The sequence below is a fragment of the Scyliorhinus canicula genome, chromosome 16 (assembly GCF_902713615.1).
Source record: "Scyliorhinus canicula chromosome 16, sScyCan1.1, whole genome shotgun sequence".
In the NCBI taxonomy this organism is placed as follows: domain Eukaryota; kingdom Metazoa; phylum Chordata; class Chondrichthyes; order Carcharhiniformes; family Scyliorhinidae; genus Scyliorhinus; species Scyliorhinus canicula.
The window spans coordinates 4182213-4470570 of record NC_052161.1 but is presented as its reverse complement, the minus strand read 5'-3'; the positions used below and the strand labels follow the sequence as shown (position 1 = coordinate 4470570).

At 47.8% G+C, this 288358-nt stretch overlaps 4 protein-coding genes across 26 annotated transcripts in view; 2 read left to right on the top strand and 2 right to left on the bottom strand.

Moving 5' to 3' along the window:
• Nucleotides 1–59987: 59987 nt before the first annotated feature.
• Nucleotides 59988–184912, bottom strand: ldb1a (LIM domain binding 1a). Of its 10 annotated transcripts, none has more exons than XM_038821470.1 (13): nt 184778–184912; nt 175102–175226; nt 155477–155646; nt 114605–114707; nt 88523–88567; nt 80657–80732; nt 77986–78088; nt 75438–75610; nt 74247–74369; nt 72119–72202; nt 70521–70644; nt 65296–65438; nt 59988–63775 (listed from the first exon to the last, which is right to left on the bottom strand). In XM_038821470.1, exons 3-13 carry the CDS (start codon nt 155499–155501, stop codon nt 63545–63547), a joined length of 1230 nt encoding a protein of 409 aa, XP_038677398.1. In that variant the 5' UTR covers nt 155502–155646; nt 175102–175226; nt 184778–184912; the 3' UTR covers nt 59988–63544. The 10 variants fall into 10 exon arrangements, with proteins under 10 accessions (XP_038677398.1, XP_038677401.1, XP_038677402.1 ...); XM_038821473.1 differs by having other exon boundaries at nt 65302–65438; XM_038821474.1 differs by lacking the exon at nt 88523–88567.
• Nucleotides 184913–185125: 213 nt separating this feature from the next.
• Nucleotides 185126–257614, top strand: oga (O-GlcNAcase). 4 transcript variants are annotated; one of them, XM_038821467.1, is made up of 17 exons: nt 185135–185578; nt 204406–204457; nt 205252–205349; nt 208235–208365; nt 209667–209838; nt 215591–215689; nt 217084–217368; nt 218904–219062; nt 220732–221348; nt 223485–223659; nt 225461–225514; nt 232615–232700; nt 233732–233836; nt 246940–247028; nt 249865–250054; nt 251485–251644; nt 253698–257614. In XM_038821467.1, the coding sequence occupies exons 1-17, from the start codon at nt 185299–185301 to the stop codon at nt 253832–253834; spliced, it is 2889 nt and encodes a 962-aa protein (XP_038677395.1). In that variant the 5' UTR covers nt 185135–185298; the 3' UTR covers nt 253835–257614. The 4 variants fall into 4 exon arrangements, 3 of the variants coding, with proteins under 3 accessions (XP_038677395.1, XP_038677396.1, XP_038677397.1); XM_038821469.1 differs by lacking the exon at nt 185135–185578 and adding an exon at nt 186060–186147; XM_038821468.1 differs by lacking the exon at nt 225461–225514 and having other exon boundaries at nt 185136–185578.
• A 6817-nt stretch (nt 257615–264431) lies between these two features.
• On the bottom strand, nt 264432–285499 carry poll (polymerase (DNA directed), lambda). Of its 10 annotated transcripts, XR_005463759.1 has the most exons (10): nt 285348–285499; nt 280716–280874; nt 279028–279527; nt 277478–277792; nt 273375–273548; nt 271478–271606; nt 267142–267310; nt 265190–265634; nt 265111–265129; nt 264432–265048 (listed from the first exon to the last, which is right to left on the bottom strand). XR_005463759.1 is itself a non-coding variant. In XM_038822079.1 (9 exons), the coding sequence occupies exons 3-9, from the start codon at nt 280828–280830 to the stop codon at nt 265273–265275; spliced, it is 1764 nt and encodes a 587-aa protein (XP_038678007.1). In that variant the 5' UTR covers nt 280831–280874; nt 282743–282848; nt 285348–285499; the 3' UTR covers nt 264432–265272. The 10 variants fall into 10 exon arrangements, 8 of the variants coding, with proteins under 8 accessions (XP_038678007.1, XP_038678008.1, XP_038678011.1 ...); XR_005463758.1 differs by having other exon boundaries at nt 264432–265129; XM_038822079.1 differs by adding an exon at nt 282743–282848 and having other exon boundaries at nt 264432–265634.
• Nucleotides 285500–285713: 214 nt separating this feature from the next.
• Nucleotides 285714–288358, top strand: part of dpcd (deleted in primary ciliary dyskinesia homolog (mouse)) — an 8887-nt gene continuing 6242 nt past the window's right edge. For both annotated transcript variants that reach the window (XM_038822094.1, XM_038822093.1), the window contains exons 1-2: nt 285714–285864; nt 286724–286804. In XM_038822094.1, coding sequence (XP_038678022.1) covers nt 285801–285864; nt 286724–286804 — 145 coding nt within the window. In that variant the 5' untranslated portion in view covers nt 285714–285800. The remainder of the gene's footprint in view (nt 285865–286723; nt 286805–288358) is intronic.

Here is a 288358-nt window from a genome sequence, read left to right as displayed (position 1 = left end):
CTTTAGTTTTTTTCCATGTCGGTGCAACATCGAGGGCCGAAGGGCCTGTACTGCGCTGTATCGTTCTATGTTCTATGTTCTATGCATCTAAAACGTTTGAAGGCAGATATTGATTTCCTTCAGGAAACATGCCTGCGAGTGAAGGACCAGACGCGGTTAAGGAAGGGTGGGGCAAGCGTTCCATTCGGGGTTTGGCTCTTAAATCGAAGGGGGTTGTGATCCTGTTTAACAAAGGGTGGCATTAGGGGCAGCACGGTAGCATTGTGGAAAGCACAATGGCTTCACAGCTCCAGGGTCCCAGGTTCGATTCCGGCTTGGGTCATTGTCTGTGCGGAGTCTGCACATCCTCCCGTGTGTGCGTGGGTTTCCTCCGGTTGCTCCGGTTTCATCCCACAGTCCAAAGATGTGCAGGTTAGGTGGATTGGCCATGATAAATTGCCTTTAGTGTCCAAAATTGCCCTTAGTGTTGGGTGGGGTTACTGGATTATGGGGATAGGGTGGAGGTGTTGACCTTGGGTAGGGTGCTCTTTCCAAGAGCTGGTGCAGACTCGATGGGCCAAATGGCCTCCTTCTGCACTGTAAATTCTATGATCTATGATTTGTGGTAGCCAGGGAGGTGTGATGGTGAGTGGGGTCCTGGAAGGGGTGTTGGTTGTTTTAGTTAATGTATATGCGCCCAATTAGGACAACGCGGACTTTGTTAAGAAGATGTTAGCATCCATCCTGGACGTGAATTCACATCAGTTGATAATGGGGGGGGGCGATTTTAATTGAGTGTTGGACCCAAGGATGGATAAGACCAGCCCCAAGTCAATGGCCATGTCTGGGATTGCAAAGGAGCTGGAGGTTTTATGGATCAGATGGGGTGGAGGGGTTGGGGGGGGGGTGGACCCATGGTGGTTTAGGCATCATTGAAAGAGGGAGTAATCATTCTTCTCCCATGTACATTTGGTATACTACCGTATTGATTTTTTTGTTGGGCAGAAGTGAGTGCTGTTGGGGATCATGCAGGGATAGTTATTTTGGACCATGCGCCAAATTATTGTGGCTGCCTCACAGCTCCAGGGACACGGGTTCAATTCCGGCCTTGGGTGACTGTGTGCGGAGTCTACACTTTCTCCCCATGTCTGCCTGGGTTTCCTCCGGGAGCTCCGGTTTCCTCCCACAGCCTAAAGATGTGCAGGTTAGGTGGATTGGCTACGCTAAAATGCCCCTCAGTGTCCAAAAAGTTAGGTAGAGTTACTGGGTTACAGGGATAGGGTGGAGACATGGGCTTAGGTGGGGTGCTCTTTCCAAGGGCCGTGCAGACCCAATGGCTTGTTTGGCCTCCTTCTGCACTGTAGCATTCTATGATTCTATGACCTGACAGAGTGTGAGTCTTACAGGGCCATCTCCCTGCTGAATACAGTTGTTAAGGTATTGGCTTAGATGTTGGCGAGGCGGTTGGATGGGTGTGTGCCAGATGTGGCCTCGGAGGACCAGAGGGGATTTGTTAAGGGCCGGCAGTTGCTAAGCAACATTAGGAGGATGTTGAATCTGGTAATAATCCCATCAAGAGGCAGAGCGCCGGAGGTTATCATCTCAATGGAAGGGCAGCATGGTGGCCTAGTGGTTAGCACAACCGCCTCACGGCGCTGAGGTCCCAGGTTCGATCCCGGCTCTGGGTCACTGTCCGTGTGGAGTTTGCACATTCTCCCCGTGTCTGCGTGGGTTTCGCCCCCACAACCCAAAAATGTGCAGAGTTGGTGGATTGGCCACGCTAAATTGCCCCTTAATTGGAAAAAATAATTGGCTAATCTCAATTTTTTTTTTTTTTTAAATCATCTCAATGGAAGCAGAGAAGGCCTTTGACTGTGTAGAATGGAGGTAACTGTTTGAGATCCTGAGGAGATTTGGGTTGGGCCTGATGTTTGTTTCATGGGTGCGGATGCTGTATGCAGCCCCCTTGGTGAGTGTATGAATGAACATGATGAATTTGGGGCACATTAGGCTGCATAGGGGAACAAGGCAGGGATACCCGCTGTCCCGTTGTTGTTTGCGTTGGCAATTGAGCCCTTGCCCATTACACTGTGGGCTTCAAGAGAGTGGAGGTGCATTGAAAGGGGAGGTAGGGAGAATAGGCTGTCACTGTATGGTGATGATTTATTGCGAATGTTTCAAACCCACTGGAGTGCATGGGGAAAATAATGGAAATACCAGGGAAGTTTGATGCATTTTCTGGGTATAAACTGAACATGGTGAAAAGTGAGGTATTTGCGGTGAATGCCCAGGGGAGGAGTGTGAATCTGCCATTCAGGGTGGTATAGACATGGTTTCAGTATCTGGGTATTCAGGTTGCCCATGACTGGGCCGCAATACATAAATGGAACCTGACCAGTCTGGTAGTGGAGGTCAAAGGGGATTTGAAGAGTTGGAATGCTCCATCACTGTCCCTGATGGGGAGGGTACAGATCGTGAAGTTGTACGTTTTACGAGGTTTTATTTGTTTTTTAGTCACTGATAATATTTCTTTCTAAGGTGTTTTTCTGGAGGGTGATGACTATGCAGAACCTCCTTTTTTGTCCTGCCTATGTTATTTTGTTTTATAAATGTAGAGTACCCAATTCATTTTTTCCAATTAAGGGGCAATTTAGCGTGGCCAATCCATCTACCCTGCACATCTTTGGGTTGTCGTGGCGAAACCCACGCAAACACGGGGAGAATGTGCAAACTCCACACGGACAGTGACCCAGAGTCGGGATCGAACCTGGGACCTCGGCGCCATGAGGCAGCAGGCCTAACCCACTGCTCCACCGTGCTGCCCTCTGCCTATGTTATTGGTATCTATGTGGACCATGACAACTGGGTCCACCCCCTCCCATTGTAAGTTCTTCTCCAGCCTTGGAATTTTGAGTGGCCTGAAATGTAGCACCGGGCAGGCAACACAGCTGTCCAGACTCATGCTATTTGCCCTAGGTGTCAATCCCTCTAACTATACTATCCTCTATTCCCACTGCATTCCTTGTTGCTGCTCCTGCTTGAATGGCTTCCTGTATCATGGTGCCATTGGAGTGGAATGGAATTTAAGAATGCAGTATGGCTAGATTTGCTGCAGTCAGTTACGACTCAATTAGGAGCCGCGTGGTTGGGTGAATGTTAAGGATATTGCTGGATGGTGATCAAAAAGGGTCGATGGGCTTTCCTTATCTATAATAATTTATGATCTTGTGTCTAGAGCATCTCTATATAATCTTTTGTGAATTAAAAAGGAAAACCGAGTCCATGTATTATGGGCTTGAAACAAATCGCCTGCTGGAATTTTGTCACTTGCCCAATCAGCCAGTGCTGATTTTCCCACAAGGCTGCAGCAAAGAATAACAAACCTTCACCAGCACATTCTCCCTGGTAACAACTGATTATATCCCATAGCTTTATTATCATTGGTCAATCGTATTACTGCTTACTGTATTATTAGATTAAGTGTTTTAGGGACAAATTCAACTGTGTCTTTACTATTGTCCTGTGCTTGGGAAATAGCTCTATTTCCATCCCATTATTTTCAAATAACATTCCAATTTCCTGTTGAATCCCTGGATTGAACCTATTTCCACCACATTCTCAGGCAGGCCACTCGAAATGAAATGAATGAAATGAAAAAAAATGAAAATCGCTTCTTGTCACAAGTAGGCTTCAAATGAAGTTACTGTGAAAAGTCCCTAGTCGCCACATTCCGGCGCCTGTTCGGGGAGGCTGGTACGGGAATCGAACCGTGCTGCTGGCCTGCCTTGGTCTGCTTTCAAAGCCAGTGATTTAGACCTGTGCTAAAATAAAATGTTTCTCCATGCCATTTTGGATAAATCAAATAACCAATTAAACTAAATCAAATAAACTGAGGGATCGTTGCCACCAGTGCTTATTTTGCCAATACCAGGTGCTAATTATTGCCAGAAACAGGACATTCAATCCACTAGGTACTAAATGGTTTCAAAACACTGACCCTCTTTGGATTTTAACTGCCAATTGTCATCAATCCCCCATACTCTCATAAAATTCACTGGGAGTGGTGGATGCAAGATGCAGTTAAGTGTTATGTGAGTCAGAGTCATTTTCATATAAATTTGATACATGCAGTTTCCAGGAATTATCCAGCGTTTCCTGTTCATTATCAAAAAACTAACCAACCTTCACAAACACAATCCTCCCAGTAACCACTGATTGTCTGCCATAGCTTTGTTCTCATTGGTCATTGGCTCTGCATTTATCCCTGAATACCATATTACCAGATTAATTGTTTTATTTTCGGAGCCAAGTTGAAAGGCAAAGTGAGCTGAGTCTTTACTGGTTTCCTATTCTTGAAAAAGATACATTTTCACTGTGTTAAACTGTATTGTTCATTAATGTATTTAGTTGGCACAGTGGTTAGCATTGCTGCCTATGGCGCTGAGGACCCGGGTTCGAATCCTGGCCCTGGGCCACTGTCCGTGTGGAGTTTGCACGTTCTCCGTGTGTCAGCGTGGGTTTCACCCCAAAGATGTGCAAATTAGGCGGATTGGCCATGCTAAATTGCCCCTTAATTGGAAAAAATTAATTTATTAAAAAAATTGTATTTAGTGTTGATAAGAACTTATCAGTTTAAGGCTTGCGTGACAAATGAACTGAGTGCTTATCCAGTCGAATAATAATTGTCACAAGTAGGCTTCAATGGTGTTACTCTGAAAAGCCCCAAGTTGCCACATTCCAACGCCTGTTTGGGGAGGCCAGTATGGGAATTGAACCCATGCTGCTGCCTTGTTCTGCATTACAAGTCAGCTGTTTAGCCCAGTGTGCTAAACCAGCCCCTATGGTAGAAGCCGATCTTTTCTAACAATTTGTGGCATTTGCTATTCGCCGGTTTACAGAGTAACAGCTCTAAGTTAGAATCCCTGGGTCATGCAATCCCTCAGAATCAAGAAGAGAATGGGACACTCCAAATCATTCGGGCCATCAAGTCAACTCACATGAGTGACCGGTCGCAATGAACCCAAGAGACTACCTCGTCTGAAATCCCGAAAACTGACAGTGTAACTGACTTTCATTACACACAGGGTATTCACAGCAGAGAAGTATTACAGCACAGAAAGGAGCTATTCGGCCGATTGTTTGTTTTTTACAGCACAGAAGGAAACCATTCGGCCCATCATGTCTGAACCTGCTCCCAAAAGAGCAAACCAGCTAGTCCTATCTCCGTAGCCTCTAAATTCATCACTTTTAAATATATAACCTGTTCTCTTTTGAAACCTCCTATGGAATCCATCTCCACCACTCTCCCAGGCAGTGCATTTTCCTGTTGCACCATGCGTCTTTATGGACATTTGGATGTCTTTGATGCTGCGCTGGAAAGTTGGAACCAGTATGCACAACAGATGCGTTACTATTTTCAGGTAAATAACATCACCAAAAATGAGTGGCGGGTGGTCATTTTGCTCACCGCCTGTGGCCTGCATACGTTTCGTGTAACTAGGAGCCTTATGTACCCAGCTGCACCGGACAGCAAGACGTTTGATGAACTTGTGACCTTGGTGGGGTAACCCTTTGGAGGATCTTCTGCCTGCGCTATCTTTCAATGCGTCATGGAGGGCATCTTGAGAGGTTTACCACGTGTCGCTGTTTATTTAGACAACGTTTTGATTACGGGGATATCAGATCAGGAACATTTGGAAAATTTGGAGGCTGTCCTTAGACGCTTCTCAGAGGCTGGAGTCCGTTTACATAATAATAATAATAATAATTTGAGAGTTAATGGGTTGATCTCGTGATTTGTGTGGGTGGGGAAGGCCCCGCTGGTACGATGGGCTTTTCTGGAGCGGGAGCAAAGGGGGGGGGGGGGGGGGCGGTTGCTGGCATTGTCCAAATTGATAAATTATTATTGGGCTGCAAACATTCTACTGATGAGGAAATGAGCCATTGACGTGAGGTCGGTTTGGGGACGGGTGGAGGCGGCATCGTGTAGGGGAACAAGCTTGAGGTCTTTTGTTTTTTTTTCCCCTATAAATTTAGAGTACCCAATTCATTTTTTCCAATTGAGGGACAATTTAGCGTGGTCAATCCACCTACCTGGAGCAGCACGTTAGCAAAATGCTTAGCACTATGGCTTCACAGCACGAGAGACCCAGGTTCGATTCCCGGCTTGGGTCACTGTCTGTGTGGAGTCTGCATGTTCTCCCCATGTCTGCGTGGGTTTCCTCCAGGTGCTCTGGTTTCCTCCCACAAGTCCTGAAAGATGTGCTTGTTAGGTAAATTGGACATTCTGAATTCTCCCTCAGTGTATTTGAACAGGCGCCGGAATGTGGAGACCTGGGGCTTTTCACAGTAACTTCTTTGTAGTGTCATGTGAGAGTAGCTTTAAGAAATGGATGTTTATAAATGGGTGTGTATATAAGCATCTGTAGTGAGAGTACCTTTAAGAAATGGGTGTTTATTACTGCAGTGATGTCAGAGAGTGGGTGGAGCTGGGCTGTCTGTCAGCTTTTTACTTTTGTTTTAGGCTGTTTGCTGCAGGGTGTGTTTTAGTTTCATTTTCAGAGCTGATTAGCTGCAGTCACAGCCAGAAAGTCTATTAGAGTCTCTCTCTGTAATCTAAAGTCTGTAAATCGATCCTGGTGATTTAAAACTAACAACAGTAGTGACTTTAACCTGATGTGCTTCTGGTAAAAGGTGTTTTAAGTCTTATGGATGTTAAAAGGAAAGCTTAAAGGATTACTTAGTGGTGTATTCTTTGGGGTTTGTATTTGAATTGATGGTTGCTAAGATGTTCACTGTATGTTTTAAAAAGGTTAACTTGAGTTCATAGAATAAACATTGTTTTGCTTTAAAAAATATTTTTCCATTTCTGCTGTACCACACCTGTAGAGTGGGCCGTGTGCTCCCCATACCACAATGTATCAAAAGTTGTGGGTCAGGTGAACTCCATGATACACTTTGGGGTTTACCCTGGCCCATAACAGTAGTGTTAATGTAAGAATACTTGTGACAATAAACATTATTATTATCCTGCACATCTTTGGGTTGTGGGGGAGAAACCCACGCAAACACGGGGAGAATGTGCAAACTCCACACGGACAGTAACCCAGAGCCGGGATCGAACCTGGAACCTCGGCGCCATGAGGCAGCAATGCTAATCACTGCGCCGCCGTGCTGCCTCGAGGGGGGAGAGGCTTTGTTTTTGGCACCTCTGCCGTTCTCGCCTGCCAGGTATTTCATTAGTCCAGTGGTGGTGTCAGCTCTGCGGGTGTGGGGGCAGTGTAGGCAGCATTTGGGGTTGGAGGGCCTGTCTTTGTGGGTGCCTATTTGCGATAACTATAGGTTTGTGCCGCGAGACTGGATGCAAGGTTCCAGGTGGCAGCAGGCGGGTATTGAGTTCTTCAGGGACTTGTTTTAGGGGACATATTTGTGGGGGTTGTGAGGGGTTGGGTGGAGAATCCTGGCACACAATTGCATCACTTGACATAATTTAAGAAACTTCTCGTTTTATTTTCTTCAATTTTGCACAATTCTATCACTTTTGACTTTTCTTTAAACCAATTTCAATTTCCAGTGTTTGCTACTTAATCAAATTTGAAAGAAATACTTTGTGAAATGGGATGTCAACCGAACCCTAACAATTATTGAATAACTCAAATGTTTTGGAAAATTCAAATTGGATTTCTGCCAAACTGCAGCATTATCTTTATGTTTTTGTAACAAATTGACCGTAACAATTTGAAATGTGTACTGCTTAATTTCAAACTCAAACACAACCCTTTTGAATTCTAGTATGGTTAAAATTTATTCTAAACAGAAACTCACAGCAGTTAGAATTAAGTTGATTTTAGTTCCCTTTCCAAACTAATTCTTTCAATGTATGATGCTTGCAAACAACAGTCTGCTTAACAATGTCTCAACTTGAATGTATGGTATTCCTTCAACTGGGTAAACAAACTCGGAGTACAAACTCGGAGTAAGAGTCACAGACGGTGACGGTGCAGAATTCATGGCTAACCTCACATGCCAACATTCCCTTACCACACATGAGTGGTGGAGGAGAAGGAGGAGTGCTTTCAATCGTTCTAGTTTAGGAGACAGCAGCTGGAATTGCTTGCTGATGACTGATTTGTGTCTCGGGGTGTTTAATTTGAACTAAACACGGGGAATAGTCTGCTTCACGGGAGGTGACACTTTGTGGCTGAATTAACTGCCTCAAAATCTCTACTATATTATGTTCTGTGTTGTGGCCGTGGTAAAAATGCACACAGAACATCTAGTTCTCCGACTAGTCATATAGTTTATTAACTAAGTGAGCATGTGGAAGGATAACTAATGAACATTAACTCAAATGGTAACGAATAATTAAATTCTCCTGGAACTACTTCTAATGCGACTGTCCTCTAATGCGATTCCCGGCTTGGGTCACTGTCTGTGCGGAGTCTGCACGTTCTCCCCGTGTCTGCGTGGGTTTCCTCTGGGTGCTCCGGTTTCCTCCCACAGTCCAAAGATGCTAATTTGCCATGCTAAATTGCCCTTCATGTCCAAAATTGCCAATAGTGTTGGGTGGAGTTACTGGGTTCATGGGGATAGGGTGGAGGTGTGGGGTTGGGTAGGGTGCTCTCTCCAAGAGCCGATGCAGACTCGATGGGCCAAATGGCCTCCTTCTGCACTGTAAATTCTATGATAAATACAACTTACTACCAACTGACAGATTTCTCTGGAGCCATATGGTGGATCTTTATCACCGCCTGCTGGTTGGAGGTCTTATACATAACTATGTACATTAATAGATAACTGTATACATTTTTTTTGTAAAATATTTTTATTCTCCATTTTCACGTTTTCTTCAAAATTTACACCCCACCCACTAGCAGCAAACGGTAACAAATACAAAGTCAATCCCCTTATCGACAACAATGATCCCATCCTCCCACCATCCCAAACAACGACCCCCCTGGCAATATAAACATCAAACAAAACAAACCCTCCCACAGCGGGACAATCAAAGGAGAAAAAAACCAAGAAACGAAAAAGGATTCAGGAATCGCCTATGGTCATCGTTGACCTATAGATTCTCCCCCCCCCCCCCCCAACATTCAATGCCATCCAATCCCTGAAAGAGTACTGTACATGACACCCAAGCATTACGAGCCCTCCCCCCCCCCCCCCCCCCCGACTCCTCCCTTCCACTCCTTTTACATAACTCCTCCCCCCAACCTCTGTTCCTTCCCCCCAACTTTCCACCCCGTCTAGACTCATCGGGCCTTGTTCTGCCGGGCTCCGATGGCCGCAGCCCCTCCCCCCACCTCACTCCCATTCACTGGCCGCCTTAAACCGGCCAGCGTGGTGGCCAGCCAGGAAAGCCAAGAAACTCCCTTTAGCACACAAACCCCACACACACATCCAAGCCCCAATGAACCATCATTGCAAGTGAAAGTCCCATCTCTTCCCTTGTCCAAGTATATCGTTAGCTCATTTAGCACATACACCAACCGCAGTGAAAAAATACAGTTACATGAGGCTATGTCGATACATCTCCACTTCTCAATTCAGCCACTGTCCTTCTGCCTTCGCAAATTCCTCCGCTGCTCCCGCTGTCCCAAAATAAAAGTCCTTGGATTCGTAGGTCACCCTCAACTTAGCTGGGTATACTATGCCACATTGCACCTTACTGATGTACAGTTCCTTCTTCATCCAGCTGAAGGTAGCCCGCCTCCTCGCCAGCTCCAACGTGTAGTCCTGATATATGTGAGGATGTGAAGCAAGGGTTAATAGCTAGAAAGAGCCAGAATGACCGGGATACATTAGTGGAAAATCACAAAGTAGAGGAATGTGTTATTGAAGCCATTGAAGGAGAACGAATTTGCTCAGAGAAGGGAGTGATATTTGAAGTCGTGAGCCGACTCATGACTATAAGCCAAACAGACTTGAGAAACAAGGCGCATGGCCGGATGACAGGATATGAAATGTGGGAGCCACTTGCAACTATAGCTAACACTTGTTAATTAAGCTAAAACTGCTACATTATCATGTGCCAATAGATAACCTCAAAGTCTGTAAAACCATGTACTGGAACTATTGTAATAACCAAACTATGCTTTGAAATGTGGGCAAGCTCAAGTGAATGTAAGAGACAACCCCTTAAAGAAACATATAAAAAAGGGGTGCTTTGAGTAAGACTTTGGCACTCTCAGAGGTGTTTCTTTGGAATACCTAGAGAGCGGCCCCGATTGCAATAAAGAATATTCTGAAGTACGGACGTGTTCGAGACCGTTTCTTCCGGACTGAGAGACAAGTGAATTAGAGACGCATTCACATATGCGTATACCAGTTCCAGCCCACTGCACCACCCACTTCTGCTTTGCCCAGCACAGGACACTCTCCTTCACGCTATACCTACGAAAACACAAAGTTACTACTCTTGGTGCTCACCCTCCTTTGGTACAGGCCTCCACAGCCGGTGAGCCCGATCCAGTTCATATTGGGAGGGATCATCCCCCTTCCCCAATAGCTTTGCCAACATCGTGGCAAAATACTCAGTCGGTCTCGGGCCTTCCACTCCTTCGGGAAGACCCACAATCCTCAGATTCTGTCGCCTGTATCTGTTTTCCAAATCGTCCATTTTGGCTCGCAGATCCTTGTTGATCTCTATCACCTTCCGCATCTCCATCCCCATCGAGGTAATTTGATCACTGTGCTGCAATAATGTCTCTTCCACTTCCTTCACCGCCTCACCCTGCTCCCGCACCTCCGCCACTGAGCTCAATACCGCCGCCCTCACCGGGGCAATCACCTCATCCACCAGCACTTTCAATACCGTCCCCATCTCCTTCCTCATCGCCGCCATGTGCTTTGTGAACTGCCTTTCGAGTTCTGCGGCCATCACCTTAGTCATTTCTTCAGCCTTGAGCAATGCGGCCTCCACTTTCCTTGCCGTGCGGTGACCTTTCCACTCCCCGACGGACTTTCAGCTGCTTTCTTCACGGCCATTTTTTACTTGATTTTGACATTTCACCTCACTGTCCCTTCTCCCTGCTTTTGCCCCTGTGGCCCCTGGGACCGAGCGTTAATCCCTGAAAATGCCGTTCCCGAACGGGAGCCCTCCAATGTGCAGCTGCCTCCCGCCCGCCGTCACCAGAAGTCCCTAGATAACTATATACATTAATGTGTATATGCATATGGCCACATCCCCTTCCTTTGGAAATGTGAGTGTTCAACAAATATAACTGTCCCCTACAAAAGATGATAGTGTTATGGGCCAGGGTTTAGAAAACTCCAAAGTATATTATGGAGTTAACCTGACCTATAACTTTATTGATTTTTGTTACGATGTGCACAAACGTCTGCCTTTCAGGTGTTATTCAACAGGGTTCTTAGGTGCTTTTAATAAAAAAAAACAGCTTTATTCTATGAATTTAGTTAACATTTGTATAAACACACTCAGTCAGAATTTTTCTCAACTACAAACATAAAGACCCCACACTGCTGCAATAATCTATGTATAACCCTTAATGATTTCCCCCTTAACTGTTCCAATTGAATAACAAAATCCAAGTAAAACCAGAAACCCCTTTTCAAAGGCGTGGCCCACCATACGGCATTCTTACTGGTATAAAACTTGGTAGTGATGCTCTGTTCCCCTTTCCAAACAGCAGATTTGAATTCCTTCCAGAAAGCAATGATCTCTTTTCAGTTATCAAGTAGTCTGGAAACAACCTTTAAAATGAAGATAGAGAGAGACACTTCTTCAACCTGTGCAGTTCAAACCAGCCAAACTCAAAGCGAAAGTAAAAACTCACAGAGCCACAGCCCAGCTCCACCCACACAATGACATCACTGATGCCATGTGATAAGCCAAAAACATTTCTTAAAGGGAAACTCCCATGACAATATGCATAACAATTTCAGACATGTCATATATACAAATCTAACTGTGCTTTACAAAGCACAATATGCATCACAATTTCAAACGTGTCCCTTGTACACAGTTGATTACATGCTCAGTCTTTCAGGTTAACGACATCTTCTTGTTGGATTCCTGAACCTTGACCAAATACATGATCTTGTTTCAACTTTTGAAAGACGGGTTTTCTGCCTGGTCTTTGAATCACCAACTCTTTCAGCCTTTTGAAGCGATGCTTCCTACTCCCGTGTGTGTACTTGTATATTGGCCTTATTGTCGATGCTTGTGTCTTCACTGTCATGGCTGCTACCCGGTCGACCAGCTGTGTCCTCGACTCTTCTCTTACCCTTCCTTCTCTTTTCTATAGTCAGCTCTGTCCTTCTCCTTTTCTTCTTAGCTTTAGTGTCATCATCCATGAAGTTGGTGAGGTTCTCACTCACATCTGCCTGTGCACCTAGAGCATCATTGATCTTGATCTAGTCACAGCTAAGGGATTAGCAGTTTCTGGATCCATTGCTGCATTGGCTGCTTTTGGATCATTTGCTATGAAAGCTGTTTCTGGCTCGTCTGCCACAATAGATGATTCTGGAGCCTTTGCTAAATTGAGGAGTTTTTTTAAATCCATGGTGCTTGCGATTGAACACTGTACTGCATGGCCATCAACTGGTGAGGCATCCAATGTCAGCATACCTTTGGACGCTTTTGCAGTGGCTGGCAAGTTTGCGACTTCAGGAATGGTCTCCAAACCTGCGCATTCCAGTATCTTAGCTGGGTCAATGTCCTCAACATTAGGCATTGCTTCTTCACGTTGTGTTTTAGTTTCAACTAGTGGCTCATCCTCATCTGATATAACGATACATGCTTCCTCTGTTGTTGTGGAAATACACAAACATTTAACCATTTGCAAGGGTTTTGATGGACTGGCCTAGAGTGCTTGGGAATTTGCTGCAGGAACTATTCCACGGGCATAGGATAAATCAGCGTACTTTCCTGGAGCCAATTTCTCCAAACTGGGGATTATTTCTTCAGTTACTAAGTGGCTGTTCGCAGTTGATTTGCTATCAGACAATTTGTCTGCTGTTGCAATTCACTTTCAGCCTCGGCACGGGTGCCAAATAAACTCCATAAACCTTCATGCTCTTCCTCTTCTGGCTCATTATCTGCTTCTTCACTTTCCTCATCGTAATCACCATCATCGTAATCATCATTTCATTTCATTTTCATTTCATTTTCATTTCATTTTCATCATCGCCTACAATAACTTCTCTTCTGAAGTACAACACTGCTCATAGAATTATGTGTTCCTGCAAGAAGTGACCAATTTCAAAGTCAGCAGTGAATCTTGCCACAGAACCTTCATCCAGTTCCCCATCCTCTGGAACTGCAGGTGGACTAAAAAAAATTGAAGTGTTAAGGGCCAGGGGTTTAGGAAACACCAAAGTATATCATGGAGTTCACCTGACCCATAACTGTTTCTAGATTTTGGTTATGAGGAACATAAGGGCCTACCTTTCATGTGTTATTTAACAGGGGCTTAAGGACTTTAAATCAAAAACAAAGTTTAGTCTCCGAATTTAGTTAACATTTCTATAAACACACACAGTAAGCATTTTTATGAACTACAAACATGAATACCCCACACAGCTACAGTTCCATATATATATATATATATATATATACCCTCAATAACTTCCCTTTCAACTGTTTCAATTTGATAACAACATCCAATAAACCAAAAAAAACCTTTTACCAAAACAGTAGATTTGAATTCTTTCCAGAAAACAGTTTTCACTTTTGAATTAGCAAGTGATCTGGACACCTTTTTAACATGTAGAGAGCGAGAGAGAAGAGAAGCCTTCTTTGTCTGAATCCAGCTTCCAACAGTGCAAACCGAAAGTAAGACCCATAGCCACAGCCCAACTCCATCCACACAATGACATCACTGAAGCCACGTGATAATACAGAACATTCCGTAAAGGCACACTACCATGACAGAAGAAATAATTATTTGGTACAGTTTTCGGAACTGTTCTACCAGTTCGCCGATTCTTATGCTTCTGCTTCGTGTTAATGGTCTTGATAGTGACGCTTTCTTCTTCCTTCCAGTCGATCTGGCATCCTGTGCATCCTAGAATTTTTAGTTCATCAAAGAAGAAAAAATCTGACTCATCAGCCGGCGACTCCATCTTGAATGTTTTTGTGAGTGCTTCATTTGTGAAATACTCGTTTGGCTCAAACGTAAACTCCAGAGTAAAACTCATTGCTGCCCTGTTGGAGTAGGGATGTCTTGCTGCACAGGGCCTTGGTAAGGCCTTGGTGAGGCCACACCTTGAGTATTGTGCAGTTTTGGTCTCTTAGTTTGAGCAAGGACATTCTTGCTATTGAGGGTGTCCAGTGAAGGTTCACCAGACTAATTCCCGGGATGGCAGGACTGACATATGAAGAAAGACTGGATCGATTGGCCTTATACTCACTGGAGTTTAGAAGAACGAGAGAGGACCTCGTAGAAATGATGGGACTGGACAGGCTAGATGCGGGAAGAATGTTCCCGATGTTGGGGACGTCCAGAACTCGGGGTCACAGCCTCAGAATAAGGGATAAGCCATTCAGGACTGAGATGAGGAAGAACTTCTTCTCTCAGAGAGTTGTGAACTTGTGGAATTCTCTACCACAGAGAGCTGTTGGACAGAAAGCTGTTGGGGCCAGTTTGTTGGGTATATTCAAGAATATACGGCAGGCCATGGCTGGAAACACTGGCGGCATTCTCTAGGCGCTGGCCAACGTAGTGCAGACACAGAGGGAGGTGGCCCAGTCCCAAAGGGAGATGGAACAATCATTGGCTGATGTGACACAAACCCAGAAGTGAGGGTGTGATGTGGTGCAGTCCCAGATGGAGATGATCCATTCCTTATGCTCCACATCCATGAGCGTGCTGTAGCCACCTAAGATGGCCACTAACGAACACAAAATGGAAGACTGCAAAGAGTGCAGGGAAAACAGACATGTTAAAGAGCAAACAGCTTTCAGAGCCATTAAGCATCGAGACAATTGCAAAAACCGGTTTCCTGACAGCTGCAGAGATCAGGCAGCGCTGTAAATGGGAAAGCCGTTAACATAGTAATGAGGTGATACCGGGCAGTCCCAGGTACAATGGATACAATTAAGTGTCAAGCGATACTTTTAATAGCAGCCCAGACACGATGGAGCCAGAGAAGCCAGGACAATAAGTCCTAAGAACCGCCCCAGCGATCAAGGAACGGCCCTAGGATTGGGGGGTTCAAACCATATCGATTGGGAAGAGGCCCAATCGATCCCCAGCAGGTGAGGGAGCCCGCCCCAAGGGGCGCGGACCCCCTGGGATCTATAAAAGAGCGGTCCCGCACATGGTTCAGTCTCCTGTCTCCGGCCTCCGGCTCCAGCCTCCAGACCCCTGTCTTCTACATAAGCCGTCGAGCAGCAGCCACCAATACGTAAGTGTCTAAACAACGACCGCTACCTGAAACCGGCATTACTGACACCCTTGCCGACTGATAGAGATCCGAAGCCTGCAGACCAGACCAGAACAAAGGCCTTGTTCCCTGACCTCGCAGTTCCTTCTTAGTTAAGTATTAGTTGTTTAGTGGTAGAAGTAAGTTTAATCTTTAGCGTGTGCATGAGTGTTATTATAATTGTGTTATAATAAACTCTAATTGTTTTGGACTTACTAATTGGTGTACAGCCTTATTGCTTTGAACTTGACCTTGATACTTGTGACGGTGTCTTTACGGCACCTGGCGACTCCAAAGCTTAGAACGTGAAACAGAGCCAAAGCGAGTGTTAAGCACACTCACCCAGAACGAGCAACAGTGCAGATCCTGGTCGAGACCAGAGCGGGTCTCCAGGACTGGCAGCGTCAGGTGGCGGGTGAGCCTCAGGGGATAGCTCCCCTCGCACCCCCTCCTTGTGGAATAGCCCGCGGGTCATCGGGCACCCCAAGGGAGGAGGAGGTGATGGGCCTCCCATCCCCCCCCCCCCCCCCCCCCCACCCTCGTCGCTGGTGCACCTGGTAGGCAGCAGGCAGAACGAGGTGGCACCACACCACCTGGGACATCCAAGCAAAAGCCGGGCCCATCCAGGTCTGTTCTCCCCAAAAGATGCCCGCCAAAGGGGACCCAGGTCGCAGAACAGGAATCACAGCAGGCCGCCTCCAATCCTTCTTGGGGACCCACATAGACACAGCGTTAGGGCCCGTAAGACCAGGAAGCTAGACACCAATTAAGTTGGCACGTGTGCAGGGCATAGCTATAGGGGCTAGAGCACAAATCTATAAATATTTGTTCACATTAAACACCAATTATCATTGTTAACCTGTCTCAATGCTCTGCGAGATGGGTGTGAGGAATGGGCTGGTCTGAGCTGGCTGGGGGAGGGGGTTGATGGGTGGACATTTTGGTGCCTAGGCTCCCCATCCTCCTCCCCAGAGCCGGGATCGAACCTGGGACCTCAGCGCCGTGAGGCAGCTGTGCTAACCACTGCTCCACCAGGCTGCCTGAAGTGGATGTATTGAGCCCCCTTGGCATATAGGGCCTCTGTGATGTGCAGATGTACCTGTGCACTGAGGTCCGTGAGATCCCCGACAGGACCCCACTTGGCGCCTGGATGGGCCCCGAAGCAAATTACTGCAGACGCTGTACAATTAAGGGGCTTTGACGAAGCTTTGACAAAGAGTCATCGGACTCGAAAGTTAGCTCATTTCTCTCCCTACACATGCTGCTAAACCTGCTGAGATTTTCCAGCATCCACAGTAATTTGCCTTATCCAGTGTTTAACTCATTGCCACTCTCTTCCAGGAATGCCTACCCTGAAGAAGTACTGCTCTTCTCTCCGACAGGATGTCCGTAACTCCCTCCCCACTATCCAACTTTACTGCTTTCCATTTCTCTCTTAGAGTTGGACAAGGTATTTACCAAGACTCTCTTCCACAGCCATACTTCCTTCCTCAGTGACTGTCTTTGTCTCCGACTTACCCCATGGGGATTTCAACTTAAATTCCACCCTGCATGTAACCTCAGCTTTGACAAAGAGTCATCGGACTCGAAACGTTAGATCTTTTCTCTCCCTACAGATGCTGCCAGACCTGCTGAGATTTTCCAGCATTTTCTCTTCCATGCAACCATTACCTTGACAGTCAACGGGAGTGGGTTTCCTCCCCCAGACGCCCGCAGTGCCAGGTACACCATGATCTGACAGATGGGTTGCACTGTCTCCCTGCTCAGCCGGAGTCTAAGACAGCATGTCCAGCTCGGCAGGTCCTCACATGACAGGTGGTGCCGATACACATGAGGCTTCCTGTGGCGCCTCCTTGGCACCTCATTCTCCTCTGCCTTTTGGGAGGCTTGGTCTCTATCCTGGACTGCTACCTGTTCCTCTGCTGCCCACTCCAATGCTGCATGCTCCACTGCTACCTGTTCCTCTGCTTCCCACCCCACTGCTGCATGCTCCACTGCTGCACGCTCCACTGCTGCATGTTCTGCTGCTGCATGTTCTGCTGCTGCATGCTACACTGCTGCACGCTCCACTGCTGCATGCTCTGCTGTTGCCCGCTCGGCTGCTGCATGCGACGCTGGTGCACGCTCCGCTGCTGCCCGCTCCGCTGCTGCATGCTCTGCTGCTGCCCGCTCCGCTGCTGCATGCTCCGCTGCTGCATGCTCTGCTGCTGCTCGCTCCGCTGCTGCACGCCCCGCTGCTGCCCGCTCCGCTGCTGCACGCTCTGTTGCTGCATGCTCCACTGCTACCTGTTCTTCTGCTGCCCACGTCACTGCTGCATGCTCCGCTGCTGCACGCTCCACTGCTGCATGCTCCGCTGCTGCACGCTCTGTTGCTGCAGCTTCCTCCTTCTCGAGCAGCTCCAGCTCGTACAGCTGCTGGGCATCATCCAGGGCTGCGGCGATCAGCAGGAAGGCCATGATTGCTGGTTGAATTCCCATATTTATTGTCTGCTGGGGGTGAAAGGCTGACATGTTAACATAGTGCTTACCCCCTGTGCCCAATCAGGTCCAATGGATACATGGTGGCCCAGGTTGGCTCGGATGATACCTTGGATCGAAGGGCATGTCTTGGGTGGAACTGACATCTAATGACTCTGACCATAGGGCAGTAGGTTTGACTTTGACCTCCGAGCAGGGAATCCCAGTCTTTGCTAACACTGACATGATTTCACCAACTTTAACCAAACGTTGCAATAAAGAATGAAACAAAGTTAAATCAAAAATTCCTAACTTGCTCTCACATTTCATTTGTTTTTTCTCATACTTCATTTGTTTCATGTAAGTTATGTTCTGAAACACGACACATTATTACTTGGTGAGGGAAAGTGAAAGGTGACATATAGAGACAGGGAAGAGGCTCGAGTAAAAATGTGACAGAGTGACAGAATTCAGGAAGAACCAGTACTGCAAGTTAGAGATCTTGGGCATGATCTACTGGCCGCATCCTGCCCAAATCGGGGCGTGATCTACTGGCCACATCCTGCCCAAATCGGGGCATGATCTACTGGCCACATCCTGCCCAAACCGGGGCATGATCTACTGGCCACATCCTGCCCAAACCGGGGCATGATCTACTGGCCACATCCTGCCCAAATCGGGGCATGACCCGGCCGGTAGATTTCTGGAGAGGCCTCTTTATGGATTTACCCTGGGCTCCACGCCTCGCGACATCTAACAGGGTCTTGCAAGACGTCATAATCTGTATTTGACAAATCTGCATTTTGGAATGAACAGCTAGTCTCATTCTAGTATGACCTTCCTTGATCTACCCGAGGCTTTGGGATCTAACCCTTAGCCTTGGAGACCTTAAGCGATTGTTGTTCAGTACTGGTCCCTGCAAATCTGGACCAGGCGGGACAGCACTCGGATGAGGCCTCCCAGGGAATCAGGAGCCCCCGGGTGGTTAGCTCCTGGGCAGGGTGGCACCCTGGCACTACCAGGGTGTCAGGTAGTATTGCCAGGCTGGCAGTGCGAAGGTGCAAGGCTGGTATTTTTCCCATGCCGGGGATCGAGCCCGGAGGTGCCCGGCCTGTGGGAGGCGTGGTTCCGAGGACCCCGTTATAGGGGAGTTGATTGGGGAGGGGGGTGAAAAATGGCGTCCTGATCTCCTCCTGCAGTGAGAAATTCCGGAGTGTGGAGCTCCTCAGTGCTGGAAATGTGACTGAGTGCAGCCTCAGATGAGTTTGGGGGGGCATTCCCCACTGGGCCACCAAAGAAAAAGAGTCCCATTAGATAACGAGGTTGTTCCCACCGCTTATAGTGCCAGGAATGATCCCTCGATTCCTGCCAAACGACTATGTTTTTTTGCTGGGTAAATTGTGCCCTTAGACTCCAAGAAACTTTCATCAATGATGCTCAAAAGAATGAGTCAGACCCAGAATAAGTAAGCTAAAGTCGCCATAGTCCCAGATGATACAGGCGGGTTGGTCTAGATAGGACATGTGATCAGCGCAGGCTTGGAGGGCCAAAGGGCCTGTTCCTGTGCTGTATTGTTCTCTTTGTTATGACCATAGGCTGCTTTCCCCTTTGAGGGGGAGAGTTGACTGGTGGTGATTTAATTTAACCTGAGGTTCACCACACCTCAGGTGAGGGGCAAGGTTCAGGAGGCGGGGCCTTCATGAATAACCTCAGCCGGTGCGGGAATTGAACTCATGCTTCTGACATGGAAAACTGGAAGAACCACATTCAATGGTGCATCACGAAGCAGCTGTGTGGCCAACTGAGCTAAACCACCAACCATTATCCGAAATATGATATTGACAACAGATGCAAATAAACTGGAAGAACCACATTCAATGTGTTACACAGTTCACCCTTAAATGAGCCACCTGATCCACTGAATCTTTCTCTCACAAGAACAACAATATCAAAACACACCTTGAAAAATTATCTGTAATATGTGTCATATATATCACCAAAAATATCTCTTATTTTTGGTTCACGAAGAACTTCTAATGCCGTCCAGCGCGGAATATTTCATGTTTCAGTAAACACTGAAAATGTACTGACAGTGCAGATTATACCTTTGATGATTTCGCCCTCCCCCTTCATTGGGGAAGCTCATACTCACTAAAGATTGTGAGATTGCAATTGGTCCCCAGCCAGTAGTAATTAGGCAGGTTATAACGTCCCCCCCCCCCCCCCCCCCGAAGTCCAAGGAATCCACCGAAGGCCTTGGCACTGGAGAGCGTCGGACTTGTTTTGCCGCAGGCTGGACACCATTTGCACGAGGCGTTGGATGGGTGGCGTGTATCGAAATGGAGACAGTGCTTCCACGATGAACGGCGTAACGGTTATACATCCTTGGGCCGTGGGACCGAGGACTCCTGCTCGGAGGCATCCTGTGTCTCCATCTCGGAGTCGGAGTCCATTGTTTCAATAATCTCGCCGTCCATAACTCCACGCGGTTCTACAACAACCTGCGCAGGCTTTGAGTGTGGCACCAGAGGAAGATCGTGAGGCGGATCCTCCACTGGGTCTGGTCTCTGCGACTGTAGAAGTGAGCTCCGGGGGCAGGGAATCTTTCCGGGGGCAGGGAGCCTTCTGGACCGAACGTGGTCTACATGCTTGCGCTGGAGACGACCCTGGGCTTGCACCTGGTAAGAGATAGGGCTCCAGGGGCAGCACGGTGGCGCAGTGGGTTAACACTACGGCCTCACGGCGCTGAGGTCCCAGGTCCGATCACAGTTCAGAGTCACTGGCCGTGTGGAGTTTGCACATTCTCCCCGTGTTTGCGTGGGTTTCGCCCCCACAACCCAAAAACGTGCAAGCTAGGTGGATTGGCCACGCTAAATTGCCCCTGAAGAGGAAAAATGATTGAGTACACTAAATTTTTAAAAAAGGAGATAGGGCCCATTTGTCGAAAGATAATGCCAGGGACCAACTGGGCACAACCAGCAAAATTTTGATTGAACACTGGGCCACCAGGCTTAAACTGCCAAATTGGCCGAGGTTGAGAAAGGCCATGCCCCATGCCGTTCTTAAGTGCCACGTACTTTTGCGCCAATGTCCGGGAAAACCATGCTAAGGCAGGTGCGAAGCCTCCGGCCAATTAGGAGTTCCGCAGGAGCTACCCCAGCCACCAATGTGTAATGGTCCCATACAAACACAAAAAAAGAGCCAGTCTAATGTCTATAGACCCGGAAGACTGTTTCTTCCGTCTGTACTGTGCGCTCCGCCAACCCATTGGAAGCCGGGTGGTATGGAGCGGTGCAGATATGGTGTATGCCGTTCATCTTCATGAACTTCGCAAGCTCCTCACTTGTGAAAGGAGTGACACTGTCCATGATGAGCACCTCAGGGAGGCCATGCAGACTGAAAGACAAACGCATCTTTTCGACCGTTGCGCAGGACATTGTGCCTACCGTCTAGCCTTTCAGATTGGGCATCGATTAATAAAAGGAACATGGATCCTTGAAAAGGGCCGGCAAAACCCGCATGCAAGCGCACTCATGGCCGTCCTGGCCATTCCCAGTGATGTAGCGGCACAGCCGGCGGAAGCTACTGATGCTGCTGGCAAATGGAGCAGTTTTGGGGCTGGCCACCAGACATAACTCCGGGCCAACATTTTCAATTTGGTCACATCCGGATGCCCATTGTGCAAGTCCTTTAGTATCAGCTCCTGTCCTTTTTCCAGGACGACCACCCACAAGATGATACCGTATTCCATGCTAAATTCTGACAGCTTGGAGGAAAATGCCCGCAACTCACAAGGAGCTGTCTACGTTGCCCACCACACACTATGTGCCGAACCTTTGACAGGACTGGCTCCGTCTGGGTCCACTCACAGATCTGCGATGCCGTGACAGGCACGGAGTCCATAAAATTTAGGGTTGCAACCACCTCACCGGTCGTGGGGGTTGACATTGGGCCGGTTGGCAAAGGCAATCGGCTTAGTGCATTGGCATTCGCTATCAGGGTCCCTGGTTTATGCTCCAGAGAATACTCGTAGGCAGCAAGAAACAAAGTCCAGCACTGGATCTGTTGCGGAAGTAATGGGTGGAATTGGCTTATCCTCTTGGAAAAGGCCAATCAGATGCTTATGATCAGTCATGATAGTGAAGTGGCAGCCATAAACATACTGGGGGAAGCGTTTCACCGCAAAGACCACAGCCAGGCCCTCCTTCTCGATCTGCGCGTACTTCTTTTCCGCTGCAGTCAATGTGCGGGAGGTGAAAACTATCAGCCGCTCGGCTTCGTTCTCCATTTTGTGAGACAGGACGGCCCCAATACCATACGGGGATGCATCACACGTGATGAGCAAAGGCTTTCCAGGATCATAGTGGGTTAGTAACCCAGGCGACGACAAATACGGTTTTACCTGCCGGAAAGGGGTTTCTTGCGGCTGACCCCAAACCCAGATGTGATTGTTCATTAACAGAAGTGATGAGACCATCAATTCACGCGACACGTGGTTAGAAGTGAACAGTGGTTTTAATCATCTTACAACAGAGCCTGCCTGTGACGAGATGAACTCTAGATGAACTGGCAGGCAGGCTCTGACTGCCAAGCTTTATACAACCAGTGAGGGGGGAGGAGTCATGGGCGGAGCCAAGGGTGGAGCCCAGTACAAACTTCCGTCCATTCCCAGTACACCTCCCCCTAGGGGCAGAGCCGCGCAACTGCTCGTGTGCCGAGCTTACAGAGGCATGGTACAACATGTGTGATAACAGTGTGAATTATGCTATTATTATTCACCACATTCACCCCCTGTAAAAAAAATCAAGTCCGGCGGGGGTGATGGTTTACAGATTGAGCCTGCCCGGTGGTAGAGTTGTTTGTTGTGATCGGCGGAGCACTGGGGTTGCAGTCTCTTCTGGTGGCTGGATGATCAAGGTCGGTTGGGGTACGATGGCGGACTCCGGGGGTGATTCTGTCCAAGCTTCGTACCCGTCTGGTTCGACTGGGGAGTGGGGGCGCTGGGAGCTTGCGGGTGCGGGCGCGCGGAACATGTGTAGCGAACTGGTAAGTGCGGGGGCGTGGGGTGCTGTGAGTTGGGTGGGATGTAGTGTGAGGGGTACCTCGGCGGTGGTAGTGGTGGGGTTTGATCCTGCAGGCGCTAGGTCCCGGAGGGACACGGTGTCCTGACAGCCGTCAGGGAACTCAATGAAGGCATATTGGGAGTTCGAGTGTTGTAGGAGCACTTTTTCCACAAGCGGGTCAGTTTTGTGCGCCCTGACGTGCTTCCTGAGGAGCACTGGGCCCGGTGTCTTCAATCATGCCGGGAGCGAAACTCCCGTGGTAGTGCCCCTGGAAAAGATAAAGAGCCGCTCGTGAGGGGTCTGATTGGTGGCGGTACACAAGAGGGACCTAATAGCGTGGAGCGCGTCTGGGAGGACTTCTGGCCAACGGGAGATCGGGAGATTCCTGGACCGGAGGGTCAGTAGGACGGTCTTCCAGACCGTCGCATTCTCCCTCTCCTCCTGCCCGTTCCCCCTGGGGTTATAGCTGGTAGTCCTGCTCGAGGCGATGCCCTTGCCGAGCAGGTACTGACGCAGCTCATCACTCATGAAGGACGAACCCCCTGGAGGAGGTGGTCAAAGGGATAGGGAGCATGCAGTCGGGGAAGGCACCGGGACTGGACGGGTTTCCGTCAGAATTTTATAAAAGGTATTTGGACCTGTTGGGCCCCCTGTTGGTCCGGACCTTTAACGAGGCAAGGGAGGGGGGGGGGGGGGGCTCTGCCCCCAACTATGTCACGGGCGCTGATTTCCTTGATTCTGAAGCGGGACAAGGACCCTCTGCAGTGTGGGTCATATGGGCCGATTTCGCAGCTAAACGCCGACGCTAAGCTGCTGGCAAAGATCCTGGCCACTAGAATAGAGGATTGCATGCCCAGGGTCATTCATGAGGACCAGAAGGGGTTTGTGAAGGGAAGGCAGCTGAATACGAACGTGCGAAGGCTCCTCAATGTCATTATGATGCCGGCCATGGAAGGGGAGGCGGAGATAGTGGTGGCATTGGATGCGGAGAAGGCCTTTAATAGGGTTGAGTGGGAGTATTTGTGGGAGGTGTTGGAGAGGTTTGGGTTTGGGGAGGGGTTTATCCGGTGGGTGAGGCTGCTCTACGAGGCCCCGATGGCGAGTGTAGCCACAAATAGGAGGAGGTCAGAGTACTTTCGGCTGTACCGGGGGACGAGACAGGTGTGCCCCCTGTCCCCCTTGCTCTTCGCGTTGGCGATTGAGCCCCTGGCCATGGCGTTGAGGGAGTCAGGGAACTGGAGGGGCCTGGTGCGGGGTGGGGAGGAGCATCGAGTGTCGCTGTATGCGGACAACCTGTTGCTGTATGTGGCGGACCAGGTGGGGGGGATGCCGGAGGTGATGAGGATTCTTAGTGAATTCGGGGGTTTCTCTGGGAATAAGTTGAACCTGGGCAAGAGTGAGTTGTTTGTGGTGCATCTGGGGGATCAAGAGGAGGGGATTGGTAGGCTCCCATTGAAGCAGGCAGGGAAGAGCTTCAGGTACCTAGGGGTCCAGGTGGCTGGGAGCTGGGGGGCCCTGCACAAGCTCAACCTCACAAGGTTGGTAGAGCAGATGGAGGAGGAGTTTAAGAGGTGGGATATGTTACCGCTGTCACTGGCGGGGAGGGTGCAGTCCGTAAAGATGACGGTGCTCCCGAGGTTTTTGTTCCTGTTCCAGTGCCTCCCCATCCTTTTTTAGGAGGGTCAACAGGAGTATCACGGGATTTGTGTGGGCGCATGGGACTCCGAGGGTGAGAAGAGTGTTCCTGGAGCGGGGCAGGGATAGGGGGGGCTGGCGTTGCCCAACTTCTGTGGGTACTATTGGGCTGCCAATGCAGCAATGGTGCGTAAATGGGTAATGGACGAGGAAGGGGCAGCATGGAAGAGGATGGAGGCGGCGTCATGTGTGGGCACGAGCCTGGAGGCGCTGGTAACGGCGCCGTTGCCGCTCCCTCCAACGAAGTATACCACGAGCCCGGTGGTGGCGGCTACCCTCAAAATTTGGGGGCAATGGAGACGGCATAGGGGAGAAGTGGGGGGGCTCGATGGAGGCCCCGATACGGGGGAACCATTGGATGTCCCAGGGAGCATTGATGGCGGATTTCTGGGCTGGCACAGGGTAGGGGTTAGGAGGTTGAGGGACCTGTTTGTGGAGGGGAGGTTCGCGAGCTTGGGGGAGTTAGAGGGGAAGTTTGGGCTCCCAAAACATATGGGCGTTTGGGAACATGTTTAGGTACATGCAGGCGAGGGCGTTTGCCAGGCAGCAGGTGGAGGGGTTCCCCTTGCTGCCCCCATGAGGGGTGCGGGACAGGGTGCTCTCGGGGGTGTGGGTTGGAGGAGGGAGGATTTTGGACATATACCGGGTAATGCAGGAGGTAGACGAGGCCTCGGTGGAGGAACTGAAGGGTAAATGGGAAGAGGAGCTGGTTGAGGAGATTCAGGAGGGGACGTGGGCGCATGCCCTGGAGAGAGTGAATTCCTCCTCTTCCTGTGCGAGGCTTAGCCTCATACGGTTCAAGGTGCTGCATAGGGCCCACATGACCGGGACGAGGATGAGTAGGTTTTTCGGGGGCGAGGACAGGTGTGCTAGGTGCTCGGGGAGCCCAGCGAACCACGCCCATATGTTTTGGGCGTGCCCAGCGCTGGGCGAGTTTTTTAGAATTAGAACAGTACAGCACAGAACAGGCCCTTCAGCCCTCAATGTTGTGCCGAGCAATGATCACCCTACTCAAGCCCACGTATCCACCCTATACCAGTAACCCAACAACCCCCATTAACATTATTTTTTTTAGGACACGAAGGGCAATTTAGCCTGGCCAATCCACCTAACCTGCACATCTTTGGACTGTGGGAGGAAACCGGAGCACCCGGAGGAAACCCACGCACACACGGGGAGGACGTGCAGACTCCACACAGACAGTGACCCAGCCGGGAATCGAACCGGGGACCCTGGAGCTGTGAAGCATTGATGCTAACCACCATGCTACCATGCTGCCCCCGAAGGGGTTTTGGAAGGGGGTAGCAAGGACGGTGTCGAGGATGGTGGGATCCAGGGTCAAGCCAGGCTGGGGACTCGCACTTTTTGGGGTTGCAGTGGAGCCGGGAGTGCAGGAGGCGAAAGAGGCCGGTGTTCTGACCTTTGCGTCCCTAGTAGCCCGGCGGAGGATCTTGCTCCAATGGAAGGATGCGAGGCCCCCAAGCGTGGAGGCCTGGATCTCGGATATGGCGGGGTTCATTAAATTGGAGAAGGTGAAATTTGCCCAGAGGGGATCAGTACAAGAGTTCTTTAGGCGGTGGCAGCCTTTCCTGGACTTCCTGGCGGAACGGTAGGGAAATAGGCCGGTAGCAGCAGCAACCCGGGGGGGTGGGGAAAGGGGGGGGTAGGGATGGAGGGAGGGGGGTGGTTTGGATCGGTGGGAGGGTGAACTGTGTACATGGGTCTGTGGGATGTGGCGGGTGCTATCTTTTTCCCTTTTGTTGTTTGGGTGTTCTTTTGTTTTTTTCTTTTGTTTGTAGTTGCTTTTGAAGATGGGTGGGTATTGTTCTTGGAGTGTTACCGCGGTTGTTTTGTTAATAGAGTTGAGATGTTTAGATTTTGTAAAAATTTCAATTAAAATTATTATTTTTTTAAATGAAGGACGAACCCCGGTCGCTGTGTACGTAGCTGGGGAAACCAAACAGGGTGAAGATACTATGCAGGGCCCTGATGTCTGTGTGGGAGGTCATGTCGGGGCTCGGGATAGCAAAATGGAATCGGGAGAACTCGTCGATGACATTTAGGAAGTACACATTCCGGTTAGTCGAGGGGAGTGGCCCTTTGAAATCGATAGCGAGGCATTCAAAGGGCCTAGAAGCCTTGACCAGGTGGGCCCTGTCTGGTCTATAGAAGTGCGGTTTGCACTCCGCACAGATCGGGCAATCCCTGGTGACGGCTTTTACCTCCTTGGTGGAGAAAGGCAGGTTTCGGGCTTTAATGTAGTGGGCGAGGCGGGTGACCCCCGGGTGGCAAAGGTCATTGTGGATGGCTTTTAAGCGGGCGTTCTGCGTGCTGGCGCCCGTGCCGCGGGACAGGGTATCTGGAGGCTCGTTGAGCTTCCCCGGTCGATACATAATATCGTATTTGTAGGTGGAGAGCTCGATCCTCTACCTCAGAATTTTATCGTTTTTAATTTTGCCCCTTTGCGAGTTGTCAAACATGAAGGCAACCGATCTTTGGTCGGTGATGAGGATGAACCTTCTACCTGCGAGGTAGTGCCTCCAGTGACGAATATCCTCCACAATGGCTTGTGCTTCCTTTTCGACTGAGGAGTGTCGGAGTTCTGAAGCGGAGAGGGTTCGGGAGAAAAATGCGACTGGTTTCCCTGCCTGATTTAACGTGGCTGCAAGAGCGACCTCTCAGGCGTCGCTCTCAACCTGGAATGGGGTGGATTCATCCACCGCCCGCATGGCCGCTTTGGCAATGTCCTCCTTGATGCAGCTGAAGGCCTGGCGCGCCTCAGCTGACAGGGGAAAAAGTGTGGCCTTAAAGAGTGGGCGGGCTTTGTCCGCATATTGAGGGACCCACTGGGCATAATATGAAAAGAACCCCAGGCACCGTTTGAGGGTCCTGGGACAATGAGGGGGAGGGAGTTCTAAGAGGGGGCATCTGGTCCGGGTCGGGGCCCAGGACTCCGTTTTCCACGACATAGCCAAGGATGGCTAGTCTGGTTGTGTGGAAAACGCATTTCTCCTTGTTGTACGTGAGATTAAGCTTCTGGGCCGTCTGGAGAAATCGATTGAGGTTGGCATCGTGGTCCTGCTGGTCATAGCCGCAGATGGTGACATTGTCCAAGTACAGAAACGTGGCCCGCAGCCCGTACTGGTCCACCATTTAGTACATTGCTCGTTGGAACACCGAGACCCCATTTGTGACGCCACAGGAAACCCGGAGGAAGTGGAAGAGGCGGCCATCGGCCTCGACGCCGTGAAGTGGCGGTCCTCCGGGCGGATTGGGAGCTGGTGGTATGCAGACTTCAGATCCACCATGAAGAAAATCTGATACTGGGCTATCTGATTCACCATGTCTGCAATCCTGGGGAGGGGGTACGTGTCGAGGAGCGCAAACCGATTAATAGTCTGACTATAGTCTATGACCATACGGAATTTTTCCCCGGTCTTGACGACCACCACCTGAGCTCCCCAGGGACTGTTACTGGCCTCTATGTTCCCCTCACGTAGGAGCCTCCGGACGTCGGTTCGAATGAACACCCTGTCCTGTAGGCTGTACCGCCTGCTGCGAGTGGCTACGGGTTTACAGTCCGGAGTGAGATTGGCAAAGGCGGGGGGTGGGGTGGGGGGGGGGGAGATTTACAGCGTGGCTAGGCTGCAGATAGTGAGTGGGGGAGAGGTCCGCCAAAGCTGAGGGTGGGACTCTTGAGATTGCACTGAAAATCGAGTCCCAGTAAGAGTGGGGCTCAGAGTTCTGGCAGGACGTATAGTTGAAAGTTAGAGTAACTAGCACCTTGGATCGTTAGAGTCGCGACGGTGCGTCCTTGGATGTGGACAGAGTGGTAACCCGAAGCGAGGGAGATAGTTTGCCGTGCAGGAAAAACAGGGAGCGAACAGCGTCTTACCAGATCTGGGTGTACAAAGCTCTCGGTGCTCCTGGAGTCGAAAAGGCACGGTGTACTGTACCCGTTGATTTGGACCGTCGTCATAGAGTTGTGGAGATGTTTTGGCCGCGATTGGTCCAGTGTGACTGCGTTGAGTTGCGGGTCGGCGGCGGCTGGGTCGGCTGCGCTGGGTTGGCCCCGCGATGAGTGCCCGCTGAGGTCGCAGTCTTCAATCAAATTTTCTGAGTTGGAGAGGATGGAGCCCAAGATGGCCGGCCCTGTGGATCGCACATACATTCTGTCGAGTAGGGCCAGGGCTTCTGTATATGAGCCGGTACAATTTAACTGAGTAGATATACGATGGCTCACCCTTGCGTGCAGTAGGCTGCGTTTCTGCTCCTCCGTCGTTTCTTGGGTGCTTGCTTCAGCCAGGTAGGCCTTAAAACATCGGAGCCAATGTGAAAAGATTTCTTTCGCCTCTGCATCCTGTGGGTCGAGTTCCAGTCGATCAGGCTTGAGGGCTGATTCCATAGTCGTTCCTTACTGTTTCTTAAGACAATTAAATTGATGAGACCATCAATTCACGCGACACGTGGTTAGAAGTGAACAGTGGTTTTAATCGTCTTACAACAGAGCCTGCCTGTGACGAGATGAACTCTAGATGAACTGGCAGGAAGGCTCTGACTGCCAAGCTTCATACAACTAGTGGGGGGGGGGGGAAAGGAGTCATGGGCGGAGCCAAGGGTGGAGCCCAGTACAAACTTCCGTACATTCCCAGTACACCTCCCCCTAGGGGCAGAGCCGCGCAACTGCTCGTGTGCCGAGCTTACAGCATGGTAATGAGAGGCATGGTACCACATGTGTGATAACAGTGTGAATTATGCTATTCTGATTCACCACAAGACGGTGCAATTGGGCCAACGTAGTTTCAGATTGGGGAGGAACTTCCTGTAATAGTTTAGGAGGCCGAGAAAAGAACGAAGATGAGAAGTGTCAGTCGGGGGGGTGGGGGGGGGGGGGGGGGTGGGGGGCGGTGCTGTTGAATTGCACGCACCTTCTCTGCGACAGGGTGCAAACCTTTACGGTCCACCCGATAACCCAGGTAGACCACTTCCTACGCCTGAAAGACGCACTTTGTATAACGTAAACTGACTCCAGCCTCTGAGAAGCGTCTAAGGACAGCCTCTAGATTTTCCAAATGTTCCTGCTCTGATGTCCCCATAATCAAAACGTCGTCTAAGTAAGCTGTGACACGTGGTAAACCTCTCAAGATGCCCTCCATGATGCGTTGAAAGGGCAACCGTGTATATTCATCTAGGCCCCTGGGAGGCAGGGTCCAGCTCCAACTGTAGGTAGGCATGACTCATATATAACTTGGTGAACGAGAGTCTGTCTGCAAGCTTCGCATAGAGATCTATGCGGGGCATTGGATATCGATTGAGCCAGGAAGCGGTATTCACTGTAAGTTTATAGTCACAGGACAAGCAACCGTGGCATCTGGCTTCATTACAGGCACAGCAGGCGCTGTCCAGTCAGCGAAACAGACAGGCCTGATAATACCCAAGGGCTTCAAATGAGTGAGCTTCGCTTCTATCTTCTCGAGCAAGGCGTAAGGCACCGGGCGCGCCCGGATACAGCACGGCGTGGCTCCTGGATCAACCTGGATACCTTTTATCTTCCCCAAAGCATCTGGAATACATTTGGGTACCATCCTAGTACCTCTGTCAACCCTCCAGAACCTGTTTGAAGAATGTGCTTCCACTGCAGCCGCAAATGGCGCAACCGGTCCCAACCCAACAGGCTGGGCTCATGGCCACGCACCACGATAAGTGGGAAATTCTCCATGAAGAACAGGGGTCATCGTAGTTCCAGCAATGTCCAATGGTTCCCCATATAGGTGGCCAACCTGGCCTGTGTATCGTAATGTAAGGGTCTGCATACCCTGCTTGATGTTGTCGAATGTCCTCTGGGCAATCACGAAGACCGCTGCACCAGTGTCCAACTCCATCTCAAGCGGGTGACCATTGACCTGTGCCGTCACCTTAATGGGGGCCACATGGGGAGCTGCCACACAATGGAGCTGCAGGCAGTCATCCTCCGTCGCCACATTCTTGGGAGCAGTTGCCGCAGGTTCATCCAAATGGAAAGTACCGCCGCTGGGCTGGCCCCAGTTTTTGTCGGAACGATGGCGCCTCTTGTGCCCCCAGGACCGACGTCCGCAACAGGATCATCAAACGTCTTGGTGTTCGGCGCAGCTGGTTACGTAAGGCTCCGAATCACCCCAAATGTATGCAAGCCACAGGCGGTGAGCAAAATGACCACCTGGCACACATTATTGGTGATGTTGTTTGCCCGGAAATAGTAACCCATCCGTTGTACGTACTGGTTCCAACTTTCTAATGCAACATCAAAGACATCCAAACGTTCATAAAGAGGCATGGTGCAACAGAAAAAAAAACTTCCCACCTGTATCCAACAAAAATCCAAGGAGGTGGCTTCAGCAGCAGAGACAGCTGTCCACTTTAACCCTCATCGTCAATTGTGTGAGGGCCCCGATGAATCCAGCACGAGTTTTTAGAATCGAAAGAAATAACTTTATTTACAATTACATATATATAACAGCAGCAGTACTCCCTTACTGCTCACTCTTCTCTAGATGGTTCCAAACTGGCCAGCTCTATTTATGCAGGTGACTCTGCTAATGGTTTCTCCGCCCCCCTCATTGGGGAAGCTCATACTGACGAAGGATTGTGGGATTGCCATTAGTCTCCGGCCAGTTGTGATTAGGCAGGTTATAATATCCCTTTGTTCCCCAGGCGTAGGATAGGTAGGTGTTGTAACCCGCACAAGACCTACGGGGTTAGAGCAATTAGTCTCCGCATGAGCCTCTTTCAGTACAAGCTTCTCCGCTGAGGAATGGGGAGCCCATGGACAAGATAACAGACTTGGATGGAAAAGTCGGCCAGACTTGCAACTGACACCTCAGACCTGGCTGGGATCGGAAGAGGATTATACATATTATTACTTTGCATTAAAACTAGTTTCTCTTTATCCATTCATCTCAGACTTCTTTGTGGTCACTAAACTGGTGATGAGAATAAATTGGAGCTACAGTCAACACTGCTGACCTTTGGATGAACAACTGCCTCCTCTACACTACTCGCACGGAATAGGGACCGGCGCCGGTCCCCCGATTCTGCAGGCTCGTAAAGCAGCATAGTCAGGGAGTAACGCCTAACTCTTCACCCCCGACCAGCTGAAGTCCCGACGGCCTGGATCTAATATGGTCCAGCCGGTTGGGATACTCGCGTGGTGGCTGCGGACCCAGTCCGCGGCCGTCCTGGTCGGGGGCGGGCCGTTTGGAGGGCAGGGGGGGACTTATATGCGGCCGGGCAATGTTGTACGGGCGGACAGGGTCGGACGCGTGGCCAATCGGGGGGTTTATTTTCAGGGTCCAGCTCCGCGGTCCGAGTCTGCCATGAAGCACGGTACGGCTGCTGGAGGCCGCCGCCATGTGCATGCACGGTCTTCGACCCGGAGGTACAGGGCCCCGTATCTGCAGCAAAAGCTGCTAGATTTACGGCGGGTCCCTGCTAGCCCCTGCAGGACTGGGAATATGCGGCCCTTTCATGCCAGTTTTTCTGGTGTGATAGTCCACAGTTCTGATGCTGGCATGGGGAACATAGTTTAATAATGGAGAATCCAGCCCCATACCTTTCATATAGGCCAACAGGATGAGGAATATATGCAATTAAATTGCATCACAGCAACCTGAGTGGGTATATGAGTCAATGGTGATCCTTGAGCGGTGAAACTGGACATGGGAGGCACAGTGCAGAAGGTGGCCATTCAGCCCATCGAGTCTGCACTGGCTCTTCGAAAGAGCATCCTACTTAAGCTCACTCCTCCACCCTATCCCCGTAACTCAACCTAATCTTTTTGACACTAAGGGCAATCGCCAATCCACATAACCTGTACATCTTTGGACTGTGGGAGGAAACCGGAGCACCCGGAGGAAACCCACGCAGACACGGGGAGAAAGTGCAAACTCCACATAGACAGTCACCCGAGACCGGAATTGAATCCGAGACCCTGGAGGTGTGAAGCACTATCCTACCGTGCTGCCCTTATTACCATACTACTACCAGTGTCAGATGTGAAATTATGTGAGATCCAAGAAGAGACCAGGAAGGATCAAATTCTTCAAGAGGTGATGAGGAACATCAACTCACACTGGCCCAATATTATACAGTGAATGGTAGAACCCTCAAGAGTATAAATATATAGTAAATGGTAGAACCATCATGAGTATTGACAGTCAGAGAGATCTAGGTGTACAGGTCCACAGGTCACTGAAAGGGGCAACACAGGTGGAGAAGGTAGTCAAGAATGCATACGGCATGCTTGCCTTCATTGGCCGGGGCATTGAATATAAGAATTGGCAAGTCATGTTGCAGCTGTATAGAACCTTAGTTAGGCCACACTTGGAGTATAGTGTTCAATTCTGGTCGCCACACTACCAGAAGGATGTGGAGGCTTTAGGGAGGGTGCAGAAGAGATTTACCAGGATGTTGCCTGGTATGGAAGGCATTAGCTATGAGGAGCGGTTGAATAAACTCGGATTGTTCTCACTGGAACGACGGAGGTTGAGGGGCGACCTGATAGAGGTCGACAAAATTATGAAGGGCATAGACAGAGTGGATAGTCAGAGGCTTTTCCCCAGCGTAGAGGGGTCAATTACTAGGGGGCATAGGTTTAAGGTACGAGGGGAAAGGTTTAGAGGAGATGTATGAGGCAAGTTTGTTTACGCAGAGGGTAGTGGGTGCCTGGAACTCGCTGCCGGAGGAGGTGGTGGAAGCAGGGACGATAGTGACATTTAAGGGGAATCTTGACAAATACATGAATAGGATGGGGATAGAGGGATACGGATCCAGGAAGTGTAGAAGATTGTAGTGTAGTTGGGCAGCATGGTCGGCACGGGCTTGGAGGGCCGAAGGGCCTGTTCCTGTGCTGTACTTTTCTTTGTTCTTTGAGAACTGATGAACATCATTAATGGAGTGGTATTTTGTTTGAACCCTACAGTTATACCTCAATCTCTTCCCGAGGATGTACTTAACAGGATATATGAAGCTCATCTCGGGATTGAGAAGTACAAATGGAGATCTCGTGACTCTGTTCACTGACCAGGTATAAACCAGGATATTGACAGGATGGTCAGTTGTTGTGACATGTGCCAGATGTATCATTGCAAGCAAACAAGAGAACCTATGCAAATATCTGATTTACCTACAGCACCATGGCAGAAAGTAACTATGGATCTCTTTCACTTACGAAGGAAAATGAATTATCATAGACTATTTTTCAAACTGTCCTGAAATATCTCTATTGTCAAGCATAACGGCAAGCAGTATAATACTGCATACAAAGTCAATTTGTGCTTGACATGAAATTCCTCAAGTCGTCGTGAGTGACAACGGTCATTGTTTTAGCTGTAAAATGTGGCAACACTTCGCAGTCACGTATGATTTCAATCACGTCACGTCAAGTCTGTTGTACTCAGAAGCCAATGGCAAAGCCGAAAAAGGTGTGCATATTGTCAAGCAATTGTTGAAGAAGGCAATGGATAGCCAATCTGATCCTTATCTTGCACTATTGATGTGGAGATGCTGGCGTTGGACTGGGGTGAGCACAGTAAGAAGTCTTACAACACCAGGTTAAAGTCCAACAGGTTTGTTTCAAATCACTAGCTTTCGGAGCGCAGCTCCTTCCTCAGGTGAATGAAGAGGTATGTTCCAGAAACATATATATATAGACAAAAGTCAAAGATGCAAGACAATGCTTTGAACGCGAGCATTTGCAGGTAATTAAGTCTTTACAAATCCAGAGATAGGGGTAACCCCAGGTTAAAGAGGTGTGAATTGTCTCAAGCCAGGTCAGTTGGTAGGATTTTGCACTATTGAGTTACAGAGTGTCACCATTGTCACATGGTAGATCACCAACAGAGTTACTCATGAATAGAAGGTTGAGTACCACACTTCTATACTTGGAAAAGAAGGAGAATGCAGTGGTACTGCAGAAATGCAAAACATTAAAGCAAAACAAAAGCAGTTCTATGATAGTGTCTCGAACATCATCACCTCTGAGTAGCAATTACATTGTGAGAATAGAAGATTCAGGCAATTGGTCGAGAAAACCCATTGTACTTGAAGAAGTAGCACCTCGCCCCTACAGCATACAGACAGAGGAAGGGTTGGTTTTAAGAAGAAATAGTCACACGCTCTTGAAAACCAGAGAAGACTTTCACAACAACCTGATGGATCACAAATCTAGGTTAGAATCAACTTCAGCTGCAGTGTCAGATAGTTCAGAAGTTCCTGAGCATGAGAATGTCATGGAGAACATTGAATCTACAAGTTCTGAGCAGCAAGGTCAAACTTTGAGAAGATCAGCCACAGTCAGAAGAAAATCTGATCGACTCAATTTGTAGATTTGTAATTGTACAGACTATGCTCGCTGTTCTTGTGTATATATACATATATATAAATATATTGGTTCAACCAGTTTTTAAAATTTTAAAGAAAAAAATAATACTGTTAGACTCACAGACTAATGATGGCACATGTAAATATACTGATGATAATATATTAATTTCTTCCTTCAAAGGAAAGGGGATGTCGTGATGTCATGGTTGTGTTGTAATTCACCGACTGACCACTAGGAGTCCAATTAGTATATAAGTGAATGTTAGAGTCAGGTGGCCTCAGACTGACTAGGGAGCTGGGAGAGAGGTTGCTTGTGCATGGCCATATTATTATTCATCTGTTGTTTGTATATATTTGACACACAGTTAGTGTTAATAAATCGTTTAGCTACATGTTGTCGTAATATAGATCAGGCCATCCAACAAGAACATTACAACCTCCTCCATGATAGCCCTCAATATTGGAGCCCTACAAGGCCGCGTAATTTACCCCCTACTATATTCCACCTACTATATTCCCGATACACACACGAATGTGTGTGCAAAAGTTGGCCAACTCCACCTTTTCTCTACTGAGTAGTACTACATTCCATATACTTCAGCCAATGCCTGTATCTATGTATTTACATTGTGTATTTATGTGTTTTAATGTATGGAATGATCTGAGGCAGCACAATGGCGTAGCGGTTAGCACTGCTGCCTCATGGCGCCAAGGTCCCGGGTTCAATCCCGGCTCTGGGTCACTGTCATAGAACAGTACAGCACAGAACAGGCCCTTCGGCCCTCAATGTTGTGCCGAGCCATGATCACCCTACTCAAACCCACATATCCACCCTATACCCGTAACCCAACAACCCCCCGTTAACGTTACTTTTATTAGGACACTACGGGCAATTTAGCATGGCCAATCCACCTAACCAGCACACCTTTGGACTGTGGGAGGATACCGGAGCACCCGGAGGAAACCCACGCACACAGGGGGAGGACGTGCAGACTCCACACAGACAGTGACCCAGCCGGGAATCGAACCTGGGACCCTGGAGCTGTGAAGCATTTATGCTAACCACCATGCTACCCTGCTGCCCATGTGGAGCATGTGGAACTGTCCGTGTGGAGTTTTCACATTCTCTCTGTGTCTGCGTGGGTTTCAACCCCACAACGCAAAGATGTGCAGGGTAGGTGAATTGGCCACGCTAAATTGCCCCTTAATTGGAAAAAATGAATTTGTTACTCTGAATTTATTTTTTTTAGATGTATGGAATGATCTGTCTGAACTGCACGCAGAACAATCCCTTTCACTGTGCCTCAGTACACCGGACAAAGCGTGGTGCAAACATTTAAGAGAAGGCTGAAAAAGCAAAGTTCGGGATCAATGGACACTCGGCTGACCAGATTCCTGTTCTGCTACTAAACCACGACACATGCCGCGACTGGGGTAGCACCGACAGAATTGATGGGCTGGCGACTCTGGACTCGTCTCAGTCTCGCGTTCCCAGATACTGGCGGGAAAGTACGCCGCAGCCAAGAGCAGCAAGGGTATTGCCCAGCTGGACATAAGCAGACTGGATTGTTTGTACCAGTTGACGCAGTTTAAATTAGGAACTTCACAGATAGCGCTCAGTGGATCCGTGGGTGCCTCCAGCCCTGGTGTCCGAAACTGATGCCAGGGCTACCTTCGGCTGGCACTGCCCTCGCCAGGGGTATGTACCACGACCCCCATAAGGGTTACAGTAGGTGTTGCTTTGGGTGGGCCGCCAGCAGGTGGCTGGGGGGGTATGGCGGATGTTCGGGTGGGGGGGTGGGGGCACCCATACGACAGTGTCACTCTGCAGAACCAGGGGCCAAGGTGGGCGGTCAGTGGGATGTGCAGCAAGATGTCGGTCCATGCCTGGGCACCGTCCCAGTCCTGTGGGGGGTCACCCAGGCCACTCAACCTGTTCCCTCCATCATCCACTCCTTACCCCAGCCAGCTCGGCCAGGGTCCGGTACGGCAGCCCACAGTCGCTCCTCTCTGTGTTCTACCTCCTCTCTCTCCTTCATCAGCTACGATGCCGGTTTCACGACTTTTAAAAGTACAAGTGAACCGTGCCGTTGGGAACTTGGCCCATCAGAGGAGGAGAATCGCGGAGGCCCCGGAGATTACGTAAATGATATGCAAACGGTGTTTACTGTACGTGCGTATGGATAGATGCCGCTGTCGAGGTGATAGAAAATTGCAATATGGCGTCAAATTGGTGCCCCCTGCGATATTGACGACGGAACGATTAGTGGGTCACTGCCCCCCCCACCACAACACGTACGCATGAGGTTGACCCAATCCCCCTCCCCACGACCCCTCAGCAGACCCCTCCATCAGAAATCCCCCCACCAGACTCCAGCAAAAAAAAACATTTCTGCAAACACCTTTGTTTAACGTGAATTTAACTAAAGTTTCAACACTTTTTACACAGAAACACTCATGGAATCATAGAAATGTTATAGCATAGAAGGAGACCATTCGGCCCACATTGTCCTTGCCAGCCCGAGGCACCCTGGTGCCCTTTCTAATCCCACCTTCCTGCACCTTAACGTAATTAAAACTGTACTTTATTTCTAATATCCAACAACACAGATATAGATTACTTAAAACCACCTCTGCTTCCTGACAATCTGTTTGTCAGCAAACGTCTCCAAGATCCTTGGGTGAATCTCACTAGACTGAGTGGGATGATACCTTGGAGCAAAGGGCATGTCTTCGGTGGAACTGACATCTAACCACTCTGACCAGTGGGCAGTAGGTTTGACTTTGACCTCCGAGCAGGGAATCCCAGTCTTTGCTAACACTGACATGCTTTCACCAACTTTAACCATACGTTGCAATAAAGAATGCAACAAAGTTTTTTTTTTAAATAATTTTTATTGGAATTTTTTACAGAAAATATAAAAATATAACAACAAACAATAATATGCAACAAACTACCCCATAACAACCATAACACCCCCCAAACCGTATCAACGCATGTATCCCATCCCCCCCAACCCCAACAAGAGAGCTTAACCATAAATTTAAATTAAATAAATCAAATTTAAATAAAATGAACATAGTCATCCTTCCCCCCCCCCCCCCCCCCCCCCCGGGTTGCTGCTGCTGCTGTCCCAGTACCCTATTGTTGAGCCAGAAAGTCGAGGAAAGGTTGCTACCGCCTGAAGAAACCTTGTACCGATCCTCTTAGGGCGAATTTGACCTTCTCTAGTCTAATAAAGCCCGCCATGTCATTGATCCAGGTCTCCACGCTTGGGGGCCTCGCATCCTTCCATTGTAGCAAAATCCTTCGCCGGGCTACTAGGGACGCAAAGGCCAGCACACCGGCCTCTTTCGCCTCCTGCACTCCCGGCTCCACCCCAACCCCAAAAATCGCGAGTCCCCATCCTGGCTTCACCCTGTCTTCACCCCCAAAGAACCTACTCATCCTCGTCCCAGTCATGTGGGCCCTGTGCAGCACCTTGAATTGAATGAGGCTAAGCCGCGCACACGAGGAGGAAGAGTTAACCCTCTCCAGGGCATCAGCCCATGTCCCGTCTTCGATCTGTTCCCCCAGTTCCCCCTCCCACTTAGTTTTCAGCTCCTCTACTGCCGCCTCTTCCACCTCCTGCATAACCTTGTAGATATCGGATATCTTCCCCTCTCTGACCCAGACCCCTGAAAGCACCCTGTCCCTCACCCCCCTCGCGGGAAGCGCAGGGAATCCCTCCACCTGCCGTCTAGAAAATGCCTTTACCTGCAGATACCTAAACATGTTTCCTGGGGGAGCCCAAATTTCTCCTCCAACTCCCCCAGGCTCGCAAACCTCCCATCAATAAACAGGTCCCTCAGCTGTCTGATGCCCGCTCTGTGCCAACCCTGAAATCCCCCATCAATGTTCCCTGGGACAAACCTATGGTTCCCCCTTAACGGAGCCTCCATCGAGCCCCCCACTTCTCCCCTGTGTCGCCTCCACTGCCCCCAAATCTTGAGGGTAGCCGCCACCACCGGACTCGTGGTAAACCTCGTGGGAGGGAGCGGCCATGGCACCGTTACCAGGGCCCCCAGGCTTGTATCCCCACAGGACGCTCTCTCCATCCGTTTCCATGCTGCCCCCTCCTCCTCCATCACCCACTTGCGCACCATCGACACGTTGGCCGCCCAGTAGTACCCCGAGAGATTGGGCAATGCCAGCACCCCCCCCCCCCCCCCCCATCTCTACCCCACTCCAAGAAGACCCTCTCCACCCTCGGGGTGCCATGCGCACAAACAAAGCCCATGATGCTGCTGGTCACCCTTTTAAAAAAGGCCCTAGGGATAAAGGTGGGCAAACACTGGAAGAGGAACAAGAACCTCGGGAGAACCGTCATTTTGACGGACTGCACTCTACCCGCCAACGACAGCGGCACCATGTCCCACCTTTTAAATTCCTCCTCCATCTGCTCCACTAGTCTGGTGAAGTTAAGCTTATGGAGAGTCCCCCAACTCCTGGCCACCTGCACCCCCAGGTACCTGAAACTCTTCACTGCCCTCCTAAAAGGGAGCCTCCCAATTCCCTCCTCTTGATCTCCCGGGTGCACTACAAATACCTCGCTCTTTCCTAAATTTAGCTTATAGCCCGAGAAGCCCCCAAATTCCGCTAACAGCTCCATCACCCCCGGCATTCCCCCTTCTGGGTCCGCCACATACAACAGCAGGTCGTCCGCACACAGCGACACCCGATGTTCATCCCCACCCCGCACCAGACCCCTCCATCTCCCTGACTCCCTCAGCGCCATAGCCAAAGGTTCAATCGCCAGTGCAAAGAGCAAGGGGGACAGGGAGCACCCCTGCCTGTGTCCAGCGCTACCACTATCTCCGCCTCCCCTCCACTGCCGGCATCATGATAACATTTAGCAGTCTCCGCACATTCGTGTTAAGCTGTCTTCCCTTGACAAATCCTGTCTGATCCTCGTGTATCACCCCTGGCACACAATCCTCTATCCTGGTGGCCAGGATCTTCGCCAGCAACTTAGCGTCAACATTGAGGAGCGAGATAGGCCTGTATGATCCACACTGCAAGGGGTCCTTATCCCGCTTTAGGATCAAAGAGATCAGTGCCCGCGACATCGTCGGGGGAAAAGCCCTCCCCTCCCATGCCTCATTGAAGGCTCGCACCAGCAGGGAGCCCACCAGGGCCGCATACTTTTTGTAAAATTCCACCGGGAACCCGTCTGGCCCCGGGGCCTTACCTGACTGCATTTGTCCAATCCCCCTGACTAGCTCCTCCAGCTCTATCGGCGCCCCCAGCCCCTCTACCAGCCCCTCTTGAACCCTTGGGAAACATAGCCTGTTCATGAAGCTCTCCATCCCCTCTCTCCCCATCGGAGATTCTGACCGGTACAGTTCCTCGTTAAAGTCCCTAAAGACCCCGTTTACTTCTGTCCCCTTCTGCACTACACTTCCACCCCCATCCGTCACTCCACCAATTTCCCTAGCCGCATCTCGCTTACGGAGCTGATGCGCCAACATCCTGCTCGCCTTCTCCCCATACTTATATACCGCGCCCTGCGCCCTCCTCCACTGTGTCTCCGCCTTTCTCGTGGTCAACAAGTCAAATTTGGCCTGCAAACTGCTCCATTCTCCCAGCAACCCTTCCTCCGGTGCCTCCGCATATCTCCTGTCCACATCCAGGAGCTCTCCCACCAATCTCTCCCTCTCCTTCCTCTCCCTCCTTTCCATGTGGGCCCGGATGGAGATCAGCTCCCCCCGGATCACTGCTTTCAGAGCCTCGAATGCAACAAAGTTAAATCAAAAATTCCTAACTTGCTCTCACATTTCATTTGTTTTTTCTCATACTTCATTTGTTTCATGTAAGTTATGTTCTGAAACACGACACGTTATTACTTGGTGAGGGAAAGTGAAAGGTGACATATAGAGACAGGGAAGAGGCTCGAGTAAAAATGTGACAGAATTCAGGAAGAACCAGTACTGCAAGTTAGAGATCTTGGGCATGATCTACTGGCCACATCCTGCCCAAATCGGGGCGTGATCTACTGGCCACATCCTGCCCAAATTGGGGCATGATCTACTGGCCAAATCCTGCCCAAACCGGGGCATGATCTACTGGCCACATCCTGCCCAAACCGGGGCGTGATCTACTGGCCACATCCTGCCCAAATCGGGGCATGATCTACTGGCCACATCCTGCCCAAATCGGGGCATGACCCGCCGGTAGATTTCTGGAGAGGCCTCTTTACGGATTTACCCTGGGCTCCACGCCTCGCGACATCTAACAGGGTCTTGCAAGACGTCATGATCTGTATTTGACAAATCTGCATTTTGGAATGAACAGCTAGTCTCATTCTAGTATGACCTTCCTTGATCTACCCGAGGCTTTGGGATCTAACGCTTTGCCTCGGAGACCTTAGGCGATTGCTGTTCAGTACTGGTCCCTGCCAATGTGGACCAGGCGGGACAGCACTCGGATGAGGCCTCCCAGGAAATCAGAAGCCCCCGGGTGGTTAGCTCCTGGGCAGGGTGGCACCCTGGCACTATCAGGGTGTCAGGTAGTATTGCCAGGCTGGCAGTGCGAAGGTGCAAGGCTGGTATTTTTCCCATGCCGGGGATCGAGCCCGGAGGTGCCCTGCCTGTGGGAGGCGTGGTTCCGAGGACCCCGTTATAGGGGAGTTGATTGGGGAGGGGGGTGAAAAACGGCGTCCTGATCTCCTCCTGCACTGAGGAATTCCGGGGAGTGGAGCTCCTCAGTGCTGGAAATGTAACTGAGTCCAGCCTCAGATGAGTTTGGGGGGGGGGGAACATTCCCTACTGGGCCACCAAAGAAAAAGAGTCCCATTCGATAACGGGGTTGTTACGACAGAAACTGGGGCCAGCCCAGCTTATAGTGCCAGGAATGATCCCTCGATTTCTGCCAACCGACTATGTTTTTTTTCTGGGTAAATTGTGCCCTTAGACTCCAAGAAACTTTCATCAATGATGCTCATCAGAATGAGTCAGACCCAGAATAAGTAAGCTAAAGTCGCCATAGTCCCAGATGATACAGGCGGGTTGGTCTATATAGGACACGTGATCAGCGCAGGCTTGGAGGGCCAAAGGGCCTGTTCCTGTGCTGTATTGTTCTCTTTGTTATGACCATAGGCTGCTTTCCCCTTTGAGGGGGAGAGCTGACTGGTGGTGATTTAATTTAACCTGAGGTTCACCACACCTTAGGTGAGGGGCAAGGTTCAGGATGCGGGGCCTTCATGAATAACCTCAGCCGGTGCGGGAATTGAACTCATGCTTCTGACATGGAAAACTGGAAGAACCACATTCAATGGTGCATCACGAAGCAGCTGTGTGGCCAACTGAGCTAAACCAGCAACCATGATTCAAAATATGATATTGACAACAGATGCAAATAAACTGGAAGAACCACATTCAAAGTGTTACACAGTTCCACCCTTAAATGAGTCACCTGATCCACTGAATCTTTCTCTCACAAGAACAACAATATCAAAACACACCTTGAAAAATATCTGTAATATGAGTCATATATATCACCAAAAATATCTCTTATTTTGGTTCACGAAGAACTTCTAATGCCGTCCAGCGTGGAATATTTCATGTTTCAGCAAACACTGAAAATGTACTGACAGTGCAGATTATACCTTTGACACCAATGATGAAATGTTTAGATTATAACAAACAGTCAGTGTTGATGCAGGTTTGGATCCTGGGGATTCGGAGAGTGACACTGAACATCTGGACAATGATTAGTAGAAGTCACCAGCCTCCCCGGACATACGCCGGAATGTGGCGACTAGGGGCTTTTCACAGTAACTTCATTGAAGCCTACTCGTGACAATAAGCGATTTTCATTTTTCATATACTAAAAATTGTAAATCTCAAACTAGAGTCAAGTCAAGTAAATGAAAGTAAATTCATCGTGAAATTAAGTATTTTTTTGTCAAATAATGGTGTGAGTATAATAATTTTGGATGAATTTCAGAATGTGTTTCATATGTATTGGAATAAAATTGTCAATTAAAATAATTGTGGGAAAAATAATTCAGTTGAATAAAATCTGTTGGTGTAAGAAATGCTTAAATTGCTTCATAGAAACTACATGGTCTGATTATCAGTTTTTATATCTATCTCCGAGAATCAGTATGTCCCTGTGGTAAATATTTCAGTCTATTACTTCAGATACAAATCTAATTTTTTACTTTCATCCCTTTTTGTGAGGGCCACAAAGAATCCAGCATGAGTTGAGTTTGTAGAATCAAAAGAAATAACTTTATTTACAATTACATAACAGCAGTACTCCACCACTGCTCTCTCCTCTCTAGCTGGTTCCACACTGGCCAGCTCTATTTATGCAAGTGACTGCTAATGATTTCACTAAAACTTGTGAGATTTCCATTACAGAATTGCAATTAGATTTACAGAATTACAGATTGCCATTTGACAGAAGCAAAAGGAAGTAAGGGGGAAAGTGCAAGACAGAGAAGACATAGTCAAAAATCAAAAAGGGCGACAGTACAAGGTACAGTGATTGAGGGGAGCTCAGTGAATAGGCCCAGTAATACTAAAAGGAGTAAAACTGGAGATGTTAAGATTCAAAACAGAGGTTAAAAAAAACCAACATAAATGTACTTTACCTAAATGCTCGTAGTATTTGGAATAAAGTAAATGAGTTGATGTCGCAAATCATCGTGAATGACTATGATTTTGTGGCCATTACTGAAACATGGTTAAAAGATGGTCACGACTGGGAGTTAAATATCCGAGGGTATCAAACTATTCGGAAGGACAGAGTGGATGGTAAGGGAGGTGGTGTAGCTCTGCTATTTAAGGATGACATCCGGGCAATCGTTAGGGATGATATCGGTGCTATGGAGGATAAGGTTGAATCCATTTGGGTGGAAATCAGGAATAGTAAGGCGAAAAAGTCACTGATAGGAGTAGTCTATCGGCCAGCAAATAGTAACGTTATGGTGGGGCAGGCAATAAACAAAGAGATAACTGATGCATGTAGAAATGATACAGCAGTTATCATGGGGGATTTTAATCTACATGTTGATTGGTTTAACCAGGTCGGTCAAGGCAACCTTGAGGAGGAGTTTATAGAATGTATCCGCGATAGGTTCCTAGAACAGTATGTAATGGAACCTACGAGGGAACAAGCGGTCCTAGATCTTGTCCTGTGTAATGAGACAGGATTGATTCATGATCTCATAGTTAGGGATCCTCTCGGAAGGAGCGATCACAATATGGTGGAATTTAAAATACAGATGGAGGGTGAGAAGGTAAAATCAAATACTAGTGTTTTGTGTTTAAACAAAGGAGATTACAATGGGATGAGAGAAGAACTAGCTAAGGTAGACTGGGAGCAAAGACTTTATGGTGGAACAGTTGAGGAACAGTGGAGAACCTTCCAAGCGATTTTTCACAGTGCTCAGCAAAGGTTTATACCCACAAAAAGGAAGGACAGTAGAAAGAGGGAAAATCGACCGTGGATATCTAAGGAAATAAGGGAGAGTATCAAATTGAAGGAAAGAGCATACAAAGTGGCAAAGATTGGTGGGAGACGAGAGGACTGGGAAATATTTAAGGGGCAACAGAAAGCTACTAAAAAAGCTATCAAGAAGAGTAAGATAGAGTATGAGAGTAATCTTGCTCAGAATATAAAAACAGACAGCAAAGTTTTTACAAATATATAAAGCAAAAAAGAGTGGCTAAGGTAAATATTGGTCCTTTAGAGGATGAGAAGGGAATTTTAATAATGGGAGATGAGGAAATGGCTGAGGAACTGAACAGGTTTTTTGGGTCGGTCTTCACAATGGAAGACACAAATAACATGCCAGTGACTGATAGAAATGAGGTTATGACAGGAGATGACCTTGAGAGGATTGTTATCACTAAGGAGGTAGTGATGGGCAAGCTAATGGGGCTAAAGGTAGACAAGTCTCCTGGCCCTGATGGAATGCATCCCAGAATGCTAAAAGAGATGGCTAGGGAAATTGCAGATGCACTAGTGATGATTTACCAAAATTCACGAGACTCTGGGGTGGTCCCGGTGGATTGGAAATTAACAAACGTGACACCACTGTTTAAAAAAGGAGGTAGGCAGAGAGAAGGAAATTATAGGCCAGTGAGCTTAACGTCGGTAGTAGGGAAGATGCTGGAATCTGTCATCAAGGAAGAAATAGCGAGGCATCTGGATAGAAATTGTCCCATTGGGCAGACACAGCATGGTTCATAAAGGGCAGGTCGTGCCTAACTAATTTAGTGGAATTTTTTGAGGACATTACCAGTGCAGTAGATAACGGGGATGTGGTATATCTGGATTTCCAGAAAGCTTTTGACAAGGTGCCATACAAAAGGCTGCTGCATAAGATAAAGATGCATGGCATTAAGGGTGAAGTAGTAGCATGGATAGAGTATCGGTTAATTAAAAGAAAGCAAAGAGTGGGGATTAATGGGTGTTTCTCTGGTTGGCAATCAGTAGCTAGTGGTGACCCTCAGGGATCCGTGTTGGGCCCACAATTGTTCACAATCTACATAGATGATTTGGAGTTGGCGACCAAGGGCAATGTGTCCAAGTTTGCAGATGACACTAAGATGAGTGGTAAAGCAAAAAGTGCAGAGGATACTGGAAGTCTGCAGAGGGATTTGGATAGGTTAAGTGAATGGGCTAGGGTCTGGCAAATGGAATACAATGTTGAGAAATGTGAGGTTATCCATTTTGGTAGGAATAACAGCAAACGGGATTATTATTTAAACAATAAAATATTAAAGCATGCCGCTGTGCAGAGAGACCTGGGTGTGCTAGTGCATGAGTCACAGAAAGTTGGTTTACAGGTGCAACAGGTGATTAAGAAGGCAAATGGAATGTTGTCCTTCATTGCTAGAGGGATGGAGTTTAAGACTAGCGAGGTTATGCTGCAATTGTATAAGGTGTTAGTGAGGCCACACCTGGAGTATTGTGTTCAGTTTTGGTCTCCTTACTTGAGAAAGGACATACTGGCACTGGAGGATGTGCAGAGGAGATTCACGAGGTTAATCCCAGAGCTGAAGGGGTTGGCTTACGAGGAGAGGTTGAGTAGACTGGGACTGTACTCGTTGGTATTTAGAAGGATGAGGGGGGATCTTATAGAAACATTTAAAATTATGAAGGGAATAGATAGGGTAGATGCGGGCAGGTTGTTTCCACTGGTGGGTGACAGCAGAACTAGGGGACATAGCCTCAAAATAAGGGGAAGTAGATTTAGGACTGAGTTTAGGAGGAACTTCTTCACCCAAAGTGTTGTGAATCTATGGAATTCCTTGCCCAGTGAAGCAGTTGAGGCTCCTTCATTAAATGTTTTTAAGGTAAAGATAGATAGTTTTTTGAAGAATAAAGGGATTAAGGGTTATGTTGTTCGAGCCGGAAAGTGGAGTTGAGTCCACAAAAGATCAGCCATGATCTAATTGAATGGCGGAGCAGGCTCGAGGGGCCAGATGGCCGACTCCTGCTCCTAGTTCTTACGTTCTTATGTTCTTACTCCCCAGCCAGTAGTAATTAGGCAGGTTATAGTGTCCCTCCCCCCCGAACATGGATCCTTGAAAAGGGCCGGCAAAATCCGCATGCAAGTGCACTCATGGCCATTCCCAGTGATGTAGCGGCACAGCCAGCGGAAGCTACTGATGCTCCTGGCAAATGGAGCAGTTTTGGGCCTGGCCACCAGAGATAACTCCGGGCCAACATTTTCAATTTGGTCACATCCGGATGCCCATTGTGCAAGTCCTTTAGTATCAGCTCCTGTCCTTTTTTCCGGGACGACCACGTGCGTCCCGACAGCTTGGAGGAAAATGCCCGCAACTCACAAGGAGCTGTCTACGATGCCCACCACACACTATGTGCCGAACCTTTGACAGGACTGGCTCCGTCTGGGTCCACTCACAGATCTGCGATGCCGTGACAGGCAAGGAGTCCATAATATTTAGGGTTGCAACCACCTCACCGGTCGTGGGGATTGACATTGGGCCGGTTGACAAAGGCAATCGGCTTAGTGCATTGGCATTCGCTATCAGGGTCCCTGGTTTATGCTCCAGAGAATACTCGTAGGCAGCGAGCAACAAAGCCCAGCACCGGATCCATGCGGAAGTAATGGGTGGAATTGGCTTATCCTCTTGGAAAAGGCCAATCAGATGCTTATGATCAGTCATGATAGTGAAGTGGCAGCCATAAACATACTGGGGGAAGCGTTTCACCACAAAGACCACAGCCAGGCCCTCCTTCTCGATCTGCACGTACTTCTTTTCCGCTGCAGTCAATGTGCGGGAGGTGAAAACTATCGGCCGCTCAGCTCTGTTCTCCATTTTGTGAGACAGGACGGCCCCAATACCATATGGGGATGCATCACATGTGATGAGCAAAGGCTTTCCAGGACCATAGTGGGTTAGTAACCCAGACAACGACAATTGCGGTTTTACCTGCCGGAAAGGTGTTTCTTACGGCTGACCCCAAACCCAGATGTGATTCTTCTTTAACAGAAGGTGCAATGGAGCCAACGTAGTTTCAGATTGGGGAGGAACTTCCTCTAATAGTTTAGGAGGCCGAGAAAAGAACGAAGATGAGAAGTGTCAGTCGGTGTGGGGGGCGGGGGGGGGGGGGGGGGGCTGTGCTGTTCAATTGCACGCACCTTCTCTGCGACAGGGCGCAAACCTTCCGGTCCACCCGATAACCCAGGGAGACAACTTCCTACGCCTGAAAGACGCACTTTGTACGACGTAAGCGGACTCCAGCCTCTGAGAAGCGTCTAAGGACAGCCTCTAGATTTTCCAAATGTTCCTGCTCCGATGTCCCCATAATCAAAACGTTGTCTAAGTAAGCTGTGACACGTGGTAAACATCTCAAGACGCCCTCCATGATGCGTTGAAAGATAGCGCAGGCAGAGGATACTCCAAAGGGCAACCGTGTATATTCATCCAGGCCCCCTGGGAGACAGGGTCCAGCTCCAACTGTAGGTAGGCATGACTCATATCTAATTTTGTGAACGAGAGTCCGCCTTCAGGTTTCGCGTAGAGATCTATAAGAACATAAGAACTAGGAGCAGGAGTACGCCATCTGGCCCCTCGAGCCTGCTCCGCCATTCAATGAGATCATGGCTGATCTTTTGTGGACTCAGCTCTACTTTCCGGCCCGAACACCATCACCCTTAATCCCTTTATTCATCAAAAAACTATCTATCTTTACCTTAAAAACATTTAATGAAGGAGCCTCAACTGCTTCACTGGGCAAGGAATTCCATAGATTCACAACCCTTTGGGTGAAGAAGTTCCTCCTAAACTCAGTCCTAAATCTACTTCCCCTTATTTTGAGGCTATGTCCCCTAGTTCTGCTTTCACCCGCCATTGGAAACAACCTGCCCGCATCTATCCTATCTATTCCCTTCATAATTTTAAATGCTTCTATAAAATCCCCCCTCATCCTTCTAAATTCCAACGAGTACAGTCCCAGTCTACTCAACCTCTCCTCGTAATCCAACCCCTTCAGCCCTGGGATTAACCTAGTGAATCTCCTCTGCACACCCTCCAGTGCCAGTACGTCCTTTCTCAAGTAAGGAGACCAAAGCTGAACACAATACTCCAGGTGTGGCCTCACTAACACCTTATACAATTGCAACATAACCTCCCTAGTCTTAAACTCCATCCCTCTAGCAATGAAGGACATAATTCCATTTGCCTTCTTAATCACCTGTTGTACCTGTAAACCAACTTTCTGTGACTCATGCACTAGCACACCCAGGTCTCTCTGCACAGCAGCATGCTTTAATATTTTATTGTTTAAATAATAATCCTGTTTGCTGTTATTCCTACCAAAATGGATAACCTCACATTTGCCAACATTGTATTCCATCTGCCAGACCCTAGCCCATTCATTTAACCTATCCAAATCCCTCTGCAGACTTCCAGTATCCTCTGCACTTTTTGCTTTACCACTCATCTTAGTGTCATCTGCAAACTTGGACACATTGCCCTTGGTCCCCAACTCCAAATCATCTATGTAAATCGTGAACAATTTATGCGGGGCATCGATTGAGCCGGGGAAGCGGCATTCACTGTAAGTTTATAGTCACAGCACAAGCGAACCGTGGCATCTGGCTTCATTACAGGTACAATAGGTGCTGTCCAGTCAGCGAAACAGACAGGCCTGATAATACCCAAGGACTTCAAATGAGTGAGCTTCGCTTCTATCTTCTTGAGCAAGGCGTAAGGCACCGGGCGCGCCCGGAAACAGCGCGACGTTGCTCCTGGTTCAACCTGGTTACCTTTTATCTTCCCCAAAGCAACTGGAATACATTTAGGTACCATCCTAGTACCTCCGTCAAACCTCCAGAACCTGTTTGAAGGATGTGCTGCCACTGCAGCCGCAAACGGGAATATGTGGCCCTTTCATGCCAGTTTTTCTGGTGTGATAGTCCACAGTTCTGATGCTGGCATGGGGAACATCGTTTAATAATGGAGAATCCAGCCCCATACCTTTCATATAGGCCAACAGGATGAGGAATATATGCAATTAAATTGCATCACAGCACCCAGAGTGGGTATAAAAGTCAATGGTGATCCTTGAGCGGTGAAACTGGATATGGGAGACACAGTGCAGAAGGTGGCCATTCACCCCATCGAGTCTGCACCGGCTCTTGAAAAGAGCACCCTACTTAAGCTCACTCCTCCACCCTATCCCCGTAACTCAAACAACCTTTTTGACACTAAGGGGCAATTGCCAATCCACATTACCTGTACATCTTTGGACTGTGGGAGGAAACCAGAGCACCCGGATGAAACCCAAGCAGACACGGGGAGAAAGTGCAAACTCCACATAGACAGTCACCCGAGGCCGGAATTGAATCCGAGACCATGGAGGTGTGAAGCAACAGTGCTAACCACTATGGTACCGTGCTGCCCTCATTTGCACACTACTACCAGTGCCAGATGTGAAATTATGTGAGATCCAAGAAAAGACCAGGAAGGATCAAATTCTTCAAGAGGTGATGAGGAACATCAACTCACACTGGCCCAATATTATACAGTGAATGGTAGAACCCACAAGAGTATAAATATACAGTGAATGGTAGAACCCACAAGAGTATAAATATACAGTGAATGGTAGAACCCTCAAGAGTATTGAAAGTCAGAGAGATCTCGGTGTACAGGTCCACAGGTCACTGAAAGGGGCAACACAGGTGGAGAAGGTAGTCAAGACGGTACGGCATGATTGCCTTCATTGGCCGGGGCATTGAATATAAGAATTGGCAAGTCATGTTGCAGCTGTATACTTGGAGTATAGTGTTCAATTCTGGTCGCCACACTACCAAAATGATGTGGAGGCTTTAGAGAGGGTACAGAAGAGATTTACCAGGATATTGCCTGGTATGAGGGCATTAGCTATGAGGAGTGGTTGAATACACTCGGTTTGTTCTCACTGGAATGACGGAGGTTGAGGGGCGACCTGATAGAGGTCTACAAAATTATGAGGGGCATAGACACAGTGGATAGTCAGAGGATTTTCCCCAGGGTAGAGGAGTCAATTACTAGGGGGCATAGGTTTAAGGTCCAAGGGGCAAGGTTTAGAGGAGATGTACGAGGCAAGTTTTTTACACAGAGGGTAGTTGGTGCCTGGAACTCGCTGCCAGAGGAGGTGGTGGAAGCAGGGACGATAGTGACATTTAAGGGGCATCTTGACAAATACATGAATAGGATGGGAATAGAGGGATACGGACCCAGGAAGTGCAGAAGATTGTAGTGTAGTCGGGCAGCATGGTCGGCACGGGCTTGGAGGGCCGAAGGGCCTGTTCCTGTGCTGTACTTTTCTTTGTTCCTTGAGATCTGTACTCAGTATCATTAATGGAGTGGTATTTCATTTGAACCCTACAGTTATACCTCAATCTCTTCCCGAGGATGTACTTAAGAGGATATATCAAGGGCATCTCGGGATTGAGAAGTACAAATGGAGATCTCGTGACTCTGTTCACTGACCAGGTATAAACCAGGATATTGACAGGATGGTCAGTTGTTGTGACATGTGCCAGATGTATCATTGCAAGCAAACAAGAGAACCTATGCAAATATCTGATTTACCTACAGCACCATGGCAGAAAGTAACAATGGATCTCTTTCACTTACGAAGGAAAATGAATTATCATAGACTATTTTTCAAACTGTCCTGAAATATCTCTATTGTCAAGCATAACGGCAAGCAGTATAATACTGCATACAAAGTCAATTTGTGCTCGACATGAAATTCCTCAAGTCGTCGTGAGTGACAACGGTCATTGTTTTAGCTGTAAAATGTGGCAACACTTCGCAGTCACGTATGATTTCAATCACGTCACGTCAAGTCTGTTGTACTCAGAAGCCAATGGCAAAGCCGAAAATGGTGTGCATATTGTCAAGCAATTGTTGAAGAAGGCAATGGATAGCCAATCTGATCCTTATCTTGCACTATTGATGTGGAGATGCCGACGTTGGACTGGGGTGAGCACAGTGAGAAGTCTTACAACACCAGGTTAAAGTCCAACAGGTTTGTTTCAAATCACTAGCTTTCGGAGCACTGCTCCTTCCTCAGGTGAATGAAGAGTTATGTTCCAGAAACATATATATAGACAAAAGTCAAAGATGCAAGACAATGCTTTGAATGCGAGCATTTGCAGATAATTAAGTCTTTACAGATCCAGAGATAGGGGTAACCCCAGGTTAAAGAGGTGTGAATTGTCTCAAGCCAGGACAGTTGGTAGGATTTTGCACTATTGAGTTACAGAGCGTCACCATTGTCACATGGTAGATCACCAGCAGAGTTACTCATGAATAGAAGGTTGAGTACCACACTTCCATTCTTGGAAAAGAAGGAGAATGCAATGGTACTGCAGAAATGCAAAACATTAAAGCAAAACAAAAGCAGTTCTATGATAGTGTCTCGAACTTCATCACCTCTGAGTAGCGATGACATTGTGAGAATAGAAGATTCAGGCAATTGGTCGAGAAAACCCATTGTACTTGAAGAAGTAGCACCTCGCCCCTACAGCATACAGACAGAGGAAGGGTTGGTTTTAAGAAGAAATAGTCACACGCTCTTGAAAACCAGAGAAGACTTTCATAACAAGTGATGGATCACAAATCTACGTTAGAATCAACTTCAGCTGCAGTATCTGATAGTTCAGAAGTTCCTGAGCATGAGAATGTCACGGAGAACATTGAATCTCCAAGTTCTGAGCAGCAAGGTCAAACTTTGAGAAGATCAGCTACAATCAGAAGAAAATCTGATCGACTCAATTTGTAGATTTGTAATTGTACAGACTATGCTCGCTGTTCTTGTGTATATATACATGTATCTAAATATATTGGTTCAACCAGTTTAAAAAAATTTAAAGAAAAAAATTAATACTGTTAGACTCACAGGCTAATGATATAACATGTAAATATAGAACATAGAACTGTACAGCACAGAACAGGCCCTTCGGCCCTCAATGTTGTGTCGAGCAATGATCACCCTACTCAAGCCCACATATCCACCCTATACCCGTAACCCAACAACCCCCCCCCCCCTTAACCTTACTTTTTTAGGACACTACGGGCAATTTAGCATGGCCAATCCACCTAACCCGCACATCTTTGGACTGTGGGGGGAAACCGGAGCACCCGGAGGAAACCCACGCACACACGGGGAGGACGTGCAGACTCCGCACAGACAGTGACCCAGCCGAGAATCGAACCTGGGACCCTGGAGCTGTGAAGCATTTATGCTAACCACCATGCTACCGTGCTGCCCCATATACTGATGATAATATATTAATTTATTCCTTCAAAGGAAAGGGGATGTCGTGATGTCATGGTTGTGTTGTAATTCACCGACTGACCACTAGGAGTCCAATTAGTATATAAGTGAATGTTAGAGTCAGGTGGCCTCAGACTGACTAGGGAGCTGGGAGAGAGGTTGCTTGTGCACGGCCATATTATTATTCATCTGTTGTTTGTGTATATTTGACACACAGTTAGTGTTAATAAATCGTTTAGCTACATGTTGTCGTAATATAGATCAGGCCATCCGACAAGAACATTACAACCTCCTCCGTAATAGCCCTCAATACTTAGGCCCCACAAAGCTGCGTACTTCACCCCCTACTATATTCCACCTACTATATTCCCGATACACAACGAATGTGTGTGCAAAATTTGGCCAACTCCACCTCTTCTCTACTGAGTAGTACTACATTCCATATACTTCACCCAATGCCTGTATCTATGTATTTATATTGAGTATTTAAGTGTTTTAATGTATGGAATGATCTGAGGCAGCACGATGGCGTAGTGATTAGCACTGCTGCCTCACGGCGCCGAGGTCCCGCGTTCAATCCCGGCTCTAGGTCACTGTCCGTGTGGAGTTTGCACATTCTCCCCGTGTCTTTGTGGGTTTCGCTCCCACAACCCAAAGATGTGCAGGGTAGGTGAATTGGCCACGCTAAATTGCCCCTTAATTGGAAAAAATGAATTTGTTACTCTGAATTTATTTTTTTTAGATGTATGGAATGATATGTCTGAACTGCACGCAGAACAATCCCTTTCACTGTGCCTCAGTACACCGGACAAAGCGTGGTGCAAACATTTAAGAGAAGGCTGAAAAAGCAAAGTTCGGGATCAATGGACACTCGGCTGACCAGATTCCTGTTCTGCTACTAAACCACGACACATGCCGCGACTGGGGTAGCACCGACAGAATTGATGGGCTGGCGACTCTGGACTCGTCTCAGTCTCGCGTTCCCAGATACTGGCGGGAAAGTACGCCGCAGCCAAGAGCAGCAAGGGTATTGCCCAGCTGGACATAAGCAGACTGGATTGTTTGTACCAGTTGACGCAGTTTACATTAGGAACTTCACAGAGCCCAGTTGATCCCATGGAACGGTACATCTGATACCGTACCAGGTTGGGGCACAGGGTTGCATCATGAAAAAACACATGACTGATATCAGGAACAGGGCACTAGCAGTGCACTGAGCTCCTTGAGAGAAGCCAATTACAGCCCAGCCTACTCTGACTCCTCTAGATTCAAGAGCATTGCCCCCAGGCAGACATGATACAGAGTTGAGAGAGGCCATTGATTCAGATTCTGACATGGAGACCCAGGCACTGGAGGTTTCCCATGAGGAACAAGCCATTCAGCAACCTCTAGTATCTCCACCATGGCATTCAGTCAGATTCGTCGTCCAGATATACGCCACCTGGTCCGGCCCAGCGGGTGCAAGAAGCGCATCCACAAGTGAAAAGCCTCCGACATCCTCCTACTCCACCGTCATTGGAAGGGTCTTCAGTCTTCGGGTGGGGGGGGGGTGGTGTTATAACCCATACGAGACCTACAGGGTTAGAGCAATTAAGCTCCCCATCAGCCTCGTTAAGTATGAGCTCCCCGGCCGACGTAGTGATGCTGCAGGAGACCCATCTGAGGGTGAAAGATCAGGTGAGGCTTAGGAAGGGTTGGGTGAGCCAGGTTTTCCATTCGGGGTTCGATAGCAGGCCTTGGGAGGTAGCAGTGTTGGTGGGCAAGAGGGTGAGGTTTCAGGTGGAGGTGGTGATGCTGAAGCAGAGCTCCAGGTACGTGATTGTGAGGGGACTTTAGAGGGGAGGTTGTTGCCACTGGCGAGCGTATAGGCCCCACTGGGATGACCCAAAGTTTGCGAAGAGGGTGTTAGGGTGCCATCCCGGATTTGGACACCCACAAGTTAATAGTGGGAGGGTGGGACTGGAATATGGTGCAAGAGCCGAAAGTGGATAGATCTCAGCCATGCTCGCTTGCCCAGTTGGGGAAGAGGCGAAGGCGCTGGCTGGGCTCATGAGAGAGATGGGAAGAGTAGACCTGTGGAGGTTCCTGCACCCAAGGAAGCAGAAGTATTCATTTTGCTTCCTAGTACATAAAATGTACACGAGAATAGACTTTTTTAAGGGTGAGCGTTATTGGCCGGGGTCAAAGGATCGGAGTATTCAGCCATATTGATTTTAGACAAGCACCACATTGGGTGAATGTGCTTCTGGAGAAGGGCTTGGCTCAGAGGTCTGGGTGGAGAATGGACATGGGGCTGTTAGGGGACCGGAGTTTTTGCGATACGATTGGGAAGGTGATCGAGGAATATGTGAGGTTTAATTGCACAGGGGAAGTTTCACAATGGTTTGGGAGGCTTTGGTAGCAGTGTAAGGGGGAGGTGATTCTTGTTCAAGGCTAAGGTGGTCAAGGAGGAGAGAGGGGTGTGCCAACAATTGATAGAGGAGATGCTGGAGGTGGATAGGAGGAATGGAGGACACACGGGCACAGCCCTTTAGGCTAGGAGGAAGGAGCTTCAGGCAAAGTTCAACCAGTTGTCCACAGGGAAAACGGTGTGCTAGCTAAAAATGGTAAGGGGGCAGGGAGAAGGCAGGCAATTGGGAGGATGCAGTCAGGGAAGGCGGCGGGACCGGATGGGTTCCCAATGGAATACTATAAGAAGTTTAAGGATACGTTGGCGCCGCTGATGGTGGGAATGTTTGAGGATGCGATAGGCAGAGGGGTCTTGCCACAGATGTTGGGCAGGCTTTGATCTCTGCTGTTGAAGGAAAAGGACCCGGTGGAGTGTGGGTCCTTTAGGTCTATATCCCGATTGAATTTAGATGCCAAGATATTGGCAATGGTTCTGGCGGCAAGGTTGGAGGGGTGTCTCCTGAAGGTGATAGGAGAGGATCGGACGGGGTTCGTGAAGGGAAAGCAGCAGTTTTCGAATGTGAGTAGATGGCTAAACATGATCATGGTGGAGGGAAAGGAGTCGGTGATGGTGGTGGCACTGGACACAAGGGACATGGTTTCATCAAGTAGAGTGGGGTTGTTTGATGGCGGTATTGGAAAGATTTGGGAACAGGTCGAGGTTCACGGTGTGGGTAAGACTGCTGCATAGGGAGCCGATGGCAAGTGTTCGCACTAATTGGGGTACTTTTCTCTGTATCGCGATACAAGGCAGGGGTGTCCTATGCCCCCATTGCTGTTGGCACTGGCTATAGAGCCTTTGGCCATCACGCTAAGGAGCTTGGGGTTGTGGAAGAGGATAGTGAGGGCGGCGGGGGTGGAACATAAGGTATCCTTCTCTGCTGATGATCTGTTTCTGTACATTTTGGAGCTGAGTACATCGGTGGGGATAATAATGAGGCTGCTTTAGAGATTTGGCTCGTTCTCGGGGTATAAACTGAACCGAGGCAAGAGCGAGTATTTTATGGTCTCCCAGCTGGCTGAAATGGCAGAGGTGCTGCCATTTCATCTGGCCGCAACCCACTTTAGGTACTTAGGGGTGCAGGTGGCCCGGGATTGGGCTGGGCTCCAAAGGTATAATTTTACTAGTTTGGTGGGGAGGGTGAAGGCCGATTTGGCAAGGTGGGACAACCTCCGTCGTTGGCGTGGTGGGTGCTGGCAGTTAAAATGAATGTGCGACCATGATTTTTGTTCCTATTTCAGCGTCTGCCGCTTTTTCTACCAAAATCCTTCTTCAAGGAAGTGGGAAAATTGATCACCTTATTTATTTGGCGGAGGGAAGGGGTGGGGGCAGGATTAAGAGGGTGGTCTTGCAGAAAGAACAACAAGCAGGGTGGCTATGCCTCCCAAACTTATTGTTCTATTACTGGATGGTGAATGTGGAGAAGGTACAGGGCTAGGAGGGGGGGGGGGGGGGGGGGGGGGGGGAAGAGTCTCGATGGGTTAAGATGGAGGAGGGCTCGTTAGGGGGTCGGGGTTGGAGCACTGACAATGGCGCTGCTCCCGATGGCACCGGGTAAGTACTCAGTGAGTCAAGTGGTGGTGGTCACTTTGAAGAACTGGACACTTTAGGCAACATGTTAAGCTATGGGGACAGATCAGGAGGGGTGTCGATTAGGGGGAATCATGGGTTCGAGCTGGAGGATGGATGTGAGGTTTCGGAGATGGGACGAGAGGGGGATTAAGGAAATGAAGGACCTGTTTCTTGGGGGACCATTTACGAGCTTAGAGGAGTTGGGAGAGAAGGACGGGTTGGCGCAGGGAGAAGGGTTCAGATACCTGCAGGGTCGAGATTTTGAAAGGAAGGTTTTCCCGACAGCGTCCGCCTCTGCGCTGTTGGAGGTACTGTCAGGGGGAGAGGGAGGAGGTTTGGAGAAGGGGTTGTATTGGCGATGTACAGGAGGATCCCGGAAGATAGGATGTCCCATGGTAGGGGTTAAGGTGAAGTGGGAGGAAGAGCTGAGGGGGGGGGGGGGGGGGGGGGAGAGACGGACGATGGAAGAGGGCCTGTGGTGTGAGATGCTGCGAAGGGTGAATGCCTCAATCTCATGAGCGAGGTTGGGGCTGATACAATTGAAGGTTGTGTATAGGGTGCACCTCACAAAATCAAAGATGAGCCGGCTGTTTGAGGGGGTGGAGAATTTCTGTGAGCGATGTGCGAGGGACCCCTCAAATCATGTTCGTATGTTCGTGATATTGACAGAAAACTTTGGATCCTCACTCTCTTCAGGTGATGTCCCCCAGGACTGGAGAATAGCCAATGTTGTTCCATTGTTTAAGAAGGGTAGCAAGGATAATCCAGGGAACTACAGGCCGGTGAGCCTTACGTCAGTGGTAGGGAAATTACTGGAGAGAATTCTTCGAGACAGGATCTACTCCCATTTGGAAGAAAATGGACATATTAGTGAGAGGCAGCATGGTTTTATGAAGGGGAGGTCGTGTCTCGTTAACTTGATAAAGAGTTTTTCGAAGAGGTCATAAAGATGATTGATGCAGGTAGGACAGTGGATGTTGTCTATCTGGACTTCAGTAAGGCCTTTGACAAGGTCCCTCATGGTAGGCTGGTACAAAAGGTGAAGTCACATGGGATCAGGGGTGAGCTTGCAAGGTGGATACAGAACTGGCAAGATCATAGAAGGCAGAGAGTAGCAATGGAAGGGTGCGTTTCTAATTGGAGGGCTGTAACTAGTGGTGTTCCACAGGGATCAGTGCCGGGACCTTTGCTGTTCGTAGTATATATAAATGATTTGGAGGAAAATGTAACTGGTCTGATTAGTAAGTTTGCAGACGACACAAAGGTCGGTGGAATTGCGGATAGCGATGAGGACTGTCAGAGGATACAGCAGGATTTAGATCGTTTGGAGACTTGGGCGGAGAGATGGCAGATGGAGTTCAATCCGGACAAATGTGAGGTAATGCATTTTGGAAGGTCTAATGCAGGTAGGGAATATACAGTGAATGGTAGAACCCTCAAGAGTATTGAAAGTCAGAGAGATCTAGGTGTACAGGGCCACAGGTCACTGAAAGGGGTAACATAGGTGGAAAAGGTAGTCAAGAAGGCAAACGGCATGCTTGCCTTCATTGGTCGGGGCATTGAGTATAAGAATTGGCAAATCATGTTGCAGCTGTATAGAACCTTAGTTAGGCCACACTTGGAGTATAGTGTTCAATTCTGGTCGCCACACTACCAGAAGGATGTGGAGACTTTAGAGAGGGTGCAGAAGAGATTTACCAGGATGTTGCCTGGTATGGAGGGCAGTAGCTATGAGGAGCGGTTGAATAAACTCGGTTTGTTCTCACTGGAACGACAGAGGTTGAGGGGTGACCTGAAAGAGAGAGTGGATAGTCAGAGGCTTTTCCCCAGGGTAGAGGGGTCAATTATTAGGGGGCATAGGTTTAAGGTGCGAGGGGCAAGGTTTAGAGGAGATGTGCAAGGCAAGTTTTGCTGTCGGAGGAGGTGGTGGAAGCAGGGAAGATAGTGACATTTAAGTGGCATCTTGACAAAAATATGAATAGGATGGGAATAGAATTTACAGTGCAGAAGGAGGCCATTCGGCCCATCGAGTCTGCACCGACTCCCGGAAAGAGCGCCCTACCCAAGGTTAACACCTCCACCCTATCCCCATAACCCAGCAACTCCACCCAACACTAAGGGCAATTTTGGACACTAAGGGGAATTTATCATGGCCAATCCACCTAACCTGCACATCTTTGGACTGTGGGAGGAAACCGGAGCACCCGGAGGAAACCCATGCACACACGGGGAGGATGTGCAGACTCCGCACAGACAGTGACCCAAGCCGGAATCGAACCTAGGACCCTGGAGCTGTGAAGCGATTGTGCTATCCACAATGTTACCGTGCTGAAGAATAAATAGAGGGATACGGACCCAGGAAGTGTTGAAGATTTTAGTCTAGACGGGCAGCATGGTATGCACAGGTTTGGAGGGCCGAAGGGCCTGATCCTGTGCTGTACTTTTCTTTGTTCTGTTTTGGTCCTTCCCAAAGCTGGAAAGGCATTGGCAGGACGTATTTGACACTATCTCGGGGGTTGTGCATCTGGATGTGGAGCCTGGTCCCCTGGAAGCCATTTACATGGTCTTTTGGGTTGCAGGCGGGAATAGATGTTTTAGCCCTTGCCTTGTTGATCACTCGTAGGCAGGTCCTGTTGGGGTGGATAAGGTGGAGTTTGAGTTGGGAAGGTGAAGGAAGGGTTCTAGAATTCTTGGGGTTTGTTTATTATGCATTTTCGGGAGTTGATTGCCGTTGAATGCTATGGAGCGGGGCGGGGGGGGGGGGGGGGGCGTTGATTTTGTTCTATAACTCGGTTTTAGGTTTTATACTATTGGGGTTGTTCTGTATTTGTTTTCTTTCTTTGTATGGCGAAAATGAGAAAAATTACTGCTGTTGTCCTTCCCAATTCAGCATACCTTTGATATAAACTTGGATATAAAACTCTCTGATCCTTCCGCTAAGTCATTAACAGAACAGTGAAAAGTTGAAGCTCCGTAAACAGATTGCTCCTCGCCATATCTTGTCAATGAGTTAACATTCCCCTTTATCCTTGCTCTGTCTCCTACTTTGCAACCAATTTCCAACCCAAGACACGAGGCTCCACCCTCATTTGTGCACCTTCATTTTTCCTAATCACTTTAATCCTATTTTTTTCCTAATCACTTTTCACAGTAACTTCATTGCAGTGTTCATGTAAGCCTACAAAGATTATTATTATTAATGAGGAAAAAAATCCAAAAGCATTTGTTTTAAGGTTTAGAATACGTTTAATGACAGCAATACAGATTGTTAAGTACTAGCGTTTAATATACAAGCAAAGGTACACAGAACAAGGAAAGGCTTCAAAACAAAGAAAATAAAACACATTTCCCCTATACAAGTTAACATTAAAAAAACATTACAAACAATTCTGAGGGGAAACTGTTCAGCATTCCGTCTTTTAAATTTTTTTTTTCCAGATTTCTTTTGCTGTATAAAACAAGACAATGTGCATCTTATAATCTTACTGTCTCTCTACAGATTTACAGCCAAGTAGAAAATCATGTCAAGCAGCCAAGAAATCTCTGTCTCCATCTTGCTCTCTCTGTTCAAAGAGGTACCAGGGGTTAGACGTGGCAGGTAAAGTTCACTCAGTCAAAACTTCCAACTTCAAAAAAATCTTTTAAAACGTTACTAGGAAAGATATTTCAGAAGTTGTATCCTTTTGCAAGGGTAGGTAGTGGGGAGGGGGGTGCAGTTAACCCCCCCTCCCCCTCAAAATCAATGCTATCTAACTACAGGATTTACTTATTTATTGACTTTGAACATATCCACAGCAGGCAGTAGTTCAATGCATATTTTTCAAGCCTTTGCAGCAATCTCTTACGTTTTAAATCTATGAGCCAATTATTTCACCGATTGTCAATACCAGTTACTCTGACCCACCCTGACCAGAGACAGATCGATAGGCCACAGGTCCTATGTGCCTTGAAGATAACCCAAGCTGATATTGGGCTCCCAATGTAATCAGTGCCCCAAGCTGAGTTCAGCTAACTAAGCACATAGTAGACACACCAGAGTTCAGGATCACTGTCAAATATAATGACTGAGCTTTGTGATTCCTTCTCCTAATATTTTACAGGTGGGAATAATAATGCTGGATTTCTGACTGTGTGCCCAGCACAAAATTACACCACTGAAGAGCCCCCCCACAGTCCCCGATATCCCAGTCCCATTCATAAGATCAGCCCCACTTTGCAATTGCAAACTCTATTAATAGGTTTCATCTTCATGGTGTGGTCTATTGAATCTCACAAGGTTACAGCACTGCCCTGACAACTGAATCTACAGTGCGAGAGTTCTAAACTGTTCCACTTGGAATACATTTTGACTGGTACATGGAAACAAATGGCACTGGAAACACACTGTGGGTCTGTCAGTGCCCGAAAAGAGAAATAGTAAGTTAATATTTTAAGTGTGGACCCTCCCTCAGAAGCTAATATCACTTCACCCCAGAAACTGGATTCTATATATCCAACACCTCCACTTGTACTTTCTTCTAAATCTGCTATGTACTTCCTACATCTCCTGTTTTTACTTCTGATTTTTATATATTATCTATTTGAATGTTAATGAAAAGAGAGACATGTTGTCAAAGTTTTTTGTCTTGCACTAATCAGGCAAACACAGGAATGCCAAATTTCAAACAATCACAACAATTTCTATTACTTCTGTAACAGAAATGGTTGTGACTGTTTGAAGTTTGATATTCTTGTGTTTGTCCTGATAAATACAATACAAACAGCTGTCACAACATGTCATACCTTTCAGCAATATTCAAGTGATTGGATGAACTATTTCCTTTTGTATTAATACTTGCGAATCCAAATAGGTAAAGATTTAATTTGTCCATTATAGACCTGCATACTCTACAATGATAGGGACTTACTTTCTCCATTACACTTCAGAAGTACTTACAGTAATTGGCTGTGCAACTCTTTGGGAAGCCCTGAGGTCATGAAAGGCGCTATATAAATGCAAGTTCTCTTCTTTTTTTTAAAAGTCCCGAGTATTCAGTGCAGTCTGAAATCAACGGCGAGCGATCTCCCCAAGAGTGTGTAGAAACAAGTATTGCATTCCACGGAGCAGCACATTGGGATCCCAGTTCCTAAGATCCACAACACTGGATTCAATGTGATGTCTCAATCAAGTCAGGTCAATAACTTGTATGATCCTTGACTAGTTTTACAATGCATGTTCAAAAGAGAACTAGTTTATTGTGTTAGCTAAAAAGCAGATTTGAAATAGTTGTGGCACCGTGGATTAAAAGAAAACTCAACCAAGATACCTACCTCACAGACTTTTAACATTCAAGTACTGCCAAAGAACCAACAATCAAAGGAAAATCTGTTATGCATTGAAATCTGAAATGTCAGAAAGCAGCAGAAGACCTGTCAGCTTGGAACTTGGAGGCTTCACCAGATGACCAGTCTTCACATATGTGCCAAGACAGTGAGTGGTAGCAAAGTACTTAACCGAGGGAGTTATCACAGCCAAGACTGATCTTGTCTTCACATTATACCTGCACACATATACTTGCCAGTATTAAATACTGAATACCAGACATGACTTGGGTTCCCCCCCCCCCCCCTCTCCAGCCCAAGGGTGCTGAGGTCAAGTGTAGCATCTGTGACATTGTCCTGAGCAAGATGCTAAACTCAGCTTGGCCCAGGAATGACACCTGGGACCTGCCTAGTCTACATAACTCAGCTATTTAACTGGATAAACTTTCTGAAGCTCTGGAGAGTATCATCACTATTTCTATGAATACTAGCAAAGAAAAGTTCAAATGTTTTTTTAATACCATGCAATAAAATCAACAACATCCTTTGAAAGAATTTGCAAGCCGTGGAGTCCATCGCTGCGGTAAAAACACAGGGGTTGGTGAATTCAGATGCATGTCACTGTGGGCTTCTGTCTTGATAACTCCATCTGAGGAGGTTCTGTGGAAATGTGGTTTCTAGCAGTCTTTTTGAGGGAGAAGTAGAAAATCTGGATACCAAGGATCAACACCACCCCCTCTCCCATCCCCAGTATTTGTCCCCTTCTCACTTGTGACTTACGGTCCCATAAGCACCAGCCGCCTATCCATATGTTCCATTTTTCACGCGAGCTCAGACAGCGAGTGATTTTGTGCAATTCAACCAGGTGGACCATCGCAGTCCCATCTTCACCCAACATCCATGCAAGGGTACTCTTTCTGTAATGTGTCACTAAATAGTGGTCACAAATGGGATCCCTAGCTCAGTCCGAGTGTAGGAACTATCCCCTCCACCCCATATTCTCACCCCCACTGAAAATCAGATAATGCAGCACAGTCCAGGAGATCGAGCTTTGGAATGTCCTGGTCCATACGGCTCAGTACTGCACAGGTGGTGAACTTGCTGACACACCAGCTTCAGAACTTTCCACAATTAATTTTCCCGCCCAGAGCCAAAGTGAGAGAATGTTCAGCAAGAGTAGAGAGAAGCTAGAATTGGGCCAGGGTTCAAATCTCCTCAGCGGCAAGCTGTTTGTTTAACACTTTTTTTAAAAGAGAGAGTTAAAAGGAAAATACTTTGTAGTTGCTAAAAAAAACAATAGAAGCGGGCATTACATCCAATAATTAGTGATAGATTGGGAAGGAGAGACCAATGATGCTTGCGTTATTGGCTGCACAAGTTGGTTGCACAGTGACAAACCAGTCCCCAGTACCTCCACTTGTGTTTACTTTGACAGGTAGATTTATTTTGGGTTTTGGACAGTGCTGGCCATTTTGTACATTTTTACTGCGAGGCCTGCGATGTTGGGTTCTCCGACTTGCTCTCTTGGCTCGACGGGGGCTTGCTGTTCCAGGGGCTGTTGGCCCCCAGTGCTGGGGAGTTGTTGAAGCTGTCTTCATCATCAATGCCATTGGTTGCATCGTACTGCGTGTTCTCCAAACGTGTGATGAGCCGCTCGTCCTCGTCGCCAAACTCGCCCCCCATCAGGGTGGGCTCACCCACCACCATCACGTCCTGTAACAGGGAGGTGACCTCAGCTCATTTAAAGAACAATTCGCGACAGGATAGACAAACAGACCCATACACTCACATGCACAGAAACACCTGGACACAACAATTACTTGCATTTATATAGCGCCTTTAACATAGTACAAACATTCCAAGGTGCTTAACAGAAGGGTAAATCAGAAAAAAATTGATACTGAGCCCCAGAAGGTAGCATTAGGACAGGTGGCCAAACACCTGGTCAAAGGGGTAGATTGTAATGGGGAGAATCTCAAAGAGTGGGCTAGAGAGAGGCAAGAGGTTTAAGGAGAGAGTTCCAGACACTCTCTGAAATCTACTCTATCAATAAAATTTGGTCACCTGCCCAATTCTTTCCTGTGTGGCTCATGTCAATTTTTGTCTTTTGTGCTCTTGTGATATGCTTGTGATATGCTTTTGGATGTGGATAAGCAGCAAGATTTAGAGAAGAAATTCCCCAAACAGCTAAAGGCACATCACCACTACTGAAGCAACAAAAATCAGGGATGCACAAAATTTGGAGGACCGTGGAGATCTCAGAAGATTGTATGGCTAAGGGGCAAGTCCCTGGAAGGATTTGAACACAAGAATGAGAATTTTAAATTCAAGGCATACCAGTATAAACATTCAAAATACAGACATTCAAACTCAATCCAGACACACATAACTCCAGACTCACACCTAAATACATTGACAACAGAGAAATATCTTGCCCGTGGCTTTTACATGAGTAAGCAGTTGATTGTAGGGTTGGAATCCATGTGTCAGTTTGTTAGTGTGTTCTCCCCACATTAAGATTGATTTCTGTGATCAACGCACCTCTCACAACTCCATGCATTTTGGCTGGGATTTTCCAGGCCCACCGTGGTGGGACCCACCGCAGGTGATGGGGCAGGCCAGCCAGTAATCCACTGATTTTTGATGGGACCGGAAGACTCCAGCGATGGGCGGGGCTAGAAAAACCCACCCTTTGTCAAGAAGGAAGGTGGACAATCTATTCCCAAGTCACTGCCAGTACCAGCCTATTAGTCTGAGATGGATCCAGGTCTGCTGCACATTCTTTCTCACTCCCAAGTAGACTTTCCAATTCCCTCCAGAAAACCCAATGGTCTGAAACTTAGATCCAACCATTGGGTGATTTTTGGATCTGAGATCAATCAACATTGCATTTCATATGCCGACTATTCTATTTATTATTTTCCCCCTCCCTCCTGCCTTAAATTTCTATTCTTCTCCAGATCCTGAAGATGTGATTCTTGCTGGGTGTGGTTCTGGGGCTGCAACTAGGGCCCCACCATCAGGCCCTTGGGTGAGGTGCCAGAGTGGTCACCCCAGACCGAGGGTGCCAGTGGCTCATTAAGTTCAAAGCTGACACTGGATGGAAAGATTAAAACAAAGTGACAAAAACAACGTAAAATCCAAAGAAGGTTTCCCGGAAAAAGAGGAAAATCTGGCATTTCCTGTCCTTGTACGGTTCAGTGAGTGAAGGGCAAAGAAACGTGGATGCTTACAGGTACCTGACTGGACAGCGCAAAGCTACTGGCTGGACTCTTCTTTTTGCTGTTGGTGTTGGAGTTGGGGCCACTGCTGATGGTGCTTCCCCCGGACATTTTCCTCTTCCTGCGTTTGCTTGGTGCCTGCCTCGCTGGTTCAGCTGCATAAACACACAATATCAATTCGCAATTACTAATCTGATAAAGCTCCTTAAACCTGCCCAAGAGGTATGTCCACCTCTACTCACCACTCTCCCCATGAGGTTATTTATCACCCTGACAAATGCTTGTTTTGGGGAAAGAAGCCAAACCATTCACTGCCTGGCAGGTCCATCACCTGTCTGCTCCCGACTCACTGCCAATGACAGGTTTCTACTTCATCATCAACCATCTAATAATCTTTATTGTCACAAATAGGCTTACATTAACACTGCAGTGAAGTTACTGTGCAAATCCCTTAGTCGCCACATTCCGGCGCCTGTTCGTGTACACGGAGGGAGAATTCAGAATGTCCAATTCACCCAACAGCACGTCTTTCAGTACTTGTCGGAGGAAACCGGAGCACCCGGAGGAAACCCACGCAGACACGGGGAGAACGTGCAGATTCCGCACAGACAGTGACCCAAGCCGGGAAGCGAACCTGGGACCCTGGCGCTGTGAAGCAACAGTGCTATCCACTGTGCTACCATGCCGCCCATCTCGGTGCTTCCCCGAGATCCTAGGACTTCTAGTTTGCCTGGCCGCGAAATTGCACTGAATTAGAGTATATACCCACTGAGGCTAATGGAAACAAATATTTTATTCCTCACCAGTTTTCTCTGACAATCTATTTCAGAAGGAATTGGCTTATTCTTGAAGTATGGCATTTATTGCAAGGGAAATTGAATATCAGAGTAGAGATGTTTTACTGTACAGGGCCCTGGTAACACAGTGGGAATACTGGGCCGAATAAACAGTTGTGTTGTGCCTGGCGAGGATCCATGCAGGGTGGACGCCAAGCGTTTGTAATCTAATCGCCCGCTCCCATTGGTGGGATCTGGATCCTACCCAAACACGGTGAGAGACCAAGAAACACCAATTTTTAAAATAAATTTTAGAGTACCCGATTCATTTTTTCAAATTAAGGGGAAATTTAGCATGTCCAATCCACCTACCCTGCACATCTTTGGGTTGTAGGGGTGAAACCCATGCAAACACAGGGAAAATGTGCAAACTCCATATGGACGGTGACCCAGAGCCGGGATCGAATCTGGGACCTCGGCGCTGTGAGGCAATTGTGCTAACCACTGCGTCACCGTGCTGCCCTCAATAATCACTAATTAAGGCCAATCTCCATCTCATTCATGAAATGGTTGCCCATTCTAACAGCCTCCTGCGATCTAACCGACTCCCCAGCGATAGGTCACGCACGTGCCGATTAGTACTGGTCCCCACAAACATGGACCAGGCGTCATGGCACATGGGGTCGTCTCCCAGCGCATTGGAGGCCGGGGGTGGTTGAGGACAGAGCAGGGTAATCACCAGGCTGTCTCCCTGGCCCCCTGGCACTGTCAGGCTGGCAAGGGTACTGCCAGGGTGCCAAGGTGTCACTACTAAGGGTCAGGGCCTGAGGGGAGCCATGCCCAAGAAAGGGGGGCTGAGAGGGGTAAGAAGGGTGTGGATGGGGGGGGGGGGGGGGGGGGGGTGCAGGACGGGTATGAAGGGCATCCGGAAGGTTGGGGGGGCCCGAAAGGGGATATGAGAAGACTTGACAGGGGAGGGGCCCCCTTAGTGACCACATAGTGCAAGGTATCCTCACTTGAATTAGGAGTGGTGAGGGGGGGGAGGAGGGGGGGGGGGGCAGAATGTTCATATGTGTGTGGGGTGATATTGCCCAGGGGTGGGGTGTGTGGGGGACCCTTGAGCTCACTTAAGAGATCGGGGCACCCTTTCAAAATGGCGGCCCGAACTCCTACGCCATGTTGCGTTGGGGCCGGCGCATTGAGGGTGGCCACCGCGCACGCACGTGTTGGCACCGGTGCCACTGCGCATGTCCTCGTTGAGGCCGGCGCCACTGCGCACGCACAGATCCCGCGGAACACAGTTCGCGCAGTGGAGAACTCGCCGACAGATCGAGGGAGAAACTCCCAGCGAAACCCGCCTCAAATGACACTTAGAAACCTTTTCTTATGTTTGTGCTCACTTTGTGAAGTAATGATTTCCTTGGAAAAGGACATACTGCTTTAAAACAGTGCAGAGAAGATTAACTTGACTGATTCCTGGGATAAAAGGGTTGGGATTAAACCCATTAGAGTATGGAAGAATGCAAGTTGATCTTATTGAAAGATAAGGGGCGGGATTCTCCCATTCGGCGGCAGCGTGTCTACGCCGTCGGAAGCACGATGAAGTGAACGCGCCATTGGGAATACCGATTATGGCCCCTATAGGGGGCCAGCACAGCGCTGGAGCAGTTCACGGCGCTCCAGCCTCCCATGCCGGCGCGAACTGTGTTCCGCGGGATCTGTGCGTGCGCAGTGGCGCCGGCCTCAACGAGGACATGCGCAGTGGCACCGGTGCCAACACGTGCGTGGTGGCCACCCTCAATGCGCCGGCCCCAACGCAACATGGCGTGGGAGTTCAGGGGCCGGCGCGAAAGAAAGGGGCCGGAGCGAGAGGCTGACCCGCCGATCGGTGGACCCAATCGCAGGCCAGGCCTCATCGGAGGCCCCCGGGGTCGGAACCACCCCCCCCCCCCCCCCCCACAGGCTGCCCCCCCCCCCCCCCCCCCGACCCTGCGCGCAGAGTTCCCGCCGTCTGCGACCAGGTGTGGACGGCGCCGGCGGGACTCTGCCTTTTTAGAGCGGCCGCTCGGCCCATTTGGGCCGGAGAATCGGTGGCCCGGCCGTGCAGAGCAGCCCGCAATCAGCGCCGTGCCAAATGCACTGGCTCCAATGGCGCCGATTCTCCGCGGAGCGGAGAGTCGTGTGCCGGCGCCGGGGCGGTGTGGCCCGGTTGCGGGGATTCTCCGGCCCCAGGCTGGGAGAATCCTGCCCAAGATCCTGAGAAGACACCAGGAGGATGTTTTCACTTGTGGGAGAGACTCTAACGCGGGGGCACAGTTTAAGAATAAGAGTTTACGACGGAGATGAAGAAACCTTTACTGTCTCAGAGGGTCCTTAGTCTGTGCAATTCTCTTCCCGGAAAGCAATGGAGGCCAGTTCACTGAAAATATTCACGGTTGAGTTAGATTGATTTTTGATGGATGAGGGAGTCAGGGTTAAAGGGGAGAGGGAGTCAGGGTTAAAGGGGAGAGGGAGTCAGGGTTAAAGGGGATAGGCAGACACTGGGTCAGCCATGATCTGATTGAATGGTGGAGCAGCCATAAAGGGCTGAATGGCCTCCTCCTACTGCTGCTCCTAAGTCCTATGTTTTGCTGCAGAGGTGCCAGCCATCCTGTGGCAGCATGTTTTAGTGCCATTAATCAGTGAGTACTGACGGTTAATGTCACCAGCTGGCATGCATATTACACCTAATATTATAAAAGCAAATTATAGCAGATACTGAAAATCTGAAATAAAAACAGAAAATGCTAGGAATACTCAACAGGTCTGGCAGCATCTGTACAGAAAAACAGAGTTAATGCTTTGTCTCACGTACACCTGGAGTCACGTGTGCAGTTTTGGTGTCCTCTCACGGCGCCGAGGTCCCAGGTTCGATCCCGGCTCTGGGTCACTGTCCGTGTGGAGTTTGCACATTCACCCCATGTTTGCGTGGGTTTCGCCCCCACAACCCAAAAGATGTGCAGGGCAGGTGGATTGGCCACGCTAAATTGCCCCTTAATTGGAAAAAAATAATTGGGTACTCTAAATGTATATTTAAAAAAAAGTTTTGGTGTCCTCATCTGAGGAAGGATGTTGCTGTGGAGGGAGTACAGCAAAGGTTTACTAGGCTGGTTTTTGGGATGGCGGGACTGACGCATGTGGAGAGACTAAGTGGAATTAGATATCGCTCATGGGGCTAACAGGATCAAGGGATATGGGGGAAGGTGGGATCAGGGTATTGAACTTGATGATCAGCCATGATCATAATGAATGGCGCAGCAGTCTCGAAGGGCCGAATGGTCTCCTCCTGCTTCCATTTTCTATGTATGTTTCTATGTTTGAGTTCAATGTGACTCTTCTGAACATTGTTGTATTAGACTTGAAACATTGATTCTGTTTCTACACCACAAATGCTGCCAGACCTGCTGAGCTTTTTCAGCATTTTCTGTTTTTATTACAGGCACACGTGCGTAATGGCTCAGAGGAGCAGAAACTGTCCTTTTTTTTCATCTCCCCCCCCACCCCCCCCCCCCCCCTCCTTGAAGATACAGACATCAGTTACAATATAAACTCATTTAAGAATTAATAATATGCAGATTTGCCAAAATGTGATCCCACCCACAATGGGCAGGACTTATATTGCAACGTCTCGCAAGGCTGCATTTACCTCAAGGCGTTGTGAGCCAGGTATATCCGGGAGCGGGATCTCCCGGCTTTTATCAGCCCCCGCTGCTCCTCGGCGAGCTGCTTTTCTGGCACAGCATGGACGTAAAATGTCCCCCAAGATCTTTGTGGTTTATGACTCAGCTACTTAGTGAAGCATGAGGGGAATTCAAGAAGTGTTCTTTATGCTACAAAGTGGCCATTCCCGTGTGCCTGTTTTCAGGCCTGAAGCGAGCCAAAATTAGGCTTTGAGTTTCATTACCATTGTTTGGGAAACTTGCCGGTGTCTGTCGAGCAGCCATGTGTACCGTATCCATTTTGGAAAAGTGAATGTCAGGACCCTTGCCTTGCTGGTGACAATGAGTTGAGAGATGACAGCTGGAGGTAGATTTGATTTGGTCCTGATCACAAAGGGAGCACCCCTTTCTGGATTCTAACGTGACAAGCTTTACTTTTTGTCGACAGTCACTACGTAGAGTGATTCCAACAACGGTCATTAAGCCCCTTATTTATAATATGTAAATGCAGGGAGCTTAACACCTTTTACAGCTGGCCGCCAGGAATGAAAAAATGACCAGTCCCAATCTTTTAACAGTCCTTTGGGTACAGGGCATTGGTGACTATAACAATCCCTCATCGTGCATGCTAAAATAATGCAAAAGTTCTAATTTTCCAGCCGCCGTTTTAAGCTTTTTATGTACAAGTGATATTTTTCTCATTTACTTTTGCTGTTGCCGACATGCAGGAACTACAGAGTCACAAAATCTCTCATGCACGTACCAGGGGGAGCAACCATCCGCTGCCACTTCTGAAACAAGCATGTCTTGAGGCAGTCCCTGGGGCTTAAGCTGTAGGTTTTATGCCTGGACATCAGCTCCTGCATTGGCTCCAAAATAACACAGAGCTGCGAAAGAGAGAGCAAGTATGAAAAGGTAAGAATATATTTGTGGAAGGAGGAAGAAGACGGGTTGATAGTGAAAAGCAGAATTGGATGAAAGAGGGACATAAACAGATAACAAGAAAAAACAATTATGCATGTTGATTCACAGAAGATTGATCATGACACTGATATTCTAGATGACGATGTGGAGACTCTTTCTGGACATTGAGAGCTGTCATCTTTGGACTTCCTAAGCCTTAAAGGGGCAAATGTTTGCTTTGTTCTGCATTACCAATGGAGCATGTATCTAACCTGGGTCACCCAAATTTGGCCTTAGGCCCTATGTTAGTCAGAATGAACTGTCAATATCATTCTATCTCCAGAGGCAGCTGATGCCAGTGGCCTGCGAGTTTGGCTCACCTGACTCACCACCAATGGCGTCCAGAAAGTCCTCAAAGGTGAGAGAAGGAGAACATGGAGAGATGACCACAGCCAACAGCAGTATTCAGGAGTGTTGCAGAGATTGGATCATTGCTCCTGCTCCTCCCGGCTCCACAGGAGGAACATTTTGTGCAGGCTGCAGAATTCCAACCAAAACCAGAGAGGAGCAGATCTGGATCCTGCTCTGCTGAGCACTCGTGAATCCTCCTGATGAGGCCTCTCATTGGTATGTGCAAGAGGCCTACCACCTCTTGAAGAGGCCTGTAAATCATCTGAGGCTAGTATGACATTGAACATATTTCAGACACCACAAGGAATGGGTAGTAATATCGACACCCTCATCTCAGGAATGAATATTAAAATACATACACTGTGGGGCCAGAGTTACCCTTCTCAGGAGGACGTGTAATTTCATATCTTTTTAAATGATAATTAAACAACTTTGTAGACATTTCTTCCTGGGCCATACACAAAATTAGCAGATTTATGAAATTCAGCATCATAATTTGTCCATGGGAGGATTTGAAGTCATACAGGTCCAGTCCCACAACACATCACTCCACCCAGAAATGAGATTGCTGAGTTTAGGACAACCTATCCAGACCCCCAAATTCAAACAAGTGAGAAGTGGAAGTAAATGGGCACTGAGCATCTTGGGTACTGAGGACTAAAGCTCAGGGGCCGGAGTCTGGTAACCCTTATCATAGGATATTGAAATTAGCAGAGTGCTCAACTAAATACACTATTAAACCGTGTCACTCTCTGTTAAACAGAAGGGGGACTGGAGCCCTTTAGCAAGATGTGAAAGGCAGTCCTCTAGCTGCATTCCCTGATGTTCTCTCACGCACAATAGCGAATTGCATTGGATTCGAGCAGTGACAAAGGACCTCACGAGCAACAATCAATGCTGAGAAACCCGCTGCCAGAAAGATTCAATATATTCAGCTGGAATTTGAAATGTCCTTTCAATTATCAGTTTCTAAAGGACATGTAGGGTTTAGTGAAGAGTCTGTGATGCCTTGTTTTTTCCTGGCGGATTTTTAAACACTGTCCTTACTCGGAGGTAGTTGAGAGTAGAGTTGGACAGGCCACATCTTGTGATGTTCTTTGACAGCTGATCCAGCATCTGTGGGTCCTGGGACTGTTTGAAAAAAGGAATACAGATGAATGAGCAGGTTGGTACGGCTCAATTGTATTAATGCAAAACCTCACATTCTCCCACATTACCAGAAACTCGGAGCAGGGTCACGGGTTTATTTTAAGAATTTGAGTTTGTGCTTTTTGTGAGGGGTGGAGGTACAGCGGGGAGTGTTATTCATTCTTATGGGCCAGTATCATCAAGGGAGACACACTTCAGGCGTCAATGGTCTATCATTTTAAAAAGGCAACATGTAGCAATACAAGGAAGAATTTTACTCCTTCACCGATGATATGGGAGTGAGCCTTTTCTTCATTAGAAATATTTCCATTCGAGTTACGGTTTGAGGCCCACTCCAGATTGTGCTGATAAGTGGAAACCAGAACAAGGGCCAGACTCTCCAGGATGATAGTGAATGCATCCACACTGACTCCCAACACCCCCGATGTCATTTCAAGCTCGTATGAGAATGGATTGGCAGAAAGTGGCAATTCTGCCATGGAGAACTGCTGCAATCAGATTAGCCATCAGCTCTCCAGTCATTCCAGGAACAGTGCTGCAGTGGCCAGAAGAGGCATCTCTTTTTGCCAGCGAGTCTAGACGTAACGTTTAGGTCATGGGAGGGGAAGGTATTGGAGCGGTTTGGGGACTTGTTCGTGGAGGGAAGGTCTGCCAGCTTCAAGAAGCTGTTGGAAAAACTTCAACTCCCTGGTTCCAATCTGTTCAGACACTTTCAGATTTGTGATTCTTCACGCAAGGCTTTTCCCTCTTTCACCTTGGCATCACCCTCCTCCCTATTGAAGAGGATTTTGTCTTCAGGCGGGTCTGGTGGGGGCGATTATTTTGTGCGTAAACAGCAAGATCCTATCAGTAGAGTTGGCTCCATTCAATGAGGTAAAGGTGAAACAGGAGGGTGAATTGGGTCCTATTCTGGATGAGGCACGGAACGAGGCTCTTCACAGGGTCAACTCCACGTCCTCTTGTGCCTGACTTGGTCTGATCCAGTTCAAGGTTGAGATTTTTCTCTGGAGTCAAGGATTTTGTTTTCGGGGACCGGCTAACCACACTCATATGTTCTGGTCCTGTCCCAATTTAGTACGCTTTTGGGTCTCTTTCTTCCACACCATGTCTCTTCCACACCATGTCAGAGCAACACAATGTTGATCTGGAGCCATTTCCGTTGAAGGCCATGTTTGGGGTATCAGACCCGCTGGTGCTGCAGCTGGGAGTGAAGGCGGATGTCCTCACCTTCGCCTCATTAAAGCCCGGAGATGAGTTCTGTTTGGGTGGGAACCTCTTACTTCATCCAGTGCCTCGGCCTGGTTGGGTGACCTCATGTCATTCTTGCATCTGGAGAGGGTCAAGTTCACCATCAGGGGGTCAGTCGAAGGGTGCTACCCAAGATAGCAGCCATTCCCTTTTTTTTAATTTTAGAGTACACAATTGTTTTTTTCCAATTAAGGGGCAATTTAGCGTGGCCTATCCACCTAACCAGAACATCTTTGAGGTGGGAGAGAATATGCAAATTCCACATGGACAACGACCCAGGGCCGGGATTCGAACCCGGGTCCTCAGCTCCGCAGTCCTAGTGCTAACCACTGCGCCACATTCTGCCCTATCGTTCCCTTTTTTAAAGAGCGAGTCACCCTCAGTTGTTAACGGGTAGTTTAATGTTGGGGGGGGGGGGGGGGGGGGGGCGGCGGTGAAGTTAATTTGTGCTTTTGATTATTTGTCGTATTCTTTGTCATTGTAACTTGAATTAATTGTTTTACATTATTTTGTTTACAATGAAAATTTTCAATAAACATATTTTTTTTTTTAAAGGACTGATCCTTCCAAACCCAGTCAAAGTGTTTGAACTGGAACTAGAAATCTCTGAAGGAAGCTCTCTTCTGGGTTTTAGTGTTTGTCAAGTTGAATATTTGTTCATTTCAACAGAGCAGTGTCCACAGCGAGTGCTCCAGTGTTGGAGCCACTGAGAACAAGTAGCAGAGTTTACAGATCTGAGTGGGTGAAGGGCTCCAGCCATTGGAAAGAAGATACTCACATTCATTGCGAGGATACTGCGTGGGATCAGCTCCCGGTGCTGTCGGATGTTAAAATGCCAGGTCTTAATCCTCATCATATCATCAAACATGAACTCCAGATATAACCGTCCCTCCACACATACCTGATAAATAACAATGGTACATCATTACATGTGTCAATTCTAACACTACTACACCCTCACACAGTTACAGCTCACACTTTTCAGCTTCATTAGAAATCACCCTACTCTCGGTGTCTTTCATTGGTGAAACGTTACAGGAAAGCCAGAATTTATCACCTATCCCAAGTTGCTCTGCAAAGGTAGTTCTTGAAATAAATCTTTGTGCCTTAGTTAGTCAGAATAAAGTAAAGTTGCTGTAGTCCCAGATGACCATAGGCTGCTTTTCCCTTTGAGGGGGAGAGCTGACTGGTGGTGATTTAACCTAAGGATCACCACACCTCAGTCGAGGGGCAAGGTTGAGAAGGTCAGAATACTGGTCTGATGAAATGGCAGGGGTTGTCGCGCTGGGTTAGCGCACAAAACCCAGCTAAGTGTAGGAAAGCATAGAGCTGGTTGAACTATTAGCCCCGGACATTCTCATGCATTTTCTAATTCTTGATGTCAGAGCAGCAACTGCCTGGAAAGAATTTCACAAGGATGTATGCCACTGACAGAGCAAAGAAAGGGGCAAATATTTACACAGACCCTCCACCTCTGCAAATTTAACTAGGGGACCAGGGTTCAAAGCTCTATGGTATCTCTCTCCGAAGTTGCTTGCAGCAGTGCCCAGGGGATTAACTCCTTAACTGCTTGGGAAACCAGTCAACCTGGAGGGATGGCGTTAACCATAAGGGTCCTATGTAATGAGCTTGGGCCAGTCTCAGTGCATTTAACAAACGGGTTAACAACATCGAACTGATCTTAATTTGGCAATCACTTTCAGAGAGACCACAAATACGGAAATAATGGGAAGAGGGAACATCCCAACACTCGAGGGGATTCTCTGAGCTGTTGTGACATCACACAAGTCAACATGCCTCATTTCATGGTGCAGAATCCATACCTCGAGCTGCAGTGCAGACTCAAACCATGTTTGTGGCAAACATCAAACAGGAACTCAACCCCTCTCCATCTTCCCATTGTGGGCCCCACAAGCGACTGCCTTGGGCAGCAATGTGTACTTGGTGTGTTTTCTGAGTTAAATCATACCTTAGTGAACATGGGCTTCCCATGCTGTGTCACCATTGTACATTGGTCACAATCCAATGACACAAAATTATTGTGGAATGATTCCTTTGGGTGCTTGAGGACGTAGTACAGGTCAGTTGCCCCTCCCTCAAAGATACTGCGAAAATAGCGTGGGATCAAAGTCCGACCAATTGCTGTGGGAGAGTTGGAAATAATGGAAAGCTATTAGTTGATTTGAAGGTACCTATCTTGCTCCAATACTAGTTCCTCCGGTGCTGTCTTCCTCCAATAGTCCATTCACTGAGACAATGAGCGTCTGGGCAATGAGCGTTAACAGATTGTCAAAAAACAAGGTGCATTTCTCTACAGCTATTAATGCCTTCAGCAAACCCCAAAGTACTTTACAGCCAATTAAGTTCATTTTTGAAGTGCCATCACTGATTTTATATAATAAATCAGTAGCCAATTTTTGCATAGACAGGTCTCGCAACGACAATAAGATCTCTGAGACTACATAACATATCTTTAGTGATGTCGGTTGAAGATACGTATTTCCCAGGACACTGATCTTCTCTTAAATTATGCCATGGGATCTTTAACATCCGCCTGAGAGAAAAGACAGAGGGCAAAATTCTCCGTTTGGGAGACTAAAGGACTGGATTCTTCTGCCCCACCCACCGCGGGCGAGATGCGGACAATAGAGAACTCCACCTTGACAGACACAGCCGGAGAATCCCGCTCTAAGTATTGACAAGGAATGAATTGCGTGCAGTTCATGGTCCCATTGGGGGTGCTATTTCTGGAGCAATCCAGGACATGCTAATGGACCAGAGCTCAGCTGGTGCGAATTATGAGCAATTCCTGGCCAGTGGGCATTCTAACCCCAGGGGGTCAGAGTTCCCGTACCAGCCTCCCCGAACAGGCACCGGAATGTGGCGACTAGGGGCATTTCACAGTAACTTCATTGAAGCCTACTCGTGACAATAAGCCATTTCATTTCATTTCAGTTAGCGCCAGAGAGACAGGCAGCTGGAGCTATTTTAAGGCACGCCATTACCACAAACTCACTGCAGTCACCAAGATGGTTCAGAGAAGATATACCCCCCAAGGTGAGGAGTCCGAAGTGGGCCCACAGCTCCATACCAGAGAGGAGTGGAGGGACACACCCTCTTCCCCAGTGTAGGCTGCGGACACAAGCCTGCGCACTTGAACACTGCCTGGGAGGTGGTGCCAGAGGCAGCCAGTACTGGAACTCTCACCAGGAGGAGACAGCTGGAGATCCGGAGGGGTGGGGGTCACTGGTGAGTTTGCTGCCCTGAGAGGGGCAGAGAACCATGAAGGGTTCCATAGCCTGCAGTACAGGTGTCCTCTGGTTGGGGTGAGCTCTGCTGATCCCCTGCTTCCTCTGCAATGGGGCAGTGCTTCTGAGGGGTGCCAACACCTGGTGGACTGCTGATTGGGTCCTTGATGATGCAGCTGGGATATGAGGGTGTCCAGAGGGGCGGCCTAAGTGGGCTCCCAGGTGACCAGAGGCCTTTAGAGGATTTAAAGGATACAGGCAGCGCTCAGCAGTGTGAGCAGCCAGGAGTCTGTGAGTCGCACCAAAGGGGTGCATTTAAAAGACAGGCTGCAGCAATGGCGTCAGAGCCGGCCCACCCCGATCCTGAGGGGAACACCCCCAAGTCCATGGACATGGCACCAAATCACTACCCACTACTGCCCCTGGCTTGGGCAGCCACCCCCCAGCAAGCACGACAGTTTTCAACAGTTTTTCTAGCCTCCCGCTCCTCTTCCGCAGCCATAGCATCAAATCCATGTTGTGAAGACTTGTAGTAATTAACAACCTCGAGACTTCCGCCTGAGAGGAACAGAGTATCGCGGACAGGCGGAACACACTGTGTCCAACCCATTAATCACATTTAAATGCGTACAAATGCCAGTTTTACATGCCACCACCAGCTCTGGGCGTAAGCTTCGTTATCACCACCAGCGAGGGACCAGAGCATGGCACCCGAAGCGTGGACCTTAATTTTAGCCCGGCGCCCGATTCTCTGCTCAATCGTGGTTCACGTTTGCAGCGTCGCGAGGTCGAGAATTTCACCCAGAGCCTCTGTTTAACAACTCACCTGACAGACAGCACCTCTGACACTGCAGCACTCCCTCGGTACTGCAGTGAGATGTCAGATTAAATTTTGTGATCAAATGACTGAAGCGGGTCTTGAACCCATAAACATCTGACTTGGAGACGATCAGCAGCAGAAAGCTAGGGGATGTTCTTTTGCTCTCCACATTGAGACAAAATACAGATCATTGAATACAGTGCAGACCCAAAACTGAACCTGGGAGTTTCCTCCACAGAGAAGATGCCTCTACCTCTGGGAGTTTGCAGATCATTTAGCTCTTTATCAGATAGTACAATAAATAGTTCTCAGATGAGGGTTCAGCAACGCCTGCACGAAGTTTCATATCGGACAATGTGTTGAAGCTCACTTTTGGTGTCGTCAAGGAGCATGGCATCAGATTATCTAAGTGCTATTGGGAAACAGAACAGTGGGACTACTGCACTCACTGTATCTCTTGGGCCCATCTTCCAAACAGAAGGTGATGGTTAACATGGCATCGTCTTCAAAAAACTCAGTGGTAAAGGCGTCCCACCAGAGATTGTCGCATTCCTAAAGAAACAAGATTGAGTTAGAAGGTTGAAATGTGAGAAGAAAGAGAGAATGAAAGTGTGAAAACAAATGTGGTGGAAACCAATATAAAGAATAAGAGTGGGCAACAGAATGAGAAAGACTGAGTGAAGGAAAGATGGAGAGACAGAGAGATGGAGCAAGATAATACAAGAGAGATTGTGAGAGAGAGAAAGAGAGAGAGTGGGACGGGAGGATAAGGAAGATTGTGTGTGAGGGAGGGAATGACACAATGAGATAGAATGGGAGAAAGAATGAATACGAAAAGCTGATAAGTTATTTATTCCCAAGAGGAGGAGGGCAAAGTAGAATAGAACAATATGAATTGGGAATTCGATAGTCAGGAGCACAGATAAGCACTTCTCTGGTCACGAAAGAGACTCCAGGATGGCGGGGTGGGGGGGGGGGGGGGGAACCAGAGCAGCAGGCCAGCAAGTGGAGAGACAGGGGAAAAGCTTAAGACTAAGACAAATATAGCAAAGAGGGTGAGCAGACAGAGGGAGGTCGCTGATCTCAGAGGGTCTGGACGTCTGGAGTGTGTTTGCTTCAACGCAAGGAGTATAACAGGTAAGACGGATGAACTTAAGAGCTTGGGGGGGAATTATGATATTGGGCGGGATTCTCCTGTACCCGGTGGGGCGGAGTGGCGCAAACCACTCCGGCGTCGGCCCGCCCCAAAGGTGCGGAATCCTCCGCACCTTCAGGGGTTAGGCCAGCGCCGGAGTGGTTTGCGCCCCGCCGGCCGATGTGGAAGGCCTTTGGCGCCGCGCTAGCCGGGGCCGAAGGGACTCCGCCAGCCAGCTTGGGTCCGCACATGCGCGGGAGCAAGAGCGGCTGCTGACGTCATCCCCGCACATGCACAGTGGGGGGTTAACCCTCACACCGGCTATCGCGGAGGACCATACGGCCGGCGTGTAGGAAAAGAATTCCCCCACGGCACATGCCCACCCGCAGATCGATGGGTCCCGATCGCGGGGCCAATGACAACTGCCTGTTCGCCCTCCCGTTTCAGGATGTTCTGTCCCTGCTCAGAGATATCCATGACCCTGGCACCAGGGAGGCAACACACCATCCTGGAGTCTCTTTCGTGGCCAGAGAAGTGCTTATCTGTGCTCCTGACTAACGAATCCCCAATTCATATTGTTCTATTCTGCTTTGCCCTCCTCCTCTTGGGAATAAGTAACTTATCGCCAGATCGCCCTGTGCCCCCCCCAGGACCCCGGAGCCTGCCCTCGCCGCCAGGTCGCGCCGGTAAGGGACCTAGTCTAATTTACGCCGGCGGGAACTGCATAGAACGGGCGGGACTTCGGCCCATCGTGGGCCGGAGAATCGGCGAGGGGGCCGCTGTAAGCGGCTGCCGACCGGTGCGATTCCCGCCGCGCCGAATCTCCGGCGCCAGAAAATTAGGCGGCCGGGATTCACGCCGCCCCCCGGGAGTGTTTGATGGGGACAGTGTAGAGGGAGCTTTACTCTGTATCTAACCCCGTGCTGTACCTGTCCTGGGAATGTTTGATGGGGACACAAAGTACCACAAAGTAAGTGTAACATAAGAACTAGGAGCTGGAGTAGGCCAGCTGGCCCTTCGAGCCTGCTCCGCCATTCAATGAGGTCATGGCTGATCTTTTGTGGACTCAGCTCCACTTTCCCGCCCAAAACCACAACCTTTTATTCCTTTATTCTTCAAAAAACTATCTATCTTTATTTTGAAAACATTTAATGAAGGAGCCTTAGGCTGCTTCACTGGGCAAGGAATTCCATAGATTCACAACCCTTTGGATGAAGAAGTTCCTCCTAAAATCAGTCCTAAATCTACTTCCCCTTATTTTGAGGCTATTTCCCCTAGTTCTGCTTTCACCCACCCGTGGAAACAACCTGACCACATCTATCCTATCTATTCCCTTCATAATTTTATATGTTTCTATAAAATCCCCCCCCCGCATTCTTCTAAATTCCAACGAGTACAGTCCCAGTCTACTCAACCTCTCCTCGTAATCCAACCCCCTCAGCTCTGGGATTAACCTAGTGAATCTCTTCTGCACACCTTCCAGCGCCAGTACGTCCTTTCTCAGGTCAGGAGACCAAAACTGAACACAATACTCCAGGTGTGGCCTCACTAACACCGCATACAATTGCAGCATAACCTCCCTCGTCTTAAACTCCATCCCTCTAGCAATGAAGGACAAAATTCCATTTGCCTTCTTAATCACCTGTTGCACTTGTAAATCAACTTTCTGCGACTCATGCACTAGCACACCCAGGTCCCTCTGCACAGCAGCATGTTTTAATATTTTATCATTTAAATAATAATCCCTTTTGGTGTTATTCCTACCAAAATGGATAACCTCACATTTGTCGACATTGTATTCCATCTGCCAGATTCCCTATCCAAATCCCTCTGCAGACTTCCAGAATCCTCTGCACTTTTTGCTTTGCCACTCATTATTCTCTGCACTTTCTGCTTTACCACTTTAACATTCTCCTGCGCTAAACTCCCCCACTAATGAGCAATGTTTGCAAACAACAATTTTTTAAAAAGATATTATGTTTTACCTCTGCCCAGTTCTGTAATCGTTTGTTGAGTTCGAATATCCTGTAGTCGGTCTGGTTCATGTACGGTGTGTGTCTCCTGTCACAAAAAAGAGCAATTTCTGAACAAAGCTACTCATTCACAATTAGTCTGCCTTTTAGTATTTGTGTTCCTGCCCCAGACTCTGAGAGACTCATCATCACTCAGGTTGAAGACCAAACAACAGACTTTTATTTTAAACGTTCGGAGTATTCTTTTCCTTTTAATTTCTCTTTCCTTTTTTAAAATTCAGTTGTTGGCAAGGTTAGGATTTATTGTGAATCCCAAGTTGCTCTTGAGAAGGTGGTGTTGAGCTGCCTGCGCTGCTGCAGGCAGCATGTATGTACACCCACAGTGCTTTTGCCTGTAGATGTTTCCAATAACGGTGTGGCTCACTCGGCCATTACAGAGCGCAGTTAAGAATCAGCCAGGTTGCTGTGTATCTGGAGCAACATGTAAATCAGACCCAGTAAAGGAGCTTTTATGTTGTAAAAGCTCATAGTGAAGCACATGAGCTTTTACAACACTCTGGTCATTCATGATCATTAATTTTTTTTGTTTTTATAAATTCAGAGTACCCAATTTATTTTTTCCAATTAACGGGCAATTTAGCATGGCCAATCCACCTACCCTGCATATCTTTGGGTTGTGGGGGCGAAACCCATGCAGACACAGGGAGAATGTGCAAACTCCACACGGACAGTGACCCAGAGCCGGGATCGAACCTGGGACCTCGGTGCTGTGAGGCAACAGGGCTAACCCACTGGCCCACCGTGCTGCCCCTATTCATGATCGTTAATAACGAGACTAGAACTTTACTCCACTTTTATTAATTGAATTTGAATTCCCCCAGCTCGTGGGATTTAAACTCATGCACCTTGAACAATATCCAGGCCTGTCTCTTGAAGGCCTCTATCTCACTGGAAGGTGCAGACCAGTTTCCATTTCCATCTCCTTTCATGATCTTCATCAGCTTGATTCTGCACCAAGGCCTGAATGGACGCTCTCTGCCCACTGCCTGAATTGGTGGCAGCCATTTTGATGCCCGAGACCCGAATGGGACCTCTTTTGTAACTGACGGTAGCAGGCTAGGCCCACAGGCTTTCTGGTCAGGAAATGAGTTGGTGCCACCAACAAATTTATTTCAGAATTCCATTTGCAAATCCTTCCATGGCCTCACCTCCGCCCTTATTTTCCCCCAAATGTCCTGGGCCGGCTGTGCCTCTGAGTCACAGGGTTCTGGGCTCCTGAGGATTTGAACATCAGTGCCACACGGAGGGTAGATAAAGCAATGCACTGTCGGAGAGAGATATTAACCCAAAGCCCTGACTGCTCTCTCAGGCGAACACAAGATATTCCCTGACACTACTGGACGAAGAGCAGGGGAATTATCCACCGTGTCCTGGCAAACATTTATCCCTCCATTAAAAACAGATTTTCTGATCATTATGACACTGCTGTCTGTGGGAGTTTGTGGTGTAAACATTGGCTGCCATACTTCCTACATTACAACAGGGACCACACTTCATTGACTATAAAGCCCATTCAGATGTTGATGGTCACAAAAGGCGCTATATAAATGCAAATCTCCCCCCCCCCCCCCCCCCCCATTCTTTGCTCCTTGTCACTCACCAAGCCCTCTGCTCCACTACTGGTGTCCATTCCTTCAGCCCCTGTGGAACTCTTTGCCTTCACCTTCTCAACTCTACTCCCACTTACAAACCTCCTTAAATCCCCTCTTTCACCATTCCTTCGGTGCCTGCCCCATCTCGCCTTATTTTTCCCTCCCTCTCCTGCTGGGTAACAACAGTTTTGAGATGCTTTCTGGTGCATTAATTGTCAAACAGAAACACAATTTGTTAGAGGAACAATTAGGTAGGGCACGACTGCCCGTTGCTGACTTGGTTCCTTGATGAGAAAGCCGCTCGACCACTTTCAGTTATAAAGACGTGAAACTTCAAAATGGTTTCCACAGATCCTGACAGTGAACAGATGACAAAGATTCAGGTCTTGGTGCACCAGGTTTCCTCTCAAAGGACAAGTTGGCAACGCAAACAGCTTCTGCCTCAGAGAATAACAGGACCATGTATATTGTCACAAGGCTATGTGTCACTTGCCTTTATAATAGTATTAATCTTTATCATTGTCACAAGTAGGCTTACATTAACACTGCAATGAAATTACTGTGAAAATCCCCTAGTCGCCACATCCCAGCGCCTGTTCAGGTACACAGAGGGAGAATTCAGAATGTCCAAATCACTCAACAAGCACGTCTTTCAGAACTCGTGGGAGGAAACCGGAGCACCTGGAGGAAACCCACGCAGACACGGGGAGAACGTGCAGACTCCACACAGACAGTGACCCAAGCCAGGAATCAAACCCAGGTCCCTGGAGCTGTGAAGCAACAATGCTAACCACTGTGCTCCCGTGCCACCCATAATATTAACATTATTTACATGTTTATTTACATTAACCTGTTCCATAATAACAGAGCCTTTCACATCAGGACATTTCCTGGTTACCAGCGAAGAACTCAAAAAATACTTTGAAAGTTCAGACTGCATCTGAGATATGGGACAGTGCACCTCAGAAAAGAGATACCACTTCCGGTTGGGGTGATGCGGAGCTAAGCCGCACGTTCGGTAGCTCACGCTTTTTTCGGTCTTTTGGGCTCTTTTAAGGGCCCGTAGCGGTACTGGTTGGACTTTTCCCCGGGTGGGAACACTCTCTTTAAGATTCTCTGCCTGAAGGTGGCGGATCAGGTTAGATTGAGGAAGGGATGGGTGAGCCAAGTGTTTCATTCGGGGCTGGATGCAAAAAATCGGGGGGTGGCGATCCTGGTGGGAAGAGGGTGTCGTTTGAGGCATCGAATGTGGTGGCAGACAGTGGCGGGCGGTATGTGATGGTGAGTGGCAAGCTGCAAGGGGAACGGGTGGTCCTGGTTAATGTATATGCCCCGAATTGGGACGATACGGGATTAATGTGGCGCATGATAATGGGGGGGTATTTCAACACGGTGCTGGATCCGCCACTGGATCGATCCAGTTCCAGGACGGGTAGGAGGCCTGCGCGGCTAAGGTGTTGAGGGGGTTTATGGACCAGATGGGAGGGGTGGATCCATGGAGGTTTGCGAGGGCGAGGGCCAGGGAATTTTCATACTTCTCCCACGTGCATAAGGCCTATTCCCGGATCGACTTCTTTGTTATGAGTAGGGCGCTGAGGGTGGAGGATGCTGAGTATTCGGCGATAGCCGTTTCCGACCATGCCCCGCACTGGGTGGACCTCGAGCTGGGGGAGGAGAGGGACCAGCGCCCGCTTTGACGCTTGGAGGTGGGGGGACGGGTTTGGGGGTGTATCGAGAGGTACCTGGAGGCCAATGACAATGGGGAGGTCTGAGTGGGGACGGTCTGGGAGGCGCTGAAGGCGGTGGTTAGGGGGGAGTTGATCTCCATTCGAGCCCACAGGGGGAGAAGGGAGCAGAGAGAGAGGGAGAGACTGGTGGGGGAGATGGTGAGGGTGGACAGGAGATACGTGAGGCCCCGGAGGAGGGATTGCTGAGGGAGCGGCGCAGCCTCCAGGCTGAGTTCGACTTGCTGACCACCAGAAAGGCGGAAGCTCAGTGGAGGAAAGCACAGGGAGCGGTGTATGAATATGGGGAGAAGGCAAGCAGGATGCTGGCACACCAGCTCCGTAAGCGGGATGCGGCTAGGGAGATCGGTGGAGTTAAGGATCGGGGAGGAAATGTGGTGCGAAGAGGGGTAGACAGTAATGGGGTCTTCAGGGACTTTTATGAGAAACTGTATCGGTCCGAACCCCCGGTGGAGGGGGGGGGGGGGGGGCGCTTTTTGGACCGGCTGAGATTCCCGAGGGTGGAGGAGGGACAGGTGGAGGGATTGGGGGTGCCGGTTGAGCTGGAGGAGCTGGTCAGAGGGATAGTGAGCATGGGTTCCCGGCTGAATTTTACAAGAAGTATGCAGACCTGTTGGGCCCCCTGTTGGTTAGGACCTTTAACGAGGCAAGGGAAGGGGGGGCTTTGCCCCTGACGATGTCTCGAGCGCTGATCTCCTTGATTCTTAAGCGGGACAAGGATCCCCTGCAGTGTGGGTCATATAGGCCGATCTCACTTTTGAATGTGGACGCCAAGCTGTTGGCAAAGATCTTAGCCTTGAGGATAGAGGACTGTGTGCCGCAGGTTATCCACGAGGATCAAACGGGGTTCGTGAAGGGGAGGCAGCTGAACACCAACATACGGAGGCTCTTAAACGTTATAATGATGCTGATGGTGGAAGAGGAGGCGGAGATTGCGGTGGCGTTGGACGCGGAGAAGGCCTTTGATAGGGTTGAGTGGGGGTACTTGTGGGAGGTGTTGGAAATGTTCGGGTTTGGGGAGGGGTTTGTTGGTTGGGTGAGGCTGTTGTACGAGGCCCCAATGGCGAGCGTGGCCATGAATAGGAGGAGGTCGGAGTATTTTCGGCTATTCCGAGGGACGAGGCAGGGGTGTCCCTTGTCCCCCCTGCTCTTTGCGCTGGCAATTGAACCCCTGGCTATGGCGCTGAGTCGGGGAATTGGAGGGGGCTGGTCCGGGGTGGGGAGGAGCACCGAGTGTCGCTGTATGCGGATGACCTATTGTTGTATGTGGCGGACCCGGTGGGGGGAATGCCGGAGGTGATGGGGATTCACCGGGAATTTGGGGATTTCACAGGATACAAGCTCAACTTGGGGAAGAGCGAGCTGTTTGTGTTACACCCGGGGGACCAGGAGGGGGGGATTGGCAGGCTCCCACTGAAAAGGGCGGAGAGGAGCTTCAGGTACTTGGGGGTTCAGGTGGCCAGGAGTTGGGGGGCCTTGCATAAGCTAAACCTCACAAGGTTGGTGGAGCAAATGGAGGAGGTGTTTAAGAGGTGGGACATGCTGCCGCTGTCTCTGGCAGGCAGGGTGCAGTCAGTCAAGATGACGGTGCTCCCGAGGTTTCTGTTCCTGTTCCAGTGCCTCCCCATCCTTATCCCGAAGGCCTTTTTCAGGCGGGTTAACAAGAGCATTACGGGGTTTGTGTGGGCACACGGGACCCCGAGGGTGAGAAGGGTGTTCTTGGAGCTGGGCAGTGATGGGGAAGGTTGGCGTTGCCCAACCTCTGTGGATACTATTGGGCTGCCAATGCAGCGATGGTGCGTAAGTGGGTGATGGAGGGGGAGGGGGCAGCATGGAAGAGGATGGAGGCGGCGTCTTGTGTGGGCACGAGCCTGGAGGCGCTGATAACGGCGCCGCTGCCGCTCCCTCCAACGAGGTATACCACGAGCCCGGTGGTGGCGGCTACCCTCAAAATTTGGGGGTAATGGAGACGGCACAGGGGGGAGGTGGGAGCCTTGATGGGGTCCCCGATACGGGGGAACCACCGGTTTGTTCCCGGGAGAATTGATGGCGGGTTCCTGAGTTGGCACAGGGCAGGTATCAGGAGGTTGAGGGACCTGTTTGTAGACGGGGTTTGCGAGCCTGGGTGCCCCGGGGAACACCTTTAGGGACATGCAGGTAAGGGCGTTTGTCAGGCAGCAGGTGGCGGGGTTCCCTCTGCTGCCGCTGCGTGGGATCCAGGACAGGGTGCTCTCGGGGGTGTGGGTTGGGGAGGGGAGGATCTCGGCAACGTACCAGGTGATGCAGGAGATGGATGAGGCCTCGGTCGAGGAGCTGAAGGGTAAATGGGAAGAGGAGCTGGGTGAGGAGATTGAGGAGGGGACGTGGGCGGACGCCCTGGGGAGGGTGAACTCCTCCTCTTCTTGTGCGAAGCTTAGCCTCATACAGTTTAAGGTGCTGCATAGGGCTCACATGACTGGGACAAGGATGAGTCGGTTCTTCGGGAGTGAGGACAGGTGTATCAGGTGCTCAGGGAGCCCAGCGAACCATGCCCATATGTTCTGGGCATGCCCAGCGCTGGGGGAATTTTGGAAGGGCGTAGCAAGGATGGTGTCGAGGGTGGTAGGATCCGGGGTCAATCCGGGCTGGGGCTCGCAATATTTGGGGTTGCGGTGGAGCCGGGAGTGCAGGAGGCGAGAGAGGCCGGTGTTCTGGCCTTTGCGTCCCTAGTCGCCCGGCGGAGGATTCTTCTTCAGTGGAAGGATGCGAGGCCCCCAAGTGTGGAGGCCTGGGGCAACGATATGGCAGGGTTTCTTAAATTAGAGAAGGTGAAATTTGCCCTGAGGGGATCGGTGCAGGGGTTTTTTCAGGAGGTGGCAGCGATTCCTGGATTTCCTGGCAGAACGATAGGAAAAGGCCAGTAACAGCAGCAACCAGCTTCAAGAAGGTGCAGCACTGATTCAGCAGAATGATATCAGAGCTGAAAGAGTTAAATTACAAGGACATATTTCATGGATTTGTCTTGAATTTTGTATTGCCTTGGCTTTAGAACGTTAAGGGGTGATCTAATCAGGGTACTTAAAATTATAAAAGAATTAATTCAGGTAGATAGAGAGGGAAACTGCTTCCTCTGGTGGGAAGTTCCAGAATAAGGGGTACATTTGCACAAAGTCGTTTCGAAGTGAAATCAGAAAAAATACTTTTTCACACAAATGATGGTGGAAATCTGCTAATATTGCCCCCAAAAGCTGCAGATGAAATTTTTAGGTTGAGATCGAGAAGATTTTTTGTGTAAGGGAATCAGCCAAGATATCTCCTGATCATTCTCCAGTGACCTTTGTTGGAAACTTCACATTGTGAGAATGAGAATTTACATATGTATCTCGATGTAGCTTCGTCTTTGTGGAATCAGAACATGAAGAGATAGCTTTCAGTTCTGCTGACCAGGGATACTTTGGAAAGGATGAGAAGCTGAACAAAGAAAATTACAGCACAGGAACAGGCCCTTCGGCCCTCCCAGCCTGCGCCGATCCAGATCCTTTATCCAAACCTGTCCCCTATTTTCCAAGGATCTACTTCCCTCTGCTCCCCGCCCATTCATATACCTGTCTAGATGCATCTTCAATGATGCTATCGTACCCGCCTCTACCACCTCCGCTGGCAAAGCGTTCCAGGCACCCACCACCCTCTGCGTAAAAAACTTCCCCCGCACATCTCCCTTAAACGTTCCCCCTCTCACCTTGAAATCGTGACCCCTTGTAATTGACACCCCCACTCTTGGAAAAAGCTTGTTGCTATCCACCCTGTCCATACCTCTCATAATTTTGTAGAAATGGGAACATCACCCAACCACGTCTTGAGGGTCCGGATATGGTGCTTGGTCACAATTTACTGTAACAACGTGATTGAAGAGCTTAAGTGGACGATATAATTATGGTAACAGAGACTGGGGTGGACATGAGTGTATCCTCGTGGATTCATGTGATCTGAAATCTGAACTGACAGTCTTTTGATATATTGTAGTTTTGGTACGAAATAAAGAGATTAACGGTGGAATTGATATAAGTGTTTTGAGCAAACGACTGTCCCTATGGTCATGCTGTAAACAGTACGTAAGTTCTCACAGTGAATCGTGAGCTCACAAATAACGAGTCATATAATTATATTGAATCGTACTGTATTACTTGACTTAGTACTTACATTGGGATTGTGTACCGTGAGCTTATTAAAGATGAAGATGATTCTACAGTTGTTACTTTAGTCAGTCATAATGAACAAAAATAGAACAGGAAAGATGTCCAACGCATGTGAGCAAACATTGGATGAGGAAAGGATCAGCATTCTGCCTGTTGATCAAGAACTTGACACACTGTCCTTGGCTAACATCTGTAAAATGGGCACAAATTTCAACTGAAACCTGGAAGCTTCCAGCGCTGTATGCCCCAGTTCCACACGATCTATCCAGCAGATGGGCAAATTATTATTATAATTCTGCCACTTACCCAATACCAGGTTCCAGGTATGTCGGAGGATACATAGGTGTCGGACTGTCAAGAGGAAAAAGTACAGAGGATAGTTTAAAATACAGCAATATTCAGCTGGATTCACTTTTCATCCTTGGAACAATATAACTAACCCCCCTGCCCCCATCATAGCAACTCACCGAGACCTCTTCACCCAAACCCGCGACCTCCACCACCAAGATATACACAGGCGGCACCGTACACCTCAGCAAATGTATAAAGTGTTCCATCTCTATACACAGCACAAGCATTCACTCCAATATTAACACCATCATGTACCTGACACTGAAATCAGAAACTCTGGGGCCGGGTGTGGGAGGGGTAGAGAGAGAATCTTCCATTTCCAGGACTTCATCCCTGCCATTTATCACCCATCAAAACTACACTGAGACGGTGATGGTGGGGCCCCCATGTGCCCATCTCCTATCATGACAGTGCTCAGACTGGAGTGAATATTTGTGTTGTGTGCACAGATGGAACACTTTATACTTTATGGATCCCAGAAGAGTGATGTTCTCATAAACCTTCCCCTTCAAACACCCTCACCAAAACACTAACTGATTCCTCATTCCGGACAGAACAACGTACTGGCAACAGACAAATTGATGTTTTGTTGTTGTGGTCAATGCTGCCACCTGTAGGTGCTCCGTGCTCCTGCAGTGCCCAGATTTACAATGGAGCCATCAACTGGCAGCATTGGGGTATTACAGTTCAAACATCATATCAAGAGAAATGTAGGGAGGTATCCACCCCCCCGGGTGGGAGAATCGCCGGGGTGCCGCGCGAGTCACGCCACCCCGACCCCGACAGGCGATTCTCCTACCCGCCCAAAATCAGTGCCGCGCGAATGGCACCGGGCCGCTTGGAGAATTGCTGCAAACGGCGAGCGGCGATTCTCCGGCCCGGATGGGCCGAGTGGCCGCTCCGACACGACAGGGTCCCGCTGGCGCCGTCCACCCCTGGTCGCTGCCGCAGGATCTCTGTGCGAACGCTCGGGGGGCGGCCTGTGTGTAGGGGGGAGGGGGGGCTTCCGAAGGGGCCTGGCCCGCGATTGGGGCCCACCGATCGGCGGGCCGGCCTCTCTGCCCCCCCCCCGGCCTACTTTCCGCCGCGGCCGGCCCCTGAACACCCACGCCACATTGCGTCTGGGTCGGCACACGTAAGAAGTTCCCCGTGCATGTGTAGGATTGAGCTGCCCCAACTGCGCATGCGCGGGTTAGCGTGGCGGTAAGGACGCTGGAGTGGCGTGAACCGCTCCAGTGCCGTGCTGCTGTGGGGGCCAGAATAGGTTGTGCCCGGGCCCTGTTCACGCCATCATGAAACGCGACGGTGTTAACGACGGCGTGGGCACTTGGTCTGCGGAGCGGAGAATCGCCCCCATGAAGCACGGAGCATGCCATTTGCCCCATCATGTCTGCCTCTTTGAAAGAGGTATCGTGCTTAGTCCCACACCCCCTTTTCTTCTGTAACTCTGCAAGTTCCCCATTCTCAGGTATCTGTCCAACTCACTTTTAAAATTATTGATGGAATCAGCTGCCATCACCTTTTCAGGTAGCAAGGTCCAGATCCTGACAACTCTCTAACTGAAAAATAAATTCACCTGATCGTCCCTCTAGAGTCTAACCTTTGACCAATGATTTTAAATCCATGACCTCTGATTATTGACCCACTCCACCAGAGCAAATCGTTTTTTTCCTCTATTCTGTCAAAACCTCTCGTCATTTTGAAAACCTCTATTGGGCCACTTCTTAACCCTCTCTGCTCCAAGGAGAGAAGGTCTACCGTTTCCAAACTCTCCTCCTGGACATCCCACCTCCCTGGAAATATCCTGGGAAACCTCTGTATCCTATTGACTTCCTGTAATGTGGGGACCAGAGTTGTCCTCAATACTCCAGCTGAGTGACTTAGTGATTGAGAAAAGTCCAGCAATCATCTCTTTGCTTTTATATAAACCCAAATAGCCCATATGCTTTTTAACCACCGTGGCAACTTGTTGTCACCTTGAAGGAGGGGCGACACAGTGGCACAGTGATTAGCACTGCTGCCTCACAGCATCAGGGACCCAGATTCAATTCTGACCTCAGGTGACTGTCTATCTGCACATTCTCTCTGTGTCTGTGTGGGTTTCGCCCCCACAACCCAAAGATGTGCAGGTGAGGTGGGTTGGCACCGTTAAATTGCCCCTTAATGGAAAAAATTATTTGGGTACTCTTAAGTTTTTAAAAAATCTATAGCACTTTACACTACTCTAGATTGAATTCCACTCTGTGCTTCTGCCCATATCACCAAACTGTCTTGCGTCGTAACAACCTTTATTATTGTCACAAGTAGGCTTACATTAACACTGCAATAAAGTTACTGTGAAAATCCTAGTCGCCACATTCCGGCGCCTGTTCGGGTACACAGAGGGAGAATTAGGAATGTCCATTTCACCTAACAAGTACGTCTTTCAGGACTTGTGGGAGGAAACCGGAGCACCAGGAAGACACCCACGCAGACACAGGGAGAACGTGCAGACTCCACACAGACAGTGACCCAAGCCAGAAGCAACAGTGCTAGCCACTGTGCTACCATGGAGCAATTGGAAGAGTTCTTCAAACAACTGGAGTTGGCCAGGCTAGTAATTTGACCGAAAGAGAGTTTGCCACAGCAAAAGTCAACTATTTAGGCCATATAATAGGACAGGGTAGGTGGTGACCAGAATTTCATCCTGCGCCCATAACGATCCTCATCATTATCAATGACAACATTAAGTTTCACATCATCTGCAAACAGAGCTCAGAGAGTTTTATAAAAATTGCAAAGATTAATGAACACAAAACTGACCACTTAAAACTACTTCCCATTCCACAAGTCATCAATGCACTGTGCCATCAGTTGCTGAAAGTAAGCGCGCAGGTACAACAGGCAGTAAAGAAGGCGAATAGTAGGTTGGCCTTCATAGTGTGAGGATGGAATAGAGATGTTTTACTGCAATTGTTTAGGCCGTTGGTGAGGCCACACCTGGAGTATTGTGTGCAGTATTGGTGCCCTTATCTGAGGAAGGATGTTCTTGCTAAGGAGAGAGTGCAGCGAAGGTTTACCAGGCTAATGCCTGGCATGGCGGGACTGTCAGTTAGGATTATATTCAGTGGAGTTTAGAAGGTTGAGATGGGATCTCACAGAAACTTATAAAATTCTAACAGGATTAGACAGGGTAGATTCAGAAAGAATGTTCCTGATGGTGGGGGAGTCCAGAACCAGGGGGGTCATAGTTTGAGGAAAAGGGGTAAACCTTTTAGGACTGAGGTGAGGAGACATTTCTTCACCCAGAAAGTGGTGAAGCTGTGAAATTCACTAGCACAGAAAGTAGTTGAGGCCAAAACATTGCGTAAGAAAGAATTAGATATAGCCCTTGGGGCAAAAGGGAATATGGGGGGAGGGCGGGATCAGGGTACTGAACTTGATGATCAGCCATGATCATAATGAATAGTGGAGTAGGCTCGAAGGGCTGAATGGCCTCCTCCTGCTTCGATTTTCTATGTTTCTATGTAGTGCGGACCCTTTAAGGGGCAGGCTGCACAGACCACTTGACTGGCTCAGGGCCAATCGCTTGGGAATGTGCGAACCCTGGCCAATAGGCAGTTTGCGGGGGGTGGGGGGATATTAGTGTGGGCCAGGGAGCTGAAGTGTAAATACCTGTTTGTACTGTGTTCTGTGCCGGTTATCTAACTGCCTTTGCCTTTCATCAATAAACCCCTTTGTTTATTACTGGAAGCCTCCAGTGTCTGTCTCAAGCCACCACATTGGCGACGAGGTGAAAGTTTTCGATCGCAGCCGACAGTCGCCATGAATCGAGGAGGGAGGGAAGGCGCAGTTGAAAGTAGAGAAGCTTCAGCAAGAGTTGGAATCAATTAAACCGTGAGTGGAAATGCCGATCATTGGGAAACTAAACCCATTTGATCAACGGGTTGAGTCATGGAGTTAGTACCTCGAACGGCTCAGGTTTTTCACCACAATCAAGATCACAGGCAAGGGCAAGCAGACAGCAATCCTTCTGACAGTTTGGAGGCCACAAATGTATAATTTTATTTGGAACCTCACATCCCCAGAGGCACCAGACTCGAAAACCTTTGTCCAGATAGTGAAATTGGTGAAAGAGAGGTGACAGGTCGTTCCGGGTGGGAGATCAGGTTTTGGTCCAGGATTTTGCTGCCGGTTCACCTTGTTTAGAAGGATGGGTCAGGGCCGGTGTCTTATGATCGAGTTAATGGGAAGACCATACGGCGACCACCTGAGGAGTGGCGACTCCTGACTTGGAGTCTGTAACTCGGTCTAGCCAAAGGGAGCCAGAGCCTCCGTATCTGGTCAACGAACTGCGTCTGTCAAGGGCAGTGAGGTTAGCTCGCCTGGCACCGAAGTGGTCCTTCCTAAGGTGGCATCGACTGTGGACTACTCAATTGCCCAAAAGAGTGCCAAGCCTGTGGCTGGGCTATGGAGGTCCAGGAACATCCAGGTTTCTGGACTGATTGACTTTTTGATGGACTATTTTTCCTTGGTTGTCGCTGTTAACCATTGTAACTTTTGTACATATAATATCCCTACAGTGCAGAAGAAGGCCACTTGGCCTGTCGAGTCTGTATCGACCCTCTGAAAGGGCACCCTAACCAAGCTCTTCAACCCCATAACCCCCCCCCCCCCAACCTACACAGCCCTGCACAATAAGGGCCAATTTAGCACGGCCAATCCACTTAACCGGCACTGTAGGAGAAAACCGGAGCACCCGGAGGAAACGCACCCAGACACGCAAAGAACGTATAAACTTCACAGTCACCCAAAGCCAGAATTGAACCTGGGTCCCTGCCGCTGTGCAGCAGCAATGCTAATCACTGTGCCACCCCATAGTTTTGGGGAAGTGTGTTAAGGGACTTGGGGGGGAGCTTCACAAACCATGTGACTGGCTCAGGGCCAATCGTGCAGGAACATGTGAACCCTGGCCAATGGGAAGTTTGAATGGGCTACTGGGAGCAGGACCTCGGGCAGTGTGGACCAGGGAGCTGTAGTGTGAAGACCTGTTGTGTTCTGTGCCTTTTATCTATCTGCCTTCTATCAATAACCCCTTTGCTCACTACTGGAAGTCTCCAGCCTGACTTGTGCCATCACCCGTTGCTTCCTGACACTGAACCAATTTTGTATCCATGCCACCACTTTTTGATTACATCTGAATAAATTTCCTGCCTGGTACATTGTCGAATGCCTTTCGAAAGTCCATTTCTACGTCTATTGTGACACGTTGATCAACCTTAGGAACCTAAGAATTTAAATTATAGGCACAGCAGCCGACCACTGAGCCCCTCAAGAGTGGTCCATCGGTCTTAATTATTCTGTATCCTGTCACCCAGCGAGTTTCAGATCCATGCTGCCAGTCACCTCTTTATACCACGGGCTTTCACTTTTCTAACAATCCGATTGAAGGTAGAATTTTATCAAACAATTAAATACTGCACCATCGCACGGTGATTGAAAATAAGGACAAAGTAACAGAGAGCCGGCCGTACATATCAGCTTGCTGACGAGGCCAAGTTAGGTGGCAGAACTCAAGACAAATCTGAAAACTAAAATACAGTTTTACCCAACGTTTGAATTTCATGGGCAGCACGGTGGCACAGTGGGTTAGCACTGCTGCCTCACGGCGCCGAGGACCCGGGTTCAATCCCGGCCCTGGGGCACTGTCCGTGTGGAGTTTGCACATTCTCCCCGTGTCTGCATGGGTTTCACCCCCACAACCCAAAAATGTGCGAGTTAGAGTGGATTGGTCACACTAAATTGCCTCTTCATTGGAAAAAAATAAGTGGGTACTCTAAATTTATTTTTTAAAAGCTGCAAAAGTGATCACAAACTATAGCTTTCTGTCAGAGTTGAACTGTCAGTAAGCTGTAAGCGATTGTCTGAATAGATGCCAATGATTGCATCGAGGAATCTGAGAGAGTACCTGTAACTGCAGTAAGGTTTAATAGATGTCAAGGTTTATATAAGTAAACGGTATCTCTCTGCTGATGCAGAGTGGGCACAAAAGGAGCGCTTTATAGAGTGTAAAAATTGGGGATTTAATTCAGAGGGATATAGTGCAGCTTCCTTTTTGCCTCCAATACCCAGAATGGTTTGTATAAGTTTCAGTATTTAAACCTTTCACCAAATGTTTCAGTGCCTCTTGAAGTTAATGTGTAGAAAAAAGAAATTACAACCAATTACAAGTTAGATATATAGAAGATATGGCAGGGAAGATTGTATGTCTGCACTGCAGAATGTGGGAGTTTGTAGACAGAGAACTGTTCTCGGTAACACATCTGCAGCTGATGTCTCTGTCTAGAATCTTCCCGGCTCAGAGCGACAGAGGACGTGAGGGAGGAGAAGCAGTAATTGGACCGTTTTCTCCAATCTTTAGTCACATCACTCAGAGGGGTACAGATTCAGAACGGAGGTTAGAGGTGACTGAGAATTTACAGAGTACAGGAGCTCAGCTGAGTTAGAATGAGGATCCAGAGCTAATCATGTCTGACAGACAGAAAGTACGGGTGGGTATCATGATAAAGACTGGAGGGAGAGCCCAAATAGTGAAAAATGAAAATCGCTTATTGTCACGAGTAGGCTTCAATGAAGTTACTGTGAAAAGCCCCCAGTCGCCACATTCCGGTGCCTGTCCGGGGAGGCTGGTACCTTGAAGCAGGAGGCTATTCAAATTAGGGGACGGGGAGAGAGGGGTGGAAGGGAAGCCTGATGTGCCAATTGGAGGTGATTCAATAATATGCGGACGCGATGTATTCAGATCAAGACTCGCTCATGGTTTGTTACTGGTGCCAGGGTGAGTGACATTTCAAACCGTTTGAAAGGATATTGGAGAGGGAGAGAATCCAGTCGCTGTGATCCATGTTGGGACTAACAACATATAGCAGAATGGGCAAGAGGTCCTGTTTGTAGAATACCAGGAACTAGGAGCTCTACTAAAAAACAAGATCTCAATCTGATAATCTCTGGAATATTACCTGACCTGTATGCAAATTGGATGGGGATCAGTAAATAAGGGAAGTGAATGCATGGCTGAAGCAGTGGTGTAAGGAAGAGGTGTTGTGTTTTCTGGGACCCCAGACCAATACTGGAACAGGAAGGAACTGTACTGTTAGGACGGACTCCACCTGAACCCGCCTGGGACCAGACTCCAAGCAGCAAGGATAAACAGAACGACCACCAGAACTTTAAACTAGTAAATAAGAAATTGTTTTATTAAATGTAAAGATAAATAATCTTTATTGTCACAAGTAGGCTTACATTAACACTGCAATGAAGTTACTGTGAAAAGCCCCTAGTTGCCACATTCCGGTGATTAATCTTTACATTAAAGGAAAAAACTAGAAAATACAAAGTAATTAACCCAAGAGAGAGAAATAAACAATTGTGTGGGTAAAACATTCAAACTGAAGGCGAGGTTAGTGTGTGTACTCAAATAAACTTTCTTTATACAAACCCACAGAACAAATTGAATTAATTACAGCCGCAAATTCCTGGTAACCGTCACTGAGATGTGGCTGAGAGGTGGTCAGGATGGGAAATAAATATTCCAGGTTATAAGATCTCGGGGAAGAAATGAGAAGTGGCAGAAAGGAGCAGCAGCCTTCATAATTAAAAACGCAATTACTTTAGTAGCAATATGAGAGAATAAAGCGAGAGATCAACAGGCAATGTCGACATTGAGTCAAATTAAGAAATGGAAAATAATTTAAGATGGCAGTGGTGTAGGCCCTCCACTGCCTTCCCGACCCACCCCTGGGAAAGGCGGCATAGTGGTTAGCACTGCTGCCTCGCAGTGCCAGGGACACGGGTTCGATCCCCATCTTGGGTGACTGTCTGTGTGGAGTTTGCACGCTCTCGCAGTGTCTGCGTGGGTTTTCTCCGGGTGCTCCGGTTTCCTCCTACAGTCCAAGGATGTGCAGGCTAGCTGGATTGGACATGCCAAATTGCCCCTTAGGGTGAGGTTACAGTGTGGGGGAAAGGGCTTGGGTAGGGTGGTCTTTCAAAGGGTGGGTGCAGACTCGATGGGCTGAATGGCCTCTTTCTGTACTGTAGGGATTCTATGATTCTAATTTGCTGAGAGGCAGGATCAATTCGGAATGTGACCAAACTGGCGTTTCTGTCATTTTCCTGTCCCCGAACCCAAATCACCAGCATGGGAAACTTCCGTCGTGTCACAGTTAATAATGTGCAATCAGACAGGGAACAATGATCAAATAGTGATCATAATATAATCCAAGTTAAACTTAGTCTTTGAAAGGTAGAAAACGAAAGTTGCAAAGATTCTAGATTAGGCTGACTTCAATGTGATGAAACAGAGGCTGCGCACAGTAAACTGGGTAAATCTGTTAAACACATTAGATCAGCGAGAGGTATTCCAAAACAAATCTATCAAACTGAGTCAGTGTATGTCTCCAAGGGACAAGAGCTCTACTGCCAAATCAACAGCCACGGATAACTACAGCGATAAAAGACAACATAAAACAAACAAGAAAAAAAAAGCACACAGCTTGGTGAATAGGAAAGACACAAAAGCAGCAAATAGTGACAAAACAGATAGTAAAAGTTACTGAAAGAGAGCATGAACAGAATCCTGCAATGGATGCCAACATTAGCATTGTTGCAAATCCCAAACAGCAGATGGTTTTATCTCTGGTTTTAATGGATCCGGACGAGAACATTGCAGCTGCCCTAACTTCCAATAATCTTCCAAGTTCTCCCAATTCAGGAAATGTTCCCAAGTCCTATATTCCTCTAGACTGGAATATTGTGCATGTCATTCAGCCTTTTAATAAAGGTGATTGTACTGCTGAAAAGAGAGATTTTTTTTGTCTAAGATTTCCATCTCGCACTCATTAGGACAGTCATGGGCGGCATGGTAGTGGTTAGCACTGTTGCTTCACAGCGCCAGGGACCCAGGTTTGATTGCAGAGAATCTGCACGTTCTCCCCGTGTCTGCGTGGGTTTCCTCCGGGTGCTCCGGTTTCCTCCCAAGGCCCGAAAGACGTGCATTTCGGTGAATTGGACATTCTGAATTCTCCCTCTGTGTACCTAAACAGGCACCGGAGTGTGGCGACGAGGGGCTTTTCACAGTAACTTCACTGCAGTGCTAACGTGAGCCTACTTGTGACACTAATAAAGATTATTATTATTAAATGTGCCACACTGCAAACTGACTAAGAATCTTAAATTGAAAAGTGTCGACAAAAAATGCCTGTTTTTCAGCACTATTCTAGTCTGTACTCCACCACTATGTGTAAAGTTCATTGTGGGGGTCCAAGGAATTGTAGACCAGTTAGCCCCAAATCTGTTGTTGGGAAATTACTGGAGTTTATAGTAAAGGAGTGAACACCTTGACATTTATCGCTGATCAGAGAAGCCAGCATGGATCGTAAAGAGCGGGTCACGCCTGCCAAATCTGATTCAATTGTTTAGAACAGATGACCGGTGTTCACTCCAATTCTTTCTCATTATCTATAGCCTGTTCATTTGAAGGCACAATACTTTGTTTTTACGCAGCCCCACATGAACTACATCTGAAAGGGGACACCTGGGGAGAAGCCTGCGTGCTACCTTCTGCAATGCTATGTGGTCCCACACACACATTTTACAGATCACTTTGGAGGTGACTAAAACAATGGATAGGGGAATGTCTATGGATGCAATTTAAATGGACATCCAGAAGGCATTTGATAAAGTTCCGTATGAGAGACTTTTGGCTAAAGTTGAACCTAATTCAATACCACAGAAGGTTGTTTAGGACAAATCAATGAATATATTTAAGAAGGAAATAGATAGATTTCTAGATACTAAAGGTGTCAAAGGGTATGGGGAGAGAGCAGGTATTTGGTGTTAAGATAGAGGATTAGAGGGGCAGCACAGCGGTTAGCACTGCGGAGGTCCCAGATTCGATCCTGGCTCTGGTCACTGTCCGTGTGGAGTTTGCACATTCTCCCCGTGGTTACGTGGGTTTCGCTCCCACAGCCCAAAGATGTGCAGGTTAGGTGGATTGGCCACGCTAAATTGCCCCTTAATTAGAAAAAATTAATCGGGTACTCTAAATTTTGTTTTTACATTTTTTTAAAGTTAGAGGGTTACTTATGATCATACTGAATGGTGGAGCAGACTCGAAGGGCCAAATGGCCTAATTCTACTTCTATGTCTTATGGTCTTAAAGTAGCCACCAGACGTAGCTTTCAAAATGCCATTAAGTGCAGTGGAAAATCCTTACAGAAACTACTCCTCCCATCACAGCCTATCCCTCTCCCACGTTTGCAGCTGACAGGCTGTGATGGGAGGAACTGCAATAATGGTGGCAGTGAGTGGGCTCCTGAGGTACTGGGGAAGAGAGCGAGAGAGTGGGACTGCAGTGTGTCAGTTGGGGAAGTAAAGACTGGCTACGGGCAGGGTGCAGGAACGAGAAACATGCTCCAGGCCAGATGGGAGAAAGAAAGCCATACTCCCTGTTGAGCGGGGCTGTGTAGGGGAAGGAGGGACATGCTCTGTGCTGGTCTGGGCCTGGTCGGGTGGGGTAAGAAGAGACTCGCTGCTGGGCATCAAGAGGCCGGATGCGACGGTGTGAGCAGTGAGTACATGGTGAGGATGAAAAGAATCACTGCCCAGCATTGTGGCAGAGAGGAAATGTGCGGGAGTGAGTATATGTGTGTGTGGGGGAGAGAATAGGGGGGTGCGTGTGTGTGTGTGTGTGTGTGGGGGGGGGGGGGGTGGAGAAAGAGGCTCAGCGTGTGTGTGGGGGGGGGGGGGAAGAGGCTCAGCGTGTGTGAGGGAGAGGCTCAGCGTGTGTGTGGGGGGGGGGAAGAGGCTCAGCGTGTGTGAGGGAGAGGCTTGGCGTGTGTGAGGGAGAGGCTTGGCGTGTGTGAGGGAGAGAATAGGTGTGTGTGTGTGGGGGGGGTAAGAGGCTCAGCGTGTGTGGGGGGGGAAGAGGCTCAGCGTGTGTGGGGGAGAGAATAGGTGTGTGTGTGGGGGGGGGGGGTAAGAGGCTCAGCGTGTGTGAGGGAGAGGCTCGTCGTGTGTGAGGGAGAGAATAGGTGTGTGTGTGTGTGGGGGGGGGGGGAAGAGGCTCAGCGTGTGTGAGGGAGAGGCTCGGCGTGTGTGAGGGCGAGAATAGGTGTGTGTGTGTGTGTGTGTGTGTGTGTGTGAGTGGGGGGGGGTAAGAGGCTCAGCGTGTGTGAGGGAGAGAATAGGTGTGTGTGGGGTGGGCGGAGAGGGCGTCTGTGCGGAAGAGAGTAAGTGAGTGAGGAACGTGTGGCCATTTCTGGCTCACTTGGAGCCTCAGGATTCCCACTCACCCTCACATTCCAACACACAAAGGACAAAGAAACCCGCTTGATTGATGCCCCTTCCACAAACATTCAAACCCGCCAATACTGCCAAACAGCAGCAGCATAGAGTACCATCTACAATACGCACTGTAGGAACTCACCAAGGTTCGTTAGGTAGCACCTTCCAAACCCAAGACCACTACCATCTAGAAGGACAAGGATAGCAGCTGCCTGGGAACCCCACCACCTGGAGGTTCTAAGCCACGCGCCATCCTGACTTGGAAACATCACCGTTCCTACAATACCCTTGGATCAAAATCTTGGAATTCCCTCCCTAACAGCACAGTGGGTGTACCTAAACCACGTGGACTGCAGCGATTCAAGAAGGTAGCTCACCACCACCTTCTCAAAGACAATTTGGGTCGGGCAATAAATGCTGGTCTAGCCAGTGATGCTCACATCCCGTAAAAGAATAAAATAAAATATGGGCCAGAACGTCCTTCGAGATATTGATGTCTGCTTTGCAGGATTTGCTTCCTTTTCTATTTCTGCAGTACCACACCATGCCACTGGAAAGCTAGTGATTCGAAACAATCCTGTTGGACTTTATCTGGTGTTGCAAGACTTCTTACTGTGCTCACCCCAGTCCAACGCCGGCATCTCCACATCCGAATACAGGAGGGAGATAGAGAACCTAGTGGAGTGGTGTAACGACAACAATCTCTCCCTCAATGCCAGCAAAACTAAAGAGCTGGTCATCGACTTCAGGAAGCAAAGTACTGTACACACCCCTGTCAGCATCAACGGAGCAGAGGTGGAGATGGTTAGTAGTTTCAAATTCCTAGGGGTGCACATCACCAAAAATCTATCCTGGTCCACTCACGTCGACGCTATCACCAAGAAAGCACAACAACGCCTATACTTCCTCAGGAAACTAAGGAAATTCGGCATGTCCACATTAACCCTTACCAACTTTTACAGATGCACCATAGAAAGCATCCTATCTGGCTGCATCACAGCCTGGTATGGCAACTGCTCGGTCCAGGACCGCAAGGAACTTCAGAGAGTCGTGAATACCGCCCAGTCCATCACACAAACCTGCCTCCCATCCATGGACTCCATCTACACCTCCCGCTGCCTGGGGAAAGCGGGCAGCATAATCAAGGATCCCTCCCACACGGCTTACTCACTCTTCCAACTTCTTCTATCTGGCAGGAGATTCAGAAGTCTGAGAACACGCACGAACAGACTCGAAAACAGCTTCTTCCCCACTGTTACCAGACTCCTAAATGACCCTCTTATTGACTGACCTCATTAACACTACACCCTGTATGCTTCATCCGATGCCAATGCTTATGTAGTTACATTGTATATCTTGTGTTGCCCTATTATGTATTCTCATGTATTTTCTTGAATTTTGTTTAATTCTCTTTTCTTCCATGTACTGAATGATCTGTTGAGCTGCTTGCAGAAAAATACTTTTCACTGTACCTCGGTACACGTGACAATAAACAAATCCAAATCCAAATCAGATTGTGGCACTGCTGTCTTACTGTAAACCACCAGCAGGTGGCGCAGCTTTACATTCCTGTTGCAGAGTCAGCAGGCCCACCATCAGGTACAATGGGATGAAATGAAAATGAAAATCGCTTATTGTCACAAGTAGGCTTCAATGAAGTTACTGTGAAAAGTCCCTAGTCGCCACATTCCGGCGCCTGTTCGGGGAGGCTGGTACGGGAATCGAACCGTGCTGCTGGCCTGCCTTGGTCTGCTTTAAAAGCCAGCGATTTAGCCTTGTGCTAAACCAGCCCCTTGCAGGTCATAGAATACATAGGATACTGCAGGTCATAGAAAACAATACCCTTTCGTATCCTATTGCCCCCACAGTGTGCGTATATTGTCTGCACAGAAAATTATTTATGAAATTTGGATTTGGAATGCAGATATTTATAGAAATCCTGGGAAATATTATCAGGTTAATTGCTGCATTTGTTTTGTGCTGAATTTCACCCTGCTTCAGTTCAGGCTGAGTGAAGTTCTGTATAAAAAGCATTCCCAGACCTTTCCTTGAATCCGTCAAACAGAAGAGAGCAAGAAGCCTGACAAAGTGATAAATATACGCACAGACCAGAGCCCGAGATAGATAAATGGTGTGGCACGATAGCACAGTGGTTAGCACTGCTGCTTCACAGTGCCAGGGTCCCAGGTTCGATTCCCGGCTTGGGTCACTGTCTGTGCGGAGTCTGCACGTTCTCCCCGTGTCTGCGTGGGTTTCCTCCGGGTGCTCCGGTTTCCTCCCACAAGTTCCGAAAGACGTGCTGTTAGGTGAATTGGACATTCTGAATTCTCCCTCTGTGTACCCGAACAGGCGCCGGAATGTGGCGACTAGGGGCTTTTCACATTCTCTTCATTGCAGTGTTAATGTAAGCCTACTTGTGACATTAAAGATTATTATAATGTACAGACAGGACCAGATCCGAGGATTGGTAAATACACACACAGGATGTCTTCCAGGGAAGGTGGGGCCTGTACAAGAAGGACGGGTTACACCTGAACTGGAGGGGCATCAATATCCTGGCTGGGGAAAGAGCAGCACGGTGGCACAAGTCGTTAGTATGGTTGCCTCACGGCGCCGAGGTCCCAGGTTCGATGCCGCTTCTGGGTCACTGTCCATGTGGAGTTTGCACATTCTCCCCCTGTTTGCGTGGGTTTCGCCCCCACAACCCAAAAGATGTACAGGATAGGTGGGTTGGCCATATTAAATTTCCCCTTAATTGAAAAAAATGAATTGGATATTCTAAATTTATTTTTAAAAGATATCCTGGCTGGGAGGTTTGCTAGTATGGTTCGGGTGGGTTTAAACTAATTTGGCGGTGGGGTGGAAATCAGAACAGTAAGCCAGCAAGTGTAGAGACTGGGGATGAGCATGGTACCAGGGCCAGGTTGGCTAAGAGGAATGGTAGGCTGGGGGAGGTCGAACTCAGTGGGCCTGGAGGTCCGGAGTGTATCTGCTTCAATGCACGGAATATAACAGTAAGACAGATGAATTTAAAGCTTTGATTCACGCGCAGAACTTGGATGTGGTTGCTGTAACGGAGACTTGGTTAGAAAAGGGACAGGACAGGCAGCTAAATATTCCAGGATATAGGTGTTTTAGGCGAGACAGGGAGGAAGGTTAAAGAGGCGGGGGAGTTGCAATACTGGTTGGAGAACATATTACAGCTGTACAGAGGGAGGACACCATGGAAGAATCAAGTAACGAGGCACTGTGGGTAGAACTCAGAAACAGGAAGGGGGCAGTCACTATGATGTGGGTGCATCAAAGGGCTCCCAACAGCCTACGGGAAGTTGAAGTACAAATATGGAAGCAGTTTCTGGATAGATGTGGAAATAATAGGGCTGTTGTAGTGGGAGATTTTAATTTTCCTCATATTGACTGGAAATTCCTTAGGGCTAGGGGTCTGGATGGTGAGGAATTTGTTAAGTGTGTCCCAGAAGGTTTTTTGGAACAATATGTAGATAGTCCAACTGGAGAGGAGGCTATACTGGACCGAGTACTAGGGAACAAGCCCGGCCAGGGGAACATGTGGCGAACAGTGACCACAATTCCGTAAACTTTCAGATACTCATGGAAAAGGATGAGTGTTGGCCTGGGGTTAAGGTGTTAATTTGGGGGAAGGCTAACTACAACCAGATTAGGCAGGATTTGGAGGATGTTGTTTGGGAGAGGCTGTTTGAGGATAAATCCACATTTGGCATGTAGGAGTCCTTTAAGGAGCAGCTGCTGGGCGTGCATGACAGGCACGTGCCGGTAAAAAGGAAGAACAGGAAAAGCAGGATTCAGGAACCATGGATGACCCGGGAAATTGTGAATTTTGTCAAAAAGATGCATACGTGAGGTACAGACAACTAAAAACGGATGAAGCACTTGAGGAAACAAGGAAAGTAGAAAAGAGCTCAAGCAGGGAGTTAGGAGGGCAAAAAAGGTGTCATGAAATATCCTTGACAGACAGAGTAAGAAGTCTCACAACACCAGGTTAAAGTCCCAACATGTTTGTTTCAAACACTAGCTTTCGGAGCACTGCTCCGAAAGCTAGTGTTTGAAACAAACATCTTGGACTTTAATCTGTTGTTGTAAGACTTCTTACTGTGCTCACCCCAGTCCAACGCCGGCATCTCCACATCATGACCACCATCGACACCGCAAACTGCCGCTCAAAGTGGAGAGGATCTCCAGGAAGCATATGGACACGGACATTAAGTTTCTACAAAGATGCAAGAAAGCAGGCAAGATCCCGAAAGGGCTACAGATCACAAACCCTCTCAAGTCGAACCTGGGGTTACCCCTCTCTCTGGATCTGTAAAGACTCAATTACCTGCAAATGCTCCCATTCTAAGCATTGTCTGGCATCTTTGAATTTGTCTATACATATGTTTCTGGAACACACCTCTTCACTCACCCGAGGAAGGAGCAGTGCTCCGAAAGCTAGTGTTTGAAATAAACATGTTGGACTTTAACCTGGTGTTGAAAGACTTCTTACTTGGCAGACAGGATTAAGGAGATTCCGAAAGCACTTTAGATGTATATTAGGAACAAGAGGGTAGCTAGAGAAAGAGTTGGTCCACTTAAGGAGAGAGGAGGGAAATTATGCACAGAACCAAAGGAAGTGGGTGAGATCCTTACTGAGTATTTTGCATTGGTATTCACAAAGGAGAGGGACATGTTGATTGGTGGTATCTCAGAGGGATGTGTAAACACTTTAGTACAGGTCGTTATTACGAGGGAGGAAGTGTTAGGTGTGCTAAAAAGCATTAAGGTAGACAAATCCCCAGGGCCAGATGGCATCTATCCCAGATTACTGAGGGAGACAAGAGATGAAATCACTGGGCCTCCAACAGAAATCTATGTGTCCTCATTGGCCACAGGAGGATAGCGAATGTTGTACCGCTACTTAAGAAGGGTTGCAAGGATAACCTGGGTACTTATAGGCCAGTGAGTTTGACGTTAGTGACAGTGAAATTGTTGGAAAAGATTCTCAGAGATAGGATCTATGCACATTTGGAAGTGAATGGTCTCATTAGCGACATGCAGCATGGTTTTGTACGAGAAAAGTCATGTCTCACTAATTTAATTGAGTTTTTTGAGGAGGTGACAAAAATGATTGATGAGGGAAGGGCTATGGATGTTGTCTATATGGACTTTAGTAAAGCATTTGATAAGGTCTCTAATGGCAGACTGGTGCAAAAGATTAAATCACATTTGGGCAGCACGGTAGCACAAGTGGATAGCACTGTGACTTCACAGCACCAGGGTCCCAGGTTTGATTCCCCGCTGGGTCATTGTCTGTGAGGAGTCTACACATTCTCCCGTATCTGCGTGGGTTTCCTCCGGGTGCTCCGGTTTCCTCCCACAGTCCAAAGACGTGCAGGACAGGTGGATTGGACATGATAAATTGCCCTCAGTGACCAAAAAGGTGGAGGGGTTATTGGGTTACGGGGATAGGGTGGAAATGAGGGCTTAAGTGGGTCGGTGCAGATCGATGGGCCGAATGGCCTCCTTCTGCACTGTATGTTCTACGTTGTTCGTGGGGTCAGGGGAACTAGCTGGATGGATTCAGAACTGGCCTGGCCACAGAAGATAGAGGGAGCAGAGGAAGGATGTTTTTCCGAATGGAGATCTATAACTAGTGGTGTTCCGCAGGGATCAGTACTGGGACCTCAACACTTTGTAATATATATATAAATGACTTGGAAGAAAACGTAGTTGGTCTGATTAGCAAGTTTGCGGATGATACTAAGATTGCAGGAGTTGCGGATAGTGATGAAGATTGTCAGAGAATACAGCAGGGTATAGATAGGCTGCAAAATTGGGCAGAGAAATGGCAGATGGAATTTAACCCGACAAATGCCAGTTGATGCATTTTGGTAGATCCAATTCAGGTGAGAGCTATATAATAAATGGCAGAACCATCAGGAGCATAGACACACAGAGAGATCTGGGTGTGCAGATCCACAGATCCTTAAAAGTGGCAGCACAGGTGGAAATGGTGGTAAAGAAAGCATATGGCATGCTTGCCTTCAGAGGACGGGGTGTTGAGTATAAAAGCTCGAAAATTATGTTACAATTATATAGAACGCTGGTTGAACCACATTTGGAATACTGTGTCCAATTCTGGTCACCGCACTACCAGAAGGACATGGAGGCTTTGGAGAGAGTACATGAAAGGTTTACCAGCCCTGGGTCACTGTCCATGTGGAGTTTGCGCATTCTCCCCATGTCTGCGCGGGTTTCACCCCCACAAGCCAACGATGTGCAGATTAAGTGGATTGCCCCTTAATTGGAACAAAAAATATTTGGGTACTCTAAATTTATAAATTAAAAAAAAGAAAAGGTTTACCAGGATGTTGCCTGGTATGGAGGGCATTAGCTATGAGGAGAGATTGAATAAACTGGGATTGTTCTCCCTAGAGAGACGGAGGCTGAGGGGCGACATGATAGAAGTTTATAAAATCATTAGGGGAATAGATAGGGTGAACAGTTGGAGGATTTTTCCCAGGGCGGAATTGAAAATTACAAGGGGGCACAAGTTCAAGGTGAGGGGGGGCACAGGCTCAGTGGAGATGTGCGGGGAAAGTTGTTTACACAGAGGGTGGTGGAATGTACAGCCAAGTGAGGTGGTTGAGGTAGATACGTTAGCATTCTTTAAGACTTGATGTGGAGATGCCGGCGTTGGACTGGGGTGAGCACAGTAAGAAGTCTTACAAGTCACACCATGTTAAATTCCAACATGTTTGTTTCAAACACTAGCTTTCGGAGCACTGCTCCTTCCTCAGGTGAATGTCCTCAGCAGTGTTCCGAAAGCTAGTGTTTGAAACAAACATGTTGGACTTTAAACTGGTGCTGTAAAACTTCTTACTGTCCTTTAAGACTAATCTGGATAGGCACATGAACAGATGGGGTATAGAAGGATACAGATTGTTTGGTCTAGATAGAACATGTGATCCGCGCAGTCCTGGAGGGCCAAAGGGCCTGTTCCTGTGCTGTATTATTCTTTATTCTTGTTCGAGGACCAGATCCTGGGATTGATAAATATACACACAGGACCAGATCTGGGGATTGATAAATATACGGATAGGCCCAGATCCCGGGATTGATACATTTACAGACAGGCCCAGATCCCAGGATTGATAAACAGACACACAGGACCAGATCTCGGGATTGATACATATACACACAGGACCAGATCTCGGGATTGATACATATACACACAGGACCAGATCTCGGGATTGATAAATATACACACAGGCCCAGATCCTGGGATTGATAAATATACCCACAGGCCCAGATCCTGGGATTGATAAATATACCCACAGGCCCAGATCCTGGGATTGATAAATATACCCACAGGCCCAGATCCCGGGATTGATAAATATACACACAGGCCCAGATCCCGGGATTGATAAATATACACACAGGCCCAGATCCCGGGATTGATAAATATACACACAGGCCTAGATCCCGGGATTAATAAATATGCACACAGGACCAGATCCAGGGATTAATAAATATACACACAGGACCAGATCCAGGGATTAATAAATACACAGCAGGACCAGATCTTTGGATTGATGAATATACGGGCAGATCCCGGGATTGATAAATATACACACAGGACCAGATTCCGGGATTAATAAATATACCCACAGGACCAGATCTCGGGATTGATAAATATACACACAGGCCCAGATCTAGGGATTAATAAATATACACACAGGACCAGATCCCAGGATTGATAAATATACACACAGGACCAGGCCCCGGGTTTGATAAATATACACACAGGACCAGATCTAGGGATTAATAAATATACACACAGGACCAGATCTCAGGATTGATAAATATACACACAGGACCAGATCTAGGGATTAATAAATATACACACAGGCCCAGATCTAGGGATTAATAAATATACACACAGGCCCAGATCTAGGGATTAATAAATATACACACAGGACCAGATCTCGGGATTGATAAATATACACACAGGACCAGATCTCAGGATTGATAAATATACACACAGGACCAGATCTCGGGATTGATAAATATACACACAGGACCAGATCTCAGGATTGATAAATATACACACAGGACCAGATCTCAGGATTGATAAATATACACACAGGACCAGATCTCAGGATTGATAAATATACACACAGGACCAGATCTCAGGATTGATAAATATACACACAGGACCAGATCTCAGGATTGATAAATATACACACAGGACCAGGCCCCGGGTTTGATAAATATACACACAGGACCAGATCTAGGGATTAATAAATATACACACAGGACCAGATTCTGAGATTGATAAATATACACACAGGACCAGATCCCGGGATTGATAAATATACACACAGGACCAGATACCGGGATTGATAAATATACACACAGGACCAGATCCCGGGATTGATAAATATACACACAGGACCAGATTCCGGGATTGATAAATATACACACAGGCCCAGATCCCGGGATTGATAAATATACACACAGGACCAGATCTCAGGATTGATAAATATACACACAGGACCAGATCTAGGGATTAATAAATGTACAGGCAGATCCCGGGATTAATAAATGTACAGGCAGATCCCGGGATTAATAAATATAGAGACAGGACCAGATCCCGGGATTGATATATTTACGGACAGGCCAGATCCCGGGATTGATAAATAAAGGTACAGGACCAGATCCCAGGATCGATAAATATACGGGTAGGACCAGATCCCGGGCTTGATAAATATACAAGTAGGACCAGATCCCGGGCTTGATAAATATACGGATCGGCCCTATCCCAGGATTCATAAATATACGGATTGGCCCAATCTATAGTCATATGGTTAGCACTGTTGCTTCACAGCTCCAGGGTCCCAGGTTCAATTCCCGCTTGGGTCACTGTCTGTGTGGAGTCTGCACGTTCTCCCTGTGTCTGTGTGGGTTTCCTCCGGGTGCTCCGGTTTCCTCCCACAAGTACGAAAGACGTGTTAGGTGAATTGGACATTCTGAATTCTCCCTCTGTTTAGCCGAACAGGCGCCGGAATGTGGCGACTAGGGGCTTTTCACAGCAACTTCATTGCAGTGTTAATGTAAGCCTACTTGTGACAATAATAAGGATTTATTTATTATTTTATCCTGGGATTGGCCACAGCCTGCAGCAGGAAGTAGAGACGTGAACTTTAAAGATATTGTCCGCAATGTTATGGGATCACAGTTTTCACACTTCAGATGATTCTTGGTAAGATGCAAGGCTTTCTACTCAGTGGAGACGATTAGCAGAAATTCACATCCCAGGGGAACAGGGCATTTCTTAGGGATTTGCTAACCTGAACTCTATTAAAGCCACCAGCTGTCCTATAACTTTCCCATGAGTGATGGGAGTGCAGCAGCGGCTGCGTTTCCACAAGTTCCGGCTCTTCTCATCATTTAATCCGACTTTTCACGCAATTGCACATTTTGTACTGGTTTTATCTTGGGTTACATGGCTTGTGCTGTGTCCCGGGACGTGTTTGGTTGGTGCCGGAGCTATAAGGGCTCACATGAGGTGGGGTGCGTGGGGTGGGGGTGGGGGGATGGCTCGATAACCCCTTTATAGGTGAGCTGGGGCGTTGAGGGGGGGGTCTGAGGGTTGCATCAGAGGGTCGAGAGATAGGGACACCATTTTAAAATGGCGTGCTGAAGTCTTCCTTCACCGAAGAGCTCCGCTCGCCGGCCTCAGGGGGAATTCACCGCCGGGCACTGGCGCTTTGTTTACATTGTGCCCATAATGCTTAAATCCTCGTTTGTTGTGGCAGCTGGAGTGGGCTGGGGTGGGGCCTTGCTTCCTCTTCAGTGGGCTTTCGCCTTGGCGATGCTGTGTGCAGCAGATGATGTCAGCTAACCGAAACATTACCGTTGTTGAGAATCTTAGCTCTGCGGTCAGGCCGTCAAGGCTCACTGCCAAGTGTTGCCGGCTACTTTAATGGAGGCACACGAGGAGGTTCTTGTACCTGAGAGAGCACATTCCCTGGCGGGGACCCACCTCTGTGTTGCCGATGTCCTGCTACCGGGCGTGTCAACCATCCTGAAGGGTTCGCATGTAGGAGGCTGAGCAGGGTATACCCCAGGACCGACCTTTGGTGAGAGGTGGTGGGGTTCCTGGGGGAGTTTGAAATTGGCTCCCACGTGTTGGTAATCTTGATCTGGAGGCAAGGTGTATCAGATTCTATGGAGCATAATGCATCTGTCTTTAAGGCTGAGTGTCATTCCAGTCCACTGATCACTGGTGCTGTTCCTGATGCTCGTCATGAGGGGTTGGAGGTCGACAAACTGGTCAAGTCAACCCCTGGCAGAGGCTTAGGCTGTAGACCGTCTAGGGGTTTGGTGAGAAGGCATGGTGAAAGTATGGTGACTCGTGCTTCGATCATTGGAATACTTGAGAGACCCTGAAGAGGGCAGCACAGTAACACAGGGGTCAGCACAGTTGCTTCACAGTGCCAACGACCCGGACTCGATTCCCGACTTGGGGGACTGTCTGTGCGGAGTCTGCACGTTCCCCCTGTGTCTGCGTGGGTTTCCACCGGGTGCTCCAGTTTCCTCCCAAAAGATGTGCTTATTAGGTGAATTGGGCATTCTGAATTGTCCCTCAGTGTACCTGAACAGGTGCCAGAGTATGACGACTTCATTGCAGTGTTGATGTAAGCCTACTTCTGACAATAAAGATTATTATAGTGATCCTGCTTTATCATTGGCCTTTGCTTTCTTCATACAACCGTTTTTTTATCCTGTGTACTGCCCTGCAGTTTGTCTTTTATCCTGAACATTACTCCTTGTTGATCATGTTGCTGTTTTCTTGATGCTGCCTTTTCTCCTACAGGGGAGTGTGAAGTATGGGTGTGATGGCCAGTACTGTTGGTTATCCTGATTTAGAAAATTAGAAATGGGATTTTTGTACAGTTTCATTCTGAATGGCATTAATACCTGTAGTAGGCACGATCGAACAACCACACTGTGTCCGAAACTCAGCACGCCGGGGCGCAACATGACTGAGAATGTCCACTCCCGGGATCTATTGCGACCTCGCGAGACATTGTTTTTTTTTATAAATTTAGATTACCCAATTATTTTTTCCAATTAAGGGGCAATTTAGTGTGGCCAATCCACCTACTCTGCACATTTTTGGGTTGTGGGGGCGGAACCCACGCAGACACGGGGAGAATGTGCAAACTCCACACAGACAGTGACCCAGGGCCGGGATTCGAACCTGGGACCTCAGCGCCGTGAGGCGGTTGTGCTAACCACTAGGCCACCGTGCTGCCCCTCGCGAGACATTGTGATGGCAGATCTGTATATTAGAGTTAGAGAGGTAGCCTCACTCTAACATGCAGTTTCCCGGGGCTCCCGATCGCCGTTTGATACAAATGGGGAGCAGACGGATTGGCACTCTCCCAGGTGCATGCCGTTGGGCAGAGTGGCACCCAGATGGCATTGTCAGCCTGGCAGTGCCAAGGTTGCCAGACGGCATTGCCAAGGTGTCAAACTGGCATTTTTTGTGCAGCAGCGATCGGGCTGGGTGATGCCCTGCACGGGTGTTGGAGGGGGGCTGGGGGCCCGGAGACCCACTCAGAGATCAGGATGCCATTTAAAAATGGTGTCCCAATCTCTCTCTACACTGAGGAGGACCAGCGAACAGAGCTCCTCAGTACAGAAAACAGGGCAATGTCTGGCCTCGGCCGTGCATTCCCTGCTGAGGCCCTTTGTCTAACCCGAGTGCCGTTCAGTAGCGTTGCGTTTCGCCGCATTGCGAGCGCTGGGAAACACGCAGCTAAACGCGCTCGCTCTGGAACTTTATTCCCTTTAGTTAAATAGTGCCTATTGTCTTATCATCCTTGGGATTGGGGAAGGGGGTGGAAGGGGGAAATTGCCATCCCCTAACTCATTTCAAACGAAGGTGAGTGGAGCCAGAGCGAGGAGAGGGGTGAAAGATTAGCGTTGGCATGGTTAGCTTGTCCTTGCTGTGATTGAGGTCAGTCCCCCCAATTGGAGCTTATCTGTTTCGGGCTTTTTCCTTTAGATTTGAATTTAAGCTGGTCTGTTCTCAGAGTAGGCTGAAGTGGGATTGGTGTTCATAGTTCATTGGGAATGAGAGTGGCCCTGGATTTCAGTGTAGAAAATATGACAGCAGTTACCATAAGGAGGGTGTCCCCTCCTTGAGGTTTCGTTTTTCCTTTTTTCATCTGGACGACCATTATGCTGGTTCGAGTCTGGCCCAGTGGAGGGGCTGGTAGCTCTCGGGAGGCAGGGAGGAGGGCCATCCCTCCCTTCCAGGACACCCTGTTCCGGACTGTTCGTCTCCTGTGGTGCGATCCCCCCCCCAGCAAGGGTCAGAGCCATTATCCTTTTGGAGTAGCCAAGATGTAGAGGTGCCAGCGTTGGACTGGGGTGAGCACGGTAAGAAGTCTTACATCACCAGGTTAATGTCCAACAGGTTTGTTTGGAGTCACTAGCTTTCGGAGCACTGCTCCTTCCTCAGGTGAGTCCAAACAAACCTGTTGGACTTTGACCTGGTGCTGTAAGACTTCTTACTCAGCCCTTTTGGGTTAGGTTATACAGAGCGAGTTACTGGCTCAAATCTAATAGAGGGGTTTGGGTGGTTTATATATAGAATAACAGATACCAGGGAGTGAGTTACAGACTGGAATCTAATCGAGGGGTTCAGGGTGGTTTATATATAGAATAACAGATACCCGGGAGTGAGTTACAGACTGGAATCTAACCGAGGGGTTTGGGTGGTTTATATATAGAATAACAGATTCCCGGGAGTGAGTTACAGACTGGAATCTAATCGAGGGGTTCGGGATGGTTTATATATAGAATAACAGATACCCGGGAGTGAGTTACAGACTGGAATCTAATCGAGGGGTTCGGGGCGGTTTATATATAGAATAACATATACCCGGGAGTGAGTTACAGACTGGAATCTACTTGACGGGTTCAGGGTGGTTTATATGCAGAATAACCAATACCAGGTGTGAGGGAGCTGGAGCCAGTGTGCAAGAAGGGTAATCATCGTTGAGGGTGGTTTCAGAGATCGGCTCAACCCAGTGATTAGGAGCAGGAACTCTGTTCAATATTCCTCTTCCTCCAAGATAACTGTGGATCCACAAGGAAAACGCAAAGCCAAGATCCACTGACTCAACACATTTAGAAACCGTCCTGTTCACTTCAGCTCAGTGTCATTGTGTAAAATTCACCCGTTCCTCCATTGCAGAAATAATCCCAGAATTCATTAAAACTGTAAGAAAATGAACTTACATTCTAAAGAAGCTTTTGTGACCGTATGACAATCTAAAGCATTGTACGAACAATTAAATATATTCTCCAGCAAGTCAGTGTGTGCGTAACCCATACCCCAGTGAGAGTCAGTGTGTGTGGGATCCGTACCCCAGTGAGAGTCAGTGTGTGTGGGATCCGTACCCCAGTGAGAGTCAGTGTGTGTGGGACTCGTACCCCAGTGAGAGTCAGTGTGTGTGGGACCCGTACCCCAGTGAGAGTCAGTGTGTGTGGGATCCGTACCCCAGTGTGAGTCAGTGTGTGTGGGACTCATACCCCAGTGAGAGTCAGTGTGTGTGGGATCCGTACCCCAGTGAGAGTCAGTGTGTGTGGGATCCGTACCCCAGTGAGAGTCAGTGTGTGCGACCCGTACCCCAGTGAGAGTCAGTGTGTGTGGGACTCGTACCCCAGTGAGAGTCAGTGTGTGTGGGACCCGTACCCCAGTGAGAGTCAGTGTGTGTGGAACCCCAGTGAGAGTCAGTGTGTGTGGGACTCGTACCACAGTGAGAGTCAGTATGTGTGGGACCCATACCCCAGTGAGAGTCAGTGTGTGTGGGACCCGTACCCCAGTGAGAGTCAGTGTGTGTGGGACCCAGACCCCAGTGAGAGTCAGTGTGTGTGGGACTCGTACCACAGTGAGAGTCAGTGTGTGTGGGACTCGTACCCCAGTGAGAGTCAGTGTGTGTGGGACTCGTACCCCAGTGAGAGTCAGTGTGTGTGGGACCCCAGTGAGAGTCAGTGTGTGTGGGACCCGTACCCCAGTGAGAGTCAGTGTGTGTGGAACCCGTACCCCAGTGCAAGTCAGTGTGTGTGGAACCCATACCCCAGTGAGAGTCAGTGTGCGTGGGACCCGTACCCCAGTGAGAGTCAGTGTGTGTGGAACCCGTACCCCAGTGCAAGTCAGTGTGTGTGGAACCCATACCCCAGTGAGAGTCAGTGTGCGTGGGACCCGTACCCCAGTGAGAGTCAGTGTGTGTGGGACCCGTACCCCAGTGAGAGTCAGTGTGTGTGGGACCCGTACCCCAGTGAGAGTCAGTGTGTGTGGGACCCGTACCCCAGTGAGAGTCAGTGTGTGTGGGACCCGTACCCCAGTGAGTGTCAGTGTGTGTGGAACCTGTACCCCAGTGAGAGTCAGTGTGTGTGGGGCCCGTACCCCAGTATCGTCAGTGAGAGTATCTTGTTTTCCGATAATTCTCCTCGGGTTGAAGTGAAGGCTCCTTGGTGATATTACCGGCATGTTTGGCACCCATTGAGACTGAGAGTGAGATCATGGCACTGTTCAGCCTTGACCAGATTGATTAGTTTTTGCAGAAAAGAAAACAGTAATGAGACTGAGTCTGTTGCCAGGAGGCTCCCGCTTACCCCACATCGCGATCCAGCATGCTTCCCGGGTGGTAGGGGGGAAACGCGTTGCCGTTAGGGGGCTCCTTCGGCGAATATAGTTTGAATGACTTCGACGAACACCCTAGAACAAAAGGACAGATAAACATAAATACTGATGCGGGTGTGTAAATACATCAAATTCTGTAGGCGAATCAGACTGTATCCCCACCAGTATCACCCTTTTCAGTTAAATTGGGCTCCCAGTTCCCTCCCACTTTCCACTGTGGAAATATAGTCTTTGTTAAGAGCATTGATTGACCAGGTGATGACCAGGCTCCAATGAGAGAGATTATATAAACTAAGCTTTTGTTCCATAAAATATAGAGAGTTAAGGGTTGATTTGACTCAGGTTTTTAGTATTTAGGGTGGATAGAGAGAAACCTATTCAACTTATGGTGGGGATCTCAGACTGGGGGATATAATCTTCATTTCAGAGTCAGCCATCCAGGGGAAGAGCTGGTAAACATCTTCACACAAAAAGAGTTAGAATTAGGAACTATCTCACAATGAAAGTAGATGATAGCTCAGATGATCATGTTAAATTTAAGATCAATTGCCCCTGCCCTTCCCATCTTCACATTGAGGATATCCTGCATCGTGCAGTGTGGCACTATCACTGTGTTAAATGGAATAAATTCAGAACAGATCTAGACACTCTGGACTGGGCATCCATAAGGTGCGCCAAACAACATAAGCAGCAAGTAACAGCCACAACTAAGCGATTCCACAGCCTATGGATCAGCTCCAAGCTCTGTAGTCCTGCCACATCCAGGTGTGAATGATGGTAGACAATTAAACTCACTGGAGGAAGAGGCTTCACAAATATCCCCATCCTCAATGATGGAGGAGCCCAGCACATCTGTGCAAAAGACAAGGCTGAAACGTTTGCAATAATCTTCAACCAGACAGGCCGAGTGGATGTTCCACTTTGGTCTCCTCTGGAGATCCCCAATATCACAGATGTCAGTCTTCAGCCAATTCGATTCACTTTACATGATATCAAAAAACGGCTGAAGGCATTAGATACTGCAAAAGCAATGGATCCTGACATTATTCCAGCAACAGCACTGAAGGCTTGTGCTTCAGAACTCACCACACCCCTAGCCAAGCTGTTCCAGTACAGCTACAACACTGGTATCTACCTGGCAATGTGGAAATTGACAAGGCATGTGTTGTACACGTCAGCAGGACTAATCCAACCCAGTTAATCACTGCCCTATCAGTCTACTCTCAATCGTCAGTAAAGTGATGAAAGATGTCATTGAGAGGGCTATCCAGCGGAACTTTCTAAACAATAGCCTGCTCACTGTCGTATAGTTCAGCTCCTGGCCTCATGACAGACTTGGTTTAAAAAAGGACCAAAAGAGCGGAGAGTGAGAGAGACTCCACTTGACATCAAAGCAGCATTGACATCAAGTAGCCCTAGAAAAACCGGAGTTAATGGGAATCCGCTGGAAAACTCTCTACTGGTTGGACAAATACTTAAAAATATATATATATTGTATTCCAAACGTAAACAATAACAACAAAACCACATTCCAACAAAACAGTTAACAGTTTGTACAGTTTCCCCTTTTAATACCTCCCCCCCCCCCCCCCCCCCCCCACCCTGCAACGGCCAGCTCCACAAATATCGGGATTAGTGGCCTCTACCGTACCTCGGGGCCCTCTTCTGACCCCCTTAAGGCAAATTCAGTCTTTTCCAACCAGAGAAACCCGTACAGGTTTCCCAGCCAGGCCGCAACCCCCGGTGACGTGTCTAACTTCCCAAATCAAAAGAATCTGTCGCCGAGCAATCAGAGAAGTGAAGGCTGCGACATCGCCCCCCCCCCCCCCCCCCCCCCCAACCACACGCACTAACACTCGCTGGGGGAATAGGTTCCACACCCATCACCAGGGACCTGAAATGTGAACGCCCACAGGACTCCACCTCCAACCTGATCCACTCTGCTATCTCCCCCACCTTCCCCCCTCCACCATCGCCTCACCTTCTCCACATTTGCTGCCCAATAGCAGTGCATCAGGTTCAGGACCACCAACTCCCCTCTCTGCCTTTGTAGCAGAACCCACTTCCCCCTCGATACCTTCCCTGCCCTCACAAATTCCGAGACCAGTGCCTCCACCTTCCAGAAAAAGGCCTCAGGGAGAAAAATCGGGAGGGACTGAAAAACAAACAGGAGCCTTGGTAGCACATTCATCTTTACCACCTGTACCCTCCCTGCCAATGTCAAGTGCAACATATCCCACCTTTTAAAATCCCCCTTAGACTCTTCTGCTAACCATGTCAAGTTCCACCTATGCATTGTGGCCCACTAATGCGTTACCTGGATTCCCAGATACCTATCATAGAATAATATTATAGACTTTACAGTGCAGGAGGCCATTCAGTCCATCGAGTTTGCACCAGCCCTTGGAAAGAGCACCCTACCTAAGCCCACATCTCCACCTTATCCCCGTAACCCAGTCACCCCACCTAACCTTTTTGGACACTAAGGAGCAATTTAGCATGACCAATCCACCTAACCTGCACATCCGTTGACTGTGGGAGGAAACCGGAGCATCCGGAGGAAACCCACGCAGACACGGGGAGAACGTGCAGACTCCGCACAGACAATGACCCAAGCCGGGAATCGAACCTGGGACCCTGGAGCTGTGAAGCACAGAGATAACCACTGTGCTACAGTGCTGCTCTAAACCGCTCCCTTGCCACCTTAAACGGTAGCACCCCCAGGTCTGCCCCCCATCCCGCTGCGTTCACCGGGAACACCTCACTCTTCCTTACGTTCAACTTATAGCCAGAAAAAGTCCCAAATCTCTCCAACAAGCTCATAATTCTTCCCATACATTCCACGGGTCCAACACAGACAACAGGTTGTTTGCATACAGTGATACCCGGTGCTCCCTGCCCCCTCACAATTCCTCAGCGGATGCCCAAAGGTACATCGGCAAGGGCTCAATCACCAATGCAAACAATAACGTGACATCGGGCACCCCTGTCTCGTCCCCTATGCAACCCAAAACACCCCAAACCCGTCTCATTTGTTCGGACAGTCACCATATAACACGTACAACCATCAAATCCCACATTAGAGTGGGTCCTTCCCCTTTTTTGGGATCAACGAAATTGACGCCTGCACAAAGGTAGCCGGAAACTCTCCTTTTTTCATTGCCTCACTAAGCACACCCACCATGTAAGGGGCCAACTCCGTCGCAAGCTGCTTGTAAAACTCCGCCGAAAAACCGACCAGCCTCAGGGCCTTCCCCGGCTGCATCCTACTAATGCACTCCATCACCTTCTTTAAACCCAACAGCTCCTCCAATGCCTGCCTCTTCCCCTCCTCCAACAATTGGAACTCCAACCCATCCAGAAACTGCCCCAAATCCTCCACTTCCCCCACCGGCTCAGCCCTGTACAACCTCTCGTAGAAAGCTTCAAGCATTTCATTTATCCTCTCCGGCTCCGACACCACCTCCTTTCTCCGCCCTCACCTGAAAAATTTCTCTGGACGCTGCCTGATGCTGCAACTGGTGGCCAACATATGACTCACCTTCTCCCCCATACTTACACTCGCCCCCGCAGGTGCCGCACCGCCTTACCCGTTGTCAACTGGTTAACCTGCCACTGAAACTTTTTCCTCTCTGCCAATCGCTCCTTCATGGGGGCCACAGAGTATCTCCAGTCCATCTCAACTATCTAGTCCAATAATCACCGGTGCTTATTGGAGGATGGCTGTGGTGGTTGGAGGCCAATCATCACAGCCCTGGGACATCGCTTCTGGAGTTTCTCAGGATAGTGTCCCAGGCCCAACCATTAACAATTGCTTCGTCAATGACTTTCCCTCCATCATAAGGGCAGAAGTGGGATTGTTCATTGATAACTTAAATTTAATTAATTAAATCTGGAATTGAAAGTTAGTCTCAGTAATGGTGAACATGGGTGGCATTATGGAGCAGTGGTTAGCACTGCTGCCTCACACCGCCAAGGACCCGGGTTTGAATCCCGGCCCCGGGTCACTGCCCAAGTGGAGTTTGCGCATTCTCCCAGTGTCTGCGTAGGTCTCACCCCCACAACCCAAAGATGTGGATAGGTGACGCTAAACTGCCCCTTCATTGGGAAGAAAAATAATTGGGTACTCTTAAATTAATTTTAAAAGTAATAGTGACCATGAAACTATCACGGTTGATGTAAAAATCCATTAGGTTCACCAATGTCCTTTTGGGAACGGAATCTTCCAAACTTACCCAGTCTGGCTGACACGTAACTTCAGACCCACAGAAATGTGATAGACTCTTAACTGCCCTCTGAAATGGTCAAGCAAGCCACTTAGTTCAGGGTAATTAGGGATGGGCAACAAATGCTGGCCTTGCTAGTGACGCCCACATACTATGAAAATATTGTTAAAATGAACAATGTTCGGCACCATTCGCAACTCCTCAGCAGTCCATGTCCATATGCTGCACGACCCGGACAATAGTCAGGCTTGGGGGGTCGATAAGTGGCAAGTAAGATTTGTGCCACCCAAGTGTCAAGCAATGACCATATCAAACAAGAAAATAATTCAACCATCATTCCTTGACATTTCATGGTATCTCCACTATCAACATCCAGGAGTTATCATTGACCAGAAACTGGACTAGCCATGTAAATACTATGGCTACAAGAGCAGGTCAGACGCTAGGAATCCTGCGGCAAATAACTCACATCCTGACTCACCAAAGCCTGTCCACCATCTACATGGCGTGTGATGGAATACTCTCCACTTGCCTGGGTGATTGCAGCCCAACAGCATTTAAGAAGCTCAATATCATCCAGGACAAAGCAGCCCCGCTTCATCCACCCCTTCCACCATCTTCAAAATTCACTCTCTCCGCCACTGACACACATTGGCCACTGTGTTTACCATCTTCGGGGTGCACTGCACAAACTCACTAAGGCTCCTTCAACAGCACCATCCAGATCAGCAAACTTCTACCACATATAAAGACAAGGGCAGCAAATGCATGGGTACACCATCACGTGCAAGTTCCCCTCTGAGCCACAGATCATCCGGACTGGGAAATATATCACTGTGCCTTCAGTCGCTGGGTCAAAATCCTGAAACCCCCACCCTAACAGCACTGAGGGTGTACCTACACCACATGGACTGCACTGGTTCAGAATGGCAGCTCGACACCGCCTTCGCAAGGACAATTTGTGATGGGCAATAATGCTAGCCTAGCCAGAGATGCTCACATCTCTTGAAAGAATATTTTTTAAAACATGGCCTGAAGCTATAGAAAATTCCAGTCTTGCAAGACCAGATGTGTCAGAAAAATGTTTCTTAAGTTCTACATGCACCATCAAGCATTCGCAGACTAAATATCTCTCTACATCGTCTCGTTAAACACTCCCAGGACAGATGCAGCACGGGGTTAGATACAAAGTAATATAATCTTTATTGTCACAAGCGGGCTTACATTAACACTGCAATGAAGTTACTGTGAAAAGCCCCGAGTCGCCACATTCCAGCGCCTGTTCTGGTATACCAAGGGAGAATTCAGAACGTCCAAATTATCGAACAGCACGTTTTTCAGGACTTGTGGAAGGAAACCGGAGCACCCGGTGGAAACCCACGCAGATACGGGGAGAACGTGCAGACTCCACACAGACAATGAATAAGCCTGGAATTGAACCTGGGACCCTGGAGCTGTGAAGCAACAGTGCTACTCATTGTTCTAAAATAAAGTTACGTCTGCATTGTCCCCATCAAACATTCCCAGGACAGATACAGCATGGGGTTAGATACAGAGTAAAGCTCCCTCTACACTGTCCCCATCAAACACTCCCAGGACAAGTACAGCACGGGGTTAGATACAGAGTAAAGCTCCCTCTACACTGTCCCCATCAAACACTCCCAGGGCAGGTACAGAACGGGGTTAGATACAGAGTAAAGCTCCCTCTACACTGTCCCCATCAAACACTCACAAGACAGGTACAGCACGGGGTTAGATACAGAGTAAAGCTCCCTCTACACTGTCCCCATTAAACACTCCCAGGACAGGTACAGCACGGGGTTAGGTACAGAGTAAAGCTCCCTTTAAACCGTCCCCATCAAACACTCCCAGGGCAGGTGCAGCACGGGGTTAGATACAGAGTAAAGCTCCCTCTACACTCTCCCCATCAAACACTCCCAGGGCAGGTGCAGCAAGGGGTTAGATACAGAGTAAAGCTCCCTCTGCACTCTCCCCATCAAACACTCCCAGGGCAGGTGCAGCAAGGGGTTAGATACAGAGTAAAGCTCCCTCTGCACTCTCCCCATCAAACACTCCCAGGGCAGGTGCAGCACGGGGTTAGATACGGAGTAAAGCTCCCTCTACACTGTCCCCATCAAACACTGTGTGTGTGTGTGTGTGTGTGTTGTGATATCGGAAATGGGAATTTACACACAGCACGCTCCCACAGACAGCAACAAGATAACGAGTAGATAATTTGTTTTGTTAAGGGATAAATATTGGCCAGTGCACTGGGGGGGGAAATTCCCTGCTCAACTTCAACATGATGCTGTGGAATCTTTATCATCTACTTTAGAGAGCAGCGAGGCCAGTTTAACATTCAATCTGAAAGACAACATCCCTGACAGTGCAGCAGTCTCTCAGCACTGCTCCAGGATATAAATGTTGGTTCAATCAGTGATGCCCATACAATCAAAGCAGAAGTAATTGTGTCAGCCTGGATAATGGGTCTCAGTCTCTGGAGTGGAACTTGAATCTACAGCTACAGTCTAAGGTGAGAGTGCTACCCTCGTAGTCACAGAGTTTACAAATATATTTCACACAAATAAAAATCAACGATATGGAATATACTGTATAGAAACAGCCCATTCTATATAACCAAATCCGTACCAACTTTTCTGTTCCTCTTGAGCCTCCACCCATCCTTTCTCATTTAACTCTATCAGCAATAACGTCTACTTTTTCTGGAGATCCCTCAGATGGGATGTTAAACCAAGGGTCTGTCTACCTCCTCAGATCTATCTGTTGGAAACACATATACCCATTTATTTCTCCCACAGTGCTGTTACTGATATTTTAAAATTTTGTCATGGGATATGGGCATGGTCAACAAGGCCAGCATTTCTGACCCATCCCCAATTGCCCCCTGATCATTTGCTTGGTCATTTCAGAGGGAAGTTAAGAGTCAACCGAATATTTGGTCACATGTAGGCCATACCAGGTAAGGACGGCAGATTCCCCTCCCTAAAGGACATTAGCAAACAAGATGGGTTTTTACAACAATCGACAATAGTTTTATCATTACTTAATTCCAGATTTTATTAAATTGAATCTAAATTCCACCAGTTGCCATGATGGATTTGAACCCCTGCACCCAGAGCAATAGCTGGAGCTCTGGATTCCTAGTCTAGTGACATGACCACTATGTCACCATCACCCTGTTAAATCAGCAGTGGGAAATCCTGGATGATATTGCTGGCCCTATTACAGGTCCTTATTATTGCCTTTTATAGAACAGTACAGCACAGAACAGGCCCTTCGGCCCTCGATGTTGTGCCGAGCAATGATCACCCTACTCAAACCCACGTATCCACCCTATACCCGTAACCCAAACAACCCCCCCTTAACCTTACTTTTTAGGACACTACGGGCAATTTAGCATGGCCAATCCACCTAACCCGCACATCTTTGGACTGTGGGAGGAAACCGGAGCACCCGGAGGAAACCCACGCACACACGGGGAGGACGTGCAGACTCCGCACAGACAGTGACCCAGCCGGGAACCGAACCTGGGACCCTGGAGCTGTGAAGCATTTATGCTAACCACCATGCTACCGTGAGGCCCCTGTCGAGGCCTTGTCGAGGTCTGCTAGAGTGGGGATCGAACCTGCTCTCAGTCTTAACCATCTGATTCAGGGTTGGACTTTCACCAATGTAGCTGCAACAACTAATATTGATTCAGAGCCTTTAACATTGTAAAACATCCTGAGCAAAATCAGACAAGATTTGAAGCTGAACCAAAAAGGGAGATATTAGGAAGAATAATCAAAGGTTTGGTCAAAAAGATAGGTTATAACAAGCATGTTAAAGAAGGATAGAGAGAGGCAGAGAGGTTTACGTAGGGAATTTCAAGCTTCGGGCCCAGACAGCTGAAGGAAAAGTTACCTATGGTGACTCAATAAAACTCAGGGATGCACAAGAGGCTGGTATTGATGCAACACAGAGATCTCGGAGGGCTGGAGGGGATTACAGAGATAGGGAGGGATGAAGTCATGCAGAGGTTTGAACTTGAGGAGCTGACGTGACAGTATTTTTACTTGTTTTATAACCATGACAACAGAGGTTATCACTGGCATCTTCAGGCAGCATATACCAAAACAAATTCATCAGGAAAAACTCACCCCCCCCCCCCCAGCTGTTCCAGCAGATATATCTTCAATGACCAAGAGCATCTGCCTACCTGCTTCAGGTGCTCGGTCCATTTGGTACAGAGCCCCTGAGTACTGAGAACCCTGATCGCCATTCTGGAAGATAGGTCCGCCAAGAATTCACCAAAAAATTTAGTTTTAAATTATTTTTGTGGGAGACAGGAGGGGAGGGCAGTGCCTTAACCCGAGACGGATAATTATTTATTATTAGCTAGTTTTAAACCTATTTCACAAACAGCAAACACTGAAACAGTTGGTGCTAAGTGGCTCAAAAGTACTGAAGGAAGGGGTGGCACGTAGTGCAGTAGTTAGCACTGCTGCCTCATGGCGCCGAGGACCCAGGTTCTAATCCCAGCTCTGGGTCACTGTCCGTGTGGAGTTTGCACATTCTCCCCGTGTCTGCGTGGGTTTCACCCCCCACAACCCAAAGATGTGCAGGTTAGGTGGATTGGCCACGCTAAATTGCCCCTTAATTGGAAAAAAAAATAATAATAATAATTAGGTACTCTAAATTTATTTTTCAAAAGTACTGAAGGAATTTTAAAAATCTCTCACTCAACAGCTCGCCAAACATCCAGAGTCTCTGTCTGCCAAAGAGAATAAACAAGCCGTCACCCCCTGCATAATCTGAGATGCCAGGGTAAAACAATGATCCTTTTACGCAAGCAAAGTTCAACACAATTCAAGTCTCTGCCAGGGCACTGAAAGGGTTAAGATGCCTGTTGGAAAGAAGCACAAAAGCAAGGCTGGGCTGAGAATGTCGGGGGTAGAAGGGGAAATAATGGCGTAAACTTCACACAGCAACAGACTCTTGGCAGTTTCTAGATAAGATAATCTGCTTAATAACTCTTGCAACATTGCCCGTTTAACATGTCACATGGGAACCAACATCAACCCCCCCCTTCCCATTTTTGACTTGTTGTCTATAACTGCCAGGCTGTGCCTTTCGAACCAGGCCTTGACGCTCTTTTTTTTTCAAATTAACCTTCCTGCCAAGCCACCAAATCAGCTTCTGCATATTTATCTTTTGAAATAAAATTGGCTGCAAATAGCTCACGAGAGGTGCAGCAGAATTTCCCCCCCACAGCACTGAGACTCTGTCAGGCACGAGAGCAACCAGCAACCTCCCCCACTTCCCTTCTCTTCCCCCCACAGCCGTACCAAACAAGGGCTCTCCTCAGCTTTATCCCAGCCTCAGGCCTATAGGCTCCCTCTTTACGTCTCTCAGCAGCCCAAGTTAAAACAAATTGAAGTACCAAGAATGTGAGGAGCAATCGCACACACACACACACACACAAACAAGAAACAGTAAAAAGAAGCTTTCTTTTTACCTTTGTAGAAGCTGTTCCAAGGGGGGGTGGGGGTGGGCTGGGAAATCGAGAAATCCCTCACCCAAAGAATGAAACCACTTCAGCAATATAATCTTGTTTATTTATTATATCTTCAAGCCAAAGCCCTGAGTGAGGTGGAAATGTCTGCTCTCTCTACGAGCCTCCCCAAGTCTTTTGTTCTGTAGAGTTGGGGGGGGTGGAGGGGGGGCAGCTGTCAGCAAACAACAATAGGCGTATGGAAAGGCCCACTCTCTCTCCCTCTCTCAATCTGTGTGTGTGTGTGTATGTGGCCCCGGTTTGCACTGAATCACAGAAGGCTTGTGGCAGACAGTTGGCCATTCTCAGCACCTCCCTCTGTTCCCAGGCAGACCATATCAGCCAGGGACCCTGGATACACTGCCCCCCTCCCCACCGTCAACCCTTTGCCCCCCCCCCCCCCCCCCCCCCCCCCACCACCCCCACGTGCCAAAACCTCCAGCAGCAAATCACTCAGCCTCCCCAAGGGAGACATGCTGCCTCTCTGTCTGCTTGGAGTCTCCAAGACAAAGAAAGAGCCAACATATATACGTTTGCAAATGCAAAATAAAGCACGCATTTAATGGACTAAAATCATATCTACAAATGCAAAACATAAATAAAAACAGCATTCATGCCTTCACAGGGATGAAGGTTATGAACTTTCCTCTTTGGTGGGGCTAGTCCACCTGGCAATTTACATCCCCTATGCTGAGCAAAAATACATTCAAAATAATCCCATTCAAGGATGCCTCCATATTAGGCTGAACTTCTGTTTCTGCCTCAGAGAATTAAAAGGAATTGAAATGAACCTGAATGTTTCTGTCGGGTGTGAAAATTTGTCAGTCAAAGAAATGAAAACCAAACCTTTTGTCTTTAAAAATGTTCTTGCAAAGAAAATTACAGGAATTAGATATTTATTCAGGAATTAAAATAAAATGGCAGTCGCCCCTTATTCAAGGTTAGAAATCATTGTGTTTTCCTTCATTCACATTCTTGCCTTGAACATTACATTTGTTGACTAGTCTTATTTTCCAAATTTAATCCGGTAATTTTTCTTTCTTTTCCAAGTTACATTATCATTGTGCAGCCTCAGGCCAGTGTCAGTTGCAGAAATAGACCTTGGCCGGGATTCTCCCCTACCCGGTGGGGGGTCCCGGCGTAGCGGAGTGGCGCCAACCACTCCAGCGTCAGGCCTCCCCAAAGGTGCGGAATTCTCCGCACCTTTAGGGACTAGGCCTGCGCCGGAGTGGTTTCTGCTCCACCGGGCAGTGCCAAAACTGGCGCCTACGGCGCTACGCCGCCGGGGCTGGCCGAAAGCCCTTTGCTGGTCCGCGCATGCACCGGTGCGTCAGCGGCCGCTGACGTCACCACCGGCGCATGCACGGTAGGGGGGTCTCTTCCGCCGCCGCACGGCCTCCACCGTGGGCCCCGATTGCGGGCCAGGCCACCGTGGGGGCACCCCCCCAGGGGCCCGCTCGCGCCGCCAATCCCGCCAGCACCAGAGTTGCTCCAATTCCCGCCGGCGGGAGAGGCCTGTCAGCGGCGGGACTTCGGCCCATCGCAGGCCGGAGAATCACCGTGGGGGGGCACGCCGATCGGCGGGGCGTGATTCCCGCTCCCGCCAATTCCCGGGTGGCGGAGAATTCCGGCCACGGTGGGGGCGGGATTTACGCCGGCCCCAGGCGATTCCCCGGGTTCCGGCCCTTATTTTAATTGTTATTCCTTTTATTCACTATACATAGAACATGGAATGCAGAGTGAGGCCATTCGGCCCATCGAGTCTGCACCGACCCACATTAAGCCCTCACTTCCACCCTATCCCGTAACCCAATAACCCCTCCTAACCTTTTTGGACACTAAGGGCAATTTATCATGGCCAATCCACCTAACCTGCACGTCGTTGGACTGTGGGAGGAAACTAGAGCACCCAAAGGAAACCCACGCAGATACGGGGAGAACGTGCAGACTCCACACAGTGACCCATCCCGGGAATCGAACCTGGGACCCTGGCGCTGTGAAGTCACAGTGCTATCCACTTGTGCTACCGTGCTGCCCAACCTATCTACTTCACAGGGATGAAGGTTATGAACTTTCCTCTTTGGTGGGGCTAGTGAACCTGGCAAATCACGCCCCCTATGCTGAGCAAAAGTACATTCAAAATAATCCCATTCAAGGTCTCCATATTAGGTTGAACTTACTTCTGATTGATCAGTATTCACTGAGCCCACCCTCCGGATGACGAAGCACCAATCAATATTCACCCCCAATGAACATCCATTCCTCATCCTGATCAATATGCACTGACACACCCAACTATTCTCTCTCGCTCCCCTGATTACGCTCCCCAATTATTTTGCTCCCTCCCTCTAAACCAATGTCACCTCTCCGCGATCCCTGGCTAGAGTGTGTTGCAGAATGATGCCAGCGGCGTAGGGTCTATCCCTGCATCGGCCCTGGTAGCTCATGGATTCCTGCCTCCTCGACTTGCCCCACACTTGCGGGGTGCTACCCTTCTGGTTATTTATAACCAATTGTCTCTCCCCAATGGAGAGGGATGGCTACGGTTCTTTGTGGAATTTTACCTAACAAGGATGCCACTATTGCCCTCAGTGCCCCCTTGAGCAAGTGGGGGTAGGGAGGATGCCATTACATTCCTGCTCAGCATCCACCGAATCCCAACTGCACTGCCAGACGAGCTGCTGTTTGGATTACATTTTAAAACAAGACCCCATCTGCCATCTCAGGTGGATGTAAAAGATCCCCTGGCACTTTTTTGAGGGAGGATAGTAATAATAATAATAATAATCATCTTTATTAGTGTCACAAGTAGGCTTACATTATCACAGCAATTAAGTTACTGTGAAAAGCCCCTACTTGCCACACTCAGTGCCTGTTCGGCTAGGAGCACAGTGTAGCTCCACAGCACCAGGGTCCCAGGTTCGATTCCGGCTTGGGTCACTGTCTGTGTGGAGTCTACACGTTCTCCATGTGTCTGCGTGGGTTTCCTTCGGGTGCTCTGGTTTCCTCCCACAGGTCCCGAAAGACGTGCTTGTTAGGTGAATTCGACATTCTGAATTTTCCCTGTGTCAGAGAGTATTCTTGCCAATATTTACTCCTCAATCAACAGCACTAATAACCCAAATCAGATTACATGGTCATGATCACATTGCTGTTTGCGGGAGTTTGGCCAGCAATTGGCTGTCATGTTTCTCAGAACAGTGACCACTCTTCAAAAAGTGCTTCATTGACTGTAAAGCACTTTGAGACGCCCACTGGTTATAAAGATGTTTTTTTAATATGAATTTAGAGTACCTAATTATGTTTTTCCAATTAAGGGGCAATATCTTTGGGTTGTGGGGATGAGACCCATGCAGACACGGGGAGAATGTGCAAACTCCACACAGACAGTTATAAAGGTGCTATCCAAGTCTTTCTTTCTTAGTTTACTTACCTCCAGGCTGGTAGTCCTCCTCCATCACTCTACAACAGTTCCTTGAACAAGTATTCCTTTTGACAAATATACTTTTTTTCAGATTGGTACTAGTTTGTGGTGTAGATTTGTCCTGAACAAAACTCTGCACTTGGACCAACAACTCCAAATTGCTTCCCCTCCTTTCAACTGTTGACTGTTCAAGGCTGTGGATCGGGTGAAGATGGGGTGGAGCTGGGGAAGGGCAGGGATAGCTGAGTTTTTCTGTGTATTGGACTGGCCGCCCAAGACATGCTATCAGATCAGTATGTGCATCACTGAAGTAGGGTGACTAAGCAAGCCACAATGGGGGCCTCCAGGCTCCTGCTGCTCCCAGGCATTGAGCTGGAAAACCGCAGGCAAAAGTCTGGCCTCTGCTGATAACAGCATAATTTTGATAATACACTGAGACATAGATGGTGCAGGCATGGAAGTTAAACTCAAAAAATATATTAAAATAGATAAAGTGTTTGACATTTTTGGGTCTGTGCAGGCTACATGCAACAGGCACCATTTTCAACTTAGCTTCTGAGCAAACATTGGATTTCCTTGCTCACTCTGTCCTCTGACTCCAGACCCACATCAATGTGATTTGAGTTGAAGTGCACTCTGAAAAGGGCGCACCATCAGCATTTCAGAGCAACAAAGGATGGGCAATAAATGTCAGTCACGGCAGCGTGGCCCACATCCTCAGAATGAATTTTAAAAATACTGATTCTGAGATATGCTCATGCAATGTTGGTTTCCCTATTCATTATTAAATTTATTCAGAAAAGTGCCGTAATAGAATGTTATTATTTTATTTTTAAAATATTTTGAGTACCCAATTCATTTTTTCCAATTAAGGGGCAATTTAGCATGGCCAATCCACCGACCCTGCACATCTTTGGGTTGTGGGGGGTGAAACACACACAAACACGGGGAGAATGTGCAAACTCCACACGGACAGTGACCCAGGGCCGGGATTCGAACCTGGGTCCTCAGTGCCGCAGTCTAAGTGCTAACCACTGCCCCACATGTTGCCCTATAGAATGTTATTAAACCTGAAATAGGAACAGGAGGTCATTCAATCTTTCAGATCTGTTTTTATTCATTTACGGACTGTGGGTGTCACTGGTTAGGCCAGCATTTATTTCCCATCTCTAGTTCTCCTCGAGAAGGTGGTGAGCTGCCTTCTTGATTCGCTGCAGTCCCTGGGGTGTAGGTACACCCACTATGATGTCAGGGAGAGAATTCCAGAATTGTGACGCAGTGACAGTGAAAAAACGATAATACATTTCCAAGTCAGGATGGTGAGTGACTTGGAGGGGACCCAGGTGGTGGTGTTCCTCGGTATCAGCTGCCCGTGACGTTCTAGATGGTAGCAGTCATGGGTTTGGAAGCTGATACCTAAGAAGCCTTGAAGTGTTCCTACAGAGTATCTTGTAGATGGCACGCACTGTTCATCGGTGGTGGAGGGATTGGATGTTTGTGGAAGGGGTACCAATCAAGCGGGGCTGCTTTGTCCTGGATGGTGTCAAGCGTCTTCAGTGTTGTTGGAGCTGCACTCAACCAGGCAAGTGGAGAGTATTCCATCACATTCCTGACTTGTGCCTTGCCGATGGTGGACAGGCTTTGGGGAGTTAGGAGGTGAGTTACTCTCCGCAGGATTCCCAGCCTCTGACTTGCTCGCCTGATTAGTTTAGTTCAGTTTCTGGTCAATGGGAACCCCCAGGATATTAATAAGTGGGAGTTTCAGTGATAGTAATGACACTGATGATTGTTCGGGCAGCACGGTGGCGCAGTGGGTTAGCCCTGCTGCCTCACGGCGCCGACGTCCCAGGTTCGATCCCAGCTCTGGGTCACTGTCCGTGTGGAGTTTGCACGTTCTCCCCGTCTTTATTTTTTTAAAGAGAGACGGTGGTTAGATTTTCTCTTGTTGGAGATGGTCATTGCCTGATACACGCATGGTGCAAATGTTACTTGTCACTCATCAGCCCAGGCCTAGACATTGTCCAGGTATTGCAGCATTTGGACATGGACTCTTCAATACCCAAGGAGTCGTGAATGGTGCTGAACATTGGGCAAACTGAATTGGCTGAAGGCAAACATCTGTGATGCTGGGGACCTCAAGAGGAGCCCAAGATGGATCATTCTATTTGGTCACGATCTAAACCTCAATTCTTTCATCCTCCTCTGCTTTGTGCTCCCATGCACAAGAAATAAATATCTACTGAACAAGCCCCAAAGCTTACTTCCCCACCTCTTCCCCATATCCTTACCCGCCCCCCCCCCACCTTCTTGCAATATCCCTCAACCCAACTACCCACTTCTTTCCCATATCCTTCAACCCACCCATCGTCTTCTCCACTTGTCCCTCAACCTCATCGATGCACCAGGGGCTGGATTCTCAGTTTTTCGGACTATGCCCCCACGCCGTCATAAAGACTGTGGCCAGTTTTTCTGTTGTGAAAAGGCCACATGTTCCTCGCCCTGCAGGGGGCTAGCAGTGACCCGTTGGGAAGCTTGCAGCTTTTGCTGCAGATACGGGCACCCGCACTTCCGGGTCAGAGGCCGCGCATGCGCACGGCGGCAGCCTCCCGCGGCCGGGCCTTCCTCCATGGCGGACTCAGAGCTGGACCTCCCAAATAATGGCCCCGATCAGCCGCACGCTCAACCCTAACCGCCCGCCCAAAAATACCCCGGGCCCGTATGAGACCCCCCTGCCCTTCCGATCGGCCCGCCCGTGACCATGTGGACTAAGCCCACAGCCGCCACGCGAGTATCCCGAATGGCAGGACCTCATTACATCCACACCATCGGGACTTTGGCTAGTCGAGGGGTGGGGAATGGCGGGACGGGCCTCCAGCAATGGCCGCAGGTTGGGGATATGCGGCACGGCGTTCTCTCCGAGTTCTCTTCTTTCGGGGCCCGCAGAATTGGGGAACCGTCGCCATCCCAATTCTGAGCGTGGAAGTGGATTCTCCGCCACGCCGACAGATCCAATTCTGGTGCCGGGGTGCGGAGAATCCAACCCAGATCTTTCTACTACAATTACCCAATTATCCCTCATATCTCCTGGTCCGTGTTCTTTCCAGATATCCATCTAGGTGTCATAGATCATAGAACATACAGCGCAGAAGGAGGCCATTCGGCCCATCACCTCTGCACTGACCCACTTAAGCCCTCACTTCCTCCCTATCCCCGTAACCCAATAACCCCACTTAACCTTTTTGGTCACTAAGGGCAATTTAGCATGGCCAATCCACCTAACCTGCACGTCTTTGGACTGTGGGAGGAAATCGGAGGAAACCCATGCAGACACGGGGAGAATGTGCAGATTCCACACAGACAGTGACCCAGCGGGGAATCGAACCTGTCCCTTGATACTACTCTCCACACTGCCCATTTAAGTGTCCTTCCTTAATAACAGGATCCAAAACAATGACAACAATTTGCATTATAGATACAACACCAGTAATATTAGGCCCCAGGGTTTAGCTTTCAAAAGTGTGGGCCCAAAAGGTGAAATTGAGAAGTGGCTCACGTGGTCATTAGAAATATAGGACCAGGAGGAAGTAATTTAGCCCCACCATCCAGTGAGATTATCATGCTGATCTGTGACCTAATTCCTTATTCCGGTCTTTGCCTTGTATCCCACAGTATCCTTAGCTACTAAAAAATAATCAATGTCAGGTTTAAAACAAACTATTGATCTTGTAACCATTGTATTTGTGGAAGAGAGTTCTAAACTTCAACCACCTTTGTATGGAGAAGTCTTTCCTAATTTCACTCCTGAAAGATCTGGCTCTAATGTATAAACAATGCCCCTTAGTCCCAGACCCCAACCTGCAGAAATAATTTCTCGCTATTTACTTCTTTCAATCCTATCAATTCTTCTCAATATGTTCTCAGAAGGAAGCCATCAGTAAGCTCCAGAAGTATCCTGGAAGAGCTTCAGTAAATAAAACTTTTATTTACCTAGATCAGAAGTCCTTCCCCATCTGTCATGCCCTCAATTTAAAGCACCGGGGCTAATGTGTAACTGGGTTGCTAAAATGTAGGTTTCACTTTGAGAGGACAGAGAATAATAGATTTAAAAAAACACTGGGTGAGTTGATGAGGCTATAGATATTGTGGTTCTCAAATTTCCTGTTCCGGGAGAACATTTCTAACTGTTCCAAACACTGCCGTTGGAATTTATATCGTTTGTTCCACATATGGCACAGAAATTTGATTTGGTCAGTGAGAGACATTCGGAGCAAATAGACACAGTACGTTTTGAAGTACAGACACTGTTGTAATGTCGAAAACTTCACACCCAATTTGCAGACAGCAACTTCCATAAACAACAGTGATAAATGATAGGTTAATCTATTTTAGTAACGTTGGCTAAATGACAAATGTTAAACAGGTTACTGCTCTTCATTGGATCTTTTATGTTCACCTAAGAGTTAACATCCCTTCTGAAATTTAGCACTCTTGACAGTGCATTACTCCCTCAGTACTCCACTAAGCACATTGTCGAGTGAAATTTGGGTTGGGCAATAAATGCTGGTGCTGCCAGTGACACCCATATCCCAATGACTTTTTTTAAAAGCTGAGGCTTTCTAGGTTCAAGTCTCTGGTGTAGAGCTTAAACCCATGACTTCCTGACTCAAAAGTGTATTACTGACAGTTAACTCTGGCACATAGGAGTGGCGAACTGGAGAGAAAGTCAATCCTTGGGCAGCTCATGTGGAGCCTAAGATCAGTAACAGAACTGGGTGGAGGCACCTAAACAGTTCCCTATCAGCTGAAGATTCTGACTGGACCGTGCGGCATGTAAAACATTCCAAGGCATTTCACAATAAGGATTACCATCAAATCTTGATACTGAGCTACAAAAGGTATTAAACCAATAGCTAGGGGCGGCATGTGGCGCAATGGTTAGCACTGGGACTGCGGCGCTGAGGACCCAGGTTTGAATCCCGGCACTGTCCGTGTGGAGTTTGCACATTCTCCCCGTGTCTGCGTGGGTTTCACCCCCACAACCCAAAAGATGTGCAGGGTAGGTGGATTGGCCACGCTAAATTCCCCCTTATTTGAAAAAAAAAATTGGGTACTCTTAAATTTTTTTTAAAAAAGTGATCCATAGGTTGGTTTATTGAGCGTCTTGGGGGAGAGGGGCAAAGAGGTTTATGGAAGGAATTTCAAAGCTTTGAATCTAACTAATTGAAGGCACAACTGCCAATGGCAGGGATATTGAAAGTCAGTGATGCTCAAGAAGTCAGGATTGGAGAAGTGTTGATATCTGAGGAGAGGGCAAGCTGAACCTCTGCAACTGCCGCAGGTGGAACATCCTATCCACACTCATTTTCTGAGAACATGGACTGAATTGAGAAAAATAAATAAATAAATAGATGAGGTGGAGAGAAAGAGAGCAAATGAAAGCTGAAAACAGAGGAAATAGAGAGTCATCTTATTCATTTCCATGACAACTAGTAACCAATGAGCTAGCTGTACCTAGTTTGACAATTACTCTCTGCCCTAGACCTCAGAGTTAAAGCTCCTATCAGTGAAAAATAATTCCAGAGCAGAACTGAGCTTTCTCAGGTTTGTTCATAACTCGTCACAAGAACCTTTTCGAAACTCTCCTGCTTTAAAATGTTGAGGCCATTAAACTTCTTCATCATTTATTAACAGTACTCACCTACTCACTGCATCCCTCAACCACACCTACTCCCCGTATCCATCCTCTCCCCATATCCCACCAGCCCACCCACTGGGGCTGGTTTAGCTCACTCGGCTAAATCGCTGGCTTTTAAAGCAGACCAAGCAGGCCAGCAGCACGGTTCGATTCCCGGACCAGCCGCCCCGGACAGGCGCCGGAATGTGGCGACTAGGGGCTTTTCACAGTAACTTCATTGAAGCCTACTCGTGACAATAAGCGATTTTCATTTCATTTTTCACTATATCCCTCAGCTTCACCTACCTTCTCGCCATTGGGCAGCATGGTGGCACAGTGGTTAGCACTGCTGCCTCACAGCTCCAGGGACCCAAATTCAATTCTGACCTCGGGTGACTGTGTGGAGTCTGCATGTTCTCCCCGTGACTGTGTGGGTTTCCTCCGGGTGCTCCGGTTCCCTCCCACCAGTCCCGAAAGATGTGCTGTTAGGTGAATTGGACATTCTGAATTCTCCCTCTGTGTACCCAAACAGGCGCTGGAATGTGGCGACTAGGGGATTTTCACAGTAACTTCATTGCAGTGTTAATGTAAGCCTACTTGTGGCAATAAAGATTATTATACTGGAGGTTTTGAGGACGTAACTAGCAGAATAGAGTGAGCCAATGAATGTGGAGTATTTTGATTTTCAGAGAGCTTTTGAAAAGGTTCGACATAAAAGGTTTGTGTGCAAAATTAAAGCACACGGGATTGGGGTTAGTATGTCGGCATGGATTGAGAATCTGTTAGATGAGAGGAAACAGAGTAGGAATAAATAGGTCCTTTTCAAAATGGCAGGCGATGACTAATGGGGTCCTGCAGGGGTCAGTGCTTGGGCCCCAGCTTTTCATAATATACATCAATGATTTGGATCAGGGAACCATATGTAATATTTCCAAGTTTGTTGATGACATAAAACTTGGTGTGAATGAGAATGTGAGGAGGATGTTAAGAGGTTTCAAGCTGATTTAGACAAGTTGAGTGAGTGGGCAAATACATGGTAGATGCAGAGTAACGTGGATAAATGTGAAGTTGTCCACTTTAACGGAGGAACAGAATGATAGAGTATTATTTAAATGGTGATGGATTGAAAAATGTTGATGTACACCTAGTACACCTGTCTCTGAATACAAACAGGCAGGTACAGCAAGCAGTTAGGAAGGCAAATGATATGTTGGCCGTCATTGCAAGAGGACTTGAGTACAGGAGCAAGGATGTCTTATTGAAGCTGTCAAGGCCTTGGTGAGAACACGCCTGGAGTATTGCGTGCAGTTTTGGTGTCCTTATCTAAGAAGGGACCTATTACCAAAGAGGGAGTGGAGCAAAGGTTCATTGAACTGGTTCCTGTGATGGCAGGATTGCCATGTCAGAGATGAGATTGGTTCCACTGGGCCTGTATTTTTTGGAATTTAAAAGAATGAGAAGGGTTCTAATTGAAACGTACAAAATTCTGACAGGACTGAACAGACTGGATATGGGCTTAGAAAAGCAAATTACCGCGGATGCTGGAATCGGAAACAAAAACAGAAAAGACTGGGCAATCTCAGCATGTCTCACAGGGTTAGTCGAGAGAGAAGGGAGCTAACGTCTGGATGACGTCAGCTTTGACAAAGAGTCACCCAGACTTGAAGCGTTGGCTCCCTTCTCCCTCCACAGGCGCTGTCCGACCTGCTGAGATTGTCCTGGATCTCTCAGACCACGAGATCGGTGGCAAGGGCAGAAAATCCCGTGATATGTGATTTTCACCGGATAGAATATACAGTGCAGGAGGCTATTCGGCCCATCGAATCTGTACCGAGCCCACTTAAGTCCTCACTCCCCCCCCCCCCCCCCCCCCCCCCGTAACCAATCCCCGTAACCCAATAACCCTTCCTAACCTTTTTGGGCACTAAGGGAAATTTACCATGGTCAATCCACCCAACCTGCACGTCTTTGAACTGTGGGAGGAAACCGGAGCACCCGGAGGAAACCCATGCAGACACGGGGAGGACGTGCAGACTCCGCACAGACAATGACCCAGCGGGAAATTGAATCTGGGACCCTGGCGCTGTGAAGCCACAGTGCTCGCCACTGCAGATGATGTTTCCCGATTTTCCCTGCCCCTTGCCAGTGACATCACGGGATTCACGCCCTTGCATTGGAATGGATTTAAATATTATTAACAGTTGCCAGCTCTACAAGGCCCTGCCCTGCCAGAATGATGCCATAAACCATACCCATTTATTCTTCTAAGAGGCTCAAGATGTTGCGAGAAAGCTGGTCTGTGCAACTCGAGAGTTACACCCACCAGTTTTCTGTGTCAGACTGACACTTTGCCAAATTCTGGTAAGGTTCCACCCTATGATTCTCTCCATATCTACATCTTTTGAACTTTCTTTGCAGCGACCACCTCACTAATGAAGCACCATTAGCTGGAATTCCTTTTTGTTTAAATTTAGAGTAACAATTATTTTTTTCCCCTCAATTTTTTTTTGGGAAAAATTAAAAATAGAGACTCTCCATACTCTGGCCATTCATGGCTGTTGGCATGTCTATTTAGTGCTCCTTTATCAAAATACACTCCATCAATAATTTCACACTGCCATTGTATATTTAACAAAAGTGATCCAACCCTTCACTACACACTCCAGGAGGGACCCATGCAGCTTTATTAAAGATTTATAGAGCTCAGTACCAGCCTCACCAAAGTCTACCTTCTTGTGAAATACATTCCTACCATCCACTGAGTTTAATGTTAAAGTAGAAGACTGGTTCCCATCTGTTTTCATTCCCTTTTAACTAAAAACATCTGTCTCTGAAACTTGCTTTATCTCTGCAGTTTTCTCTCCTCCTGACTGAGATACTAAGAGGGTTGACGAATAGCTTGGCCAAAGTAATAGATTTCAAGGAATGTATTAAAGGAAGATTGAGAGGCGGCTACATTTAGAAAATAAATTTCTCAGCTTGGGGCCCAGTAGCCAAAAGCCCAGCCACCAAAGGTCGAGTGATGCAAATTGGTGGTGCGCCAGCGACCAGAGTTAGAGAAATGAAATGAAAATAGCTTATTGTCACAAGTAGGCTTCAAGTGAAGTTACTGTGAAAAGCCCCTAGTCGCCACATTCCGCCGCCTGTTCGGGGAGGCTGATACAGGAATTGAACCGTGTTGCTGTCCTGCCTTGGTCTGCTTTCAAAGCCAGCTATTTCACTGAGGTTTGTACGGCTGGAAGAGTTACAAACATAGGGAGGGAAAAGGCCATGGAGGGATTTGAATGCAAAAGACAAGGCCTTTAAAATTTGAAGTTTAAAAGGTAAACGATTGGTGGCTGGCAAACAGAGAATTGGAACCCTGACTTCTCAGACCCTGTCCTGAGAGTTGTTCTCAGAACCTAGCAACAGGAGGATCTTTACTGTTCTTCAGAGGGAGGGGAGTCAAGCAGGAAGATTCTGAGAAATTTGATTATCGTCATCACATAATTGTGGAAGGTTGAGGTAATTTGTTGAGTTTTGTGGAGAATTTGCTGCCTCAATGTGTTTTGGGAATTTCAATTGGTAAAGCTGTTTAATTATTTTCAAATTGTTTATTAGTAATCCTGCCCCCACTTGATTCTCCCTTCCATTCCATTTTGTATTTAATCCTCCCATTTCCAGTCAGCCTTCTCTAACTTGCCCTCATCATCACTCCCAGCTCCTTCCTGATGCATTGCAGATGGTGGCTGCCAGTTTTTAGGCCAAAAACCCCAGAATGTTATGCAGAGAAAAGCCATTTAGCCGAGTTGGTCAGGTGACAGAATCCATAGAATCCCTCCGGTGTAGAAGGAAACCATCCGGCTCATCAAGGCTCCACCGACCCTTCTGAAGAGGTTCACTCCCTCGCCCGATCCCCGTAACCTTGATACTGTCTATACTTCACGGGGATGGGACGTTTCGGCGTGGCCAGTTCACACATGCCTCCTCCCACTCCTCTTAGCCTATCGCCTCTATTCCTTTTTTCCCTCTTGTGCTTGGTGGCATGGTAGTTAGCACTGTTGCTTCACAGCACCAGGGTCCCAGGTTCAATTGTCACTTGGGTCACTGTGCGGAGTCTGCACGTTCTCCCCGTGTCTGCGTGGGTTTCCCCCCACAAGTGGTGAATTGGACATTCTGAATTCTCCCCGTGTACCCGAACAGGCGCCGCAATGTGGCGACCAGGAGCTTTTCACAGTAACTTCATTGCTGTGTTAATGTAAGCCTACTTGTGACAATAATAAAAATTATTAAATTATTAAATCTAGTTTCCCTTGAAATGCATCTTTCCTATTCACCTCAGCCTCTTCCTGTGATAGCTAGTTCCAGATCCCAAGCACTCTCTGAGACTTTCATTAACCAATAACATGTGACCTCCTTAATCTTCCTAACTAAATGCACCACCTCATACTTATCTACATAATTATCCAAATACATGCCTATTTTTCTAGTTTATTGAGGTCTTCTTGTATTTTGTCACATTCTTTCTTTGAGTTAACTACACCCACCCAATTTGGTATAATTTTCAAATTAAGGGGCAATTTAGCGTGGCCAATCCACCCACCCTGCACATCTTTGGGTTGTGGGGACGAGACCCACGCAGACACGGGGAGAATGTGCAAACTCCACACGGACAGTGACCCAGAGCCGGGATCGAACCTGGGTCCTCAGCACTGTGAGGCTTACAGAGAGGCTCCAACACAACCGTACACCACAAAAACCATTTCACTACAAGACAAATGATTGGCAGTTCCTGTTTTCTCCACAACTATTGTTCAGATGCAGTTCCTCCCCCTGAAGTCAGCTGTGCCATGGCTTGTGGTGAAGTATTCTCGCCTCCGAATTAGACGGTTGTGAGTTCAAGTCCAGAAACTTCAGCACATAACTGAGGCCAGTGCTCCCAGTGTGGGAGTGCAGTACTGTGAAAGCTGCTGTCACTTCATCAGGTGTTAAACTGGGGCCCCGCCTGCTCTCTCAGGTGTAGGTAAATGATTCCATGACACTGTGGACGTGACTTACCGGCCACGCCGGTCTTTTGCTGGGGGGGGGGGTTCAGCCCCACAGAAAGATGTGCAGGTTAGGTGGATTGGCCACGCTAAATTGCCCCTTAATTGGAAAAATGAATTGGATACTTTAAATTTATAAACAAAAAAAATGTTTCGGCATCAATCCAGGGCTCGCGCAGGGGCTATGGCAATTCCCAACCAACAGCCCACAAGTGTATCCATGAAGTCACAGATGCAGCCTTGTCAGGGCTGCTAACTATATAAACTTTGACCTGGAACACGTCCCACAGGATTCCCGGGCCATTGCCGAGATGCCCCAGGTACAGGGGGTAATAAATGGCACGCATGTCAAGGTGTCAGGGAGTGCGCTTCATTAACAGGAAGGACACGGACACCTGAACCTCCAACCTGTGTGCGACCACCACATGAAGATAATGCACCTGTGTGCACGCTTCCCAGGGAGTGTGCATGATAGCTACATCCAGGACCACCATGCCCGGGGGAGACGTGCCAGAGGCTTCACCTGTCTCGGGTGAAACGTCTTTTATTGTTCTCCAGTAGTGACCCCAACTGCCCCTAGTCCCCAATGGTGCTGTCCCCCCCCCACTCTCACGGCCCCCTTCCCCACATCCCCCCTTCTCCACCCCAGTGTCCTCTCTGTGATCCTCTATATGCCTTCCATGCTGTGCCACTATGTCGAGGTGTTTACCCAGGATGTACATCAGAGGTGGAGGCAGCCAGCTGCTGATAGCATCCCGTGTCCTTTGATGCTCCTGGCGGGCATCCTCTTGGGGCCAGAGGACCCCTGCCCACTTGCCCATGGAACATGCCCTGCCATGCTACCCTGTTCCAGATGCTGACGCCGAGACACCCAGTTGTCGGGGGGGGGGGGGGCATCCCCTCCTCCCGGTCGGTGCCCGTATGCTTTAGGGGTCACCACGGGACAGAGGGGAAACTGGACTGAGCTCCAAATGCCCCTGCATCACTTGGCTCTATCAGCCCTGGCTCCCCAATGTCTGCACCATGATGTCAATGCCCTCAGCGATGCCCCTCTGCGAGCGGGCCATGCTCTGCTTTGCGTCGCCAATGACCACCTGTGTCTGAGACACGCCACTCTGCAGCACCCCGGCAAGGTCCACCGGAGACTGGGACACGTCCCCCAGCGTCTAGGACATGCCACCCAACGGCTGGGACAAAGCAGCACCTCAGAAAGGTCCACCTGCATCAGACACGTCCCCAGCGACTGGGACATGCTACTGAGGTGTTCATCCATCGCCTTCACTGACTTAGACAACGCCTTAGACATCACCACTCATGGTGCTGACTTCATGCTCCAGGCTCTCCACTGCAGTCGCCACCCCAGCAGTATTGGCTTCGGTGCCACGCATTGCCGGTGCTATCTCCAGTACCCTCAGCCTTTGGGAATCCTCCAATCGGCTATGGACCTACTGGAGTCTCAATGACATCCCCCTCTGAATCTCTGAGCTGCACCCTATTAAGGGCCGGTGTAGACTTGATGGGCCAAACGGCATTCTTCTGCACTGTAAATTCTATGAATTTCTGTCAATAATATTTAACTTTTTAATCTCACTTTCCCTGCTGTCCCATTGCACTAAGTGTTGAGGCCACAATCAGATCAGCCATGATCTTAATGAATGGTGGAGCAGGCTCGAGGGGCTGAATGTTCTATTCCTGCTCCTAATTCATACCTTAGTATTTTCTCTCCATTCTCTGTCCAGCTTTTATTCTTCCCCGATTTTCAATTTTACCTTTGTTATTGACTCATGCTTATTTGTCCTAAAAATTCGCATAAGATTTCTCGATGGGATAATGGAGTTGAGATGGACATCAGTCATGATCTAAACGAATGGCAGCCTCCTCTTGCTGCTTGGGCTGTGCTTTTACCCAGTGTCTGTATGGGTGTCACATCCACAACCCAAAAATGTGCAGGGTAGGTGGATTGGCCACACCAAATTGCCCCTTCATTGGATAAAAAGGATTGGGTACTCTAAATTTATTTTTAAAAAGACAAGGTCAGGAAGAGAGAATCGCGCCAGCAGCAAACGGTGCACTGACGAGAGACACGCGGCCGGGGGGGGGGGGGCCGAGAGACACGCGGCCGGGGGGGGGGGGGGGGGGGGGGGGGGGGGAGAGACACGCGGCCGGGGGGGGGGGGGGGGGGGGCGAGAGACACGCGGCCGGGGGGGCCGAGAGACACGCGGCCGGGGGGCCGAGAGACACGCGGCCGGGGATGGGGTCCGAGAGACACGCGGCCGGGGGTGGGGTCCGAGAGATATGCGGCCGGGGGTGGGGTCCAAGAGACACGCGGCCAAGGGGCCGAGAGACACGCGGCCGGGGGTGGGGTCCGAGAGACACGCGGCCGGGGTCCGAGAGACACGCGGCCGGGGGGGGGGGGGGGCCGAGAGACATGCGGCCGGGGGGCCGAGAGACACGCGGCCGGGGGTGGGGTCCGAGAGACACGCGGCCGGGGGGGGGGGGCCGAGAGACACGCGGCCGGGGGGGGGGTCCGAGAGACACGCGGCCGGGGGTGGGGTCCGAGAGACACGCGGCCGGGGGTGGGGTCCGAGAGACACGCGGCCGGGGGTGGGGTCCGAGAGACACGCGGCCGGGGGTGGGGTCCGAGAGACACGCGGCCGGGGGTGGGGTCCGAGAGACACGCGGCCGGGGGTGGGGTCCGAGAGACACGCGGCCGGGGTGGGGTCCGAGAGGACACGCGGCCGGGGGGGGGGGGGGGGGGGCGAGAGACACGCGGCCGGGGGGGGGGGGGGGGGGGGGCGAGAGACACGCGGCCGGGGGGGGGGGGCCGAGAGACACGCGGCCGGGGGGGGGGGGGCCGAGAGACACGCGGCCGGGGGTGGGGTCCGAGAGACACGCGGCCGGGGGGGGGGGGGGGCGAGAGACACGCGGCCTGGGGGCTGAGAGACACGCGGCCGGGGGGGGGGGAACACATGGCAAGGGGAGGGGGGGGGGGCGAGAATCCCGCCCATTGTTTTTAATTTGCGTGTGTTTATTTTTGTAGCATAAAGCTGAACCCCCAATCCCTGGTGTTTAGTAGATTAACTGCAGTAATGTGTGTTTGTTTCAGTGTCACAGTGTGTGAGCAGAAGGTTTTAAAGTAACATTCTGTCCAGATAGACTGAGATTCTGGCACAGTATAAGATGGCTCTTCATCAAATCTTTCGCTTCCCCTTTCCATGCCTTGCCCACTCTCCAAAGGGAAGTATTGCATTATTAGCCCGGAGAGAATTACAGTGTTGTGCATGCATTGGGTACACATCGACATTGCAGTGCACATACTGGGGTGTTTATCCTGCACTGCTCACAGCAGGAAGACTGGCAAATCCACATATACCCTGTGTGCCTGCCTGCGTGCCCACTAGCACTGTATTGTGCCTATATGTATGTGGGCATGCCTGAAGAGTGTGTATGTGTGCGCACAGGAATGTGCACAAGAGTGTTTTTTTCTGTATACTTTTATGCTTGTGGGTGTGTGAGCGTATTTGGCTACATGAAGACTCTGCCATCTACAGGGTAGCTTTGGGAGCTTCATCCAGGGTGAAGGGTGATCAGTGACATACATATATTAAGACCCATTCAAACTGCCTGCGCTGAACATTAACTCTGAATGCAATTTAGAGGGCTGAATGGGGAGCAAATTCACCCACAAGCTGTACTCACTTACATCACGCATCCAGCTGCCTAACCAGCAATTCTCGAGGTGACTACCGGAAGCTGCTCAGTAAATTGCCAAGGATTGCTGACAAGTTTTTGTGGCCTTATTGTGGGGTCAAGGGAGTTAACAATAGCTTCTGCTGGGAGGCACCCCTGGATAGTATGGGGGCGGGGAGGGGGGTGCAGGTTTGCGCGGAGTTACAGGGAAGACGAGCTGGGACCCCGGCTCTCGATTGAGGCCAAGCAGACGGGGTCATGAGATCCTCCTGTGCCTCAGATAGTTAGCCTGCAGCCCACTCATCGTCATGCACCAGGTGTGACCACTCAGGCTTTCTGAGTGGGGTGTCCAGAGCAAGACCAGGGAAGGAGGGAAAGAGAAAGAAGGACAAGAAGAGAACATGTAAAAAGGGATATTGGAGGAAATATATATAAATATGTTTAGCCCACTTAAACAACTTTACAAGTCTGCTTAGCTGAAATATATTAAGTTGTGGTTTGAATCCTGTTTATAAATTGCTAATGAAATGTTTTGAGTTGTTAAATTGGGCCCATCAGACACTGAGAGCTGCTTCTTGAGGTAATGTTGGTATCAAACTTATTCCTTCAAAAGTAATTATTTAGATGTGAGATTGATTATTTTGTTAATTCTCAGGATGTGGGAGTCCCTGGTAAGGTCAGTATTTATAGCCTCTTTAGGAGGTGGTAGTGGGTCTTCTTCCTGAAACACTGCAGGTTGAGTGAATTGCTCCAGACGCAGATTAGAGTATTGGTGTGGGACTGGAGTCACAAATAGGCCCAGACCGGTTTCCTTCTCGAAAGGACATTGGTCAGCCAATTAATGTTTTTTATGACATACCCTCAGTTTCACGGTCACTTTCGCTGCATACTAGATTTCTTATTCAAAATTTTTTTTAATGAATTTGGATGCTTAATGCAGTGGTGGGATTGTGAACCCTCAGGATTATTAGTCCAGTAATAGAACCGCACACTATCCCACCCACTGATCCGGAGGACAAGACATAGGGCGCGATCTAACAGGGGGAGAATGTGCAAACTCCACACGGACAGTGATCCAGAGCCGGGATCGAACCTGGGACCGTGGCGCCGTGAGACAGCAATGCTAACCACTACGCCACTGTGCTGCCCTGGGACACCATTTTTAAATGATGTACCCATAGTGCTGGATAAACATATCGAGTGCCAGGTAAGGGACACTTTCTTTTAGTTTTTGTCCTGAATTTGTTTTGTTGCGCTTGGCCAATCACTACTCTAGCATGCAATTAGCTGCTCTAGGTTTGTGAGGACAAAACATCAACTGGGTATTCAACCAAATACGGCATCACAACCAAATCTGATCCTATCCTAGAATCAAACAGCACAGAAAGAGGCCATTTGGCCTGTCATGCCTGTGCCAGCTCTCGGAGTTATTTAATTCAGTCCAGATTTTCCTGCTCTTTCTCCATAAGCTCGCAAATTAGTCCTCTTCAAGAGAACTCCTCACCCAATACGTGCACGCACACAAACAAACACAGACGCGCACGCACACACACAGGCATGTGCGCATGCACACAGACACGCGCACGCACACAGACACGAGTGCACGCGCACTGACAGACAGAAACGTGCGCGCGCGCACACGCACACAGACAGACATCCGCACGCACACACAGACACGCGCACACAGACAGACACAGGCAGGCGCACACACACAGACACCCGCACACCCACACACACACCCGCGCACACACACAGACCCCCGCGCGCACACACAGACCCCCGCGCGCACACACAGACACCCGCACACACACACAGACACACGCGCACACACAGACACCCGCGCACACACAGACACCCGCGCACACACAGACACCCGCGCACACACACACACACCCGCGCACACACACACACACACGCACACACAGACACCCGCGCGCACACACAGACACCCGCACGCACACACAGACACCCGCGCGCGCACAGACACCCCGCGCGCGCACACAGACACCCCGCGCGCGCACACAGACACCCGCGCGCACACACAGACACCCGCGCGCACACACAGACACCCGCGCGCGCACACAGACACCCGCGCGCGCACACAGACCCCCGCGCGCGCACACAGACCCCCGCGCGCGCACACAGACCCCCGCGCGCACGCAGACACCCGCACACACGCACAGACACCCGCACACACACACAAAGACACCCGCACACACACACAAAGACACCCCGCACACACACACACAGACACCCGCACACACACAGACACCCGCACGCACACGCAGACACCCGCGCACACGCAGACACCCGCACACACGCACAGACACCCGCACACACACACACACACACACACACAGACACCCGCGCACACAGACACCCCGCGCACACAGACACCCGCGCGCGCACAGACACCCGCGCGCGCACAGACACCCGCGCGCGCACACAGACACCCGCGCGCGCACACAGATACCCGCGCGCGCACACAGACACCCGCGCGCGCACACAGACACCCGCGCGCGCACACAGACACCCGCGCGCGCACACAGACACCCGCGCGCGCACACAGACACCCCGCGCGCGCACACAGACACCCGCGCGCGCACACAGACACCCGCGCGCGCACACAGACCCCCCCGCGCGCACACACAGACCCCCGCGCGCACACACAGACACCCCGCGCACACACACAGACACCCGCACACACACAGACACCCGCGCACACACACAGACACCCGCGCACACACACAGACACCCGCGCACACACACAGACACCCGCGCACACACACAGACACCCGCGCACACACACAGACACCCGCGCACACACACAGACACCCGCGCACGCACGCAGACACCCGCGCGCAGACACCCGCGCACACGCAGACACCCGCGCACACGCAGACACCCGCGCACACGCAGACACCCGCACACACTCACACAGACACCCGCACACACTCACACAGACACCCGCGCACACACACAGACACCCGCACACGCACACAGACACCCGCGCACGCACACAAACACCCGCGCACGCACAGACACCCGCACACGCACACAGACACCCGCACACGCACACACACAGACACCCACTCACACAGACACCCGCACACTCACACAGACACCCGCACACTCACACAGACACCCGCACACGCACACAGACACCCGCACACGCACACAGACACCCGCGCACACAGACACCCGTGCACACAGACACCCGCGCACACAGACACCCGCGCACACAGACACCCGCGCACACAGACACCCGCGCACACAGACATACACCCGCACACTCACACAGACACCCGCGCAAACACAGACACCCGCACACACACAGACACCCACACACACAGACACCCGCACACACACAGACACCCGCACACACACAGACACCCGCACACACACAGACACCCGCACACACAGACAACCGCGCACAGACACCCGCACACGCACACAGACACCCGCACACACCCACACACAGACACCCGCGCACACGCACAACACCCGCACACGCACACAGACACCCGCACACGCACACAGACACCCGCGCACACAGACACCCGCGCACAGACACCCGCGCACACAGACACCCGCGCACACAGACACCCGCGCACACAGACACCCGCGCACACAGACACCCGCGCACACAGACACCCGCGCACACAGACACCCGCGCACACAGACACCCGCGCACACAGACACCCGCGCACACAGACACCCGCGCACACAGACACCCGCGCACGCACACAGACGCCCGCGCACGCACACAGACGCCCGCGCACGCACACAGATGACCGCACACAGACGCGCGCACGCGCACACAGACGCCCGCACGCGCACACAGACGCCCCGCACACAGACACCCGCACACACCCACAGACACCCGCACACACAGACACCCGCACACTCACACAGACACCCACACACAGACACCCGCACACACACACAGACACCCGCACACATACACAGACACCCGCACACTCACACAGACACCCACACACGCACACCCGCACACTCCCACAGACACCCGCACACAGACACCCGCACACTCACACATACACCCACACCCGCGCACACAGACACCCGCACACTCACACTGACACCCGCGCACACAGACACCCGCGCGCACAGACACCCCGCGCACAGACACCCGCGCACGCACAGACACCCGCGCACGCACAGACACCCGCACACACACAGACACCCGCGCACACAGACACCCGCGCACACACAGACACCCGCGCACACACAGACACCCGCACACACTCACACAGACACCCGCACACACACAGACACCCGCGCACGCACGCAGACACCCGCGCGCAGACACCCGCGCACACGCAGACACCCGCGCACACGCAGACACCCGCGCACACGCAGACACCCGCGCACACGCAGACACCCGCGCACACGCAGACACCCGCACACACTCACACAGACACCCGCACACACTCACACAGACACCCGCGCACACACACAGACACCCGCACACGCACACAGACACCCGCACACGCACACAGACACCCGCGCACGCACACAAACACCCGCGCACGCACAGACACCCGCACACGCACACAGACACCCGCACACGCACACACACAGACACCCACTCACACAGACACCCGCACACTCACACAGACACCCGCACACTCACACAGACACCCGCACGCGCACACAGACACCCGCGCACACAGACACCCGCGCACACAGACACCCGCGCACACAGACACCCGCGCACACAGACACCCGCGCACACAGACACCCGCGCACACAGACACCCGCGCACACAGACACCCCGCGCACACAAACACCCGCGCACACAGACACCCCGCGCACACAGACATACACCCGCACACTCACACAGACACCCGCGCACACAGACACCGCACACACACAGACACCCGCACACACACAGACACCCGCACACACACAGACACCCGCACACACACAGACACCCCGCACACACAGACACCCCGCACACACAGACAACCCGCACACACAGACACCCGCACACACAGACACCGCACACACACAGACCCGCACACCCACACACACAGACAACCGCGCACAGACACCCGCACACGCACACAGACACCCGCACACACACACACAGACACCCACACACAGACAACCGCGCACAGACACCCGCGCACACGCACAGACACCCGCACACGCACACAGACACCCGCACACGCACACAGACACCCGCACACGCACACAGACACCCGCACACGCACACAGACACCCGCACACGCACACAGACACCCGCACACGCACACAGACACCCGCGCACACAGACACCCGCGCACACAGACACCCGCGCACACAGACACCCGCGCACACAGACACCCGCGCACACAGACACCGCGCACACAGACACCCGCGCACCACAGACACCGCACAGCAAAAGACACCGCGCACACAGACACCCGCGCCACAGACACCCGCGCACACAGACACCCGCGCACACAGACACCCGCGCACACAGACACCCGCGCACACAGACACCCGCGCACACAGACACCTGCGCACACAGACACCCGCGCACGCACACAGACGCCCGCGCACGCACACAGATGACCGCACACAGACGCGCGCACGCGCACACAGACGCCCGCACGCGCACACAGACGCCCGCACACAGACACCCGCACACACACACAGACACCCGCACACACAGACACCCGCACACACACACAGACACCCACACACAGACACCCGCACACACACACAGACACCCGCACACATACACAGACACCCGCACACTCACACAGACACCCACACACGCACACTCCCACAGACACCCGCACACAGACACCCGCACACTCACACATACACCCACACCCGCGCACACAGACACCCGCACACTCACACAGACACCCGCGCACACAGACACCCGCGCACACAGACACCCGCGCGCACAGACACCCCGCGCACAGACACCCGCGCACGCACAGACACCCGCACACACACAGACACCCGCGCACACACAGACACCCGCGCACACAGACACCCGCGCACACACAGACACCCGCGCACACACAGACACCCGCACACACTCACACAGACACCCGCACACACTCACACAGACACCCGCACACACACACAGACACCCGCACACACACACCCGCACACACACACCCGCACACACACACCCGCACACGCACACAGACACCCGCACACGCACACAGACACCCGCACACGCACACAGACACCCGCGCACACAGGCACCCGCGCACACAGACACCTGCGCACACAGACACCCGCGCACGCACAGACGCCCGCGCACGCACACAGATGACCGCACACAGACGCGCGCACGCGCACACAGATGCCCGCACGCGCACACAGACGCCCGCACACACAGACACCCGCACACACACACAGACACCCGCACACACACACAGACACCCGCACACACACACAGACACCCGCACACACACACAGACACCCGCACACACAGACACCCGCACACACAGACACCCGCACACACACAGACACCCGCACACACACACCCGCACACACACAGACACCCGCACACACACACCCGCACACACACAGACACCCGCACACACACAGACACCCGCACACACACAGACACCCGCACACACACAGACACCCGCACACACACAGACACCCGCACACACACAGACACCCGCACACACACAGACACCCGCACACACACAGACACCCGCACACACACAGACACCCGCACACACACAGACACCCGCACACACACAGACAGACACGCACACACAGACAGACACGCACACACACAGACAGACACGCACACACACAGACAGACATGCACACGCACAGAGAGACACGCACAGACAGACACGCACAAGCACGCACTTGTCCCTTCTCTACTGAGGAGTGGTTTAAATCAACGTGAAGTTCTAACCTTCAGCCTGACCATTTAGGATACATTAAATGGAACACACATGGGATGGGGAAGATTTCATTTTTTGTTGGCACCTAAACTCACTTGCCCTTCTCAACATTAAAGAAATAAATATTGCACTCCTATATGTCAGAATTTCTTGCCTTTCCAAAAACCAGCTCTGCAATTCCTGGACAAGTTGTTAAATTACCAGATTTGGCCAGAGCTCTTTCTGATACAGATTTCCATCCTGCTACAACTGTCAAAATTTAAGAAAGGGAGGCATTAGTACCAGTAACAGTGACAGCAGGAGAAACACTGGGAGCTCCTCACTAAGGATATAATGAAACGTCACGGGGGGAGGGGGTGCCCTTGGGCACTGTGTTGGGGTTCTACATCTTCCATATCCAAACTCAGCATCACGACTTCTTGAAGGCTCACTCTCTAGCAGTCCTTCAAAGCATTGACGACTCTTGCAAAAGACCCTGTGGCAAGAGCTTCCACATGGATTAATTTAACACGGCGAGACTTTTACACTGCAGCTACCACACAGGTCTGGCTGACCAAGGAACTCTCCCGTTCTTACCACCCGAAGCATATCGGGAGGATTTACAGGTTAACAATCAAGCTGTTTGGCCATGTCACAAACACACCCTCCATGGCCATCAATTCCTGGGGTGGGTCTCAACACCTGGACCTTCTGGCTCAGTGGTAGGGACATTACCAACTATGCCACAAGACCTCCCTCTTTGAAGACTAAACAGCTAAAAACAAAAATGGTTCAGATATTAACCAGGGAGGTTCCATGTACTGAATTAATTGACCCAGATTGGGCTAGTATACTTCATGTCCACCTGAGAGGACAGACTGGGCCTCAGATTAACATCACATCCAAAAGGCGACACCTCCAAGCAGTGCAGCACTCCCTCGGTACTGCACTGACAGTGTCATCCTGGATTATGTCCTCAGGTCTTTGGAATGTGATTTAAACCTGACTGGCAATTGTTTTCAAGCTCACACGCAAATGAATTTGAGCTTTTACTTCAGGATGTCCAACATCTACAGTAAATTGTCTTCATCTAAAGAATGGTTACCTAGCTGAGGAAGTGGAAAGCACTAGTGGAGCAATATCACAAGGATAATCGTCATTTGGGAATAAAATGGTTGGGGTGATAACAAATAAAACCTGGGAACAATCTATGTTGGGACACCAGAGATATCTAGGTGTGAGGATTGGAGAAAATGTCTTGTTTTTACAACATACAAGCGGTAGTAACACATGGCCCATAATCTCAGCTGCCCCGTACCCGACTCACAGTATATTTATTTATTTATTTATAGGAAGTGGGCATCGCTGGCAAGGCATTTAATGCCTATTGTTAATTGTTCTTGAGATCAGTGGGTGACTTGTCTTCTTGAATGCAACAGAGTGGCCCGCCAGGCTATTTCAGAGGGAAGTTAGGAGGCAACCATGCTGATGTGGGTCTGAAGTCACATGTAGTCCAGACTAGATAAAGATGGCAGATTTCCTTCCCTGAAGGAAAGTAAGTGAAGAGGACAATATTTTAAAAAAGAATCTAGTAGTTTCATGGGGATCATATTTACTTGAATTTTTTTTTTTAATTTTAGAGTACCCAATTCCTTTTTTCCAATTACGGGGCAATTTAGCACGGCCAATCCACCTACCTTGCACATCTTTGGGTTGTGGGGGCGAAACCCACACACGGGGAGAATGTGCAAACTCCACACGGACAGCGACCCAGAGCCGGGATCGAACCTGGGACCTTGGCGCCGTGAATATTTATTTGAATTTTAATTCCCCCGTATGCCGTGGTAGGATTTGAACTCAATAGAATCGTAGGATCACCGCAATGCAGGAGGAGGCAATTCAGCCTATCAACTCTGCAGCAACCCTCTCCATCCCCGTAACACCATACCCCACCTAACCTGCACATCTCTGGACTTGAAGGGGCAATTTTATCATGGTAATCCACCCAACCTGCACATCTGAGAGAGGAAACTGGAGCACCCGGAGGTAACCCATGCAGACATGGGGAGAATGTGCAAACTCCACACAGACACCCAATGCCGGAACTGAACCCAGGTCTCTGGAGCTGTGAGGCAGCAGTGCCATCGTGCCGTCCTCATTAGTCCTGGCCTCTGGATTACTGTCCAGTAACATACAGCATCTGATAAAATCTCTCTGTTAGCTTTACATCTTCCATAAATGTCAACTTCAGCCACCCAAATTCTGTTACTACTATCTGCTCACCCAATCACTCATTAACCTCCAGTAGCTGTCGGGCGGTACGGTGGCACAGTTGTTAGCACTGCTGCCTCACAGCAGTGCCGAGGAGCCGGGTTCGATCCCGGCCCAGAGTGGGTCTCACCCCCACAATCCAAAGATGTGCAGGGTAGGTGGATTGGCCATGCTAAATTGCCTTTTAATTGGAAAAAATGAATTTGGTACTCTAAATTCATTTTTAAAAACCTCCAATGGCTGCAAACTCGAAATACTTTAAATATAAAGGCCTCGTCCCAACCACTACTCCAGCAGAGTCAATATCTTGGAACTAACAGAACTGTGAGAACTCCTTCAACACACACACTGCAGGGTTCATGAAGCCCCAGCAATACCTTCTCAAGGGCAAATAACCCTTGGGAAATAAATGCCAACCGTGCCACATCCCAAAAATGACCTTAAAAAGAAAATCACCGCCTGCGCTCTGCATTCCCCCGAATCCAATCGCCAGTATATTCTCCCTCGCTGCTCCACTATCCCAACCCTGGTAACTTGGAATTTGTCCATCTTTCTGTACTCTGGCGGTATTAATCACAAGTCAATCAGATGGTATGGTCCACAAGTATCCGGTCTTGCCCTGATTTCCTTCGCCCAATACTTTCTACTCAGTAACCTATATTAGCTCTCAGCCTGGGAATGCCTCGAGACTTTAGCTTGTATCCTATCTCTGTAACTTACTCCATCCATACAAATCTTTGAGATCTCTGTGCTCCTCCAGTTCTGGCCTTTTGTACGTCTCTCATTGCCATCGCTGCACCTTGGTGGCTGTGCTTTCAGCTGCCAAGGTTCTGGGCTATGGAACTCCCTCCCTCAACCTCTCTGCAGCTTCAAAATGCTCTCCTCCTTTTAAAACCTGCCATTTTGAGCAATTATTCTTCAAAACCTACTCTCTTTATGTCGCTCAGTGTGAAATTTTATTTGATATTATCAGGTTACATCGATGTAAGCTCCGAAATAAGCCCATGGGTCTACGTCATCATTTATTCTCCACACAAGCCTCCCCTTTACCAACCCAATCGAAACCTCCTTCGAATCCTTTCTCCTTCGTGTTTTTATCCCGCTTCCCCTTAAATGTATCAATTACTAGGCAGCACGATGGCGCAGTGGGTTAGCACTGCGGCCTCACGGCGCTGAGGTCCCAGGTTCGATCCCGGCTCTGGGTCACTGTCCGTGTGGAATTTGCACATTCTCCCCATGTTTGCGTCGGTTTCGCCCCCACAACCCAAAGATGTGCAGGGTAGCTGGATTGGCCATGCTAAACTGCCCCTTAATTGGAAAAAAAATTAATTGGGTACTCTAAATTTTTATTTTTTAAAAATGTATCAATACTATTCACTTCAACCATTCCTTATGGTAGCGAGTTCTACATTCTCACCACTCTCTGGGTAAAGGCAGCTTCTTCTAAATTTTCTATTAGGTTTCTTTGTGACTGTCTTATATTTACGGGCTAGTTTTGGGCCTCCTAGAAATGGAAATATTTTCTCTACATCGGCCCTGCCAAACCTGTGACCTCTCAGTTATGGTATCATAATGATTCTTTTTGTACCTTTGCAGTACCTCGATTTATTTTTCAAACTTAAGAGTACCCAATTCTTTTTCCCCCATTTAAGGGGCAATTTAGCGTGGCCAATCCACCTACCCAGCACATCTTTGTGTTGTGAGGGTGAGACCCACACAGACACGGGGAGAATGTGCAAACTCCACACGGACAGTGACCCGTGGCCGGGATCAAAACCAGGTCTTCGCTGCAGTGAGGCAGCAGTGCTAACCACTGCGCCACTGTGCCACTCCACTCGATACTCTCTTTTATTATGAGAAGCGGAACTGAGTCCAGTAATGTTCCTGTGAAGTGCCTTGCGATGTTTAAAGTACGACATACATTGGGGTTGTTGTAGCAGGGGATGGCAGATTTCCATCCCTGAAGGACACAGATGAACTACTTGGCTCCTTTAACAACAATCCGGCAACTGTCATTTCCATTCCATCTGGTGGCAGTCCATAAATTATCAGAATTATTCTGAATTCACCTTCGCCACAAAGTGCATTTTTAAAAAAAATCTAAATTTAGAGTACCCAATTCATTTTCCCCAATTAAGGGGCAATTTAGCGTGGCCAATCCACCTACCCTGCGCATCTTTGGTTGTGGGGGTTGAGACCCACACAGACACGGGGAGAATTTGAAAACTCCACACGGACAGTGACCCAGAGCCGGGATCGAATCTGGGAACTCAGTGCTGTGAGGCAGCAGTGCTAACCCACCGTGCTGCCCACACAAAGTGCATTTTTAACTCAGGATTGTCATAATCACGTAACTGGTGAACCCACATTTGTCGCCCACCTCGACTCTCTGTAAGTCTCTATTCAAAGCCCTGCTCCCTTCTCGATTATCAACTGTGGCCCAGTGGGTAGCACAACTGCTTCTGAGTCAGAGATTGTGGGTTCAAGTCTGACCGCGGAGACTGTAATCCAGTTTGACATTCCCAGTGCTGTACTGAGGGAGTGCTGTACTGTTAGAGATGCCGTTTCTCAAATGGGCTGTTAAACAAAGCCCCCATCTTCCCGCTCAGGTGAATGCAAACGATCCCAGAGCACTATTTTGAACGGAGAGGGAGATTTCCCTGGTATCCTGGTCAATATTTATCCGTCAACTACATGACCACAAAATAGATTACCCGTTCATTATCACATTACCATTCATGGGAGCATGCTACAGGCACATGGGCTGTTGCATTTCCTACATTAACAAAGTAATTACATTGCTAAAGTATTGAGTTGGCTGTAAAGTATTTGGGACATACAGAGAGCCTGAAAGGGCCTATAAAAATACAACTTCTTACTTACAAACTTTTATATCCTTTACAAACTTCCTCAAATGTCTCTTGTTTTGACCAATATATCTGTTACGCCTCCAAACTCCCCAACCAGAGCTCAGAATCCATTCTCTTTTCCCATCTGATTCATTGTGAAGATCTTTGGAATATTTTGTACTTAAGAGAAATAAACATAAACTTGCATTTATAGAGCCTTCCTTGTGGTAAAATGTTCCATGGTGTTTTCCATAAGGAGATAATAGGAGAGGTGGCTGAAAGCTTGGTCAAAGAGGGTGGTTTTAGGGACCATCTCAGGGGGGGAAAGTGATGTGGAGATGTTGCCTAGGGCCCAGTAGATGAAGGCATGGTCTCCAATGGTAGAGAGCGAAGGAAATCAGAGATGCCCAAGTGTTCAGAGTTGGAGGAGGAGTACAGATCGGTTGGAGATTACAGAGATAATGGGGGGGGGGGGGGGGGGGGGGGGGGGGGGGTGAGGTCAAGGGAGTATTTGAGAACAAGGTTGAGCAGGAGACCAGGCTGATTTACTCCTTCACCAGCTCAGGGCCATTGAACATAGCAGTATGACTATCGGTAGACTGAAAACTAAACCCGGAACGTTCTTCTGTAGCGTACAGCGCGACACCTTGAACATCCATGGTGTGCATGCTCATGTAAAAGCCTGGGCCCTACCCAACCACTAACCCATCTTTAGTTTCAGAAACCTCATCGAGTGATTTATAAATAAAGGGTAAATAAATATCTGCGTTATTTATCGGAATTAAACGGCGAGCAGGGCATCACATTTACAAAAGCAAACGAGAATTACCCGTCACGTGACGCACTTTTACGTAAGCAAGTGTAAAAGTTTACAGATGACGTGACTGCTGGAGGAGATTCTAAATCCTGCTTTTTTTTTTACATTTTACAAATGACAAAATACGCAATAACCACTAGTGCAACATACGTGTGTGTGCGTGTGCATAGAAATCTAAAATAAAACATTCATCATACGTCGTTTTGTTACACACTGCGTGTGCTATTGCAGTAAGAAAATCCTCGCAGATCAAATCTAAAATGGTTCAACCACAAAAAAAAACACATTAAGGTTCTTTTTCCTTCTCTCTGCTTCCACAGTAATGTCTGAACTGAAAATAATGTGGAGCCACAGGCCTCAACCCAGCCCCACATAAACCACACATTTCCACATCAATAAAGTTAATTGGTTAGCCATTAGTTACTGGAGTATACAGTACTCACCAGGACATGAGCAACCTCCTGACATTTTTCACATCTCTGAACTCCCTTCCTATATATATGTCTGTTTTTTTAAAATCCTTTTTTCCCCCTTCTGGTTGCAACAAGCAGACAGCACAGCCTCTCTCTACTTCATGGTGTCCTGTGTGTGTTGATGTCACGTACTGAAATCTCTGGGAAGGAGAAAAAAAAGAGAGAGAGAGGGACCATCAGAGAAACAGGAAGCAGAAATTATTCGTCCCTGAAAGGCGGAATGCCTCTACTCATTAATATGCAAATACTAAATTCAGTGGGTGGAGTGAGTGTCTAGCAGGGTAACCCAGGAAACAAGAGATGGCAAAGGAACAACAAGCATGTGACCCAGATTTTCTCGCTCGCTCTCTCTAAAAAGGTTGTTAAGGTTGTTCTCTACATTGAAAAAAAAAACCCTGCTCCCATCAAATTCCTTTCGCCATCCATCATTGCCCTCTCAACAAGGAGAAACCGTAGCCGCCTTTCAGCTAGATCAGTGGTGTTTATTCATCGAATAGAAGTCATTGACCTTCCCCCTCTCTACCCTGTAACTCCTCTCCCTCTCACCTCTCCCCCACTACTAGTCCAGGATCTGGGAGATGAGAATGTTAACCCTTTCTGAACCGTAGTCCACCATAAGAAAACAAAAAATTTTCTTTTGCACTTTGCTATGTTCAGAGGTCATACGACACAAATTCAGCGGATTACTGCACTGCCCACTGCTGTACTAGCAATAACAGACTGCAAGACCCCATCTTTGATATCCATAGGATCCCTAGTGCAGAAGGAGGTCATCGGCCCATTGAGTCTCCACCAACCTACCCATTCCCCCATACTAGCCCCGCAACTCCGCCTAACCTATACATCTTTTACACTAAGGGGCAATTCATCATGGCCAATCGACCTAACCTGCACACCTTTGGACTGTGGCAGGAAACGGGAGCACCCGGGGAAACACGCACACACGGGGAGAACATGCGGACTCCGCACAGACAGTGACCCAAGGCCAGAATTGAACCCGGGTCCATGGTGCTGTGAGGCAGCAGTGCTAACCACTGTGCCGTCCAGTCTCTGGTGCAGTGAGGCAGCAGTGCTAACCACTGGGCCGCCCAGTCCCTGGTGCCGTGAGGCAGCAATGCTAACCACTGTGCCACCAGTGCCAGTTATCCTGGACTGGGTTTAATAATGGGCTTCCCTCAGTGGGATAAGAGGGAGAGAGGTCAGCCTGTGTTGCTGCATTTAGGATTACAAACCATCTAGGAGCACCCTGGAATTCCCTTGATGATTAAGCCTGTTCACTGCTGCAAGCCAAAACCCAAGAGAAATGTCATAATGGTCTAAATAAAATTGTGAAATGTTTGTTTTTTTCCAACACTTGCGATTTTGTTATTAAAATCTTGGGGTATTTTTTTATATGGGAGATAGGGGCTGTTTGACAGTAAACAATCGGATAATAAAGAGTCTGTTTATTTTCGATGGGCTATGGAGACAGGGTGGTTATGGATGGGGGTGACGGAGTAGATCCCGTGATGAAACCTTCAGGGTGATGTCTAAGCACAGCTGGAAACTGGACTGCCGAAGGTGCATCTGTGGTCAGCCAATCCAGGACTCCAGCCTAAATGTCGAAGCTCACATTTTGCTATCCAATATAATCCATTTTTAAAACCCAATGTGAGAGATAGGTCAATGCCCAGGGAATACAGTGTAAACAACTTTTGGTGGCATAACTTTGGGATGGCTGCAATCTCCCAAAGTTACAAGAGAATATTGGGAGAATCCCTACTATGGTAACCCTCACGGGGACCAGGGCAAATCACCATCAACCTTCCCATGGGGCTCGTGGAGTACGAGTTCCCATGGTAATGGCGGAGGCACACCCGGCAGGCACTAATTGTAGAGCCCTTTAACTACCGTGCCAGACCCGGACCAGCTCTACTGTTAGTTCCGGGCTGGAAAGTTTGGCTTTAGAGTTTAGATAAATCTGTTTATACTTCATCTTCATGCCTCCTGGATTACTACACCTCCCAAAATTCTACTTCCCTATTTATTGAAGGAGGAACATTGGTCAGGACATTAGCAGAATTCTCTGCTTTTCATCAAGTGATGCCATGGGATTTCTTTTAAATATAAATTTAGAGTACCCAATTGATATTTCCCAATTAAGGGGCAATTTAGCGTGGCCAATCCACCTATCCTGCACATCTTTGGGCTGTGGGAGCGAAACCCACGCAGACACGGGGAGAATGTGCAAACTCCACACGGACAGTGACCCAGAGCCGGGATCGAACCTGGGATCTCGGCGCTGTGAGGCTGCAGTGCTAACCACTGCGCCACCGTGCTGCCCGTGCCATGGGATTTTTGATGTCCATGCCAACTAGCAAATAGATTTACATCCAATCTAAACAATTGCAACTCCAGTATGCCACCTGAGCTCAGACCACAATCAGAAATGAGAGAGCTTAAACTTGCCCAGATCTCTGTGTTTCTTCAACTCTGGCCTCATGTGTGTCACCTGCTTCCTTCATCCCACCATTGAAGCCATGCAATAATATCCTGGATTTTCTTTTTTTTTTTTTAATTTAGAGTACCCAATTCATTTGTTTCAATTAAGGGGCAATTTAGCGTGACCAATCCACCTAACTTGCACATCTTTAGGTTGTGGGGACGAAACCCATGCAAACATGGGGAGAAAGTGCAAACTCCACACGGACAGTGACCCAGAGCTGGGATCGACCCTGGGACCTCGGTGCCATGTTAATCACTGCGCCACCATGCTGTCCAATAACCTGGATTTTCATATCCACTCCCTTCAGGTAACTTGATCTAAGAGAGTGTTGGTGATCGTGGACTTGCATTAGATTAGTCCATGATTATCTTTGGCAAAGTACTGCAGTAGTTTGCCGTTGCCTTCTGCAGTACAGCTGAAACTCTCCCGCTCTTACTGCTTGCTAGCAGGTTATTAGGAGGTTCCACAGGCTGATAATCAATCTGTTTGGCCACATTATGAATGCACCTTCCATGATCATCAAGTCCAGGAGTTGGACTTGAACCCGGAGCTTCTGTCCCAAATGCTTCTATGCCACAAGACTTCCATTTTGGATTTACAAGTTTGCAGATGACACATAACACAAAAATAAACAGATCATAATAGGATTCAGGAGGACACAGACAGACTGGTGAAATGGGGAGAGACGTGACAGATGAAATTCAATGCAGGAAAGTGTAAAATTATTAATTTCGATAGGAAGAATGAGGTGAGACAACATAAACTAATTTAAAAGGGGGTTCAGGAATAGAACACTTGTGTACACAAGTCTTTGAAGATAGCAGGGTAGTTTTTTTGATTGCGTTCATTCATGGGATGTGGTTGTCGCTGGTTAGGCCAGCATTTATTTCCCATCCCTAGTTGCCCTTGAGAAGGTGGTGGTGAGCTGCCTTCTTGAATGGCTGCAGACAATGTGGTGTAGATACACCCACTGTGCTGTTAGGGAGGGGCTTCCTGGATTCTGAACCAGCGACAGTGAAGGAACGGCGATGGTGGTCAGGGTGGTGAGTGACTTGGAGGGGAATCTCCAGGTGGTGGGGTTCCCAGGTATTTGCTGCCCTTTTCCTTCTAGATGGTCGTGGTCGTTGGTTTGGAAGGTGCTGCTGAAGGTTCAGAAAGTAGTTAAAAATTCACATGGGACCCTTGGCTTTATAGAGGCATGGAGTACAAAATAATAATGAATCTTCACAGAACACTGATTAAGTCCCATTGGGATCAATTCTGGGCACCAAAGGATGTCAAGGACTTAGAGAAGGTGCAGATGAGATTGTGTAGAATGGGTCTAGGCTTGGGGGACTTCAATTCTGCAGAGGATTGAGAGAAACTGAGGTTGTTCTCATTACAGCAGAGGTTAAGGGAAAATCTGATAGGGTTGTTCAAGATCATGAATGGTTAGATAAAGAAAGTAACGAGACACTGATGTTTCCAGTGTACAAGGATCCATAACCACATGACACAGATTAAAGTGATTGGCAAAAGAACTGGAGAACTGGGAAGAGGACAAACAATTACCCATGATTGCTATGATCTGGATCACGCTGCCTGATAGGATGGTGGAATCTCATTGGAATTTCATTGAATTGCAACTTTCAAAGGGGACTCGAAAAGGACATATTTGCAGGGCGATGGGGAAAGAGCTGAGGGGAAGGTAGAACTAATTGAAAAGCTCCACCAAAAAGAAATAGCACAGGCATGATGGGCTGATTGGCCTCCTCCTCTCCAGTGTTGTTCTGTAATCTGAAACCTGTCCAGCTAGTCCTTCATTGGCAAGTATAGACTGAATCTGGCACCTTACTGGCCTGCTGGGCTCACTCTGTATTCACCAAGCTACTGTGCAACGTTAACCCAAGCAGCATTCAAGTACATTGTGCAAACGGTTGCAATCTTTCTAATAAAGAGGAACTTGCATTTCCATCACAGCTTTAATGACCTCAAGACCGTACAAAGCATTTTAAGACCAATTTAGAATCTCTACAGTGCAGAAGGAGGCCATTCGGCCTATCAAGTCTATACCGGCCCTCTGAAAGAGCACCCTACCGAAGCCCACCTAAACTTTGGATACCAGGGGGAAATTTAGCATGGCCAATCCACCTAACCTGCATGTCTTTGGACTGTGGGAGGAAACTGGAGCACCCGGAGGAAACCCACGCACACACGGGGAGAATGTGCAAACTCCACAGTCACCCAGGACCAGAACTGAACCCGGGTCCCTGGCACTATGTGGCAACAGTGCTAACCACTGTGCCACCGTGAGACCCCAGTACTTCTGAAATGTAACGACTGTTGTAATGCAGGAAAGACAGCAGTCAAATCGTGCATAGAAACATCCCACAGCAGCTATCAAACGATAACTATTGTGCTGAACATCTCTTCAGTACTACACTCGGGTTGTTACTGTAAATTAGACACTCAGGTCTTTGCAGAGGGACTTAAACTGCCGACTATCAAATTCCACGGTGTAAGTTCCACTCAGGGTTCACACCTTAAATTACAGCAAAGCAATCAATCAGTTCACACTGCTCACTCTGAGGAGGCTCAGTGCGTCACCCTCAGTTGGTTAATGTGATCCAAGAGCGAGGGGCTGAGTCTCTGCTTTAGCACTTTCCACCATCATCTTCAACCCGCCATTTTTTCCAAGAGTTGAGGCATTTTTCTCAAGGTCAGATTTTCAATACCAAACAAGAAATTCCTAAGGATAATGGACCTTCAAGTAATTTTGCTCATGAACACAAGGAATGTTCTGTTCAGACTGATTGCCTTGGGCAGACATCCAGAACTGCATTACATAGTGGGAGGCCGGCTTAAGACGAGGCATTATGTAACACACGAGGGAAAAAACATCCAGGAGCAGTACTGACGAAACACTCAGCCACACAGGGGGAGAGCTGTGTGTACTGAACAGTGTCTCACAGGGAGAGCTGTGTGTACTGAACAGTGTCTCACAGGGAGAGCTGTGTGTACTGAACAGTGTCTCACAGGGAGAGCTGTGTGTACTGAACAGTGTCACACACAAGGAGAGCTGTGTGTACTGAACAGTGTCACACACAGGGACAGCTGTGTGTACTGAACAGTGTCACACACAGGGAGAGCTGTGTGTACTGAACATTGTAACACACAGGGAGAGCTCTGTGTACTGAACAGTGTCACACACAGGGAGAGCTGTGTCTGAACAGTGTCACACACAGGGAGAGCTGTGTGTACTGAATAGTGTCACACACAGGGAGAGCTGTGTCTGAACATTGTAACACACAGGGAGAGCTGTGTGTACTGAACAGTGTCACACACAGGGAGAGCTGTGCGTACTGAACATTGTAACACACAGGGAGAGCTGTGTGTACTGAACAGTGTCACACACAGGGAGAGCTGTGTGTACTGAACAGTGTCACACACAGGGAGAGCTGTGTGTACTGAATAGTGTCACACACAGGGAGAGCTGTGTCTGAACATTGTAACACACAGGGAGAGCTGTGTGTACTGAACATTGTAACACACAGGGAGAGCTGTGTGTACTGAATAGTGTCACACACAGGGAGAGCTGTGTCTGAACAGTGTCACACACAGGGAGAGCTGTGTGTACTGAACAGTGTCACACACAGGGAGAGCTGTGTCTGAACAGTGTCACACACAGGGAGAGCTGTGTCTGAACAGTGTCACACACAGGGAGAGCTGTGTGTACTGAACAGTGTCACACACAGGGAGAGCTGTGTCTGAACATTGTAACACACAGGGAGAGCTGTGTCTGAACAGTGTAACACACAGGGAGAGCTGTGTGTACTGAACAGTGTCACACACAGGGAGAGCTGTGTGTACTGAACAGTGTCACACACAGGGAGAGCTGTGTGTGCTGAACAGTGTCTCACAGGGAGAGCTGTGTGTACTGAACAGTGTCTCACAGGGAGAGCTGTGTGTACTGAACAGTGTCTCACAGGGAGAGCTGTGTGTACTGAACAGTGTCTCACAGGGAGAGCTGTGTGTACTGAACAGTGTCTCACAGGGAGAGCTGTGTGTACTGAACAGTGTCACACAGGGACAGCTGTGTGTACTGAACAGTGTAACACACAAGGACAGCTGTGTGTACTGAACAGTGTCACACACAGGGACAGCTGTGTGTACTGAACAGTGTCACACACAGGGACAGCTGTGTGTACTGAACAGTGTCACACACAGGGAGAGCTGTGTCTGAACAGTGTAACACACAGGGAGAGCTGTGTGTACTGAGCAGTGTCACACACAGGGAGAGCTGTGTCTGAACAGTGTAACACACAAGGAGAGCTGTGTGTACTGAACAGTGTCACACAGGGCGAATTGAGTGGAGTAAACAGTGTGTCTCATGCACGGAGAATTTTGTTGGATAGGGTTATCACGTGAGTTTAGGTTCTGTTCAACCATGATCTAAGTGAATGGCAGAAGATGCTCACTGGGTTAAATTGCTTCCTGCTTTTTTTTCTGTCTGATCCATGCTGTAGCAGTCCTGGTACTCTTTGATGGGGACAGTGTAAATGGAGCTTTGTAGAATCATAGAATTTACAGTGCAGAAGGAGGCCATTTAGCCCATTGAGTCTGCACAGGAGCTTGGAAAGAGCACCCTATCCAATTCCACGCCTCCATCCTATCTGATAAATCCACCTCTCTGTCAGAGGCGGATTTGCATTTTGTGGGGCCTGGCGCACACATTCATGTCTGGCCCTCATCCCTCCCCCGTGACCCCGCCCATCCTCGCCCCACAGAACGCAAAGGTGCAAGCCATTAAAATATACAAATTGATAATTGCTTTTGTGTAAAGCTGCAACCTTAGCTAATCCATCCTCACACATTCTCCTAACCCAGTCGCACCACGCCCCATCTCCTCACAGTCTCCCATTCTCACAAATTCATTAAATTAGCTCTCGTGGGGTCTTCAAGGCAGTCTCCTGCCTCTCTCACCACCTCCTCGTGTTGGAAAGGCTTGATTTGGTGTCTCACACCTCGCGGTTGTTGGCTTGCCCGCCCTCAAGCCTGGCTGGATTGAGTCACCCGCGACTGCTCCCCTCACTACTCACCGGCCGGTTCACCTTGGCCCGTGGCTTTCGCTGGGCACCTTGCTGCGGGGTTGCTGGCTGGCCTGCCCTCCTCAGCCCTGGCTGGATTCAGTCACTCTCGCCTGCACCCCTCACTGCTCGGTGGCTGGCTTACCTTGACATGTGGTGTTCGCCCATTGCCTCGGCATTGCTGGCTGGCTTGCCTTCCCCTGGGTCGAGAAACCTGCTGGCTCAGCCTTTTTTCACAGGATCCTCTATCCTTCCCCATCTAGTTGCCTCTCGTTCCTCGCACATGTTTAGACCAGTCCGTTTTCCCCACTCTAAGGGGTCTCAACCAATCAGAGTCTGATGGCTCTGATTGGTTCACACAGACAGCGGTGGGCATGCCCGCCCACCCCATCATTGGTTGGAGACCTGTGCCTTGGCAGGGTGTTTCTCTTTGTAAATCGGTCTCTGCTCCTGACACTGTGTTTGGTTATGATATTACACATTTTGAGAAAAAATGTTTTGAAGGTCACATTGTGTAAACCTTGGATTGGGTTTAAAGACCGTTTCCGATGTGGACTCCCAAGGGTCACCAGACATCACCCTTGTGGATTTGGGCTGAAGCCTCTTCAGGCAGACAGAGGGGAGACATCCTCAGATATATACATTTAAAATTCAATCAATGTTCCAAAAGAGCAAAGAGAAACGCATTGACTTCCAAAGCAGCAGTATGAAACAGAGCCACTGTTTGCCTTTTCAGGTACAAAGGATTTAGATTTGATTTATTGTCATGTGTACCGAGATGCAGTGAAAAGTATTTTTCTGGGTACAGCCAGACAGATCATTTCATACATGAAAAAACAGAGGAGATACGATAAATACACAATGTAAATGCAAAGGCACAGACATCGGGTGAGCATTTGGAGTGCAGTACAAAAGCTTTGCTGCTGTACCTGTCCTGGGAGTGTTTGATGGGGACAGTGTAGAGCAGCGGTGGGCAAACTTTTCCGTGCAAGGGCCACATTCAGACATTCACAATTTTAAAGGGCCGCATAGTATATTAATTAATAATCCCGGTTGTAACCAATTAGCGTGCGGCATATACCTCAGCGCTTCCCCCGGCGGCATCCTGCCTTTAGCCCTCTTTTTCTCTACTTTTCAAAAATGGCACTTCACCCGGTTATGATTCTGGGCGCTTCATATAGAACATAGAACAGTACAGCACAGAACAGGCCCTTCGGCCCTCGATGTTGTGCCGAGCAATGATCACCCTACTCAAGTCAACGTATCCACCCTATTCCAGTAACCCAACAGCCCCCCCCCCCCCCCCCCCCCATTAACCTTATAAAAAAAAAATTTTTTTAATTTAAAAAAAAAATTTTATGACTTGATCTTGGTGGGCCGCATAAAGACCTTTGGCGGGCTGTAGTTTGCCCACCCCTGGTGTAGAGGGAGCTTTACTCTGTATCTAACCCCGTGCTGTACCTGTCCTGGGAGTGTTTGATGGGGACAGTGTAGAGGGAGCTTTACTCTGTATCTAACCCCGTGCTGTACCTGTCCTGGGAGTGTTTGATGGGGACAGTGTAGAGGGAGCTTTACTCTGTATCTAACCCCGTGCTGTACCTGTCCTGGGAGTGTTTGATGGGGACAGTGTAGAGGGAGCTTTACTCTGTATCTAACCCCGTGCTGTACCTGTCCTGGGAGTGTTTGATTGGGACAGTGTAGAGTGAACTTTACTCTGTATCTAACCCCGTGCTGTACCTGTCCTGGGAGTGTTTGATGGGGACAGTGTAGAGGGAGCTTTACTCTGTATCTAACCCCGTGCTGTACCTGTCCTGGGAGTGTTTGATGGGGACAGTGTAGAGGGAGCTTTACTCTGTATCTAACCCCGTGCTGTACCTGTCCTGGGAGTGTTTGATGGGGACAGTGTAGAGTGAACTTTACTCTGTATCTAACCCCGTGCTGTCCCTGTCCTTGGAGTGTTTGATGGGGACAGTGTAGAGGGAGCTTTACTCTGTATCTAACCCCGTGCTGTACCTGTCCTGGGAGTGTTTGATGGGGACAGTGTAGAGGGAGCTTTACTCTGTATCTAACACCGTGCTGTACCTGCCCTGAGAGTGTTTAATGGGGACAGTGTAGAGGGAGCTTTACTCTGTATCTAACCCCGTGCTGTACCTGTCCTGAGGGTGGTTGAAATGTTGTGAAGTTGATTCCTTAATACGCACGGATTGATATAAAAATGAGCTGTGGGTACAGAAGGTACTGGAGGCGAGTGATTTCTTATCGCTCAGATCCATGGGAATCCCTGCCGTCTCTGGGCCTGCTCATGCAGGAGTTCCAGGGCTTGGGCTAGACCTCTTGCCAAAAGTGGTGGAGGTTTCTGGGATTTATTAAAAAGAAAGAACTTACATTTCCATAGCTCCTCTTACATATCAGGGCCTCCAAACCCTTTAAGTCAGCAGCTTCCTTTTGAAACATAGTCACCGTTTTGATGCAGGACACACGGCACCCAATCTGTACACAGCAAGCTCCCATGAACAGCAGACCATCTACTTTTTGTTGTGCTGATGGTTGAGGGACAATAAGGACCAAGACACCAGGTGCAATACATGCTCCTCTTCATATATTTGCCATGGGATCTTTGACATCACCTGACACAGACGAGGCGGGGGCCTTGTTTTAACAGTATATCCAAAAGCCAGAACTCAGACCTCCCTCAGTACTGCGCAGGACTGTCAGTCTGGATTATGTCCTCTTGGTCTTAGAACTAATGACTTTCTGACTCAGAGCTGAGAGAGTTAGCCACTGAACCAAGGTTGATCAGACAATAACATATCTGCAGAGATTTGAATGATTGCATTTGATGGAGGAAGAAGGACAAAAGTAGGTTCCCAAACCTCTAGGATTGACCTGGAATCTCTAGGCTTAAAGGTCAATCTTCAATACACTGCTACAAGCAATGCAGTGAATGGGTGCTGCGTTGCTGTCTGTGACGCTGCCAGTGAATTTGGCCTTAACTCTCTACACTGTTTTTTTGCATTTCATTTTGATCCATTTTAGGGAGCAAGTTATTCACTGTTTGCAGTTAATATTTTTTCAGCTCTACTCTTCTTTATATTTCTTGATTTTTGTATTTTACTTGAGCTGAGGACATTCCACAAATATTCTCATCCTCAATGATGAGAGAACCCACCACACCTGTGCAAAAGACAAGGCTGAAGCATTTGCTACATCTTCAGGCAGAAGTGCCGAGTGGATTCCCCATCTCGGTCTTCTTCAGAGATCCTCAGAATCACAGGTATCAGTCTTCAGCCAATTTGATTCATGCCACGTGTTATCAAGAAACGGCTGAAGGCATTGGGTGTTGCAAAGGCTGTGGGCCCTGGCAATATTCCAGCAATAGTACTGAAGACTTGTGCTCCATAACTAGCTGCGCCCCTGGGTCAAGCTGTTCCAGTACAGATACAACATTGGCATCTACCCAGCAATGCGGTAAATTGCCCAGGTGTGTCCTGTCCACAAAAGGCAGGACGAAATCCAACCCGGCCAATTACCGCCCTATCAGTCTACTCTCAATCATCAGAAAGGTGATGGAAGGTGTTGCGGACAGTACTATTAAGTGGCAATCACTCTGCAATAACCTGCTCACTGATGCTCGGTTTGAGTTCTGCCAGGATCACTTCGCTTCTTCAGGTTCAAACATGGACAAAAGAGCCCAATTCCAGAGGTGAGGCGAGACTGACTGCCCTTAATATCAAGACATCATTTGACTGAGTGCAGCATTAAGGATCCCTAGCAAAACTGGAGTCAATGGGAATCAGGGAGGGAACTCTCCGCTGCCTGGAGTCATATCTAACACAAAGGAAGATGGTTGAGGTTGTTGGAGGTCAATCACCTTGACAGGATAGCACTGTTGGAGTTCGTCAGGGTACTGTCCTAAATCAAGCCATCTTCAGCTGCTTCATCAATGACCTTCCCTCTGTCATAAGATCAGAAGTGGGGTTGTTTGCTGATGATTGTACAATGCTCAGCACCTTTTGCAACTCCTCTGACACTGAATCAGTTCTTGTCAATATGCAACAAGACCTACATAACATTCAGGCCTGGGTTGTGTCCTGGCAATTCTGAGTGACCACATGATTCTCATCCAATAGGCTGGGGCGCAACTTAAAGGAGAGTGTGGACTTTAAACCCACAATTTCTTGTCTGGACTAAAAGCATAGTAGGAGTATTGGTTAGAGTAGTAGGAGTATGGGTTAGCTTAGTTGGCGTATGGGTTAGCTTAGTAGGCGTATGGGTTAGCTTAGTTGGCGTATGGGTTAGCTTAATAGGAGTATGGGTTAGCTTAGTAGGAGTATGGGTTAGCTTAGTAGGAGTATGGGTTAGCTTAGTAGGAGTATGGGTTAGCTTAGTAGGAGTATGGGTTAGAGTAGTAGGCGTGTGGGTTAGCTTAGTAGGCGTATGGGTTAGCTTAGTAGGAGTATGGGTTAGCTTAGTAGGAGTATGGGTTAGCTTAGTAGGAGTATGGGTTAGCTTAGTAGGAGTATGGGTTAGCTTAGTAGGAGTATGGGTTAGCTTAGTAGGAGTATGGGTTAGAGTAGTAGGCGTGTGGGTTAGCTTAGTAGGAGTATGGGTTAGCTTAGTAGGAGTATGGGTTAGCTTAGTAGGAGTATGGGTTAGCTTAGTAGGAGTATGGGTTAGCTTAGTAGGAGTATGGGTTAGCTTAGTAGGAGTATGGGTTAGCTTAGTAGGAGTATTGGTTAGAGTAGTAGGCGTGTGGGTTAGCTTAGTAGGAGTATGGGTTAGCTTAGTAGGAGTATGGGTTAGCTTAGTAGGAGTATGGGTTAGCTTAGTAGGAGTATGGGTTAGCTTAGTAGGAGTATGGGTTAGCTTAGTAGGAGTATGGGTTAGCTTAGTAGGAGTATGGGTTAGCTTAGTAGGAGTATGGGTTAGCTTAGTAGGAGTATGGGTTAGCTTAGTAGGAGTATGGGTTAGCTTAGTAGGAGTATGGGTTAGCTTAGTAGGAGTATGGGTTAGCTTAGTAGGAGTATGGGTTAGCTTAGTAGGAGTATGGGTTAGCTTAGTAGGAGTATGGGTTAGCTTAGTAGGAGTATGGGTTAGAGTAGTAGGCGTGTGGGTTAGCTTAGTAGGAGTATGGGTTAGCTTAGTAGGAGTATGGGTTAGCTTAGTAGGAGTATGGGTTAGCTTAGTAGGAGTATGGGTTAGCTTAGTAGGAGTATGGGTTAGCTTAGTAGGAGTATGGGTTAGCTTAGTAGGAGTATTGGTTAGAGTAGTAGGCGTGTGGGTTAGCTTAGTAGGAGTATGGGTTAGCTTAGTAGGAGTATGGGTTAGCTTAGTAGGAGTATGGGTTAGCTTAGTAGGAGTATGGGTTAGCTTAGTAGGAGTATGGGTTAGCTTAGTAGGAGTATGGGTTAGCTTAGTAGGAGTATGGGTTAGCTTAGTAGGAGTATGGGTTAGCTTAGTAGGAGTATGGGTTAGCTTAGTAGGAGTATGGGTTAGCTTAGTAGGAGTATGGGTTAGCTTAGTAGGAGTATGGGTTAGCTTAGTAGGAGTATGGGTTAGCTTAGTAGGAGTATGGGTTAGCTTAGTATCCAGGAGGGTTACAATTGACCTAAAACTGAACTAATACAGCGGCTACAAGAACAGGTCAGCAGTTGGGAATTCTGTAGCAAGCAACTTACTTCCCGACTCTCCAAAGCCTGCCCACCATCTACAAGGCACAGGTCAGGAGTGTGACTTGCCTGAATGGGAGGGCAGCGCGGTGGCACAGTGGCTAGCACTGCTGCCTCACAGCTCCAGGGACCCAGGTTCAATTCCAGCTTCAGGTGACAGTCTGTGTGGAATTTGCACTTTCTCCCCATGTTTGCGTGGGTTTTTCCCAGGAGCTCCGGTTTCCTCCCACAGTCCAAAGATGTGCAGGTTAGGTGGATTGGCCATGATAAATTGCCCCTTAGTGTCCAAAGTTAGCTGGTGTTACTGGGTTGCGGGGATAGGGTGGAGGCATGGGTTTGGGTCGGGTGCTCTTTCCAAGGGCCGGTGCAGACTCGATGAGCCGAACAGCCTCCTTCTGCACTGTAAATTCTGTGATTTTTTTTATTAAATAATTTTTATTGGAATTTTTTTACAGAAAATATAAAAATATAACAAGTATAGCAACAAGCAGTAATATGCAACTAACAGCCCCATAACACCCACAATTCCCCCCATACCATAACATCACATGTATCACACCCCCCCAACAAGAGAACTTAACCATAAATTAAAATTAAATAAATCAAATTTAAATTAAATAAGCAAACATAATCAACGTCCCCCCCTTAAATTCTGTGATTAATGAGTGCAGTTCCAACAACACTGAAGAAGCTCAACACCATCTAGGACAATGGAGCCCCTTGATTTACACCCCATCAACCACTTTCGGCATTCACTCCCTCCACTACTGACATCATGATAGTCATGTGTACCATCTATAAGGCTCCTTTGACATTACCATCAAAACCAGCAACATCTACAGCCTAGAAAGACAAGGACAGCAGATGCATGGGAACACCACGTGCTTGTTAGGTAATTTGGACATTCTGAATTCTCCCTCTGTGTACCCGAACAGGCAACTTTTCACAGTAACGTCATTGCAGTGTTAATGTAAGCCTCCTTGTGACAATAAAGATTATTCTTATACAAGGCAGACAAAGAAAAACGTTTCATAAGAAATAGGAGTAGGCCATTCCATCTTAAATGGGAGACACCGTATTATTAATTTGTGCCCCCTAGTTCTAGATTCACCCATTGGGAAACATCTCCTCAGCATCTATCCTGTCAGTTTCCCTTAGTATCTTATGTTTCATTAAAGTCACCTCTCATTTGTCAAACTCTAATGAGTATAAGTTTTCCAATCCGCTGGGACCTTTCCAGAATTGAGAGAATTTGGGAAGATTGCAACCAATGCATCCACCATCTTGCTAGCCACTTCCTTCAAGACTTAGGATTCAGACCATTAGTATCTACACCCAGTAACACACCATATGTTGTCATTTTAAAAAAAGTTTAGAGTACCCAATTAATTTTTTCCAATTAAGGAGCAATTTAGGGTGGCCAATTCGCATACCCTGCACATCTTTGGGTTGTGGGGGCAAAACCCACGCAAACACGGGGAGAATGTGCAAACTCCACACGGACAGTGACCCAGGGCCGGGATCGAACCTGGGACGTCGGTTCCATGAAGCTGTAGTGCTAACCACTGCGCCACCGTGCTGCCCACACAGTAGGCTGTCAAATAATATATGGGGATATTATACGCAGTAACACATGGTGTACTGTTATAAAATTCAAAAAAGCGTTATGCAGTCATTTAGGGAAGTGTTGATTTTATCCATCAGAAGGTTTTTCCTTATGCACGAAGCTATCACTCAGTCCTTCCTGAAGGTATAAACTTGAACTTCATCAAGTGGAAATCTTAGAAGAGCCGAGACACTCTCCAATCTGGGATTATTTCCTTAGGCGCAATAAAGCTAACTGGAGGTTGTAGAGAAAATCCCCTCTGATATTTGTTCCCAAGGATGTTGCTGTCCCTGGACAGAATGCGGTTTGTAGTTCAGTGATCAATGAAAGGATAAGAAAGCAAGAAACAAAACAGTGCAGCCCTTCAAACCAAATGTTCCACAGACCGAGTATAATACAATCTGACATTGACTCCACCCAACCCATTGAATTTTTCTGTTTGCTCGAACTGATACTTAACCAAGCACATGGATTAAGTTTCATTTTATGCCTTGAACCAACCTGATATCTTAATGATCGCACCACCTCAGGAACCCCTAATGTTCTCTACGCAACCTATTCAAGGTGGGGACTGAGCTGCGTCACTTCTAATATCTGTGCTAAAATCCTAACCCAATTTAGGAAAGTAATTGGTCATTCCTGTGAGCTACACTCCCAACTTGGGAATGTCTTCCAAAATTTAGACTATTTCCCACGTCACTACCTCTCCCAGTTAGAATGAATTTGTCCTTATACAATCTGTTCATTAGTTATCCATAATGCTAAATAAATTGTGTTGTGGTGTTACCTTCCAGAAGGTCTGACCTCAGAGCACAATGTCACTGTGGAGTGCGCCATTGGATCTGACCTCTGTCCATCATTCTAGCTGCTTACCAGAGCACAAAATATTTCCATTGTTGAGGACCGAAGTTTCCCTGGTCACTCTGGTTTCCATTCTTTACCCAATGTTCTTCATTTTATAAAACAAAGAACAAAGAAATTTACAGTACAGGAACAGGCCCTTCGGCCCTCCCAGCCTGCGCCGATCCAGATCCTTTATCTAAACCTGTTGCCTATTTTCCAAGGATCTACTTCTCTCTGTTCCCCGCCCGTTCATATACGTGTCCAGATGCATCTTAAATGATGCTATAGGGCAGCACGGTGGCCTAGTGGTTAGCACAACCGCCTCACGGCGCTGAGGTCCCAGGTTCGATCCCGGCTCTGGGTCACTGTCCGTGTGGCGTTTGCACATTCTCCCCGTGTCTGCGTGGGTTTCGCCCCCACAACCCAAAAATGTGCAGAGTAGGTGGATTGGCCATGCTAAATTGCCCCTTAATTGGAAAAAATAATTGGGTAATCTAAACTAAAAAAAATTTTAAAAAATTAAATGATGCTATCGTGCCCGCCTCTACCACCTCCGCTGGAAAAGCGTTCCAGGCACCCACCACCCTCTGCGTAAAAAACTTTCCACGCACATCTCCATTAAACTTTCCCCCTCTCACCTTGAAATCGTGACCCCTTGTAATTGACACCCCCACTATTGGAAAAAGCTTGTTGCTATCCACCCTGTCCACACCTCTCATAATTTTGTAGACCTCAATCAGGTCCCCCCTCAATCTCCGTCTTTCCAAAGAAAACAATCCTAATCTACTCAACCTTTCTTCATAGCTAGCACCCTCCATACCAGGCAACATCCTGGTGAACCTCCTCTGCACCCTCTCTAAAGCATCCACATCCTTCTGGTAATGTGGAGACCAGAACTGCACGCGGTATTCCAAATGTGGCCTAACCAAAGTCCACTGCACGCAGTATTCCAAATGTGGCCTAACCAAAGTCCTATACAACTGTAACATGACCTGCCGACTCTTGTACTCAATACCCCGTCCGATGAAGGCAAGCATGCTGTATGCCTTCTTGACCACTCTATCGACCAGTGTTGCCACCTTCAGGGTACAATGGACCTGAACTCCCAGATCTCTCTGTACATCAATTTTCCCCAGGACTCTTCCATTGACCGTATAGTCTGCTCGAGTTAGATCTTCCAAAATGCATCACCTTGCATTTGCCTGGATTGAACTCCATCTGCCATTTCTCTGCCCAACTCTCCAATCTATCTATATTTTGCTGTATTCTCTGACAGACCTCCTCGCTATCTGCAACTCCACCAATCTTAGTATCATCTGTAAACTTGCTCATCAGACCACTTATACCTTCGTCCAGATCATTTATGTATATCACAAACAACAGTGGTCCGAGCACGGATCCCTGTGGAACACCACTAGTCACCTTTCTCCATTTTGAGACACTCCCTTCCACCACTGCTCTCTGTCTCCTGTTGCCCAGCCAGTTCTTTATCCATCTAGCTAGTACACCCTGAACCCCATACGACTTCACTTTTTCCATCAACCTGCCATGGGAAACTTTATCAAAGGCTTTACTGAAGTCCATGTATATGACATCTACAGCCCTTCCCTCATCAACTAACTTTGTCACTTCCTCAAAGAATTCTATTAGGTTTGTAAGACATGACCTTCCCTGTACAAAACCATGCTGCTTATCACAGATAAGTCTATTTTCTTCCAAATGTGAATAGATCCTATCCCTCAGTATCTTTTCCAACAGTTTGCCTACCACTGACGTCAAGCTCACAGGTCTATAATTCCCTTCATTATTCCTGCTACCCTTCTTAAACAAAGGGACAACATTAGCAAGTCTCCAGTCCTCCGGGACCTCACCCGTGCTTAAGGATGCTGCAAAGATATCTGTTAAGGCCCCAGTTATTTCGTCCCTCGCTTCCCTCAGTAACCTGGGATAGATCCCATCCGGTCCTGGGGACTTGTCCACCTTAATGCCTTTTAGGTTACCCAAAACTTCCCCCTTCCTAATGCCGACTTGACCTAGAGTATTTAAACATCCATCCCTAGCCTCAACATCCGTCATGTCCCTCTCCTTGGTGAATACCGATGCAAAGTACTCATTAAGAATCTCACCCATTTCCTCTGACTCCACGCATAAATTCCCTCTTTTGTCTTTGAGTGGGCCAATCCTTTCTCTAGTTACCCTCTTGTTCCTTATATACGAATAAAAGGATTTGGGATTTTCCTTAACCCTGTTAGCCAAAGATATTTCATGACCCCTTTTAGCCCTCTTTATTGTGCGTTTGAGATTTGTCCTACTTTCTCGATATTCCTCCAAAGCTTCATCAGTTTTGAGTTGCCTCGATCTTATGTATGCTTCCTTTTTCATCTTAGCTAGTCTCACAATTCCACCCATCATCCATGGTTCCCTAATCTTGCCATTTCTATCTCTCATTTTCACAGGGACATGTCTGTCCTGCACTCCAATCAACCTTTCCTTAAAAGACTCCCACATTTCAAATGTGGATTTACCCTTAAACAGCTGCTCCCAATCCACATTCCCTAGCTCCTGCCGAATTTTGTTATACTCTGCCTTTCCTCAATTTAGCACTCTTTCTTTAGGACACTTTAGGAACTTTCAAGCGGTTATTGCATAGGCACATGAAGTACACCAGAATGACAGGGAGTGGGATAGCTTGATCTTGGTTTCGGACAATGCCCGGCACAACATCGAGGGCCGAAGGGCCTGTTCTGTGCTGTACTGTTCTATGTTGTTTAAGGACCATTCCTCCCTCTACTCTTTACTGCAACAGCTTACAATAACAAATTCCATTTATCAAGCATCTTTCACAAGCATCTGGGTGTTAGGGGGGGGGGGGGGGGGGGGGGGGAAACACATGGAGAATGTGCAAACTCCACACGGACGGTGACCCAGAATCGAACCTGGGACCTCGGCGCCGTGAGGCAACAGGGCTAACCCACTGCACCACTGTGCTGCCCCAGAGCTGGACGGATTCTTGATAAGCAAGGGGGGTGAAAGGTTATTGGGGTATGTGGGAATGTGGAGTTGAGATTGATCTCACATAACCTTTGATCTTACCGAATGGCGAGCAGAGTCAATGGGCCGAGTGGACCCGGAGGTTGACTTACACTTTGTGAGGCCCATGATCATTTCTTGGGCCTCCCCAAATAAAGCCAGGTCGCTCTTCCATGACTTCACACCACTCCCGGCCCTGCCCACTCTCGCGACAAAATTACACAAATTGATCATTGCTTAACTGCTTTAGTGCTTCTTAACTTGTAAAAACATGTTGAATAATTGCTGGATTGAAATCCAAGCTTCCTCTTGTTAAAATGACGGTAATTCAATTCATAGAATTTACAGTGCAGAAGGAGGCCATTCGGCCCATCGAGTCTGCACCGGCTCTTGGAAAGAGCACCCTACCCAAGTCAACACGTCCCCCTATCCCAATAACCCAGTAACCCTACCCAACACTAAGGGCAATTTTGGACACTAAGGGCAATTTTATTATGGCCAATCCACCTGACCTGCACATCTTTGGACTGTGGGAGGAAACCGGAGCACCCGGAGGAAACCCACGCACACACAGGGGGGATGTGCAGACTCCGCACAGACAGTGACCCAAGCCGGAATCGAACCTGGGACCCTGGAGCTGTGAAGCCATTGTGCTATCCACAATGCTACCGTGCTGCCCCGGTAAAGATGATCAATGTTGTGATGTGTCTCTCATGGCGAGCAAACATGGAACTCTGTTGATGAGCAACAAAATGGAATAATCAGCCATTGACATCATTGCAGCACAGGTCAGTGCAGGGCAGGATGAGCCAGTCTAGTGAAGGAGCAAATACACTAATCAACAAGAATTAGTTATATTTCAGTGTCTCATTCAGTTTCAACAGTTAATTCCTTACCTCCTCTCAGAAAATCAAAGAAGTTGTTGCTGTAAATTCACATGAGTTGATTGCCCAGTGAGTCCAAGTCTAATATCAGTGACTTTGTCTGGCAGGATTCCATTCTTTGTTCAAGATGGGGCTTTCTGAAACCAGTTTTGAGAGCGATGGTGGTTAGAACTATCAGCATGTGACCACTGTAGCCATTATATCAGACCAGCGATGGTCAATTTTGAAAAACATAATTTAAACAAGAGAATTGGAAGACAGATAGATTTTTAAAGATTTTCTTGCTTGATCTCTCCCTTTTTGACATGGCAATTTATATAGATGTTTTTCATTACTTTTTCTACACAAAATCATAAATGATATCATTGCAGGTAAAATCTTGTAAAGTCGCACTTTCAATCGTCAATATGGCTCAACTTGTCGGTTGCTGACTCGTTGTACTTCTCAAATAGTTTTAAACTCTTTTCAATATCGAAAAAAGATGTTCACCAGAGGCATTTGTGACAGGTATTGTTAAAAATATTTTCAAAATGGTTTCCACAGTTGGAAAGGTTCTTTGAAAACTATCACATACAAGTCTGTACAAATCAGCTGGTGGTAAAGCACAGAGTTCATCAATATTGATTAATTAAATAAATTGTTTCACTTCATCTTCAGAAATTGTGGACGGGATTCCCACCCCCGGGGCCGGGTCGGAGAATCGCCGGGTTGGGGGGGGGGGGGCTGGCAGAATCCAGGCCCTGCCGCCAAATTCTCTGGTTTTCGGGCGGGGGTGGGGATTACGCCCCACCGGTTTGGGGCCGTTGGCAGCGCCCCCCCCCCCAGCAATTCTCCGGACCCCAATGGGCCGAGCGGCCGCCCGTTTACGGTCAGTCCTGCCGGCGTGAAATAAACATGGTCCATCCCGGTGGGACCTGGCTTGGAGGGCAGCTAGCGGAGTCCACGGGGAAGTGGGGGGGGATCCGGCCCCGGGCAGAGACCCCAATGGTGGCCTGGCCCGCGATCAGGTCCCATCGATCTGCGGGCGGGCCTGTGGCCTGGGGGCACTCTTTTTTCCCTCCGCGCTGGCCTCTGCAAAGCTCTGCCCTGGCCGGCGTGGAGAAGAAACCCCCTGCGCATGCGCAGGAAACACGGCGGCGGTTCTGCGCATGCGCCAACGCGTTGGTTCACAGCAGCCCTTCGGCGCCAGTTGGTATGGCGCCAACCCCGCCGGCCTAACCCCCGGAAGTGCGGAGGATTCGGCAACTTCCGGACAGCCTGACGCCGGAGTGATTCACGCCACTCTTTGCGCCGCCGGCGTCAGGCCGTCCCGCCAATTGCGGGAGAATTCCGGCCTGTGTCTTTGTCCTCCCGGTAGAATTCACTCAATTTCTTATTGCAGTAGCTTTTAGCATTCTCATCCAAACTACTGTTGAAACGCATGCAAAATTAATCAACAGTCCTTCACTTCTACTCTGCAATTGCACCTTTATTGTGTCACAAATAACATGGACAGTCTCAACGATTATCTTCTTTCCCTTTAAAAAAATGATTCCATTGTCTCTAGTTTCATTGAAAAATAACTTATCTTGTATGCATCTCATCATCAGTGGGACCTGTATTCTTTGTTTTTTTAAAAATTTAGATTACCCAATTATTTTTTCCAATTAAGGGGCAATTTAGTGTGGCCAATCCACCTACTCTGCACATTTTTGGGTTGTGGGGGCGAAACCCACGCAGACACGGGGAGAATGTGCAAACTCCACACGGACAGTGACCCAGAGCCGGGATCGAACCTGGGACCTCAGCGCCGTGAGGTGGTTGTGCTAACCACTAGGCCACCGTGCTGCCCTTATTCTTTGTTAATGTTAGTGCCTCTGCCTCCACCAAGCTATAGCCATTTTGAACTTGCATGACAAAACTTTTAACGGAGGCTAACAATTGTGAAGTATTTAGTAAAGTTATATCAACATTTTGCAGCGATTTGCTGACGGCATTGATACCTTGAAGTAATCGGTTCCACAAAACAGTAAAAACAGCAATATTGTACTTTTCAAACTTCTCTGCTAAGGATTTTGCTTGAGCTTTCACGCGTGGTTTTCTGAGATTGATGCGGCTATGTCTCATAAGGTGTATTTTATATCAGCAAAGTTCATTTTCAAAGTAAAAATAGCATCTGTAGGAGCAGACCACCTGGTGTCACAAATTCTTTTGACTGTCAAATGTTTTCCATTTGTGTGCTCCAAATATGATTGCAACACATTCCAACGGTGCATGGAAACCAAAAAGGAAAGGCATACAGGTTTTGAATAAAGTCAAAAAAATGGACAGCTGCCTCACACGATCCAGCTGCTGCATTGCAGATTAAATTCAGGGAGTGACTGGAACATGGAATGAATAATGCCCAGGGCTTGCATTGTTCAGTCTAGTTTATGGACCCGAGCATTTTCCTGCATTACTTGCGGCATTATCGAAGCCCTGTACACGACAATTTTTGATGTTCAAACAGAGAAATCTTCACCATTGTTGGTCATATATCTTCTTTTTAAAATTTAGAGTACCCAATTATTTTTTTCCCCTCAATTAAGGGGCAATTTAGCGTGGCCAATTCACCTACCCTGCACATCTTTGGGTTGTGGGGGTGAGACCCACACAGCACGGGAAGAATGTGCAAACTCCACATGGACTGTGACTCGGGGCCGGGATTGAACCTGGGACCTCGGCGACGCGAGGCAGCAGTGCTAACCACTGCACCACCGCTCATCAGAAGAAATACCTTGCAGGTCCATTGCCATTTCAGATTGCATTTCCTGTTCAACTTTCTCAGGCAATGTGGTTTCCCCAAGTCCAAGGCATTACAGAATTCATCCAGGTTTTTGGTGGATGAGGATGAGGCAGCACGGTAGCCTTGTGGATAGCACAAGCGCTTCACAGCTCCAGGGTCCCAGGTTCGATTCCGGCTTGGGTCACTGTCTGTGTGGAGTCTGCACATCCTCCCCGTGTGTGCGTGGGTTTCCTCCGGGTGCTCCAGTTTCCTCCCACAGTCCAAAGATGTGCAGGTTAGGTGGATTGGCCATAATAAATTGCCCTGAGTGTCCAAAATTGCCCTTAGTGTTGGGTGGGGTTACTGGGTTATGGGGATAAGGTGGAGGTGTTGACCTTGGGTAGGGTGCTCTTTCCAAGAGCCGGTGCAGACTCGATGGGCCGAATGGCCTCCTTCTGCACTGTAAATTCTATGAATGTGCAGTTTGTGAACTGTCAAAACTTTGAGTAAAAAGACAAACTGTCTTTTGACCTAGCTTCATTTTCCTGCCCGCCTTCAATTTTCTGTTTCAACTATCAGATTGACATTGTCACTTCATATTAACTGATCTTTCTTGATTTTAATGCATATGAAATTTCTGAAAACACTCTCCTAAAGGGATAAAGTTGTCCCTGCTCCCCTCGCCTGCCCAGGACTACTCAGCTCTGACCTGGAGGATGAATCGCCCCGCTGCTCCCCTCGCCTGCCCAGGACTACTCAGCTCTGACCTGGAGGATGAATCGCCCCGCTGCTCCCCTCGCCTGCCCAGGACTACTCAGCTCTGACCTGGAGGATGAATCGCCCCGCTGCTCCCCTCGCCTGCCCAGGACTACTCAGCTCTGACCTGGAGGATGAATCGCCCCGCTGCTCCCCTCGCCTGCCCAGGACTACTCAGCTCTGACCTGGAGGATGAATCGCCCCGCTGCTCCCCTCGCCTGCCCAGGACTACTCAGCTCTGACCTGGAGGATGAATCGCCCCGCTGCTCCTCTCGATGGCCTCGCCTGCCCAGGACTACTCAGCTCTGACCTGGAGGATGAATCGCCCCGCTGCTCCCCTCGATGGCCTCGCCTGCCCAGGACTACTCAGCTCTGACCTGGAGGATGAATCGCCCCGCTGCTCCCCTCGCCTGCCCAGGACTACTCAGCTCTGACCTGGAGGATGAATCGCCCCGCTGCTCCCCTCGCCTGCCCAGGACTACTCAGCTCTGACCTGGAGGATGAATCGCCCCGCTGCTCCCCTCGATGGCCTCGCCTGCCCAGGACTACTCAGCTCTGACCTGGAGGATGAATCGCCCCGCTGCTCCCCTCGATGGCCTCGCCTGCACAGAACTACTCAGCTCTGACCTGGAGGATGAATCGCCCCGCTGCTCCCCTCGATGGCCTCGCCTGCCCAAGACTACTCAGCTCTGACGTGGAGGATGAATCGCCCCGCTGCTCCCCTCGCCTGCCCAAGACTACTCAGCTCTGACCTGGAGGATGAATCACCCCGCTGCTCCCCTCGATGGCCTCGCCTGCCCAAGACTACTCAGCTCTGACCTGGAGGATGAATCGCCCCGCTGCTCCCCTCGCCTGCCCAAGACTACTCAGCTCTGACCTGGAGGATGAATCACCCCGCTGCTCCCCTCGATGGCCTCACCTGCCCAAGACTACTCAGCTCTGACCTGGAGGATGAATCGCCCCGCTGCTCCCCTCGATGGCCTCGCCTGCCCTGGACCACTCAGCTCTGACCTGGAGGATGAATCGCCCCGCTGCTCTCCTCGATGGCCTCACCTGCCCAGGACTACTCAGCTCTGACCTGGAGGATGAATCGCCCCACTGCTCCCCTCGATGCCCAGGACTACTCAGCTCTGACCTGGAGGATGAATCGCCCCACTGCTCCCCTCGATGCCCAGGACTACTCAGCTCTGACTTGGAGGATGAATCGCCCCGCTGCTCTCCTTGATGACCGGCACCTCACAACTAACCTTGCTTGATGACCTTGCCTCACTGTTGGCTGCCTTGTTGTGACCTGCTCCTCAGCCCTGGGTCGAGATTGATTAACCTGCTGCTTTTTTTCACAAAAACACAGATCTTCACCTTGACTGCTGTCTCTCACCCTCCTAGTCGCCTTAACGACTTTGGATCAGTGTTTTCCAGCTCTAAGGGGACTCAGCCAATCAGAGTCTGATGGCAATGCAGAGCGATCAAGCTCTGATTGACACCCAAGAACTGTCCACAGACACCGGCCAGCACAAGCCACCCACCATTGGTCCACCTCAGAGTGAACCCACTTCTGCTCCTAATTCATTTTTATATACATTTCTTTCCAGTACTGTGCACAGCTCCACGTTTTGTGTTGTGTTTATACAGACCGAGGCAGGAAGAGGAATTGAGAGGAAGGTGATGAATGAGTGGGAGGATGCAACTGCCGTCACTTTTGACATCCACATGCTGGAATTCCCTTCCATATTAAGGTAACTGTCTCACATCACTTTTTTAAATGATGAAATATCAATAAATGTAACACAATTAATTCAAATGCAATTGTTTCCTGCATTATAAAAGTGACGACAGAGAACTTCATTGGCTGTAAAGCACTTCCAGGAGTCTGGTGGTTGTGAAAAGTATTTTATATTTGGATTGGTTTTATTGTCACGTGTACCGAGGTACAGTGAAAAGTTTTGTTCTGCCTACAGTCCAGACAGATCATTCCATACATGAAAATAACACAGGACGTACATAATACACATTCTAAATACAGAATAGAATAGAATAGAACAGTACAGCACAGAACAGGCCCTTCGGCCCTCGATGTTGTGCCGAGCAATGATCACCCTACTTAAACCCACGTAACCCGTATACCCGTAACCCAACAATCCCCCCCATTAACCTTACACTATGGGCAATTTAGCATGGCCAATCCACCTAACCCGCACATCTTTGGACTGTGGGAGGAAACCGGAGCACCCGGAGGAAACCCACGCACACACGGGGAGGACGTACAGACTCCACACAGACAGTGACCCAGCTGGGAATCGAACCTGGGACCCTGGAGCTGTGAAGCATTGATGCTAACCACCATGCTACCGTGAGGCCCCTAAGACACGGGCATCAGGTGAAGCACGGTAGCATGGTGGTTAGCACAACTGCTTCACAGCTCCAGGGTCCCAGGTTCGATTCCCGGCTCGGGTCATTGTCTGTGCGGAGTCTGCACGTTCTCCCCGTGGGTTTCCTCCGGGTGCTCCGGTTTCCTCCCACAGTCCAAAGATGTGCAGGTTAGGTGGATTGGCCATGCTAAATTGCCCTTAGTGTCCAAAATTGCCCTTAGTGCTGGGTGGGGTTACTGGGTTATGGGGATAGGGTGGGGGTGTGGGCTTGGGTAGGGTGCTCTTTCAAAGAGCCGGTGCAGACTCGATGGGCTAAATGGCCTCCTTCTGCACTGTAAATTCTATGATATGGAGTGTTGTGCTACTCAGTAGAGAAGATGCATGGAGAGATCAGTTCAGTCCATAAGAGGGTCCTTTAGGAGTCTGGTAACAGCGGGGACGAAGGTGTTTTTGAATCTGTTAGTGCGTGTTCTCAGACTTTTGTATCTCCAGTCCGATTGAAGATGTTGAAAGAGTAAATACCCCGGATGGGAGGGGTCTTTGATTATCTGCCCGCTTTCCCAAGGTAGCGGGAGGTATAGACAGAGTCAATGGATGGGAGGCAGGTCCGCATTATGGACTGGGCTGTGTTCACGACTCTGTAGTTTCTTATGGTCTTGGGCCAAGCAATTGCCATACCAAGCTGTGATGCAGCCGGATAGGATGCTTTCTGTGGTGCATCTGTAAAAATTGGTAAGAGTCAATATGGACATGCCGAATTTCCTTACGTTTCCTGAGAAAGTATAGGCTCTGTTGTGCTTTCTTAATCATAGCATCAATATGGGTGGACCAGGACAGATTGTTGGTGATGCGCACGAGGAATTTGAAGTGAAGGTTGGGCAGGACTCCATCATTCCATGTCAACAATCTCCACCTCAGCCCTGTTGATGCAGACAGGGGTGTGCACGATACTTTGCTTCCTGAAGTCGATGACCAGCTCTTTAGTTTTGCTGGCATTGTTATCGTTCCACCACACCACTAGGTTCTCTATCTCTTGTGGGACCCTGGCATTGAGGACTATCTTGGAAGAGGCGTTGTTGTTTATCCTCACTGATTGTGATCTGTGGGTCAGGAAGTTGAGGATCCAGTTGCAGAGGGAGGAGCCAAGTCTGAGATTTTGGAGATTTGATATGAGCTTGGCTGGGATTATGGTGTTGAAGGCAGAGCTGCAGTCAATGAATAGGAGTCTGATGTAGGAGTCCTTGTTGTTGAGATGTTCCAGGGATGAGTGTAGGGCCAGGGAGATGGCGTCTGCTGTGGACCGGTTGTGGCGGTCTTACATTCATTCATTTAAACACAAGTCTTTCATTTATTTAAGGCAATATCAGGCTTACGGTTTAAAAGGAAGGGTTAAGTGAGGGGTTCATGATTTGAGGTCCTGGGAAAGAATAAGCTGGAGAAGGTGGTCCTCTACCAGGCCGCACCTGCCACACAAAACTGCTCCTCGACCATCAAGATCCATGGTGATCCCCTGGACAATGTGGATCATTTCCCATACCTCGGGAACCTCCTCTTGGCACGAGTAAACACTGATGAAATTCAACTTCAGCACCAGTGCACCCTTGTAGTCTTTGGACGCCTGCGGAACAGTGTTCAAAGGCTGAGGCTTCACATCCAGCACTAAGCTCATGGTCCACAGAGTAGCCGTGGACTCCACCCTCCTGTATGCATCAGAAACATGGACAATGTACAGCAGACACCTCAAATCCCTGGAGAGATATCACCAATATTGTCTCTGCAAAATCTTGAAAATCCACTGGCTATCCCATGGGCTATTACCTTCTTGATCAGTCTCCTATGTGGGACCTTGTCAAAAGACTTACTGAAGTTCATGGAGAATTCAATTCCAAACCCACATGCCCCAGAGCCACAATAAAAGTGAATTAACCAATAGGTATTATGAAAATTCTCAAAATCTTTGGCCCTTGGCTGCCCAATAATTACAATCACCAAGTGTGCAAGGTGAAACACAATTACTGTTTATACCAAGTACTACCATGAAATATGCAGGAAATACAACTGGTTCGCACTGTTGCCTCACTGTGCCAAGGACCTGGGTTCAATCGAGGTTCAATTCAATTCAGGCCATAATACATACATCCCATAAAGGAATATTTTTAAAATCTGCTTTCCACCCTTCTGCTAATTTCCTATTCTTTTATAATAACAGTGACGTTTCAGAAGTGTTTGTTTTGCTGTTAAGTTGTGGAAATCCCCAAGTTAAAAAGAAAAAGTACTACAGACAAGGTTTTTGCCAAGTTTCGCCCTGAGCCCTGACAGTTTTGAGTTTTATCTTCACGTGGAACTTTCTTAAATGCTTTTATTTTTGTTTAGTTTCTCAAAATCAAGGATTTTGGGCAGAAGCTGTTGACTGATTTGAAGCGATATTCCTCAAGTTAACTTCTGATAATTAATTCCTTTTGTAAAAAGGTAGAATTTTAATAAAATGCATACATTTTTGGGGTTTAAATACAGGAATAATAGCAACATCCCGAGCATCCATTGAATCCTTCACAATAGTTATGCTGAACAAATCTTGCTAGTCTCTTGATACTCTGATAATTCCATCTCTCTCTGGGGATTTACTCACTTTAAGTCCTCTCATGGTTGGTTAGGTCTTCCACCTCAATTATATTGAATTATGTCTTGGGGCAGGGGGCACTTGGGTATCTGTTGAAAGCTGTTTTTTTTTCCTCTACAGAAGGTGCACGATTCAGTAAATTTGTGCTGATTTACACAATTAAATAATTAGATAGACTTACATCTGGCTGTAAACATGGGCAAAGAACTCAGGGAGATAAGGAAGCTTCCAGGCTTAAAGGCAGAGTATATTAATTAAAAAATTATCTTTAAGAAAACAACGGGGCTGCAATTACTGAACGACATAAAAGAGATAGTCCCGTCTGACCTAAAGATTGTTGCTACCATTTCTGCCACAAAAATGAAGTTGATGAACATTTACCCTTCCCCCATGCACACTGCCCTTTCAAAATTAGAAACAGGCTTGCCACAGGACTTAATGATAAGCACAGCTAGTTAATGATTGGAGGAATAAAAAGAGATCAGTTGCCATGGAAATTGCTGAAGGAGCAGGCTAAATAACATCTGAGCAATTTATTTTTTTTGCCCTCCCTCTGCATCATAAATAGGTCAGTGAAGGTTGGGCAGGGCTCCATCGTTCCACCTCCGTGGGAATGGGCCGGCACCGCGCCTGCGCAGTACCTCCCCCAGGCCGGCACCACGCCTGCGCAGCACCCACCCCTACCCCGGGACGGCCCAGGCCGGAACCACCCCTCCCCGGGCTGGCCTAGGCCGGCACCGCGCCTGCGCAGCACCCACCCCTACCCCGGGACGGCACCACGCCTGCGCAGCACCACCCCGGCTGGCCCCGCGCCTGCGCAGCATCCCCCCCGGACGGGACAGACCGGCACCACGCCTGCGCAACACCCCGGGCTGGCCCAGGCCGGCACCGCGCCTGCGCAGCACCCCCCCCCCCCCCCCCCCGGAACCGCTTTATAAGTCATGGGGAAATAAATCGACGCCGATATCCAAACCGAGGGGTTCGGCGGCTCGCACATTACTCGAAAAAATACAAAAATCAGAGGCAGTTGACAAAAAGAAAAGCTTCTATTTAAAAAAACAAAGTTTTGGAAAATAAAAATGGGCGTTTAGACAAACCGGTTGACACTGGTTTCAGGCGGTTTCCGCACTTGCCCAGTAACGTCACACCCAACTCCCAGCATCCTCTCCAGAACAACAAATGTACAGATTTTTAACGTACCGGACTGGAAAATTGAAAACAACACCGGCGGCCGCCTGAGCCCGACTGGGAAATATTAATCCGCGATCGCGCCACCGAAAAAACAATCTTTTTCTCTCACTGGCTTCGAAGCCCAAGGATGACGCACATGCGCAGTCCGCTTCCCGTCAGCCCCCAGCGACAATCGGCCGGAGGAAAGCGGTGAAATAAACAGGCGGGACGGGGATTTCCGCCGCGCTGCAGGCCGCCGGGTTCAGACGGAGAGCTCCGGGTGAAATAATATCGCCGTTTGTGGGCCGAGGCGGGGCGGCGGGACGGCAGTGCGCGTGCGCAGGGGCTGGGCGCCATCCCATAGTGCTTTGCGGGACAACAAGGGACGGAAGCGAAACTAGGCGAGCGGCTGTGAAGCCAAAATAATCATCATTAAATTAACATTCAAACCCCGCCGGGCGGCCCGACCGCACTTAATATCTCAGTCCTTTGGGTTAATATTTGAAAAATCTTTGCGCCGGCTTTATCCGGCGGGGAGTAGGCCCAGGTCGATGCGCGGATCCTCTCGCTCCGAGCTGAAGATGGTGCAGAAAGAGAAGTTGGCCGGGGCGCTGGAGGAGGGCGACGCAGATTCCATCCTCCCCACCCACATCAGCCCCGCTGCCGCCCCGCCGACCGGGCCTCCCGCTGCCGACAGCATCCACTCCACCCCGGCCGGCGACACGGCCGCCCCCCAGGACACGGCCAACGGCGGCCTGGAGACCTGCTCCCCGCCCCAGCGGCCCGATCCCAGCGGCGAGAAGAAAAAATTCCTGTGCGGCGTGGTGGAAGGTAAGCACCCCCCCCCCCCCCCCCCCGGCGTACTGTCCAGGCCCCGCATCTAACCCTAGGCAGCCCGCATCAAAAGGGGTTTACATTGTTAATTCTCCAATCATATTGTGGTGTCGAAAGTGCGGCTTGTTTTAGCGTTTGGTTGTTTCCTTTGTGGCTCAGGTTGGGTGAGGCTGTTTGTGATCTCACAATATTGTCCTCTGCCCCAGGTCAGTCTGCTCCACTTTCACACACCACAGGGAGGGGGATTACTCGGTGCATGTCATCTGATCAGAGCTGTAAATTGAGTCCTGACCAACATTTTCCGGGGATGTTGATCAGAGTAGGGATAAAATAAATCTCCACTTGGTGAGACAAGGGTTAATTAATGACAGTCATTAATTGGGGGTGGGGGGGTGGGATCATGCCATTAATTGGGTGTGGGGGGTGGGATCATGCCATTAATTGGGTGTGGGGGGTGGGATCATGCCTAACAACATCTTTGATTGAAATTGCCGAGAAGGTGACTTGATGTGAGTGCAGTTGATGTAGTCTACATGGACAAGGTCTTGCATGGGAGACTGATCAAGGTAAGAATCCGTGCGATCCAGGGTGGAACCAAAATTGGCTTGGTGCCAGAGGGCGATGGTCAAAGGTTTTTGTGACTGGACATTTGTGTCCAGCGGTGTACCTCAGGGATCAGTGTTGCGTTACTTTGTTGTGCACATTAATGATCTAGACATGGTGGGAGGTATGGTCATTAAGTTTGCAGATTACAGGAAAATTGGTTGCATGATACATAGCAAGAAGGAAAGCCTTGGGTGATTACACGATGATATAGACCTACTGGGCAGAACAGTGGCAAATTGACTTAAAACCCATAAAAGTGTGAAGTGATGTATTTTGGGAGGACTAACAAGGCAAGGGAATACACAGAGTGGTAGAATGCTAGCAAGTACAGAGGAACCTTGGTGTGCATGCCCAAGAAGGCATATGGGATACTTGCCATTAATAGCTGAGGTATAGAAGGGAGTTTATGATGGAGCTGTATGAAATATTTGTTAGGCCACAGCTAGAGTATTGTGTGCAGTTCTGGTCGCCACACTATAGGAAGAATGTGATTGAAGTAGAAAGGGTGCAGAAGAGGTTCACCTGGATGTTTCCTGGGCTGGAGCTTTTCAGCTATGATGGGAGGCTGGATAGGCAGGCGTTGTTTTCCTTAGAGCAGCAAAGGCTGAAAGGGGATCTCATTTGAGGTGTACAAAATTCTCCGGGAGGTAAAGTAAAAATAAACTTTGACCCCTGTATCATATATACCCATTTAAGCAAATTTGCAGGGCTGTGGAGGTGCGGGAGTGGGACTAGGTGAGTTGCGCAGCCAAAGATTTGACATGGACACGGTGGACCAAATGACGACCTTGTTTTCTGTAACCATTCTATGGTGGTAATATATTCAGAACTGTAGCAGTTTTCCAGAGTGCTCCCGATAGAGTTACAGTTACCTTCACTGTAGTTTATTCTTTTTGGTGTACTTTTAAATCTCGTCTTTTTGTTCTGATCCGTATTGTCAAATCCTTGAAGAGGGTATTATGCTATGCCGTGTTAGCTCAGACATTCAGGGTATTGTCTGTGTGGACTGTAAAGTTTTGTGTAACAATGTGAACTATTTCTGTTCATCATGCCAGAAAATTGGCCCATGTTCCATTTTCAATCTTGGTTTTGGGGGAGGGGGGATTTGGTGGAAAAGGACAACACTGGAATTACAAGTGTTATGCCTGTTTGATAATGGGAAATGCCTTGTTAATGGTGCAAATGTCGACACCTCCCACTGCTGTCGGAAAGCGGGCACCATAATCAAAGACATACCCCCCACCCGGGGTATTCACTCTTCCAACTTCTTCCATCAGGCAGGAGATACAAAAGTCTGTGAACACGCATTTAACAGCTTCTTCCCCGCTGTTACCAGACTCCTAAACAACCTTCTTATGGACTGATCTGATCACTTCACACACCACCTCTACTGAGTAGTATTACATTTCTGTATGCTTCACCCGATGCCCGTGTCTATGTATTTAAATTGTTTATTTTATGTTTGCCATATGTATTTTCTTTTCATGGACGGAATAAACTGTACGCAGAACAATCCTTTTCACTGTGCCTTGGTACACATGACAAGAAACAAATCAAATCCAAATATTTTATTGTAAGCTGTGAAATCAGTTGTTTGGTGATATGGCCATAGTCAATGGGAATATTGTGTTGGAATTACTGAATGTGCATGTAGATTGTTAACTCACGACTTCAGTCTTCTGGTTTGCTTATTTCCATAATTCTACCTTTTTAGAACAATGCTTTGTTTGTAAAGGATATCACTAACCTGGTGTGCCTTTTTAGGTTGTGTTTAATCTAAAGTGATCTTTATTAGTGTCACAAGTAGGCTTACATTAACACTGCAATGAAGTTACTGTGAAAATCCCCTAGTCGCCACATGCCAGCGCCTGTTGGGTACACAGAGGGAAAATTTTGAATATCTAATTCACCTAATAGCACATCTTAATAATAACAATCTCTTATTGTCACAAGTAGGCTTCAATGAAGTTACTGTGAAAAGCTGGGATGTTTGAAGTGATTGAGTTTGTCAGTGAGTATAAAGGGTGAAAGGCATTTGATTTCAATAAAACACATGGCAGGGTAATAATTAAATTTAGATGAGCTGTGTTTCAGTCAAAAGTGTTTTTCAGAAAAATCAACTGATCTTCACGAATGGGATTTTGTTGCATAAATGAGTCCGAAGCAATATATTTGATCCTGCTATAGTCCAGTATTGTGGATTAAGTTGAAGACAAAGATGTGTATGAATATTTACTTTGAATAGTTATCACTGCAACCTGAAATATTTTGAATATATGATAAATTGCTTAAATATGTGGTCAGATAATTGGGTCTAATTCCAACAATCCCAACTACTTCCCACGATAGTATTCTAAGTGTGATCAACTAATGGAATTATGAAAGCGCAGTGCAGAGAGGTATCTTAACAGTAGAAATGAGAATGCCCATTGCCATTGATTTGACTTAGTGGTAATTGAAAATACATGTTTGAAGAAACAGATATGTTGCAGGTAAGTATTGGCACCTATATAGTCATCTTTGTAGGGTACAACATAATGTGCTGAGTGTTGGCTTGTGTGATGTTTGTGAAACTTTTATGGTGTTGGCAAAAATGATTTTGCAGACCGTTAAACAGAATGTTCGAATTGTAGTTCTGAAATTGGAGAAACCTTTATTTTTTTAAAATTACTTTTTCTGCGTTACAAAGCCAGGGCTCAGAGTGTGGACAGGGGCAAACCCCTCCAAAATCCAGCTCCCTGCCTGCTCCAAAAACCAACCCAAACTCAAATTGAATCCAATTTATGCTCTTGTCATGAGAGACATACGAGATCCGAGCCAAAAGGCAGAGCAGATACTACACTTGATCTTGGCCAAAAGGTCGAGCAGCGATGAGAAACCTTTATTTTAATGGGTATGCATTTAAAATGTTCGCTTATTCATGAGTTGATGGCCTTCACTTGAATTCTTTGGTCTTTGTTCAGCATCAATTAAAAGGGCAGTTTCTGATGGAATAACATGCTAAAATTCCTGTTGAAGTGTATTTGCTGTAAAATGAAAATTTAAGCTTTGGCTTATAGACATTGAGCTCTTGGCTGTAGGATTAAAAGGAAATATCTTCGACTGAATTCTCGGACAATCCTATTATAAGGGGAATGATTCTGTACGGATTAGGTAATTTTCCCCTTATGTTGACCACTTTCAAATGTTGAGTTTTTAGCAGCTCACAGGCAGACATTTTGTTTGAAATTCCCTTGATGTGCTGACAAAGTTCAGCTTCAGTGATGGCAGGAATAGATACAGAGGGCAGCCACAAGATGTCTGCTCCAAAGTCCTAAGCCAATAGTGTTTTAAGTCACAATACAAACAAAAGAGATATGAGATAATATCTGTATTAAGATCTAGATCTTTTAAATATAAAAGCATTTTGACAACACTGAATAGTCTTATTGCAAATTATAGTATATATCAATTGAAATCAGAAGTGCTGTTAGATTTCCAATTTCCTTTTTCTGCCTCCTTCAAGATCCAATTTTGGGAGTATTTTCAAATCTATTTGAAGCTGGATTGTGTGCTGTGACCCATAACTACATCTCCGTGGTTTGCTGAATGTTTATTTGAACATTTAGGTTAATCAAGTGAAGATTAAGTGGTTTTGAGGTGTTAAATAATAATCGCTTATTGTCACAAGGAGGCTTCAATGAAGTTACTGTGAAAAGTCCCTAGTTGCCACATTAAGGCACCTGTTCAGGTACACTGAACTGGTACGGGAATTGAAACCGCGCTGCTGGCCTTGTTCTGCATCACAAACCAGCCTACTGCGCTAAACCGTTAATTGGAAAAAAAATAACTGGGTACTCTAATTTACATATTAAAATAATCATCGGTGCACATGACAAATCTAATCTTGGCAGTTTTCTAACATTGACTCCTCATTTTTAGAACCTTACGTGTGGCACTTAACCTTTTGGGACACCTAAGGGCAATTTAGCATGGCCAATCCGCCTAACTCGCAGATCTTTGGAATGTAGGAGGAAACCCACGCAGACACGGGGAGAACGTACAGACTCCGCACAGAAATGACCCAGCCGGGAATCGAACCTGGGACCCTGGAGCTGTGAAGCAATTGTGCTAACCACTATGTTCTATGATCACCAACAAGCCTTGGATAAAAACCTGTTGAGCACTTACGATGTGAATATCCTCAATTCCGCTTTGTTTCTTTTGATTGGCGAACTAGCAGAATCAGGAATTCATTTTTTACTTTTTTACAGGTTTTCCCTCCCTGCTTCCTCTTTGATTGCCTAATCCAAAACTATTTGTGACCATCTAAAACTTTTGGGAATCTCGCTCAAAACCACTCGGTGGTAGAGCATCTTTTCTGTGTGGTTCTCCAATTGTTTTCTCTTCCCTGTAGAAGGAACACAACTATTGCATGGTATTCCCCATCAACATTACGGCTGAGAATTGTAACTGTTTGTAGAACCACTGCCTGTTCTTCCCTATTTAAAAAAAATAAATTTAGAGTACCCAATTCATTTTTCCAATTAAGGGGCAATTTAGCGTGGCCAATCCACCTACCCTGCACACTTTTTGGGTTGTGGGGGAGAATGTGCAAACTACACACAGGCAGTGGCCCAGAGCTGGGATCGACCTGGGTCCTCGGTGCTGTGAGGCTGCAGTGCTGCTCACTGTGCCACCGTGCTGCCCACTTCTTCCCTATTTTTATGGGAAAGGTTTAGATTAATTTCCAAGATGCGTTTTGGAAGGGAGAAAAAGACCAATTGAAACTGATTCAAAAACTTCCGGTAGCGGCCATGTCCGACCAGGGCACGCACACGGCAGCTCCCGCTGGGATCGGACATTTGGGCCGTTCAACGGAGCGGTAGCGGCACTTCGGCGGTGATTCCCGGCGTGGCAAGAGACGCTGGAGAGGTTCCCCTCACTGCTGCATGGAGGGAACCAGGAGTGGGGCCGTCAAGATTGCGGGGAAGCGAGCTGAACGGGTCCGGGAAGACAAAATGGCGGCCGTCGCGGACCAAGCAGCGTGGGCCCAGTGGTCAAGAGAGCAGCAAGAGGTCCTGAGAAGCTGCTTCGCAGAGCTGAAGTCAAGACATACTGGCCCCTATGAAGGCCTCCATGGAAAGGATGGGGACGGCTCATAAGGTACAGGAGCAGGCGATCAAAGAGGTGGAGAGAAAGGGATCTGACAATAATCAGTATCTGAAGAATAAGGGCAGGGAATCTAATATATGGGTAGTTCCTAGTTAGGACGGGGGGGAAGTTGGGTATGTTATTGTGGGGGGTTTTGTGTGTCGGACCTGTTTAGAATGTTAAAATGTTAAAATTATAAATGCCTCAATAAAATGTTTTCTAAAAAAAAAGAGTGCAGAGTTGGAATAAATTGACATGATGGCCCCTCAAGATCACTAATTCATCACCTACCAGCCTTCCAAGTTTGGCTGATTGAGTATCACACTTGGTGGTTGGAAATTCAATTAGAACTTTTCCAACTATAATTTTGTGTGTTACCAATGAGAATCATGCCATGGTGTTAGGATGCTAATCAACTTTACATTGCTGGAGTGTCAGAGGGTCAGTACTGAGGGAGCGCCGCAGTCAGAGGGTCAGTACTGAGTGACACTGCGGCACTCCCTCAGTACTGACCCTCTGACAGTGTGGCACTCTCTCATTACTGACTGGAGAGTTTGGGACATTTTGGAGCTACAGAAAACTGAGGACGGATTCCTGCCTGTCCAATGCATCGAGAATGAGTGACTTCGCTGATCATAGTAGAGGCTGTCCAGACACGAGATACTTTTAAGAAGAAAGACTGGATTCCCACCAAATCTGGAAGAGAAATCAAAGAGAAGTTTTCTGTTAAATGTTTAAAAAAAAAACTTTACATTGCTGGATATTTGAGACTGTCAAATATTTTGCAGAAACCCCTCTCTCCCTCCACAGCAGCAAAACAATAATAGTGATACAATGTAGGTACTGCAGTAAGTTTCCACTATTTGTGGGTGGCACGGCAGCACAGTGGTTAGCACTGTTGCTTCACAGCAGCAGGGCCCCAAGTTCAATTCCCACTTGGGTCACTGTCTGTGCGGAATTTGCACGTTCTCCCTGTGTCTGCGTGGGTTTCCTCCGGGTGCTCCGATTTCCTCCCACAAGTCCCGAAAACCGTGCTTGTTAGGCGAATTGGACATTCTGAATTCTCCCTCTATGCACCCGAACAAGCGCTGGAATTTGGCGTCTGGGGGATTTTCACAGTAACTTCATTGCAGTGTTAATGTAAGCCTACTTGTGACAATAAAGATTTTAATTATAATTTATGAAGTCAAGTAGCCCATACAGTTTCTAATCGTGTCAGCTTGCCTTCCCCCCCCTTAAAGATTTGTGACTATGTGCCAGGTCCCTTGCTTTTGTATCTTCCTTGTGTAGCAGTAGAATGAAATGCCGTTAGTCTGAATTTCTAGAGTTTGCTGGTAGATTTGCAATACGACAGGTGGCAATACCAAAGTGTCCGTAGCTTCTTGTAATTTGTAAAAAAATTGCTGTATTCGAACATTTATTTTAATTTAAGTCACTGTAGATGGAGCTCATAATTAATAGCGCAAATGTCCCTTTCATGCTGTGATCATTAATGCAATGCCAGTTGATCTCCCTGGCTACAGAAGGGAATAATTTAATCTGAATCTCATTTCTGCATCAGCAAATTTTATTAGATTTTTAAAAATTCCATGTCCAAAATCACTTGAATACCAGATTCTATGGCACGAGATGCTTTTTGTTAAAGTGCTGTACGTTAATTTCCACGCTGGGCATGTTTCTGAAATGTTTACAGAGCTAAATCCAGTGCGTTCACAGTGCACTTCAGTGTTTTTCACTTGCGGTTTTAGAGCTTTTATATGTAATGAATGTTGATAGAAGAAAGAGAGAGAGAATTCTGTTATTTAAAAAAAAACACTTCTCCCAACCGTGGGATTTCATAAGGCACTGCAGCAAATGTCTTTGAGAAGGTGGTGGTGAGCGTTGCAAACGCCTGGAGTCTGCTTAAGGTTAGGTGGAGGAAGGAGTTCCTGGATTGGGACCCAGTAACAGAAGGAATGATAATATAGTTCTGAGTCAGGATGGTGTACGGCTTGGAGGGCACTGAGGTGTTCTCATGCAATGTATATCCTTGCCCTAAGTGGTGGAGTTCCCAGGGTCGGAAGGTGCTGCTGAAGAAGGCTTATTTGCAGCATCGTGTTTTTGAAGCTTTTTTTTTTGTGGGACCCAATTCTGCCAACCGACCTGAGTGACCCACGCCAGCCAACCTTCATGGCACATGCCACGTTCGCTTACTTTAATTCGAATGGGGAGCCTGCTTGGTCCTCACGATTTCATTCCAATCAGGTTCACAGGAGGAGAGGGCAATGTGCCTATTAGGTGCAGAGTTCAGTAAGTTCCTTTGTGCCATCTTCATCTTTGTGAGAACAGAAAATCCAACCTCGCCCATGCACGTAGTTGTGATGGGGAATAGCAACAAAATGCTTGTTTTATTCTGCACTGGATATGTTGCCCCAGAATGCTGAATGCTTGAACTGAATTCTACACACCTGAGAGTGGTGGACCAGGTTCGGCTGAGGAAGGGATGGGTGGGCCAAGTACCCCCTTCCAAAATTCCCCCAGCGCTGGGCATGCCCAGAACATATGGGCATGGTTCGCTGGGCTCCCCGAGCACCTAGCACACCTGTCTTCGCCCCCGAAAAACCTACTCATCCTCGTCCCAGTCATTTGATGAATGCTTGAACTGTATGAGGCTAAGCCTCGCACAGAAAGAGGAGGAATTCACACACTCCAGGGTGTCCGCCCACGTCCCCTCCTCGATCCCCTCACCCAGCTCCTCTGCCCATTTACCCTTCAGTTCCTCCACCGAGGCCTTGTCTACCTCCTGCATCACCCGGTATATGTCCGAAATCCTCCATCCTCTAACCCACACCCCCGAGAGCACCCTGTCACGCACCCCACTTGGGGGCAGCAAGGGGAACCCCTCCGCCTGCATGTACCTAAACATGTTCCCCGGGGGCAACCCAAACTTCCCCTCTAACTCCCCCAAGCTCGCGAACGTCCCCTCCACAAACAGGTCCCTCAACCTCCTAACCCCTACCCTGTGCCAGCCCAGAAATCCGCCATCAATGCTCCCTGGGGCAAACCGATGGTTCCCCCGCATCGGGGCCTCCATCGAGCCCCCCAGTTCTTCCCTATGCCGTCTCCATTGCCCCCAAATTTTGAGGGTAGCCGCCACCACCGGGCTCGTGGTATACCTCGTTGGAGGGAGCGGCAACGGCGCTGTTACCAGCGCCTCCAGGCTCGTCCCCACACATGGCGCCGCCTCCATCCTCTTCCATGCTGCCCCTTCCTCGTCCATTACCCACTTACGCACCATCGCTACGTTGGCAGCCCAATAGTACCCACAGAGGTTGGGCAACGCCAGCCCCCCCATCCCTGCCCCGTTCCAGGAACACACTTCTCACCCTCGGAGTCCCATGCGCCCAGACAAATCCCGTGATACTCCTGTTGACCCTCCTAAAAAAGGCCTTTGGGATAAGGATGGGGAGGCACTGGAACAGGAACAGAAACCTCGGGAGCACCGTCATCTTAACGGACTGCACCCTCCCTGCCAGTGACAGTGGTAACATATCCCACCTCTTAAATTCCTCCTCCATCTGCTCCACCAACCTTGTGGGGTTGAGCTTGTGCAGGGCCCCCCAACTCCCAGCCACCTGGACACCTAGGTACATAGAACATAGAACAGTACAGCACAGAACAGGCCCTTCGGCCCTCGATGTTGTGCCGAGCAATGATCACCCTACTCAAACCCACGTATCCACCCTATACCCGTAACCCAAACAACACCCCCCTTCACCTTACTTATTAGGACACTACGGGCAATTTAGCATGGCCAGTCCACCTAACCTGCACATCTTTGGACTGGGAGGAAACCGGAGCACCCGGAGGAAACCCACGGACACACGGGGAGGACGTGCAGACTCCGCACAGACCGTGACCCAGCCGGGAACCGAACCTGGGACCCTGGAGCTGTGAAGCATTTATGCTAACCACCATGCTACCGTGCTGCCCCTTGAAGCTCTTCCCTGCCTGCTTCAGTAGGAGCCTACCAATCCCCTCCTCCTGATCCCCCGGATGCACCACAAACAACTCACTCTTGCCCAGGTTCAACTTATACCCAGAGAAACCCCCGAATTCACTAAGAATCCTCATCACCTCCGGCATCCCCCCCACCGGGTCCGCCACATACAGCAACAGGTCGTCCGCATAAAGCGACACTCTATGCTCCTCCCCACCCCGCGCCAGGCCCCTCCAGTTCCCTGACTCCCTCAACGCCACGGCCAGGGGCTCAATCGCCAACGCAAAGAGCAAGGGGGACAGGGGGCACCCCTGCCTCGTCCCCCGGTACAGCCGAAAGTACTCTGACCTCCTCCTATTTGTGGCTACACTCACCACTGGGGCCTCGTAGAGCAGCCTCACCCACCGGATAAACCCCTCCCCAAACCTCTCCAACACCTCCCACAGATACTCCCACTCAACCCTATCAAAGGCCTTCTCCGCATCCAATGCCACCACTATCTCCGCCTCCCCTTCCACGGCCAGCATCATAATGACATTGAGGAGCCTTCGCACGTTCGTATTCAACTGCCTTCCCTTCACAAACCCCGTCTGGTCCTCATGAATGACCCTGGGCATGCAATCCTCTATTCTAGTGGCTAGGATCTTTGCCAGCAGCTTAGCGTCGGCGTTTAGCTGCGAAATCGGCCTATATGACCCGCACTGCAGAGGGTCCTTGTAACGCTTCAGGATCAAGGAAATCAGCGCCCGTGACATAGTTGGGGGCAAAGCCCCCCCCCCCCCCCCCCCCCGCCTCGTTAAAGGTCCGGACCAACAGGGGCCCAACAGGTCCACATACCTTTTATAAAATTCCGCCGGAAACCCGTCCGGCCCCGGCGCCTTCCCCGACTGCATGCTCCCTATCCCTTTAACCAGCTCCTCCAGTTCGATCGGCGCCCCCAGTCCCTCCACCTGCTCCTCCTCCTCCTCCCTCGGGAATCGCAGCTTGTCCAAGAAGCGCCCCACTCCACCCCCCTCCACCGGGGGTTCCGACCGGTACAGTTCCCCATAGAAGCCCCTGAAGACCCCATTAACATCTACCCCCCTCCCTCCGCACCATCTTCCCAGCTTTATCCGTCACTCCCCCAATCTCCCTGGCCGCGTCCCGTTTTCGGAGCTGGTGTGCCAGCATCCTGCTCGCCTTCTCCCCATACTCATACACCTCCCCCTGTGCTTTCCTCCACTGAGCTTCTGCCTTTCTGGTAGTCAGTAGGTCGAATCTGGCCTGAAGGCTATGCCTCTCCCCCTGCAATCCCTCCTCTGGAGCCTCCGCATATCTCCTATCCACCCTCACCATCTCCCCGATCAGTCTCTCCCTCTGCTCCCCCCTCTCCCTATGGGTTCGGATGGAGATCAATTCCCCTCTAGTCACCGCCTTCAATGCCTCCCAGACTGTCCCCACTCGGACCTCCCCGTTGTCATTGGCCTCAAGGTACCTCTCGATACACCCCCGAACCTTCTTGGCCACCTCCACGTCTGACAGCAGCCCCACCTCCAAGCGCAAGAGCGGACGTTGGTCCCTACCTTCCCCCAGCCCGAGGTCCACCCAGTGCGGGGCATGATCTGAAATGGCAATGGCGGAGTATTCCACATCCTCCACCCTCTAAACTAACCCCCTGCTCAGGACAAAGAAATCAATCCTCGAGTAGGCCTTATGTACGTGGGAGAAAAATGAGTACTCCCTGGCCCTTGGCCTCGCAAACCTCCAGGGATCCCGGTCCATAAATGCCCTCAACACCTTAGCCGCCGCCGGCCTCCTACCCGTCCGGGACTTGGATCGATCCAATGGGGGATCCAGTACCGTGTTGAAGTCCCCTGTCCCCCCCCCCCCCCCCCCCCCCCCCATGATCAGGCCCCCCCCACCTCCCTGTCCGGAATGCGGCCCAACATATGCCGTATAAACCCTGCATCGTCCCAATTTGGGGCGTAAACATTCACCAACACCACCCGCTCCCCCTGCAGTTTACCACTCACCATCACATATCTCCCGCAACTGTCAGCCACCACAATTAACACCTCAAACAACACCTTCCCCACCAGGACCGCCACCCCCCAACTCTTCTCATCCAGCCCTGAGTGAAATACTTGGCCCACCCATCCCTTCCTCAGCCGAACCTGGTCCACCACTCTCAGGTGTGTCTCCTGGAGCATGGCCACATCCACCTTCAGCCCCTTCAGGTGCGCAAACACCCGGGCCCGTTTGACCGGCCCATTCAGCCCCCTCACATTCCAGGTTATCAGCCGGATCAGAGGGCTCCCTGCCCCCCTTCCCTGCCGATTAGCCATACCCCATCCCTTGCCCACCACCGGCCAGCGTCCCCCGCTCTGGTAGTTCCCCGCGGCGGCAGCACCCCCTGCGTCCTCCAGCTCCTTCCTGACCGTTTCAGCAGCAACCCGGTACTACACCCCGCCCCCCCAAGGCTAGGACCCCTCCTAGCCGCGCCCCTCCCTCCATAGCACTCCCGTGAGCCAGCTAACTTCTGCTGACCCCGGTGACTCCCGCCCTACCTTCGACTCCTCCCCATGTGGGACTACCCCTCCTCCATCGTGCCCGTCAACGCGCCCCCCCCCGCGTGGGAAAAGAAAACAGCCAGCAACGACCCGAGCTTCTCAGCCCCGACTCCGCTCCCAGCGCGGGAAACCCGCAGAAAGCCCGCGCTTTCGCCCTGCCTGGCCCCGCCTCCTCTAGGGCAACTCCCATTGTCAGTCCCCCCCACCAGCTCCCCGAACTCCCCGTTTACCTCCCTGCCCAAACCCGTCCACCAGACCCCTACAGAAAAACCCATACAGAAAAGACAAATCGACATCACCCAACCCACATCATACATTAAACCAAGCAAATACAAGTACAGTATTATACAGCATCCCCCATCTTAGACCCTCAGTTTGAGTCCAATTTCTCGGCCTGCACAAAGGTCTACGCCTCCGGGGACTCAAAATAATGGCGCCGATCCTTATAGGTGACCCACAGACGCGCCGGCTGCAACATGCCGAACTTCACACTCCGTCTGTGGAGCACCGCCTTCGTCTGGTTAAACCCGGCCCTCCGCTATGCCACCTCCGTGTTCTCCCACTTGCTGCTCCGCTCCTTCTTGGCCCACCGGAGCACACACTCACGATCCACGAACCGATGAAACCGCACCAACACCGCCCGCGGAAGCTCGTTCGGCTTGGGCCTCCTAGCCAGAATTCTGTGGGCCCCCTCTAACTCCAGGGGCCCCTGGAAGGACCCAGCCCCCATCAGCGAGTTTAACATAACAGCCACATAGGCCGCCAGGCCCGACCCCTCCAGCACCTCCGTGAGGCCCAGGATCCGCAAATTCTTCTGTCTCGACCGGTTGTCCAGCTCCTCGAACCGCTCCTGCCATCTTTTATGGAGCGCCTCGTGCATCTCCACCTTCCCCGCCACGGCCACGGCCTCATCCTCCCTTTCGGAGGCCTGCTTCTGCAGCTCCCGGATCGCAGCCCCCTGGGCTGTCTGGGTCTCCATCAGCTCCCTGGTGGTTACCTTCAACGACTCCAGCAGCTCCACCTTAAGCTCCTGGAAGCAGCGCAGCAGAGTCACCTGCTGCTCCTGCGCCCACTGCCTCCGGGCCTACGCCGGCCGCCATTTTGTCTTCCTTCCCCCGCTTTTTCAGGGGTGCTTCCTCCGTTTTTCTCCTTACCCCACTCCTGGTCCGGACCATAGGACCGTAGGGGTCGACTCCTGTCCAATTCCCACGTCAGGATTTGCCGATACAGCTCCGTTGGAGGCCCTGAAAAGAGCCCCAAAGTCCGTTTTCAGCGGGAGCTGCCGAATGTGCGGCTCAGCTCCGCATTGCCGCCACCGGAAGTAATTGTGTTTAATTCTATGCATGTGGTGGATATTAACTAGGGATTATCTTATAAATGGATACAGCCTGAAATTTGTTGGGTTGTGTGCTTCCAATATGTGACTGTATATGAATGCTTATAAAAATGTAGGGCAGCATGGTGGCGCAGTGGTGGCACTGCAGTCTCACAGTGCCGAGGTCCCAGATTCAATCCCGGCTCTGGGTCACTGTCCGTGTGGAGTTTGCACATTCACCCTGTGTTTGTGTGGGTTTCGCCACGACAACCCAAAGATGTGCAAGGTAGGTGGATTGAACACGCTAAATTGCCCCTTAATTGGAAAAAATGAGTTGGCTACTCTAAATTTAAAAAAATATTAAAATAAAAGTACAAAATGAATGAAAGTTGGGTCCTGTTCTTCAACAATTAACCTTCTAGACCATAACATTCAGTTAGTGCAGTATAAGTAGTGATTACATGCTGAAGTCTCTGGAGGCTTGAATTTCCAACTTCAAGAAACAGTAGTGTGATTGCTGATATTCTGAGATTGCTGATGTTTTTTATTAAGTGGAAGATAAGTTTTGTGGCTCATACTAGAACAAACAATGTTGCTAATCCTACCGTGTCAATCTTTTCCCCGCTCTAAAGTGATAACGTTGATGCATGCTTTTGTATTTGTGTTTCCTTTATTTCCTGTTTAATAACATGTAAAACTTTTAATGAGCAGCATCAACTTGTTGAGCAGTTTTTAAAAAAGAAGTAAAATTCAAGGCATTTTGTCATACAACATTAGATGTCTCCCCCCCCCCCCCCCCCCCCCCCAAAATCGCCACCTCGGGGCTACCTTCACCCCCAGCACGTTACATCCGTGAACCCCTGCCAGAACCCCTTCATGCCCAAAATGTGGATGTGATTCGCGGGCCTCCCCACGCACCACCCACACCTATCTACCCCCTCAAAAAACCTACTCATACCCGGGTTCGAATCCCGGCCCTGGGTCACTGTCCGTGAGGAGTTTGCACATTCTCCCCGTGTCTGCGTGGGTTTCACCCCCACAACCCAAAGATGTGCAGGATAGGTGGATCAGCTACGCTAAATTGCCCCTTAATTGGAAAAAATAATTGGGTACTCTAAATTTAAAAAAATTAAAATAAAAAAAAAAACCTACTCATCCATGTTAGCGTTATATGTGCCCTATTGACTACTTTAAACTGAATGAGACTTAGCTTCACACACGACGAGGGCGCATTCACCCTCCGCAGGACCTCAGCCCATGACCCGGCCTTCAGCTCCTCCTCCTACTTACACTTTTATGTCCTCCACCAGGGCCCCCTCCCAGTCCATCAACTCCTTGTAGACCTCAGACACCTTCCCCTCCCCTATCTCATCCTTTGACAGGTTCGATTCTTGGCTTGGGTCACTGTCTATGCGAAGTCTGCACGGTCTCCCCATGTGTGCGTGTGTTTCCTCCGGGTGCTTTGGTTTCCTCCCACAGTCCAAAGATGTGCAGGTTAGGTGGATTGGCCATGATAAATTACCCTTGGTGTCCAAAAAAGGTTAGGTGGGGTTGCTGGGTTATGGGGTTAGGGTGGAGGTATGGGCTTAAGTGGGGTGCTCTTTCCTAAGGGCCGTGCAGACTCGATTGGCCAAATGGCCTCCTGCACTGTAAATTCTATGAAATACTCTGACAGTACCGCATCCAGCATCCCTTTACAAAATCCCTGGCCAGCAGGTACCTGAAACCATTCCCCCTGGGCAACTCGTACTCTTCCTCCAGGTCCTCGCCACTTCGCAAATTTTGCCCCTATGAACAGATCACCAAATTGCTGAATTCTTGCCTGCCGCTACTTCCGAAACCTCGCATCTATCTCCTCCGGTGCAAACTATGGTTGTTGCAGATTGGTGCCCAAGCCCAGATACCCTCCAGTTCCAAATGCTGCCCCCAGACCCTTAAGTCCAACACCACCACTGGGTTAACGGAGTGCCTAGCTGGCGGAAACGGCAGAGGCACTGACAACAAAGCCCTCAAACTGGTTCCCCTACACAAAGCTAAGACTATCAGCCCCCCCGGCGCCGGAATGTGGCGACTAGGGACTTTTCACAGTAACTCTCCCCATGACCCATTTTCTAACCAAGGTAATAATCGCGGCCCAGTAATAGTTCATAAAGTCCCCCTTCATCTGCTCCATCAACCTAGTCGGGTTCAGCTTGTGCAGCCCCGTGTCACCTGAATACCCAAATACCTAAAACCCGCCCACACTACCTTGAATGGCAGCTCCCCATATCTCCTCTCCTGCCCTCTAGTCTCAATCGGGAACACCTTGCACAATCCCTCTCCAGTCCACTGACGCCCTTAGCGCCATTGCCAGCAGCTCTATCGCCAAGGCAAAGAGCAATGGGGAGAACGGACACCCCTGCATTGTCCCCAAAATGCCTCGAACGAACTCGATTTGTCTGCACACTTGCAACTGGTGCCTTGTACGGCAACCGATCCAGTCCACAAATCCCTGTATGAACCCAAACCGCCCCATCACCTCCCACAGATATTCCCACACCACCCGATCAAATGCCTTCTCTGTGTCCATCGCCTCCACCTCCTGCCCCTCCGAAGGCAACATAATTACATTGAGCAGCCTCCTCACTTTTGCTGACAACTGCCTCCCTTTCACAAAACCCATTTGGTTGTCGACCTAGTGCCTCCGGGACGCAGTCGTCTATTCGCGAGGCCAACATCTTTGGCAACAGCTTACCGTCCATGTTCAATAACGCGGTCAGGCGGTACGAACCATACTGCTCTGGATCCATGTCCTTTTTTCAATATCAGGGAGATGAAAGCCTGCGACAATGTAGGGAAGAGTTTATCTTCTACCATGCCTCATTATACGCCCTCGCGGGGGTGTCTGCCTCACATAATACCCCCAACCCGGCCGGGGCCCTGACTCCTATAATGTCCTGTCAAACACCTCAAGCATGCCATTCACCCCCTCGTGGCCCAACACCGCCCCACCCTCCGGGGCTGGTTTAGCACAGTGGGCTGAACAGCTGGCTGGTAATGCTGAACAAGGCAGCATGGTGGGTTGGTTCAATTCCCGTACCGGCCTCCCCGAACAGGGGCAGGAATGTAGCGACTAGGGGCTTTTCACAGTAACTTCACTGAAGCCTACTTGTGACAATAAGTTATTCTTATTATTATTACCCTTATCGTTCTTTACTCTACCAATCTCCCTCGCCGCCTCTTGCTCCGTCAGCTGGTGGGCCAGCATCCTGCTCGCCTTCTCACCGTACTCCTATACTGCCCCTCCATAACTGTTCCACTGCCTTTCCCGTGGACACTAACCGAAACTCCACCTGGAGCCAGTGCCTCTCCTTTCAACAGACCTGCCTCCGGTGCCTCAATACCTCCCATCTACCCTCAGGATCTACAAGCCTTGCCACATTTGCCCGCTCTGCTTTATCCCTATGCGCCCGTCACTCAGCTCCTGATCTCATTACAGCCTTGGTTCAAGCATGGACAAAAGAGCTGAACTCCAGATGTGAGGTGAGAGTGACTGCCCTTGACATCAAGGCAGCATTTGACCGAGTGTGGCATCAAGGGGCCCGAGCTAAACTGGAGCCAATGGGAATCAGGGGGAAAACTCTCCTGGTTGGAGTCGTACCTGGCACAAAAGAAGAATTGGATTTTTGTTCATTGTCACGTGTACCAAGGTACAGTGAAAAGTATTTTTCTGCGAGCAGCTCATTAGGTACAGATCATTAAGTACATGAAAAGGAAATAAAAGAAAGTACATAATAGGGTATCACAAGGTACACAATGTAACTACATAACACCGGCATCGGGTGAAGCATACAGGGGTGTAGTGTTAATGAGGTCCGTCCATAAGAGGGTCATTTAGGAGTCCCCATGTGCTCCATAAACCCCTTTCAGCTCCTTATGCCACTGCCAACACCTTCACCAACCTTGGGCTCGACCGGTCCAAGCTTTGCTCTACAATCTTATTAAGATCCTCCCTATCTTTAAGTGCATCTCCTGCAGGAAGGTCATGTCTGCTTTCAGACTCCTAAGGTGCACGAACACACGTGACCGTTTGACCCCTCATGTTCTCTCTGACCAGCCTGATCGGGAAGGCTCCCTGCCCCCCTCCCCGCTGATCAGCTACATCCCTTTTAAGGGCCAGCCTGCATCATGCGACTCTCGGGTGTCCATAGTCATCAATCCTTTTCCAACTGCGCCACATCAACCCCCAGCATTCCTCATGCCTTACTCCTGGCAGCCCCCCACTTCACTCCCGTTAACTAGCCCGGCCAGCTAGCAAGGTGACCCCTGGCCAAGGCCTCCAACTTCCCTGCCCTGGTACACCCGCAGCTTGTTCTCCTCCCACGTGCACTGCCTCGCCCATTGGAGGATCTTCTCCTTATCCAGAAAGCGGTGTGGCTGCACCACCATCGCCCTTGGCGACGCGCCTGCCTGCGATCTCCTCATCAGCGCCCTGTGCACTCAGTCGACCTCCAGGGGCTGGTCAAAGGCCCCCTCCCTCATCAGCTTCTCCGACATTTTGACCACGTACGTGCCGGCCTCCACGCCTTCAATGGCTTTGGGTATTCCCACAATCCTCAGGTTTTGTCTTCTGGAATGATTTTCCAGATCCTCCACCTTCTCCTTCACCCTCTTTTGGGTCTCCTGCATCGCCACCAACGTGGCCAACTGCGCCTCGTGCTCCCCCACCACTTCCTTCACTTTCTGGATCGCCCAGCTGTGGGACTCCAGTCTCTGCTCCACTCTCTCGATCCCCAACTTAATCAGTTCCATCACTTTGGCCAGGTCTTCCAGGCCCTCCTTACTCTGCTGACAGAACTTTGCATTTAGAAACACTATTGGCTGCTCCGTTGACCTCTGGGCCGGCAGAGCAGATCCCTTGCTCTCTGCCATCTTATTCTATGGTGCATCACGAAGACTCCTGCTCCAGCAACTCTTTTCTTCTTGCCCCACTCCTAGTTCGTGGATCCATCCACCAGCCTCACGAGAAGAGTAAAACCTTCCACAGGCACTCCTGCACCTCTTGCCGTCAAATACTTCACTCTTCGGGCGGGGAAAACACCAAAAAATATTGCCTTGAGCGGGAGCCACCAAATGTGTGACTGCTCACTCCATTGCTGCCACCGGAAGGCTTGTTGGGCAGTTTTATGAATCAGATTAGTCTAGTGGACTACTTGTAAGTGTTTTCTTTTATATTTTAACGTGTGGTTTTGCTTTTCCCTAGGATTTTATGGCCGCCCCTGGAGCATGGAACAGAGGAAGGAACTGTTCCGACGGTAAGAAAAATTTGAGTATAAGTGACTTTGTTTTGAAGTTGGGTGTTCTTAAACCTCTGCAGCTAAATAAGATGTCATTTGATCCCATAATTTGTTAGAAAGGAGCTCTGACTTTTTTTGATACTCGTTTAGCTCAGTCGGCTGGACAGCTCGGTTGTGATGCAGAACCAGGCCAGCAGCGCGAGTTCAATTCCCGTACCAGCTGAGAATTCTCCCTCTGTGTACCTAAACAGGCGCCGGAATGTGGCGACCAGGGGCTTTTCACAGTAACTTCATTGCAGTGTTAATGTAAGCCTTAATGTGATCATACAAATTATTTGTTTATTTTATTTTATTTTATTTATTACTTAACCCTCTGGGTGTCTTAACTGAACCCTTGGTTCACGAGGCAGCTACAATAGTGTGAATAAAGATGATAAAAGTAATTTGGTCCATTTTGGGACATTTATCTAACTGGGTGATTCCAAGGCTTTTATCTCCTGCTGTACCAAGAAATTAATTGATTGTATGAAGATCTTCATGACACTTGTCCTAAATTTGTCTTTCTGCTTGTTAAACCTGTGCCACTCTTGTGGTTCTCCAAATTTGGCTTGTAGTGTTCTAAATTTAACGTTTTTTGTTTTCCTCTTTCAAATAGCTACATGATGTTCCCTCTAAGTTGCTGCTTTTGAGACTGAATACCTTGGATTTTTAAAAAATCTTTCTCACAAATTATATCCCTGTTTGTGCCCAGCACTCTAACATTGGATACTTTTAATGTTTAATTTGTGCATCTGTTGTTGGTTATTCAACAGAATGCGTAAATGGGGATTGAACACATATCTGTACGCACCAAAGGATGATTACAAGCATAGGATGTTCTGGCGGGAGATGTACTCTGTTGAAGAAGCAGGTGAGTGCTTTAGTTATGATGCTCCCCAGGTGTCAGGCACTACCTTGAACATGAATTTCTATTTTTAATAAAAGCCCTTTGTGTATTTTAAAGATCGAGCTGAAAGCAACAGTAGTTAAGATATAGCATAAGAATGAGCAGGAATAGACCATACAGTCTCCTGCACCAATCAGTAATTTCATGGTTGATCTTGTACCCAAGCTTCACTTTTCCACCCTATCTCCATATCAGCTGTGTTTGCCTTCCTTTGACCAGCAGAGTAGGTTTGAAAGCAGATTTGAATAGGAGTGATGGTTAAAAATGTGTTTTTAAGTGTTAACAAATTGCCTTTGTGGAACTTGTAGAAACATATATTCAGTCGGCTGTAAATGAGGGTAGTATAGTTGATATAGTTTATATGGATTTCAGCAAAGCCTTTAACAAGGTCCCACATGGGAGATTTATAAAGAAGGCAAATGCACATGGGATACAGGGTAACTTGATACGGTGGATTCCAAATTGGCTTGGCTGTAGGACACAGAGGGTGATGACAGACGGCTGCTTTAGTGACTGGAAGCCAGTGTCCAGTGGTGTACCACAGTGCCGGGTTCCCTATTATTTGTCATTTATATAAACAAAATAAATGACTGTTGGAGGGAAGGATCAGTAAGTTTGCAGATGACACAACGATTGGCCGGGTAGTTAACAGTGAGGTTGAGTGTCTTGGCTTACCCTGAAAGCCATGATGTGGAGATGCCGGCGTTGGACTGGGGTGAGCACAGTAAGAAGTCTTACAACACCAGGTTAAAGTCCAACAGGTTTGTTTCAAACACGAGCTTTCAGAGTGCAGCTCCTTCCTCAGGTTCGCCATTCACCTGAGGAAGGAGCTGCGCTCCGAAAGCTCGTGTTTGAAACAAACCTGTTGGACTGTACCCTGAAAGGTGTGAGGCGATGCACTTTGGAAGGAGTAATGTGATGAGGAAGTAGTCAATGAATGGCCTGACACTGGGAAGTTTGAGGAACAAAGGGACCGTAGCGTCTTTGTCCATAGGCAGAATGGGAGGTTAATGTGGTGGTGAAAAAGACATATGCGACACTTGCCTTTATCAGTCCAGGCATAGATTACAACAGAAGGGAGGTCATGGTGAAGTTGGATAGAATTTTGGTAAGACCACAGCTGGAGTACTGTGTGCAATTCTGGTCGCCACATAGGAAGGGTGTGATTGCACTGGAGCGGGTGTAAAGGTGATTCACCTAGGATGTTGCCTGGATGGAGTGTTGTGAAGAGAGGTTAGATAGGCTTGGGTTGTTTTCGTTGGAGCAGAGAAGACTGAAGGGCGACCTGATCGAGGTGTACAGGATTATGAGGGGCATGGACAGGGTGGATAGGGAGCAGCTGTTTGAAGGGTCAGTCGCAAGGGGACACAAGTTAAAGGTAAGGGGCAGGAGGTTTCGGGGCATTTGAGGAAAAGGATTTTACCCAGTGTGTGGTGACGGTCTGGTATGCACTGCTTGGGAGGGTGGTAGAGGTGAGTTGCCTCACATCCTTCAAAAAGTACCTGGGTGAGTACTTGGCAGGTCATAACATTGTAGGCTATGGGCCAAGTGCTGACAAATGTTATTAGATAGGCAGGTCAGGTGTTTTTCATGTGTCAGTACAGATGTGATGGGCCAAAGGGCCTCTTCCACACTATTATTCTGTGTGCTATGTATATGATTACAGTGAGGCTGATTTTAATATCTTATTTCAATTGCGAAAGTAGTTCACTGATTTGGGACAAGTTCCTAGTTTGCAGTACCTGTTCTGACTTTTAGCTTTGGTTGGGTTCTATATTGGCTAGTTTAATGAAGACTGCAATACTGGCCTCTGTGGGTAGAGCCACCATCCAGTAGACTGCAACCAACAGGATGACTAGCTGGAGTGCAATGTCAGGCTCTTTTGGTTTGCCATAACATTAACAGAGTCAACAACTCATAATTTGATAAGATTACTAAACATGACTGTAACTGTCCTTCACTCCAAGACCTTTTAACCGTAGAGGAGATTGTCAAGTTACATAGACTCATAGAATTTACAGTGCAAAAGGAGGCCATTCGGCTCATCGAGTCTGTACCGGCTCTTGGGAAGAGAAGCCCATGCCTCCACCCTATCCCTGTAACCCCACCTAACGTTTTTGGACAGTAAGAGCAATTTATCGTGGCCAATCCACCTAACCTACACATATTTGGACTGTGGGAGGAAACCTGAACACCCAGAGGAAACCCACAGAGACACTGGGAGAACATGCAGACTCCGCACAGACTGTGTGACCCAAGTTGGAAATCGAACCTGGGACCCTGGAAGTGTGAAGCAACAGCTCTAGCCACGGTGCTGCCATGCTGCCCTTGCAGAAGCTGCAATGCCTGGGTGATTTTGGGATTGATTTCTTTCTATCCAGGGATGGATAAGAGAGAAGAGTATGTTGCCTCTGCCCATCCTGAACAGCGTGTGTGAGTTTGAGCAGCTGCAAGCCCATGCCTTAACAATGCTTTTGTACATCAACACTATACACCTGCCTGTCCAGTTAGCTTTGCTTTGTTCAGAGATTGTGTCTCCTTCATTCTAGCATTGAGATGGGTGGCACAGTGGTTAGCATTGCTGCATCATGGCGCCGAGGTCCCAGGTTCGATCTTGGCTCTGGGTCACCGTCTGTGTGGAGTTTGCACATTCTCCCCGTGTTTGCGTGGGTTTCGCCCCCACAACCCAAAGATGTGCAGGTTAGGTGGGTTAGCCACACTAAATTGCCCCTTAATTGAAAAAAAATGAATTGGGTACTCTCAATTTATACTTTTTTAAAATTGTAGCATTGAGATTTTCTTCTCTTCCTCTTTGATGGTTATTCACAATGTAATCCCTTATGTTCCAGAACAATTGATGCAGCTGATTTCTGCTGCAATAGAACACACTATTGAGTTTGTCTATGCTATATCTCCCGGTCTTGATATCACATTCTCAAATCAAAAGGAAGTTGCTACCCTGAAACGCAAATTGGATCAGGTGAGTGCATCTTTTGAAATGTTGATTCTTTAAGTGAAAGTGATTAGAATCACTTTTCCCTTGTACATATTTTGGTAATTGAAACTGAAATTGTTTATAATAAAGTTATTGTAGCTGCCTTTTGGTGAATAGTGGCATGGATCTTTTATGTTCAGCTGAGAGAGCAAATGGGTTTGCAGTTTAATTTGCAACATAACACATTGTGCTGATGCTTGTGCAGTGCTGAGAAATTATGTACTTGGGCTTCGAGAGTGGATCTTGGATTCCTGAAGCTTTTGAAGTAAGCATGCTGAAGAGCCCACACTGACACTTAACCTCACTCTCTGGCTGTAATGCTCACCATGATTATTTACTCTCTTTCTACAATGTTCACTCTCTTCTACCTTCTTTCTGATTGATATACCTTCAGTTCACTGAGAGGCGGAGAGAGTGAGTGAACAGTAGGCTTTATTAGTCATGAACTTGCCTAGCCAGAATCAGTAGTACAGGTGAATGCCGCCCATAGGCGGCCGGTCTATATATGGCCCCGGTGAGGGCGGAGCCATGCCGGGGTTACAGTACAGTACCTGGAAGCAGTTCATATCACCACTTCCAGGTCACAGGTTACAGTATGCATGCATTATGGGAAATACATTCACCACACTGATACTTTTTTATTCATTCACTGATGGGAATCTGAACAAAGTTGCATTTATTGTCCATCCCTAATTGCCCTTGAGAAGGTGGAGCTGTCTCCTTGACCCACCGCGGTCTGTGTTGTAGGTATACTCATAGTGCATGATTTTGACTCAGTGACAGAAGTTTATTATTGATGTGATTCTCCATTTTCCTTTCTCCCACCTCGCCTCACTTTGATAACGCTCTCCTCTTCCGTGGTGGATGCCTTGCCCACTGCATCATCCAAGCATGCATGCTTATAATTTCCTGAAGTAAGGGCAGCACAGTGGCCTAGTGGTTAGCACAACCGCCTCACGGCGCTGAGGTCCCAGGTTCGATCCTGGCTCTGGGTCACTGTCCGTGTGGAGTTTGCACATTCTCCCCGTGTCTGCGTGGGTTTCGTCCCCACAACCCAAAAATGTACAGAGTAGGTGGATTGGCCACGCTAAATTGCCCCTTAATTGGAAAAAACAATTGGGTAATCTAAATTTAAAAAAAAAAAATAATAATAAATAAATAATAATTTCCTGAAGTAAAAAAGCTGTTTACATTCCTTGGTCTCTTGGCATCCATCCAACAAAGGCCACATGGTGTTTTAAGTTTGCAGCAAAGCTTCTGAACATCATTGTGTTTCTGTTTTATAGGTGTCACAGTTTGGATGCAAATCTTTTGCATTATTATTTGATGACATCGACCACAATATGTGCCCAGCAGACAAAGAGGTGTTTAGCTCATTTGCACATGCACAACTGTCTGTTACTAATGAGATCTATCAGTATTTGGAAGAGCCAGAACATTTTTTATTCTGTCCTACAGGTAAGTGGACAGCTGATGTGTTGTAAGCATGTAGAATTTGCTGTATTGGTTTGCAGTGATTCAGTGGCTGTCTTCAATGTGTACTGTTGAATCTGTTCTCGAAATGAGGTGGGCCAGGTTGATCATGGGTCAGTGGGGGAGCATTTAGGATACTGTGGTCATTGTACCATAAGTTTTAGAATTGTGGTAGAAAAGGACAATGGGCAATCCAGAGTAAGAATGATTAACTGGGGGAGAGCTGTTTTCAATGGGGCAAGAATTGAGCTGGGCTAGATAGGTTGAAACAAGTTTGATGGGAAGAATTTAGCTCAACAATAGACTTCCTTCAAAAAGGAATGGTTCGGGCACAAGGTATATTCCCTCAAAAGGGAAACATGGGGCAAACAAATCCAGAGCGCTCTGCATGAAAAAGGTGACAAATTAATGTTGAGGGGTGAAAACGCATTTTAGAGAAGGGAAGTGGGGTGGTGGTACCGTGGTTAGCACTGCTGCCTCACAGCACCAGAGACCCTGGTTCGATTCCCACCTCGGGTGACTGTCTGTGTGAAGTTTGCACATTCTTCCTGTGTCTGCGTGGATTTCCTGCAGGTGCTCGGCTTTTCCTCCCACTGCAGGTTAGGTGGATGGGTTATGCTAAATTGCCCCTAGGTGGGATTGTGCGGATGGAGCGGGGGAGTGGGCCTGGATAGGGTGGTGCTCTTTCAGAGGGTCGGTGCAAACTCGATGGGCCGAATGGCATCCTTCTGCACTGTCGGGATTCTATGATTATAAGAAAAGACTGGCAGCCAACATAAAGATAAATCCCAAAATCTTCTGAAGGCATATAAATATAAGGGGCGAGATTCTCCGCAAATGCGGGGAATCGTAAAGGCTGTTATGGGACAGGACGTTACCTACGGCCGCGTCCGCTTCAGGGACCCAATTCTCCCCCTCGAGCGGGGCCTCGGGCGTCACGCCGGCGCGGCCTTTACGACCGCCGTCAAGGCCGCACGCCGGCTGACGCGTGCGGTGACGTCAGCCGCGCATGCGCAGGTTGGACAATGCTAACCCGCGCATGCGCGGTTGGCGTCTTTTCCCTCAGCTGCCCCGCAAGACGTGGCGGCTTGATCTTGCGGGGCGGCGGAGGGAAAATAGTGCGTCCGTTACGGACGCAAGGCTAGCGATCGGTGCCCACCGATCACGGGCCCATGCCCCCCTTGGTACGGCCGTGCCAATCGGGCCCCCAGATGCCCCAAACGGGCATCTGGCGCCCGTTTCACTACGGCAGCTAGCAGGTGTGTTTGCTGCCGTGTTGAAACGGGCGTGAAGGCTCGGCCCATCGGCCTCGGAGAATCGCCGCTCAGCGTAAAAAACGTCGAGTGGCGTGGGGGGGGGGGGAGGGGGGGGGGAAGAGAGAGAGAGAATAGCGGGAGGGCATGAAAAATGTCGGGAGGCTTCCCGCTATTCTCCCACCCGGCGTGGGGGGGGGGGGGGCGGAGAATCGCACCCAAGGCATTTGATTGAATCTGGAAGACCCTGTCAAAGGCCACCTGTCCAGAGAAATTCATTAGCATCCTCCAACTCTTCCACAACAAGATGATAGTCCTCACTGACTGAAATCGAGGTCAAGACTGGAATCGAGCAGAGATGTGTCATTACCCCAACCTTTTTCTCCACCTTCATTGCCACCACCATCACCTGCCAAAAGAAAGCTTTCCAGTGGCGTGGACATCATTCACTTAGGATGGACGAAATAAATTTCAATCTCCACTCGTTGCAATCCAAGAAGAAAACAAGACTGATATCGCTCATGGAGCTTCAGTATGCGGACGACATTGCTACCTTCAAGCCATGCCTTTTTAATTATTTGGATTACCCAATTTTGTTTTTCCAATTGAGAGACAATTTTGCATGGCCAATCCACCTACCCTGCACATCTTTAGGGCTGTTGGGAGTGAAACCCACACAGACACTGGGAGAATGTGCAAACTCCACACGGACAGTGACTTGGGGCTGGGGTCGAACCCCGGCCCTCAGCGCTGTGAGGCAGCAGTGCTAACCACTGCGCCACCATGCCGGCCATAGAAACAATTATTTGCATAGAATTTGTAGTCACAAGGAGAAATATGGGTTGATTAGGGAGAGCCAGCAAGGATTGCTAAAGGGGAAATTGGGTTTAACTAATATGGAATATTTTTGAAGAGACAACAGAAGATGTGCTTGGACATTCGAAGGGATTTGATGCAGTGCCACAGAATGGGCTTGTGAGAAAAGTTATAACTCATTGAATAAAAGGGGTGGTGGCAACATGCGTACAAAATTGGATGTGTAATGGAGAGTAATGGTCAATGGATATGTTTCAGATTGGTAGGTTGGTTCCCCAGGGGTCGGTATTAGGACCCTTGTTTTTCCTTTTATATATATATATATTAATCATCATGGTGCAGGGAACAAGTTTGTGGGTGGCATGAAACTTTGAACTAAGTAAAGCTGCCATAGCACTGCTGCCTCACGGCATCGAGGTCCCAGGTTCGATCCTGGCTCTGGGTCACTGTCCGTGTGGAGTTTGCACTTTCTCCCCGTGTTTATGATCACAGACTGCTTTCCCCTTTTCGGGTACAACTGACTGGTGGTGATTTAGCCTGAGGATCACCACACCTGAGATGAGGGACAAGGTTGAAACCTGGGGCTTTCATGAATAACTTTAGCCAGTACAAGAATGAAGCCCGCGCTGTTGACCTTGCTCCGCATGACAAACCAACTCCCACTTGCTGGCCCTGGCCCCATTGTAAACTGTGAGCAGGACAGTATAGAACTTCAAAAGGACATGGACAAGCTGGTGGAGATGGCAGCAGAACTTTAAGAAGTGTTGAGGTGACACATTTTGAAAGGAAGAACCTGGACTGACGACATAAGGGGTAAAATTCTTTAGGGGTAGAAGACCAAAGGGATCCCGGTGTAAATGTGCGTAGATCATTGAAGGTGGCAGGACAGGTGGAGAGAGCAGTTAATAAAGCAGATAGTACCGTGAGCTTTATTCATGGGGGAATAGCGTACAAGAGCAAGGAGGTTGTGCTGAATGTATACAAGACACCAGTTAGACCTCAGCTGGAGTATTGTGTACAGTTCTGGGTGCAACACTTTATGAAAGATGTTCCTCTAGGGATGAGAAACTTCCGTTGTGAGGATAGATTGGAGAGGTTTGGACTTGTAGAGGAGATTTGTTACAGGTGCTCAAAATCGTGAAGGGGATGGACAGAATGGATAGGGAGACATAAAAGGATCGAGAATGAGGGCATAGGTTTTAAAGTGATTTTCAAAAGACGTAAATGTGAAATAAGAAGTAAAAGAAGAAAAACCTTTTTCACACAGTGGTTGATCTGGGTCTGGTATGCGTGGCTTGAAATTGTGGTTGAGAGCACGGTGGCGCAGTGGGTTAGCACTGCTGCCTCACGGCACCGAGGTCCTAAGTTCGATCCCGGCTCTGGGTCACTGTCCGTGTGGAGTTTGCACATTCTCCCCGTGTCTGCGTGGGTTTCACTCCCACAACCCAATAGATGTGCAGGGTAGGTGGATTGGCCACGCTAAATTGCCCTTTAATTGGAAAAAAATAATTGGGTACTCTAAATTTTTTTTAAAATGTGGTTGAGGCACTCAAGAAGGCATTAGATGATTATTTGAATAGAAGCAATGTGCAGGGGTCCAGGGAAAAGGCAGGAGGATGGCCCAAAGTCATGCTCGTTTGGAGTGTCTGCAGACACATTGGACCGAATGTCCTCCTGCGCTGTAACTTTTTCTGTGAATCCCAACAAATTTTGTAAGTACATGTTTTCTGAACTTTGTGTGTCATTAACATTCAGGCCACAAGGTTTGCTGGCTGCAGGCTTGTAAAATTGCCAATGTTGTCTTTTGGATTTCACTTCTGCTGTAATTGGTTTATTGCTTGGTGTGGTGGGGCTCCAGATGGATCTTTGTATGAATGGGCAATCTCCTGTGGTAGGATTTGTGCGTGTGCCAATTTTTTTATTTGCTCCCTGCATTGGTCTCTGTTGTAAAACATCTGAGTAGCAGTGAAGCATGAGTTTCATACTGCAAACAGGAATTTTACTGAGCTAATTTTAGAAATGTATTTACTGACTGCGGCCAGTGCAAATGAGGGAAGATTAAATAGACTTGGGTGTACTACACAATGTGTATCCAAATCAGATTTGATTTGTTAGGGCAAGTGTCACATGTAGCCAAAGACCAGTCTCGAACCATGACAGAATCAAAAATGAAACTGTAATCCTATTCCTATAATTTTGGTGAGCACAGTAAGAAGTCTTACAACACCAGGTTAAAGTCCAACAGGTTTGTTTCAAACACGAGCTTTCGGAGCACTGCTCCTTCCTCAGGTGATTCACCTGAGGAAGGAGCAATGCTCCGAAAGCTCATGTTTGAAACAAACCTGTTGGACTTTAACCTGGTGTTGTAAGACTTCTTACTGTGCTCACCCCAGTCCAACGCCAGCATCTCCACATTATAATTTTGGTACTAGAGTTACTAAAAGTGGGATAGCATGTCTTGGCATCTTTGTAAATATTAATGATTCTTTTGTGGCATTTTCGTGGTGAGTTCATTAATTTGCTGCTTACAATAATCTTTATTGTCACAAGTAGGCTTACATTAGCACCGCAATGAAGTTACCGTGAAAAGGCCCTAGTCGCCATACTCTGGCGCTTGTTCGGGTACAGTAAGGGAGAATTCAGAATGTCCAAATTACCTAACAGCCCATCTTTCGGGACTTGTGGGAGGAAACCGGGGCACCCAGAGGAAACCCACGCAGATACGGGGAGAACGTGCAAACTCCGCACAGACAGTGGCCTGATCTGGGATCGTAGCACTGTGAAGCAACAGTGCTAATCACTGTGCTACCGTGCTGCCCAAGAATAGCAGTGTTGCATTATAGGTTGCTAGGCTATCTCCTGTACCATTACCATAGAATTTACAGTGCAGAAGGAGGCCATTCAGTCCATCGAGTCTGCACCGGCCCTTGGAAAGAACACCCCAGCCAAGCCCCTCGCTTCCACCCTATCTCCCTTATTCCCTTAACCCCACCTAACCTTTTTGCTTAATGGCAATTTAGAATGACCTATCCACCAAACTTGCACATCTTTGGACTGTGGGAGGAAACTGGAGCAACCGGAGGAAACCCACGCAGACATGGGTAGAACGTGCAGACTCCACAAAGACAGTGACCCAAGCCGGGAATCAAACATGGGACCCTGGAGCTGTGCAGTAACTGTGCTAACCACTATGCTACTGTGCTGCCCCTAGCGTTACACATGGGGAATCAAGACCAAGTATAGTCTTATATTGAAGCCCTTGGAGGGCATGGGATAATTGGGCAGGATGTGCATTTAGCCTTCATTTTTAGTTGTGCCTCTGTCTTTATTTTAATTCCTATAATTTATTGAAACAAAACTTTTGGCATTTGGAAAACCGAGAAATAAAGTTGATTGGAGCCTAAAATATAGGTCAGGAAATGCAAACATGTGGCACGATCACTCCCACCACCAACTTCACTACCCGTGAGATTTCACATGCTGTTTTAGTATGTTGAGTAGTCTTGTGAAAACATTGAACTATTTGGTTTTACCGTGACTGATTTACATGTCTTTCTCTTTTGACGTTTCTGATGAATGCTTTTAATACATTGACCATTTCTGTGCATGTTACTTGAGGTGATTGTTGAGATTGGTACTGATTTTTATAAATTATTAATCTTGTTCAGAGTACTGTGGAACCTTTTGCTACCCCAACGTTGCACATTCTCCATATCTTCGGACCGTAGGGGATAAACTACTACCTGGCATTGATGTGTTGTGGACTGGTGAGCTTTACATTTTATTATCTTCTGCTATATTCTTCTGCGGGTAACTTCTGCAAATATTGGGATATGTTCAGAGTTCTGAAATAAATGAGTCAGCAATCCTACTGTCAACACAAACCATTGTAATTGTTTTTTTTTTTAAAAACTTATTTGATTTATTGCAGCTAAGTGAATTAAAATTCACATGGTTGACCTTAGTTGGAGAACAGTGTTGTCTTGGCACTGTGAAATTATGGCCACGTCCATTCTTAATGACAGCTATCTGGATCTTTCCAATTGCAATAACACTACTAAGTCCAAAATCTTTTAAATTGGTGTATCTCTCATGCCCAGCCCTCAGTTAGGTGATTAGAGCTTGGAGCAGAGACAGTTAAGGGAAAAATCAAGTGGAAGCCATAAATGTTTGAGTATGACCGTGCAAGTAATGGAAGATTTGCATGTAGTGAATCAGCAAAAGTGAGCTTAAACCCTAATTTTGTAGTATGAAATACGGTATGTTTCCAGACAAAGGGCTGTTGAAGTAATGGACTACATGATTATAAATGGCATGGATTTACTGGTCAAAAGATCTGTTTAACTATCAAAGCTGTGGGGTGGCACAATGGCGCAGTGGTTAGCACTGCTTCCCCACAGCGCCGAGGACCCGGGTTCGATCCTGGCCCCAGGTCACTGTCCGTGTGGAGTTTGCACATTCTCCCCGTGTCTGTGTGGGTCTCACCTCCACAACCCAAAAAGATGTGCAGGTAGGAGAATTGGCCATGTTAAATTGGCCCTTAATTGGGAAAAAAAAATTGGGTTCTCTTTTTAAAAAAAAAAAATTTTTTTTAATTTTACGCTGTAGCCGAGTTTATCTGGAAATTTTAAAAGGAATGAAATATATGTTTGAAGATGATTTGGCCATGCTGAATTGCCCCTTAGTGTCAAAGATGAGTAGGTTAGGTGGGGTTATGCTGTTACATGGATGGGGGTGGGGGTTGCTCTTTTGGAGGCTCGCTCCGAAACATTTGTTGGATGTTTTTTGTTAATGGGAGACCATGGCCAAAATGGTGATCTGAGCCATGTTTATTGAGAGGAAGTGATCATTTGTCTGTGGAGAAGTTGTTCATCCATTCCCAAGAAATATGTTTCTGGTCGGCCACTGGATAATAAGGAGTGGGATCTCTGGCTTAGCCTGGAAGAATTAAGCTGATTTTATCTGTTCCACTACTGCTTCAGCTGAGATCAGCTAACTCTAGTCTGTTTTATTCTAAACCGTGATACTTATTGACCTTTAGGATATTGTCAAAATGGACTAGATCTACATTTTCCTAATTTTAGACCCTGTAAATTGTGTACATTTTACTGTTTGAGAGATGCTCAGGATTGAGAGATGCTCAGGATTTCTTGATCTTTAGGTCCAAAAGTGGTTTCCAAAGATATTTCTGTGGAATCCATCGAAGAAGTCACCAAAATACTGAAGCGAGCTCCTCTCATTTGGGACAATCTGCATGCCAATGATTATGATCAGAAGCGCCTTTTCCTTGGACCATACAAAGGGCGGTCGACTGAACTCATTCCAAGACTGAAAGGAGTACTGACGAACCCCAACTGCGAATTTGAAGGGAATTTTGTCGCCATTCACACCCTGGCTACGTGGTACAAATCCAACATGAATGGTGTGCGAAAGGATATTGTGATGAGTGAGTACATTCTTCTTCGATGGGCCGAATGACCTCTGCACTGTAGGGCTTCTATGGATTCTGCTTTATGTTTAAAGGAGGGTGCACGACTATGCTATCACGTTTGAAAAAGAATTGTGAATGAGGTTTGTCCATCAAAGGCAAGACCAACATTTATTGCCACCCCAATGAAGGTGTATATGATGTGCTCTTTCAGCCTGTTACATTTTTTGTGGTGAAGGTGCTCCCATAGTGCTGTGAGGTAAGCATTAATGAGAGCAGAAAGCGGAAAGTGCTGGAAATATGCAGCAGGTCTGACAGTATCTGTGGAGAAAGAAACAGATTTCACATTTCGGATGAATTACTTTTCATCCGAAAAGATTGAAGGGCAATCACCTGAAATATCTACTCTGCTTCTTGACGATGCTGTCAGACCTGAATATTTTCAATGTTTCCTGTTTGAATTTAAGATTTCCAGCATCTGCAGAATTGCTATTGTATGAATCAAGGCATATCCAAAGTCTGCTTTCACACAGTGAAGTAACTCTTGATTCTGCACATAGTTATTCTCTCACTGAACAACAAAAAATGTGGTGACTTGAATGAAGTACAGTTGCAAATCTAATGCCAACCCCCTTGTACATCACCAACTATCTGTTCTTTGTGTAATCTTAAGTAAGTGTCAGGTTTTCAACATTTGGGCAGCAGGGTAGCATGGTGGTTAGCATAAATGCTTCACAGCTCCAGGGTCCCAGGTTCGATTCCCGGCTGGGTCACTGTCTGTGTGGAGTCTGCACGTCCTCACCCTATGTGCGTGGGTTTCCTCCGGGTGCTCCGGTTTCCTCCCACAGTCCAAAGATGTGCGGGTTAGGTGGATTGGCCATGCTAAATTGCCCAGTGTCCTAATAAAAGTAAGGTTAGGGGGGGGGGGGGGGGGTTGTTGGGTTACGGGTATAGGGTGGATACGTGGGTTTGAGTAGGGTGATCATGGCTCGGCACAACATTGAGGGCCGAAGGGCCTGTTCTGTGCTGTACTGTTCTATGTTCTATGTGGGCATCACAGATAGTACATCTCACTGCAACACACATTTTCCGGAAGAGTGAAGGAATGGAAGCTTGGTCGGATTTGTGCAAATCTTTTGCCACTTCCCCAAGGCACAGTGTTGAAAATGGGTGGAACGGTGTAGCAACTGAGATCCTTTAACTCTAGCCAGATCGGAAATTGAAGCTGGGATCTTGCTGCTCTGCGTTGAGAATTCATGCTGCGAATTGTGTTCTACCAATATAAAAAGTGACAATACTGTATAGAGTGCAATATAAAAGAGCTGTTTGACATGTAAACAGTGATTCCAGTAGTTCTGCCATTTCCTGGTAATGTACTCCATTTTATTTATCTCTATACTTGCTGTACTGATGTTTAGGGAGGAGTGTCCCATTTTTGTGTTCTCTCCTGTGTTTGTAGTTGGTACCTGTCACATCTGTTTGGCTCACATTTTGATTTTGTGTTTCTAATTTTATTTTTGGTTGTATAATACAGCATACTTTATTTCCTCCAGCTGACACAGAAGAGAGCACTGTATCTATCCAGATCAAACTTGAAAATGAGGGCAGTGATGAGGAGATAGAAATGGATATCTTGTACAGCCCTCAAATGGCTTTGAAGATGGCTATAACTGAATGGCTGCAGGAATTTGGAGTGCCACATCAGTACACCTGTGAGTGTGTTGTGTTTGAGTCCATTTGTCCTTTTTTTTTCATGGTTGATCTAAGATTTGCAGGTTTCTTTATCATGAGGGGATTTGATGGTGAAGTAGTAATGTCACTGGACTAGTCCAGAGGCTTAGGCCGATGCTAGTGTAATTTGAATTCAGTTAATAAAATCTTGAATATAAAGCTGGTCTCCAAGACCATGAAAATATCCTCGATCATTGTCAGCCCACATTTTCTGAAATAATTTTTAAATGCATGCTCCCAAATGTGTGACGTTACCTCCCTCTTCTTCCTGAGGAGCACAATGCTGCCAAGCGAACCTCTTTCCCACCCTACCCTTGCTCGTAGTCTTACTGTTTGCTGTTCAGCTTGACTGGACTACGAGATCAAAGTGTCACCTCACCACTCAGCACATTAGCATTCCGGGACTGATTTTGTTTTTGGTTTCCAGTTGGAGTGCATTGTCATGAATGCAAGAAGGGACCTACATCTGAACTGAGCACAGTAAGGGAGAGTTAATAAGAGCAAGCATGAATGCCGACAGTGATGTTCTTTAAAATGGGAACAAAGTCAATCTTGCAACGATATTTAAGAGCTGAACATGCAGTGGGTTAGGATACATGCATTGATAAATAGATTCCTGTGTTTTTTTTTTGTAAAATATTTTATTAAAGCATGTGTGATTTTATAACGGTAACAGTAAACAGTATACAAACAACTATAAACAAAGTGCAAAGACCCTCTACCTCCCTCACAGGTCCCACCTTCCTTGAACACTAATCTAGACAAAACCCCCCCCCCCCCCCCCCCTTTGCTGGCAGTTAATTTTCTCTAAAGAAGTCGACAAACGGCTGCCACCTCTGGACGAACCCGAGCATTGACCCTCTTTGCGTGAACTTGATTTCCTCAAGACTGAGAAAGCCAGCCATGTCATTGACCCAGGTCTCTAATTTTGGGGGCTTCGAGTGCCTCCATGCTAACTGTATCCATCTCCAAGCTACCAAGGAGGCAAAGGCCAAGACGTCAGCCTCTCTTGCCCCCTGGACTCACGGGTCCTCCGACACTCTGAAAATCACCAGATTCCTTTGTTAATTACATAGAATTTACAGTGCAGAAGGAGGCCATTCGGCCCATCGAGTCTGCACCGGCTGGAAAGAGCACCCTACCCAAGGTCAACACCTCCACCCTATCCCCATAACTCAGTAACCCCACCCAACACCAAGGGCAATTTCGGACACTAAGGGCAATTTATCATGGCCAGTCCACCTAACCCGCACATCTTTGGACTGTGGGAGGAAACCGGAGCACCCGGAGGAAACCCATGCACACACTGGGAGGATGTGCAGACTCCGCACAGACAGTGACCCAAGCCGGAATTGAACCTGGGACCCTGGAGCTGTGAAGCGATTGTGCTATCCACAATGCTACCGTGCTTCCAGTACAGTGCAGTTTGATGCCTAGTGATTCAAGGTACATGCTAGTGTAGGATGAAGACCAGCAAGTCTCAAGCTTCATATTTGCCCAGCCAAAGATCATGTATCTTGACATGGCCAGGATTTAGCCTTGGGATCTTCCAGTTCAGGTCCACTAAACCACTGGCCGAGCTGCTCAATGAACCTTATTTTTGCCATTAATAATTGATATAGGTTTTTAAAGCAGTTTTTCCTTCCCCAGGTCGAACAGTCCCTCACAGTGGTGCAAAGACAAATGCAATTGATGTAGGTGCGCTCGACACACCCTGCCTGAACTCATCCACAACAGTGACTACAGTCTACCAACAGCCTATCATGAGTCAAGGAAGCCCGCTGAGTGGTGAGTCAGTCCCACTGGTTAAGGAAGAGGAGGAGAAGAAACAACAGTCTGATGAAGAACCAATGGAAATGGTGGTGGAAAAACCTGACGAACAAGAAGCCAAAAATGTTAATCAGATCCTTACAGACATTGTCAAGGCCAAAATGTCTGAGGAACTCAAACCCATGGAGATGGACAAAGACAGTATTGCTGAATCTAAGTCTCCTGAGATCTTCATGCAGGAAGACTCTGGCAGTGACATTGCACCCATGCAGACAGATGAGCAGATGAACAAGGAGCAGTATGTCCCAGGTCCCAATGAGAAGCCATTGTACACTGTTGACGCTGTGACTCTAGAAGACCTAAACCTTTTGGCTGAAATGTTCTATTTACCTTATGAGCATGGACCCAAAGCTGTTCAGATGCTGAGGGAATTTCAATGGCTTCGGGCTAACAGTAGTGTCGTTAGTGTGAATTGTAAAGGAAAAGATGCTGAAAAGGTGAGTATGCTAATGTGCACTCATGAGTATGGTTGTAGAACCAGAGAGGGTTGGATGGTGCAGTTAAAATCACTGGCTTTTCACCTGGAGCATGGATTTGAATTCAACACAGATTCATAGTCAGAGTTGTCTCTTTTGATTTATTAATCTAGGCAATCCAAAGCCAGTTCCAAGCAAGCACAAACCCTCTTGGACAAATGTAACGGTCGGTTGTGGTAGTTACCGATCTCAGGAGCTACTAAGTAGCTAGTTGAGAAGTTTAAAAAGGGATGAAGTTGTATAAACGTCATTTAGATTAAAGCTGAGAAGCGAGGAATCCATACACTCATGCTGCTGTGATAGCCTGGTTTTGTTGAGTTATAAGATGTTATAGTTTTATGGAGAATTGAATGAATGGGCAGCATTCTCCTCTTTACCTATAAAGCTATTATCGATTCTGAATGTCCTGTTACTTGACTTTTATCATTCTTCTATTGCTCCATGAGAAATGTTGGACAGGTTGGACCTATACCCATTGGAGTTTCGAAGAATGAGAGGTGATTTTATTGAAACATAAGATCCTGAGGGGATTTGATTGGGTACCTCGGAGGATGTTTCCATTTGAGGAAGAGACTAGATTCAGGGGACATGGTTTACGAATAAAAGACCTACCATTTTAAGATTGAGATGAGGAGAATATTTCCTCTCAAAGGGTGATTAGTCTGTGGAGTTCTCTTTCCTAGAAATCAGTGGAGGCTGGGTCATTGAATTTATTCAGGGCTGAGCTAGACAGATTTTTGGTAGACAAGGGAGTCAATGATAATGGGGGGTAAATGGCAAAGTGATGTTGAGACACAACCAGATCAGCCATGATCTTATTGAATGGCAGACCAGGCTCAAAGTACTGAAAGACCTATTCCTTTTAAGTCCCATGTTGAAATGTCTGTCTGGAGTGCAGTCTTTAGTTTCATCTGTTGATTGATAAGTGCATTTCCCTGGAGAGTATGTCTGGGTCGAATTTAAATTTCTGTTGTGGCTGTTGCCTACCATTGTTGATAGTGTTGTATTGGTTTACTTATAATGTAAAACTAGCATAGTTGTTAGTGACAGTTGACTGTATTCTTGAGTGATTTGCTCATATGTTGCATAAAAATTTGGAAAGCTCTCCCTTCAGAGAGAGATCAATGTTTGTGGCAAGTGGAGAAATTACAGGGCAATAATTTCTTCTTTGGTATGTACAGGTTTTGGTATGTACAGTCTTTCCAGCCATATCTGGTCAGCTAAAACCACTCAATCGATAGCTTCAGGATTTTGAATTTTGCTGTATTTAATTTGCATGTACCTGTATGTAAAGGTGTCAATGCCGTGCCACGCTGTTACTTGACTTTTTAAAAAAAAGTTTAGAGTACCCAATTATTTTTTTTCTCAATTAAGGGGCAATTTAGCGTGGCCAATCCACCTACCCTGCACATCTTTGGGTTGTGGGGTTGAAACCCACGCAGACACGGGGAGAATGTGCAAATTCCACACGGACAGTGACCCAGAGCCGGGATACGAACCCGGGCCCCCAGCGCTGTAGGCAGCAATACTAACCACTGCGCCACATGCCGCCCTACATTGTTACTTTACTGATGTCGAGTGTTTCCACATGCACCCTGATTTGTTGCTGGGAGCATTGTAGATTTGCCAAACAAATCTTCCTCTTGGTACATCTGTATGGCCAAGCATTTATCCCTAACAATGGGAATATTTGGTTGCCTACATAAAACTTGGTATTCACTCAAGTTCAGCTTCTGCAGACATGGCTTCCACCACCTAATATGCTTTTACAACTTCCAAAGATTTTCTTCAGGCTCAATGTTATCTCTTCCTGTCAACAAACCTGGATGCAGCTTAGGCTCAAACCTTGGATATGGCAGCATAGGATAAGGATTAGGCTGTTGCATGTTTCTCACAGCAGTGAATTCTGCCCATTAACACTCCACAAAAGTACTAAATCTATTTTCAAAGGCTGTTTCTCCAGTAGAGGGTTTATGACATGGGGGAAAGGGTGTTGACTTTTCGAATTGCAGTTGCCTGTGTAAAATTTTGCTTTACTGACTTTAGCATCCAACATGTATTTAGATACTACAAATGTATCTAATGTTTGTCTTTCAGATTGAAAAATGGCATTTCAGAGCTACGAAGTTTGAAGAGATGTGCTGTGGTGTAATGCAGATGTTTACCCGTCTTGCCAGCTGTGAAAACCGATCCATTTTATATGATCTGTACCCATATGTCTGGGATATAAAGGGTGTGGTATCTATGGTGAAATCCTTTGTCCAGTGGTTAGGTAGGTATCTGTGCTGACGGGCCTTGTTCCCTCATGGTCTTGGTTTAAGAATCTTCAATTCTGTCAGCCCTTGAAAAATGTATCTCTTAAAGCAAGTACCCAGAATCCATATGAATGTGGGATAACAATACCAAAATGGAGTTAAAATGCTCCTCACTTTTAATTCTGCCACACCCCAATACAATTTTATCTAATGATCCCTCAATTCTTATTTTGTTTTTTGTCCTTCGTTTATCTGTTCAGTGCAGGATATTAGCAAGCTGATGTTCTGTTTCTACACTTACATTTGAAACCATTGCCAGAACTAATTCAGCCAAATTGAGTAGTTGTTTCCAAGGCACTGATATAATTCTTCTGGCCATTTGTGTTTTTCAGAGGCTGATGTAATTGTTCCCAGTAACTATTTTATGCACACCAGTCGATTTATATAAAAAAAAACTCCCCATTGCATTTTTTTTTTGTGTTGTCTCTTTTTCTGGGACTGACTGTGGACAGCATCACATCACTAGAACTTGCTAAATGTTGCAAAAGCGATATTTATCTTGAAAAAAATCACAACTGCAATGTGCCATGATCATACGGAGCTATTGAGAGCTGCTTGCTGTGATTTGTAACAACATTACTGTTTTCAACAGAACAGTGGCAGGCGAGCAGTTGCAGCAATCCGAAGGCTTGGAACGCAGCCTCCAGGCCAGCGCGCAAGCGAACTTTATAAAAAGCGCAAGGCTATTCTGGTGTCTGCTGGTCAAGCCGGAGCTTCAAATGTGTGACCAGTTCCAAAAAGCAAGATGGGGAGCTTTTCCAAAACTAAAACCGGGAGACTCTATTTTGTCGTCCCAAAATCAATTGGAAAATTTTTTGGAATAAAACTGCAGCAGTGGTGACTTTTACCACATGTATATTGATTGGGATGGGGAAGTGCAGGCTGAGTAAGGCACCAGCATGGTCTGGGTTACAGCAAGTAACCATATTTTATTCACAGGTTTCTACGCAGATGGCAGGGAATATGGCGTGGATGCAGACTTTTAAAACTGATACAGCAGGCAGCTCAACTAGCACTGTGATCATGGCTTGGATTCAGATCATGAGTCAGCTTTGGAATGCTCAGGCTTAGGGATTCTTTTTGTTTTAACGGGTGGGCCTCCAATCTAATAGTAAAATCATTGAATACATACTTTGAAAAAGGCGGTTACCACTTGAGTCGAATGGAAGGGGTGAGAAGAAGGGCCCCTGTCCTCTAAAACAGTTCTTTAGGATTTGATATACAAGATTAGCAATCCGATTAGCAGTGAGATCCAGACACTCCAGAATTTATTTGATACATTAATCTCATGCAGAGTTTGTAATGTTAAAGATCTGTCCTGTGGAAGCACTTTAAAAAAAAAAATTCATTATGGAATATGGGCGTTGCTGGCTTCCCAACATTTATTGACCCGAGTTAAAAGTTTCAGTGAAACAATTGCTTTCAGAAAATCTGTTAAGCACTTCAGCATGAGCACTGATCTGTAGTTTCTGTAATGAATAAATGTGCATGCAGCAGTTCATGCTAGGTAGCAAACACAAGATTCCGTTTAATCCACTATTGGACATGCATAGTTTTGGCAGGAGCAGTAGTGATCAGGTTACATTAGGGGATATTGGTTCTATTGAAGCATTTGGCTAATGCCATTGTTGGAGAGACAGTCCTAGTGGGTATGGTGATGCAGTTCACGTTGTCCCATAACCTAAGTGTGATGCTGTGATGTAACGGGTTACTAATGGCCTCTTCTATTGTCTTGTCTTCTTCCCTCATTGTGTACAGATAGAAGAATCCTCAGCACAAGTTACTACAGCTGTGGGATCGACAACGCCAGATGTACGAAGCGTGGCGCGATTATTCATTAAGATTAGAGTGATAGGCAGTGAGGCTTCTTAAAAGGAAATGTACTAAAGAACAGTTTTGAAGTCACATTTGCGCAGCTGCTATTATAAGAAATGCTTTAACAATTTCTTTTATTTGTAGAGCGCTCACGTTAACCTAGACAGTCTTTGAAATCAAGGCTAGCTGTGCTACTGTCCAAATGTACCCGTTACAAGCTTACTGAAATTTAATCACTATATAATTTTGTGGTCTATTCATAATGCATGAGAAAACATTTCTGAAGCTGCTGATATTTTTAGAAATGGGCTGACTTATTCTATATATGGACAGAAACCAGTAGTGGCTTAAAACTAGTTTTACAAGCTTTCCACTGCCCAAAAAATTTGATGTTTCAGCAAGGTATTTGCCTCCCATTCTTCACATCATTGTTGTAAGTTTACATCACCCATCTCAACACAGCCTGTAACTTGGGTACTGCTTAGGACTGTATCTCACTAGTGAATTGAGAGGGAACGCTTCCTTGTTCTTAGCCAGCTTTCAGACTCGTTTTGCATTGATGCACTGGTTTAAAACGAGCGAGGCCCAGAAATTGAAGCTTTTCCTCTTGCGTTGCTGCGCTGATCCTGTCAGATGACTAAAATGGTATGGGACTTTACAGTAGTGATCACCTCTGTCACGTTTTTGGGATGTTGAAGGACAGAGACGGTGAAAGTAAAATTAGTTGAGCTGTTCAGTCCGGCGATAAAAGCTGGATGAGTTCTGAGTTAGATTGTTATATTTTACTGTGACAAGTTGGGAGTTCCTGAAAACCATGAGGATATGGTGTTTTCATATGTGTGAGCTCAAGAGTCTACTGTAGGAATTGAACCTCCTGAGGTTTGTTAATTTTTTAAAAATTTATTTTTAATTGAAGTTTTTCACTTTAACAAATAATGCCACAAAACCACAGGAGTGGTAAAGTCTGCACAAAAAGAAGACTCAACTATGTCAATACAGCGGAGAACATCAATATAATTGTTTCCGTACAATCATTAGATTTAATTTGGTGCCTCACCAAAGATCAACGGAGAGAACAATACAGCCATGAAAGTATGGTAAAATGGTGCACACCTTCCCACGTGGCGATTGCTCGCAACGACCCAGAGTTCAGGATACATTTTTTGTGTGATGTTCGGGCGTGTACCTTAAATCTAGCAACACCAGTGGCATATTGTGACACCCTCCCCCTCCTCCTCCTCCTCTTTGGATGTCAGCAACATCTGTACAGCTACAGGAGCCAATCATGATTCTTAGACCCCACCATAACAAAAATAGAAAAATACAAACAAAATACGCGAGAGCCCCAGTTCTGGAAGGATGATTTACATATTCCGCACAAGGCCACATAATCCCACCTCAAGCAAAGTACAGAATGAGCATCATTCCACATATTTGTACAGAGAGGATCAGCAGCTATAAACTTGGATTATGGTCAGTGTAGTCAGCGATTCCCAACACATTGAACATGACAGATTTTAAAAAGGGAGATCTACCAGGAGCAAATGTTCTCAGGATAAAAGAGGACTAAGATACAACTATAAGTCTGGATTCTTCTGGTACACGCCAACCCCAAGGATGAAGAAGAGAAAAAGATGCTTGTTCACATAAGCGAATGTCCCAACCATTGGAGGGGCAACAGGATCTCAACCACAATACAGGACCCGACTCGACCCCATACCCTTGCGCACTTAGGAATCAATAAACCAAGCTATTCAAGCACATCAGTGCCTCCGAGAAGCAACGTCCCAAGGCAAAACCGGATATTAATCACAGCACCAGACATGGCCTAGTCCAGCACATTTGTGAGGCAAATGATTCAATACCGCCAGGACCCTGCACCTCACTAACCACACCCAGGGAACCGCACCATCCCAGTGATCAAACAGCGCATTGCTCACCCAGATAAAGAGAGGACCCCCCCTCACACACAAACCCAAAGGAAAGAAATCCTGAGTAAATCCAAGAACATTAAACACCAAATAGTTCAGTATATCCTTGCAAGATAGGGAGATAGTGTTGCTGGGCTAGTAATCCAGAGCCCCAGTCATGCTCTGGGGCCCCGAGTTTGAATCCCACCATGGCACAAAAATTTGAATTCAATAAAGAAAAAATCCGGAATTAAAAGTCTAAAGATGACCATGAAACCATTTTCAATTGTCGTAACAACCCACTAAGGAAATCTGTTGTCCTTACCTGGTCTGGCCTACATGTGACTCTGGTCCCACAGCAATGTCGTTGACTCTTAAATTCCCTCCAGGATGGACAACAAATGCTGGCCCAGCCAGCGACGCCGACATCCCTATGAACAAAAAAGATTAGGGGACAGGGCAGCGCTGCTTCAACAGGCACTGCTTCCCCACAGAAGACCCAACCGCAATGAGGAGGACATTCAAGAAGCCAATATATAAGACCACCTGGAGGAAGGCGCCTAACTCTCCAATCAAGCCTACTTCCAAACCGGAGAAGGGCTCCAACAATGCAACCAGACTCTCACTTCAACAAATCAAGCAGGGATTAAACTGATCACATCCAGTCATGCGCCACCATTCATTTTCCTCTACCCCAATTGCCCTAAAGCACCAACCACTCAGAATCAGAAGGAATCCAATCATCTCCGAATACATGATCTGCACAGACCTTCAAAGGAGACAAGTACGGATTCTCAAAATTCAAAGCAACAAGAATAAAAAATGCAAAATGAGAACTTGAAACAGTAAGCTCTAACTAGGGGCAGTCCTCAATCCAAGTGAACACTAATTTAACCCTACCATACACTCATCTCTATAAACAAGATAAGGTGTGTCTAAAATGCACTTCCTTCTCATGAATTCAAGGATCATACCACATTTATTTTTTAAAAAAAGGATAAGCCTATGCACAAACCGCATGTCACTTGACCAATTCAATATCGTTTTTGCTCAAACAGGACAGCAAATGACCCTCGCCCTCATGCTCAAACATCGAACAATCTTGTCAGAAATAAAGGCAGCAACATGAAATCAACAGCATAATCACAAGTGAATAAGGTCCAGGATTATTGATGAACTTTCGGATAATAATACCATCTATGTCACTTGGAAGGGCCATGACAGGATCTCTCACGTTCCAGCAAACCTCCACCGCTTTGATGCCTGGGCCCTGGGGGTGATGGTAACTCAACATGGTCAGCCACCTCCAACCCCTCACAATCAGCATCGCGAAGAGGACAGCATAAGATCAATGATCGGGTCCTCGAAGACCAGATACAATGTGTTCCACCGAACCTCACAAAGATACTCACAGTTCATCAAAGTGAGCACGAAAAGCTTGCACCACCAAGCCATCATCCAGAACATCATTCTTCACAATGGTGGTCATCATCCCAATGCATTCAGCACTGCTGAGGCATAGGTCCACACATCAGCAAAACTGCAAGCTGGGCCCTACCCCAGCCATCTCCAACCGCCTTAATCAAACGAGTATTCTCTCTGATTCAACTTGGTTCTTCACCACCAAACTCCAACCGGGATCATCCAAGGACATAGCGCAAGACATATGTTTAAAAAAAAAAAGATAATTATGGAATATGCACTCGGATAAAACAAAGGCTTAAAAGGATTGGAGCAAGAGCTCACGAAAATGCAGCCACTCCCATGCTCACATCGTGATTCCCGAGGTTTGTTAATTTTTAAATGGTTGATCCCTTTGTTTCTTGTGTTGTGGGCAAGGCTGATGGAAAAACACAAGTGTTCGAGGGTTTGGATTCTTTGTGCTTGCTGTTCACCCCCTCTTAAACTGCTGAACTGTGACTTTTTGAGGAAAGTCTTTGTGACTGGTTGAGAATTTCTAGACAGTCCAACTGGACTCCCTGACTAAACCATTAAAATGAATGGAACAATTTTTGAGCTGTCTGCTCAAATCTAGTTCTTTTCTTGCTTTCTCCCAGTCCCCTCCTTGTTTCTCAACACTTGTTTTGAGTCTCTGCAAGTCTGTTAATCAAGCCAATTATAAGAACATAACTGGGAGCAGTAGTGGGCCATACAGCCCCTTGCCTGCCCGAATAAGTTTGTGACTGATCTTTTTGCTTTACCTCAATTTCCTGTCCTATTCCCATATAGTTTGGGTCCCTTTATATAGAGTCATAGCGGTTTACAGCATGAAAGCAGGCCCTTCGGCCCAACTTGCCCACGCTGCCCAGTTTTTACCACTAAGCTAGTCCCAATTCATGGAGTCAGAGGTTTACAGCATGAAATGTCCAGAGAATATTTGAATCAGCACTACTGAAAATTTGGCGAGACACCGGAGTTCCTTTATGAAAGAAAACAATTTGTTTAGTCTTTGTGTTCTGTTTGGAACTTCTGTGGTTTAGGCATGGCTAAAATGGTAGATAGACATGGAGCATGACGTCTTGCCAAGATCCCTATCCGAGGATAATGTTACAGAGGAGTAGTATGTAAATACAGAGGGATAGGAATGCATAATTGAGGATTTGTACTAACAAAAAAACTCGCTTGTGAAATGGCCCTTGCTTCAGTCATAACTTTAGATATATCGGCAACCGTGAATTGAATTTTTGTCTTCGTCTTTTCTCCCCATTTGCTATCAAATTCCCACGTGTTTGCTTCAGAGGTTGAACATGGTAGATATGTTTGGCCAACCTTTGTAGAAGTTTCAAGGTTCACCTTTTCAATACACCTTCTACTCTGCCCAGGTTGACCGTATGCCTGTTCGTGAAGTGACTTAGGAAACGTACAGGCTTGTATAAGTTGGGATTCTTCCCACTCCTAGATGTCCTGATGGTTTCATTGATGACTTCAAAGTGCTGAAATATCTATCCATTTGAAGGAAAGTTTTTAGTTATGACACCCTTCAAAGATCTGAACACAAACATTCAGGCTTCATTGCAGTACTAAGAAAGTGCTGGACTATTTGTGCCATCTTTTGATTGGAATGTTAAATTGAGGATACATCAGAATCCTCAAACTAGTCTGTGGCACCATTTTGAACAAGAGTAGAGAACTACTCACTGGTATCCTGGCTAATGTTCATTCCTAGATCAACTTTGCTAAAAAATAATTTAGTTTATTAGCACATTGCTGTTTGTGGGAATTTGCTGTGTGCAAATTGGGTGTCATATTTCTCACATTAAACAGAAGCACTTCATTAGCTGTAAATTACTTTTGGACATCCTAAGGTTGTGAAAGCTGCCATATTAAATGGAAGTTGTTTTACAATCGGAGGCTGTGATAACCGACGATTCAACTTCTGCATAACATGGAACAGTTTGATTTCCATGAGAAATCACAGAAGGTTAATTCAAAGCCAATCTACTCAACCGTAGATCATTATACTGTGAACAATTCTGAGATGTTCTGCTTTCAATGGGCATCAGTTCATTGAAGAGTACTTTTGTTTGATGCTGTGGTGCTCAGCAATGGCAATTCTCGTTATGGAACAAATACAGAGCAGGAACACAATTCGGACATTAACATTTGCATATAAATATAAAAGTGAATTACTGCGGATGCTGGAATCTGAAAGAAAAACAAAGTACTGGACAATCGCGGCAGATCTGACAGCGTGTGCGGAGAGAAAAGGAGCTAATGTTTTGAGCCTGGATCACTCTGTCAAAGCACATAAATATTTGGGGTCAGTTTAGCGCAGTTGGCTGGATAGCTGGTTTGTGATGTAGAGCAAGGCTAAGGTTATTCATGAAGGCGCCACCTTTTCAACCTTGCAACTCGCCAGAGGTGTGGTGATCCTCAAGTTAAATCGCCACCAGTCAGCTCTTTTTACCCCCCCTCAAAGGGGAAAGCAGCCTATCATCATCCGGGACTATAGTGACTTTACTTTTATTAATATTTGACTTGGATTATGAGTACAGATCGAGCAACACACAAAGTTACTAGTTTCAAGCAATGTGGAAAAATTAGAACGACCTATCACATTTTCCTTCGAGTTACTAATATGACTGCCTCAAAAATACCCTGAACACCCAGCTGGAACAGAAAGTGAAGATCATTGGGAGTGCAGGCCAAGGGGATAAAATCGTCCAATGGAACAATGTTTCTCTGCTTCTGAAACCATGGAGTGAAGGCTGGTTATGTGAAAATCAAGATCTTGGGTATCTTCTGATTACCTTTTTGAGATTGGAAGAATTTCTGTGGAACTTATTGAAAGATAGAAAAGATAGCTTAAAGTATGTTGCCAATTGTACGATTTTGTGGAAGAAACCAGCTGGTCAAGAGAAGCACTATATAAATGCAAGACTTTTCTTGTGCTCTGGTTGCCCAGAACCGGAATGAACTTTGCCCATCCATTGTGTAAAGGAAGCAGTACCCAATGCTTCTATTTTAATGTGCTGACATTGACAATGCTTTGCCGTATGGAGCTTTTCATTCACTGGAAATCTTTCAGTATCCAGCGATTCAGGACAGGAAATGCTGTTAGTCACTGTGGCTGAGTTTTCAATGTGACAATGATTTTGCTGATTAGACCATTTGAAAACAAGTTGGTTTGTTCAATTCATAGAATGAAGCTTGTACTATTTGTGGTCTATAAACTGTGCAGGTCAAGGAAGTGTTTGTTTAAAACAAACACATCCTTATACCAAATGTCATCTGACAAGAGGAGCACCTGAATGTGACTTCAGTTGAATTAAGATATTTCCAATTTACTTAGGGCTGCAATGGAACATCCTTTCGATATTTTAAATTTATCCTCGATACCCAAATGATGGGGAAAATTGGAATTAATCCATGCACAAGCTTTTAAAAGAACATTGTATACGGAATGCCATTGCAGACCATTCCTTCCTTGATTTGCGATGGAGCTGGATGGTTTGATTGTTGGATTTCGCATATTGTGGCTCTCCTAAAAGAGTAACTGGGCGCAAAAGTGATTCCTAAATAATGTGAATCATTACAGCCCTAAATTTTTTGAGTGAGTTCTAGGTCAGATAGGACGTTTCTTGTTGCGCGCTTTTTCTTTCTGTTGAAAAGGTGTGTTGCTTTTGCGGAAAAGTAAGACCACAGGAAGCCCCCACGTAACATTCTCCGCTTGGATCTGATCAACAGGGTGTCGTAGTCAATCTTCAGCACAGTTCTTGAGTGGCGACCAAGAACCCTGGGCCTTTAGAGGTGGTCTAGCAGGAGAGTTTCAGGTATTCCACGAATTCCCGGTGACTGATGTTTTTTCATTTTGAGAGAAAGAAAACTTAAAACAAAAAGAAAGGATTGGTCTGTTGATGGCTAGCTGGTTTCCCTAACAGAATCTGGTACATTTGGTACTGGCACTAATTTGCTTTCTTTTCAGTTGGAAGGAGATGCTGGAATCCCATTGCGCCTGCGCTACAAATTTTAGTTTGTATTTGTCTTTCACAAAACGTTCCTTTCAGGTCGCGCAGCGTTTACCTCGCGCTTGCGCTGGCGCGGCTTGCTTGCTTTGGTCTCGAAGTTCCATGAACAAACATGACCATGATATAAAGTGAATATTCAGCTCCAAAGTATGGGTGGATTGGGGGGGTGAGGGAATGCACAAGATGCTTGAATTAAAGTGAAGAGAAATTTAGGTTGGCTTTTCACTGGTAATCATAGGTGTGCCACAAATGTGTGGCACCACAGAGAAAGATGACTTTGACTTGGATACTGCTGAATCTTCCTGGTTTTGCTAAAATATTCATGGAGTTTCGCTGCGCTGTTTTTCTTTTCTTCCCTACAGGTGCTTTTGCGCGCAGCCTGCGAAACCGCGCTTGCGAAGAAGCTTGGGATGCACGGCTTCATCAGCCAGTTAACCCTCTCCAGACCAAACCTCCTCCCTGAAATTTCCTTTCTCCCACCCCTTCCCCCACCTCCAGCAGAGTTCATTTGTCCTTTTTTTAAAAAAAAAAACCTTAAACACAAATTTTGCATAGCAAGTACATTTATAATTTTACATATTTGCTGCTGTTGATACTGGTTGGCATTGAGTCATTTTAAAGTGTAAAAATGAGGCCCTTTTCAGAAGTGAGCAGCTAGTTCCCCACTTAAAACATTTAATTGATTCCTCTGTTACTTAAACTGAGGTTGCTTTACATGGTACGGTGCCTTCAGTAGCAAATGAGTTTGAAACTGCAAAGGTATCTTGTGTGGAACAGATGTTGGTATCTAGATTCTGGAATAGAGCTGTACTGACTAAGTTGTTTATTCTTCACAGCGTTTGTTGCCAATTGAGGGGGCAAATGACCTCTTCTACCAGCCGCCGCCACCCATGCCTACCTCAAAAGTGTACACAATCAGGCCGTACTTTGCAAAGGATGAGGTAAGTTCACTAACTGTGCACCTGTAAAGTTGCTATTGAAGTGCTCTTAATTTTGATAGCTTTGTGTGCTAATGTAAACTAGGACAAGCTGTAAACCTTAATCCAGTTGCATTTGTTATGGGCCAGGGCTTGGACAACTCTAAAGTATATCATGGAGATCACCTGACCCACAACTTTTACTAGATTGTGGTATGGGGAGCACACGGCCCACTCTACAGGTGTGGTGCAGCAGAAATCTAAAAGTATATTTTAAAGCAAAACACAGTTTATTCTATGAATTCAGTTAACCTTTTTTAAAACATACAGTGAATATCTTAGCAACCATCAATTCAAATACAACCCCCAAAGAATACAACACTCTAAGTAATTCTTATACTTTCCTTTTAACATCCATAAGACAAAAAGCACCCTCTTAACAGAAGCACATTGGGTTTAAATTCTCTACTGAGAGCAGTTATCACTCTGAATTCACCAATGATCTAGAGATAGTCTAGATTGCAGCAAGATCAAAATTACACCTTCTTTGGCTGGCTGCAGCTTCAACACTAAAACGAAACTAAAACACACAGACACACCCCAGCTTTTCCTCAAAGCAAAACTATAAAAAGCAGAGCCAGAGCTCAGCTCCACCCACACTGACATCACTGCAGCCACTTGAGCAGACAAACATTTCTTAAAGTGACATTCCCATGACACATTACCCTGCTCCAACCCCCAATATTGTGTTGTTGTCAGTCACAACTTTAGTATCTATGGTTACGCATGTTGAGCCAAATTCCTCTCGTGGAACCAAAGACGCTTTCAGCAAAAGGGGCTGTTATTCACTCTTTGGTGTCTGAGCTAAAGAATTTTCTCTTAACCTTTTCCCTTCTCTTAGTAATACTTTTATATCTGTAACCTTATTACTTTCACCCCCAGTAGCTGTTGTTTTATTGCCCCCTTCATAAGATCCAAATTCTTCACAGCACCGTGTCCTCTTAGCCACCTCTACCACAGTGAAAATAGTCTCACGATCTCAAGTTACCACTCAAAGCCCCACACTCTTGCTTTAGCATTGGTTGCTAAATTAGAAGTTGGATACTAACATTTTTGTTTACCTTCCTCTGCTGAGTCCAATTGAACGTTGATCCTATTAAACATTTGAAGCAGTGGAAGATGCAGAATTGTGTGGAAGAAGTGGATTAGTGTTTTATTTCTACAGCAAAGTCCTGCAATAGATGCAGTAAGCCATATGGCTTCCTTCTGTGTGGTAAACATCTATGGTTCTTCTCGTAGCGACACACTGGCTGAATCAGATCAGAAATTGTCTTGACCTGCAAGTTGGAGGGGAGGTTTCTGATGTGCTGTTGCTTATCAGTGTTTCAGACTGTTGTTTATCAAGGGAATTAGTACTGGGTTGACGTGCGTACCAGTCTGTATATCCAAACGATTCAACACCGTGATTTAAGCCATGCAGACTTTCAGGCTTATCCTTTTGCTCTTTTGGTATCAGAAATAATTCCCTTTCTGAATGTGGATAACCTTGACTCCTATTTTGGTAAGGACCAAAGTCGTATGGTTTGCTTTGGCAGGACTTCAGAATCCCTGTACCTTGCCTGAAAAAGAACAAGTGGATCAGTTACCTGCTCTCTGTCTCAAGTGCTTGATGATTGATCTGAAGAACCAAAATAGTGATAACCTGATCTTTTCAGGTAAAGAAATCTGGGAACCTGGAATGCTATGGGATGAAAGATTTCTCCTCCAGGGTATCGTACAGGCAGAAATCACCACTGATATGAATTTACTTGGTAAGTTTGATATCAGATTGGAAAGCTACAGTCATCCATCCCAGACTTGAGACATGGTCTATGGTAGTGACTCTGGTATCTATGCAACTAGCCACCTCTGTTGAAATTACTTCTGTGAGGTGGTCTCTGGATGTTGGATCATTAGACATCTGTTTCACAGCATTGCAAATACTACTTTGGCATTCATTTAAGACCAGACCTGCCGTGGTTTAGCTCTTTCTGCCAGTAAATTTACTGAAAGATATGTACCTGAACAGGGTTACTTTTTGGCACTGACTTCTACAAGACCATAAATAACCGTTTTGTTACTTGAGTTTGTTATTATTACTGGTCTGACGAATAGCTCTTGGGTGTTTCTTAAATTGGGCACGGGGTCTTGGGGGTTTGTTAATTTGCTTAAAAATTCTTCCAGGGGAGAATGTGCACCGTGTCTGCACCGGTCAAAAACAATCACTGAACCATTCTCCAGCACTTGGCCTTGTTATGCCATGACATTGCAAGTGCACATTTAAATTCATTTCAAAAAAATATATATTTTTATTGGTGTTTCAATGAACAGTTACAGAATAAACAAAAAGGAGAAGAAAAAGAGCTGGGTTTCTACATAGTGTGTCACAATGACAAAGGAGAAAACTACATAGGTCTGAAAAACAGCTTTGGGCCCTTCCCTCTATAGGGGAGGCCTGTGCCCCCTCAAGTAGGTGGCCCTCCTCCCCATTGTTTCTGTGCTCCTCTTGCGCTCCTCTCTCTGGATGGCTATCCCTATCTTTCGCCCCTCCCCCCTTTCTGTTGTCTCTTTTAGCTAGCTCATCCCCCCCCTCGGACCGGCAGCTGGTTGCAAACGGGTCCATGTGTAGGCTTGTGAATTTGCTGCACGTGGTTTGGACCCTCTTGTTTCAAATTTGATTTCTTCGAGCCTCCGGAATTCGGCCAAATCTTAAGTTTTTTTAAATTTAGGGTGCCCAATTCTTTTTCTCTCTCAGATTTTAAGAGGCAATTTAGCGTGGCCAATCCACCTACCCTGCACATCTTTTGGATTGTGGGGGCGAAACCCACGCAAAAACGGGGAGAATGTGCAAACTCCACGTGGACAGTGACCCAGAGCCGGGATCGAACCTAGGACTTTGGCGCTGTGAGGTAGCAGGGCTAACCCACTGTGCTGCCCAAAATTCGGCCAAACCTGAGAGCCATTCCAAGGCCCTGGACGATGCTGCCGTCTTCCACCAGAGCGATCAGTGAGGCGAAGGCCAGGGGTCCACATCTTTTCCTGTCCCGAGCTCTGGGTGCTCTGACTTGCCGAAGAGCGCCACAGGCGGACATGGCTCCAAGTCTATTCCCATCATCTTGGACACGGCCTCGAAGAAGACCATCCAGAATTCCCTGAGTCTGGGGCAGGACCAGAACATGTGGGAATGGTTGGCCAGACCCCCCAGGCACCTCTTGCACTTGTCCTCCACCTCCAGAAAGAACCCGCTCGGGTGTCTTGGTGAGGTGTGCTCTGCACTATTGTGAGCTGCATCAGGCATAGCCTGGAGGTGGTGGAGTTGACTTTGTGCAGTGCCTCGATCCAGAGACCTCACCCCTATCTCCATGCCCAGTTCATCTCTCACTTTCATCTGGTCTCGTCCAGAGCTTTTCTGACCTTTTCTGTGAGTCTCCTAGATAGGTCACTGCTCTTTTCTTCCCCCAACCAGTCCAACCCTGGAGTGTGTGCGGGGGGCAGGATTTGGAGGGGTTGGGTGTGGCGCGGTGGCCAGTGCTCGGAGAGAGGTCCCCTCCATTCGGACCAAACCCACCTCTGGCACCCTTAGCCGCACCGTTAGCCACCCCCTCACCCTCTCCGTGTTGGCCACCCAGTCGTAGAACAGAGGATTTTGTGGGGACAAGCCACCCATGTGCCACCCTCGTTGTAAAATGGATTTCTGTAGGCACTCTTCCTCCTTCAGGCGAAGGCAATGATTAATTTGTCAATCTTGATGAAGAAGGATTTGGGAATGAAGATAGTGAGTCATCTAAATACTTAGGCAGCTCGTTCATTTTGATTGTCTGCACCCCTCTGGCTAGCGAAGAGGGAGCGAGTCCCATTTTGCAGGTCCCTCTTCACCTGCTCCACCAGGCTGGAGAGGTTCCATTTGTGGACCACTTGGATCCCCAGGTACCTGAACTTGGTGAGGGTTATTTTAAACGGTAGTTCCTCCAGCTCCGTTCCTCCCCCTCAGGCTTACCGGGAAGATTTTTCTCAGCGCTGCTGAGAATCCTTTGTAAAAGTCTGCCGAGGAGCCCATCCAGTCCTGGCGTTTTTCCTGATTGCATGGAGTTGATGCACTCCATGATTTTGTCCTCTATTTTTTTTTCTTCTCTCTCTCTCTCTCTCTCTCTCTCTCTCTCTCTCTCTCTCTCTCTCTCTCTCTCTCTCTCTCTCTCTCTCTCTCTCTCTCTCTCTCTCTTCTCCACACACACACACACACACACACCCACACCCACCACCGCTGGTATATCCAGCCTGTCGAGGAACTATTCCACCCCCAAGACTGCCTCCGGGAGCTCGGATGTGTATACCCCTTGGTAAAAGTTCGTAGAGGCCTTATTGACCTTGTTTTGGTCTATTACTATCCTATTGTTGCTGTCCCTGATCTGGGTTATCTCTTTCGCAGCGGCCTGTTTTCCTAGCTGGCATGCCAGCATGCGGCTGGCTTTGTCTCCATTTTCGTAAAAGACCCTTGTGTCTGGTGGACTGCTTCCATGTGGAGAGCAGGTCAAATTCCATCTGCAGCTTTTTCCTTTCCACCAGATGTTCCACAGTTGGGTCTGTGGCGTACCGCTGATCCACCTCCAGTATGGAGTTGATCAGCCGCTGCTTGGCTGCCCTTTCCTTCTGTCTCTAAGAGTCCTATACGCTATAATTTCCCCCCCCCCCCCCGATCATCGCCTTCAGTGCCTACCAAAACATGGAGGGTGAAACCTCCCCATTCTGGTTGCAGGATACATAATTATATAATTGTTAATGGCTTGGGACGTTTTAATGTTGAATTCCTTAGCGGAAAGGAATCAACCTCCATGGGGCGTCCATCCCTTCTCCAACCACACATCGGTATGTGGCACATGGTCGGAGATTATAATGGTGGAGTATTCTGCCTTTGTTACCCCTGAAAGCATCCTCTTCCCTTCCACAAAAATGTCTATCTGTGAATAGGCCTTATACATGTGGGAAAAGAAGGTAAATTACCTTTCTGCCGCCCGGGTGGTAGAACCTCCACGGGTCTACCACCCCCATCTGCTCAAAGTGTTCAGTTTGCATGCCATGCCTAACACGTTACCTCTCAGCAGGTCTGGCAGCATCTGTAAGGAGAGAAAAGAGCTAAAGTTTCGAGTCCGATGACTCTTTGTCAAAGCTCTTGTCTGATCGGGCCTGGCTTCATTCTTGGACCATTCAAAATGGTCATCAACTGCTCCCCCTTTCTAGCCGTCTCCATGTGTAGCCAGTTTCAATCAGCGCTCTATCCTACTTACTCGCTCCCCCCCCCCCACCTCCGCATTGCTCCCCATCTTTACTCTTTCCCCCCCCCCCCCCCCCCCCCCACCACACCCAGGGAGAAGGGATGGACGCAACGCCCCCATGGAGGTTGAATGCAGCACTCCTTTCCTCCTCCTAGTCTCCCCCTCCGCACCCGGACTCCCCTTCTTTTGCCTTTTGTTTTCCATGAACTTCCATCTTACTCCTGCCAGGCACTCCCTCCCGGGAGGCATGCCGCGGCCTTCTCTTTATCTGTGCTCCCGTATACCAGCTTACTTGCTCGTGCAGCGGCTTCTCTCCCAATCCAGTTTCCTTATTTAACCTTTGTCTGCCTTTTTTTCCTTGCCCCCGCCTTCTCCACATCTCTGCTCGTGTTCATTGCTATCCTTCTTTCACTTTGTACCCTGCCTTCTCACTCATGTGCGCTCCTATTGCCTGCCCAGGTTATTGTCTTGGACAAATTTGTTGGCGATGTCGGAGGTGCCGATGTCATACTCATTTGCCTAAGTGACTCATAACCTGGCAGAGAAGAGCATGCCGAACCGCACCATGCTCTTGTAGAGGATGGATTTGTGCTGTTAATCGGCCCGGCGCTTGTCTAGGTCCGCCCCAATGTCATGGTGCAAGCTCCCATGTTCCTCCCACTTGCAACCTTTCGCACTTTTTGCCCATCTCAGGATCCCCTGCTTATCTTTATATTTGTGGAATTTCACAAACATCGCCCGTGGTTATTCCCTGGCTCTGGGTCTCTGCTGAAACGACCTTTGGCCACGGTCCTCTGGGGGCTTGGCGAATCCCTGTTTGCCGACCAGTTTCCCTATTCTTTTGATCAGCAACTTCCTCTCTCAAGCCCTTCTGATCTTGATCAGGTTCGCCACTTGGGTCTCCAATGGTGTGATCCGGTCCCTGTGGTCTTTGGCGGCTTTCTCCAGCTCTCTCAATTTCAATTCCTGGGCCTCCAGCCTCCACTCTCATTTTGGCCATTGTCCTCCCTCGTGAGGGCCATCACCGTTTCCATCACAGTTTCAACAGCTGCTAGGTCTCTGTTCTGCTCCTCTCTGTGCCTCTGGATCTCGGTGCTGATGAAGTCCATGAGCTTGTCCATCAGCACCTGAGTCTGCGCTGAGAACTCTGGATTCCTGTTCCCGTGCCACCTCATGTGGCTGCCGGCTCTGAGGTCGAGGTTTCACTCCCCTCGTCCTTGTTGGCTTTCTTGATGGGTGGCTGGCTCGTTCCCATTCTGCTTTTCTTTGGTTTTCTCTTTGCCGTGATCTGTGGGGGTTAGGCGGGGAGGGGGGTGGGGGGATAAGTTTGGTGCCCATTTGAGCGAGGCGACTTTCTGCGAGCTCTCCCCAACAGATCCACTTTTTCCCTATTATGTATTTTCTTTTATTCCCTTTTCTTCCCATGTACTTAATGAGATTTTGAGCTGCTCACAGAAAAATACTTTTCACTGTACCTCGGTACACGGGACAATAAACAAATCAAATCCAATCCAATGGGGTAAAAGGTTTTCACAGTTTTCATGGGAGCCACCTTCAATGCGAACGCTGAACTCAAGGCGCCACCAGAAGTGACATCTTAAATGTTATGAGGTTCTTTGCCTCCACCATCATTTCAGGCAGCGAGTTCCAAACTCTCTCAACCCTCTAGGTTAAAATGTTTTCCCTCATCCCCTCTAAACCTCCTGCCCCTTACCTTAAATCTATGCCTCTGGTCATTGACCCCACCACCAAGGGGAAAGGTTTCTTCCTACACTTACACTAGTGTAGTGTAATCTACACTATCTATGACCCTCATAATTTTATACATTTCATCATGTTCCTCTCCGTCTCCTCTACTCCAAAAAACCAAATCCAAGTCCATATCCAATCTCCCCACATAACTAACATACTCCAACGCAGACAACATCATGGTAAATCTTCTCTGAGACCTTTTCAATGCTTTCACATCCCTCCTGTAATGTGGATTCCAGAACAGCACACAATACTCTAGCTGTGGCCGAACTAACGTTTTATACAGTTCCGGCATAACCTCCCTGCTCTTAAACTCTATGCCTCGGTTAATAAAGGCAAGTAGAAAGAACAAAAAACAATGCAGCACCGGTCATGATACCACCCGTGGCCAAAATCCTCAGCATTTCCTTGTGCCGTATCCCTGTATACCCATCCTATCCATGTAATTTGTCGAGATGCCTTTTGAACGGCGTTAATGTATCTGTTTCCACAACCTCCCCATGCAACACTTTCTAGGCACTCATCACCCTCTGTAAAAAAAAACAAACAAACAAACACTGCCTCGCACATCTCCTCTAAACTTTGCCCCATGGACCTTAAACCTATTCCCCCTGGTGACTGACCCCTCCATCCTGGGAAAGAGTGCCTGCCCATCCACTCTACCCATGCCCCATGTAATCTTGTAGACCACTAACAGGTCACCCCTCGACCTCTCACTCTCCTGAAAACAGTCGGAGTCTATTCAGCCTCTCCGCATAGCTAACACCCTCCAGACCAGGCAACATCCTGGTAAACCTCCACTGCACCTTCTCCAAAGCCTGCACATCCTTCTGGTAGTGTGGCTACCAGAATTGTGCGCAATATTCCAAGTGTGGCCGTACTAAGGTTCAATACAACTATAACTTGACTTGCCAGTTTTTATAATCGATGCCCCGTCCAATGAAGGCAAGCATTCCATATACGTTCTTTTTTTAAATAAATTTAGAATACCCAATACATTTTTTCCATTAAGGGGCAATTTAGCGTGGCCAATCCACCTACCCTGCACATCTTTTGGGTTGTGGGGGCGAAACCCACGCAAACACTGGGAGAATGTGCAAACTCCACACGGACAGTGACCCAGAGCCGGGATCGACCTCGGCGCCGTGAGGCAGCAATGCTAACCACCAACACCATGTTGCCCTCCATATACATTCTTGACTACCTTGTCCACTTGTGTTGCTACTTTCAAAGATCTGTGTACCTGCAGGCCCAGATCTCTCTTGACTTTCTATATTCCTCAGAGTTTTGCCATTTACTGTATATTTCCCCTCTATGTTAGAACTACCAAAATGCATTACCTCGCATTTGTCCGGATTAACCTCCATTTGCCATTTCTCTGCCCAAGTCTCCAACCTGTCTATGTCCTGCTGTATCCTCTGACAATCCTCAACACTATCTGCCACTCCACTAACCTTGGTGTCATCCGCGAACTTACTAATCAGACCAGCTACATTTTCCTCCAAATTGTTTATGTATACTACAAACAACAAAGGCCCCAGCACCGATTCTCCGCACCTTTGGGGAGGCCCGACGCCGGAGTGGGTGACGCCACTCCAATACGCCGGGACCCCCCGCCCCGCCGGGTAGGGGCGAATCCCGCCCTAGACTGTACACACACCCTACCCAAGAATCACCTTCCACAAAGTCCTTTTCTTTGGTGAACACTGATGCAAAGTACTCATATTTAATACCTCGCCCATTTCCTCTGCCTCAACACATAGATTCTCCCCACTGTCCTTAAGTGGTCCAATCCTTTCCCTGGCCACCAACTTGCTTTTTACATATGAATAAAAAGCTTTGGGATTCACCTTAATCCTATTTGCCAAGGACTTTTCATGGCCCCTCCTAGCCCTCCTAATTTCCCGCTTAAGTACCTTCCTACTGTCTTTATACTTTTCCAAGGGTTTTGACTGTCCCCACCCTTCTAGACCGTACAAAAGCCTCCTTTTTCTTTTTGACAAGGTTCATGATATCCCTCATTATCCAAGGCTCCCTAAACTTGCCGTTACTTATCCGTCGTTCTCTCCGAACGTAACTTTCCTGAATCCTAATGAACTGTCGCTTGAAAGACTCCCACATGTCCAGTGTTGATTTACCCTCATAAAGCTGCACCCAATCCAAATTCTACATTCCTGTCTAGTGTTATCGTAATTTGCCTTTCCCCAGTTTCGCACCTTAACGAGAGGGTTACCCTCATCCTTATCCAAATGTACCCTAAAAAGTACAAAATTTTGGTCACTACTCCCAAAATGTTCTCCTGAAACCTCCACCCCCTGTCCAGGCTCATTCCTTAATACCAGGTCGAGTACTGCCCCTTCCCTAGTTGGACTATTTACATATTGCATCAAGAAGCCTTCCTGAATACACTTTACAAACTCTGTCCCATCCAAGCCCCGAGCACTAAGTGAGTCCCAGTCAATATAGGGGAAATTAAATCCCCTACCACAACAACCGTTACTTTTGCACCTATGCAAAATCTCTACCTATTTGCTCCTCTTTCTCTCGCTGGCAGTTGGGGGGCCTGTAATAAACCCCCAACATTGTGATTGCCCCCTTCCTGTTCCTGAGCTCTACCCAGATTGCCTCATTGTATGAGCCCTCCGAGGTTTCCTCCCGCAGTACGGCTATAATATTCTCCTTAACCAGTAATGCTACTCCTCCACCCATTTTACATTCCCCTCTATCTCTCCTGAAGCATCTATATCCTCCAACGTTCAGCTGCCAATCCTGCCCTTCCTTTAAACATGTTTCTGTGATAGCCACAACATCGTAATTCCAGGCACTAATCAGTACTCGAAGTTCATTTGCCTTACCTGCTATATTTCTGGCAAATACACTTCAGACCACTGCGTTTGAGCAGACAGGGTGATGTTGTTCTCTTATTTGGGTTCTCTATTTCCCCTTCAATTATGAAACCTTCCAAGCTAGCGCTCTGGTTCCCCCCCCCCCCCCCCCCCCCGCCACTAGTTTAAATCCTCCCCTCATATTCCAGGTGATCAGCCGGATCGGAGGGTCACCTGCCCCCCCTCCCCCGTCGACTAGCCATCACCCTTCCGTAATCAGCCACGTGCCCGCGCCCCCCGCTCAGCCCGTTCCCCACAGCGACAGACCCCCATCCCGACCCCCTCTACATGCTCCAGCTCCTTCTTGGCCATTCCAGCAGCAACCCGGTACCCCCCCCCCCCCCCCCCCCCCCCCCCAAAGCTAGGGCCCCCCCCTAGCTGCGTAACTCCAGTCATTGTACCTCCGTAAGTCAGCCGACTTCAGCTGACCCCGGCTGCTCCCGCCACCCCAATTACCCTCCCCAGTGACACACACCCATTCCCCCAGTGCCGACCCCACCCCCTGCGTCTCCAGCGCGGGAGAAAAGCCCTGCGTCCCCATTCCAAGCGAACCCCACCCAAACCCGCAACCAGTAAAATAATAAAAATCCCAACATGATATGATAAAACACCCAAGTAAACAGATAACAGTCCCAAAAAGCAGACAAGAAAAAACAGAACAGCAAAAAAACATTGTCCAATAGAACCAAAAAAGAAAAAAGCGAAAGGATAAAAAGGAGGACAAAGCCTCCGGGCTGTGTACAATGTTCGTCAGCCCCCAGTCTTCAGTTCAAGTCCAGCTTCTCTGCCTGGACAAAAGTCCAGGCCTCCTCCGGGGAGTCAAAGTAAAGTTGGTGGTCTTTATAGGTGACCCACAGGCGTGCCAGCTGCAACAGGGCACCCTCCAGCTCCAGGGGTCCCCGGAACGACCCCGCGCCCATCAGCGAGTTCAGCATCAGGACCACGTAGGCCCCCAAATCCGAACCTTCCAGCCCCTCCGGGAGGCCCAAAATCCACAGATTCTTCCGGCGGGAGTGATTCTCCATCTCCTCCATCCTTGCCAACCATTTCTTGTGAAGCACCTCGTACGACTCCACCTTCACCGCCAGGCCAAGGAGTTCGTCCTCATTCTCCGAAGCCTTCTGCTGCAGCTCCCGAATCTCCGCAGCCTGAGCTGTCTGAGTCGCCCCGAGCCTGTCCAGCGATGCCCTCAACGGCTCCAGGATCTCAGCCTTTAGTTCCTGGAAGGAGTGCAGCAGCAGCTCCTGCTGCTCCCTCACCCACTGCTGCCACGCTGCCGGTTCCCCGCCTGCTGCCATCTTGTCCTTTCTGCTTCACACCTTCTTCTGCTGCAAAGTTGATTTTCTGGTCGCTCCACTTCTAGTCCAGCCCATCCACGGCCGTCAAGCACAGAGGCTGCGTTTCCACCCGGGGAAAAGTCAAAACAGCGCCGTTGCGGGCCCTTAAAAGTGCCCGAAAGTCCAAAAATAGTGGGAGCCACCGAACGTGCGGCTTAGCTCTACATCGCCACAACCGGAAGTCCTGCTCTGCTACCTTACGCGACTGCTGTACATGCACACCAAGATCCCTCTGATCCTCAATGCGTCCCAGGGTTCTGCTATTTATCATTTATTCCCTTGCCTTGTTTGTCCTGCCCAAGTGCATCACCTCCCGCTTATCTGGATTGAATTCCATTTGCCACTGATCAGCCTGTCTATTTCCTATAATCGAAGGCTATCCTCCTCACTATTTACCACTCCACCAATTTTAATATCATCTGCAAACTTACTGATAAACCCTCCAATACGGTAGCACAGTGGGTAGCACTGTTGTTTCACAGGGACCCAGGTTTGATTCCTGGCTTGGGTCACCTTCTGTGTGGAGTCTGTTCGTTTTCCCTGTGTCTGTGTGGGTTTCCTCCGGCTGCTCCAGTTTCCTCCCACAAGCCCTGAAAGACGTGCGTGTTAGGTGAATTGGACATTCTGAATTCTCCCTCGGTGTCCCCAACCAGGTGCTGTGTGGCGACTAGGGGCTTTTCACAGTAATTCATTCCAGTGTTGGGCAGGACAAACAAAGCAAGGGAATAAATGATAAATAGCAAAACCGTGGGAAGCACCGAGGATTAGAGGGATCTTGGTGTGCATGTACAGCAGTCTCTTAAGGTAGGTGGATGAAGTGGTTAAGAAGGCATATGTGCCAGTGAGGCTAGAAATAGGAGGATAGTGCAGCTAAATACGTGGCTTTTCAGAGTAATTCATTCCAATGTTAATGTAAGCCTACTTGTGACAATCATAAAGGTTATTATTCTTTAATGAACTGAAGTGTTTGTGCCCATGTACATACGCCAGAGGAGAAAGTGACCAAACCTCACTGAAGTGCCAATATTCACCAGGTTCTCAGTCAATGCTAATGATACCGGCATTTCTGCAGGACACATGCTCTTGCTGTATTTTTGAATGTAATTGGAGCAGAACTGTCTGCACTGTGGGCTATTGCCAGGTGTTTGTGTTACTGGAACTCCGAATGTATGATTGCAAGTAATCAATGCAGCATTTTAACCTGTTGCACCAGTTGGAGTTTTGGATTAATGCAAATTATTTTTACTTTATAAGCCAGCTTTTTATGAGACTTTTGCCTTTTATTTCCTCCAACGTTCCATCGGAGGCAATTTAACTCCAAAAGCAAATAATTATTGCTATTTAAGGCACTCTAAAGCTTGCCTTTGGTATATTTGTAAAGGCACAATGTGTCTTCAGTGAGTATCATTGCCTGCCTTCCGTCAACGGGAAGGCTGTTATTTTGACAGAGCAGTACTTGTATACAGCTTTTTAAGGTTTACTCTATTCCAGCCCTTCAATGTAACTTTTTTATTGAAGACATACGTAATGCTGCCTTGTTGACTATTCTCATAACAGCTTGCTTAAAGGAGATGCATTTCTTGGTTGGCTGTAGAATTTGGCAATTCAGGATTTGGTTGGTCTCCTCCGAACAGCTCCCGTTCCAGCACAGTTGGTTGTTGGTCGTTAGAATAAACATTGTAGACTGTTTCCATGACCAACCAAAAAGATGGGTCATGGTTCCTGTATATTTCAGGTCAGCAGAAACCCCATGATGAAATGTATGTTTATCAGGGACAGAAGCCCTCCTGTGTACCTGATGTGCAAAAGTGCCATGTATCAGCAGGTTTTCTTTTTATCCCCAGGCCTCTGTGTACAAGATCTGTAAGGAGATGTATGATGATGAAATGGATGGTGACTCAATGTCTTATCAACCAGATATCATTGGTGACAGGTGAGTGTACAATGTGTGGGTGGTAGGGGCTACCTGTTTTCTCTTCCCATTGTAATTTGCATTGTGGTTTCCATTGAGATCTTGTTCCACAAGTGCATGCCCTCCACCCCCAACCAAAAAAACAGGACAAATCCAATCTGGCCAGTTACTGCCCCATCAGCCTGCATGTTTGATGATGATATTGACACTGCTACCAAGCATCACTCAACTCGGCAATTAACTATCTACCAATGTTGAGGTTGGATTCTACCAGGACAGCACATCTTTGTCACAACCTTTGTCCAAACATGGACAAAGGAGCTGAATTCCTGAGGTGAGAGTGATCTAAAGACAGCAATTGACAACGTGTGGTATGAACGAACCCTTGTAAAATTGAAATTGCAGAATGGATTGCAGCTCACAGAAGGAGGCCTTTCAGCCTATCATGTCCATGCCAGCTCTCACAAGAGCAGTCCAGTTAATCTTGCCTCTTCCCCATTCTGCTTATCCAATTCCCCTTTGCATGTGTGTGTTTCAGGGGTGGGTAATAAATACTGATCTTGATAACTGTCCATGATTTTATTTTAAAAAGCACTGGCTGCAGTAAACCTGGCCTCCTTGTTACGTATGGTTACTTTCTGTTGGCTTTTTAAATCTGAGGTGTAGGGTGACCTTAAATTTCCTTTTTTTAAACAAGACATTTTATTAAGGTATTTATGGTTTTATAATAACAAAAGACACAGATACAGGAACAGATATAAACACAGTTCAATGAGTAACACACCCCTCCATCTCCCACAGTTCTCGCCTAAGCTAGACCGACATAGCCTAACCCCCCCCCCGCTGTCGGTTCAATTTTCTCCGAAGAAGTCGATAAATGGCTGCCACCTCTGAATGAACCCTTATGATGAACCTCTCAGGGCGAACTTGATTTTCTCAAGCCTGAGAAACCCAGCCATGTCACTAACCCAGCACCCTGCTTTAGGGGGCGTTGAGTCCCTCCACGCTTGTAAGATCTGTCTCCGGGCTACCAAGGAGGCAAAGTCCAAAACGTCAGCCTCCCTTGTTCCCGGGTCTTTCGACACTCCAAAAATCGCCACCTCTGGACTCAGTGCCACCCTCACCTTTAATACCCTGGACATGACATCTGCAAATCCCTGCCAGTATCCCCTGAGCTTCGGGCATGCCCAAAGCATGTGGTCATGATTTGCAGGCCCTCCCACACACCACCTACACCTGCCTTCTACCCCAAAAAACCTGCTCATCCGGCCCAGTGTCATGTGTGCCTGGTGAACCACCTTGAATTGTATCAGGCTGAGCCTGGCACATGATGAGGACATATTGACTCTGCTCAGGACATCCTCCCACAGACCCACCTTAAATTTCTTTTTAATTGGATTTAAAAGTTTACCACTTCTCGTAACTTTTCAAAACGTATTAATATCCTCAGAAGTTTATTTGACCTGGGAAACATAATGCTTTCCCCAGTTCTGACCTTTCCAAGTTCCATGCATTTCCAACTACATTAAAGATTCTCCGTTGTTCTCCAGCTCTGCTTTAGCAGGTAGGGTGTTCTTTCAGAGGGCCAGTGCAGACTCGGGCCAAATGGCCTCTTTCTGCACTGTTGGGATTCTATGATTCTACCTCGGCTGCACTGGGAATTGTTGGCATTATTCTGAAACACTTGCTAACCATTTAGCCAGCCACGCTGACTGCCCCCACTGCACTCCATTAACACTGAAAACTTGAAGATAAATTCATGCAGTCTGGAATTCAAGTTTAAAGCTTACTTTCCTCATTGTGAGTGAGCTGCTCCTCTGTACTGTGCATAGAGAGAAATGAATGAGTACTTTTTCATTTGATGCATGTTTTTCTAACCGGTAAGGTATTATTCATTGCAGTTCCTCATTCATTAAAAGCATTGAGTTGATCTTTTATATTTGGGTTGGAGACAATGGGAGATGATACCAGGTCAGGGCAGGATCTTTACCCTGCAAGGCATTAGTGAACGAATAGTCATTTCCAATGTTGACCCAAAAGTTACTAGAATTTTGCATTTCAGTTTTCTGCGGAGATTTTAATTCACAATTGTGTTTTCAATCCAGTTACATAACCACTGCCCTACTGTGTTACCTTGTAGGGGAAACCACTTCATATGAAAAAAATATAAAAAGGCTTTGTTTTAATTTGGTTGCTTAAATGGCAGTATGATTGCTACAATTGGTGTCAGTTGCCCTGGCTATAAAGGGATTAAAGCTGCCATAATTTCTGCCATGCAGTGTGCAGACAAAGGGTGTCAAGTGAGAACTTTTGCCTGGTATAGGCACCAATATCAAATATACTTGCACTCGGTCTAATGATCTCTCAGGCAAGCCTCCAAAGGGATAAGATGGCGCCAGAGCATGGCGACTCTACGAGCTCTCCCTAGCAGATCCTGTTTTTACTTATCTAACAATCGTTCTAATCTTCTAAAATTTAATTCTAAGACTAACTTTATTACTAACCTCTCTCTTTTCACCCGATGCTAGTATTATGTAGTTACATTGTGTACCTTGTGTTGCCCTATTACGTATTTTCTTTTATTTCCTTTTCTTTTCATGTACTTAATGATCTGTTGAGCTGCTCGCAGAAAAATAGTTTTTTTGGTACACATGACAATAAACAAAATCCAATCCAAGAGGGTTTGCCTATCCCTGTGAACTGGTGTCTTAGTGAGAGAGGATACCTAAAAACGGTTCTGTCCCTTTTAGTTGGTTGCTTGTCTTTGTTTAATGGCTAAACAAAAGTTTCTATACGATTTGGTGCTGTACCTGTATTTGTTTTTTAGTGTCAAGTGCTGTTTTTGCTGTGTTTGCAGTTTGGTGGGAGGTCTTTTGACGCTGAGCCCGGATTATTGCTTCGTGTTAGAGGATGAGGGCATATGTGGTTATGCCCTTGGAACTGTGGATGTGAAACCATTTTGTACAAAGTGCAAAGTCTCCTGGATACCCGCTATGCGGGAGAAGTATATTAAACCAGAGGCTAGTAAGGACCTTTCAGACGAACAGGTACTCTCCAAGAATAACTGGATTTGCATTTACTGTAAATTTAATGTATAGTTTTTAAGAGAATCTTAAAGGGCTTCTATTGTCTCAATCCTGGTGCAAGAAAATGCTCTTGAGATTCTTGTATCCAGTGAATACACTCCCTCTATAGCAAGAACATCCATCTTCAGATAAGGAGACCAAAACTACACACAATGTTCCAGGTGTGGCATCACCAAGGCCCTGTATAATTGCAGCAAGCCATCCCTGCTCCTGTACTCGAATCCTCTCGCTATGAAGGCCAACATACCATTTACCACCTATACCTGCTGTGCCTGCATGCTTACTTCAGTGATTGGTGTATGCCAGGTCTTGTTGCACATTCTCCTCTCAATCTATAACCATTCAGAAAATAATCTGCTTTTCTGTTACTGCTACCAAAGTGAATAATCTCACATTTATGCACATTATACTGCATCTGCCATGCATTTGCCCACTCACTCAGCCTGTCCAAATCACACTGAACTATCTCTGCATCCTCCTCACAGCTCACCCTCCTATCCAGCTTTTGTTATCTTCCTCTTTGAAGCGCATTGAGGTGTTTTTATGATTTTAAAATGCTTTATATAAGGCATGCAAATTTAATTGGGTGATCGTCTTGTTCAGATTGTACACTTAATTCTGCTGGAGACTGTCAATCTGCCTCGACTGATATCTCTCTTTTATATAATGTGTTTCACATCTACTGGACGCTTCACAAGTGCCTTACAGCCATTGAAGTAAGAAGTGTAAACACTTTATTGTAATTTAGAAAAATGTCAGAGACAGATTCATAACTAGCAAGAAGCTGTAAGGTTATAGGGGGTAGCTGAGAGTGTGGAGTTGAGGTTACAATTAGATCAACCATGATCTTACTAAATAGAGCCGACTCGAGGGGCCGAGTGGCCTCCTAATTTGTATGTTCATCTATATGTAACCTGCTGTCAGAATCTAATCTCTAGCAAAAATCTGTCTGGTGCCCATCCTCTCTTTATTCCCCTTTTCTCTCCAATTCATCTTTAAAAGGTATAAAGAGGCTCACTCTTATTGATTCCCTTTTTAAGTGTTTGAGCATGCCTAGAGCCAGTAAAGGAAAAGAGCTTCAATTTATTCAGCAATTTTCATGCTGTTAAAATGCCCCCTGCCCCACCACCTTCAAACCCATTGCTGAAGTTACTGTTTCATGGGCAAGCGTAACAGCAGGGTTCCTCAAGCAGCACTCCGATAACCAGGTTTGGTGTTAGCTCACCGAATAATGTTGGCCAGAACAGTGGAAAGTTCCTACTTGCTCGTTGAATAGTGCTGTGTGATCTTTAGTGTTGAACAGGCAGATCCTTTAGCTTTTGATATGCCTCAAGTGAACACTGCCATTACTGAGTAAGCCTGTTTGTCACTTGTATTTGGTTCCCATGTAGAAAATGATGCTGAGCTTCCATGAAGAACAACAAGGCCTGCCGGAAAACTTCCTTGCCACCTTTCCCTCGCTAATTAAAGTGGATGTGCATTCAAAAGTGACAGATCCTAGTGTTGCCAAGAGTATGATGGGCTGCTTGCTTTCATCGTTAAAAGCTAATGGTAAGTGTAACTGTTTGCCTCCTTTGAAGATAAATCATGCTGATTACCAGCATTGGACAGAAGTGATACACTGGATTAAGTGGAATACATCAAACGATTACCTGCCAAAATATGTTGCTTTCTCATTCTTGGAAACAATACAAATGAATTGATTACTATCCAGATTACTATCGTGGGCAGCACGTGGATAGCACTGTGGCTTCACGGCGCCAGGGTCCCAGGTTTGATTCCCCGCTGGGTCACTGTCTGTGCGGAGTCTGCACAGTCTCCCTGTATCTGCGTGAGTTTCCTCCGGGTGCTCCGGTTTACTCCCACAGTCCAAAGATGTGCAGGTTAGGCGGATTGGCCATGATAAATTGCCCGTGGTGACCAAAAAGGTTCGGAGGGGTTATTGGGTTATGGGGATAGGGTGGAAGTGAGGACTTAAGTGGGTCGGTGCAGACTCGATGAGCCGAATGGCCTCCTTCTGCACTATGTTCAAACATGAAATCACTAAAGAGTGCCCCTTTTTAAAAGATTCCACTTTCCACTGTGATTTCGGAATGTGTCTTTCTTCTGCTATGGGATCCTTGGTTAAGATGAATGCTGGTTCGCTGGGCGATCATCCTTAGCCAACCTACATGTGAAGTACACAATGTACAGTGACTGTCCATTAGAGAGCTGAGAATAGAACACAGGTGTTGGGTCAGATCAAAGATTGTGCAGCATCTGATCCGTTGGCAGATCTCCCAATAAATTGAATAAAGAGAAATAAAGAGAAAAGCTCTTTTCAAAGATCCTCGAGGCAAGTGCTGGGAAAATATTTACAAGTACTACTGGTGTTGTTCTGAAAATACAGTTTTGCCCTGTTTTAATGACAGCCCGTGCATATGGCAAATAATGATTTTCTCCAAAACCGATTGTCACCTCGGATTTGTCATGGGACGTTAGTACCGGGGACAATGAATCACATCATACATTTGGAAATGTTGGTGTGATGTATTTTTGTGCCGAATAACTTGCTGTAGCTACAGGTCGTCAAGAGAGCAAACATGTAAAGTATGAAGAAATTCAAGATAGCAGAACTCTGCATTCTATATCCGCTGCTTTGAAAAACAAAATCTTTCATAGAATATGTGTTACTCACTGGGCCAGCATTGCCCATCCCTAATTGCCCTCGAGAAGGTGATGACGAGCTGCTTTCCTGAACTGCATGTTCACTTCTCTGGAACACTTGCAATGAGGAATAATGCCCTGAGATCTACAAATACCGCACTTCGGATTTGGTGCATTTTTATTTGGTTACCGCGGCTCTGCAGTAGCTTTGTTTCCTGTTTTTGGGACCCATTTGTTCTATTTGATCCCAACTGCTGGAATTAGCGTTTAGACACTAATTGCTTGACATCTCTGTAATTGAAAAGTTCTGTTTTAATTATGCAGTGTTTACATAAACATAATTCATAAGCTGGAAACTATTGTTGAGTATTTAAAGATCAGTGAGCCTAACCAAGATCGAGGGTCACTTTCAAAAACACTCTTGGTTCTATCTTGCAACACTAAACCTAATCCTAAATTGCTGTCTTCACTAGTGTTTGGCTCATGGCCCATGATTCAGCAATGCTGGAATGTGCTCCTCCAGTATGTAGCATGGTGTCTTGCAAATTCTAGATTTCATCCGAGATTCTGGGATGTGTCAGGGTAGTACAGGGAAGCAGGAACATTGACGCTTTCTTGTTACTGGGTAGCAATAGAAAGTCACTGACTTACAGCTTAATGGAACAGCAACAATTTGTATTTTTGTAGCACCCTAAACTTCCCAGGGTGCTTTACAGGAGCGATTATCAAACTAAACTTGGCACGAAGTAAATGAGATAACTAAGATAAGCGATCAAAAGCTTTTACAAAGAGGTAAGTTAGACAGCCAAGTCCCTGACTGAGTCTCCCAAGGACAACAAATGGAGCTAGGTGGCCTGTGATGTATCCTGGGTATATTAAGAGAGCCTGTTCCGCTGCTGATTGTTTGCAGTGGGTGTTGATGAATCAAACTCCTACTTATTTCCATCTTTTTTTTCAGGATCCCGAGGAGCATTCTGTGAAGTAAAACCCAATGATCAACGAGGTCTGGAATTCTACAGAAAGCTGGGCTTCTTGGAGTTGGCTAAAATGGAGGGATTTCCAAAGGAGATGTTGGTTCTGGGAAGGAACTTGTAACTGGCGCCCTGTGCTACGTAGTGTAATTAAAGGATGTGTATAATTAAATGTATCTAAATTTAGCCTTAAGCTGAATAACCTGTGTTTAATAATGTTTTATATTTTATCTTTTTTTATTTGAAATACATAATAAGGTGAACTTGATCTAGATGGCACTTTGTAAGATGGGTGGAGCTCCACTGATGCAGTAACAAAGCATTATCTTCTCCCGTTTCTGTTTTTACTCTTTTCTATCCTTCAGCTTTTCCCCACCTCACATCAGAAATTCTCTATTAGACAGGAATTTGGCACGGTGCTGACTAGTTTCTCTCACTTCTGACGCTAGTCCCAAGTTGATGGTGTTTTATTTGCTGTGAAGCCATCTAAACTACCACGTCGTAACGTAGCTCTGTTTATAACTGACCATCACAGAGCAACGTTTGCACTTCTTGGCTTGAAGTGATTAAATGAGCCGTGTTCAGTTTGATTGGCTGAGGTTTTGGAACAACTGGTGCCTTGGAATCTGCTTTCTGCAATTTTAATAATTTCCTGTGAAAAGTAATGGTATTTGGGACTTTAAATTGATACCACATTTTAAAAAGGGCACCGTGTATGTAGTATTTCTTATAATCTAACTTAGCGTTTTATAGAATTGTTTCTGGATAAAGGAACAAACTAAATGTTGTAAATCTGAAGTAAGTGCTGGGAATACACGGCCGGTTAGTCAACATCTGTAAAGGAGAAAGGCCGGCTAAGATTTTGGGTGCATGCCCTTCAGAACCCGATTGAGCTATGTATCCAAACCATTTATTGAAGTGGGAGAGTTGTTTGTATAATGACCGCCTGAAGTCTAACTTGGAAGTGGTCCCGCACCGGCTTTCACCAGCAACAAACAACATTATTATTATTATAGGTCTATAATCACCACTTTAATACAGTAAAATAGCCCAAGATAATTGTTAACCCAGTCCTATATGTGACTTCATCGTCCCATTTTGTGACACTTTGGGCTGGGAGTATTATCCCAGATCAAAGCTGTCTGACCTCCCATTTGGTTCCAAGACCAATGTGCACATTAAGGTCACGTCATGATCTGCTCTTACACCTTGTCAAGCAACCCTACCCTGCATTAACCAGAACCTTTTCCAGAAATATATCCTCAACTGTCTGTGACAAAACTATATATCATAGTCTGCTTCCATTTTCACTTTCCAGTCCTATGCTTCTTGTTCTATGAAATATTCTCTAATATATTACACTAAATAGAGTATGTCTTACATTGTTAAACTTTTGATTCTATGCTTGAGGCAGTAATTAATGGGCATAAATAATGGCATGTTTTAGATATGAAGTTCATACTGTTCATTACATTGGCAATAGGCAAAAGCATTGACTATACCCCTGTGAGGGAAGCTAAAGAGAGATGACATCCCCTGATATCTGCAACATTCTTGTTTTTATTCCACGACTCAAAAGTGTTCATCTGTCATTCGTGATTAAGATTTCACTCTTTAGGTCTTGGGGCTAGCTTTGTGCGAACCAGGGGTGGAGGCAGGAACATGGGCACAAGAAATAGCAGCTGAGACACCTCATTTTATAATCTGTAATGTTTCCGGTAGCTGGAAGTAAACAAATTTGCTTCTCTACCTTCACTATACTAATACCAGCATTGCTGCAACCTCTCCTCCTCTACCTCTCTCTAGTTCTGAAGTCATATTGGACTCAAAACATTAACTCTCTTTCTCCACAGATGCTGCCAAACCAGCTCGGTTTTTCCAGCATTTATTATTTTTATTCCTGCAGACAGTGTCTGTGGTTACAACCTGTCTCTCTGATAACAGTTTTTAATTTCAGCGCTCTCGCACTCTGTTCTGAATCTTGGATCAAGTGAGAATTAGCTGCAACTCGCATTCAATTCCATCCATTCTTGCCTGAATATTTTTCCAAACATTAGCTAGCCTGCATCTGCATATACTATGCAAATCACGTTTGTCCATATACTCTCCTACCATACCTGGCTTTATCAAACTGAACAAAATACTAGAGAACAGTCGAAGTTTTCAGATCTCCCTCTACTTCCCCCAACCACTTCTTTGAAAGTCACGGGGGTCGGTTTAGCTCAGGTGGCTGGACAGCTGGTTTGCAAAGCAAGGCCAGCAGCGTGGGTTCAATTCCTGTACCAGCTGAGGTTATTCATGAAGATCCCACCGTCTCAACCTTACCCCTCGCCTGAGGTGTGGTGACGCTCGGGTGAAATCGCCATCAGTCAGCTCTCCCCCTCAAAGGGGAAAGCAGCCTATGGTCATCTGGACGAGGGCAACTTTGCTTACTTACTATCATCCCAGTTCTCCTACAATAAGGTATAAAGAATGCCTCAATTGGGTAATGTGCACAAATTTGGACCAAAATAATGTTGCTATTTGAATACAGGAAGAAGATGGAAAACAAAATTATCCAGATATTGCTCTGGTCACATTCACAGAGCTAGAATAGATAGAAATCTGATTTTACAGATTCCTCAAGGTCCAATCTGGTTTGAAAATCCATGTTTTATAAAACCAGAGTTGTACCTTTTTTTTCATCTCTCCATTTACCTAATTTCTTTCCTGCCCCATCCTACCTCCCAAATATACTGCAGCATATTTCTGTGTTCTGCTGTTTCCTCACTGCAGACTTACTGCTGCTTGTATGCTTTCTTTCGTTGTCTACTGTTTTCTGCACAAATACTAGAAACCAATTGGTGGGAATGGTTCTGGGGGGTGGGGATATGTGGGCTGTGCTGAAGGACCAGGAAGCCTGTGGGTCTATGGTTCCAGAAACTGAAAGTGTGCGCAAAGCTCTGAACAGTCACATGGAAAATAATGAACCACTATTGAGCGGGGAAGGAAAGAGAACACTCTGCTGAAAACCTGAAATGGAATTAAATATCTAGCAGATTGGATAAAGTTGCCTGCCTGCTAGATTCTCTCTCAACCTGCTGTGTATTCTGGCACTTCTTTTATTTGCCCCATCAGCTCAAATGGAAACAGCACTTTGTTTAACATCTCCCTCACTTAATTACCTTTGAGAAAGTGGAGGTGAGTCACTTCACTGAACCACTGTTTGTACAATGTCGGTACTTGCAGATGCTGTAAGCTCCAGAATTTTGACCCAGTGACAATATTCCAAGTCAGGATAGTGAATTACGGGGGGGGGGGGGGGGGGGAGGGGAGAGGAGGGGAGGAATCTGCAGGTGATGGTGTTCCCATGCATCTGCTGCACTTGTCTGAGGGTCGTGACACTGAGGCAGGTTTCAGTGGTTCTCTTTTCTTCCCCCCCCCAGCCCCCCAAAAAAAACCTTATTCTGTTTTTGTCACCAGGTACAATGAGGAAACTCGGATTTTTTTTACACCCAAAGCTGCAGTTACAAATTCTAGCTTCCCAAACATGTGGTGTGGCTGGTGCAAATATTGAGCTGTATACTGTACAATGGAATGAGTATACTGGTGGCTTCAGTTTTAAACTGCCATTGGGACTCCACGTTGCCTGTTATAAATTATAAAAGCATATTCACTGATCATTAGCATAATATTGTAACACTAAACTCTGCAGGTGTCAACATTTCATTTATTTCTGTAACATGGGAATTTATCCATGCTCTCCTCTACCTTCTGCAGCCCACTTTGAAAAAGCATAGAAATGCTGGTAGCTTTTGATATCTGTTAACTGATGTCCCCTTGCTAAAACTTCTGGCACTCATCAGTGGAGAGCGTGCCCAGACAAGGAAAGAACTGTGTACATATAAATCTTTTTAAAAGATCATCTTTTTGTGTGTCTTTTGTTTTAAAATATTTGGGTGGAGGATAGAAGGGCTTGTTTGCTCAGTGTTGACTGTTCCAGCGTCTGCACACTAATAACTAAATATACACCTGGCTGTTTTTTAAACCATATCCTGATGTGAATTGAACAGCTATGCTGATTTATTGTTAATATGGATAAACTCGGGTGAGTGGAGGGACCCTGAGGGAACATTTTCAGAGGCATCAACTAAGTGACAATGAAAACCTGAGCAACTAAAACTCCCAGGTTAATTCCTGCTTTTGGGATATTGTTCGAGTACACCTCCATTCCCTCGCAGTGATTGTGGTTTGACGTCACTGGTAGGTAGCTCTATCTTCTCTCCCAACACCGTGGTTATTGCCTACTGTGTGAACTGAAATTGCTGTAGTAAAGTAAAGTCACCATAGTTCCAAATGACCATAGGCTGCTTTCCCTTTGTGGGGTGGGGGGGGGGAGCTGACTGGTGGTGATTTAATCTGAGGGTCACCACACCTCAGGCGAGGGGCAAGTTCATGAATAACCTCAGCCAGTAAGGGAATTGAACCCACGCTGCTGGCCTCGCTCTGCATCACGAACCAGCCGTCCAATCAACAGAGCTAAACCGGCTTTATAGTTGGATTAGCCACTGGGGGTGACGCAGTGGTTAGCAGTGCTGCCTCACGGCACTGAGGACCCAGATTTTATCCCAGCCCTGGGTCACTGTCCATGTGGAGTTTGCACATTCTCCCCGTGTCTGCGTGGGGGTCTCGCCCCCACAATCCAAAGATGTGCAGGGTAGGTGAATTGGCCACACTAAATTGCCCCTTAATTTAAAAAAAAATAGGTATTAGCCACTGGTCATTTCATTGCAAACATTCCTGAGCAAAACCAGAGTACTCTATTACAGCCAGAACTGTCTGGTACTGCTTTTATGACCACACCTTGTCCATGGGCTGTACATGCACGCTAGAATAAGAATCCTCTGGTTGAAATGGGAGTAATCTGGCTGGAAACAGAATGGTTACTGTCTGTTACAATGCTGTGGTTCCTGGCTTTTAATTTTTTTTTACGGGATGTGGGCATCGTTGACTCAGCCAGCATTTATTGCCCATCTCTGCCCTTCAGAAGGTGGTGAGCTGCTACCTTGAACTGCTGCAGTCCATGCAGCGTGGGTACACCCATAGTGCTGTTAGGGAGGGAATACCAGGATTTTGTTCCAGCGATAGTGATAATGCTGGTACATGTCCTGAGCCAGTGTAATGAGATTTTCTCCATGTGATTTCATATTTTTGAAGCTATGGTATAATTGATGGAGACGGATCAAGAAAGAACGGTGGAATGGGACTAATTAGATTTTTAAAAAAAAGCTGGCACAGAAATGTTGGGCCAAAGTTAACACCTTTTGCCCCGTACATCCTCCAAAGATTTACCCCTTTGTTCTTGGTATACGGAGTGAGCTTTCACTGACACCATCCTTGATTCAAGTCCCAATTGAATACTTCAACCTGGCTGACACTCCAATGCAGTACCGTACTGCCAGGGGGTTGCACCTTTCAAATGAGAAATTAAACCATAATCCCTCCTGCTCTGAGCTAGATGTAAAAGTTGCCTGACACTATTTCATAGTAAAGCAGGGGAGGTTTTCCAGTAACCTGACAAACATTTATTCCCTTAAACATCGTGTGCAGGAAGTGTCTCCAGGTACAGCTCCGGATAGCACAGTGGTTAGCACTGTTGCTTTACAGCGCCAGGGACCCGGGTGTGATTCCCGGCTTGGGTCACTGACTGTGCGGAGTCTGCATGTTCTCCCTGTGTCTGCGTGGGTTTCCTCCGGGCACTCCGGTTTCCTCCCAAGAGTACCGTGGGATGTGCTTGTTAGGTGAATTAGACATTCTGAATTCTCCCTCTGTACCCGATCAGGCACCGGAATGTGGCGACATGGGGATTTTCATAGTAACTTCATTGCAGTGCTAATGTAAGCCTTGTGACACTAATAAAGATTATTATTATGGAAGCCCGAGGTTCGGAGCTGGAGTGGTGGCTGGGGACACTGGAGCATCGGCGAGGTGGAGAGTGTCGTTGACAGCACGTATGGAGAGGTGCTCACACCGCAAAATCGGACTCCACAGGCAGGCAGGGAATAGGTGATCACCAGGCAGTGCTGGAATTTGGCCATTCCGCTGCAAAACAGGAATACAGGGTTAACGGTAAGGTTCGTGCCAATGTCGAGGAGCAGAGAGATCTTGGGGTCTATGTTCATAGATTTTTGAAAGTTGCCACTCAAGTGGATAGAGCTGTGAAGAAGGCCGATTGTGTGCTAGCGTTCATTAGCAGAGGGATTGAATTTAAGCCATGAGGTGATGATGCAGCTGTACAAAACCTTGGTAAGGCCACATTTGGAGTACTGTGTGCAGTTCTGGTCGCCTCATTTTAGGAAGGATGTGGAAGCTTTGGAAAAGGTGCAAAGGAGATTTACCAGGATGTTGCCTGGAATGGAGAGTAGGTCTTACGAGGAAAGGTTGTGTGTGCTAGGACTTTTCTCATTAGAACGGCGAAGGATGAGGGGTGACTTGATAGAGGTTTATAAGATGATCAGGGGAATAGATAGAGTAGACAGTCAGAGACTTTTTCCCCGGGTGGAACAAACCATTACAAGGGGACATAAATTTAAAGTGAATGATGGAAGATATAGGGGGGGGGATGTCAGAGATCGGTTCTTTACCCAGAGTAGTGGGGATATGGAATGCACTGCCTGTGGAAGTAATGTTTCCTAGTGTGGAAACATTAGGGATCTTCAAGCGGATATTGGATAGGTACATGGATTACGGTAGAATGATGGGGTATAGATTAATTTGTTCTTAATCTGGGACAAAAGTTCGGCACAGCATTGTGGGCCGAAGGGCCTGTTCTGTGCTGTATTTTTCTATGTTCTATCACAGCCGTGTCCAAGCATTAGAGAACTGCACCGAGCCACATCTGACAGGTAGGCCTGGAGACCCATGAGTCACTCGATGTCGTCTGACTTTATTAAACATACACACACAGGTACACTGAGTCGCAAATAAATATGGATTTTGTCTTCACATCTTGCTAAAAACACTTTTTTCTGTGTTCACCTGGAAAAAATTTAAATTCTGGGGAAGTTTGCATTCAAAGGAAACACAATTCATTCCCTTTCCTGACATGACTCCAACCCATACCAGATCATTCCCTTCCCCAGGCAATGATGTGGAGATGCCGGCGTTGGACTGGGGTGGGCACAGTAAGAAGTCTTACACCAGGTTAAAGTGCAACAGGGTTGTTTCGAACCACTAGCTTTTGGAGCACTGCTCCTTAGATGAATACGGGTAAAGTTGATCGACATTAGTGCAGCTCCTCCAAACCCCAGCCCAAGGGAAGATTGAGGAAAGTTAATTAAAATGCACTTCAGAATTGATGCGGTTCAATCCTTTAATAGTATTCATGATGATTAGAAGTGTTTACAGGTAGATAGAGAGAAACTTTCCCCGCGTGAGTAAAAAGCAACATAACCTTAAAATTAGAGCTCAGCTCTTTCGGGGTGTCTGGAAGTGCTTCAAACAAATCTGGAACCGGGAATCTGGAACGTGCTTCCCCCAAAAAGGCTGTGGAGGTTGGCTGTCACTTGCAGATTTCAAAATTGACAATAACGGATTTTTGTTGGGTAAAGATGTTCAAGATTATGGAACCAAGGTGGGTAAGTGGGGTTAACATATACAGCACTCATGGTCTAACTGAATGGCTGTACAGGTTCATACGAAGAAGAGAAAAATGAGGAGGAGTTGGCCATTTGGCCCCTCGAGCCTGCTGTGCCAGTCAAGAAGATCATGGCCCATCTAATGTGCCTGAACATCACCTTCCTATCTGTCCCCAAAGCCTTTGACTCCCTTGTCAATCAAAAACATGTCTACCTTAGCCGTAAATATTTTTAATGACTCAGATGCCACTGCTCATGAAATGAAATGTAAATCGCTTATTGTCACGAGTAGGCTCCAATGAAGTTACTGTGAAAAGTCCCTAGTCGCCACATTCTGGCGCCTGTCCGGGGAGGCTGGTACGGGAATCGAACCGTGCTGCTGGCCTGCTGGCCCAGTGAGCTAAACCAGCCCCTAGTGAGCTAAACCAGCCCCTGTGAGCTAAACCAAACAGAAAGGACCCTCTTGAAATTCCTCATTGTTATGGGCCAGGGTTTAGAGAACCCCAAAGTGTATCATGGAGTTCACCTGACCCATAACTTTGAATAGCTTGTGATATGGGGAGTACACGGCCCACTCTACAGGTACAGAAATGGAAAAGTATATTTTTTAAAGCAAAACAATGTTTATTCTATGAACTCAAGTTAACCTTTTTAAAACATACAGTGAATATCTGAGCAACCATCAATTCAAATATAACCCCCAAAGAATACAACACTAAGTAATCCTTAAGCTGTCCTTTTAACATCCATAAAACTTTTAAAAAACCTTTAAACAGAAACACATCAGGTTAAAGTCACTACTGAGAGCAGTTATTAGTTTTAAATCACCAAAGGATCAATTTATAGACTTTAGATTACAGAGAGAGATTCATACACCTTCTAGCTGTGTCTGCAGCTATCCAGCTCTGAAACGAAAGTAAAACACACCCTGCAGCAAACAGCCTAAAACGAAAGTCAAAAAGCTGACAGACAGCCCAGCTCCACCCACTCTCTATGACATCACTGATAAACAGTAAGTCCAACGCCGGCATCTCCACATCATCACTGATAAACACCCATTTCTTCAAGGTACATTTCTTACACACTCATTTCTTAAAGGTACTCTCACATGACATCATCTCCATCTTAAATGAGAGACCCTCTTTTTTAAGAAGTGTCCCAGTTCTAGATTCCCCCACAAGAGGTAAAATCCTCCCAGTATCTACAGCCAAGTCTCCTCAGGATCTTCTGTGTTTCAATCAGATCATCTCTCATTCTTCTAAACTCCAACCTTTCCTCATAAGACAACCCCTTCATCCCAGGAATCAGTTGAGTGGACCTTCTCTGAACTGCATGAAGTGAAAGTATGTCCCTCCTTGAAACAAGATGATGTAAACTGTATGCCTGAAAGGGGATGTGGGAAGACCTGAAAAAGGGGGAGCCTAAGCGGCCAGATAGCAGTGTTCCTCACTTGGGAGGGGGAACTGTCCATATGTTGGGGGGGGGGGGGGGGTTGACATTGCCCGTATGTGGGGGCGTTGGATTTGATTTGTTTATTGTCACGTGTACTAAGGTACAGTGAAACTATTTTTTTTGCAAGATCATTAAGTACATGAAAGAAAATAAAAGAAAAAGAAAATACATAATAGGCCAACACAAGGTATACAATGTAACTACATAAGCACTGGCATCGGGTGAAGCATATAGGGTGTACTGTTAATGAGGTCAGTCCATAAGAAGGTCGTTTAGGAGTCTGGTAACAGTGGGGAAGAAGCTGTTTTTGAATCTGTTCGTGCGTGTTCTCAGACTTCTGTATCTCCTGCCCGATGGAAGAAGTTGGAAGAGTGAGTAAACTGGGTGGGAGGGGTCTTTGATTCTGCTGCCCGCTTTCCCCAGGCAGCAGGAGGTGTAGATGGAGTCAATGGATGGGAGGCAGGTTCGTGTGATGGACTGGGCTGTGTTCACGACTCTCTGAAGTTTCTTGCAGTCTTGGGCCGAGCAGTTGCCATACCAGGCTGTGATGCAGCCAGATAGGATGATTTTTATAGTGCATCTGTAAAAGTTGGTAAGGGTTAATGTGGACATGCCGAATTTCCTTAGATTCCGGAGGAAGTATAGGCGCTGTTGTGCTTTCTTGGTGATAGCGTCGACATGGTGGACCAGGACAGATTTTTGGTGATGAGCACTACTAGGAATTTGAAGTTGCTAACCATCTCCACCCTGTTGATGCTGACAGGGGTGTGTACAGTATTTTGTTTCCTGAAGTCAATGACCAGCTCTTTAGTTTTGCTGGCATTGAGGGATAGATTGTTGTCGCTGCACCGCTCCACCACGTTCTCTATCTCCATCCTGTATTCTGACTCGTCGTTATTCGAGATCCGGTCCACTATGGTTGTGTCGTCAGCAAACTTGTAGATGGAACTGGAACCACATTTTGCCACACAGTCATGTGTGTACAGGGAGTAGAGTAGGGGGCTAAGTATGCAGCCTTGCGGGGCCCCGGTATTGAGGACTATTGTGGAGGAGGTGTTGTTTATTCTTACCGATTGTGGTCTGTGGGTCAGAAAGTCGAGGATCCCGTTGCAGAGGGAGGAGCCAAGTCCTAGGTTTTGGAGCTTTGATATGAGCTTGGCTGGGATTATGGTGTTGAAGGCGGAGCTGAAGTCAATAAATAGGAGTCTGATGTAGGAGCCCTTGTTGTCGAGATGCTCCAGGGATGAGTGTAGGGCCATGGAGATGGCGTCTGCTGTGGACTGGTTACAGCGGTATGCGAATTGCGGATTAAGGCATTCTGGGAGTACGGAGTGGATACGCTTCATGACCAACCTCCCGAAGCACTTCATTACGACTGATGTCAGGGCCACTGAGGGTGTGGGGTCCCTCAAGCTTACTTAGAAATCTTTCCGTTAAATCACGCCCACTGTAAATCTTTGATCGCTGTTTACCAACCCCTCCCACCGTCCACCAGTAGTAACATTGATTTAAACACCTCTATTAAATCTCTTCTATTGGGTGGCACGGTGGCGCAGTGGTTAGCACTGCTGCCTCACGGCACCGAGATCCTAGGTACGATCCCGGCTCTGGGTCACTGTCCGTGTGGAGTTTGAACATTCTCCCCGTGTCTGCGTGGGTTTCGCCCCACAACCAAAGATACGCAGGGTAGGTGGATTGGCCACGCTCAAGTGCCTCGTAATTGGAAAAAATTAAGTGGGTACTCTAAATTTTTTATTTAAAAAAAAAATCTCTTCTATTAAGTTTCTTCGCCCCAAGGAGAAAATACCTGTTTCTCCAGGATCTGTACATAATTTAAAAGCCTCATCCCTGCTACCACTGCAGGAAATCTCCTTTGCACCCTTTCCATGACATTTTACTGAAAGGTGCGATGGTCAGAATTGGACACAACTGACCCAGTGATTCACTAAGATTAAGTATAACTTCCCTATGTTTCTAATCTATGACCAAGTCTGTAAAAAAACAGCTGCTTTGTTTTCTGACTGTAAAGCTCATCGAAGGGGAACAGTCATTTTGTGATATGGACACAGGCAGCTTAGCATCAACCAGGAGTTGAACCAGGTGTATTCTTGGCCTGTGTGGTTCAGTACCAAACGGGTGACACACTTACAGCCACAGCCAAACTGGCCCTGTCGTCCTCCAGCAGGATGTCACCAGTAAGTCACCGGTCTCTCTGCCATCCTCCACCAGTAAGTCACCGGTCTCTCTGCCATCCTCCAGCAGGACGTCACCAGTCTCTCTGCCATCCTCCAGCAGGACGTCACCAGTCTGCCATCCTCCAGCAGGACATCACCAGTAAGTCACCAGTCTCTGCCATCCTCCAACAGGACGTCACCAGTCTCTCTGCCATCCTCCAGCAGGACATCACCGGTCTGCCATCCTCCAGCAGGACGTCACCGGTCTGCCATCCTCCAGCAGGATGTCACCAGTCTCTCTGCCATCCTCCAGAAGGACATCACCAGTCTCTCTCACATGGTTCCCTGTACGGCAGTCCCAGCTGCTGAAAGATGTCTTGCTCGGTTATGGTGGAGATTGGCACACCAGTGCTGATCTTGGCACTTCCCTTCCTCAGGACGTGGCAGTTCAGTGTGTGCTCCGACAGGCTCATCCCCTTTGTCTTGGCCAATGCCCGCATGGAGCGGTTAAAATGTGCGGAGCCAGTGAAGTACATAAGGGCGCAGGCAAACTCACTGTATGGCACCACGATGATGTCAAGCCGCCGGTGACGATGCCCAGGACCCGGAAGCCGGCAAACTCCCAGATATTTCTTTTGGTTTCCAATGTCCTCCCGGCAGACTAGATCATCGGTGAGAAATCCTTTCAAAAGACAATACAAACTTTATTCAACAAATATTCCGTAATCGTGAAACTGAAGATTTCTCGATAAATCTACTCAGGACAGGCTTGAGTCAGGTACGGCACGGGGTTAGATACAGAGTAAAGCTCCCTCTACACTGTCCCCATCAAACACTCCCAGGACAGGTACAGCACGGGGTTAGATACAGAGTAAAGCTCCCTCTACACTGTCCCCATCAAACACTCCCAGGACAGGTATAGCACGGGGTTAGATACAGAGTAAAGCTCCCTCTACACTGTCCCCATCTAACACTCCCAGGGCAGGTACAGCACGGGGTTAGATACAGAGTATCTACAGACTGGAACACTCCCGGACCGGGGTGACTGGAACACTCCCGGAGCGGGGTGACTGGAACACTCCCGGAGCGGGGTGACTGGAACACTCCCGGAGCGGGGTGACTGGGACACTCCCGGAGCGGGGTGACTGGGACACTCCCGGAGGGGGGTGACTGGAACACTCCCGGAGCGGGGTGACTGGAACACTCCCGGAGCGGGGTGACTGGAACACTCCCGGAGAAGGATGACTGGAACACTCCCGGAGCGGGGTGACTGGAACACTCCCGGAGCAGGGTGACTGGAACACTCCCGGAGTGGGGTGACTGGAACACTCCCGGAGCGGGGTGACTGGAACACTCCCGGAGCGGGGTGACTGGAACACTCCCGGAGAAGGATGACTGGAACACTCCCGGAGCGGGGTGACTGGAACACTCCCGGAGCAGGGTGACTGGAACACTCCCGGAGCAGGGTGACTGGAACACTCCCGGAGCGGGGTGACTGGAACACTCCCGGAGCGGGGTGACTGGAGTACTCAATATCAAAAACACAGCTGTTCCTTCCGCAAGCACTAATTTGATAAATGACCAGATAATCTGTTATTGTGTTTGAGGGTAAATATTGGTTCCGACACTTAATATAACTTCCCTGGACTCTGATAAAATAGCTGTGCGATCCTTTACGTACACCTGAGGGCAGATGGTGCTTTGGTTTAATGTCTGATCTGAGGTGGAACCTCTGAAGGTGCAGTGCTCTGTATTGTATTGGAGTGTCGGCGTGGATTAAGTCTCTTGAGTAGGGGCAGCTCGGTGGCACAGTGGTTAGCTCTGCAGCTCACGGCGCCGAGGTTCCAGGTTCGATCCCAGCTTTGGGTCACTCTCTGTGTGGAGTTTGCACATTCTCCCCCTGTCTTGAGTGGGTTTCACCCCCACAACCCAAAGATGTGCAGGTTAGGTGGATTGGCCACGCTAAATTGCCCCTTAATTGGAAAAAAGGAATTGGGTACTCTAAATTTATTATTTTTTTAAAGAAGTCTCTGGAGCAGGAATTGAATCCTCAATCCCTCGGAGTGGGAGAGTGCAGCCCTCCCCGATCCTGCCTGGGGGCGTTGTGAGAATCGCCTCCTGTACAGGACACCGAGGATACCTGTACTGCGTAGGTTTGTACCTGCACCTACTGCCATGGTTACACTCACCTGTGTCCCTGAGCCCAGCAAGGATCTTGGTGAAGACACCGATGTGCGATTTTCCATCTGGGTGCGTGATGAGAACGTCCACATCCCCACAGGTGGGTTTCCCGCGTCGATAGGAACCACAGGCCAAAGCAATCAGGGTTGGATTAATCGAGTGAGCCATGTCACTCACCTGGCAACACAGGAAAGAATGACTGATAATGACCAACACTGGATCCCAGCTCATCCCTCTCTCCCCTCCTCCTACACTGGATCCCAGCTCATCCCTCTCTCCCCTCCTCCTACACTGGATCCCAGCTCATCCCTCTCTCCCCTCCTCCTACACTGGATCCCAGCTCATCCCTCTCTCCCCTCCTCCTACACTGGATCCCAGCTCATCCCTCTCTCCCCTCCTCCTACACTGGATTCCAGCTCATCCCGTACTTTACCGGCACTGGATCCAGCTCATCCCTCTCTCCCCTCCTCCTACACTGGATCCCAGCTCATCCCTCTCTCCCCTCCTCCTACACTGGATCCCAGCTCATCCCTCTCTCCCCTCCTCCTACACTGGATCCCAGCTCATCCCTCTCTCCCCTCCTCCTACACTGGATCCAGCTCATCCCTCTCTCCCCTCCTCCTACACTGGATCCCAGCTCATCCCTCTCTCCCCTCCTCCTACACTGGATCCCAGCTCATCCCTCTCTCCCCATCTCCGACACTGGATCCCAGCTCATCCCTCTCTCCCCCTCCTCCCACACCGTATTCCAGCTCATCCCCCTTTCCATTCTCAGTTCTTTCTCCATCCCCAACCTTGCGACATTCTCTCTCTCTCTCTCCCCCCTCTGCCTCATGATCTTCTTTCCTTTTGTTAGAAGCTTCTTAACTGATTTAATTTCTCGTGCCTCCTCCTCTAAGGTGCTCCTAAATATACACTTTTGAATATATAAATGCACAGGTTTTGCAGTGAAGCCATTGATTGTAACTGCATTGTCAGGCATCAGAGCTGGAAGGATCTTGACAGTTTCCGTCAAATTGAGCTAATCCGTTTGATACACAGATAGACGGTCTAATCCTGTTAATCCCTTTCCAACTCCTTACAGCCTCAATAGAGTCCCAGTCATTGCTGTGAGTAATCCTATCACTGAACAATGGGCTTTGCTCCCCCCAAAATGACAACAGTTGGGTCCTCTGATTGATTTGAGAGCTAAAGTTGGTGCTCTCTCCCTACAATCCAGGATAGGAGGCCCAATCCCTATTTATGTGCCACAATGAAACGGGAATGAATGGCAGACTACACCTCTTCCCTCTCCCACCGAGACGCATTCCTCGGGTTTGACACTCCGTGCCGGTGTCACGGTTTTGAGCTGCTCGTTGTTCCCGTGACAACTGTTGGGGACAGCTGTGCATGTGGGGGAGTGCTCAGCAGGAACTGTCCATCAAGAATAGAGCATACATCTCTATCACAGCCAGCTTTTAACCGTGCAGGCAGATTCCTGTTCGCGCAAAATACTCCTGGGTTCCCTATCTAATTCACTTAAAACCCTGGGATTCTGACCCGTTCTTGTATCACTTGTCTTGTGGCAAGAAATGGCACATTTGCCTCCACTGCAACAGTGACTACACTTCAACAACAGTTTGAACTGAGCACATAGCACCCGAACTGAGCAGAAAGGTCCCCAGAGGCTTCCCAGGAGCACTATCAACAAAATTTGACACCGATCCAGAAACTGACATTTGGACAGATGTTCAAATGCTTGGTCAGAGTGGTAGGTTTTAAGAAATGTCTGGAGGAGGAAGTAGAGAGTGGAGAAGTTTAGGGAGTTTGGAGGAAGACGAAGTAGAGAGTGGAGCAGTTTAGGGAGTTTGGAGGAAGAGGAAGTAGAGAGTGGAGCAGTTTAGGAATTTTGGAGAATCCCGGCATATCTGCCAGTGTGGTGCGCGTAACAAGTGCCAAGCAAAACAAACTAGAGAGCTGTTGATGAGGCATGACAGCCCTGACAGATCATGGTTGAAGCTGGAAGTAGACCTCATCGCTCCACCAGGAACAGATTATTCTGTCACTGTAGACTATTTGAAAGTTCACTTCAGTCCTTATGGCATTCCAGACATTGTGATGAGTTACAATAGCCCTCAGTTCATGAGTAAAGATTTCAGCAGCTTCCCAAAGGATTGGGAATTTCAACACTATACATCATCTCTGCACAATCCTCAGTCAAATGGAAAAGCTGAGGGGCAGTGAAAATTGCCAAAGATATCATGGCAATTCCCGAGTGGAGAAACACATCGACGGAAGGCATGGAAAGTAGTCCAGTCCAAAGACGCAGCGCATAAACTACTTTTCCAATAGCAAAAAAGTTTCCAAAGCCAGTAGTAATAGGAATGAGTGAAAAAAATCAAGGTGAAACGGCAGACAAATTTCATTTTGACAATACTGCCAGAGTTGAGTATTGGAGAATCAGTCAGGGTATAAACCTTAATTGCTCTTAACAGGCGTCAGCCCACGTAGCAACTTGGGACATGCGTGGAGCAGTTGACAGCTCGACCGTACGTGGTGGAAGTGAATGATCAAATATGCTGGCACAACCACAGTATATACAGCAACTAGACAGGCTGTTCCTGCAGGCAACCAATCATGAAGATAGGATTTCATCAGCTGCACAGAGTACAGAATGACCATCAGTTCCAAAGGTCAATTGGTCCGCAAAAACAGAAACGGAGCAATGTGTGCAAAACATTTGCAGGGACTTAACGAGAATAATGAACAGCTTATTAATGCAGCTTTGATATAGTGGGTAACTCACAGTTACGTGTGATAGTGCATGGAAATTTATCTTTTGTTTGTTATGGAACCCACATGACTGGGTTTTGAAATGCAATCGTTACTGAGTGTCCGTCCTGGCTTGCTATAGTCATGTGACCCCAACCATGAGGGAATGTCTGGGGGCAGCCATGATACATTCAGTTCAATAAAGACGCAACAATGAACTGGAAACACAGATGACAAACATGGAAATCAATGTTTCTACAGAAACCCCCCCCACTCTTGCATTGTTAGCGTGACTCAATGTGTCAGACAATAGATTATGTTGAAGGGAGGGACTGCTGTTTCATCGCTAAATGTAAGTCACCCTGCCATACTACCAGCAACGAGGGGCATTTGTTTTTAATTATAACTGATGGTGTGGGTAAAGTTGGCAAGGTCATTCATTAAAAAAAAAATTAGAGTACCCAATTATTATTTTTCCAATTAAGAGGCAATTTAGCATGGCCAATCCACCGAACCTGCACATCTTTGGGTTGTGGGGGTGAGATCCATGCCGACACGGGGAGAATGTGCAAACTCCAGACGGACAGTGACCCAGGGCAGGATCGAACCCGGGTCCTCAGTGCCATAGGCAGCAGTGCTACTCACTGCGCCACCGTGCCGCCAAGCTCGGCCATTCATGACCAAATCTCATTTGCTTTGAGGAGTCAACAAAGAACAGTACAGAACAGGAACAGGCCCTTTGGCCCGCCAAGCGTGCGCCAATCATGATGCCTGTCTCAACTAAAACCTTCCAGGGTCCGTATCCCTCTATTTAAATCCTAGCCATGTACTCATCAATATGCCTTTTGGGCGCCTCTATCATATCCACCACCTCCCCTGGCAGTGCGGGCCAGGCCTACATATTTATAGCCATTGTCTGTACCATTGAAAAGGTTGTGGGGCCATTTCAATGGGTTTTAAAGGAATAGGCAAAGGTGAAAGATTAATTTCCTTGAAAAGATTCCTGAACTGGTTTGGAGTTATAAAAATCTTACATGTTTATTATTTCAGATTCACAACTGGCCATGGTGGAATCTGAAGTCCTCTTCTATATTTCCAAATCCCCAAATCCTCCCATAACACATTCCCTATCCTGTAAACATCCCCGATCATGGTCTTGCATCCCAATTCCACTCCTGCATTCCAGTACTCCTCTCAAACATCCACGAGCCCGGAAAATCCTCAATCCCTCCCAGGATATCCTCAAATCCCACCCTGCATGCCTAAATCCACTTCACATCATCAAATCCTGTTCCCACATCCACAGATCCCAGTTAATCCTGTCCAAATATTCGCAAACATAGCACATGCAACCTTTCAACTGTGAGAGCGGAGAAAATCAGAGGTTGCATTTGTTGGTAGGTGCGCGGCAGAATATGTGAACAGTTCTTTCAGAGTCAGAACAGGGAGATGGGCCGAAAGGTCTCTTTCATCGCTGTAGAATTCTATGACTCTCTCCAGAGGATGCCTCCTCTCCTCCATCCCCATTAGACTGAATTACTATTGTGAAATAGTAGCACACACATCTTGTAAACAGAACCACAAAGTACTCACAGTTTTTTCAATCTCTGCAGCCTCATCCCTGGGCATTCGGTCCAGGAAATCGTGGTAGTGTTTGAGGCCAATCGTCTGCTGCTTAGTAAGACTAGCTTTCGTGTGAATGTCATCCAAAGTTCTGAATCCCTGTAAAACATGTCAAAGTACTAAAGCTTTGAAATGTAACGTGCAGGACAATTATAGGACTTCTTTTTACCAGAAAGAGAGTATGTTGAACAGATTACCGTCCAAAGAGGTGGAATTAGACAGGACTCATCAACAAATGAGATCATCAGAACTTCAACAAGGGAATGCTGGGGATAGGTAAACTGATAGCTGATGGTTCTCTATCTGTTTGCATGTTTTAAAGCATTTCTGTAGCACTTTTCATGACCTCAGGAAGTGCCAAAGTTCTTCACAGCCAATGAGGTACTTCTCAATTGTAGTCATAGTTGTTAAGTAAATGCTAGCAAAGGCAATGGAGGCTCACTGTTGCTGGTGTGAACATCCTGAGGTTAGAGAGAGGAAATTCTTGGAGGGTAAAAAAAGAAATCCATCAGAGTTCCTGCTCCTGACGCAGGATGAAATGGTTGCTTGTGGATGAGGAGAAGGACTGACGAGGGACTGTGAGCCAGTGCCTCCTGTGCAGATGAAGACCATAAGACATAGGAGCAGAATTCGGCCACTCGTCCCATCGAGTCTGCTCCGCCATTCAATCATGGCTGATATTTTTTCTCATTCCCATTCTCCTGCCTTCTCCCCATAACCCCTGATCCCCTTATTGGTCAAGAACCTATCTATCTCTGTCTTAAAGACATTCAGTGAATTGGTCTCCACAGCCTTCTGCGGCAAAGAATTCCACAGATTCACCAGCCTCTGGCTGAAGAAATTCCTCCTCATCTCTGTTTTAAAGGATCTTCCCTTTATTCTGAGATTGTGTCTTCTGCTTCTAGTTTTTCCTACAAGTGGAAACATCCTCTCCACGTCCACTCTATCCAGGCCTCGCAGTATCTTCAATAAGATCCCCCCTCATCCTTCTAAACTCCCAACGAGTACAGACCCAGAATCCTCAACAGTTCCTCACATGACAAGCTCTTTATTCCAGGGATCATTCTTGTGAACCTCCTCTGGACCCTTTCCAAGGCCAGCACATCCTTCCTTAGATACGGGGCCCAAAACTGCTTACAATACTCCAAATGGGGTCTGAACAGAGCCTTATATAGCCTCAGAAGTACATCCCTTGTCTTGTGTTCTAGCCCTCTCGACATGAATGCTAACATTGCATTGGCTTTCCTAACTGCCGACTGAACCTGCACTTTAACTTTAAGAGAATCTTTAACAAGGACTCCCAAGTCCCTTTGTGCTTCCGATTTCCTACGCATCTCCCCAGGGAGAACCAGTAACTTTGGGAAAAGGTGAGGGATGGATAATGGAGAAAAGTCACATTCAGCTTGATGTGGCGAAACAGGAAATTGGACAACTTTATTTCCTGCTGTGTGGGTGATGCTCTGCTGGATTTCCCTGCGTTCAATATCTCCCCACATTGGGAACGGAGCATGTGGGAATCACCACATCCAATCACTTCATGCTGCACAGTGACAGACCAGCACTGCTCTCCAACAAAGACAAAGGCATTAAATTGCATTAGTACAAGTGCATTAAATTGCCACTGAAGCAGTAAATCTCCAGGAATCCCGGCCAACATTCCCCTCCCAAAGGAATTCCCGATACATTTACATTGCAGTCATCTCACTTCACAGTAATCTATATTATATGAAGCACTCACTGTGCGATGTTCTGACCAGGCTTTGGTGTAGCATGCAGCAACCTGGGGCTGGCTTTCTGGAGGTGCAGGAGACCATGAAGACAACAGTAAACTCAAAGAATATAAAGCACTGCAAAACCAGCATCCCACCTGTTGGTACCACATCTGGGCTGTCTTCACACCAGCTCCCCAGATATTCGAGAAGGTTTCCAGCACTGGCACGCTCTCATTGATGTAGTCAAGCTTGCGCAGGTGACCACTCTGTAGTATCTCTCTGATTTTCTCAGCCATGCTTTTGCCGATGCCAGGGATCTTGCAAGCTTCCTGAGAATGGCAAAGGAGAAGCAGCTCAAAAGTAAGTTTGCACACAAATCAATCCAAGTCTTTAAGATTGTCGTAAAAGTGAACGGAATCCTTAACTTTCTACATGGAGTACAAAATCAGGAAATTATTATTTTTTTAAACGTATTTTATTACAAACTTGTATCAAAGCAATTTCAGCAAGTAATCACCCTGGGAAACATACTTCCCAACAATCAACTATATAACCTGTACAGATTTTTCTCCTTTTTCACCCCCTCTCCCCATCACCCACCGACAAATAGCTCCTCAAACACGGTCACAAACATCCCCCACCTTTTCTCAAACTCCCCTGCTGAGCTCCTTAACTCATACTTCATCTTCTCTAACCGCAGGAAGTTGTACAGATCACCCAACCTTGCTGCTACTCCCGGTGGTGATACCGACCGCCACTCCAGCAAAATTTGTCGCTGTGCAATCAGAGAGACGAAGGCCACAACATCGCCTGCCTTCTCTCCATGAGCTCCGGCTTCTCCGAAACCCCAAATATCACCACCAAAGGGTCCGGATCAGCCTCCTCCTTCACCATCCTGGCTAAGACCACGAACACTCCCGCCAGAACCTTCCAAATTTTTCGCAACCCCAAAACATGTCCGCGTGATTCGCTGACCCCCGCCCACACCTTTCACACTCATCTGCTACCCCCTGAAAGAACCCACTCCAAAAATCAGGAAATTATGCTAAATCTTTTTACAACACTTGGGCCCCAGCTAAATTGTGGCCAATTCTGGGTGCCATTCTTGAAGAAAGTCGTCAACCTTGTGGAGGGTTTGAGGAGATTTACTAGAATTATACCAGGGACGAGGGATTTGTTATGTGAAGAGACTTAGGATTGTTTTTAATATTGTTCAAGGAATGTAGGGATTGTTGACGAGGCCAGCTTTATTATCCATCCTTAATGTCCCTTGAGAAGGTGGTGATGAGCGCTGCCTTCAGCTGCTAAATTCCTGTGGTGTAGGTATTCCCACAGTGTTGTTAAGGATTTTAACTCAGTGACAATGGAGGAAATGCAAAATATTTCTTGGTCAGGATGGTGTATGGCTTGGAGGGGAACTTACAGGTGGTGCTGTTCACATGAGTCTGCTGCCCTTGTCCTTCTAGGTTTGGAAGGTGCTGTCGAAGGAGTCTTGATGAGTAGCTGCAGTGCATCTTGTGGATGGTACACACGGCTGCCACTGTTCATCATTGATGGAGGGAGTGACAATCAAGCTGACTGCTTTGTCCCGGACAATGTTGAGCTGCTTGAGTTTTGTTGTAGCTGCACACATCCAGGCAAGTGGGGAGTATTCCATTACACTCCTGACTTGTGCCTTGTAGATGGTGGAGTCAGGAGATGTGTCTGGAAAGTCAAAACGCAATCCATCAAAGTTAGCATGGTTTTATGAAGGTCAAATTGTGTTTGACTAATTGGTTTCTTTGAAGATGTAACAAGCTTAGTGGATAATTTGGATCCTGTAGATGTAGTCTGGACTTCCAGAAGGCATTTGATAAGGTGCCGCACTAAAGGTCAGTACACAAGGTAAGATCACATGGGTTAGGGGTAATTTAATAGTTTGGATAGAAGACTGGATAACTGAGTAGGATAACTGGGTCTTTTCTGGTTGGCAGATGTAACTATTGGGGTGCCACAGGGTTTGACCCTCGGGCCCCAGCTATTTACAATCTATATTAATGACTTGGATTCAGGCATAGAAGTTACGATGAGTTAATTTTGCAGATGACACTAAAATAGGTGGGATAGTAAGTTGCAATGAGGAAATAAGACATTTACAAATAGATATAGATGTGTTTGTTGAGTGGGCCAAAATGTGGCAAATGGAGTTTAACGTAACAAGTAAGTTCCTACAGTGTATCTTGAAGATGATACACACAGCTGCTACTGTTCGTTGGTGGTGGAGGGATTGAATGTTTGTGGAAGGGAGAGCAATCAAGTGGCTGCTTTGTCCTGGATGGTGTGGAGCGTCTTGAGTGTTATTGGAGCTGTATTCATCTAGGCAAGTGGAGGGTATTCCATTACACTCCTGACTTGTGCCATGTAGATGGTGGACAGGCTTTGAGGGGGGGGTCAGGAGGTGAGTTTCTCGCCGTAAGATTCCTAGCCTTTCACCTGCACAGTATTAATATGGTTAGTCCAGTTCAGTTTCTGATCAATGGTATCCCCCCAGGATGTTAATTGTGGGGATTCAGGGGCAGCACGGTGGTGCAGTGGTTCACATTCCTGCCTCACGGCGCCGAGGTCCCAGGTTCGTTCCCGGCTCTGGGTCACTGTCCGTGTGGAGTTGTGGATTCAGCGATAGTAATGCCATTGACTTGTCAAGGGGGTGATGGTTTAATTCTCTCTTGTAGGAGATGGTCATTGCCTGGCACTTGTGTGGCGCGAATGTAACTTGCCACTTGCCAGCCCAAGCCTGGATATTGTCCATGTTTCATAGATCGATGTTTCATAGATCATGTCTTGCTGCATTTAGACATGGACTGCTTCATTATCTGAGGAGTCGCGAATGGTGCTGGACATTGTGCAGTCATCAGCAAACATCCCCACTCCTGACCTTGTGATGGAAGGAAGGTCATTAATGAAGCAGCTGAAGATGGCTGGGCCTAGGACACTACCCTGAGGAACTCCTGCAGTGATGTCCAGAAGCTGAGATGATTGACCTCCAACCACCACAACCATCTCCCTTTGTGCCAGGTATGACTCCAACCAGCAGACAGTTTTCCCGATTCGCATTGACTCAAGTTTTGCTATGGCGCATTGATGCCACACTCGGTCACATGCCACCTTGATGTCAAGGCAGCACGGTGGCACAGTGCCTCACAGTGCATTCTTGCCTCATGGCGCCGAGGTCCCAGGTTCGATCCCGGCTCTGTGTGGAGTTTGCACATTCACTCTCACCTCATCTCTGGCATTCAGCTCTTTTATCCATGTTTACACCAAGGCTGTAATGAGGTCAGGAGCTGAGTGACCCTGGCGGAACTCAAACCGAGTGTCCGTGAGCAGGTTATTGCTGAGTAAGTGTTGCTTGAAAGCACTGTTGATGATTCCCTCCATCACTTGCTGATGATGGAGAGTAAGCTGATAGGGCGGTAATTGACTGGATTGGATTTGAACTGTTTCTTGTGTACAGGACACACTTGGGCAATTTTCCACATTGCCGGGTAGATGCCAGTGTTGGAACAGTGTGGCTAGGGGTGCGGCAAGTTCTGGAGCACAGGTCTTCAGTAGTATTGCCAGAATATTGTAGGGGCCCATATCCTTTGCAGTATCTAGTGCCTTCAGTCGTTTCTTGATATCACGTGGAGTGAATCATATTGGCTGAAGACTGACATCTGTGATGCTGGGGACCTCCAGAGGAGACCAAGATGGATCATCCACTCGGCACTTCTGGCTGAAGATTGTTGCAAATGTCCTTTACACATATGTGCTGGGCTCCTCCATGATTGAGGAGCCTCCTCCTCCAGTGAGTTGCTTAATTAATGCATACTTCCCAACTCAATTTAAGATTACTAGTAAAAAGCGCATTTAATAGATTAAATTCTGAAGGGTTTTTGATGGAGTAAACATGTCCTCTAACTGGAAATTCAGTCACGAAAAGGAAAGGAGTCATCAATTTATATTTGTCATTAAGAGTGATGGGAAAGGCTAGGAGAAATGTCTTTACAATGCTATTGCAGCTTGGAATACCGCTGGGAGTGGGTGAGGCAGTGACACTAGCACCTCTTAAAGAGGGAATCAGGCAAAAAGCAAAATTGGAAAATTGAGATCGGGAAAGTGTAAAACACCGGATCCCGTCAGTTTCCCAGTGGGAAGGTCAGGATAAATCTACCCTGTGTATACTCCAAACAGACATTCCTCCACTTGGGGAGTGAAGAGGAAGAATGGGCAGAGACTTTACCTGAAAGGAAGCCACTGGCTTCTGGTAACTTTTCAGGGCGTTAATGGCCTTGGCGTATCCCAGCGCTCTCCACTTATCACCTTGCTGTGTGTATGCTGCCGCCAGCACCTCCAGTTTGTCTGTGATGGGTTTGTTGTGGTTTTGCTTCTTACTTTCGGATGAGCGAGCACACACCCAATTGCCACTGATGGCTGATTCACTCGGATCAGACGCACTGGGAGAATGGCTGTTCCCAGAGATCAGTGCTTGCAGGTCATACTCAGAGATTCCGTCATCCTCAATGTCACTTCCACCTTCACCTTCATCTTCCGATAACTAGGGAGACGCCACAGAGAGCATTCAGTGAAAGGAGTGAATATTCCAACAAAACATCACATTTTGAGTTAGCCATCTCCCAACACTTAGAACATAGAATTTACAGTGCAGAGGGAGGCCATTCGGCCCATCTAGTTTGCACAGGCCCGTGGAAAGATCACCCTATCTAAGCCCACACCACCCTATCCTCGTAACCCAGTGACCCCATCTAACCTTTTTGGACACTAAGGGCAATTTATCATGGCCAATCCACCTAACCTGCATCTTTGGACTGTGGGAGGAAACTGGAGCACCCGGAGGAAACCCACGCACACACGGGGAGAACGTGCAGACTCCACACAGACAGTGACCCATGCCGGGAATCGAACCTGGGACCCTGGAGCTGTGAAACAACTGGGCTAACCACTATGCTTGGTTCAGTTTGTAAATGTATGAGAAAGATTTGCACTTCTATAGCATCTTTCACAACCTCAGGACACTCTGAAATGCTTCACAGCATATTAAGTACTTTTAAAGTATAGCAACTGTTGTAATGTAAGAAATATGGAAGCCAATTTGTACCCGCACCAATCCCACAAACAGCAAAACTATATTGATCAGGCAATCTGTTTTAGTGATGTACATTGAGATAAAATTATTCAGCTGCTCTTCTTCCAAACAGTGGCCATGAGAACTTTTATATCCACCTAACAGGGTACTTGGGGCCTCAGGTTAACCAGCTCAAAGATGGAACTTTCTCAGTACCACCTCTCTGACAGTATGGGGTTCCCTGGGTCCTGGCCCTCTGCACCGACAGTGCAGCATTCTCTCAGTACTGACCTGAAATTGCAGCATTACCTCATGACTGGCCCTCAGACAGTGCAGTGCTGGCCCAATACTGCCTCTCATTTATCTAGCACCTTTAATGTCGTAAAACATCCTGAAATGTCTCACACAATAGTCGCCAGGCACAATTTAACACCGAACTCCATAACCGATGAGAAAGAAATGGCCAAAATCTTGGTCAGAGAGGTTTAAGGAGCACCTTAAAGAAAGGGGAGGAGATTGAGAGGTGGAGAGATTTTGGTAGGGAACTCCAAAGCTTGATGCTCGGGCAGCTGAAGGCACGGCCACCAATGATGGAGAGATTAAGATAAGGATGCACAAAAAGGCAGAATTGAAGGGTTGCAGAAATGAAGGAGAATGGTATAGCCAACGGGGTTTGAAAAGGGGGTGGGGTGAGTGAGTTACTGTACCTGTGCTGCAGAAGCTTGTCCTGTTTCACTGTTTTCCTCAGGTGTGGTCTCTCTCAGCTGCTCAACAATAGTTTTTTCTGCCTCTGTACAGTTCAACCTGGCCTTTGGCATGGTCATTGATTGACAGCTGATTTCTGTGGCCTCTGGTTGACCCTCACCCCCTGACCCTTGGGTCTTGACCCGCTGTTCAGGCTGCAGGTATCTGTCTGGGATGAAGACGCTGTAACCCGCAGTGCTTAGAACTCTCTTCTCCGCAATGCACAAACTCAGCCAGGTAGACCGCACAAGCTGGACATTGGGAGGCAGCACCTTCAGCTTCAGGAGGCGAAAGGCACGCTCACAATCCATCCCATCATCAATGATCACGTGGGTAATAGCGGGGCAGAAAGCAAGGTTGACATCCCCACCATTCTGTACTATCTGCTTCCGAAAGATTTCAGTCCGAGCCTTACCAATCCCTGCTTGGACAATATACGCTGTTAATCCACTTAACCCGGCTTCTGTCAAAATGAGATGGAGAAAGGAAAGGTGAGTTAATGTCAAATGCCATGAGGTGGAATGTGTTCCAAACCTTTGTGGGGAGCTGGAACCATTCGGTCTTGATGCTGTTTTGTGTGCAGGAAGCAAAGCTGACTGTGGGGGGTGGGGGGGACACGGAGTTGGGTTTTGGGGGTAGAGGGCCTGGGTAGTCTACACGACAAATAAATTGGTAACTAGTGGTTACAGATTTACAATAATTAGCAAAAGACCGGGAAGGGAGGTGAGAATGTTTTCGATGCAAGAGGATTACTACCATCTGGAATGTACAACCTGAAATTCAGGTGCAAGTACATTCCGCAGGAACTTTCAAAAGGCAATTGGAGATTTGGGGAGTGTTTTGTAGCAGGGCTCTGGAGACTGTGTTGGTCACAGATCTCTTTCTGCATTGTTCAAAACAGAAGGCTAAAATCGATTATCGGTGTCACTGTTCTTGACAGGAGACTTGACGAATGAGGAGTAAGAATTTGTGAATAGCAGGATTGTTCTTCAAGGTGGATCTTTTAGTGCAGAAAATGGTTGTTGTGTTTTTCTATTTGGTTTGCATGTGCCTTGACAAATTTCTGTAAGACATATTACGATGCTAAATACATAAAGATTTGGATAGTGCCTACCCTGATCTCAGGAAGTTGCAAAGTGTTTTGCAGCCAATATATTGCTTTTGAAGTGCACTCACTTCTAATATAGGAAACACAGTAGCAAATGGGTGCACAGCAATGTGATAACGACCAGATTATCTGTAATCTACGGTTGGCATGGTAGCACAGTGGTTAGCATTGTTGCTTCACAGCACCGGGGTCTCGGGTTCGATTCCCGGCTTGGGTCACTGTGTGGAGTCTGCACGTTCTCCCCGTGTCTGCGTGGGTTTCCTCCAGATGCTCCGGTTTTCTCCCAACAAGTCTCGAAAGACGTGCTGTTAGGTGAATTGGACATTCTAAATTCTCTCTCCGTGTACCCGAACAGGTGCAGAGTGTGGTGACTAGGGGCTTTTCACAGTAACGTCATTGCAGTGTTAATGTAAGCCTACTTGTAACACTAATACAGATTATTATAATAAACAGTACTCTCAGAGGGGAAAGCTGCATGTGGTCATCTGGCACTACGGTAACTTTACTTTTTATTATAAGGATGAATGTAACAATTGTTTCTACCTTTACTGACTTCATCCGGTTTTGCTTTCTTCTGGGACACTCCATCAGTTTCTGGTGGGACATCCTGCGCTCGTTTCACCTTCCGAAAAGCCTTTACGATCCCCCGAGGCTCCATACACTGTCCAACTGACTCACAATGTGGCTGAACTGTGAACCAACCTGTTCCAACGATTGAGATGTTACATCCATAAAAATAAACTCAAATGCTCCATGCTCACCTCCATTTTCTCATCATTTCTTATCTAAAACGTGGTGCCCAGAATTGGACAAAATACTTTAGATGAGGCCTAACCCATGATTATAGTTTAGGATAGCTTGATAATGCTTCATGATTAAAAGTATTCATACTCGCCCAAACCATGTAACCTGCCAGGGGAGGTTTAAAACAGTATAAAAATGCAATGCGAATTCCAGTAGAAGGAAATCTGGAAAATTCCTCTCCCAACTTCCTAAGACAATAAAAACTAGAGCAGGAGACCTGACTGACCATGATTTATTTGTTTGATACTCTCCCGTCTTATGACTTGACCTCCGGTTTAGAATATATTAGTGCAGAAGGAGGCCATTTGACCCATCGAGTCTGCACCGACCCACTTAAGCCCTCACTTCCACCCTATCCCTGTAACCCAATAACCCTCCTCACCTTTTTGGTCACCAAGGGCAATTTATCATGGCCAATCCACCTAACCTGCACATAGAACAGTACAGCACAGAACAGGCCCTTCGGCCCTCAATGTTGTGCTGAGCCATGATCACCCTACTCAAACCCACGTATCCACCCTATACCCGTAACCCAACAACCCCCCCCCCATTAACCTTACTTTTTTAGGACTGTGGGGGCAGCACGGTGGCGCAGTGGGTTAGCCCTGCAGCCTCACGGCGCCAAGGTCCCAGGTTCGATCCCGGCTCTGGGTCACTGTCTGTGTGGAGTTTGCACACTCTCCCCGTGTTTGCGTGGGTTTCACCCCCACAATCCAAAGATGTGCAAGCTAGGTGGATTGGCCATGCTAAATTGCCCCTGAATTGGAAAAAATTAATTGGGTACAATTTTTAAAAAAATCTTTGGACTGTGGGAGGAAATCGGGGCACCCGGAGGAAACCCACGTAGACACGGGGAGAATGTGCAGACTCCGCACAGACAGTGACCCAGCGGGGAAATCGAACCTGGGGCCCTGGTGCTTTGAAGCCACAGTGCTAATCACTTGTTCTACCGTGCTGCCCTTTTTCATTTGGTTGTATCGAGATAATCAGTATTCCTCATGAGCCAGCAACTTATTCCCTTGGTCTCATTATTCCCTGGGAAATGAACCATGTGACAACATTCAGCCCTTGGGTAAGTTACAAGCCAGACCATTGGCCCTCCGCTACCTAACTCACCAAAATAACATGGAACCCATTATTATTTTATAGACCCTGATCAAGTCTCCCCTTGTCGACATTTCACAAAAGATACAGAGCCAACCTGGATTGCTAGAGTGTTTCAATCTGATGATTGCACATGAATACACAAACGCACTTTTCAGCTAAAATCACAAAAACTCGAGTCAAAGTTCCTGGATGATTTCTCCTTCCTGGGCTGCTTCATTCACCAGTTTACTGAAATGTGAAGATGCCGGTGTTGGACTGGGGTGGGCACAGTAAGCAGTCTCACAGCAGCCGGTTAAATTCCAACAGGTTTGTTTCGAATCACTGGCTTTCTGAACGCAGCTCCTTCCTCAGGTGAAGCTGAGGCAGAGGCTGCGCACCGAAAGCTAGTGATTCAAAATAAACCTGTTGCAGCTTACTGTGAGCAGTGACTGCTACATCTTTTGTGTGTGGTTTTGGTGTTCATTATGAATTATGTTAATGTTGGGCACAGAATACTTCCCTTCAAGTCCCAATATCCGCATCAAACATGTTCAGATGACCCACAGTGCACTTTGATACAGAGTTATGCTTACTCTGCTCAGCTCCAATCTTTTGCTACTTCCCACAACAGCCACCCCATAGCCATTCTGAATGAGGCTGGGAGCATTGCACCCACTCACTTTAGCCTGTGGCTTCAGGTCCATCAGCAACTGGATTGCACTTTGCTGAATCGTTTTCATGTGTTTATTCACTTTCTGTGTCAGCTGTGGTTCAGTGGGTAGCCCTCTGAAATGAAATGAAATGAAAATCGCTTATTGTCACAAGTAGGCTTCAAATGAAGTTATTGCGAAAAGCCCCAAGTCGCCACATTCCGGCGCCTGTTTGGGGAGGCTGGTACGGGGATTGAACCGTGCTGCTGGCCTGCCTTGGTCTGCTTTAAAAGCCAGCTCTTTAGCCCTGTGCTAAACCAGCCTCTTTGACTGAGTCAGGTGGTTGTGGTTCAAGTCCCACTTCAGGAACTTGAGCACAAATCTAAGCCAGTTCTGCAGAATGCTCACTTGGAGCCGAAATGTTAACCGTTTCTCTCTGCAGATTCTGTGTTATTCCAGCATTTTCTGTTTTTATTTCGGATTTCCAACATTCGCAGTATTTTTCTTTCATCTGAGCGAACACTTATTACAGTACTGAGGGAGTGCTGCACTGTCAGAGGCTCAGTACTGAGAGAGCACTGGACTGTCAGAGGGACAGTACTGAGGGAGTGCCGCACTGCTCCTCCCTCAGTACTGACCCTCTGAAACAAACCTGTTGGACTTTAACCTGGTGTTGTAAGACTTCATACAGATGGTCAGTACTGAGGGAGCACTGGGCTGTCAGGGGTTAGTACTGAGTGGGTGCTGCACTGTCAGAGGGTCAGTACTGAGGGACTGCTGCACTGTCAGAGGATCAGTACTGAGGGAGCGCTGCACTGTCAGAGGGTCAGTACTGAGGGAGCACTGGACTGTCAGGGGTCAGTACTGAGGTAGTGCCACACTTTCAGAGGGTCAGTACTGAGAGACTGCTGCACTGTCAGAAGGTCAGTACTGAGGGACTGCTGCACTGTCAGAGGGTCAGTACTGAGGTCGGGCCACTCTGTTAGAGGGTCAGTACTGAGGTAGTGCTGCAATGTCAGGGTGTTAGTACTGAAAGAGTGCTGCAATGTCAGAAGTGCCATTTTTCATATGAGACAGAGCTGTTGTCATTAGCAAAATATTGATTTAGTTTTTAATGAAAGGACATTTAACGTAAACATTAACTCTCCACCCATTGCTGCTTGATCTGCTGCGTATTTCCTACACTTTCTGTTTTTATTTGAGAATTTTGAAACAAAGTTTTAATCACTCTTGTTTGCAATTATTAGATGTTAGCCCGGCTGTTAATAAATGTGTATGAATAGCGATGGGATTGAAATACCAAATTCCTCTATTTCCACTGGGGAAATAATAGGGAGCATGCACTGGCCAACATGTGTAAAATTCACACTGGGCAAGTGTGCCGTCAATTCCAGGCGCATTTGACTCAGAGTTTCAGCACAATCGAAATGAAAAAGAATAAGAGTCTTTGCTTCAGATGGTTGTTTCTGGTACCTTTCTTCAGTCTAGGCCAGGGGTGGGCAAACTACGGCCCGCGGGCCGCATGCGGCCCGCCAAAGGTATTTCTGCGGCCCACCAAGTCATTAAAAAAAAAAAAAAAATTTTTTTAAATTTTTTTTTTTTTTTTAATTTTTTTTTAAGGTTAATGGGGGGGGGCTGTTGGGTTACTTACTGGTATAGGGTGGATACGTTGACTTGAGTAGGGTGATCATTGCTCGGCACAACGTCGAGGGCCGAAGGGCCTGTTCTGTGCTGTACTGTTCTATGTTCTATATGAGGCGCCCAGAATCATAACCGGGTGAAGTAATTATTTTACTTAATATACTATGCGGCCCTTTGTGAATTGTGAATTTCTGAATGTGGCCCTTGCACGGAAAAGTTTGCCCACCCCTGGTCTAGGCTCTCAGTCCGAGGTTTCTCGTTTCAGTGTATAATGGTTTTCACTGTAGCTTTATTTATGTCTTGGCAGTTTCAGAAATACAGCCACTTTACAGCTTTTCTGGAGAAAACGAGAGATAGAGAGAAGGTTGTTTCCTCTGAGCATCCAGGTGTTTCCTTGGTTCTCTGAAAACCTTGCCTCAAGGATAGGGACCCAATCACAGCCTGTTACCTAACAGAATACGGCCTTTTAGCCAATTCACTGGCCACCAGAAACGAATCAAAGCTCTGGGATCTCTGGGGTGCCACAAAGTCGGAGTCCTGCTGTCGGAAGGCAGCAGTGTACTACGCTGTAACTTTTCAGTTCCTCGCTTCCCCTCCTGCAGATAAATGTCCATTTAACATCAGCAGATCAAAATGATAACAAAATAAATGAAGGAGAGGAAGGAAGGGCCCTCACAATAAACACCTTGATGAAGGCATTGCTAATGTTTCTGTGGGGCCTGCACAAGGAACAAACACACATTTAAATCAGTGCACAATGTACTAAACAGCTGGAGCCGCCAACTCTCCTGTTAGACTTTAATGTTTATTGGGCCCCGCATCGCCGCGGACAGCCGCTGAGGAGCCGCAATCCCAGCCAGGCCCCAGGCCTGGAGCCGGCAGCGCCGGGGAAGCTTCCAGAAGGTCAGAGCGCGCGCGGGCGGGCCGGGGCTAGTACAGACTGGACGGACCGAATGGCCCGCGGGTGGCGACAGAAACGGAAACGTCCACTCACCCGAATGAGACTTCAACAGAGACCATCAACCCGGCTTATTGAAAACAATTAATCAATAAAATAATTAATCAATGAGAGCTGATCCTGTTTATAATCACCACCCAGCACAGTGACGTCACAGGCCGCTCCTCGATGGGCGGGGCCGGATGGCGCATCAACGGTGTGGGCGGGGCCCCATGACGCATGAAAGGTGTGGGCGGGGCTGCGCATGAGTCAAATGTACGGCGGGGTCCAAAGTCGCCAGATGACTGGGCGGGGCTGAATGACGTTTCAAAAGCGTGGGCGGGGTCCGAGGAAGCATCAACTGGGTGGGCGGTGTCGGATGACGCATGAAATTTTGGTGGGGCCGGATGACGCGTCCCATGAGTGGGCGGGTCCACGTGACGCAGGAATGGATGGGCGGGGCCAGGACGGCGGGCCGGGTTGCCATGGAGGCCGCGCGGGTGCAGCAAGATGGCGGCGCAGAGTTGGTTGGAGAGTCTGAAGGGAGCGAAGAAAACGGCGCTGGTGCAGGACGGTGAGCCCGGGCCCGGAAGGCTTGGGGGGTCAGAGAGGCTGAGGGGAGCAGAGTGTTTAAACAGACTATTGGAGGAAGCGGGGGAGATGGTGCAAAGTCTCAGTGATATGGAGAGAAAACCTCTCCTCTGGGCATCAGGATAGGATCTGCCTGTTATTTTTATGAGATGCAGGAAGGATGTTTCCCCCAGACTGGGGGTCTGGAACCAGCCAACTCCAAGTGATGGGCACTTCATTCAGAACAGAGCTGAAGAGGAATCTCTCTTCACTTCGGAACTCTCCATCCAGAGGAATGTGGGGATTCGGTCATTGAGGACGTTCAAGGCTGAGCTGATAGGTTTCTACATATTTAAAACATCAAGGGATGGGCAGCATGGTGGCGCAGTGGGTTAGCCCTGCAGCCTCACGGCGCCGAGGTCTCAGGTTTGATCCCGGCCCCGGGTGTGGGGTTTGCACATTCTCCCCGTGTCTGCGTGGGTCTCAGCCCCACAACCCAAAGATGTGCAGCGTAGGTGGACTGGCCACGCTAAATTGCCCCTTAATTGGAAAAATGTAATTGTGTACTTTAAATTTATGTTAAAAAAACATCAAGGGAAATGAGGATTGGGCAGGAAAATGGTTTTGAAGTCAAAAATCAGCCATGATCTCGCTGAATAGCAGAGTGGGCTAATAATGGCCTATATCAATCTTTATGTTCTTACAAGGTGGGAGATTGTTAATGGGTTACATGCCAGACTTGGAGTTGGCAGCCCCTCAGTAAGGTTTCTACTGTAATCTTTTGTAATTTTAGTGTGTGGCCCTGTTGATTGTAATTCTGACTCCTAACATGGCTCTGATTGTGTCTCTTTATCCCCAACAAGGTAAGAAGAAAGTACATTATTTGTTTCTAGATGGCAGTGAAATGGTAGAAGAGTATGATGTCTCCAATGACCAACTCATAGGTAAGGACTACTTTGTTTGCTGCAGGCCTTAATTGGATTGGATTATTGTCACTGGGACAGTGAAAAATATTGTTCTACATATAGTTCAGACAGATCATTCTGTGCATAAAAAGAAAATACATAGCGCAAACATAAAATACACAATGTAAATACATACACAGGCATCAGGTGAAGCATACTGAGTGCAGTACTACTCAGTAGAGAAGTTGAGTGAAGAAATCAGATCAGTCCATAAGAGGGTCGTTTAGGAGTCTGGTAACAGCGGGAAAGAAGCTGTTTATGAATCTGTTAGTGCGTGTTCTCAGACTTTTGTATCTCCTGCCCAATGGAAGAAGTTGGAAAAGTGAATAACCCAGGTGGGGGGGCTCTTTGATTATGCTGTCTGCTTTCCCAAGGCAACGGGAGGTGTAGACAGAGTCAAAGGATGGGAGGTGGGTTCGTGTAATGGACTGGACGGTGTTCACGACTCTCTAGTTTCTTGCAGTCTTGGGCTGAACAGTTGCCATACCAGGCTGTGATGCAGCCAGCTAGGGTGTTTTCTATCGTGCATCTGTAAAAGTTGGTACAAGTCAATGTGGACATGCTGAATTTCCTTAGTTTCTTGAGGAAGTATAGGAACTGTTGTGCTTTCTTGGTCGTAGCGTTGACATTGGTGGACCAGCACAGATGGTTGGTGATATGCACACCTAGGAATTTGAAGCTGTCAACCATTTCCACCTCGGTCCCATTGATGCAGACAGGGGTGTGTATACTTCGCTTTTAAGTCAATGACAAGCTCTTTAGTTTTGCTGACATTGAGTGAGAGATTTTTGTTGTTACACCACTCCACTAGGTTCTCTATCTCTCTCTCTTGTATTTATTCTGACTCATTGTTTCCTACAAGTTTGCGGGTTATATTTGTTTTTTTTTAGAAAAATATATTAATTAGCAATTAATTAATATCAGCATGGTAGCATTGTGGATAGCACAATCGCTTCACAGCTCCTGGGTCCCAGGTTCGATTCCGGCTTGGGTCACTGTCTGTGCGGAGTCTGCACATCCTCCCCGTGTGTGCGTGGGTTTCCTCCGGGTGCTCCGGTTTCCTCCCACAGTCCAAAAGATGTGCCGGTTAGGTGGATTGGCCATGATAAATTGCCCTTAGTGTACAAAATTGCCCTTAGTGTTGGGTGGGGTTACTGGGTTATGGGGATAGGGTGGAGGTGTTAACCTTGGGTAGGGTGCTCTTTCCAGGAGCCGGTGCAGACTCGATGGGCCGAATGGCCTCCTTCTGCACTGTAAATTCTATGTATAAAAGTAAGAAAATACATTAAAATAGAACAGAATTAAATTTTGTATGAACTTGCTACAATTTTTTTGGCATCCTCCGCCGGCATTTATAGCTAAAAGGAATAGAGTATAAAGGTAAGGAAGTGTTGTTGATACAGAGTAAAGCTCCCTCTACACTGTCCCCATCAAACACTCCCAGGACAGGTACAGCACGGGGTTAGATCGAGAATAAAGCTCCCTCTACATTGTCCCCATCAAACACTCCCAGGGCAGGTACAGCACAGGATT

Excerpts from the sequence above, each read along its gene's own strand:
- ldb1a (XM_038821470.1), bottom strand. The coding sequence starts at position 155,501 with ATGTCAGGAGGTTGCTCATGTCCTG. Across the intron at positions 80,733-88,522 it reads TACCTGGAACCTGGTATTGG|GAGACACACACCGTACATGA; the intron begins GTAAGTGGCAGA and ends TTTTTGTGACAG. Across the intron at positions 63,776-65,295 it reads CGCTGTCCAGTCAGGTACCT|GACGTGATGGTGGTGGGTGA; the intron begins GTAAGCATCCAC and ends TCCCTGTTACAG.
- oga (XM_038821467.1), top strand. The coding sequence starts at position 185,299 with ATGCGCGGATCCTCTCGCTCCGAGCTGAAGATGGTGCAGAAAGAGAAG. Across the intron at positions 205,350-208,234 it reads GTACTCTGTTGAAGAAGCAG|AACAATTGATGCAGCTGATT; the intron begins GTGAGTGCTTTA and ends CTTATGTTCCAG. Across the intron at positions 221,349-223,484 it reads AAGGAAAAGATGCTGAAAAG|ATTGAAAAATGGCATTTCAG; the intron begins GTGAGTATGCTA and ends TTTGTCTTTCAG.
- poll (XM_038822079.1), bottom strand. The coding sequence starts at position 280,830 with ATGGAGCCTCGGGGGATCGTAAAGGCTTTTCGGAAGGTGAAACGAGCG. Across the intron at positions 271,607-273,374 it reads CCCAGATGTGGTACCAACAG|GGATTCAGAACTTTGGATGA; the intron begins GTGGGATGCTGG and ends CATGTTTTACAG. Across the intron at positions 265,635-267,141 it reads TGCTGGGCTCAGGGACACAG|GATTTCTCACCGATGATCTA; the intron begins GTGAGTGTAACC and ends GTCTTTTGAAAG.